The sequence below is a fragment of the Neoarius graeffei genome, chromosome 15, assembly GCF_027579695.1.
Source record: "Neoarius graeffei isolate fNeoGra1 chromosome 15, fNeoGra1.pri, whole genome shotgun sequence".
NCBI classification, from domain to species: Eukaryota; Metazoa; Chordata; class Actinopteri; order Siluriformes; family Ariidae; genus Neoarius; species Neoarius graeffei.
In genome coordinates, this window is record NC_083583.1 from 51,079,033 (window position 1) to 51,367,390 (window position 288,358).

The window sequence follows — 288,358 nt, forward strand, 5'->3', positions numbered from 1 at the left end:
AAAGTGTTCCAGGTTGGGGATTGCAGATCCGTACAACTTGCCGCAATCCTTGTTCAGGGAAATTCGGAGCTGCAGTGCCGGCGATTTGCCCGATCTGGCCTACCATGACATTTACAATTTTCTTGTTAATCATGTTACACTGGCAAAGCCCTCAAAGCTTACAAGAGCCTGGAAGCTTATAAATATTTTGTTGCGGGATGGATATCTCAACTATACTTCTGGAAGGTTCTGAAGAAGAATGTCTACTTGATAACCTCACGGGTAAGTGGCATTAAGATGTTTATCATAAAGAGACTATGCAGGACGTTTTATCACTTATTTAGTAATTTTAATACAGAATTTACTCTGATGAAATTATTCAGACACTCCAACGCCCCCCCTAAAGAAAAAAATCGGATCTGCGCGTTTCAGCCGTGAAACGGCATCCGCCGTTTGCATCCCTGTTTAAACTCATAGGTTAACCGACTTTAACCGGCTAATGAGGCTCGGTGGTCGGTCAAGATTTTTTTTTAGTTTTCGCCATCCCTAGTATGGATTGGCCTTTCAAAGGCATATATGAGCCAAAAAGATAAAACATTGTCATAGACTAGGCCAGGGTAGTAGGGCTAGGCATAGCCATTTTAAACGTTAGAGACTGTCTAGTTTCTAAGTATGCAGTTATCATTCAATCCGAAAATCAACTTAACAGATGTACTAGGAGTATTGAATTAGAAGATTACACCTACCTGATATGAAGTGTTCACTACAAATTCGGCTGGTAGAACTGGGGTACCAGTTTTCTCTTCGCACAGCGGACACCCATTTTGCACGTCTCTCCTCGTGTGCGGGGAATCTATAAAATGACAGGCCCTCCTTTTGGCCCTGTCTATTGGTACAACCAAATGCTGAACAAGATATAACCATTCTCGAAAGATCTACTCCCACACACTTGATAATTAGAATGGGTCCGTCTAAGTTCTATGCGTAACCATGCCGTCCAAAATGGCGGATAAACAAATATCACATGACCTCGTGAAGTCACGTGCAAATCCTCAATACACGGTGAGGAATCTAGTCTTCTATGTAAATCTATGGGGCCACCCATAGATATACAGAGAAGACTAGATGCCTCACCGCGTATTCCAGGACGTCCGCACAGGGCGGCCATCTTACCACAGAATTTGCGGTACACTGAGGTAAGACCATTGAGATCCTTAAATGTTTATACTCTTATCTCGCTGAAATTTTGACGTATATACAAATGGTTTGATTTCTTAAAACATTATTAATGTGGTTGTAATTCTGGGTGCTTGAACATGCTAAAATCGTACCTTTCCTCTTCAAAAACGACTTACTGCAGCTTTGTCAAAGTTGTGTTTCATGCTAGGCTAGCTCGTAGCACCAAGTCATTTTACATGGAAGGTCATGAGATAGTATTTTCAATAACTGAAGTTGCACTTGCACATGGTTTTCATTTTCGGGTTGGTTAATTTAAAACAACTTACATTATGATTTCTAGAGGAAATTAAATTACTGACTGTGACGAGATGCCAGACTTCTGCGCGGCTTTCGGTTGCTCGAACCGGCGATGTCTGGAAAGTAGGGCACGCGGGATCACCTTTCACCAGTAAGATAATACATCATTTTTTTAAGGATAAACGGTAGCGTTATTTACTTAGTGAAATAATGTCCAATACAGTTCCTGATATGAGCAGCCGGGCTAGGACAACAGTATCATACTGTATTGTTACATTTGGGTGTGAGGTTGTAAGTGAGTAAGCTGTTTATTTAACTTTAGCTTCCCTTACGGCCCTATCACATGTAAAAATATTTTCACTAAAAATTGGAAATAAATTGTATGGTTATTTTATTTGTCCTAAGGCCGCAGTTATCCATAAGTATGCAGTGTTAGGCTTCTCACAGCATAGGAATTTCAGCATGTATTTTTTTTTAAACATAAAATGATTATTCATCATTAATATCATAAATACATACTTCGGTTTTTTTTAAATATATATAACAAACCAAACCGTTTGAATATCGATTGAAATTTGAGGAAGTTACGATCATCTGAAAAGTACATATCGCGGGACTCCCTAAAGTGAATGACGCATGAAATGGAATGACGAATGACAGCTAGTGATTTGAACAATAAATGGTCCCTTGTCATTCAGATTCTTATAAATGGAATAACGATTGAAATGTAGGTGGAATGACATGCTTTCAGCTCATGAAATGGAATGACATTGTTTCTTTTAGGTTATGTTATCAGTGATATCACTTTTTACAAATGGAATGACAGCGTTTCCAGGTGGAATGACATACTTTAAGCTAATGTTATCAGTGATATCACCTATAACTTAACCCTAACCCTAACCCTAGAAACAATGTCATTCCATTTGTTAATTTGATATCACTGATAACATTGCCTCAAAGTATGTCATTCCACCTAGAAACCTTATCATTCCATTTGTAAAAGCTGATATCCCACCAAGCACCCACTTATCTTATCCTAGGGAGGTCTAAAACTAAATATTTCAATCGTTATTCCATTTGTAAGAATCTGAATGACAAGGGACCATTTATTGTTCAAATTTACTACCTGTCATTCGTCATTCCATTTCATGCGTCATTCACTTTAGGGAGTCCTCATATCGCTACCAACACTATGTAATGGGTAAGCCAGCTGTCTGAGGTAAGATGGCCGCCATGTGCGGACGTTCGATTTCGTTGACGGGCAACGGGGACGAGGCATCTAGTCTTCTATGTATATCTATGTTCATACCCCTTGTCTGTGGTAAGATGGCCGCCCTGTGCGGACGTTCTGGAATACGCGGTGAGGAATCTAGTCTCATTATCTCTAGCCGCTTTATCCTGTTCTACAGGGTCGCAGGCAAGCTGGAGCCTATCCCAGCTGACTACGGGCGAAAGGCGGGGTACACCCTGGACAAGTCGCCAGGTCATCACAGGGCTGACACATAGACACAGACAACCATTCACACTCACATCTATGGTCAATTTAGAGTTACCAGTTAACCTAACCTGCATGTCTTTGGACTGTGGGGGAAACCGGAGCACCCGGAGGAAACCCACGCGGACACGGGGAGAACATGCAAACTCCACACAGAAAGGCCCTCGCTGGCCACGGGGCTCGAACCCGGACCTTCTTGCTGTGAGGCGACAGCGGAGGAATCTAGTCTCATCTCATCTCATTATCTCTAGCCGCTTTATCCTTCTACAGGGTCGCAGGCAAGCTGGAGCCTATCCCAGCTGACTACGGGCGAAAGGCAGGGTACACCCTGGACAAGTCGCCAGGTCATCATAGGGCTGACACATAGACACAGACAACCATTCACACAGGTCAATTTAGAGTCACCAGTTAACCTAACCTGCATGTCTTTGGACTGTGGGGGAAACCGGAGCACCCGGAGGAAACCCACACGGACACGGGGAGAACATGCAAACTCCACACAGAAAGGCCCTCGCCGGCCCCGGGGGCTCGAACCCAGGACCTTCTTGCTGTGAGGCGACAGCGCTAACCACTACACCACCGTGCCGCCTGGAGGAATCCAGTCTTCTATGTAAATCTATGGGGCCACCAGCTCAATGCGGCGTGCAGACCTGCTTTCCTATGCGGACTAATACATCACAGCGCAGCCCATGTTGTCATGCGCGCATGGATATGTATTGCACTTGTTCTGCAGTTGTATAGAGAAGAAACGGTTCAAATGAAGACAGTCTCGGACCCTCATTGATTTACGTAGTTGTTAAAGAAACAAAACAGTTTTTGTTTTTTTTGTTTTTTTTACTTTTTAGAGTGCTTGTTTTCACCCGAAAGGGGCGTGGTCGTTCTGAAGACAGGGGCGTGTCATATGCTGCTCTTATAAATTGAGGAAGTAAAGCGCCATGTGAGTGTCTTGTGATTATCATTGTTTTTTGGGGGAAAAATGTGGTTGTTTGTGGCGTTTCTGGGCGCTTTGAGTGCGTCTGGCTCATCAGCAGTGTGCCCGTGTGAGCAGGAGGAACTCTGTCAGCCTGTCCAGCATCAACATGAGTTTGAAGTGAGTATTTTTACTCGGTACTTTTGGTTCTGGAGGCTAAAAGTGTGTTAAATTGACACTTCGCTTAGTTTTGGTTCATCGCTTTATTGGCAACAGCTGTAATGATGCAACGAACCAGGATCAGGCACTTCCCTGTTCTTCTCTGCACTCTTCTGTTGAGTTCTCAACCCTACCTGCTCAGAGATCTTGTGCAAAGCTTTGCTATATTTTTGTTACAAATAAATCTTCTTTACATTCATATTAATGGCACTTAGTATTTGCTCCACCCATCCAGAGCAGTTTGGGGTTGGGTGCCTTAATTACTCAAGGGTACTTCAGCAACTCTTGCTGGTCCATCCCAAAGTTGCTTCTCTAGCCATTAGGCCAGGGGTCACCAAACTTTTTTTCTCTGGGGGCCACATTGTCGTTCCTGACTGTGATGGGGGCCGGGTCCGCTATATCACATAGAATTGTATGACCCAGACAAATATGCCCACCAGCAGGCCTCATTGTGTAGTAGAGATTACTAGCCTGGCACGGCCATCCCCACTACTATATCAACACTTGATTCCTGGCACATATTTGTTTATCTTTACTAGTGGTTTGCAAAAGTAGTAATCAAGTCTTCACACTTTGTTTTAATTTGAAATACCACTGATATTCCATTTATTTATTTTCTAATAAAAATATCAAAGCTGTCAAGGTAAGAAACATCTGCCTATTTGAGGTGATTGACACTGGCAAAGGTGAGTGGAAAATTATAAATTGTAGGTAGGCCTGTTTATATTAATAATATAAATAATTGTATGCAGCACTTAATAAAGGTCAAATAAATAGGCCTATAAAATAAATAAATTTAAAAACGGTGAAATTATAATATGAGCAGTAGATCAATAGATCACAGCAGTTGTGCTGTGTCCTGCACGTCATTGCTCTCATCCATGGCCAAAGCAAAAAACTCGAGTTCTGATGCTTTCTTATTCAGCTGGTCATACACGTTGTCCCCCAAATCTTCGGTTCGCCTGGTCATAGTAGGTGCGGAGAGACTCGCCGCGTTGAGCGCATCCTTCTTGTCGGGACGCGCCTCCTCGGCCACAGCAAGCATGCATACTCTAACAAAGTCCCCATCAGTAAACGGCTTTCCATGGGTAGCTAGTAGGTGAGCTAACTTATAGCGAGCTCGGACAGCAGCCTGGTTGATCTGGGTTTGGTGAAGGAATACATTCTGTTGTGCAGCCAGTCTGCATTTCATCCTCCGAATCCTGTCTTCTCTTGTTTGCCCTCGCAAACTAGCATACTCTTTGTGGCGGGTTTCATAGTGACGCAGATTATATTCTTTGAAAACCGGCACACTTTCTTTACATACAAGAGAAACTGCACGGTCCTTACACTGAATAAAAAAATAATCGGTGGTCCACTGTTCTTTAAAAACTCTGCACTCTGTCAGCTTTTCGCTTACCGCTAGCCATTTTGCTGTCCTGAACACTGACAGTTCTCTGCGCATGCGCTGCCGGTCACTGCTTGATCGTGAGCATATGACAAAAATTCGGAAAATATGAATAGTTCATTTTATAACTAAATATCAATTTTAATTGATAAAATCAACAAAATACAAGATGCAGACATGTTATTATTTGCCAAAAAGCAATTTAAAAAAATAGGCCATGACCACTTTTGGGGATTGCCTCATAGGGCCGGTTCAAGTGATGGGGGGGCAGAGGGGCTGGGGGGCCAGTCAAAGGGGGGTGGCGGGCCGGATCTGGCCCGCGGGCCGTAGTTTGGTGACCCCTGCATTAGGCTATGACTTCTTTAAAACATAAAATGCTGTTTCTATACTCTAATCAGTTTCAGTAGACCTATCAAAGGTTTTTTTATTATAGGAATGTCCTTAATAAATGGCAAGGTTGGTTAATTGTCATAAAGTACTTGTTCTTTTGGCTGCTCCTGATTAGGGCTCATCACAGCAGATCTTTCGTCTCCATTGCTCCCTGTTTTTTCCGCATCCTTCTTTACCACTTTCATGTCCTCTCTCACCACATCCATGCGTCTCCTCTTTGGCCTTTGTTTTTGTGTGCTTGGCAGCTCCATCCTCAACATGCTCTGCATCTCTTCTCAGGATGTGCCCATACTATCTCATTCTCATCTCTCTTAGCTTAAAGGGCACATCTTGAGTATACTTGGGCGCAAGATCAATGTAATTCTCTTATTTTATCTTAAACTTTGGTCAAATATCTGCACAAAATGGGAATTTTTTTTTTTAAATGTATAAGCCTTGTGCAATACCAGAGAATTCAGTTGAAATCAAGCCATTTGAGGCAAATTTGTCTGCCTCTGGAAAAAAAACTTGCCATTTGGGTTTCCTGTGAAACATTGATTTTTGTGATGTGTGTGGGATGCTGCTTCCTGAATCCTATGTCAGCGTTGGTTTGTTTGAGAATATGACCTGGTGGTTTTCTGCAAATTTCTTCAATGTTATCATGTAGTCATTAAAATGGTTAACAGATGTAGGAGGGTGTAGCAACACCAATCTTGATGGGATTAGTACCCCCCCCCAAAAAGACTGGACAATGAGAGAAATGGGAGCACTTCGTGCGAGGCACCTGGAAAAACTGGCAACGTGCAACAGACCACAACATCCTATGTGGGGCTCACGTCATAAAACCCAATGACTTTGAGAACTATTTTCAGTGGGAAATGGGCTTCAAGAAGCAACTTGATCTGAAAAAAGTTGCAGTTCTATTTGTTAGAATGCTCAAAGCAAGTGTCCATGTGTCAGCATCACCAAAGGAGCCAGCCATGTTCGTCTCCCCTGACCGAAGGTGAAGTGCTGCATCCACTGAGGCCCTCGAAGCCGGGGACTAAGCAGAGCCAAGAAAATTGGCAATTCACAAGTTGACTGTTGCCAGGGTAAGAAACGAAACTGTACTCTAAATTGGGTGTTCCTGTGTTTTTGTGTCTGTCTGCTGGCGGATCTGCACGTGACATCACGGCTCTGGATTGATATGGCTCCAGACTCCCTTGGGATTTTTCTAGTTGCACTTTGTCTTTCTGCTGTAGACAGATGGCCTTGTGCAAAATTACCCTTCTGGATGAGTGTGTAAAGGGACATGCATTCATATAAAAAAAAAAAACTAAATTGGTCCAAGATGTGCCCTTTAATTCCTAAGCTCTCCACATGTGCTGTCCCTCTGTGCTTGTTCCTTATCCTGTCCAACCCTGTCACTCCCATCGTGAACCTTAACATCCTCAACTTTGCCTCCTGTCTCTTTAAGGGTACAGTCTCCAATCCATACATCATAGCTGGTCTCACTATCTTTTACAGCTTACCTTTCACTTTTGCTGGGACTTTCCTATCACAAATGACTCTCAAAATCCTTCTCTAACTGCTCCACCCTGCCTGCACACTCTCACCTCACTATTGCAGCCCCTGTTTTCCTGCACAGTTGACCCATCAAGTAATTTCTTTTAAAAAAATAATCATGCCATCACTGCTTTTACTGCTGTCTAGCATCCATCAGAAATGCATGAGTGAATCACATTTACATAGGCCTGTTACATATCAGAGGATTTTCAGCTCCTAACTGATTGTAGCTTTATTTTTTAAACATGGGAGGTCAGGCATAACTACAGCTTAAAAATCGGTTAAATATTTTAATTGCATGAACCCGCACCAGACAATCCAATTGAAATGCAGGATGATGCACTTGGCAATTCCAGAGACTTGGGCTCTTGCATACCCTTTTTTGATCAACAGGGAATGGGTTCTGTTCTGGTTTGTGCACCAAATTTTAAACCATTCAGAGCATTTTGACGAAAAATAAATTGGTTCAGAACTGAAATAGTTGGTTTCCAGTTGGAACCAAACTATAGCTGGTCTTTTCATTGTGAATTGTGACATCAGTGGGTGTGTCACTAGTTTGGGGAGGAAGCGGAGCACAGCAATGGAGAAAAGAATGCATCTTCAAAAAAAAGGACTGAAAAATGTCAGCAATAACTTAATAAAGGCTCATACGTAATCAATACACACTGCCATCTTGCTGCTATTGCATCTAACTTTTTTTTTTTTTTTTTTTTTTTTTAAATGCATTTTGCAGTGAGAGCTTGTGTAAGGTAGGGTAAAGTGGGACACTTGAGTTTATGGGTAGTGTACAGGATTAACCCCCTCCCCCCCAAAAAAAAATTAAAAATACAATTTGATTATCGTATCCTTTAATTCCCAGCTCATAAATGCATGATTTTAAGAGGCATACACACTTTCAAAGTAGATGCTCCAAACTGCTGTAATTCCAACATGAACTTGCTACAAATTTATCATGCTGTTTAAAGGAACAGTCCACCATATTTCCATAATGAAATATGCTCTTATCTGAATTGAGACAAGCTGCTCCGTACCTATCCAAGCTTTGCGCGACCTCCCAGTCAGTCAGACGCGCTGTCACTCCTGTTAGCAATGTAGCTAGGCTCAGTATGGCCAACGGTATTTTTTTGGGGCTGTAGTTAGATGCAACCAAACTCTTCCATGTTTTTCCTGTTTACATAGGTTTATATGACCAGTGATATGAAACAAGTTCAGTTACACAAATTGAAACGTAGCAATTTTCTATGCTATGGAAAGTCTGCACTATAATGACCAGGCGTACTAACACCTTCTGCGCGCTTCGGCAGCGCATTGATATCTGAGCTCCGTATCAATGTGCTGCCAAAGCGTGCAGAAGGTGTTAGTACGCCTGTCATTATAGTACGGACTTTCCATAGCGCAGAAAATTGCTACGTTTCAATTTGTGTAACTGAACTTGTTTCATATCACTGGTCATATAAACCTATGTAAACAGGAAAAACATGGAAGAGTTTGGTTGCATCTAACTACAGCCCCAAAAAAATACCGTTGGCCATACTGAGCCTAGCTACATTGCTAACAGGAGTGACAGCGCGTCTGACTGACTGGGAGGTCGCGCAAAGCTTGGATAGGTACGGAGCAGCTCGTCTCAATTCAGATAAGAGCATATTTCGTTATGGAAATACGGTGGACTGTTCCTTTAAAGTCTTGCCATTTTAAAAGAATAGTCAATGCTTGTGTGGCTTAAGGTACATCAGATACTTCCACCCAAATTCATATGCTTTTTGTCTTTCTTCCACAGGTATTTGTATTTGATGTTGGGGGTAAAGCATGGAAATTTTATGACTGGTCCCATGTGACGACAATTGCTACTTTTGGGAAATATGATGCTGAACTAATGTGCTATGCTCATTCTAAAGGGGCAAGACTCGTTTTGAAAGGTAGGTTTTTGTAAATATGCTAGTGATTAAATATTATAGCCATCAAGTGGAAGGGGGAGAAACTCCTTCTCTTTCATAGGTGATGTGCCCCTCTCGGATATTGTGGATGCTGCCAATAGGACCGCTTGGATCACAGAGAAGGTCAATTTGGCTAAAAGCCAGTTCATGGATGGCATAAACCTTGACATTGAACAGTCTGTGGAGGAGTTATCCCCTGAGTATTATGCACTGACAGCCCTGGTTAGGGAGACTACAGAAATGTTCCATAGAGAAATTCCAGGCTCTCAGGTAGAGTGCTAAGAAATCACAGGACCTGTTTATCAGCTGTAATGTCAAATAACCAAAAGTCTTGAATCATAGGTATCATTTGATGTGGCTTGGTCACCAAAGTGCATTGATGGGCGCTGCTATGACTACAAAGCCATTGCAGATTCTTGTGACTTGGTTTTCGTCATGTCTTATGATGAACAAAGTCAGGTCTGGGGAGACTGTATTGCAATGGCAAACGCACCTGTAAATCAAACACTGGCAGGTAATTTTATTTTTTTTAAAGAATGCTTGGTAACTTCAGAACCTAATTCATTTTGTTGCTTTGTCTTCTAGCATATGATCAGTACATTGGGATGAATATAGAATCAAAAAAATTGGTGATGGGAGTTCCATGGTATGGTTATGACTACCCGTGTCTGAACTTATCTCAGGTAACACAAACTGTTGCCCACTGTCTTGTCTGTATCTGTCCCACTTAAATCAGCATTACATCTTTGTGCTTGCTTTACATCAAGTAAGAGACATCTAGAAATGAGGAATAAAATGTCTGGGCATGTTGTAGGAAACAATTCCTGGATTATTTTCCTCTAGAACAGGACATACTGAAGTCTTTTATTTCTCTTGTACAACAGTGATTTTGCCAACAATTAGTTTATTAGTAAATGTTAAGCTTTCTAGCGCTTTCTAATTATGCTTAACATTGGGACAGCCACAAGATGAGCTAATTCCTGATATCACTTGTTTGAGCAGCTGTAAAATCAGTCTATCAGAGGCTCTCAAAGTCTGTCATTAAGTAACACAAACTTAGCTGCTTGTGTTAAAGAAAAACCAGAAAGCAAAAGTCCCTGGTCCTGCAGACTCTCCCTTAATAGAAAACTTGCAACACCAAGATTCCTTCCATAAGTGTTAAATAAACATACCCTGACCGAGAACTTGGCCAGATTAACAACTATGACCTTTATCTCTTAGGTTGGATTATATGGAACATCCATTATGCTCCTGTGAATAAGCTGTGACTATAGAAATGACCATTTAATAGAAACCTATCGGTTGAATTACAGCCAGCCCTATTGTCAGAGCTGTGCTGTTATGGAAAACTTAATCAATGCCTTCTGCCCAATCAGACTCAAGTTTACCACCACTGTGGGATAAAGGCTGCATAATCCATGTTTTTCATTATTTTCTAATTGTTCTAGAGTTTTTGGCCTTTAACTAGGTCTCTTTAATAACTGGCTGAAATGGTTCATGTGCACACTTGTATTTAAGCCCTTTATTTTTCATGTTCTGTGCAGAGTTTCCCAAAAGCATTGCAGTACAAAGATCATTAAATGGTAATGAGCACCCCAATGAATGTGCTCCCCCCCAAGTTAAGATGCTCTTGGCACCAAGATGCTTTTGGGGAAACCCAGCTCTGAGCTTTTTCCTAACTTGAACGTGCAATGCATATTTAACTTCTTGAACTCCATTTCTGTCTCATAGGAGGGTGTTTGTACAATTCTTAAAGTGTCTTTTAGAGGAGCTCCTTGCAGTGATGCAGCTGGAAAGCAAATCCCTTACAGAACTATAATGAAACAGATCAATAGCTCCATGTCTGGGAGGCTCTGGGATGAAATCCAACTAGCTCCCTATTATAATTACAAGGTCTGTTGTAACAATACAATCACAATGAACATGCTGTTTTGGTTATGTATTGCATTCATAAACTGCTTCTCAATTAAATCCATAGGATGGTGAGGGGAACATCCATCAGGTGTGGTATGATGATCCAGAGAGCATTTCATTGAAGGCTGCCTACGTAGGACAGCGGAGTTTAAGAGGGATTGGCATGTGGAACGGCGATCTCCTTGACTACACAGATGACCCTGTTGCCCGACAGCAAAGTGCTGAAATGTGGAATGCTCTCATCCAAAAACATAGTGACTGTCTCCTATGAGCTTTAACTGTCTGTCCTATTCAATAGAACGGTTTTCCCCAGATCTAATGAGACTTGATTTCAGTGGGGTTTTTTAATTTGTCATTAAAAGTAAGACATTCCCACCATCTAAACAACTTGATGCAAATTTTTGCACATTAAAAAAAAAAAAATGTACACAGACTGGTATGATCTTGCTGCTTGGAGTAAAAATTTTGGGTTTAAAAGATATTGATTCAATTGTGAAGGACTAAAAACTAAACAGCAGACATACTGTATACTTGTGCTCATTTAAATATTGCTTCCCCCCCCCCCCCCCCCCCCCAAAAAAAAAAAATTCCCTTTCAGAAGGGGGGTTGTTTTACAGTCAGTTGAATAAAGTTTAAGAGTTCACTCAAATTTAATTGAGCTACCAGTGTACTAATAAACATGCGATCCATTTTATGTTTAGGAAGTTGCTGAAGTGAGTGTAAATGTTAGCTAAGGTCAGCAGAGCTGGTGACAGGCCTATCATATGAGCACTAATCCAGAAAGTTTTAGTTCTGCTTTTGGGGCTTGAACCTCCTGTGGGAGCCTGATTTCTCAACTAAAACAAGCGGAACAGAAACTACTTACATACAGGGACAAATCTGTATGTAGCTAATGTGCCATTTACGTACCTTAATTTCTGTGCAAGTTTCATTTTTGGAGTAGCGAGTTTTCTTCAGGTTACTCATCTGGATTATCAGAACATTGTGTATAAGTATATTTGTACTTTAGTATAAATGGTTGTGATTTTATAGAAAGTCTTGCATGCTGATTGGTTGAGAGACCTGGATTACTTCTTAATCATCCTCTCCAGCGACTGGGCAAACTAGTGGCCAAGTGCTTTATCACTAAGTAAGGAAGAATTAGAAATTATGAAGAAACACAGAGGGCCTTGGACCCTGGATGAAGTGGAGATTGTGTAAAGAGGAATGGTTGCAGATACCCTACTCTGCATCTCCAACCTTATAAAATGTTCTCAGAGACTCAGTGCTGTCTTACTGGCAAAGGGAGGTTGTACAAAGTATTAAAAGCAGGGGATGCCAATTACAGTGGCATGTTAATTTTCTTGATGCATTTTTCTCTGAATAAATTTTTCAATTCAAGGTTGAATTTTTCTCTTTCAGTGTGAGATAGCAACTTCAAAAGGTGGGGGTTTCTGAAACCAATATTTCACACCCCCCCCCCCCCCCCCCCATGTCACTTCCTTCTGGGTTTTTTTTTTTTAAATATTCAAACAATACACAGTGCAGACACGTTTTAACAGTTTACTAGGCAGTAGATGTTTGTCTCCCTCTACTGAAACACAAGCTACTGTTTTCCACTGAGCAAGTGGACTGGTTGACCGTTGTACTTGATTTGTTTGTTCCATCTCTGGCTTTCAGTTGCAGCACTATTCTCTTGTAAAATCTATTGAGGTCCAGGTGAAGGCTTTTCAAGGTTTCTTACAGTGGTGCTGTGGCCTGTTTTGGTGTTTCAATAATTTCTCTCCCATTTGTCTTGTGCTAGGGTATTTGCATTCCTTTTTACTAATTTTTTTTTTTTAAACTAGTGCATACCTTGGTTCCTATAGTGTCTGTTCAGAGTTGGCAGTTCTTTTCCTTCTCTCTTCTTTGACCAATCTAATTTCCTTCGGCAGCTCATTCCCTATATAAGTAACTGCATTAATTACAAGTCATCTTTAATATTCTATTGCACCAGAATTCAAGATATCTCACAAAAGTTCAAGAGTGGGCTTTAGCACATGCAGAAGCTGAGAAAGGGCACTTGGAGCTGAATCACACAAAATGGGAATTATAGTTTTGGCTCTACCCTCATGGACTGGTTGTGGAAACTAGGCACTTCCTGCAATAAAGCCTTTCGTGCATCTTCATTGCACACTGGACAGGAAGGCATTCCTACTGGAATTTTAACCAGCCCCTAAAGGTCATAGTATCTTTACAAGGATCAGGCATTTATGAGCAGAAGACTTCCTGGGTACTCAGAAACATGTTCATGAATGTCGAGGCTTGAATTTACAAAGATGAACATGATCCCGATCCAGCATCTCTTACCTCATCACCTGGTTTCTTTCTGGGTGGCTTCAGTGTCCGACATTTTCTCTGAACCAGTACAGCATATATTCATGACAACTTTTACAGTATTACCTTCATTGGGAGTAGAATAACCCAGCGTATCTGTACTCCAGGATCTCTAGTTTAAAAAAATATTGGAACAAGGTTTTCATTTTTCCCCGTGTTATTTGGAGTTTGTTTGATGTGGGACATTTCTATACTGAAATATTTATATTGCAGTTAAACAATGGCAGTTAACTTAATAGTCCCTGTTCCCACCCACTCCCCAATGATTTATTCATATGGACAGAAGGAAGCAGAATATAAGTCTATCAAATATGTAATTTAATTAGGTCTACTTCATCTATGTATAGACACTATTAAAACATGTTGATTTATTTTAGACTTTTTGACAATTGACATACTGTATTTTGAAATTCTAATCAAGTTAAAGTAAGCAAATGAATAAATAGCATACAGTACCAGAGTGTAAAAATTGACACCTAATTCAGTGAGTTTTGTTTTTTTATTTAAAAAAAAAAAACTCATCAGGGTAATATTTTATTCCCCCCATATCTTTAAAGATGGAATTTTCGTCTGCTGGCATCCATTTCATGGTGCTGAAACACAAATGGCAGTTGTATTTTTATTAAAAGCTTCTAGAACAGTATGACTCTTTGCAAAACAATTTGAAACACAACTATGTTTAGAAAAAGCTTCTATAACTCACCTTATGAACCCATTCATACTCCCCAAACTTGGAGTCAAATGTCCCTTTCTGCAGAGAGCGCAGCTTAAGGGTGAACCGGGGCCCAAGTTCCTGAATTCCTACTTTCTTCTCATTTTTGAAAATGTACCTACACAAGACAAAAAAAATGGTTCTATTACAATATTTTCTTAGTAAAATTCATTTCTAATAAGGAATGGCCTTCAGAAAGCTAACATGCTTGCCACATGTACATGAACCAAGTTTAAAAAAAAAAAAAAGTGGGTTAATTTGACCCGAATACTTCAGCACTTTGCCATAGTAGTATAGCACCCTCCCCCCCAAAAAAAAAACCATGTAATATTCCTTAAAATCTCATTTATTTTGTATTTTTAATCTAAAATAATTTTGCATATTTGAATTTTCTGGTGCTTTGTCCTCTTACTACAGTGGAAAAAAAAGTGATGAAATCATGCAAGGTCAATGCAACTTTTTTGTTTTATTATTTTTATCTTTCTATGAGACAATAACCACCAACCAGGGAGGGTGAAGGCTATCACATGCTTCCTCTGAGCGCATCTTTTCAAATTGCAACATCATGGGATGACGCAACATGCTCAGAGGAAAAGCACTATCCGCCCGCCTCTGCACACGAGCGCTCACAGATGCCTGCGATTGGCTAGTGTCACTGTAATTGACAGGGGGCGCGCGCGTGAGAGAGAATATGCCACCCTTCCCTCCCTCCCTAAAAGCAGGGCCTAATTTTGCCCTCTTGAACTCCTGGCCATAGATGGCTGTGACATCTTTGGGATTCGAAACTTAATTCTTCTCTGTAAAATAACCATCCACAGAGTTAATCACCAACAGCAGGAGGTTTCTATACCTGTGAAACCTGAAGAAGATGAAGTCTCGCTGGTTGTGGAAAGTGGCAACCTGTCGCCCAATAAACTGTGGATTTTGAGGAAATAATGCTGCAAACATGCGGCCGATGCTGTGACCCAGTCTAGTTGTGAAGTTATTCAGAATGACCTCTGGGCAGTGTTCTGTTGGTTCCTTTCCTCTTCTCTGTATAGTAAAGAAAAAAAAAAGTCAAAACTGTGGACTGTGGTAGCGAATGTACAGGATACTGCTATGATAGTGTTGCATAATAAAGAAAATCTGAACGTTAACCCTTTACTTTTATCCATATTAGTATAAAAATCACAGCCAATAAATAAATAGCCAACCACCCACCACGTTGGTGCCATTGAAAACGTACCACAAGACAGTTTAAAAGCATAAATATAAAGACAAAACCCTATTTCTAAATTGTTTTCATAAACATATTTGGGCACTCTTGTTTGTTCTGCTTATAAATATTTTAGCGGAGCACCATACCTAAGAAAAAATGGTAAACCCATCGAGTCGATTTTTTGTGGTTTGTCCGTGTACCACTAGTCATACACACCGCCTAGTGGCCAGTGTTAGTAATTACCAGTCATACACACCGCCTCGTGGCCAGTGTTAGTAATTACAGGTAGTCGTCGACTTACGACTGCATTTGGTTACGACTGACCGGTCGTAAACCAATCTGGTCGCAAGTCAGCCTATGTTAAATGAACGCAAGTATATTGTGATATGTAATGATATTGTAATTATCTTAAAGTCTTATTTTATCAACATTTTCTTATTTCATTACCTTGGCTCATTATTTGGTTTAAGTCAAACGCTGCATACTACACTGCGTACAGTACAATTCATTTAATATGTGCAAAACAAAAAATACGAAATACAGGTGTGAAAAATAGAAAACATTTTAGTTTGAAACAGACCAAAATACAAAATTTAGTGACCGCTGGCATCACTGGTGCTTGGCTGTGGGTTGTCTACGTCATCAACTGTTGCAGCGCTCGGGCTGGCGGGAGCATTTGCTCATTTAATAAACCAGGAGCTGGGGCGGAAACTGTATGACGGAGTGCGTGAGGGAGCGCGAGAGAGACTGCCAATGTGCCTGGATCTGGGGCGGAAACTGTATGACGGAGTACGCAAGGGAGCGCGAGAGAGACTGCATGTGCCTGGAGCTGGGGCGGAAACTATTGTACGCGGCGAGAGGCGCTGACAGGAGCTGGGGCGGAAACTGTCGTACGTTCAGCTAGCTCAGCTGGGAAACACTTGCCAGTCATAACCAGACGGTCGTAAAGTCGATCGGTCGTAAGTCGACGACTACCTGTACCAGTCATACACACCGCCTCGTGGCCAGTGTTAGTAATTACCAGTCATACACACCGCCTCATGGCCAGTGTTAGTAATTACCAGTCATACACACCGCCTAGTGGCCAGTGTTAGTAATTACCAGTCATACACACCGCCTAGTGGCCAGTGTTAGTAATTACCAGTCATACACACCGCGTAGTGGCCAGTGTTAGTAATTACCGGTCATACACACCGCCTCGTGGTCAGTGTTAGTAATTACCACTCATACACACCGCCTAGGCACGGTGGTGTAGTGGTTAGCGCTGTCGCCTCACAGCAAGAAGGTCCGGGTTCGAGCCCCGTGGCCGGCGAGGGCCTTTCTGTGTGGAGTTTACATGTTCTCCCCGTGTCCGCGTGGGTTTCCTCCGGGTGCTCCGGTTTCCCCCACAGTCCAAAGACATGCAGGTTAGGTTAACTGGTGACTCTAAACTGACCGTAGGTGTGAATATGAGTGTGAATGGTTGTCTGTGTGTCAGCCCTGTGATGACCTGGTGACTTGTCCAGGGTGTACCCCGCCTTTCGCCCGTAGTCAGCTGGGATAGGCTCCAGCTTGCCTGCGACCCTGTAGAAGGATAAAGCGGCTAGAGATAATGAGATGAAACAGACCGCCTAGTGGCCAGTGTTAGTAATTACCAGTCATACACACCGCCTAGTGGCCAGGGTTAGTACTAGTCATACACACCACCTAGTGGCCAGTGTTAGTACTTATCAGTCATACACACTGCCTCGTGGTCAGTGCTAGCCAGTAAAGAAATAAAACAAAAGAGACTGGCTAGGATGTAAGAAAATTCTACAACCCAGAAACAGATGGGAGCTCCGCTGTTAGGCAGTGCCTAAATCTATATATTAGCAGTTTAACTTCATTAAGAAGAGGAGTCTTAAATTGGAAAAGGTGTGAAGAAAAAGTAAAACTACATGATGTACACTTTGGCACAAAAGTTAGAATGTGTTACAAACCTTCATCTCTTTTCGGAGTCGAACACTGCTGACTTTAAAATGTGCAGTTGGTCCATCAGGAAGGTGACAGAGAACCATACCATCTTTGACAGTCTCCGGTTAAGGAATACAGTCACAAGTGTGTAGACATGCCAGTATATTTTCAATGAAAAAAAGGTTATAAAACAAGTAGAGAAGAACCTGAAAATCCCAAGGTAAAGGATACTTGGCACTTTTCGGTCCTCATTGATGACCATGAGGTAGGTGAAATCTCGTGATATACACTGAGGAATGATCCTCTTCAGAGCAAGACCTCTTCTATAGTACACATGGGCATTCGGTATGACTGTTGCTAGCTGCTCACAAAACCGCACAGTTCTCTGAAACAAACAGGCAGAATGATGTGCATTATTACAACCTGTTACAGTTGAACTCAAAATTATTAGCCCCCCTTAAATTTTGGAACATTTTCCCAAATATCCTCCAAATGTTTAAAGCACTGATAAAAATTGATATACACAAACAATCACCAGTACTATTCAGATGTTTGTGGTGCATTTTGGAATATGAAATTAGTTTTAGGCTGTCTTTATATGAAATATGGTAAAAATGAGTTGGTCAAAAATATTAGCCCCCATGGGGATTCTTGCTTTTAAAACACAGTTAATTAACCAATCAGCTTTTAAACAACACCTGTGCAATCAATTGGCTTCCTAGCAACAGCTGTAGTCAATTGGCTCCATTCAACAGTTTAAAAGGACTCCAAGGAACAGGGCATTTGAATGAATGAGGAGGATTACTATTTGTCACAATGCCGAAGACTAAAGAAATAAGTCTTGAACTCCGACAAAAGATTGTGGAGGCTCATGACAAGGGCCAAGGCTACACTGCCATTTCGAAGAGGTTTACAGTCTCCAGAACTGCAGTTCGGTGCATCATTGCCAAGTACAAGGAGACAAATTCGGTCAAGAACAAACCTGGTCGTGGACGCAAGTGTAAGATCTCAAGAACTCTGGAAAGAAAAATTGTCAGAGATGTCCGTAAAGAGCCCCGTACATCTGCAAAGGAAATTGTTGCTGACCTGGCCTCTTCTGGAGTTTGTGTGTCAAGGCACACTGTTGTGAGGGCTCTTCATCGGAATGGGCTTCGGGGCTATCGTCCCAGAAGAACCCCCTTACTAAAACATCGTCACATCAAAGCCCAACTAAAGTTTGCCCGTGAGTACTTGAAGAAGAAAGATGAGTTTTGGAAGTCTGTGCTTTGGTCAGATGAGACGAAATTGGAGCTGTTTGGGCATATGGACATTGCCTACAGTGGTGCTTGAAAGTTTGTGAACCCTTTAGAATTGTCTATATTTCTGCATAAATATGACCTAAAACGTCATCAGATTTTCACACAAGTCCTAAAAGTAGATAAAGAGAACCCAGTTAAACAAATGAGACAAAAATATGATACTTGATTGTTTATTTATTGAGGAAAATGATCCGATATTACATATATGTGAGTGGCAAAAGTATGTGAACCTCTAGGATTAGCAGTTAATTTGAAGGTGAAATTAGAGTCAGGTGTTTTCAATCAATGGGATGACAATCAGGTATGAGTGGGCACCCTGTCTTATTTCAAGAACAGGGATCTATCAAAGTCTGATCTTCACAACACATGTTTGTGGAAGTGTATCATGGCACGAACAAAGGAGATTTCTGAGGACCTCAGAAAAAGCGTTGTTGATGCTCATCAGGCTGGAAAAGGTTACAAAACCATCTCTAAAGAGTTTGGACTCCACCAATCCACAGTCAGACAGATTGTGTACAAATGGAGGACATTCGAGACCACTGTTACCCTCCCCAGGAGTGCTCGACCAACAAAGATCACTCCAAGAGCAAGGCGGGTAATAGTCAGCAAGGTCACAAAGGACCCCAGGGTAACTTCTAAGCAACTGAAGGCCTCTCTCACACTGGCTAATGTCAATGTTCATGAGTCCACCATCAGGAGAACACTGAACAACAATGGTGTGCATGGCAGGGTTGCAAGGAGAAAGCCACTGCTCTCCAAAAAGAACATTGCTGCCCATATGTAGTTTGCTAAAGATCACGTGGACAAGCCAGAAGGCAATTGGAAAAATGTTTTGTGGATGGATGAGACCAAAATAGAACTTTTTGGTTTAAATGAGAAGCGTTATGTTTGGAGAAAGGAAAACACTGCATTCCAGCATAAGAACCTTATCCCATCTGTGAAACATGGTGGTGGTAGTATCATGGTTTGGGCCTGTTTTGCTGCATCTGGGCCAGGACGGCTTGCCATCATTGATGGAACAATGAATTCTGAATTATACCAGCAAATTCTAAAGAAAAATGTCAGGACATCTGTCCATGAACTGTATCTCAAGAGAAGGTGGGTCATGCAGCAAGACAACAACCCTAAGCACACAAGTCATTTTACCAAAGAATGGTTAAAAAGAATAAAGTTAATGTTTTGGAATGGCCAAGTCAATGCCCTGACCTTAATCCAATCTAAATGTTGTGGAAGGACCTGAAGCGAGCAGTTCATGTGAGGAAACCCACCAACATCCCAGAGTTGAAGCTGTTCTGTATGGAGGAATGGGCTAAAATTCCTCCAAGCCGATGTGCAGGACTGATCAACAGTTACCGCAAACGTTTAGTTGCAGTTATTGCTGCACAAGGGGGTCACACCAGATACTGAAAGCAAAGGTTCACATACTTTTGCCACTCACAGATATGTAATATTGGATCATTTTCCTCGATAAATAAATGACCAAGTATAATATTTTTGTCTCATTTGTTTAACTGGCTTCTCTTTATCTACTTTTAGGACTTGTGTGAAAATCTGATGATGTTTTAGGTCATATTTATGCAGAAATATACAAAATTCTAAAGGGTTCACAAACTTTCAAGCACCACTGTATGTATGGCGAAGAAAGGGAGAGGCCTTCAACCCTGTGAACACAGTTCCCACAGTTAAACATGGTGGTGGCAGCATCATGCTGTGGGGCTGTTTTGCAGCCTCAGGTACAGGCAGTCTGGTTCAGGTGCATGGCACCATGAAAAAGGAAGATTACCTAAAAATACTGAAGGAAAACATGCAGAAGTCTGCTCTCACTTTGCGCTTAGGTCGTCGTTGGGTCTTCCAGCAAGATAACGACCCAAAGCATACATCTAAAATAGTCCAGCAATACTTCAAGGATACCAAGACCAACGTCATACAGTGGCCTGCACAGAGCCCAGATCTCAATCCAATAGAAAACCTGTGGCAAGTGCTGAAAAAGAACGTCCATGCACGAAAACCATCCAATTTGGGCCAGTTGGAACAGTTTGCAATGGAGGAATGGGCCAAAATTCCTCAGGAGACCTGTGCCAACCTAGTGAAAAACTATTCCAAGAGGTTGTTGTCAGTTGTGGGTCAAAAAGGGTACACAATTGACTACTAATGGTCAGGGGGCTAATAATTTTGAACATCTCACTTTTGCTGTTTTTGGTTGAAACTCAGTGTGATAATAAGATATCGTAATGAAACTTGTTGGACAATGTCTTCATAGTGCATTTATTTCAAGAATAAAAACATTTGTTGTCAATGGTCATTTTCATGGAGAAATCAAGAATTATGTTCAATTCCACAAGGGGGGCTAATAATTTTGAGTTCAACTGTACGTCTGTTTCTCAAAAATGCAAGAATGCCTTCATTATAAAACAAATGAACAGGATCATGCATGCTCCCCACATGGACCAGAATCTCAAAACACACAGTGGAATCCATGCCATTAAGAATGAGATTGTTCTGAGAGTAAAGTGGGCCCTACCCAGTATTAGTATAGTATTCCTCAAGTGGCCAGTGAGTGTGTGTGTGTGTCAACATATGAATGTGTCTGATAAATATAAAAAAAGTCAAATACGCCTCCCGAATATTACAATGTGGTAATAGCAATAATGAGCTTACCCCTCTTGGTCTGTCGGAGGTGGTGATGAGAACTTTAGGGTTTACCAGTTTGTTGAAATATGCTGAGAACTCATCCGTCCCTTCATCAAAAGCCACCTGTGGACATGTTCAATAAATTAACAACTTAAGGAAAAATATAATAGCAATTTGTAATTTTTACTCATATCCATCTCTGGAGACATTCATACCTCCTCATCCTCTGGGTCTACTGTTGTCTCATCGTATATTCTCTGATTTTCAATAGTCTTTGGAACTTCTTTTGGCGGTGCCTGCATTTTTGCACAGAACAGGAAAAAAAAAATTTTCATTTGCAAAATTACTGAATCTGAAAAGGAAGTTTCTGCCCAAGCATGAGAAGATTAATATAAAAATTAATATACCTTGTCACCGAGTGCTTCTCTCTCCTTTTTTCTTTTTTTTCTCAACTGCAATTTTTGCTGAGGTGGAAGAAAATACAATGTTAGTTGAATTCATTCAGTTTCATCATTGCATTGACCACAATGTGATACAAGACAACATATCAACTGATGGACATGAGCTTCTGTGCTGTGCAGTCTCAGAATCAACGATTTCAGGCAAGTCACCAGGTCGTCCATATTATGAGAATTGGTACATCCTTAAATAGTCCAGTAACTTACTTTTACATCGTTAATACCATTACGTGTTTTTAATGGGGGGGGAAGAACACCCAATATTCCATCCATCCATTATCCATAACCTCTTATCCTGTATAGCAGAGGTCACCAACCCGTCGATCACGGAGGCTTTCCCAGTCGATCTTGGGAAAGATCTTCCAATTTAATTGGAAGATTATACAGAAATACTTGAAATGCACTGCAGTATATCTGATTGGCGTTCATATTGCATGTCTTCCGATAGGCCCACTACAGCTTTCCCCGCCCTCCGCAGGGTTCTTTTTTTTTTTTTAACTCCTGCTGCTTACGTCTTACGTCTCTGAGCGTCGTCACGTGATAGCCTCGCGCTGGCTAATACGAGTTGCAAGTATGTCAGGACCGCCGCCACCAAAGAAGCCGAAAACATATAATTTTCATCAAGAATGGGAGGAGGAATTCCCATTTACGTTGGTGAAAGAAAAGTGTGTGTGTTTGTTGTGCCATCAGGCACAGGCGCTGTCAAAGAGGGGGAATTTGGAGCGGCACCACAACACTAACCACCCAAAATTCAAGGACAGCTTCCCGCCAAAGAGCACGATTCGAGCTAGCAAGGTTCAGGAGCTAAAAGCGGCGCTGAAGGCTCAGCAGTCCGTTTTCACCAAGCCTACTTCGCAAAACAAGGCAGCAACTAAGGCATCATTTCGTGTCAGCCACCTTTCGGTGAAACACAAGAAGCCTTTTACAGACGGTGATTTGTTTAAAGAAGCGATGGTTATTACAGCAGAGACTGTTTGCAGCAATTTCAAAAACAAAGAGGAAATCAACGCCGCTTTCCGTGCTGTGCCGCTTGGTCCTGCAACAGTGACACGAAGGCTCGAGTTAATGTCAGAAGACGTCAATCAACAGGTGTTGAAAGACTTGTCGCGTTGTGAATATTTTTCACTGCAGTTGGATGAATCGCTGGATGTAATGGACACAGCTCAGCTAGCAGTGTTTGTCAGGATGGTCTTTGAGGATTTTATAACAAAGGAGGACATCCTCACTCTTCTCCATATGAAAGAAAGAACGAGAGGTGAGGATATTTATGACGTGTTTAAAAGCTATGTCCAAGAAAATAACATCCCCATTCATAAACTCGTGGCAATCACTACTGATGGGGCCCCAGCGATGTGCGAGCTGGTTTTATTGCACTGTGCCGTAAAGATCCAGATTTTCCCAACTTCAAGAATTATCACTGTGTGATTCATCAACAGGCATTGACTGGGAAAGGTGTGGACTTTTCACATATAATGACACTGGTTGTAAAAGTGGTGAACTCGAAAATCATTTCATGTTGAATTGAAGTTGTCATTTTGTCACTTAAGTTACAATTTGTGATATCATCACTTGTGTTGTAATTTCAGTTGACAATTTCCATTTTATGTTGCTGTGAAATTAATTAATTTAGTGTTACAATACAAACAAGACAGTGCAACTGGTGTTAACAGTTCAGCTTTCTCATAATATTATTAGTTGATATTGATAATCTGAGTCATTGGTGGTTCATTCATTCTGCTCTACAGATATATAGGCCTATATATTTTTTGTGTATAGTTAATTTCCATTGTTTAGTTAAAATTAGGCTAAATAAAAAGCCTCAACTTGAAACAGTCTAGTCTGGATTTTTTTTCTGTCAACGCTTCAAGGGGTAGATCTTGCTTGCCATCTAGGCAGAGTTTAGGGATCTCGGGCATAAAAAGGTTGGTGACCACTGCTGTACAGGGTCGCAGGCAAGCTGGAGCCTACCTCAGCTGACTATGGGTGAAAGGCGGGGTACACCCTGGACAAGTCGCCAGGTCATTGCAGGGCTGACACAGAGACAAAAACAACCATTCACACTCACATTCACACCTACAATCAATTTAGAGCCATCAATTAACCTAACCTGCATGTCTTTGGACTGTGGGGGAAACCGGAGCACCCGGAGGAAACCCACGCGGACACGGGGAGAACATGCAAACTCCACACAGAAAGGCCCTCGCCAGTCGCTGGGCTCAAACCCAGGACCTTCTTGCTGTGAGGCAACAGTGCTAACCACTACACCACCATGCCACCCAACGCGTATGGGGTCAAACTACATTTTAAGATTTTATCATTCAGACCAAATTCAGAGGTGGGCTGAGATACGTTTCCATTACTCATTGTTCGTTCACAATTTCAAATTGCACAGATTAATAGAAACCTGCCTAAAGGCTGCAAAGTCACCACTGTTGCAATGGGTTTTTTTTAAACACATAAAATTGAGTAAGTTTTGATCTGTCCAGCCATGCTGTTGATCCATGTAATGGGTTGACATTCATATACACACACTTCATACACACACACACACAATATATATTATATAAAATAGTCTTCCCAGCTTGGTGCAGGTCTACAATTTTGTTTCTGGTGTCCTTTGACAGCTCTTTGGTTTTGGCCATGGTGGAGTTTGGAGTGTGACTGTTTGAGGTTGTGGACAGGTGTCTTTTATACTGATAACGAGTTCAAACAGGTGCCATTAATACAGGTAACGAGTGGAGGACAGAGGAGCCTCTTAAAGAAGTTGTTACAGGTCTATGAGAGCCAGAAATCTTGCTTGTTTGTAGGTGACCAAATACTTATTTTACCAAGGAATTTAGCAATTAATTCATTAAAAATCCTACAATGTGATTTCCTGGATTCTTTCCCTCCATTCTGTCTCTCATAGTTGAAGTGTACCTATGATGAAAATTACAGGCCTCTCTCATCTTTTTAAGTGGGAGAACTTGCACAATTGGTGGCTGACTAAATACTTTTTTGCCCCACTGTATTTACCAGCTTAAGGTCGGTCCGTATGGTAAAATACCGTGACCTCGGCCTTGAATACTGACCTCGACCCAGAGAGACTCGCTCAGTACTTTCAAGACCTCGGTCACGGTATTTCGCAATAAGGACCTCCCAGCTGGTAAATAACACGCGCACACACATTTATTTATTTATTTTCATTCAACCTCATTACCAACATGTGCATACTAGTCATGCACTTATTACCACTCCCAACGTAAGGCCCCTTGATCACGACTATATTATTCAGTGACAAGGAGGTGAATACAGGAGTAGTAGTATTGCACTCACCCATGACACTACTGTGACACAAGCTGAAACAGAGCACAAATGTATGTGCTAACCCTGGCTCTTCTCCAGGTGTAAAGTTAAGAGCAGGTCTGACTAACATTTATGAACAGAAATGGTGGCCAGAGTTTTAGGCAGAGCAGGCAAAATCAGAGGAAAGAACAAAAACCTGGTACAACCTGCAACATCTTGAACCTGATGGCAGTGACTGGGTGGTTGGAGGGGGTGTCACATGTTAATAGTCTTAACATTGAACTAGGAAACATGGATGCTGATGTATTTAATAATAATAATAATAATAATAATAATAATGGGCGGCACGGTGGTGCAGTGGTTAGCGCTGTCGCCTCACAGCAAGAAGGTCCTGGGTTCGAGCCCCGGGGCCGGCGAGGGCCTTTCTGTGCGGAGTTTGCATGTTCTCCCCGTGTCCGCGTGGGTTTCCTCCGGGTGCTCCGGTTTCCCCCACAGTCCAAAGACATGCAGGTTAGGTTGACTGGTGACTCTGAATTGACCGTAGGTGTGAATGTGAGTGTGAATGGTTGTCTGTGTCTATGTGTCAGCCCTGTGATGACCTGGCGACTTGTCCAGGGTGTACCCCGCCTTTCGCCCATAGTCAGCTGGGATAGGCTCCAGCTTGCCTGCGACCCTGTAGAAGGATAAAGCGGCTAGAGATAATGAGAATGAGAATAATAATAATAATTATTATTATTATTATTATTTGCCAGGTATGTGAACACACACGAGGAATTTGACTCCGGTTTCACTTAGCTCTCTTAGTGCAAACAGATAAAAAGCGAAGAAAAAAAAAGCTATGTACATGTAGAAGGGTAAAATATATGTATAGACAGCATAGTGCAAGGATGAATTAGTAAATATAAATATACAGTGTGCACAGAATGATGGTACGAGTGTGCAGATATTTCACAGTTGATGTTACTGATGAGATGTTACTGATATTTGAGTCCGGGTTTAGCTGTTCATCACAGAGACAGCCTGAGGGAAAAAAAATGTTCTTGTGTCTGGTTGTTTTTGCATACAGTGTTCTGTAGCGTCTCCCAGAGGGGAGAAAAGTTTAAACAGTTTGTGACCAGGGTGTGATGGGTCTGCAGAGATGTTACCTGCCCGTTTCCTGACTCTGGACAGGTACAGGTCTTGGATGGAGGGCAGGCTGACACCAATAATTTTCTCTGCAGACCTTATTGTCCATTGCAGTCTGTTCTTGTCCTGTTTGGTGACCGATCCAAACCAAACAGTGATAGAAGAGCCGAGAACTGACTGAATGATGGCAGAGTAGAACTGTGTCAGCAGCTCCTTAGACAGGTTGAGCTTCCTGAGCTGGCGCAGAAAGTACAACCTCTGCTGGGCCTTTTTGATGATGGTGACTGTGTTGGTCTCCCACTTCAGGTCCCGGGAGATTGTGGAACCCAGAAACCTGAAGGTTTCAACAGCAGTCACAATGTTGTTGGTGATGGGCGGCAGGCGGCAAGGTGGTGGTGGGCTCCTCCTAAAGTTCACTGTCATCTCCACAGTTTTGAGCGTGTTCAGCTCCAGATTGTTCTGACCGCACCAACAGACCAGCCGTTCAACCTCCCGTCTGTATGCAGACTCGTCACCATCTCGGATGAGACCGATGACCGTTGTGTATTTATAACTAAAGACATCTCATTTGATGCAGCTAAACAAGAAGAAATACACAACTAGCACAATAATAATTATGTCTTTGAGGAAGTTGAAGATGCAGGTCAAAAGTGTCTCCACCAGATGGGTCTGTAGTCTCAAAAGAAATTTCCAAAGGCATTGTGCCTAAAGCACAACTTGTAGCCAGAGGTTTTGAGGAGGTTAATATCCATGAGTTACAGAAAGATTTCCCAACCTGTGCTTCACAATCTCTTAAACTACTGTTAGAAGTAATCTGTCAAAATCAGCAGCAAGTCCATTCTATGGACATCAAATCTGCGTTTTTACAGGGCATGGAGCTGTGCAGAGAGATTTTTATCCACCCACCTCACCCCCTTCTGCAGGCAGTGATGGTATTCTATGGAAACTAAAGAAATGTGTATATGGTCTTGCAGATGCATCACTGTATTGGTACAACAAAGTGAAAGAAATCATGCCGAGTACAGGTGGTAAAAGGTCGATCCAGCAGTCTTTTATTGGCTAGATAAGAGCAATTCCAGCGTTATGGACGTGACACTTGAACTCAAAATGGCAACAAATGACCCAGTGCATGTTTTATTGTCTCCCAGTATTTAAACAGGTGTTGCATATTTTAAGGCTGTACCATACTGGAGAAGTGATAGAACAAGAACAATTCCCATAGTACATCTAGGGCATGCCAGAAAATGCCAATAAAAGATGCGTTATGGATGTGACAGAAAAAGTATCACTTTTCTTGGGTGACTGTACATTTTTATCAAACTCTGTGAAATTGTAAACCTAATGTCGAAATGGAGAGATCCATTTGATAGAGGGGTCCAAGGTGAATATTAAAAAATCTTTGTTTAAAATATTTTGTATTTCATGCAGAGTTTCGGAAGGAAAAGTCAGCGTTATGGATGTGACGAAATTCCGTTATGGATGTGACGCGTCTGAAATAGACATGGCATATGTTTAGAAAATCAGCAATTTAACCACCATAACCCTTTGAAAAACTCTCTAAATATCAGCTAAAACTATCAAAGTTCTTAAATAATATTTAGGATGGCTATTGTTTTGCTGTTTTGTGGATTTTAGCATACATTTCTGTGGCTTGTGGCAATAATATAGAATTGTACATGATCAAAGTTGATTTTAGCTTGGGTTTTACATTATAAGAAAGAAAGACTGACAGTGACATATTAGGTTGGTTACAAATTGGTTCAACTTATTCACATCTGTAAAATACAGGCCTAGGTGATATCTCTGGGAGTGGTTTTGATGTATTACATGTTGCTTTATTTTTGCATGGTGAGGTTGACATTTACATGGAATTCCCCATAAGCAGTTTAAGGTTATTGAAAGAAAGCACAACTTTATTCATCACACACTTGTGAAATTTCCTCTCTGCATTTAGCCCATCTGAAGCAGTGAACACAAACACATGCGGGCACACACGTGAGCAATGAGCGCACACACATACCCACAGCAGTGGGCAGCCATACTAACAGCGCCCGGGGAGCAATCGGGAGTTAGGTGCCTCGCTCAAGGGCACCTCAGCCCAAGGCAGTCCCATATTAACCTAACCGCATGTCCTTGGACTGTGGGGGAAACCGGAGCACCCGGAGGAAACCCACGCAGACACGGGAAGAACATGCAAACTCCACACAGAAAGGCCCTTGGCGGCCGCTGAGTTTGAACCCAGAACCTTCTTGCTGTGAGGCGACCGTGCTAACCACTACACCACCCTGCCGCCCATTGGAATACTTGCATGTCATGTTGATGATTCTCTTTGGGCAGGATCACAAAACTTTTCAACAAATGCGATTCCTCTACTAAAAGTCTGCATTCCATGTTGAATGTGAGAAGCAGAAAAACTTCTGCTATGTAGGGATGGATTTTGCTACTGTTGATGGTGTAGTTTACATAAATCAGCATTAGGGCTGGGTTAAAAAAAAAAAAAAATTTGATTTTGGATCGATTTCATTTAAATTTCGCACTATCAATTCACAGGGCATGAGATCGAGGTTTTTTTTTTTTCCCACAACACAATCTCGTGTGTTGTGTGATTTTCCTCCCTCAGCCGTCTCGTGCGTGATGACGCAGCTGCGCAGTCGTACGTCGTGACATTCAAGCACGCACACAAAATGGCTGAGGCTAGAGCCATGGCTGAGGCAGAGAAAACACCGCTCGGCAAGCCGTCTCAAATGAAATCTGACGTGTGGAATCATTTCAAATTTAAAACGACAAAGGACGAAGAGCTTGATAAAACCAAGGTAGTTTGCAAGATATGCCAAGCAGAGCTAAGTTATTGTAGGAATACTACAAACCTCAGAAACCACCTGACAAGGTACCACACAACGCTAACCTTAGCTTCCGACAACAAGCCGCCCGGAGCAAAACAAAAGAAACTGAAGGACCTGCTAGCATTACCATCAGAGTCTCAGCAGGCCATAAAGATAACAGAGGGAGATATTTTCATTATTTGAGAGCAGATTGAATTGATTCAGACTGAATCGAAATCAAATCGATCTAGGAAACTGACTGTGATACCCAGCCCTAATCAGCATAGTTACATTGACAATCTACAACCGCTCCATGTGCAAGCAGCACATGCCATACCTGGGTTTGATCTGGGTGACTCATGCACAGGGTTGTTATGGTGGCACACGTGAAGACAGCGGTTCATTATGAGTTTCAGTTGTGAGCTGAATAAAGTCGTTAAAAGTATATAAATGGCATGTTCATCAAGTCTTACACTGTATGCAAGAACGGCTTGGGATACCACAGGACTCCTTCCTGAGATGCATTGTAAAGACTATTCAGAGCGTTAAAGAAGGTAGTATATGTTTGGTATGTCATTCCCAGGCTACGTAGGGTGCCACCTTAGCTGCCCTGGTTACTCTAGGTTGCATGCCTGCTGGTGACATCTGCCTTGCAAATGGTTTCACTGGATGAAGCACAATGTTCAGATATACGCTGCCTGAACACCCAGTGCATTTGCATTAATGACATTCTGTTAAAGTCTTCCAACACTGCATCACAGACAGACAACCGACTTCCTAGTTCTTGTTCCACTGCTTCAGGCCATTGGTGGGGTTTGTTTTTTTCTTTAAAGAGAAAACTAAACTGGAATAACAAGTCTCAACAGGTATATAAGATCAGACAAATATATGCTCAATTGCAAAAGACAACTGCTTAAGCACATTTTAAGCTCTCTGAAGTGATGTGCTTGGAATCAGAAGGACTGTAACTAAGAACAAAAAACAAAGGAGAGAGAACGCAGCCCTGAATACCTGATCGATGAATCAAGTAAGTGAAAAGCACTCGTAAGCTAAGAAAACACAAATGCATTGGATTTAAAGAATTCAAAGAGCTGAATATTAAACAGTTTATGACTGAACATTTCAGTCCATTAACGGTGTCTGAATCTGTGGGGAAACACATACATCGGATTCATTTGCTAATTGGACTGGTTTCATACTGAACGTCTTTAATGCAGGAACTGCATCATGGATTTTCCATGCATTACTTGATATAGCTCAAACTTCACAGGTGATTGGCTATGATGGTTAGGGGTGAAACTACTAAATCGACTTAGTCAACTAAAATCGATGACCAAATGAGTTGGCAACTACTTTAATATGTAAGTACAACCGCAGTCTGTCTAGAAACTACAAATCCCATCAACCCACTTCCGCGTTGACCTACGTCACACCTGGGCGGGATCATCTATGACACTTCGTCCACAACTCCATAAGGGACGCGGAAATCCGCCATACTTTCTCTTTGGCTTCTGTAACCACGCGGGAACAGACATAAGGAGGACCGCTCCTCAGAGCAACCCAGATAGACGTCTTTCTCCCAAGATAAACGATTCAGTGCGGTTTTTGTTTACCCTTGGCCACGGTAGAACTACTTAAATCGTGCTCTCTCTCTCTCGGTTGAGCTACAGCCGGTTTGTTTGTCTATTATAGTAACGTTACGAACTGCCGCCCAAAACAGTTCATTTATATAGTTAGAAGCAACCGGATTCCTTCTAATTAAAGCGCTGTGCACATTGTTTGATCAGAGACTTTCTTCCCACGAACTACGAAGCGTCGGACCAAGAATTCTCTGCTTTCTACAGAAGTGACTCACGCGCTCCTGTGGACTCCAAAAGTTTCGGAACATCTCTATAATCTTGCACTGGGAGCAAGATACTGAAGTAAGAGCCTTTCGCCCGTAGTCAGCTGGGATAGGCTCCAGCTTGTCTGCAACCCTGTAGAACAGGATAAAGCAGGTACAGATAATGAGATGAGATGAGGAAAAATCCTTCTTTGTTAGCGATCTAATCCCATCGAGTGGTTTCTATATCCACTTCTTTTGAGTGTACTTCTTGGTTTTAATAATGTGCTTGGTTTGCTGTATACAAACATGGCAATAAGTTCTTGTGCTAATGGATCAGACTCCACTTTTGGATCATTAATCCCTTTTGACTAAGAATGACCTGCATGCAGGGTTTGGCTTCTGGCACATCCATACCGTTTTAAATACAATACCTACAATCTAAAAATTTGTTATTGCATTAATTTGCATTTAAACGGATCACACCGCACTCATGATGAAAAGGTGCCAAACAAAACCAAAAGACTGTTGAAACAAAAAAAATGTCTGCACACTTAAATCCTTTTGTACATTTAATTGCCAAGCTTTCGGTCAGAGACCTTCCTCAGGGCACAAACAGATGGAGCATACAACAAACTAATCAATTAAGATTCATTAAGGTGCTCAATCACACCTGCACAGATGAGTTGTAGTCCAAGTGTGGGAGTTGTAGTTTTTCTATTCTTCCTGGTTTCATATTTCCTCTACCCAAGGTAGCTGGCATTAAATTGACCCCAAATGCACCAATAAAATTACCCACCACAAAAACATACATCTTTTTACATACAAACTTGAGTACATACACACATATAAGCCAATGCAAGTTCAAGATAACTGCATAAACATCAGCAAAAACTTCATAAACTGCAGTTTCAAGACTTAACAAATAGTATACCTCCAATCATAACATAACACTCATGTCAAAGTCTACATTTAACCCTTTGGGTTGTAGGGCATCTAATGTATGGATCCAAAACAATTCCCTTTGACATAGCACTTTATCAATGTTCCCACCCCTTGACAATTTAACTTGCTCAATTCCCTGAAACCGTAGGGAAGAAACAGGGTGGGCACACTCTACAAAGTGACAAGCCACAGGGTAATTAAGATCAGCCCGTCTAATCAAACTCTTATGTTCGCTGATCCTTTGTTTTAAGCTACGTGTAGTTTTTCCCACATAGACCTTATCACAGGGACATCTTAACAAATAAACAACATTCTTTGTAGTGCATGTAATAAAACCCTTCACATTGCAACTTTTACCAGACCTGGGATGTTTAAAAGTATGAGTCTTATGTGTACTGTTACACTGGGCACAGTTGCCACAGGGGTAGTTACCATGCCTCAGGGGTGCTAAAAGTGTTTGAGCAGGAGCAGATCTTATACATGCTTTAACAAGCTTATTCCTGAGGTTGGGACCCCGTCTGGAGACAAACAACGGGGGGTCCTTAAATTTACCCTGGAGTGAAGGATCGTCACATATTAAATGCCAATATTTCATGACTGTGTTTTTAATTATGTAGGATTTAGGAGTAAAAGTAGTAATGCAAGAAACTGAAAACTTTTTATCTTTTTTAACACTTTTTTTCAGAAGATGTAGCCATGGCGTGGACAGGGCAATATTGTATGCCTCCTCAACAGTCTTCATGGGATAACCCCTAGCCAAAAATCTTGGTTTCATTTCTAATGCATTCTCCTCATATTCTTCAGTGGAGTGACAGATCCGTCTGAGTCTGTAAAACTGACTCTTAGGCAGTCCGTTTTTTAGGGCACTAGGATGTGAGCTGCTTGCCAACAGGAAAGAGTTGCGGTCCGTTTCCTTTCGGTAGAGGGTTGTGGTCAGTTTCCCATCTTCTAGTCTGATCCACATATCTAAGAAATGCACACGTTTAGAGTCAAACTCCACAGTGAATTTCAGGTCAGGGCTCATTTTGTTCAAGTGTGTGATAAATTCATTCAGCTCATTTTGAGACCCTTTAAAAACACAAAGAACATCATCTAAATATCTAAAATATCTGCTGATGTTACTATAAAACGGATTTCTGTCCTCATTAAAAATAAACTGTTGTTCAAAAAATCCCACATACAAATTTGCATAGCTGGGGGCAAAGTTACTCCCCATACTTGTGCCTTTAATTTGGAGGTAAATACTCTCCCTGGTGGAAGGAAAAGAAATTAAGTCTGAGGATAGATGATGCCAGATCACAGATGAAGGTATTTGGGGGGGTTCTCATCCTCCGAGCGGTTCTGCAGATAATATTCAAGTGCTATAATACCTCGTTCGTGAGAAATATTCGTGTAGAGACTTTCTACAGCAAAGGTGGCAAGGATGGTATCAGTAGGGAGATCTTGAAGTTCATATATTTTATTTATAACATCAGTAGAATCTTGTACATAAGCAGGTAGCTTCTGTACAAAAGGTTTGATGAAATAATCCACAAAGTTCGATAATGGCTCAAGTAGGGACTCAATACTGGCAACTATAGGTCTGCCCTTAGGTTTAATTAGGCTTTTATGAATTTTAGGGAGCATATAAAATGCTGGGGTGACCGGATGTTGTTTATTTAGATAATTAAATTCATCTTTGGTTATCCAGTGTTGTTCCAATGCTTGAGTAGTCAGCTCAACAATCATGTTTTTAAAGTCCATAGTGGGATCATGTTGCGTTCATGTGCTATGGGAATTATGGTAAATACCAAACGCCGACATGGAAAGCACACATGAACGCCCCCTCTTGTGGTATTTTCCACTGGGCAACTCGTAGAAAATTTTGCTACACGAGTTGCCGAGATGAGATGAACTTTAACCTTTTCAACATGGCGGCGAGCGGTACAGGACACTTGAATGGTAAGCATTGTACGCTACTAAAGTTTTTTTTTTTTTTTTACTAGTACTAGTGGGTAGTTTTTGGTGTCTATGCAATGTCGCGTCATTAACAGGTGTAATATAATACGTTAGAAATCCATTTCCTTTAAAAATGTGTTATGGTTTGTTTTTACCTATCCAGAGCAGACGCTATTGCTAACGATAGCATCTGGTCCACCATCTTTAAAATTTGTCAACAACAACAAAAGCATGTGAACACAACACACTGGTAAATACCACTTCCCAACTGGAAAATATCATCTTCCCATAGCACATGAACGCAGCATCAGTCTTAAGCTTCCTATAGAATGTATCATCACTCAGTTGACGATATGCCTCAGTTATATAGTCAGTGCTGTTCTGGATGACTATAGCCCCACCTTTATCGGCTGGTTTTATTATAATTTCAGGGTCTTTTGCAAGCTCCTGAATGGCATGTCGTTCATCTTGACTCAGATTTTGCTGATGTGAGTAAGGTGCATTCAGGAATAAGCTTGTTAAAGCATGTATAAGATCTGCTCCTGCTCAAACACTTTTAGCACCCCTGAGGGATGGTAACTACCCCTGTGGCAACTGTGCCCAATGTAACAGTACACATAAGACTCATACTTTTAAACATCCCAGGTCTGGTAAAAGTTACAATGTGAAGGGTTTTATTACATGCACTACAAAGAATGTTGTTTATTTGTTAAGATGTCCCTGTGATAAGGTCTATGTGGGAAAAACTACACGTAGCTTAAAACAAAGGATCAGCGAACATAAGAGTTCGATTAGACGGGCTGATCTTAATTACCCTGTGGCTTGTCACTTTGTAGAGTGTGCCCACCCTGTTTCTTCCCTACGGTTTCAGGGAATTGAGCAAGTTAAATTGTCAAGGGGTGGGAACATTGATAAAGTGCTATGTCAAAGGGAATTGTTTTGGATCCATACATTAGATGCCCTACAACCCAAAGGGTTAAATGTAGACTTTGACATGAGTGTTATGTTATGATTGGAGGTATACTATTTGTTAAGTCTTGAAACTGCAGTTTATGAAGTTTTTGCTGATGTTTATGCAGTTATCTTGAACTTACATTGGCTTATATGTGTGTATGTACTCAAGTTTGTATGTAAAAAGATGTATGTTTTTGTGGTGGGTAATTTTATTGGTGCATTTGGGGTCAATTTAATGCCAGCTACCTTGGGTAGAGGAAATATGAAACCAGGAAGAATAGAAAAACTACAACTCCCACACTTGGACTACAACTCATCTGTGCAGGTGTGATTGAGCACCTTAATGAATCTTAATTGATTAGTTTGTTGTATGCTCCATCTGTTTGTGCCCTGAGGAAGGTCTCTGACCGAAAGCTTGGCAATTAAATGTACAAAAGGATTCAAGTGTGCAGACATTTCTTTTGTTTCAACAGGCTTATTGCATTAATTTAAAATTCCCATCTGTAACAGGGAGTGATGCTGCATCCCATTAATACACTTTACAGTAGATTATTAGATTCTAATAGAGTAGATGAGGCAAAATAATTGGGGATCTTTTTTAACAGGACCTGACTCATTACAAGTATGAATAGGTGGGCCTTAAAGCAGAAAAGGTTCAGAGCCCCTGCTCTACAGAGAAAGGATCTTGATGCATATAATGCTGAGAGGGCAGTCCACCTATGGTGGACGAAGGGACAGCATGAACGGCGCCCACAATTTGCAGAGGTTGCACAGGAAGCTGATGTAGATGAAGAGGACAGGTTGTTTAATTTCATCCTAAATGCAATGGCAAACTGAATAAGACGGTACTGCAGTACAGACTCCTGTTTTATAATGTTTTTAGTTTTATAATTCATCTTTGCAATATTGCCAAGTGTGTTTTGTGTCCTAAACTCTATATAAAAAGACGTATTACATACTAATACTGTACGCAAGTCTTAGATATGGGATATTGATTTATGTTTCATGTTTTCAGGGTTTGTCTTGTTCTTCTGTTGCAGAAATATGGATACTTCCACACTCATATGGGCACGTTCTCACCACCTTACATTTTCACATCCTTTCTACTACCTTACAAAACCCAAGTAATATTATGCAGAAAACATGGAAGAAGCAACATTTTGCATAGTCGGTGCATTTATTTCAACAACAACAACAAAAAGCTGCATCAGCCAGGTTAGGTTAGAAATGTGAATAATTATATATCATGGTTTTCCCCAAAGCGTTTGAGTGTATCGGGCCCGATATGCTTGCTCTGCCTGCCGGTACGCATATGCCGCTTTTCCACTACAAACATGGCTGAGTCGGGCTGAGCCGTGCCGTGCTGAGTTGGGCTGAGCCGTGCCGTGCTGAGTTGGGCTGAGTCGGGCTGAGCGGGGCTGTTGGAGTTGCATTTCGACTACAACCGCGCTGAACCGTGCTGCCTGGAAGTGGGTGGACACATTGGGTGGAGTTAGCGAAAGTGGGTGGACGTCACGTGATGATGTTAAGCGGCGCAAACAGTGACATCAGTGATCTTTTAAGCGGTAGTCTCACGACCCGGATAGTAAACAATAAACATGGAGGACATGGAGTCGTTAGTGTTGCTGGTCTTGGTTCTGTGGCTTGTTGTCACCGACAACGCCAACAGATACTGGCAAGAGCGTATAGATGTGGCGAGGCGCATAAGGCTTCAGAAATTCTCGTAATTATTCTTCTTCCGGGTTTACGGTGTTTACAGATCTCAGCGTGCTCGCGGGGCGTGTGTGGGCATGTGAGGACACTCCTCCTCACCAATCAGTGCACAGGGGAGTGTCTGCTCACGCCCCCAGCCTCACTCAGCTCGGTTTGGCTCGCTTCAGCCTCACTCCAAAACCGTGCGAGTTTTGGGTGCTAAGCAGGCCTGAAGCGAGCTGAGTCGTGCTGTTCTTAGGCAGTCGAAACGCGAGCCGTGTCGAGCTGAAGCGAGCTGAAAAAGGGTAGTGGAAAAGGGCCATTAGTCACTTTAGTTAAAATCTGATACGCTTAGATTTATACCTGTAGGAGCCAAAATGTATGGTTTTGTTTTGGGTGCAATTCATTTTCTTGTCCACTGGGTGGCGCATGGTAATTAACCTGTTCAGGTATTTAGGCAGGAACTCTATGTTGCTTGTCAGGTGGGGTGGTAGCTGAGGCTCGGGATGGCTGAGAGGAGTGGAGGAAGTGGCATGAGGGCGGCTGGTGGCAACTGGTCTGGGAATCATAGATATACATAGAAGACTAGATGCCTCACCGCGTATTCCAGAACGTCCGCACAGGGCGGCCATCTTACCACAGGCAAGCTTTTCCACAGAATTTGCGGTACACTGAGGTAAGACCATTGAGATGCTTAAATGTTTATACTCTTATCTCGCTGAAATTTTGACGTATATACAAATGGTTTGATTTCTTAAAACATTATTAATGTGGTTGTAATTCTGGGTGCTTGAACATGCTAAAATCGTACCTTTTCTCTTCAAAAACGACTTACTGCAGCTTTGTCAAAGTTGTGTTTCATGCTAGGCTAGCTCGTAGCACCAAGTAATTTTACATGGAAGGTCATGAGATAATATTTTCAATAACTGAAGTTGCACTTGCACATGGTTTTCATTTTCGGGTTGGTTAATTTAAAACAACTTACATTATGATTTCTAGAGGAAATTAAATTACTGACTGTGACGAGATGCCAGACTTCTGCGCGGCTTTCAGTTGCTCGAACCGGCGATGTCTGGAAAGTAGGGCACGCGGGATCACCTTTCACCAGTAAGATACTACATCATTTTAAGAATAATCGGTAGCGTTATTTACTTAGTGAAATAATGTCCAATACAGTTCCTGATATGAGCAGCCGGGCTAGTGAGTAAGTGAGTAAGCTGTTTATTTAACTTTAGCTTCCCCTACGGCCCTATCACACGTAAAAATATTTTCACTAAAAATTGGAAATAAATTGTATGGTTATTTGTCCTAAGGCCGCAGTTATCCATAAGTATGTAGTGTTAGGCTTCTCACAGCATAGGAATTTCAGCATGTATTTTTTTTTTTAAAACATAAAATGATTATTCATCATTAATATCATAAATACATACTTTCGTTTGTTTTTGTTTTTTATATAACAAACCAAACCGTTTGAATATCGATTGAAATTTGAGGAAGTTACGGTCATCTGAAAAGTACATATCGCTACCAACACAATGTAATGGGTAAGCCAGCTGTCTGAGGTAAGATGGCCGCCATGTGCGGACGTTCGACTTCGTTGACGGGCAACGGGGACGAGGCATCTAGTCTTCTATGTATATCTATGCTGGGAATGGTCAGGAGACAGGAAGTGATGTATCAGGTAGTGAGGAGGAAGATAAGGGAATGGATGATAGCGGGAGATTTGAAACTGACAATATAATTAATTTGGATGGCCCACGGAGCATAGTAGGGAGGGGTAATAAACGGAAAAGTGGGAAAATGCATAACTATGGTGATGGAGAGAAGAAAGCAAGAGTTGACAGAATCGGAGCGGACTTCAAAAGTCTTTGTGAAACTGCTAAAGGAAGGAGCAAATTTTGACGATTGGAGTCCATCACTACTTACCGTTGCCCTACAAAAGGAGTTTGGTGAGGTGAGTGCAAAGAAAATAAGAAGTGGTCTAATAGTGGTATGCAAGAATGAGGAACAGCAAAGACGTGCAGTTAAGGTGAATAAGTTAAATGGCCATAAAGTTTAGTGTTCGGTGGCGTATGACAAGCAGGTGAAAGGGGTAATCTCAGGCATCCCGTTAGCAGAATCAGTCGATGTTGTCAAGCAAAGTATCAGTAATGTCAAGGTAAAGGAAGCAAAGCGGCTGAAAACAAAAAGAGATGGAGTCTTAACTGATAGCTTGTCGACTGTGTTGACATTTGGTGAATCCCAACTTCCTAAAAGGGTCTTTATAGGCTACATGAGCTTTGAAGTGAAACCCCTTAGGTGTTTCAAATGTCAAAGGTTTGGACACGTTGCTGCGGTTTGTAAGGGAAAGAAAAGGTGCAGTAAGTGTAGTGGAGAGCATGACTATGGCCAGTGTAATAAGGACGCAAGGTTAAAGGTGTTGTAATTGTGGGGGAGATCATAGCTCAGCATATAGAGGCTGCGAAGTGAGTAAAAGGATGCAGGAGGTGCAGAGAATTAAAATCGCCAGTGGTATTACATATGCGGAAGCGGCAAAGTCTGTAAAAAGGGTGGTAGCAGTACCAGTGGAAGATGTTAAAATGGGAGGACAGTGCACAAAATGCGAGGCTATCAAAGAAGAGACGTTGATTGTCCCTAAAAAATACTTTTTTGTTTATGGCCTGTGTCATTAACTGCACAGCACAAACCGACAAGCGTACAAAGAAAATTCAATATATAGTCAAAGCAGCTAGTAAGTACCTCAACATTCACAATATACAGTGGGAGGCAGTCAGAGACGCTCTGAATCTGTCTGACGGATCACAATACTCTCAAGAATGTGGTGGTTCTGGTTAATGGGTTTTTTCATACTGCAATGAAATGCAAGGAGTTTAATAAAGAATGGTCAGGAATTTAAGAAATATATTGACAACCTAAGTGTGAAACCCAGTATTATGTGTTTACAAGAAACTTGGCTGATTCCAGCACTGGATTTTAGTATTAAAGGGTATTCGTCAGTAAGGAGGGACAGAGACAGTGGTAAGGGTGGGGGAATCATAACATTTATACAAACTGGTATCCAGTATAGAGAGGTTAAAAAAGGGAAGCAGGTGGAATACTCAATGATAGAGGTATGGTCAGGGAAAGAAAGTATTGAGATTATAAATTTTTATAATCCATGTAGACAATTGCAATTAAACCATTTGGAAGGGCACAAAAGGGAGGGTAATATGGTGTGGTGATTTTAACGCGCATAGTTCTTTGTGGGGAGACAAGAATGACGCCAATGGGGATGTGATATTAGAGTTCATTGATGGGGAAGGGCTGGTAAGTTTAAATGATGGTTCAGGTACCAGAATGAACATGGCTAGAGGAAGAGAGTCTGCAATAGATCTAACGTTGGTTACAAAGTCATTAGCAGACAAGTGTGGATGGGAAGTAGGGCTTTGACTTCGAACTTCGATATTCGAATACAATTCGAATGTTGTGAAAAAAAGTGATGTTCGAACGAATATTAGGCAGCTCTAAATATTCGAACCTGTATATGGTATCATTAGGCATAATTCTTTTATTTTTGTGAATGTGGTTGTAAACGTTTTCAGTTCAGGTCGCAGGTTTTTGTTTTTTTTTTTTTTAACGTCTGTGGAATTTATGTGAATCGCGAAGGTCATTGTCTTTTGTCTTATCTGGGCACCTGTAGACGTTAGCGTCAAGCTGGCACGCATTGAACAATGGAGTCAGATGCTAGCATGTTGGAGATTTGCACTCCGGAGAATTTAAAAAGTGATGCGTGGTGCTATTTTGGATTCGAAAAAAAAAGATGGAGAACGCGATAAAAAAAAGGTTACCTGTAAAATATGTGGAAACAAATTGGCCTATCAATCAACAACTTCAAACTTGAGGGCCCACTTGAAGACATTGCACGCGGGAGCGCTAGAAGGTGAGGGGGGCTGCGAGAGGGGGCTGTGATACGCCGGCAGGTGAAGATAGACACTCTAATTCCTAATATTAACTCTAATATTTTTCATTTCCTCATCAGAAGTCAGTCATTTTTGCGAGATTGGACAGAGTCTGACTTTATTAAGTACAACATAGGCCTACAATAAATGAAGTGTAATGTAACTGCTGATGTGATTAAATGCAATATAAAATGTGACTTTTTCTTCTGAAAATATCGGTGTTTGTTTTTTTTCTGCAGATATTTGGTTGGTTTTTGTACACCTGATGTTATAACATAAGAAATGAAATTACTAACGTAGACTATGCGACACTGCGCAGTAATGCTTTCATGTGCTGTTATTTTTGTCAACTTTGGATAGTTGCTAAAAAAAATTTTAAAAAATTATTAGCTTACTTGCGCAAGTAGCCTATAGGCCTAAATTAATTTAGCCTACACATGGTGGAATTTACATACCATGAAGTTCATAAGTTAACGAAGTGAGCACGTAAAACTAATCTGTGATCTTATAACATATCGTGTCCGTGTTTGTTTGAATTGTGAATCAGAGACGCGAGCAGGAAGCAGTGACATGACAGCTGACACCGGTCTCATTCAAAACATTCTCAAAAGCCAACACGAATGGGCTCGGAACGGCAGTGTTATAAACTCACAGATTAGGTATAGGCCTAGCAGTACCTGCTCATTTTGTAAACGTTCCCCTTTGATTGTCAGTGAGGCTACAGTTTAGAGGCTTTCATCAGTACAAGCAACCAGGAAACCGAAGGAACAGCGTTTCACACAAAAAAGGCAACGGACAAACGACGAAGTTTGTGGATTATGTAACGTTAAAAGTGTCAGCCGGTATAATGCCAATTACTACGACACTGCACGTTTCATTAGTAGTGGTTGTAAAAACACGCCTGAATATTTCATATTTCCTGCACGTAATCTTATTGACATTGACTGAACACTGCCCCCTGGTGGACTGAATATCATATTTAATTTTGATGCCGAGGTGTTAGTGAGGCATTTAAGAATAATATAATTAATAAAAGTTCGAATACTATTCGAATGTCTAGATTAATTTCCAAACGAACTTCGAATATGATTTTTGGGCCAAGGTCAAAGCCCTAATGGGAAGTAATGAAAAGTAATGCTGTAGGCAGTGACCACTTCCCAATAAAGGTAGAAATAGGAATAGAAGTCACATCTGAGGAAGAAGTTAACAACGAGGGATGGATTTTGGGGAAAGCTGACTGGGAAAAATTTAGAGAAAGCAGTGACGCTTTACTGTCTATTGTGGATATAAATGGGGGCATTGAAGATGTATGTACAAATGTAAGTGCTAGTATATTCAGTGCAGCTATAGTAGCCATTCCTAAAACCAAACCTGTGTGCCTTGGTAGGATTGTCCCTTGGTGGAATAATGAATGTAGACTAGCAGTTAAAAACAGAAATAAGGCGTTTAGAGTATTGAAGAAAACCCACAACATCCACAACTTAGTCATATTCAAGAAAGCTCAGGCTGTAGTGAGGAGAACCATCAAGCAGGCCAAGAAAGAGTGTTGGAGAAGGTTTTGTGATTCCATAGGTCGAGAAACACCAGTGGAAAAAGCATGGAATATGATAAAGAGAATGAAAGGGAAGCAATATGGATATCCTGGATGAATTGATGGAGATACTATACTAACAAGTAGCGTTGGAAAAGCTGAGATAATGGCAAAGACACTAAGTAAAGTTCATAGCTCTGAAAACCTCACTCAACAGGACAGCAAGAGCTGAGACAGTTGAAAAATACCGGAAGGAATGTATGAGAGCAGATAAAAGTTCAGATATGATAGAAGGGGAGCTGAATGCGCTATTTACAAGTACTGAACTGAATAACGCCCTTAGGAAATTAGGCAAGTCTTCTCCTGGGGGGGGGATGGAATTTGTTATTCTATGCTGGAGAACCTTTCTGATAAAGGAAAGGAAGTTTTACTGGCTTTTTATAATAAAATATGGATACAGGGAGTTATCCCAAAAGCTTGGAAGGAATCCATTGTCATTCCTATTAAGAAGCCTGGTAAAGACTCGCAACTCCCAGGTAACTATAGACCGATAGCTCTAACCTCTCAGATGGGAAAAACAATGGAGAAAATGATAAATGACAGGATGATGTATGTAATCGAGTTTAAAGGCCTGATACAAAATTACCAGAGTGGATTTAGAAAGGGTCGAAGCACAATGGACTCATTGGTGGTCTTAGAAGATGTAATAAGAGCGCAGGCAAACAAAGAGACTGTTGTAGCAGTTTTCTTTGATAGAGAAAAGGCTTACGACATGATGTGGAAGGAGGGTCTACTGATAAGGTTACATACTATGGGTTTTAGGGGAAGGGTGCTCAACTGGGTTAGGGATTTCCTGACGGATAGAACCATGATGGTGAAGATAAATAGAGTGACTAGTCAGAAGTACATGACTGAAAATGGTATTCCACAAGGAAGCATTGTCAGCCCTATGCTGTTCTCTATTATGATTAATTAGATTTTTAATGAAGTTGAGAGTCAGGTGGGGGTAGCCTTATTTGCTGATGACGGGGCCCTTTGGAAAAGAGGGAGAAACACTGAGTTTGTGTACAAGAAGATTCAACAAGCTGTTACCGCAGTGGATAAATGGGCCATTCGATGGGGTTTCAGGATTTCAGTACAAAAAACTAAGATGATGGCTTTTTCCAGGAAAAAGGTTATGGAGGATGTAAAAGTCACAATATCAGGTCATGAGCTGGAAAGAGTTGAATCGTTTAAATACCTGGGCATATGGTTTGACCAAAGACTGACATGGACAGTGCACATTGAAAATATGATTGGTAGATGCAAAAGAGTTCTTAATGTGATGAGGTGTTTACGCGGAATAGAGTGGGGAGCAAGTAGACATGCTTTAAGGACCGTCTATACAGGATTAATAAGGTCTGTGTTGGATTATGGGTGTTTTATATATGGGTCGGCAGTTAAATCAATGCTGAATAAGCTAGATGTGGTTCAGAACCAAGCTTTAAGGTTGTGTTGTGGTGCTATGAAGACCACTCCAGTGGCTGCAATACAAGTTGAAATGGGAGAAATGCCCCTTAACCTCAGAAGGGACCAGTTAGCGTTGGTATACTGGGCGAATCTGAAAGGCCACAGTGATGATCACATGAGCCAGTCTGTTTTACTGCCTTGCCAAGAGCGGTTGAATGACCGAATAAGAAGTTATGGTTGGACGATCAATGATAGAGTGAGAGATATGAGGATCACTGATGTGAAAATAAGTCCCACAGTGTCATTGCCAGCTGTACCTCCATGGGTCATTGAAGAGGTGCCTACTGACTTTCAACTTTTAGAAGACAAGCAAAGTACGGAAATGGATAAGCATAGGGTGCAGTGGTATCTAAATGAAAAATATGGCAAAGAAACTAAAATATTTACAGATGCATCTAAGCACACAGATAGGACAGTAGGGGTAGCATATGTCATCCCAGAACTTAAAACTGAAGTTGATAAGAGAGTTACTGATGATTTGGCAGTCTATACAGCTGAATTACTAGCTGTGTGGCTAGCATTGCAATGGGTGGAGGTACATAGGCCTGGAAAGGTAGTAATTGTCTCAGACTCAAGTTCAGCATTGATTAGTATTAAAACTTGGCAATCAATTTCTAGGCAAGATATAGTGTTCAAAATAGCACAAGTCACCGATAAACTATTAAAGGATGGGATTAAATTATCATTTGTATGGGTTCCTGCCCACTTAGGTGTGGTTGGCAATGAACTTGCTGACAGGTGTGCTATGGAGGCTGCTGGTAATGATAATATAGATTTAGAGGTGGACTACAGCAAGTTTGAAATCAAAAGCATAGTAAAGCAGAGAATGAGAGAAAGATGACAAACCCTATGGGATAGTGGGCAAACTGGAAGACACTTCCATAATATCCAGGGCATCTTAGGACGGCCTAGATCTCCAAACAGGAGTAAGGGGGAGGAAGATATGCTCTCTAGAATGAGATTTGGACACACAAGACTAAACAGCACTTTAGCGATAATTAAAAAACATGCTGATGGAAACTGTGAGTTCTGTGGTAGCCCAGAGACTGTAGAGCATGTGCTCTGTCATTGTCCCAAGTATCAGGAAGAAAGACAAATATTAATGGAACAGCTGGAAAGGGAAAAGTTGAGACTAGACCTGAAGGAAATTTTACGAAGAAGTTCAGGAGATATTTGCTTCAACTTTGTGTTTAGATTTCTCAAAAATACAGGCCTTATTTCACAGAATTTAGTTCTTTTTCCCTCTTTTATTATTTCCCAATTTTATTTTAGTTTATTTCTTTATTTTCTTTATTTACTCCCATCCTTATAGGGATAGAATAGGCTTCTGAACCACACCCCAGTCCAGCAAGTGGCGGTAATGCTGCTTTTATGCTAAGCTGCCAACCGCCATAAAAACCAAAAAGAAGAAGAAGAAGAATGCTTGTCAGGTGTTTGACCCGGAAGGGCGAAGCGTTTTGAGCGCTATGCGCTAAGCTTGCTACACTCCTGGGGACTTTGTGTGTGGATACTGTGCCTAACTAATGTATTGGACTTGTGTGGAATAAATGGATCACCTTGATTCGACAAGAAGACTGTTTACAGGCGTTTTGTTTTAGATCACAGTAAGTCAAGTCAGAGTAGCATAGCAACTAACATCCAGGTAACATCTAGCGCGTCAGCCTAGCCACCACCCGCCGTCATTGACACCTCAGTAGTTCCGTATTAGACAGAACTCCTTTAATATTAGTCAAAACCCGCTACTGTTTGGATTAGTTTCCCATGTCGGAGTCTTCTGAGCTTGTGGAATTAGGAGCATGAAGAGCTGTTCGTTGTGGATTATTATCGTTTGGATTTGTGGGCTACTGACAAGGAGCTTCGTTTGATGGGGAAACCATACTTCGGAGCATTCAACAATGATGACTGCAAGGCGCCCAACGCATCGAAAGAGGTATTTGTAGCGCTACAATATTTAATGGCCATTTAGATCTTTTATTTAATTTGTGTGCGCACAGTACCTGGGTACAAACATGACACACGTATTAAATGCCGGCAGACATTTGACTGTGGAAATCGTGTGATGTTTTGACAGTGATTTTGCGTTGCGTTACTGACTTTTACATCACTGACTTTTTATCGAACTGTCGTCAGATTGATTTGTTTACAATGGACTCGCGTAAGGCCAAAAAAAGTGTGCGTTTTTCCGGTTACGTAGATTTCAAAACTAGGGTAGGTAGGCAGGCTTTTTTTTTTTGAATTTTTTTTTATTTTGTTCGAAAAAATTAACACAAACGTCTTAAATAGTATTTTGGCACAGAATCCTTTATACCACACATCATAAGTGTTTTAAATCTTTAAACGAATAAAAAAAAATATATCGCGAGAGTTCGAGTTATGATCTACGGAAGCATATTGCTGCCACATTAAAAAAAAAAAATTGGCTTAGAATCAAGTAATTACGTGAAAAGATATTGTTAAAGTTATCACATTTTTACAATATATTTATCATGTAATAACATAACATCACATAATTTCATGACGTTATTTCATGATATTTTCATGTAATAATGTGAAAACACCTTATCAAGAAATAACGTGAAAATAACGTCCTAGGCTAGGCTACTTCCATTAAAAGCAGACGGCCTAGCCTAGCCTACTGTAGAACTTGGGTCGAGCAAAAACACCGAGGAAAAAAAACATGGCTGAATCCTGAATGACTCCTATTTGTATAAATAGGGGACTACATAGGCGGCAAAATGTAGTGTTTTTCCCTGCCATGGAAGTGCACTTGTATACTGAAGAGGAAGCAATTTGCATTACAGCCTTGAATGAGGATTCAAAATGGCGGCTCAGCTCAGTTTTGCCTTTGTTGGTAAGTTGCCAGCGCCCCATAACGATCCCACAATTCCTTGCGCGCTCCACCCAGATGTGACGTAAAGTGGAACTGCTTTAAGTATCGAGAGCGCCTCGATTCGTCCTCTCATGTTCTGACTACTAGAGTGGTCGGACGGACTGTAGGCACTCTCCCTGCAGTGTTGAGACTAACCGCTATTGTCTGAGAACAGCCTGTTCAAATTAGTTTCGGCTGAACTTTTGAACGACCCGCTAAGTTTCAGTGATCTAGTGGTTTTGATTCTAAACCTTTGCAAAGTTTAACTACAGTTAAGTAGTTTTCCACACTAAGAGGCATTTGCAGACAGCTTCGCTCCTCTCAACCTTTTTCTCGTCGACGCATCACCAGAGGTTTCTCCCGAAGCACCGTGGGCCAGCTAGGCCTCCATCTCCCTGCTTCGTTTAGCCGCGGATGGACGCAACTCGCCGCTAACCTCCTCTCCTCGGACCGCGACCCTCAGCGCGGACATCGGAGAATGAACTTCCATCGCATTAAGTAGGCACTTGGGCAAATTTTAATAATTTGTAGCTTATTCAGATGGTTGTTAGGGTCATGTTTAAGCTTTGAGCTGTTTAGCATACCCGCTCAGACACGGAAGGTGTTTCTGTTTTTTTGGGGGCCAAGCAGCGAAGCTGCGAAGGCACCCATAGTGTTTCTACTGTTTCCTATTATTATTATTCAACGTTCTTCCGCCTCTGCAAGTCTATGGCAGCCCATAGAACCGTCTGGTAAAAAGTTGTGAAATTTTGCACACTGATTCTAGACAGTCTCAACATTACTCTCAGCAAATTTCAGGCCTCTCCTTTAAAACCTCTAGCGCCACCAACAGGTCAAAGTTGCAGGTACATTTCTGCTTGTAACTTTTGAACCATTGGTCTGATTTTCAAAAACTTGGTATCCCTGTAATCCTTGGGCCAAGACGAATCCAACGGACCCCATGACGTCATTTTCCATCCATATAGTTTTCCCGCCATTTTGAATTTTGGCAAAATCAGTTAAAACGCATCAACTCCCTCAATTTTTGACCAATTTTTGCCAGACTTGGTTGATAGCATGAGTGGACCAAGCCGCACAAAAGTTATGCTCAGTGTTTTGAATTTCACAAGCGTTTGGCCGTGGCAGCCAATCAAATTTGGCTGCGCAGACGCGAAACAGGAAGTGTGCTCATATCTCTGCCACCCTTTGGCATATCTTAACGAAACTTGGTGGCATGATGCCCCACCCCTCCACAAACGCCCACAAAAGATTTGGAATAAATTTGCCGCTAGGGGGCGCTATAACTAGGAAAAATGACTTTTGGCTCATATCTCATGATGCATTTGGGGGAGAAACAAAATTCCACTATCTCTGGAATCCTTGGGTCAAGACAAATCCATCGCACCCTATGACGTCGTGTTCTGAGTTGAGGATTTTCCGCCATTTTGAATTTTGTTAAAATCAATGAAATTCTATGGCAAGCCATAGAACCGTCTGACGAGAGGTTGTGAAATTTGGCACACTGATTCTAGGCTGTCTCAAGGTGGTTCTCAGCAAATTTCAGCTCACCACCTCAAACTCTCCAGCGCCACCAACAGGTCAAAGTTGGAAGTACATTTCTGCTTGTTACTTTTGAACCGTACATCCGATCGTCAAAATCTTAGTATCTCTGGAGTCCGTCGGTCAAATCGAATCCAAATCGTCCTATCTCGTCATATTCCACCTGGTAGATTTTCCGCCATTTTGAATTTTGTCAAAATCAGTTAAAACGCATCAACTCCCTCAATTTTTGACCAATTTTTCCCAGACTTGGTTGATAGCATAAGTGGACCAAGCCGCACAAAAGTTATGCTCAGTGTTTTGAATTTCACAAGCGTTTGGCCGTGGCAGCCAATCAAATTTGGCTGCGCAGACATGAAACAGGAAGTGTGCTCATATCTCTGCCGCCCTTTGGCATATCTTAACAAAACTTGGTGGCATGATGCCCCACCCCTCCACAAACGCCCACAAAAAATTTGGAATAAATTTGCCGCTAGGGGGCGCTATAACTAGGAAAAATGACTTTTGGCTCATATCTCATGATGCGTTTTGGGGAGAAACAAAATTGCACTATCTCTGGAATCCTTGGGTCAAGACAAATCCATCGCACCCTATGACGTCATGTTCGGAGTTGAGGATTTTCCGCCATTTTGAATTTTGTTAAAATCAATGAAATTCTATGGCAAGCCATAGAACCGTCTGACGAGAGATTGTGAAATTTGGCACACTGATTCTAGGCTGCCTCAAGGTTCTTCTCAGCAAATTTCAGCTCACCACCTCAAACTCTCTAGCGCCACCAACAGGTCAAAGTTGGAAGTACATTTCTGCTTGTTACTTTTGAACCGTACGTCCGATCATCAAAATCTTAGTATCTCTGGAGTCCTTCGGTCAAATCGAATCCAAATCGCCCTATCTCGTCATATTCCACCTGGTAGATTTTCCGCCATTTTGAATTTTGTCAAAATCAGTTAAATTGCTACTCCTCCCTCAATTTTTGATCAATTTTTCCCAGACTTGGTACATGGCATCATTGGACGAAGCTGCACAAATGTTATGCTCAGTGTTTTGAAATTTAAAACTATTTGGCCACAGCAGCCAATGAAATGCGTCTGCAAAGACGCCAAACAGGAAGTGAGCTCATATCTCGGCAGCCTTCATAGGAATGTTTTCAAATTCTTCACACAGATTCTAGTCTATCCCAGGACTCGCCACAAAAAAAAAAAATCCACATGCCCAGCTCAAACCCTCTAGCGCCACCAACAGGTCAAATTTTGAGGTACATTTCTGCTTGTAACTTTTGATACGTGCACCCGATTGTCAAAAACTTGGTATCCCTAGAATCCTTGGGCCAAGAGGATTCCAACACACCCTAGGACGTCATGTACACCGGAATATAATCTCCGCCATTTTGGATTTTTTGAAAATCAATAAAATACTTCTCCTTCTGCAAATTTAGTCGGATTTTCCCAAAAACTGGTCTGCACCCACATTCTAGACTGTCTCATGATTGCCTTCAAGAAGTTTTAGGTCCCCACCCCCAATCCTCTAGCGCCACCAACAGGTCAAATTCGCAGGTACATTTCTGCTTGTTACTTTTGAACCATACGTCTGATCATCAAAATCTTAGTATCGCTGGAGTGCTTGGGTCAAAAGGAATCCAACGCGCCCTGTGTCGTCATATTCCACCCAGTAGATTTTCCGCCATTTTGAATTATGTGAAAATCAATTAAAATGCTTCTCCTCCCTCAATCTTTGACCAATTTCTCCCAAACTTGGTACACAGCAACTGTGGATGAACCTGCACAAGAAACTTACACGGATTTTCGAATTTCCTAAGCATTTGGCCATGGCAGCCAATCAAATTTGGCTGCGCAGCTGCGAAAGAGGAAGTGTGCTCATATCTCGGCCGCCCTTTGGCAGATCTTAACGAAACTTGGTGGCATTATGCCAGACACCACCAGAAAGGCCCACAAAAAATTTGGAACAACTAGGCCGCTAGGGGGCGCTATAACTAGGAAAAATGACTTTTGGCTCATCTCATGATGTGTTTGGGCTAGAAATAAAATTCCACTATCTCTGGAATCCTTGGCTCAAGCCAAATCCATCGCACCCTATGAAGTCTTATTCAGCCTTGAGGATTTTCCGCCATTTTGAATTTTGTAAAAGTCTATTAAAATGCTTCTCCTCCCTCAATTTTTGACCAATTTCTCCCAAACTTGGTGGATAGCAACTTTGGACTAAGCTGCACAAGGGCATTACCTGGCCCAAGTGCATTCTGCTGGCCTGACGACTAGGCTCATATGCTGCTTGGCCCCCACATTGCTGCTTGCAGCTATATTTATTGTTTGTTTTGGTTCTGTTTTTCCTTTGAACTTGTTAGACAGGGTATCTTGCATGATGTCTTTCCTTAACTCCATTGCTAGCTTCCCTATCTGATTAGCAGTGCAGCGACAAGTTTGTTATTTTAAGCTCCAAGGCTGGACCGCTACAAGGCCTAGTCCTCTCCATCCAACACCTATTACACTCTCTCTCGCGTTGAGTTCTTTGCATAGATAGTCTGTTGGAAATTGTTAAGTACAGTGTTTGGATCCAGCTGTAACGTGGCCAGATTCTCATTAGCAACTCATTGCTAGCTACCTCAGAGTGATACGCTAGCTGGTAGGCTTGTGTTCTCGACTAGGCCTGCAGGCGCCATATTCCCCGACGCCATTTTGGTACCTCCCTCCCCGAGTTACCTGTGATACGTCACCTAGTTTACGACATCTAGGCATTGACCGCCATTTTGTTTAAGCATTGCCAGAGTGGCTAGTCGTTAGCATCTGCCCACAGATACACACACACACACACACACCTACACACACATCGGCTTTCCCTAGTCACACACACACAAGGGACTCTCTTTCCCTATCTCTCTCTTTCTCTCTCTCTCTCTCTCTCTCTCTCTTCCTCTCTCCGGCCCAAATCTATGGTCCAGGTGTAATTGTTCCATTGTTTTGTCTTATTACCTTTGCCTGACATTGAATATATTTTGTGAGATTATTATTAGTGAGTAGTAGACAAATAAAAGCTAATCAAATTGAATTACATTTTACTTGTTCCTGTTGTTTATTCACAAGGTCAACTATTTAGAACTCCTTTTTCCTTCAAATTTAGCTTTTGTATACAACTGGGTTTCCCATCTAATGCAGAGCTACCATTAATCTTGAATGTAACCATTCACGGTGAATATTAAGATTAATAATTTAAGATTTTATGAGACTGATCTTTAATTGTAAATTGACTAATTCAATTATCAATTATTACATAATTTATAATTTAATTAATCCCAATTCCACCTACATTAAATTGGTGCCTTCGTGTGAGGACTAGTTTAATGACCTTGTGAATTTCTCAACAATAACTTGTAAACTGCCAAGGTATAACACAGGTGACTTTAATGGTGAATCATTAACAGTGTGTTAATCACAGAACTGAAATTCAGCTGTCAACCACAGTTAGCTGATAAACCGGTTTAATTGATTAGTACATTAGAGTAATATCTAATCCAAGTACTTAATTAATATTATTAACAATAATCATTATTGTTAACTAATATTATTAATTGAGCTAATTAATACAAGTGAAACATTAGTGAAAAACAAAGTAGCTAAAAAACCACAAATCAATTATTTAGCAACTTGGATTAAATTAAATTCTAACCTAATCAACACCTAGTATTAATTTCCTTTAAGTTAATTAATACATTTCGAACAAAATGTCGCATTCCCCATCAAGTGAGTCAGAAGGGCCCCTCCTCTCTCTTTTCGACGTTGTAGGCGATTTAGGCCAAGTCCCGGAGGATAGGAGAAATTACTTCTGTGATCTGGACCAAAAGGCTCGCTTTGATGAAATACACATAGCCGTTAGGGAGCTTAAGGAGCGTACTATGACTCTCCCAGAAGGGCTACCCAAATTGTTCATGATCTACTATAAGGAAATGGAACGTGTGTATGACCCTCGAACAAGAGAAAAGAACACTAAAACGACAACTGGCCGAAGCTCAAAGGAGAGCAGAAAGCGCGGAGAGTAGCCTCGTGGGCTTGAGAGCCACACAAGATGAACTAAAGCGCGAAATAGAATGCCTCAGAGAAGAAGTGACGCAAGCACGTCGCTCAGATGAGGGATCGGCCAAACCCTCCCAAGAACAGAGTTCCGCTCTGGAGGAGGAAGAACCTGAGCTTAGAACGGTAGATCAGACACCGCACTCAAGCTCAACTCGCGTGAAAGCCGCGCGATCGCCATCTCGTGGCGCTGGGAGTTTTTACTTTACTCCCCACTACACCCCCTCGCGCTTCAATATCGCTGCAGCCTCTAGCACGCAGAAAACGCCGTGCTACGTACCCTCAGACTCCTCTGACGGAGAAGCCGCCTACAAGCCGAAACGCAGACATAGGCGATATGAGAGCAGCTCAAATAGCGAAGACAGCGAGGACCCCTACGGGTCAAAATCAAAACACCTCGTCGCAGAACGCAATACTAGGATCCGCCAAATCAACGTCCTTGCGAAAGACATAGAGCGTTTTGAGCCGGAAAATCATAGACACCGAAGCGTGTAATAATGATTATTTCCGGGAAATCGAACGTAGCCTCCTGGACCTGCCAGAGGCTACGTCACGTGAAAAGGCCAGACTAGTCTGGAAAATTTTAGGTAGTGGCGTACGAGCATTCGTTGAGACCCTACCACAGTCAGTCCTCGACAACTACAAGAAAATACTTAAGTACTTGAAAGAGGAATACTCGTTGTACGAGGACGAGACTGCTGCGACGATGGGTGCCATTCAAATCAGACAGAAGCGAAGCGAACACCCTTGCGAGTACTACCATCGGCTCCGCGCGGCGTACTTTCAGGGCAGAAGCGAGCCCGGGCTAGAGGAAGATCGCAACTTCAAGTCCCTCTTCCTCCATAACCTTCACCCGTGCATCCATAACCAAGTAACACTCGCGTGTCGCCAGTGCCCCCATACTATGAGAGAAATGCGTCGCACCGCACAACTAACGTGGGAGACGTTCGTCCGACCCACGGACCGCCACGAGGACGATCCCAGAGTCCTCAGCCTACATGAGCAGGAAGGTCAGTCCTTAGGCCTAGAAGGGGGTGAAGCCCCACACAGCGGACCCCCTTGGGCGAACCCAAACCCTGGCCACCAGACGTCGAGTCAACCCAAAGGTAACTGGAAAGGCCGACAAGCTGGAGCCAAGGGGGAACAGGGCCCCAACGCCAAAGGGCAAGGTAACCACAAACCTGGCAGTCATGGCCCTAAATCCCAGAATAGCGGACAGTCAGGGCCCCATCGCAACTCCTCTCGAAGGGAGCAGAGCCCTAAGCCAGCTACCGCTAAACAAGCCAACCAAGAGCCGCTTGGAATGGCAGAACTGAGGGCCGAACTAGCGCAGATTAAACAACTGCTGAGCGATAAGAAAAAGAAGGGTAAGCCGAGCAAGGACAGGGACAAACCGTCAGCATGACTAGGCCGGGACCCATCCCCACCACCACCACGTGTCTACCTCGTGGGGTGGGGAAAGGACCCCTGCCCAATAGGCAGCGATGAGGTGAAACAACCCCCTCCGGTGGTGAAGCCTGACGCGCAGGATGCACCCCTGACGCAGTTTCTTGGAGATTTGGTTAGGAAAGGCAACGCCAAGCGTATCTATACCCCAGTGGTGGTAGAAGGCAACGTTTCCCTCCAAGCTCTCTTGGATACCAGGTCGGAAATCACCCTCATGTGTTCCAAAGTCTTCGCAGAGGTTTCTGATGCATGGCGCGCGCAAGGTAGACCCATCAGAACCGAACGCTGTGACATCAACTTGGTTAGCTTCACCCAGAATCAAGCCCCAGTAACAACCATCGCATGGTTAGAACTCACGTTCCAGGGCATATCCATCACTCACCCCACTTACATCTGCTCTGTTGGGGTAGAACCGTTCCTCACTGGCCAACACCTACTAGATAGGCTAGTGCCCCTCATTGACTGTCGTCGTGGGCAACTGTGGGCCCAGGTCGCGTCCCCACAGACCCCAGATCCTCGTCGTCATGACCGAGCCCGTTGCGATGAAGTTAGCGCGGATGCTACTCCACCGATAGCTGAGTCAGGGCAGCTCCCCGAGAACCTCGAGACCACTCCGCTCCACCCTGAGCCGAGTCAAGAAGCGCCAAACTCAACCGACACCCTTCTCAACCGCAACGCGCTCGATGGCCACCCGTCTTTCCTTTGCTTTCTTGGCGAATCTGCCCCAACCAGGTACTACCCCTGGATATCTGGCAACATTACCGTCAACGGCGTCACGGCACCGGGCGTCAGGTTAGCGCTTTGGTCAGAGAAGTCAGCCATCAGCCAAACGTGGTTCGACATAGTGCATCAGAGCACTCCTTCCCCTGTCTTTGTGCAGAAGAGCCACCGGCTACTGTCAGCCGAACAACCACAGAGCCCCACCAAAGCCACAGGCGTCTGCGCCGTGTCGCTCGCCATTGGTCAGAGAGAATTTCTTCATTTCTTGAGTGTCGTCCCCAGACTTCCTGACTCACTGGTCATCGGAGCAGACATCTTGGTCAGACTGGGAGCCCAGCTGGACCTAGTCAACCGGGTCATCTGGACCCAAGCCGACGCCGCTACGCACCCGTTCCAAGCTGACCCGGAACAAATGCGGTCAGGACAAACGATTCCCCAAGCCTGCCATGTCGCTAGCGAATTCGACGTTGTCATTCCCGCTAGAACTGCTGGTTCCCCTCTTAAGCTGGTCATCATGAAAGACCAACAGTTTCGTGGCTCCCACGCGTTCTTCCAGCCTCTCAAATTCTTCATGGAGCTCGACTTAGCCGTGTGTGGGACTCCGCTGCTTGAAGTGAGTCATCGTTCCGCTTACCTCCTGGTTCAAAACTCCACGCGGGACGCCCTCACGATCCCCACCCGTCGGCCTTTAGGCCTTCTGATAGACCAGGCATTCCATGACTTTGAACTCACCATTCCAGTCATCGGTGAGCTGCCAACACCGGACACTCATTCCGATCCAGTGGAACCTTTCTGGGTTACTCTTCCTTTCCACATGATCCGCATCGAACCCCACGACATGCTTCGCGACGAGCGCATAGTCATGACCAAAACTGACACCCCGAAACACATGCTGGTGTACGCGCTTGCCACGCAATCGAGCTTGCCACGCAATCGAGCAACGTCACCCCTGCAACTGAGGTCGTTGATTCAGCTTTAGGTGAACCATACCCAGGCTTCGAACAAGAAGTTCAACAACAGCTGGTGAAAGCTGACAGCCTGACCACGGACGCCCAGAAACGACAGCTCCGTGAACTGTTCTACGACTTCAAGGCGATCTGAGCGCGAGATTCCAATGACTGCGGAGTCACAGACATCCACACCGTCCGAATCCCAACAGATCCAAACGCTCCACCGACGTTCATGTGGCAATACAAAATCCCGTTAGCCGCATACGACTCAATACAAGAAACACTGGACACTCTGCTGGAAAAGCAGATCATTTGTGAGTGTAACTCGACTTACAACTCCCCCTTATGGCCGGTGCTGAAACCGAACGGCAAGTGGCGCCTCACCATTGACTATAGGCAGCTGAACAAGCAAGTGCCCTTGTCAAGATGGCCCATGATCCATCTGGATCAAGAACTTGCCAAGGTGAAGGGTGCAAAGTTCTTCTCCACCGCCGACGTGGCGAGTGGATTCTGGACCATGCGCGTGGATCCAGCTGACCAGTACAAGCTGGCCTTTTCCTTTGGGAACTGCCAGCTAACTTTCAACCGATGTCCGTTCGGCTACGCGAACTCCCCCGCTGAATTCAACATCTTCTTGCATAAGGCAATGAACGATGCCGCAGCTCGTGGCAACTTGATCTATGTCGATGACATCCTCATTAGGTCACAGACTTTTGATGCACACCTCGAAGAGATACGCCACGTTCTGTCTCAGCTGTCCAGAGCAGGAGCGAAGCTCTCTGTCACCAAAAGGCAGTGGTGTCGCACCAAAGTCGAATACGTTGGGCTGTGCGTCGGGCCAGATGGCATTGAACCCCAGTCGGGGAGGGTGCGGGCTATCCAAGACATCAAAGCCCCATCCAACGTACCCGAACTCAGGAGCTTCTTAGGGGTCTGCAACTACTCCCGACAGTTCATCGAGGACTACGCGGAGATGGCACGACCGCTCACCGAGCTCCTCCGAAAGGATAAACCCTTCCAGTGGAGTGACCCTCAAGAACTCGCGTTCAAGAGCATGAAGCAGAAGCTCTGCTCCGCTCCCTGCCTCGCATATCCCGACAAAGACAAACCGTTCTTCTTGGAGGCTAGTTTCTCCACCCACTGCCTGAGCGCCGCACTGTCACAGCAGCATGACAAAGATCGCCGTGTCGTAGCATACGCCAGTCGGCCCCTCAGTGCTGTGGAGTTTAAATTTTCAGACTGCGAAAAAGCCCTGCTGGCCACGGTCTGGGCCGTTGAACACTTTCACAGTTACATTGGTGGCCAGAAGGTGGTGATGGAGACCAATCATCAACCGGTCTCATTCTTGAACAGCCAGAGGCTGAGAGAGGGAAGAGTTTCGAACAGTCGCATCGCAGCTTGGATGATGGCATTACAGGGCTATGACGTCGAGGTGAAGTACGCCCAGAACCACAAGATGGCGCTTGGCCGAGGCCTGGCGGAATGCCAGCATTGCGACTGCGAGAATAGTCCGGATCAAACCGAACTAACAACCGTACCTGCTCTCCCCTCCGACCACCACTACTATGACGAGAGCGTCTGCAAAGACCTCCCCACCGCTTACATAGATGGATGCTCATTCCATCATGAACGCAAAGTCCAAGCCGGTGTCGGTATCGTATGGGCGAACGGCCCTATACAAGGGAAATACCAACATCGACTCGGGGCTGAGACTAGCCAATATGCAGAGGTAGCAGCTGTGCTCATCGTCCTGCAACAAGCTGCCCATGAGAACATCAAGCAGTTAGTTCTCTGCTGTGATTCAAACTATGCCAGGCATAGCTTCGTCTCACACTTTCCCTCGTGGAAGGTGAAGGATATGAAAAACGCAAGGGGCAAGGAAGTGAAACACTCCGAACTCTTCCTAGCATGCGATCGACTTGTAACCGAACAGGGAATGTGCGTCTACTGGAAGAAGGTGAAGGGACATTCTCAAGTCCCAGGACCTGACAAACTCGGTAACGATGAGGCAGATGGCCTCGCCAAAGCGGGAGCCGTAGACAGCCCCCTTTGGGAATTCCAGCAGTCATGGCTTCCCGAGACGCCACGCCATAACGTAACCGCGATTACTCGCCGACAGGCTAGAGCAGGTCAAACTGACGCAGTACCCCAAGCAGGAACGGTGCAACTCGGCCGACTGCCCCAGGACGCCGACCTGGTGTCTATGCAGGAAAGGGATCCCGTGATCCACCAAATCCGTAAGTTCCTTGCGGACCCCGTGGCGTTCCCAATTTCCCCACAAGAGTTGCAACAGTCCCGAGACTTAAATCACCTTCACAATCTCAAAAACGGCTTAAAACTCGAGAAAGGACTCCTGGTGTACACACCACACAACCAGGGACCTCCCCGGTGGGTCGTGCCCACAGATCATAGGGGGGTCATGTTGCAGTACGCTCACGACAGCCCATGCAGGGGCCATAGGAATGCTCAGGCGACCTACCAGACACTCCAAAAGATTGTCTATTGGCCCTTCATGATTCAGGACGTTACCGAGTACGTCAAAGGGTGCTTGATTTGCTGCCAATTCCGACCAGCCCAACCGTTGAACCGGGCCCCACTGCAAAGCAAAGGCATCTCATTCCCCTGGTCTAATCTCCAGATAGACTGGGTTGGACCGGTGCTGAAATCGGCTCGAGGTAATAAGTACTTCCTGACCGTCACTTGCGCGTTCACGAAGTGGGTGGAATGCTTGCCCGCCCCGAACGAAACCGCAGAGACCACCGCTCTCCTTCTTATGAACCATGTGTTCAGCCGTTGGGGCTTGCCCCTATCCATTGATTCCGCAGAGGTCATGAGAGTGTTATGGGAGATGCTCGGAGTCGAGGCAAAATTCCACATCGCGTATCATCCTCAGTCTTCCGGTCAGGTCGAACGCGCCAACCAAACCATCATGAGCATGCTTCGCAAGTATGTCAGCCACCATGGCAAAGATTGGGACATCAAACTCCCTCTGGTGCTGATGGCCATTAGGTCCACTCCTCACCGCACCACCGGAGTCACTCCGTTCGAAATGATGACTGGCTGTGAAATGGTTCTTCCCTTACACCTCCTCTACCGACCAGAGGACCTAAGCGTTGCCACTGCGTACACCGCACACCAGTACGTCACTGACTTGCAACGCCACTTGCAGGCCACGTTTGCGTGGGCCCAGGAACATCTCGAAAAGGGTGCGAAAGGCCAGAAAGCTTACTACGACAGAAAGGCGACACACCGTGAGTACGAAGTAGGCGACAGAGTCCTATACTTCAATTTCACCAAACCGGTAGGAGTAGCCAGAAAATTCTTACCCTGTTGGTCCGGTCCTTTCGAAATCGTCGGTAAACTGTCCCCCGTCGCCTACTGCATCAAAACTTCGAAGCCCAGCCAGGCACCTTCATATAGATGGGTCCATAGCAACCAAATAAAGTTCTTTGAGCAGTCCACACTCCATAGGGGGGTGGACAAACAATAAGTTATAGCCTGCCCAACTTTAGTTGCATGCCTCTCAATCCATAAGCGTGCATCTATAAGTAACCACCCCTGTTACCACTCAAATCAGAATAACAAACTCCTGTATGTTGCAGAATGGCCCCTCTCTGGATCCTCGGCATCTTCCTAGTCCTGCAGACCACACTGGCCGGTAACATAGTGGAACCAGGTCCGCCGAGCGGCATCGTTCTCCAAGATGCCCCAGGACTGCTTCTCACCAATTGCCGCGTCCACACCCAGCGCGTGTACACCTGCCTCGATCCTTGGGACGTGTACCGTAAGCATTTTAGGTCGCCCACACAAACAAACCTCGAAACCGGGCCTGACTCCGAGATTGGGTCCAACATCGAACATGCCAAGCATACCACAGTTCACATGCTCGAACAGTTACAGAAGCTCATAGTCACTGAGGAGGAACTCAGCGGCAAAACACGCCCTAAACGGTTCCTCGGAGGACTACTTACTGCTGCATCCGCCATCGGCTCTCTGTTCTCAATGGGCCTCTCTGCCATTAACACCGTTAGCCTGACCGCGGTCAAACGAGAAATGAACATTCTTAAGGAAGAAATGCCAGAAATCCAGGGTAGACTACTAACTCAACAGGAGGAGCTGCAGGGCCTAGGCAAAACCCTGCAGGGAACCATACTAACCGTTAACATGCATTCTACATTAATCAAGAACACAGTACATGCCGTAGACAGGCTAGCGACAATCATGAGAAGCGAAGTCAAGTACGTCCGAGTATTCCGAGACCTAATGCAGGACCTGATGAGAGAAGTAAGTAGCTCTCTCAGCACCCTGAGTGGAGGTAAAATCCCACCATATTTGATACGCCTCAGCATGGTTGACAGCATACTCCGATCTACTACCACGACTAACGTTTACTCATCACAGATTCATCTGGCTTATAGTCTTGCCAGTGCTATTCCCATTTTTGTGAACCCTCAAAACCTAGAAATAGGCTTCGTTCTCAATCTCCCTGTTATTGAACGGCAAAACATATACAGAATTAAATCTGTCCTTAATGTAGGTTTCTGGAACAATGACGTACACGTACGTTTGCAGACACCTCCCACCATAGCCTATCACGATGACAACCCCTCTATCTACCTCATCCCTAACTTAGACATGTGCACCTCTACCAAAGATATCCACTGGGTCTGCCCCTTTATCCGAGACACCACAGACCGTCTCTGTGGATTGACAGAAGTCCCCGATCAGAAGTGTGTAGGCAAATTGTCCATTAAAGATGAAGGAATAGGAACTAGAGTAGAAAGAGCTGGTAATCGGTGGCTAATCAACACTCCCCAAACTGAGATTCTGATATCATATGATCAACATAACACTGCCACTAGAATGAAGATCCCTAACAAAACCTCTCTCCCAAGTGTCCCACTAGGAGCCACTGTTCACGTGGGTGACATCACCCTCCATCACCTTAGCGCTGACCAGTATGAGACCGAGATAGAAATGCCCAATGCCTTCCCAGGTCACAAACTTGAGATAAACTCCACCCTCCAAGCACAACTACTGCTGGAAAGGACCAAAACCGTGCAATTCAATCTTAAGCCCACTGGCATCGCTACCACTTTCTTGAATAACCGCTCAAACCCCTTGTCCAATCAAGGATCTTTAATAAGCCGAATTGCGCTGGGATTTCTAGCTAGCGGTTGGGTTATCTGGAGAGCATCGATGGTGAAATGTACTTGTCTCACTCTCTCGTTGAGAAGCTGCTGCGAGAGAGTGAGACAAGTACATTTCACCATCGATGCTCTCCAGAACAAGACTGAACTGATGTTTGAAGAGTTGGCAGTACTTCTTCCCAGTGAAGTTTTGGAATGAGTCTCTGATTTCACGGAGAAGGCACAGATTTCACAACATACCAAAGGCAAGGAATGACAGATACGCAAATTCCAAACATTGCTGTCCAAAACCACCTCCTCCAGGAAGACAGAAGTGCTGACTTGGAGGAAGAAATCTGACCAGGCTACACAACTGGACATAGAAGAGAAATGGGTGAAGAACTTATCTGACAGGGTACTCACCCAACCAGAGAAAGATGTTTTATCCAAGGGACTTAACTTTGCAGTTTCACCAGAGCGGATACCAGTGGTAGATCTCATCACAGCCACAGAGTCAGCCATCAGAAACAACAACCTGACCAACACAGAGGCAGAACAACTTAGACTGAAGGTATCAGCTGCTCTTTCCGGTGCAAAAGCACCCCCCTCCAACCTCACCAGCCAAGAAAGAAGGGCTCTTACATTGCTCCAAAGAGACCGGGACATCACCATCCTTCCTGCTGACAAAGGGAGATGCACGGTGGTGCTAAACACAGTGGACTACCACTCAAAGATGACCAGTCTCCTCAGCGACACAACCACCTATGAAACCTTAAGACGGGACCCCATCAGTTGTTACAAAAAGAAAGTTGTTAGCTGCCTGCAACAACTAGAAAAGGACCAAGCAAATCAACCGATCTCTGTACTACAGATTGTACCCCGGGGAAGCCGTTCCTCTCATATACGGACTCCCCAAGATTCACAAGGAAGGAGCTCCACTCAGACCTATCATCAGCAGTATAAACTCTGTCACTTATAACATTGCCAAACACCTAGCCACCATCCTGGCTCCTCTTGTTGGGAATACGCTACATCACGTCAAAAACTCCCAAGATTTTGCTACTAAAGTTGCAGACCTCAAACTAGACTTAGATGAAACCATGGTTTCTTATGTTGTCACTTCTCTTTTCACCTGCATTCCCACCACAGAAGCAGTTGAATCTGTTAGAAAACGACTCCTTCAAGACAACACCTTACTGGATAGAACGAACCTCACCACGGACCAGATTTGCACCCTGCTTGACCTCTGCCTGACTACCACTTATTTCCAGTTTAATGAAAGTTTCTACAGACAGAAGCATGGATGTGCCATGGGCTCACCAGTGTCCCCTATTGTAGCCAATCTTTACATGGAGGAAGTGGAACATAAAGCTTTGACCACTTTTTCAGGAGTTGCTCCCAGCCACTGGTTCAGATACGTGGATGACACCTGGGTTAAAATCAAAGCCCATGAAGTGGAAGCCTTCTCTAAACACATCAATGCAGTGGATATCAACATCAATTTCACTCGGGAGGACGTAAGTGGGAATAATCTAGCCTTCTTGGATTGTGATGTACACATTAGACAAGACAGAAGCCTTAGCATCGAGGTCTACCGGAAACCCACACACACGGACCAGTACCTACTCTTCGATTCTCACCACCCACTGGAACACAAATTGGGGGTCATTAGGACCTTGCAACACAGGGCTCAGAACATCCCTACAACGGTAGAGGGAAAAGAGAAGGAGCAGAATCACATCAGGAAAGCACTTCAGAACTGTGGGTATCCCAACTGGTCTTTCTTCAAGAGCAGGAAAAGGAGCATAACGGACAAGGAGGATAACAAGAACAAACGCAAGAACATTGTCATTCCCTACATTTCTGGTCTATCTGAGAAACTCAGGAGGATCTTCTACAAACACAACATTCCGGTACGTTTCAGACCCAGTAACACCCTGAAGCAGAAATTGGTCCACCCTAAGGACAGAATACCCAGACACAAACAGGACAACGTGGTGTATGCAATTCAGTGCAGTGAGCAATGCACGGACTCATATATTGGTGAAACCAAGCAACCGCTTCACAGGCGTATGGCTCAACACAGGAGAGCCAGTTCCTCAGGCCAGGACTCTGCTGTCTACCTTCATCTTAACAACAAAGGACACTCATTTCAGGATTCCAACGTACGCATTTTAGCCAGAGAGGATCGTTGGTATGAGCGAGGAGTTAAAGAAGCCATTTTTGTCAACCTGGAACGGCCATCACTGAACAGAGGTGGGGGTCTAAGACATAATTTATCAGCCACCTACAATGCAGTCCTTGGCACACTTCCCAGACAACTGAATGCACACCAAAACCCAGCTGTTTTCAGTGGCTCACAGGAGGACAGAGAGAATCAGCATTCCATTGATCACCTTAACGGGCAATCCACTGATCACCCTAACGACTCTCGAGGCCATTCACATTCAGCCCCCAGTGACCCACACCAACAGGATGACTCAACGACACCTTAGATGAGCTTTTCATCCATGAGAGGATAAATACCTGATACTCCCTACCAGTCAGACAGAACTGAAGAAGCCTTTCGGATGAGAGGTGAAACGTCTTCAAGAATCTTCAAGCAAGTCCAGTTGCTCTCTTTTACCACCCATAGTTACTATGACCTGGATGACTGAGAATATTCACAGACATACTTAGGACATATTGTCTCGGAGAATGGAGTTGAAACTGACCCTGACAAGATTTCAGCACTCACAACTTGGCCCAGACCGAACAATATCAGGGAGCTCAAGTCTTTTCTCGGGTTCACCGGGTATTACAGAAGATTTATCAAAGACTTTTCGAAAATAGCAAAGCCCCTCAATGACCTGACTGCTGGCTATGTCCCTGCAAGGAAAAAGAACAAAACTAAGTCCTTCTCACACACCGACCTCAAGTCACCTTTTGCAGAGAACTGGACGTCTAAGTGCGAGGAAGCTTTCAAAACCCTCATTGAGAAATTGACCACTGCCCCAATCCTTGGCTTTGCCGATTCAAGTCTACCATACATATTGCACACTGACGTGAGCCTCCATGGTCTTGGGGCGGCCCTTTATCAGCAACAAAACGGGCAAATGAAAGCCATAGCCTATGCCAGTAGAGGGCTGTCGAAATGTGAGCGAAGATACCCCACTCACAAGCTAGAGTTTCTTGCTCTTAAATGGGCTATAACCGACAAGCTTTCAGACTACCTCTACGGCGCTGAGTTTACCGTTGTTACTGACAACAATCCCTTGACTTATGTACTGTCATCTGCCAAACTTGATGCTGCCGGACATCGGTGGCTTGCCGCCCTGTCCAAATTCAATTTCAACATTCAGTACCGGGCCGGCAAGAGGAACCAGGACGCCGACGGTCTATCCAGGCGCCCCCACGACTGCGAGCAGGCAGATTCCAGTGCTGAGGCCGAAGACGACAGAGTGCAGCAGTTCCTGACGAAGTTCATGAGGGATGAAAGTGGTGCCACGTTCCCTCAAGAGGCAGTCTGCCAAAGACACAACTTAGAAAAACCCTGTAAGGAGGAAGAAAGTAACCACTTACCTGTGATCGTCGAGTCCCTTGCCATGGATGCGAACGCTATCCCTCCTGAGTTCACCCACACTGATTTGCTTCCAGGGTCCAGCACCCTCCCCAGAATGTCACAGCTGGAATGGGCTGCTGAGCAAAGAGCTGACCCAGTAATCAGCAGGGTCATTGACATCATCAGTGGAGGAAAAAGGCTGTTGTACAGGGTGAGGCAGAAAGAGGACCGAGGAAGTCCAACTAATACTATGGGTCCAGGATCAACTCATCATTGACAATGCCGTCCTCTATCGCAAGAGGGTCAACAAAGGTGAGCCATTGTTCCAACTGGTTCTTCCCAAGAAGTATCGTGAAACGGCTCTTGAAAGTCTCCATGACCTAGTTGGGCACATGGGATTTGAAAGAACAATCGATCTCGTCCGCATGCGTTTCTATTGGCCGAGGATGGCCATGGACGTAGATGCGAAAGTAAAAACCTGTGAGAGATGCGTTCGTCGCAAAGCAAAAGCTGAGAAAACGGCCCGTCTAGTAAACATCCGGACCAGCAGACCGCTCGAACTAGTCTGCATGGACTACTTGTCCTTGGAGCCTGATGGCCGCGGAACGAAGAACATCCTCGTCATCACTGACCATTTTACGAAGTACGCTGTCGCCGTACCGACCACTGACCAAAAGGCCAAGACAGTAGCCAAGGCTTTGTGGAACAACTTTTTTGTCCATTACGCCCTGCCTGAGCGTTTACATAGCGACCAAGGTCGCGACTTTGAATCTGCGGTAATCAAAGACCTTTGCCTCCTCTTAGGAATTAAAAAGACAAGAACTACTCCCTACCATCCGCGTGGTAATCCCGTGGAGCGGTTTAACCGTACGCTTTTGGAGATGCTGGGTACCCTTGAGGAAGAAAACAAAGTCAAGTGGCGTGACTATGTTCAACCGTTAGTACACGCATACAATTGCACCAAAAATGACACAACAGGCTTTTCTCCCTACCAGCTAATGTTTGGGAGACAGCCAAGCTTACCTATCGACATTGCATTTGGCCTCAATCCAGCAGGTCAGAACAAAGTTACTCACACAGACTGTGAGAAACGTCTCAAGGAGAACCTGCAAGAGAGCTACAAAATTGCAATTGAACACAGTGAGAAAATTGCCCTGAAAAACAAAGAAAGATACGACATGAAAGTAAGAGAAACTGTCCTGGAGGAAGGAGACCGTGTCTTGGTCAAGAACGTTGGATTGAGGGGAAAACACAAGATAACGGATCGTTGGAGCCAAACTGTTTACAAAGTGGTGAAGCGCATCAATGATTCTCCTGTCTATGTCGTTGCCCTGGTCAACTCTGATAGTCCCCAAAGGACGCTGCACCATGACTTGCTCTTACCTTGTGGCTTCTTGGTGCCATCCATCGAAACAGAAGTGACTCAGCACAAGCAAAAGAAAACTGCAACCCAACCTGCTCAGAGTCCAGCATGTGAGGAGGGCGAGCTGTTGAGAGATCCCTGTGAAAGTGAGGAAGAAGTCGACTACTCTGGTGCCCCTGACGCAACTTACCCGTCAATCACCATTGTGCATGAAATCCCTCAGACTAGAGCAACTGCTCCAATGAATCCCGCACCGTCTAACCTCCGACCTGAAGCCGAGGTGTTCCAGCCTGCTGGAAGTCAGCAGCAAGAGCTCAGCGCGGATGAGTCTTCTAACTCCCGTGAAGATGAACTGGAAGAGGGTGAATCGTCTGCTGATCTAGAAGAGAAGGAAAAGACAAGCCTTGTGGAAGAGGAGAACGAGTCGGAAACAGTGCCTGAAAGAGTTGAGCAGGAATCTGGAAAAGAGAGAAACCATGAGAAGTCATCTGAACATGAGCTTGAGGATCCTAGAGTGGATGATGTCCAAGAGAGAGAAGACACAAGTGAGACGATCAACCAGACATAGGACAAAACCTGACCGACTTACGTACCAGACGTTAGGAAATCCCCTGACTTTAGTAATGCAGTCTTTATTCAAAGGACTTGACCAAGCTTTTACTAAAGCTTTAGATTTATCTCCTGTGATTAGTCCTACTCTCTTAGACGTAGGCCACTTAACCACTGTTTAAGTTAGGAGTACATGCAGAGGCGATGTAGCCCACCTAAATTGCACTGGGTTATTGCATGTAGTTAGAACTATTTTCCCCCTGTCCACTAGATGGCGCTGTGCCGATGGTGGGTCAGTGCATTGCACTCGAGAAGAGGACACCGCGACGGTATTTTGTTTTCGGCGACGGATGGAGTTGCAAGGAGCGGGAAAAGATGAGAGACTGGGCAATGTTTTGATGCTCTGGAGTTGATTTTTGAAGTAATCCTTTGTTTCTAACATTCAAGAAGAGGTTTTCAGTTGCTGTACCGTTTCTGAAGCTGTATTTTGTGTTTTTATCATTTCATCTCCGGTGAGTGTCTCTGTAAAAAAAAAAAAGAGAAGCGCATGCCAGTGTATTAGCACTGGCTAGCTTCCTTTTACTCTTGAGGTAAAACGAGCAATTTTGATGGATTAATGTTGTATTTTATGTTATGTGTGACCTCTGTAGAGTTAAAAAACCAGTCGGAGACATTTTGAAACGTAATTTTGTTTTAAACCGCCATGTTAGTTTAGAACGGTGTTTTCTTTTCCGACCACGTGTACCCTGTGTGAGCATGCATGGCGTGCCGTGACACGATGCAAGCGCGTGCAGATAATGTTTACAGCCACGAGGTTACTCTATAGGGCTAACGTTTACAGGCGGCTCAAAGCCATTGTAATGATGTTATGAATGTAATTTGATGTGTAATACACAAAGTAAGTTGCAAATGGCTTACTGTTGATATGGTATCTGGTTTACTATGAATGTATATGTATTCATTTTCATTACAAATGACACACTGTCATTTTACTGAACTGGTACTGTATTGCACAGTTGCTTCAGTATTTGGTTTTCATAAGATATAGAAGTGATATTTGAGTTTAAGTGTTTATACTTAAGGTATGAAGTGAAACAATTCTGCCTGGCACTAATGAGGTATTTTACACTGCCGTGTGCAGATTGGTTTTTTTGTTGTGCATTCTTCTGCCACATTTGAGAGAGAGAGAGAGAGAGAGAGAGAGAGAGAGAGAGATACGGTGAGCCAGTGATTCCGCTGAGGAGTGTGACTGTGTGTGTGTCCATCAATCTGTGAAGCCATGACCTGGACGCATCCTGGCTACATCTCCTTGGATTACAGATAAGATTTTGAAATCTCCATCACTTATATACTACCCGGGTAGTGATTTAAAAGGCCTTGTTTTCATTTTTTCTTTATTCAAGAATACAAAAGTACGCACAAGGAAGATCCTTTTCTTCCATTTTTCAACTTTTCCCTTTTTTTAGGATTTAAAGGACACTTATTGAACTTTCAACTGAAGCTTTTGAGCTTGAACATTGGGGTAAAACATTGGACATCGAACTTTGGGATTGAACTTTATTGAACATTGGGTAACTGACTGACTAAACGTTTATATTGACTGACTACTAAGGGCTTTACCTTTTTTTTCTATTGTGGTTCAATATTTTTCTGTGTATTTAATAAATGTTACTACCCTTTTTCTTCATTTAAATACTGGTCGTTGCCAATTCTCTCCTTATAGTCGGACCTAGCTCTGATTACTCTGATAATATAGTGGTCTCATACATCACGTTAATTAAGAAGCGTTACATTTAGTTTCCTGATCTCTGATTTTCTGTTTTTCGTCTTTGATTATGCCAAGTCTACGATAGCCTGTTTGCAGAGGTGGAAAGTAACGAATTACATTACTCGCGTTACTGTACTTGAGTAGCTTTTTTGTGTACTTATACTTTTTCAAGTAATTTTTAAAGAGTGTACTTTTACTTAAGTATGTTTTCTTTTAAGTAGTGTACTTCGGTACATTTTACATCACAACCGTTACTGAGTAAAAAATTTAAAAAAAGGCTAAAATGGAGAAGGAGAAATGCGTTCTGGAAATGAATCACGGGAAGGACAGTTGTCGCGCGCGCGAGTCTCACACAGACGATGGCGGACATGCACCGGCGCTTTAAGGGGGGGGGCTTCGGGGGGCTCAAGCCCCTGGGCCACAAGCAATCAGGGGCCTTGTAATATTAATAAAATAATAAACGGTCGGAATCGTGGGCCTACATTAATGTATGGATAGAAATAAGGTTAGAAATAAATGAGCGCACAGTAGCCTGCTGTAAGAGACATGGTGGATGTGGTTCGCGAAACGAACACCCACAACTGTACCAGAATAAAATGTAACGTCACGCACGAAAGCACGCCAAAGACTGCAGACTACAGAGACACAAATTTAGAGGCTTTGAAAGATGAAGCGTTCACATGTTAGCGGGGCGCATAAAAGGAAAAAAAGAGAGAGATGCAGGTAATGATAGAATCGTTGCCTAAAGTCACAGACTTTTTTAAGGTAAGGATCACCAATCTGTTCAGAATATCAGCTACTTATCAGTTATCAGCCTACCAGCAGCTAGGCTATGTGCAGCTAGGCTAGATATGCTATGATCTGTCCAACAGTAAAATAAATCAGTTGTGATTTGAATACATGTCGTGTGATTTGAGTTATACTCCTGTTAGTATAATAGCATATTTCGATAGGGATAATAAAATGTCTAAAACGGCATCTACTGAAGAAATTGATGAAAAGATTGTAGGCTATAATGTTCACAGTTCGGGCAGCAGACAGAGTAAGCATACTGAGGGGAATAGCAATACAAAGCTAGCGCATATCCACATGTCTCGCTAGCTGTGTTGGGTGTGTTGTTAACCCGTGTGGATTTAAGTGAAATACTTGAGAAGTTCTGTGGTCAAGACAACGTTTTAAGGTAAGGATGCTTGATTATTAATGTTTGCCCGCCGTGGCTGGTTGTTGACGAAAGGCCCACATGATTTTGCCTTATGCAGCTACTGCTAGCGTCATGCTCTGAACTAGGTTTCATTTGCGCTAAAGGATGGGTTTATTGAAGGACTTTGATGTAGCTAGTTTCTTTTTAAAAAATCATATGCTCAAAACAGTATGCCCGTGTTCATCATGTTTAACTTTTTTCTTGATGGAGTGCGTGAAATATTGTTGCAAGTGGTATTTCGATGCAGTCATGTCAAAAAGGCAGTTGAATGCACGGTCTTATTCAAGGAGAAGGAAGACTTGCATGATGCTTGAACATAGATCGGTAAAATAGACCCTAGTAGGACTTGGTTTCGTGTATTTCGGTCTGTAGAGTTATGAGTTTGGCCGCTGTCCATGGTGTATACGTTTCATGTGGCCGCCGAGCCAAGTACCTTCATCATCATGTTCCCCGGTCAAAAGTTAAACTCTCTAGGGGTGCTTCTGCTGTAGCAGTTGCAGCAGTTGCTCAAAGTTTGATTTGTCCATCATCATACGTCTTATCTGTTGGGTGTCTATGCCCAGCAGATTTTCCCATTTCGTCCATCTGTAACCATTTTTGTCAAACAGGAGCTGCTTTTGCACTTGGTTATTGCCCATCCGGCAAACGTGAGCAATATATTTTAGTTGTTGTACGTAGCAGGATAGTTTTATATCCTGGGTTCCTGTCAGTTTCCGGAGGTCAGCATTGGACATCTTGTAGCTCCAGTCTATATCTTCATTTGTAGTGTTCTTTTGGTCAGGGGCAATTTCGTTTATATCCACCTTTAATCATTTTCCTTAGGAAGCCGTGCCACACTACCTCAATTTTGTGAATTTCACTGGATGATAGTTGCCATGCCTGTGTGCTGTACAGGAGGCGAGATCAAACGCATGCCACTAGGAACTTTATACGGGTTTTTAATAGTATTCGGTGGTCGGTTAGAACGTGTTTCAGTTCATTCCATTTCATGAATGCAGCACTTATCCTAGCATGCAGGAAGTGTGAGGATTCATCACAGTTGCTGACATTATAACCAAGATATTTAAAGGTGCGGACGTTTTTAATATTAGTGCCGCCAAGGGAAATGATACTTGGCTTACATTTGATATCCTCATTGACGTTAAAAGCCATTGTTTCTGTTTTGACATATGATATTTGTAAACCAAAGCGGGTGTAGGTCTTATCATACAACTGAAGAATATTCTGAAGCTCCTCGATGGATCCAGCGAGTACGGCCTGATCATCTGCGTATAGAATCTGTTATGCAACCCTCTCCTGATGCTCGTGCTTTCGTACGCATTTCTCTTGTGGATACCTCATTTGGAATGCAATATCTGAACTTGAAGCCTGTATCTGGGTACAGTTTTGATATCTCATGCTGTGCAATCCTGACAACAAAGTCCATATAGATATTAAAAACTGATGGCGATTCTAGGGCACCTTGTCTTGCAGTGAATGTTTGTTTTCATGCCGCCGAGCTATTTTTATGTATTTTATTTTTTAAAAGGACTTGTCTGTAGGTGTGTGTTTTATGTTTACAACACATAGGTCTACGTTAGCGCACGCGCGCTTGTGTGGTTATCTCTGGCCATGCCCCATGAAAGTTACGCAGTATCACTGTCCTGTCCGTGGTAATAATCAGAACCGGCTCTGTAATGATAATGCGCGCGTTCTTCTCTCCCTCTGTGGTCGGATGTGTTGAGCGATGTGAGCGTGGGCCTTGCGCAGCTATGCTGAGCCAAACGTAACCGATCGTAGGCTTCTAGGCTAATTACGCGCTTACACTGTAAATGCTTGACACGTATTGCAAATAAAATAAGAGTGTTTTCCTGGCCAACGGTAAGGGTAGGGTTGACAGGTAGCCTATGAGGGGCCTAGCCCCTGGGCCACGGGTGTTGATAAAGCGCCCCTGCGGACATGGAGGAGACCGAGGAACCTGTGGTGGACGACCCTGCAGAAAACGCAATTTCTTCCAGTAATGAAGTGCACCCCTGGCCCTACATACGTGATCACTTCAGCTTCGTAGAGAAAAGGGGTGACAGTTTCATTATGCAATGCAGATTATGTGTGCCCAAGAAGACAACGATTGCGGCATACAAAAATTCGATGTCTAATCTGCGCAAGCATGTTGAGGTAAGTATTGTCATTGGCATCATAATCACAGGCGCAGATAGAGGGTGGGATTCGTCCCACCCAGATTTAAATTCACCTCGTTCGGTCCCCCCCACTTATAGGGAGGAAAAAACGTCTATGCTGTCTTTCTTTGCATAAGGCAAACCTCACGGAAAAATCAAAAGACTAATTACCATTCGGTTTATTGAGGTGCACAGCAGTGTATACATACAGTAGTTGCAACAACTCACATAAAACAAAACAAAGACTGATATTCGGTTGGTTGAGCTGCGCAGACTGCACAGGTTGCGAGCTCGAGCTTGGTTGCTATGGTTACCCACAACAAGTTTGACAGGCATATCGGGGCTGGGGTTGGTTTGCTGGCAGCTTTGTCCCCCCCAGTTTTTTGTCCCCCCCAGTTTTTTGTCCCTCCCAGTTCAAAAAACATATCTGCGCCCCTGATCATAAATGTTTCCTTTCCATAGAAAAACCGACAATAGGCTGGTTATATTCCAAAAATAGTGGATGGCATTGCTAATGTTGAAGTAGCAACCTGTTGGTACTGTAACATAACGGTAACTAGTCTGTTTTTCGGTTGGCTAATCATGCAAGCAAGTTAGCTCGCCAACCTGACGTGATCAGTCCTCCTACCATTCTACATCCAACAGGCCAGAAAGGAATACTAAGCAAAACAATGTTTGAATTGAATTGTTCAATAACACACAGTGCACACAGGCAAGCTACGAGATTTCGGTGCAACATTTCACTTTCATATTTCGTGTACAATGCTTTGTGTGTGGTCAGGGCGATGTAAACGACATGACTGTGTGTATTGACCTTTTTTGTTTGTCTCAATTTTAATGCAGCATTATCCTAAGCATTCAATTTGATACACTTCCTTTAAATAAAACATCTGGGTTGAGATGTACATATATCCTTGTTTCCTCCTCTTTTTCATTTTTGCACAACACAATGGAGGCAGAAAACACCCATTGTTAAAAGTAACGTTTTACTTTTACTCAAAGTACATTTTAAATGATCTACTTTTTACTTTTACTTGAGTAGATTTTTTGTCTGGTAACTTTACTTGTACTTAAGTAAAATTTCATCAGAGTAACAGTACTTGTACTTGAGTATAATATTTTAGTACTCTTTCCAGCTCTGCCTGTTTGTGCCTCGCTTGACCTATTGCCTGTTTTACTGTTTTATGATTTTGCCTGCTGTTCTGGATTGTTTACCCTCTTCACTTGTATTAATAAAACACACTTTCTGCACTCCCAACCATCTCTGACAGAATACTTCACACTCCCTGACAAAGAGAATGCACATTCACCTGTTCATACATCATGTTCAGGAACAAACTAATGTTAATAGCGCTGAAACAACCACCGTCAAATGGTGCAGATGGAGTCTTGTTCTCAGACTCGACATTTTTTTAATGACTTTGACTTGAACACTGGGGACTTGCGACTGGACTCTAGGTTTAGTGATTTGACTACAACACTGACTGGTTATGATGGTTAAAGGGCATATTCTGGACCAATTTGTTTTTTGTTATATGAAAGTATGTCCCTTTACACACTCATCCAGAAGGGTCATTTTGCACAAGGCCATCTGTCTACAGCAGAAAAAAATAAAATAAAACGCGTCTGGAAAAATCCCAAGGGAGTCTGGAGCCAGAATCGTGACACTGGCTGCGCAAGCTTGCGCAGTCTCAGTGCACAGCCTGTGTAGACCAAGCGCTCCCATTTCTCTCTCATTGTCCAGTCTTTTGGGAAACGATGAGTACTAATCCCATCAAGACTGGTGTTGCTACACCCTCCTATGATACATCGGTTAACCATTTTAATAATTACGCAAGAACGTCGAAGAAATTTGCAAAAAACCACCAGGTCGTTTTCTCACAAACAAACCAGCGCTGACGTAGGATTCAGAAGGAGGCGTCCCGCATGTGACATTGTGAAAATCAATGTTTGCTGGGAAATTCTAATGCCAAGTTTTTTCAGAGGCGGACCAATTCGCCTCAAATGGCTTGATTTCAACTGAATTTTTCTGGTACTGTGCAAGGTAAAAAAAAAAAAAATTGCAGAAAGTGCAGAATGTTACAGATATTTGACCAAAGTTTAATATAAAATAGGAGAATTACATTAATCTTGCTCCTGAATTTACCCGTGATATGCACTTTAAGAAGCATATCTACATCCATCCACCTACAGTTTTATGCGGTTCTCTAATCAGCCGATCCCTTAATGCGTCAAATCATGCAGATACAAATCAAGAGCTTCAGTTAATGTTCGCAATGTTCAGACATTCGAATGGGAAAAACTGTGATCTCAGAGTGAGAGTTTCACTGTAGTATGGGTGTTGGTTTGAGCCAGATGGACTGGTTTGAGTATTTCAGAAACTGCTGATCTCCTGGGGTTTTCACACACAATCTCTAGAGTTTACACAGATAGAATGGTGCGAAAAACATTGAGTGAGGCACAGTTCTGTGGGTGGAAACACTTTGTTGATAAGAGAGGTCAGAGGGAAATGGCCAGGGGTGGGTCTCCCAAAAGCATCGTAGCATAAAGATCATCGTTAAATGGTAGCGCGAGAAGCACAATGAACTCTCTCTCTGTCTCTCTCTTAGTTAAGATTCTCTTAAGGCCAATTTATGCTGACAACCCAGTCCTCGCAGACGGTGTCGCAGATAGCGTCTGCGTAGCCCCCCCACCTTCGCAGACACTCTGCGCACACCTCCCAAAAATTGTGACCACCGCAGAAGCCTCGCAGACGGCGTCGCAGACAAGAGGGCTCTGATTGGTCCACTCTACATCCGCTGTACACGCACTTCCGCTTCCCTACTTTCCCGGTTTGTTTTGTTTTCACGACCGGCATTTTTAAAAACACGAGTGAAGATGGAGCAGCATGAAGAGCGGTTGATTGAGGAAGTACGTACATCTATACGACTCCAGTTCTAGTCATTATAAAAAAAAAAAAGTTCTAGTCATTATAAGTAACCGGAGGATAAACACTCCACTAACCACACCCACCAACTACTCCTAGCGACTTCACGCCCCCTTGCGTTGTGCCGGTGAATAACATCGCGCACGCCTATTACTCCCCGCTCAACGATAAATTACAACTGTCTGCGAAAAGCTATCTGCGAAAGCCTTGTCGCAAGAGCATGCAGAGGCCTTTAGCGTTCAGAGGCTTTTGCGAAACCCACCACAGATTGGTTTGGGCTTGAAATACAGGGTTTAGCCCAAATTATGTAATTGAAAGGCCCGGTACGGCTGATAGTCGGGTTGTTTTACAATCAGGGTACGCAAGCTAAAAATCACATTTAACACTTATCTTCAATATCAAAAGGCTTGACTAAATAAACTTGGTTGTTTATTGTAGCCCTGTGATAGCTCTATTTACCATGCAAAAAAAAAATTGGTGATAACGTTATTTTTGGTGACTGTATGACAATATGTGTCATATTTAGCAAAATTACTCGTGTCATTTAGAAAAAGTGCTTTTTTGACCACAGGTAGCTCCAAAAGGGATGCACTTACATCATTCTTTATACCATAAAACACATATTTGGTTCCATATCATTGGAAACATAGTTAAGTTTTAATGTTGAATGCCAGTAAGTTTTCAGACTATTTCGATCAAATTAGTATGTAATTGTGTCAAAAAAAAGTCCTCTCCGAGACAGCTAATTTTTCAATATAAAATAACATATCTAAAATTATTATTTTCATCCTAAAATGTGGTCAAGATATTGGGACATAAATATTAGAGTCAACTAACACAAAGCTTACAGCCTTATATTTAAAAGCACTATGGAAGTAGTGGATTCTGAATTGTCAAAAAAAAAATTTCCTCTCCGAGAATCACTTCATTTGTTTCTCCCATCTTATAGCAGATTACACAAAACTACCATACACATATGTCAAAAAAATTACCTGAAATCTGTTCTTCAACTTGTCCTTCACTTAGGGTGACCAGACGTCCCGGTTTTACCGGGACAGTCCCGATTTGGGGTTGTGTGTCCCGAGTCCCAACAAAAGTCTGTCGGGACACGGATATGTCCCAGTTTTCACCACTCGCAACATTTGCGACTGAGCAGCGTGGGAATCATTAGCGGAGAAATGTCTGCATTTACTATTTTGATGAATTGACAGGAATCGCAGACTTTCCTGGTTACTGCCCCCTGGCCCTGTGGTATGGGTGTTTATTTAGTCACATTATTCCAGACACCAGAACGTGTTGCCATGCAACAATAAAATAAACATTAACTGGCGCGAATATTCTTTGTCTAGCAGCTAGCAGCAGTAATGCCGCAGCAATTATGCCGAAAAGAAAATGTACCTTTTCCAAAGGTTTACAGGGCACCTACCCCTTCCTCCGAGAGGTGCAGAACAATGTGCACGAAGCCTACTGCACACACTGTAAGTGTTTCTTCTCCGTAGCCCACGGTGGTAACGCCGATATACAGGATCACATTAAAATTTTAATACATAAATATACGTAGGCTAATGCATTTTGTTTAAGGTGGGTGGATTGACAGTCGCCTTAGCTTTGTTCCTGTGCTTTGTTCCTGTACTGAGTTGGGTAGCCTATTGGGCCTTTTCCACTACCCTTTTTCAGTTCACTTCAGCCCGACACGGCTCGCATTTCGACTACCTCAGAGCAGCACGACTGAGCTCACTTCAGCCTTACTCAGCACCCAAAACTCGCACGGTTTTGGAGTGAGGCTGAAGTGAGCCCAACCGAGCCGAGTGGGGCTGGGGGCGTGAGGAGACACTCCCCTGTGCACTGATTGGTGAGGAGGAGTGTCCTCACATGCCCACACACGCCCTGCGAGCACACTGGGATCTTTAACCACCATCTGTAAACACCGTAAACCCGGAAGAAGAAGAATTAGAAGACGACAAAGATGATGATGATCAGCAAGAAAACTAGCCACAGCACCAAGACCAGCAACACTAACGACTCCATGTCCTCCATGTTTATTGTTTACTATCCGGGTCGTGAGACTACCGCTTAAAAGATCACTGATGTCACTGTTTGCGCCGCCTAACGACATCACGTGACGTCCACCCACTTCCGCTAACTCCACCCAATGTGTCCACCCACTTCCAGCCAGCACGGTTCAGCGCGGTTGTAGTCGAAATGCAACTCCAACAGCCCCGCTCAGCTCGACTCAGCCCAACTCAGCACCGCACGGCTCAGCCCAACTCAGCCGCGTTGGTGCGCCCCATATGTTGCAAATGATGTGCGCTCCTGTGGGGGCTTTCCTCGGGCTGTCGCCCCTTTCTTCCTTTATTGCTGTTTTGTTTGAGTGTATATTCTCAAATCACTTGTTTCTTTTTGGTTTTTGTTTAACTTACCATTCTGACAGTTTGGCCATACTGCTGTATTGAACAGCTTGTTGCACCTTCCATTAAAGTGTTCACTTTTGTACACATCACCTTGCTTTATTCATTCAGTTGTGGGGAATGGTTAGTAAGGTTGATTCTGACCTAGGCTATGTTGAGGTCACATATCTACTTTTTAAAGGAACAGTCCACCGTACTTCCATAATGAAATATGCTCTTATCTGAATTGAGACGAGCTGCTCCGTACCTCTCCGAGCTTTGCGCGACCTCCCAGTCAGTCAGACGCAGTCAGACGCACTGTCACTCCTGTTAGCAATGTAGCTAGGCTCAGCATGGCCAATGGTATTTATTGGGGCTGTAGTTAGATGCGACCAAACTCTTCCGCATTTTTCCTGTTTACATAGGTTTATATGACCAGTGATATGAAACAAGTTCAGTTACACAAATTGAAACGTAGCGATTTTCTATGCTATGGAAAGTCCGCACTATAATGACAGGCATACTAACACCTTCTGCGCGCTTCGGCAGCGCATTGATATCTGAGCTCTGTATCAATGCGCTGCCGAAGCGCGCAGAAGGTGTTAGTACGCCTGTCATTATAGTGCGGACTTTCCATAGCATAGATATCATCATGTCAGCCATCCCAAGAGTAATCACTTTCGGCTTCAAGGGCTACTGCCTAGAAGGTAAATGACGAACGGCGCAGTGCAAGATTTGCAACGTGACGATTTCTGACAGCCAGACCACGACCTCCAATTTCGTCCGGCATTTGAAGATCCATTCTGTAAGTAAGTTTATTAATGTGTTGTTATTTGGTGATAGCAGCTAAACTCCTCGTTAGCCAATGTTAGCCACGAGAGTGAGCAGTAGGAGGATTTTAGCCGTTGCAGATGTAGCTAGGGATTCAGTTTATTATTGTGAAATTCTTATGTGAATGCTGGTAAGCAATGTAGTTACGTCAAGTTTAATGATATTGTATATCAGTAGTAGTAAGTTGATTGTGCACTTTGCAGTCGTGATGCTGAATAACATAAGCAGCTTCCTACCCTGTTGTTCTGTTTCAGGGTTAAGCTAATGGTCAGCTTGTGAACATGTACACATTCATGAGCAGTACAAATTCGTGTAAGTGTGTTCGTGTACATTAGCCAGACTGTCCATAGGGCATAGAGGCAGGGGAGTTTATCATAGCCATTTGAAATAGCAGTGCAGCAACCTGCACATTTTTTTCGTCACACTACCCGATCAAAAAAGAAAAGAAAACTCCGTCCCACTGCCTATCATGCACTATTGAAAAAAGCGCCACGATTTGGATTCCCCGGCATGCCACTCGCTGTTTGAATACAGGCTAGCAGCGATACTAAACTCTGCAAAATAGGCTGACTGTGCGCGGGAGTCTCGGTTCCCGCTGTAACACAGTGTTATGAAAATAAATTGTGCAGTCATCCAAACCATGAATTTACATTTAGTATATCAGGCTACCAGGCCGCCAAAACAATGGTTTGAATGACTACAATTTAGAGAGCACAACTCTGTAACTGAACAGGTGCATTGGATATTTCCCAGTGAGGTAATTTAAAAAGTCTCTGGGTAATTGTTGAAGGAAAGATGAATCCCGCGCACTGTCCTTTCCGTATTGTTCCTGAAACGTTGCACTTGTGGTAAGGAGGACAGTGCGTTAGCCACGACCGAAACGTTGTGAGCAAAGTTCCTGTGGAAAGGAATGCGCGGGATGCATATTTCATTTAACATTTATTTTCGTAACAATCTATTATAGCGGGAACCAAGACTCCTGCGCCAAAGTCGTTCTATATGTCCCCGCTCCGCACAGGCTGAGGCAGCCTTGGAGAGGGAGAGAGCGAGAGAGAGAGCGCTTTTGCACACACCTCTGGAGCTTGTCATATGGGGTAAGATGATGTCACTTTTGCACGGGCGAACAGGTCTTCTTTTTGAGACCTAAATTATGTCTGACACATTTCTCTATCCTTTGGTTTTTGTTTTTTTTTTACTGGCGCAAACATATATCGAAGTCACTTCAGGTTTCTCCACGTGTATCTTATTAATAATAATCATCTCATCTGACGTGATTGGAGGAGCTCATGCCCCTGTTAACCCAAGGTGTCGTCCTACCCTCTTTTAACTACGCACATAACAGAATGCCAATTCTCTGTTTATTTTTCTTGTTGGCTGATGACAATGTGAGAAACTTAGTTGGCTTTCAATCTTGCAATCAATTTTGCCATCAATAAATAACTTTGACATTATTACTGTTTTGTTTTATGTATTTTACAGAACATGAGTATTTAAAATGCAAATATTTGACAGGTTAGGCACATGTGCCAGGGATGTTTACTGACATTTACTTATGTATTGCCTTTTCAATGTATTAAATTCATATTCTGCTGATAAAATTACGCCAATACGCCTAAGGTGACTTGACTTGGACTTGACTTGTTATAGGACTTGACTTGACATAGCCTGTGACTTGACTTGCCCAAGACAAAAAAGACTTGGGACTTACTTGAGACTTGCACGTGTGAGACTTGGCCCCATCTCTGGAAGCTAGTGATGTCGGAGAGTACATTTTGTTACTTTTTTTTTTTTTTTTTTTGCGCTTACCTTTCTCTTTTCCTGTTTGAGCTTCATAAACATCAAGTGTCGTCGCTGTTTATTTTTTATTTCCGACAAACTAAACGTCGGAGGCAACGGGGAGCCTAAAAGCTCCAGAGGCTCAGACTTCTCTGCGCCACTTTCAGCCGATTTCTCACCACTTTTCTTTTGCTTCTTTTTTTTTTTAATTTTAGCACTGGGCAAATCTTCCGACACCGGAACCTCAACGAAATCCATGTTGTAGCTGTTCGGAACAGACTAACACACGTGCATACACTCAAAACTGCTGCTTCCGGTTTAAGCGGAAATCTTCTTAAGATGTTTCTTGACACACTCAAGGTTCTTCTCAGCAAGTTTCAGCTCACTACCTAAAACTCTCTAGCGCCACCAACAGCTCAAACTTGCAGGTACATTTCTGCTTGTAGCTTTTGAACCGCTCGCCCGCCCTTTGGCGTGTCTTCCAAAACCTGGCTTAAGCGCACTGCATCACTCTCAGTTTCCTCCAGGGGAACTGTTGTCTCTGTTATGGCGGTTGGCAAACCAACTTAAACGTGCATTTACCGCCACCGACTGGGCTGGAGCGCGGGACAGGAGATACACTATATTGCCAAAAGTATTTGCTCACCCATCCAAATTATCGGAATCAGGTGTTCCAATCACTTCCATGGCCGCAGGTGTATAAAATCAAGCACCTAGGCATGCAGACTGTTTTTACAGTTTGGAGCTGGACCCTTCCTCTTCCAACATGACTGTGCACCAGTGCACAAAGCAGGGTCCATAAAGACATGGATGACGGAGTCTGGTGTGGATGAACTTGACTGGCCTGCACAGAGTCCTGACCTCAACCCGATAGAACACCTTTGGGATGAATTAGAGCGGAGACTGAGAGCCAGGCCTTCTCGTCCAACATCACAAATGCGCTTCTGGAAGAATGGTCAAAAATTCCCATAAACACACTCCTAAACCTTGTGGACAGCCTTCCCAGAAGAGTTGAAGCTGTTCTAGCTGCAAAGTGTGGACCGACGTCATATTGAACCCTATGGATTAGGAATGGGATGTCACTTAAGCTCATATGTGAATCAAGGCAGGTGACTTCATTTTATTGCCACATAACATTCCTGAGCCTCGACCTGACCAACTGAAGCAACCACGGATCATAACTCTGCCTCCAGAGGCTTGGACAGTGGCCACTATGCATGACAGGTGCATCGCTCCCTTCTTACCCTGACACACCCATCTCTCAGGACTAGAGTAACTCTGGACTCATCAGACCACGTGATCTTTTTCCATTGCTACAGAGTCCAATCTTTATGCTCCCTAGCAAACTGAAGCCTTTTATTCCAATTAGTCTCACTAACAAGTGATTTTCTTGTGGTCACACAGCGGTTTAGTCCCAATCCTGCGAGTTCTCATCACATTGTGTGTATAGAAATGCTCTTACATTCACTGTTCAACATAGCCATGAGTTATACTGATTTTTTTTTTATGATTCGACTTCAAGCATTTACGCGATCTCTGATCATAGTCAGTCAGTATTTTTTTTGACCGCATTTCATCTGCAAAGTTGATGGTTCATGACCATCATTCCATGTTTTAATAAGGTGTTGGACAGTTTCTAACCTAAGTAATATCTTTTCCACAACCATGGGATATGTCTTCCAACATGGTTTTTAAAGAAATGAGAAGCTAATCACTGCATCAGTTTGGGTTAAAATAATTTTTGAAAGCTGAAACATATTAATCATTGCAGTAATTAACCAGTTAAAGGCTCTTAAGTATTTGCTTATTTAAATCCATATGGTGACATTTTCTTTGACCAGGTAGTGTAGTATTTTGGAGTATTTTCTGTTGATTTAGATTTTGATATTACCCTATGTTCAGTGGCAGACTGTTGTCACAGAGCTTCTCAACGGACAGACTTAGAAAAGCTTTTGTCCACAGAGCTATTATAGGCTCTTTAAAGGGCTGATGACACGAACATGATACTATGCAATTTCTTAAATAAACTATACAACATGGCAAACATGTTAGATTTCTGTTATAATTACGTGAAAAGAAGCTGTTGTTACACAAATATCCAACTTTTAATTGCACAGCGCAAGAAAACTGGGTCCGTGGCTCGCGGCCATGTTGTGACGTCAGCGGGAGAACACGCTACGGTTCACTGGCTGTTCTACTCTGGTTCTACTCAATGGAAATGGCGCATGAAAACGCCGGTGAACTCTCTAGTGCTCGCTCTTCCTCTTCTGGGAGTCTAGAATTGTGTTGATCTCTTCCGAATAGAATCTATGATAGCCTACCCTCTTTACCCTTTGCCTCTCGTTGCTAGGCGGCAGTTACATGAAAGCCGCAAGCTTTCACAAGCAAATACATGACTGATATCACAACGACTTAACATTTATGATTATCATGTAGAATCTATAGCTCTACGTACCTTTATCTTATGTCGTTTCACAACACATGTTCTGACAGGAGGACTGTCTTTGGATCCGGCATAGCTACGAGTAGACCCCCTCCGGAATACTGGCAGTGTTGCCAGATTGGGAGGAATCCCGCCCAGTTGGGCGGTTTCAAGTGCATTTTGGTGGGTTTTGAACATATTTTGGGCTGAAAAACTAAAGCAGTATATGGCAACAGATACTGCTGACATTTTCCAGCCCAAAATATGTTCAAAACCCACCAAAATGCACTTGAAATCGCTCAACTGGGCGGGAAACCTCCCAATCTGGCAACACTGTGTAGGCACTGCTGATGGTAGTAACACACGTTTGTGATGAACTGAACACCCAAGAGATTCTTTTAAGCTGGGAAGGGTGTCAAAACAATCCAAATCGAAGTGTTCAGAGCACAGGACGGATGTTGGTGAGGGCTCCCACTTGTCACGAGTGCGCCTGACTTGCTTCACCCACTTCGCATGCAGCTCGGGATCTCTGGGAAACTTGAATAAACTTACCCCATCCTTGTAGGTTTTGGAGCAAAAGCCGGCAACACAACGCGAAGGCATAATAAATATATATAAATGTATAATAATAATACTAATAATGACAAACTGAACACCTGTCGCATCAACAACAAACTGGTAAGTTAGGAGGAAGGTTCTTTCGCTGACGTCATATAGCTCCTCCTCCTCTTTCGTCTCCTGGGTGCTGCAGCCCCGTCAAATTTGCCCAAATAGCCGCGTTTTTTATCATAACTTGTAAAATAGGCGCCTTCGTCAATTAATATATGGATCATCGGGAATTACTTTTTATGTTATAAAACATCGCCAAAGATGTCAAAAACGTGTCATCAGCACTTTAACATGGGCATGGGGTGGAGTTGAGTACTAACCTGATGTTCTGCTCTGCTCTTTGTTTTTACTCCATTTCACTGGCTATATTAGCTCTGCTTTCTTTGCACTCAAGTCACCATTGCACAACCTTTTTTTTTCACTGTCATTATTTATTTACTACACAATTTCCATATGCACTGGACTGTGTAGTTCAGGTCTTTAATATGCTATATTCAGTGGCAGCTGGTGGTAATTTTTTTTGGGGGGGGCATTCAATAATATATAATTTCATAATTTAAAAGTTTATATATAACTTTTGGCATTTGAATCCAAACTGCGTATTTATCTGAACAAACATGGTGCACAGAAAAGTTGCAACCCTTTTGCTCAACCCATGAAAACACTAAACTTGTGGTTTTGTCATTTTGTGCAATTTGTACTTTGTAATGTGTGCTCTGTCTATCAAATTTCAGTTTCACCTCCAAACATGCAGTATTTCAGCAGACAAATAACCAAATTAAACCAAATAAACAATGTGTCCCCCGAACATCATCCCTTCCAGTCCATGCCCTTGCCATTCCAGATGCCAGGACTCACACATTGGACAGAAGCTTTATCCACCAAGCAGTCCAAGTCTGGAACACTCTGCCAGATAGTATGGTTGGTAACATCACCCTGGCAGGCCTGGCATCATTCAAAACTCAGGGTCCACACTGATTTCTTCTGGTTGTCTAAGCTGCTATGAACCATCTGATTAGTCCCTTAGTTTTGGAAACTACTTGGCTATTGTTTCCTCTAGCGCTATATATACAAAAAATAATAATGATAGAGTAAATAAGCTACTTCATTCATGTTCATTGCACCTGCGAATGAGTCTGTAACACATTTGCTGGTGACGTATTACGGAAATATCACCAAAATGGGCTTGAATATATTAATCCATTGGAACTCAAAACTATGGGGCATGTCACACTGTGTAATCATGTGACATGACAATTGCTGATTGGCTGCAAGTAAGTACAGCAAAGAGTATTTCTGCCTACAGCGCTGGGCTCATTACAGTTTGCCCACAGTCTTGCTTCATATCACTCTGTGGGTTGGGTTTTTGTTAGTTTGGGGGGGTTCAAATATTTGTTAAACACAGATAATATGATGTGAATACCCAAACTATGAAATCTTATATAGTATTGATTTCCCTTTTACCTTTGAAAGACAGGGGGGCTAAACCCTGCTAGCCCACTGATACAATCTGCCCCTGGCTATGTTTATGTATAGTGTAGTTGTTTCAAACAGGTTATTTCTAATTGAGTGTATGTTCATTTACTGTCATTGCACAATCATTTTGCACTGTCATTTTGCATTGTGTAATTATTTATCTACTGCATCAACAATTTCCATACATGACCTTGTAGTTCAAGTCTCAATATACTAAGTTTTGTATAGTCCAGTTACCTCAGCTCTGGACTGTTACAGTAATGCTTTTATGGCTGAGGACTACAGTTGACTTGCTAACTTTAGGACTGCAGTTGTCATGAACAGTTTTGCACTCAAGTTTCCATCAATGAAGAGTTACAACATCAACGAAACTGTCTTCATGTTCAAACTGTTAATGTTATAGTCATGCTGTCTGTTGTTGCCCAAATGAGGATGGGTTCCCTTTTGAGTCCGGTTCCTCTCGAGGTTTCTTCATGTCGTCTGAGGGAGTTTTTCCTTGCCACCGTCACCACAGGCTTGCTCATTGGGGATAGATTAGGGACAAAATTAGCTCATGTTTAAAGTTGTTCAAATTCTGTAAAGCTGCTTTGCGACAATTTTTGTTAAAAGCGCTATACAAATGACTTGACTTGACTCAGACAGGTTAATTTTTATTTTTATGTGTTTTGCTTTTTTGTTATTTTCTTTAATTTTCATTATGTTTCTGTCATACCAAGCTACTGGATGCCTAAATTTCTTTTGGGATAAATAAAGTATCTATCTATCTATCTATCTATCTATCTGTCTGTCTGTCTGTGGAACACACCAACAAACTTTGCATTTTGCAAGTTTACCTTTCTATTTTGAACATTAGGCTTTGTGGGATCAGAATACTTACTTTAAGTGTGTCTTTCAATAAAAACTACCTAATCAGACTCAAGAATGAGATAATTAGACAATTTCAAACATCCATCCATCCATGATTATTTGTAGCCGCTTATCCTGTACAGGGTTGCAGGCAAAATGGAGCCTAGAATTTCAAACATTTATTTATCATTTTAGAGAAGTAATTAGGAAACTGTAAAATAACTTACCAACTGGAAAAGTTGGTGTACCAGTTTGATTAGCTTGGTCTGTTTTGGAAGCTAGTAGCTGGACAGGCCAAGCTGGTATTGCACAATTAATATTATTCTCTGCAAACAGCTCTGTCCCTGATCATGGAGCTGTAGGTTCTCAACTGCAAGACTCTCAACTGACCAACTGATCATTAATAATTGGGACTGTGTACTGCATATGGGTGCATATGAGTTTGCATGCTCTCCCCGTGTCCGCGTGGGTTTCCTCTGGGTGCGCCGGTTTCCCCCACAGTCCAAAGACATGCAGGTTAGGTTAACTGGTGACTCTAAATTGACCGTAGGTGTGAATGTGAGTGTGAATGGCTGTTTGTGTCTATGTGTCAGCCCTGCGATAACCTGGCGACTTGTCCAGGGTGTACCCCGCCTCTCGTCAGCTGGGATAGGCTCCAGCTTGCCTGCGACTCTGTAGAACAGGATAAGCGGCTACAGATGATGGATGGATGGATGGATGGATGTACGGTATCTGCTGCATTGGAATTCTAAAACCTGCTTAAAAATATTTAAAAGCTAGTGTGCATTCCTGTCGATAACAGTAGACTTCCCACTTCTAACAATTTTTATACCAGGCCACAGCTGAATGGAAAGCTTTGTATATGGCTGAATTTTGTGTACAGATGAGGCCACCTCCTCTCCATGCCTGTGTGCTCTCTCTGTTCAGGTCCCCTAGACAAGTCCACTGGGTTTGGTGTTCCCAAGAGACACACCACTTGGAGTGGTCTTCATAAGAGCTGAAAGTCACCAGCTTAGGCAGACAGACCCTTTTGATATTCATCACATGGTAAGGAAGTGAGCAGTTGGAAGGAAGTTCGTGGGTTGTCCGCTGCCATGTTTCCACTAGCAAGTCTGTCTGCAGTGTCTGTGCTATCCAGCCAGCATAAACGTCTGGTAATGTGAATACATGGGAGGCAATGATCAAAGATCAGGCGACAACAGTTTGAGAAGTTACAATATGAACATACACTGATCAGCCATAACATTAAAACCATTGACAGGTAACGTGAATAACACTGATTATCTTATTACAGTGGCACCTGTCAAAGGGTGGGATATATTAGGCAGTAAGTGAACAGTCAATTCTCGATGTTGATGTGTTGGAAGCAGGAAAAAGGGATAAATGTAAGAATCTGAGTGACTTTGAGGGCCAAATTGTGATAGCTAGAGGACTGGGTTATGGCATCCCCAGAGCAGGAGGCCTTGTATGGTGTTCCCACCAAAATTAGTACATACCAAAAGTGGTCCAAGGAAGGGCAATTTGTGAACCAGCAACAGGATCATGGACACCTAATGCTGATAGATGCACATAGGGAGCGAAGGCTAATCCATCTGGTCTTATCCTACAAGCTCAGTTTGCTGCATAAGGGGCTGCATAGTCGCAAACCTGTCAGAATGCCCAAGTGATCCCTGTCCACCACCAAAAGTGCTTACAATGGGCACATGAGCATCAGAACTGGACCATGGAGCAATGGAAGAATGTGGCCTGGTCTGATGATCACATTTCCTTTTACATCATATGGATGTCCGTGTACATGTGCATTGTTTGCCTGGAGAAGAGATGGTAAGGATGCACTATGGGAAGAAGGTAAGCTGGTTAAGGCAGTGTGACGCTCTGGACAATGTTCTGCCAGGAAACCTTGGGTGCTGGCATTCATGTGGATGTTATTTTGATATGTACCACCTACCTAAACATTGTTGCAGACTAAGTACACGTCTTCATGGCAACTGTAAAATGGCATGTTTCAGCAGGGTAATGTGCCCTGCCACACTGCAAAAATTGTTCAGGAATGGTTTGAGGAAGGCAGCACGGAGGTGCAGTGCACTGTCACCTCACAGCAAGAAGGTTCTGGGTTTGGACCTTGTAGCCAACTGGGACCTTTCCTTGTGGGATTTGCAAGTTTGCTTTGAGCCTCTGGTTTCCTTTCCACAGTCCAAAGACATGCAGATTAGAGCAACTGGCTACTCTAAATTGCCCATACAGTAGGTGTGAGTGTGAATGCTTGTTTGTCTCTGTTACCCCTTTTCCACCAAATCAGTTCCAGGGCTGGTTTGGGGCCAGTGCTGATGCTGGTTCACAACTCGTTCAACTCGCAAGCCAGCTGAGAACCAGTTTGCTTTTCCATAGCTCGCGGTGCTAAGGGAAGACACGTCAGTTACGTCGCTGTATACGTCAGTTACGTTGCTACATTTGCATAAACCTTGGCACGAATATCGAAGCAAAAACAACATGGAAGAAGCAGCAGCAGCAACAACAATAATAATGGATGACGTCGCGTTTGTACAGCTGCTGCTTCTCGTTGCTTAAAAATGGCGATCTTTCACGGTCTTGTTATTGTTGTTGGTCTTAACAACTCCCCCCCGACGTAAGTGGTTCTTTCCTCTGGCCCAGCAGAGGGTTGGTGCTAGCCTGGAACCGGTTTTTCTGGCCCCAGAGCCAGTTCTTTGTCAGTGGAAACAGAAAACCCTGTTCCAAACTAAGCATTGGCCCCGAACCAGCCCTGGAACTGCTTTGGTGGAAAAGGGGCATGTGTTAGCCTTGTGATAGATTGGTGACCTGTCCAGGGTGTACCCCAGCTCTTGCCTGAAGTCAGCTTCAGAGCTGGCACAAGGGGGACCTACACAATAGGCAGGTGGTTTTAATGTCATGGCTGATAAGTGTATAGTGAGACAGAATAGTGAAATAAACAACACTAGGGTGCTATACTATTTATGATCAAAACCTGGATTTTGAAACTATGCATCTAGTGGTAATATCAAAATGACTACACATGCACAACATGCAGAAAACAAGGTAAACTGTGTATCCTAAAAAGTTCCACTGCCCCGGTCACAAAGAAAGTCAATAGTTACTCAAGAGGAACTGAACTTTCACATAATCAAAAACAGACGTTTGGGTGACATTAGACGTGATCACTGTTATCCAGCATGTATGTTAATAAAAATGGGGAGAAATAAGTGCACAGTATAATTAAAATACAGACATTCTCTTACCATCAACATAGCTGTGTGATTTGGAAAAACTGAGAAAAGTCTCTCCCTTGACTGACATCAACTTTTCAAGCCTTCTGTTGGGAACCACAGTCACTCTTTTGCCAGCACACATCTGTACCATTTCTGCCATCTCTTTCTGAAAGGTTGATGGCATTGAGCAGTTGTATGTGTATGGGTTAATATATGCTAGCTGCTTTGCTGTTTAAAAAAAGAAAAGAAAAAATAGATATTTCATCATCATTTAAAGTCAGGAGCATGAATGATATGTATGAAGCAGTAAATATACAGCATTTTTATCTGTAACATGAAGTAGAAATTTACAGAATACATGATAAAAATATGCCAGTGCTGTGTGTGCAGCCATAGTCTTATGGTCATATATAAGAAGTAGTTCTATTAATGGCTTAATGCATTACTTAATGTTTGCTTACATATTTTTTGGAGCTGTTTGTAACTGTAGGTTGTACACTGAACACTCTGGCCGTATAATTTTCCAGTAGAGGGATAGCCAAAACCCATTTTGGGGAAAGGTGGAAAGTGAGGAATGCTGTGTGTTAGCCAAAATCCTTGAAACTGGTCAAAAAGCAGTGCCCCTGGACAACACATCACACAGTAATCACACAGTAGTCACTCAGTGTAAAAATGACTTGCAAATTACATTACATTACTTGATGGCCATTCTGATGATAACCTGTGGTCAGCGTCAATATGAAATGAAGAAAAGCTTCACGTGTTAACAACTGGCAGATCTGATGTACAATAGATAAACTTTGCTATTTGATAGGGGTTTGGCATCAATCTCAGTCCACAGCATTTATCAGTTGTGCTCTTTGTACTTGAATGCCCCTCTGTCAAAGCAGCAACCCCTTTTTTTTCTTATCTTTAAAAAAAAAGTAATCACTTTTACATGAACAGTGGAAATCCAATGGTACTATAGCTGTCAAATAAACCATACAAGATTTCTGGGACTTTGAAACATCTAAATTTGACCTATACAAAAGTATAAAATAGTGCAATAGTACCTTTTGTGTGTCCATAATGATTCTGATATTTCAGTACTGGAGGAGCATCGTTGTAAAGCATGTATGCTGAGCTGTTTGACTGTTAAAACAATTCAGCATTAGTATCATAATCCTAAAATAGCTGCATGTAATTAATGCACTGTAAATACACTGATCATTTTAGAAATGACCATCGCTGTCCATGTTAGTGGTTTTTGTAAGAAGCATAGATTTCTATACAAGTAAGGCATATCATAGTAACCTTGAATTTTTAAAAGTAGTTCTTTCTTACCTATTGTTTACTTGTACTAAATGTAGAAAAATAAATTTTAAATTGAATCTGTCTCAAACATGAATCTGTCCCAGTTTCTATCATTAACATGAACGTTTTTTTTTTTTTTTTTTTACAAATCATATTTGGATTACAGAATGCATATTCAGATTATTTTGATCTAGATCCTATGTGCTGCTTTTGGTTGATGTTTCTGTTTTATATACAGTACCAGTCAAAAGTTTGGACACCCCTACTCATTCATAGGTTTTTCTGTATTTTGACTATTTTCTACATTGTAGAACAATACTGAAGACATCAAAACTATGACATAACATATGAAACGTGTATGGAATTATGTGGTAAAACAAAAAGGTGTTAAACAAACTGTTTCATATTTTAGATTCTTCAAAGTAGCCGGCGTTTACTGTGATGACGCTTTGCATACTACTGGCGTTATCTTAACCAGCTTCATGAGGTAGTCACCTGGAACGCTTTTCAATTAACAGGTGTGCCTCGTCAAAAGGTAATTAGTGCAATTACTTGCCTTCTTAATGTGTTTGAGATCAAATAGTAAATAATAAAAGTGCAGTAAATAGCCCTATCCCACAACTGTAGTAATCCATATTATGTCAAGAACTTCTCAGCTAAGTAAAGAGAAACAACATTCATCATTACTTTAAGACATGAAGTGTTTTTTAATGAATAAAAATAAAGAAAACCCATTGAATTAGAAGGTGTGGTGCGTCCAAACTGTTCATTGGTGTGTGTGTGTATATATACAATTGTGCTCATAAGTTTACATACCCTGGCAGAATCTATGATTCTTTGACCATTTTTCAGAGAATATGAATGATAACACAAAAACATCTTTTCCACTCATGCTTAGTGGTTGGGTGAAACCATTTATTGTCAAACGACTGTGTTTTCTCTTTTTAAGTCATAATGACAACAGAAACTACCCAAATGACCCTGATCGAAAGTTCACATACCCTGGTGATTTTGGCCTGATAACATGCACGGAAGTTGACACAAATGGGTTTGAATGGCTACTAAAGGCAACGTCCTCACCTGTGATCTGTTTGCTTGTAATCAGTGTGTGCGCATAAAAGCTGAGTAAGTTTCTGGGATCCAGACAGACTCTTGCATCTTTCATCCAGCCACTGACGGTTCTGGATTCTGAGTCATGGGGAAAGCAAAAGAATTGCCAACGGATCTACGGGAAAAGGTAGTTGAACTGTATAAAACAGGAAAGGGATACAAAAAGATATCCAAGGAATTGATAATGCCAGTCAGCAGTGTTCAAACTGTGATTAACAAATGGAAAATCAGGGGCTCTGTTAAAACCAAGCAAATGCCACAAAGTATCTCGCCTACAGTACACCAAACAGCACGGAGACAAGCCTCAAAACTTCTGGAACAAGGTAATTTGGAGTGATGAGACCAAAATTGAACTTTTTGGCCACAACCATAAATGTTACATTTGGAGAGGTGTCAACAAGGCCTATGATGAAAGGAACACCATTCCTACTGTAAAGCACAGAGGTGGATCGCTGATGTTTTGGGGATGTGTGAGCTACAAAGGCACAGGAAACTTGGTCAAAGTTGAAGGAAAGATGAATGCAGCACGTTATCAGCAAATACTGGAGGCAAATTTGCACTCATCAGCCCGGAAGCTGCGCATGGGACGTACTTGGACGTTCCAACATGACAACGATCCAAAACACAAGGCCAAGTCGACCTGTCATTGGCTACAGCAGAACAAAGTGAAGGTTCTGGAGAGGCCATCTCAGTCTCCTGACCTCAATATCATTGAGCCACTCTGGGGAGATCTCAAGCGCGCAGTTCATGCAAGACAGCCCAGGAATTTACAGGAACTGGAGGCTTTTTGCCAAGAAGAATGGGCAGCTTTATCATCTGAGAAAATAAAGAGCCTCATCCACAACTACCACAAAAGACTTCAGGCTGTCATTGATGTTAGAGGGGGCAATACACGGTATTAAGAACTGGGGTATGTAAACTTTTGATCAGGGTCATTTGGATGTTTTTTGTTGTCATTATGATTTAAAAATAGAAAACACAGTTGTTTATCAATAAATGGCTTCACCCAACCACTAACCATGAGTGGGGAAAAAAGTTTTTGTGTTATCATTCATATTCTCTGAAAAAAGGCCAAGAAAGCAAAAATTCTGCCAGGGTATGTAAACTTATGAGCACAACTGTGTGTGTATGTATGTGTATATATATGTATGTGTGTGTGTGTGTGTGTGTATATATATATATATATATATATATATATATATACACACACACACACAGTACCTTGCAAAAGTATTCACCCCCCTTGGTGTTTGTCCTGTTTTGTTGCATGACAAGCTGGAATTAAAATGGATTTTTGGAGGGTTAGCACCATTTGATTTACACAACATGCCTACCACTTTAAAGGTGCACATTGTTTTTTTTTTATTGTGACACAAACAATAATTGAGATGAAAAAACAGAAATCTGGAGTGTGCATAGGTATTCACCCCCCAAAGTCAATACTTTATAGAGCCACCTTTTGCTGCAATTACAGCTGCAAGTCTCTTGGGGTATGTCTCTATTAGCTGAGCACATCTAGCCACTGGGATTTTTGCCCATTCCTCAAGGCAAAACTGCTCCAACTCCTTCAAGTTAGATGGGTTGCGTTGGTGTACAGCAATCTTCAAGTTATACCACAGATTCTCAGTTGGATTAAGGTCTGGGCTTTGATTAGGCCATTCCAAGACATTTAATTGTTTCCCTTTAAACGACTGCAGTGTAGCTTTAGTAGTTTAGGGTCATTGTCCTGCTCGACCATGAACCTTTGTCACCACACGTGGCATTTCCCATGATTGCCAAAAAGTTCAATTTTTGTCTTATTTGACCAGAGAATCTTCTTCCATGTGTTTGGGGAGTCTGCCACATGCTGTTGGGCAAACTCCAAATGGGTTTTCTTAAGCAATGGCTTTTTTCTGGCCACTTTTCCATCAAGCCCCATTCTGTGGAGTGTACGGCTTAAAGTGGTCCTATGAACAGATACTCCCATCTCCACTGTGGATCTTTGCAGCTCTCTCAGCATTATCGTTGGTGTCTTTGTTACATCTCTGATTAATGCCCTCCTTGTCCAGTCTGTGAGTTTTGGTGGATGGCCTTCTCTTTTCAGGTTTATACTGGTGCCATATTCTTTCCATTTTGCTATAATGGATTTAATGGTGCTCCCTGAGATATTCAAAGTTTGGGATATTTTTTCTAACTCAACCCTGATCTATACTTCTCCACAACTTTGTCTCTGACCTGTTTGGAGGCTCCTTGGTTTTCATGTTGCTTGCTTAGTAGTGTTGCAGAGTCAGGGTCCTTCCAGAACAGGTTGATTTATACAGACGTCATGTGACAGATCATGTGACACTTTGATTGCACACAGGTGGATCTTAATCAACTAATTGTGACTTATGAAGTGAATTGGTTGGAGCAGCTCTTATTTAGGGGTTTCATACGAAAGAGGGTGAATACCTATGCACACTCCAGATTTCTGTTTTTTTCATCTTAATTATTGTTTGTGTCACAATTTTAAAAAAACAATGTGCACCTTAAAGTGGTAGGCAAATGGTGCTAACCCTCCAAAAATCCATTTTAGTTCCAGCTTGTAATGCAACAAAACAGGACAAACACCAAGGGGGATAAATACTTTTGCAAGGCATTTATATATATATATATATATATATATATATATATATATATATATATATATATATATATATATATACAGAGTATATGAATATTAGATATTATACATGTACAATCATACCTCATATCTTTGGTATAGCTGGCTCAGTGTCCTGCCTAACGCCCCTTCACTAGTATTCACCACATGTTTACTCATCTGCCAGCTGGATAATGATGGATCCAAATACATGTAGTCAACTCCACTTCCCACATTCCCTTGTCTATATTTTGGTAATTTATACAGGATGAACCTTGAATTATGAAAAGAATGAAGAGAAAATGCTAAAGCTCTGCCTGAAACAAAAGCATATAGAAAGTGTAAACAACAAAATAAGTTTCAAGGTTTAAACTCCACCTACCAGTCAACAGGCTGCCCGTCTTCATTTAAGCAGGATATTTCACCCTCACATAGTGAGCCTGAGAAGAAGAATACCTGGAAGAAAAGCAAACAAAAAGACCAAAACAAAACCATTTTACCTCCGTGACATAAAGTTAAGTACCGTAGTTCTTACTGAAACAAGAATGAACGTGTCATATGTTTTCTTAGTCATTTAACAAGAGTGAAAGTATCTATATGCAGCTGTTTGTGGTTGAAAGAGGAAGCTAGGGAGTTTTGTCTCATGACTCTCAGCATGGCAGCTATGATTCACACACTCTAGATATCGTCATATTATACGTATAAAAACTCGTCAATCGTCGATCAGGCATTAACTATTCATAATAGTATACATTTACACTACTACACTGTATTGATATAAGAGTTAAATCTAGATCAGGAATTTCACTGTGAATCTTTCTAAATGTTATGGACGTTATTATTAGGGATTTCCAGTGAGGGATGTGAAGTGATATTGTTATGATTGCATGATGGCTATGAGAACAGTTTCATGGTGCATTAAAACCTTTGGAATACACTACAAGATTTTATAAACTTTATAGCATAGTGCTATTAGCACAGGGAACAACCTGCTAAAATAAGTACAATTTCCACACAATTATATATCATGATATACTATAACTGGGGTAGTACGCTAGTGCAGTGGTTAGCAAAGTCGCGTTAAAGCAAGAAGGTTCTGGTTTCGAACCTGCTGGTCAACTGGGTCCTTTTTGTGTGGAGTTTGTATGTTCTCCCTGTGCCTGTGTGGGTTTCCTCATGGTGCTCTGAGTTCCTCCCACACTCCAAAGACATACAGTTTAGGTCAACTGGCTACTCTAAATTGCCAATAGGGGTGTGTGGGGGTGTGTGTGGGTGTGTGTGTGAATAGTTGTTTATCTCTGTGTTAGCCCTGTGATAGACTGGTGGCCTTGTCCAAAGTCAGCTGGGATTGGCTACAGCCCACCCATGACCCACAAAGGATAGAAAAACAAATAAATGTATGAACCCTGATGGATATGTGATTTAACCCTTTGGTGACTGACCCCTTGAAAATGGTTCCTCCAGGAACGATGAATTTTCAGTTGTCAAGACAACGGAAAAACTAAAATACAAGAGCATTTTTTTTGTGCACAAGAGCATTGTGATGTATCTTTCTGTTTTTGTATTTTAGTTTTTCCGTTGTCTTGACAACTGAAAAGTCATCGTTCCTGGAGGAACCATTTTCAAGGGGTCAATCACATCACATCACACATCACATTATCTCTAGCCGCTTTATCCTTCTACAGGGTCGCAGGCAAGCTGGAGCCTATCCCAGCTGACTACGGGCGAAAGGCGGGGTACACCCTGGACAAGTCGCCAGGGTCATCACAGGGCTGACACATAGACACAGACAACCATTCACACTCACATTCACACCTACGGTCAATTTAGAGTCACCAGTTAACCTAACCTGCATGTCTTTGGACTGTGGGGGAAACCGGAGCACCCGGAGGAAACCCATGCGGACACGGGGAGAACATGCAAACTCCACACAGAAAGGCCCTCGCCGGCCCCGGGGCTCGAACCCAGGACCTTCTTGCTGTGAGGCGACAGCACTAACCACTACACCACCGTGCCGCCCCCCATACACGGTTATATGATTATTATATTGTAGATTTTGCATGCGGGCGGCACGGTGGTGTAGTGGTTAGTGCTGTCGCCTCACAGCAAGAAGGTCCTGGGTTCGAGCCCCGGGGCCGGCGAGGGCCTTTCTGTGTGGAGTTTGCGTGTTCTCCCCGTGTCCACGTGGGTTTCCTCCGGGTGCTCCGGTTTCTCCCACAGTCCAAAGACATGCAGGTTAGGTTAACCGGTGACTCTAAATTGACCGTAGGTGTGAATGTGAGTGTGAATGGTTGTCTGTGTCTATGTGTCAGCCCTGTGATGACCTGGCGACTTGTCCAGGGTGTACCCCGCCTTTCGCCCGTAGTCAGCTGGGATAGGCTCCAGCTTGCCTGCGACCCTGTAGAAGGATAAAGCGGCTAGAGATAATGAGATGAGATGAGATTTTGCATGCCATCCCATTTTTAGTCAGATAGTGCAGATACAGCTCAGAGCAAAGGTTTGCCTCCCAACATGGTTTTTGAAAAGAAAAAAATATGCTTCATATTACAACTGAATGTACTGAACTGGATGCACTGAAAAATCAATGAAGGCATGTTAAAGGAGTTGGAAGTGATTAGTCAAAAGCTGGACATTCAGTTCCAGAGTGGCACAACAAAAAAGCATTCATCTTCTCAAGAACGTGAGTTTGAATCCCAACGATGCCACAGCTATGCATGGCTGTGAGTCAGAAGAGCAAAATTGGCCATTCATAAGAGGGCATATCGGGCTTCCCTCCGAGTGTGTTAACCTGATCTGTGATGATCAGCAGTTTGCCAAGATGTGGCTGGTTAGCTTCCCTTGTCTTGTCTTCCCTAGCCTTCACCCTCCCTGACTGGTAGCTGTTGTGTGATAAGGGAGATTTAGGTTGTGAGGGGTCGCGTGTTCAGCTTATTAGACAATATTTATTTATCACATTCTGCTATTAATATCTTCATATTCATTGTTTGGCCATTTATGGTATAAATTTCTTTCTCGTCTTCATTTTTCCTATTGGTAAAACTTTGCAATCATCTGAACAGAAATTCATGTTTTAAAACCGTTGTGACCAGTTGTGGTCAACATAGATGTGATCGTTTGAACCATTGCGAAATGCAAAAATACACAAACAATACCACACCCCTAAATATAACCTTGTGTCCTCAGTAAATCCTGCTCCTGTTGAAGAATAGAGAGTAAAGGCACACACCCTCAGTGCAACTATTTGAGAAATATGACTACTTCAAACCAGGTAAAGAGTTTATTTTTCTATTTGATTTCTTTATAAATATAAAGGATTAAAACCGGGATAACTAAATATTGTAAAATGGGATGTCATTTTCCTTGCTGAATGTTTCAGTCTGAAATATTTTATTTTGTAGAATTTTGAGTTTGTGAGAACAGGTTATGGGAAGAATCAAGTTAAACTCCTGTATATCCAGCGGGAGAGGAATCAACACCACATCGTGGAGCTGAAAGCAGATGTGCAGCTTACACTAAACTCTCGGAAAGATTACCTGACTGGAGACAACTCGGACATAATCCCAACCGACACCATGAAAAACACAGTCCATGCACTGGCCAAGCTAAAAGGAGTAAGTGGAATATTTTGAGACATTTAAGATTGTTACAGTGATAAAGTCATGCAGTGTAGTTATTTTGATACTAAAAATATATTTTCAAACACTTATTTTATTCTGAATGAAAGAAAATTGGAAGATTTGCACGTAACCTCTACCATGGTTGAAGTTACACACAGCAAATAACATAAAAGGTTTTAGCAATGAATGAAAGTTTGGTTACATTGGATCCATTTAAATGGTTTCTTCATTAATTTAACAAAAGAAGAAGCCCTTTTCTCCACAATTGTATATATGCTGTTCTCACATTCTATTTAATATGTTAATATCACAATAATTGGGCGACACGGCATGTTCTCCCCGTGTCCGCGTGGGTTTCCTCCGGGTGCTCCGGTTTCCCCCACAGTCCAAAGACATGCAGGTTAGGTTAACTGGTGACTCTAAATTGAGCGTAGGTGTGAATGTGAGTGTGAATGGTTGCCTGTGTCTATGTGTCAGCCCTGTGATGACCTGGCGACTTGTCCAGGGTGTACCCCGCCTTTCGCCGGTAGTCAGCTGGGATAGGCTCCAGCTTGTCTGCGACCCTGTAGAACAGGATAAGCGGCTACAGATAATGGATGGATGGATGGATGAATGGATGGATATCACAATAATTGGCTTTATCATATTATTACTTTATCTTATTATTACAGTATTGTCTGACAAAACTTTCTGCATGCTGACCGGTACATGTTCTCCATAAATTAACTTGAGCATCTTGTTCAGGATTTAGTTTCATAATACACCATTATTTCTAGTAAAGTATATGTTGGCTAAAGAAATTTCATGGTGATGGATAGTGAGTGGATGGTATCTTGAAGTGTGCACAAAAGCAGTATTGTGTGTTGGTGTATTTTACAGCTGATTATTTATTAGGTCCTGAATTTATTAATCCTGAAAACACTTATGCCAAAGAACTACTTGCACTTATTGACAACTTCAACCTAGTACAACATGTACAGGGGCCGACCCACTCTCGTGGTCATACCCTTGACCTCGTCATCACAAAGGGTCTTACTGTTTCTACCACTGTTATTGACCTGGCCTTATCTGATCATTTTTGTGTTTTCTCTGATGTTTCTATGCCTCCTCACATTCAGAACAGCTCAACGACTATGGGTAGGAGAGTCATAAATGACAACACATGTGTTCTCTTTGAGCAAGCTCTCTCTCGGATCTCAACCAAAATGTCAGACTCTGTAGATGATTTACTGGAAATTTTTAATTTAAATATGACCCAAATTATGGATGATATTGCTCCATTCAAAATTAAAACAGTCAATAATAAGCAGAAAGCACCATGGAAGCAATACCCAGCTGTTAAACTGCTAAAGAGAGAATGTAGAAAGACTGAAAGAAAATGGCGCAAATCTAAACTTCACATCCATTATCAAATCCATAAAGAGATGCTTTGTAAATATAATTATGAAATTCGTAAAGCAAGACGGTCTTTCTTCTCCAACATCATCAACAGGAATATGAACAATGCCCGTGTGCTATTTTCAACAGTAGAGAAGCTAACTAATCCCCCACCACAATTAGCACCTGAACTTCTCTCAGTTAATAAATGCAATGAGTTTGCATCCTTCTTCAAAGGTAAAATTAATAAAATACGGCAGAATATTCCTCATAATATCTCAGTTGCAAATAATTGAAAAACTGAAATCACCAGTGACACAGACAGATAACTTCAACACAATGTCAGAATTTTGTTTAATTGATTATGAGATTCTTGAAAAAACTGTACAAAATCTCAGTTCCTCAACATCTGAATTGGACATTCTGCCCACCAACTTTTTTAAGTCTGTTCTTCATCTTATAATTACAGATGTGCTTCAAATCATAAATACATCCCTAGAGACTGGCATTGTTCCTGTGTCCTTGAAAAAAGCCGTTGTAAAGCCCCTACTTAAAAAGAATAATCTGGATGCTTCAGTATTAAATAACTACAGGCCAATATCAAATCTACCATTCATCGGGAAAATCCTTGAAAAAATTGTCTTCAATCAATTAACTGCCTTCTTGATATCAAACAGCTGTTTTGATAACTTTCAATCAGAATTTCGTGCCAATCATAGCACTGAAACAGCGCTGATTAAAGTTATAAATGACATACGTCTTAATACTGATGCAGGCAAAACATCGGTCCTGGTATTGAGGTTTTTCACCCACGTGACCAAGTCATGTGAGGCTGCCATTTTGGACGTCACGGCTCGAATCGGTTTGAATGCGAGGAAGGCAACAAACGAAAAACATAAAAGAAAAAGGAGCGAGATGCAGAAAACACCTTCACTATCCAGCGACGTAGGGCATTTACAGGGCGAGCAGAGGGAGAGGTATTTGCAAAAATTGAGGTTAGCAGGCTTAGAGAACGACGTTTACCTGCTTCCACCAGGATTGTTCACTGACGTATGGAAGTACACGAAGCCCTCGTCTTTACTTGACTTCGGCCCACATGATCTGTATACCTATGTCGTTAAAAACCCATCGCCATACACAGGTATTGATCTGAAAGCATATAAGAGTTTGGATGCCTACAAATATTTTGTGTCAGGCTGGGTAACATGCCTACATCAGTGGGTCGTCCCTGGAGCCGGTGGTCGCCATCTTATTACAGCTAAGGTTTGTTCGCATTTTCATTTACTTTCGGTCCTCAGGATAAACAAAATGTTATTAAATGTCATTGAAATAACTTCTTAGTCTGTTGAGACATGGCCCGTTATAAATTTGCTGTTACCAGGCAATGACCAAGAACTGTATTATTAGGGTCGGTGTCTGTGTTGTAGCAGTGTACTAGCAACTAGCTGTTAGCACTAGCTAATGGATCCGGTGTAAATAGCTGCCAGATCATAATTACAGTAAACTAGTAAATACAGTAAAGGAAAAACTTGAGACTGAAAGGTTTTAACAGTCATCCAAATGACTGAACGTAAACATTGCTACAGTAACATACCAGCTATGATGTTGTTGACATTAGCTAGCTTGACCTTCAAAATGGCGGACACCGGGGTGTCACGTGACCCTGTGACGTCAGGTGAAAAACCTCAATTACTGGACCTCAGTGCAGCTTTTGATACTGTTGATCACAACATACTGCTATATCGACTTGAACACTGGGTTGGGTTGACTGGTAAAGTTATCAATTGGTTAAAATCATACTTAAAAGATAGAAGCTTCTTTGTTACCATGGGAAATTGTTCCTCAACATCAATGTCCTTGACCTGTGGTGTCCCCCAGGGGTCGATTCTTGGACCATTACTATTCAACCTTTATATGCTCCCACTTGGGCAAATTATCAAGAACAACTCAATTTTGTATCACTGCTATGCAGATGACACCCAAATTTATTTTGCTCTATCACCTAATGATTATGCCCCCCTTGAATGTCTCTACCAGTGTATCGATCAAATCAACAACTGGATGTCACAAAATTTTCTTCAGCTGAACACAGATAAAACAGAAGTAATTCTATTTGGAAAAAAGATGAAAGACTCAGGATTACCACTATTCTTGACACAAAGGGGATTAAAACAAAAGAAATGGTTAAAAATCTTGGTGTTTTCATTGACAGCGAGCTAAACTTTGACAGTCACATGAAAGCAATCACTAAAACAGCATTTTATCACCTAAAAAACATTTCCAAACTAAGAGGACTTATGTCAAAAAATGATCTGGAAAAACGTATACATGCCTTCATCTCTAGTAGGGTTGATTACTGCAATGGCCTTTTCACAGGCCTGCCAAAAAAGACCATCAAACGACTTCAGCTGGTTCAAAATGCAGCGGCTAGGGTTCTCACACGAACAAAAAGAACAGAGCACATTACTCCAATTCTAAGGTCCCTTCACTGGCTTCCAGTAAGCTACAGAATTGACTTTAAAGCATTGCTGCTGGTGTACAAATCTCTAAATGGTACAGGGCCCAATTACCTCTCTGATATGTTGCAGCGGCCTAACCCAATCAGATCTACCAGATCGCAGCAGAAGAATTTACTGGTAAAACCTGATGTTAAAACAAAGTGTGGTGAAGCAGCTTTTAGCTACTATGCAGTACAGCTATGGAACCAACTGCCAGAGGACATCAAAAATACTCCTGCTGTTGGCAGCTTCAAATCTAGGTTAAAGACCAAGCTGTTTTCAGATGCTTTCTGCTAAATTATTAATATTGTCATCTCTACATGTTTTAAACTCTTTACTTTTACAGTCTCTGCATGTTTTAAATTTTACTTAACTTTTATTCTATTTTATTCTGCTGTTTTTTTAATTGAACTTTTACTTCATTTTATTATTTTATTTCTACTATTGTTTAATTCTTATTATTTTTCTTCCCCATTTATTTTATATAATTTTATTTTACTTCTGTAAAGCACATTGAACTGCCACTGTGTATGAAATGTGCTATATAAATAAACTTGCCTTGCCTTGCCTAGGTGAACATTCTGGGTTTGTCTGCAGGTTAAAACCATTGAGGGCTTTGCCTTGGACATCTGCAATCATTTCTTGACAGCATTCAAACATGTGACACGAGTGAAGGTCAACATTGAGGAAGCCCCATGGAAAAGACTTGAAAAGGTTTTGCTAACTCAGAAATGATCACAAATAGTGATGTCTTTTTCCCATGTCCTTGCATTTTATGATGCTAATAAGTACTAAGTATAATTCCTATTTTCCAGAATTTGGTTCAACATTCCCATGCATTCATCTTCTCTCCAGAGTCTTTGCGCTTCTGTGAGGTTGAACAGTACAGAAATGGTGAGAAGAACAAATATTTAATATTTATATTCAGTAGAATAAGTTTGAAATATCCCCTGTTTTATGAGAAAAATAGATTTCTGTTTTATAATTTATTTGATGATGGCTTCCTATCAAAAACCTAATACAGCATGGCCTAAATATTATAGAAGTTAAAAGTGTAACTGCTATATACACTGTCAGAAATAGGGGTACATTAGGAGTCCATTTCTGGCCTCAAGGTACAGTCAACACTAATGTATCCCCTAAGGTTCATTACTGGAACTCAAGGTAACTATGTGTACCTATTTCGGGCCAAATATATATATATTCCGAAGCAGTATCTAAAGGGTATTTAAAAAAAGTACCTAAGATGGTACTGCCCCAGTGACGAGCTGTATCAACATGTTTCAACTGTTGATAACGTGAAAATACAAACAAGCTCAAAAGCTCACATTGTTTCAAGAAGTCCATAAAGTAATCTGTGATACTTTCTTGGTGAATCAATGTCTTGACTTGGTTCAGCTGAAATCAATGAGTCGGGAACTGAGCCCATAAAACTGTGAAACTCATGTCTTTTACTAAAATCAATGACTAGTCACTTATCTTCTTGTTCTTCATTGGAGAAGTGTACGGATGCTCTTTCATCAAGTCTCTTCCAAGAACGATCTTAATAACAACCTAGCTGAACTTCCATCTTCAACTCCAGTCTCATCAATGCCAGAAAATGAGTCTGGATCAGACTTTGAGAGCTTACAGGTGCCACTGAAGGTTCTACATTAGGGTCCCTCAAATGTTTTGCAGTCTTGTACACCATTAACTGTGAAATAAATTTCATGGACCCACTCAGTACAGATTTATTTATGTACGTAGATAATACAACTATTGGGTTGTCTGTCACATCATCTCATTAGACAAAGTCCAGAGCCAAAGCACTGAACGCAGGCACACTGATGACCTCCTAATGAGACCGTGATATTGCTTGTGTGTGGCATGCAATGGCAATACATTATCTGTTTCACTGCCAGCAATCGGTCAAAAAATGTTGACTCCTCTGTGAGAGAGTTGATTGGAAAAATGTGTTATGAATTGCAAATGCTGTCATCTTTCACTTTGTGTCTTTGTTGGAAGGTAATGGGCGTGAATGGGCACATATACTGTATCAGAAGGTATTATGGTTATCCAGGGTACATAGAACAACAGTTATTCAGAACTGCTGCTTTTAGTTATTAGATGTTATTTGTTATGAAGAAAAAAAACCTGCACACAAAATCATAGGAGATTTCAGTATAAAAACAAGATGTATTACGTCCGGCAACTTTGTTGGAGGAGGTTGTGTTTTCCCCTCCGTTTGTTTATTTGTTTTCCCAATGAAACTCAAAAAGGAGTCAATGGATATTGATGAAATCTTGACAAAATGTGGGTAATGGGCCAAGGAACAAGTGAATAGATTTTGATACACATCTGAATGTATGGCTTGGCGGAAGTATGCATTCTACCAAGTGCCCTTCTAGTTTCAGTTGATTTTGGTTGCTGTCCATCATGGGTTGCCAATCTTATCCAGAAAGGCAATGTGTGGGGCAGGCCTCTATTCCAACCAAGCATTTGGTAATCTAGAAAGCTGGGCTCAATTAATTCAACATGTGGAGTGTGGCTCCTGCTTGATTAGAATGAAAACCTGCATCCACACCAGCCCATAGTGGATAAGATTGGACACCACTTTTGTGCATGTTACCAGAGAATGCAGTGATCCACAGTGGAATCAAAGACATGAAGGTTTTGAAGACCACACAGTCAGGTTTTGAGGGCTTCCTGAAAGACCACTTCACCACTCTGCAGGAAACCAAGGATAGAGTCTTCTGTACCTCGATCTATGCTAGGTGGCGCTATAACCAGTACCGGGAAGTAAACTTTGACTTGGCATGGTAAATATATGTATATATTTGTTTTTTTAAAAATGGCTAATTCAATTAGGATAAAGTAAAATACCAAAAAATGCATGAGATGGCTGTAACGCATGCTGCCTTTGCAGGAAAACTGTAAAGGACAGCATCATCGAGAAGTTTGCTGGCCCCTACGATCATGGGGAGTATTCACCATCTGTTCAGAAGACACTCTATGATGCACAGATTCTTGCTCTTGAGAGAGTGCCAGAGGCAAGTCATACTGATTGATGTGATTTGATGGTCAGTTTTAAAAACACATTTCACATTTTGCACCTTTATGTCAAGCTATTTTATTTTGTCTAACAGGTCGAGGAGATTGAAATCATCTTGCCAAACCAGCACTACTTTACTATCGACATGACTAAACTCGGACTCTCCAATAAGGATGAGGTTGGTTTCTACAAAGCATGTTTAAGATACTACTAAATATTATTTATTTACTGGCTTATAAGCTTCCTGAACAAAGAAAATGTCACCTGTGTCATTTCTCTTTTAATACAAATATATTTTTAGACCTCCCATCACCTTAAGAATTGTAGCCCACTCTTCCACTGACAGCATGAACAATTCTGCTCGAGTTAATGCTCTAATTAATAGAAAGTAAACTTTTCTTTTTAGGCTTGAGGTCCAGTAAATTTGTAGCCGATTCAGTGTCTCAGGTTTTCCATCATGTGATCTCATCAAACAAGCTACACAGATTTGGATCTATGCATCCTGGGTCTGGAAACATCAGTGTTGTGTTGTGATTGGACATGAAACACAGATAACAGTCTGTCAGAATCTGGGGGGTTGGGGGGGGGGGGGGGGGGGGGGGGTCTGGTTTTATGCTAAGATACACTGACAGTCAATGAAAATGTCCAGGTGACATTTATGAAAATAATTTTATTCATAAGTTATGAAATCATGTACTAGAAGCTTACAGATCAATATACTGACATTTAACTCGAGATGAATAAACAAAAAATCACAATTGTTGTGAGCTTTGATAATGTACAGTCCGAACAAAATGGATACCCTGTAATTGGAAAGTTGCAGCTTCAGTACCGAGTATTGTCCCCACCAACAGCAATACAAGCCGTCAGTCTGCGACGCATACTGCGTATCAAACGGCGAATCCTGTCTTGTGGAATGGCCTGCCACTCCTCTTGAAGAGCCTGGATCAGTTGACCTCTGTTCATGGGACGAGGAACACGGTTCTGGATCTGAACACCAAGGTGATCCCATAAATGCTCAATGGGATTGAGATCAGGTGAATACGCAGGCCATGGCAGGGTTTGGACATTCAATCGACGCCCAACTTCTGAAAAACTTAGGCCAGCTTGCACCATGCCGAGGGCCCGCCATCTGTCATCTGGATTTAACCGTGGCATCTTGGACATAAGGAATACAAAAGTCGGCTTTTTCATGGCCTTAATAAAGGCTATCCAACCCATCCTTTCAACCGTGTACAAATTTTTGTTTTTCTCCAAAACAGCACTTTGAGCTGATTCCTAAAGACCACTCCCTGAAGACTACTGAAAAATGTTTGGATTGAGGAGAAGTCATTAATGACTTCTGTGCACGCTATTCAATAGAAACATCTCAAAACAAACATTTCCCCAACTCCGTACTGCATAATATGTTGAATTATTGACCTGGACTTTTTCATTGACTGCCAGTGTACATTCATTATCTATTGACAATTTTCAGTAAGGCACTGCTATGGGTGAATGCAATTTTTTTTTTTTTTGGTCTGGGGAGCTCATCTCATCTCATCTCATCTCATTATCTCTAGCCGCTTTATCCTGTTCTACAGGGTCGCAGGCAAGCTGGAGCCTATCCCAGCTGACTACGGGCGAAAGGCGGGGTACACCCTGGACAAGTCGCCAGGTCATCACAGTGCTGACACATAGACACAGACAACCATTCACACTCACATTCACACCTACGGTCAATTTAGAGTCACCAGTTAACCTAACCTGCATGTCTTTGGACTGTGGGGGAAACCGGAGCACCTGGAGGAAACCCACGTGGACACGGGGAGAACATGCAAACTCCGCACAGAAAGGCCCTCGCCAGACACGGGGCTCGAACCCAGGCCTTCTTGCTGTGAGGCGACAGCACTAACCACTACACCACCATGCCGCCCAGTCTGGGGAGCTTATAATTTTAAATCTTTTGGTCAGAGAATCTTTTGCCTGATTATGATGTATATTTAGTCTCAATCTTTGCTAGTTAGGAGATCGGAAACTGTTTCTGAATTGCCATAACTAATGCTACAGTGGAAAATAACACAAGAAAAATGCAATTACAAAATCTCACACATTTATTGAGCAATTGGCGGCACGGTGGTGTAGTGGTTAGCGCTGTCGCCTCACAGCAAGAAGGTCCTGGGTTCGAGCCCCATGGCCGGCGAGGGCCTTTCTGTGTGGAGTTTGCATGTTCTCCCCGTGTCCGCGTGGGTTTCCTCCGGGTGCTCCGGTTTCCCCCACAGTCCAAAGACATGCAGGTTAGGTTAACTGGTGACTCTAAATTGACCGTAGGTGTGAATGTGAGTGTGAATGGTTGCCTGTGTCTATGTGTCAGCCCTGTGATGACCTGGCGACTTGTCCAGGGTGTACCCCGCCTTTCGCCCGTAGTCAGCTGGGATAGGCTCCAGCTTGCCTGCGACCCTGTAGAAGGATAAAGCGGCTAGAGATAATGAGATGAGATGAGATTTATTGAGCAATTTAGTCTACTAAGAAGGAAGCTGGTATCAGTTGGCAGACCAGTGTTTTGGCAGCTGGTAGCTGCTCAAACTTAACTGGATTTTTCTGCAGAAATGAAAGCTTTAAATCTATGCATTAAACACAAATCAATTAAAAAAAAACTGGTTATTATACAGTGGTGTAGTGGTTAGCGCTGTCGTCTCACAGCAAGAAGGTCCGGGTTCGAGCCCCGTGGCCAGCGAGGGCCTTTCTGTGCGGAGTTTGCATGTTCTCCCCGTGTCCGCGTGGGTTTCCTCCAGGTGCTCCGGTTTCCCTCACAGTCCAAAGACATGCAGGTTAGGCTAATTGGTGGCTCTAAATTGACCTGTGGTTGGTAGAAGAGAGCAACTGGACTTGCTTGAAAAGTCTTGAAGACGTTTCCAGGTTGACAAAAATGAACGATCCTCTCTGGCTAAAATGTCTGCCAGTTTTCTGGAAGTCCTCTCATACTCCCGCACCAGTCGAAGGGATATCATCCCAAAGTGCATAGAAACATATCTGTGAAGATACTCAGTCATCTGGCAGACATCTTAGCCAGAGAGGATCATTCATTTTTGTCAACCTGGAACGACCATCACTGAACAGAGGTGGGTGTCTAAGACATCTATCAGCCACCTACAATGCAGCCATCAGCATTCTGATTCGGATTCTATGATGATCCATGAGAGGATAAATACTGGATACTCCCTATTAGACAGACAGAACTGAGGATGCCTTTCGGACGAGAGGCGAAACGTCTTCAAGACTTTTCAAGCAAGTCCAGTTGCTCTCTTCTACCAACCACAGATTACTATGTACCTGGATGACTGAGTATCTTCACAGATATGTCTCTAAATTGAGCGTAGGTGTGAATGTGAGTGTGAATGGTTGTCTGTGTCTATGTGTCAGCCCTGTGATGACCTGGTGACTTGTCCAGGGTGTACCCCGCCTTTCACCCGTAGTCAGCTGGGACAGGCGCCAGCTTGCCCACAACATTATAAGCGGCTACAGATAATGGATAATTATTATCCAAGTTTGTCACATAACATTGAAATAACAATGAAAACTAAGAGATGAAATGAGCTCCTTCAGACATCATCATGTCTGTTTTTAGTAGTTGCTTTTATGCAAAACTGATCGAAACAAGGAACCAAACAAGGCGGTGATGTCGTTCATGATCGGCCTGGCTGCTATACAGTATATCTCATCTCATTATCTCTAGCGGCTTTATCCTGTTCTACAGGGTCGCAGGCAAGCTGGAGCCTATCCCAGCTGAGTACGGGCGAAAGGCGGGGTACACCCTGGACAAGTCGCCAGGTCATCACAGGGCTGACACATAGACACAGACAACCATTCACACTCACATTCACACCTACGGTCAATTTAGAGTCACCAGTTAACCTAACCTGCATGTCTTTGGACTGTGGGGGAAACCGGAGCACCCGGAGGAAACCCACGCGGACACGGGGAGAACATGCGAACTCCACACAGAAAGGCCCTCGCCGGCCACAGAGCTCGAACCCGGACCTTCTTGCTGTGAGCCGACAGTGCTTGCTATACAGTATATGAGTGACATACTTGTTTGTTTAGATGAAGGCAATGGCATTACCCCTGTAGTGTAATTTGCTTTCATGGAAACATCTTTTCAGCATTTGTTTTTTAGCATGAATATTGAATCATGTGAGTTGTGTATGTAGTCAGTGTATTCAGGGAGGTGATCAGTTACCAGGATAAATGAACAGAAATCATCTTAACGATTTAAAACAGACACCACAGGAATAATAACAGCTGAAATGTGATGGTGGTTTAGCAATGATTTAAATAGATTTAAACTTTTATTTATAAAATACAATGCCAAGTAATGTTATTTTGTTACATCAGCCAGAGTTATGGGGGGAAAAAAAGAACAAACACGTTTTCACAAAAAAAAAAAAAAAGACTTTTGGATTGCAAACAGCTCATTGCTATCAGTGAGCCAAACCAAGGGTTTTTTATTGACCTACACAAATTGATCCAACTCATAGAAAAGGTCACAAGGATCCTACGGCTTGGATTATCACCTTGTCATTACGATAGAATCTTAGTCTCCCAGATTTAAGCTTCCATGAAATCCTTTATTTGTTAGAATACTTCAAGGTTTCCCCTTTTTTCTCTCTCTTTCAGGTTCTTCTACCTCTTGATAATCCAGCAGGCAATATTACCGGAACTGTACGCAGGAAACCACAAGCCAAACTGTGAAACTGCTCAGAAGAAAGGGGGAATCTACAAACAAAGCCGTTTTAACAGACTTTAATAAACCACACACACACAAAAAAAAGTTTAAGCCCTCCATCTATTCAAATTTCACAAGTTAACAACAAAAAAAGTAAAATGAGTTAATTTTAAAAAGACCTGATTTGGTCAGTGTGGCTCTGAATGCAATAGCTGCGACAAATACTACTCACATTTAATAAATAAGAAGTTTAATAAATAACCTGAATGGGAACATATGTATACTCTACATATACATCATGTGATTTTGAATGGATTTAACACATTTATGGGCTTTTATTAAATCAAAATACCTTTAATTAGTGATCCAGTTATGGGAAATTAAATATAAACTTACTTAAAATGAGAATAAACAGATCAAATGTTGTATGGATTCCTATCAGTCCTTTATATAATGCGGTATTATTGCAGATGCAAAGGGTGTTGGAAAACACGGCACGATTAATTTCCAAAATGAGCAAAACACTGACACAAGAAATAATTTGGGCATCCAATCATGGAACTTGCATATAAAGTTTGTAATGATGGTTGTGATCTCTTACTCATCACTGGGATGGTAACTAGGACTATGGTTGAGTCAGTGCCTTTTTCATTCAAGCACAATTTATTGCAAACATCTGACATTCAACGAATCTTCTATTGCAAGAAATAGCTTTTGAACAGATTTTGTTAAAAAGACACTTTTTGTAAAAATGAACATAGCTTCTTAAGCACCGGCATCAGAAACACCAATAATTTCCAGTGCATCATCAAGACAAGTCAAAGGAGAGGTTCAGAAATTAGTTGTCTAAAAGAATCATTTTGTGATCCTCATGTCAAAATTAATCAGAAAAGCAATCAAATACGTCAAATCGTCTTCGAACATAATTAACCCATTTACACACAAAAGGAGCCTGGTTTTAAATCAGACACCAGGCTCTAGCTACCTGTGACACTGCTTAAAAGTCCTTAGTTAAGCATCTTTTCAATAAATCTTTATTATAAACACATACAGCTGCAGCATGGTTACTTTTCACAGCCCAACAGGATCGTGTGTGCTGTAATTCATTTATAACCATTAAAGACTTAAATACCTTAAGGAGAAGAGGAAGCAAGCACCAACAAAATAACTGATCCACTCCTTTAGTCACTTTTTATATACAGATCAATAATGCAATAAGTTCATTTTCCATAAAACCTCTGAAAATTCATGTTACACCAAGCAACACCTTACACAATAGTGTTTATCGGTTTAGTGCCAAATACTTTCACACAATATTTTACATTAAAATTTTTTAAAAACTGCAAACCAAACTCAATATTTTGACATCTTTACATGTTTGCAAAGGATCATTTTTTTTAAACAAACTTCAGTCATAACATCAGTCCAGCACCAGGCCCCCAACACGCACACCAAAAAAGAAACAGAGTTATACCTGTACAACTAATTCAGAACGAGAAAGAAATTCACATTAAAGTTTTTTTGTGTGGATTTGCCCACAAGGATGCATAAAAACGCACATGAGGACATGGCCTTGTCTTCAGTCTGCAGTTACCCTGCTGTTCCATGGCGTGATTGTCTTCCAAGGCTCGGCCCGTCCGGAGTGCTATGAGGCATTGCTTTTTAAGTGTTGGGTCTGAAGCGGCTTCACGTGGTACTCGTAAATCTTCAGAGCTGGGCCCAGTTTTATCGAGAGTCCAGTCAGAACGTCATTACGAGTCATTAACAATAGAGACTTGCCATCGATTTCCTGCAGGGAGAAAAAGTTCAACTCTTATGAAACAAAACTATGAAAGAGAAAATGACCTTGCTTTCAAGCATTTCACAATCACTGTGCAAACTTTTATCCTGGTTTACAGTATAAAACAGCAAGCTGACAAACTGCTACCTAGCAAAAATTATTTACACTAACAGATGGAGCTATACTAATCGTTCCTATCGTTACGTCACAGTCCTGGTGAACTCGTACGGTATATGGACAGAAGGTAGTGACTGATTTTCTATAACAGCAGATCTTACAGTAGTGCCAGCTCCAAGACAAAAATCACATGTTTATAAACAAGATCAACCGTGAGCTACTGCTCACTTACGTATCCCCTCGCTCTCGCTTATATCAGAATGCAAGCAATCGAAGGAACAGGACACTTATGAATGTTGACTTCAACAAATAATTCACCCTGAAGCAAGTAAGTAAAGAGCAGTGTCTCTCCCCAGGGATTTCAAACAGCATCCTGGTAAACAGTCATTTTGAAATAGCGTCAAAATCCACCCTGTATATTTCATAAATACGAGGGTAAGTCAAAAAGTTCTAAGACAAATTGAAAAAAATCTTTATTTATGAAAATAAAGCTATTTCTCTACATATCCTCCATTTAAGTCTAAACACTTCTGCAAGCGGAGAATTCCTTCTTTGTATTCCTTTTTTAGAATTATTTTGAAATTGGGGGCGTCGTAGCTCAGGTGGCTAAGGCGCCATACCATAAATCCAGGGACACGGGTTCGATTCCGACCCAAGGTCATTTCCCTCCCCGTCTCTCTCTCCCACTCATTTCCTGTCTCTACACTATCCAATAAAGGTGAAAAAAGCCCAAAAAAATCTTTAAAAAAAAAGAATTCTTTTGAAATTACATCTGTCTTAGAACTTTTTGACTTACCCTCATACAGTGGTGCTTGAAAGTTTGTGAACCCTTTAGAATTTTCTATATTTCTGCATAAATATGACCTAAAACATCATCAGATTTTCACACAAGTCCTAAAAGTAGATAAAGAGAACCCAGCTAAACAAATGAGACAAAAATATTATACTTGGTCATTTATTTATTGAGGAAAATGATCCAATATTACATATCTGTGAGGGGCAAAAGTATGTGAACCTTTGCTTTCAGTATCTGGTGTGACCCCCTTGTGCAGCAATAAATGCAACTAAATGCTTCCAGTAACTGTTGATCAGTCCTGCACACCGGCTTGGAGGAATTTTAGCCCATTCCTCCGTACAGAACAGCTTCAACTCTGGGATGTTGGTGGGTTTCCTCACATGAACTGCTCGCTTCAGGTCCTTCCACAGCATTTCGATTGGATTAAGGTCAGGACTTTGACTTGGCCATTCCAAAACATTAACTTTATTCTTCTTTAACCATTCTTTGGTAGAACGACTTGTGTGCTTAGGGTCGTTGTCTTGCTGCATGACCCACCTTCTCTTGAGATTCAGTTCATGGACAGATGTCCTGACATTTTCCTTTAGAATTCGCTGGTATAATTCAGAATTCATTGTTCCATCAGTGATGGCAAGCCGTCCTGGCCCAGATGCAGCAAAACAGGCCCAAACCATGATACTACCACCATCATGTTTCACAGATGGGATAAGGTTCTTATGGTGGAATGCAGTGTTTTCCTCTCTCCAAATATAACGCTTCTCATTTAAACCAAAAATTCTATTTTGGTCTCATCCGTCCACAAAACATTTTTCCAATAGCCTTCTGGCTTGTCCACGTGATCTTTAGCAAACTGCAGACGAGCAGCAATTTTCTTTTTGGAGAGCAGTGGCTTTCTCCTTGCAACCCTGCCGTGCACACCATTGTTATTCAGTGTTCTCCTGATGGTGGACTCATGAACATTAGCCAATATGAGAGAGGCCTTCAGTTGCTTAGAAGTTACCCTGGGTTCCTTTGTGACCTCGCCAACTATTACACACCTTGCTCTTGGAGTGATCTTTGTTGGTCGACCACTCCTGGGGAGGGTAACAATGGTCTGGAATTTCCTCAATTTGTACACAATCTGTCTGACTGTGGATTGGTGGAGTCCAAACTCTTTAGAGATGGTTTTGTAACCTTTTCCAGCCTGATGAGAATCAACAACACTTTTTCTGATGTCCTCAGAAATCTCCTTTGTTCGTGCCATGATGCACTTCCACAGACGTGTTGTGAAGATCAGACTTCGATAGATCCCTGTTCTTTAAATAAAACAGGGTGCCCACTCACACCTGATTGTCATCCCATTGATTGAAAACACCTGACTCTAATTTCAGCTTCAAATTAACTGCTAATCCTAGAGGCTCACATACTTTTGCCACTCACATATGTAATATTGGATCATTTTCCTCAATAAATAAATGACCAAGTATAATATTTTTGTCTCATTTGTTTAACTGGGTTCTCTTTATCTACTTTTAGGACTTGTGTGAAAATCTGATGATGTTTTAGGTCATATTTATGCAGAAATATAGAAAATTCTAAAGGGTTCACAAACTTTCAAGCACCACTGTACATTCAGTCGGTAAACAGGAAGTTGATGTGCGACAGACCTGAAAACAGTATAAATGGTATAGAACCCCAAGCTGAAGTTTGGTACCAAGTGGCTTTGATTTGTGGTTGCTGAGAAAAACGGTGTTTCAGACAGACGGAAATACGGACGGACGGACAGAGGTAAACCAGTATACCCCCCCCTCGGAGTGGGGGCATAATAATGTTCTCGTTCTACAATTAGAGTACACTCGACATAAATCAATTAAAAACTTCAGTGAAAAATTCTGATATGGTGAAACTTTGGGCGTAAACATTAATTTAGCATTTATGGAAGGAGGCTTCAGGGTCAGAGCTTGTAACAACCTGTAACTTAAAGCTTTAAACATGGGAGCGCCCTCAGGACAGTTTATCAATAACATGACAAGCTGCATTTTAATAGAGAGAAACTAACTTTTCCAGATGTTCTACAACATTAAATGTAACAAACAAAATGCACAATGTGTCATTCATTAATAAATCAAAAACTTAGTATGGGCATACTAAGAGGAACAAAATTTACCTATATGCACTTCATGTTTTATTCCTTAAAGTCAAACAAAACCCAAAAAATAAACTCCTTTACACCAACAGATAACATCCATACGAGACATGTTCGAGTGTTCACTTGTTCATATTTGTACCTGTATGCTTCGTACATATTGTGTTTCTTTGAAAATAAAAATGTCCCTGGGCGCCGACATCTTACTCTCTCCGAGGTTCAAACATCACGCTAGGACGTCAGTGTGGCAGTGGGGGCGTGGCCAAGCAGCAGTCTGTGAATGGAGGGCGGGGTCAGGGAAGGTAAGTGGCTAATTCATTCCACCTGCTGTCAATTAGTGTGTGTGTGTGTGTGTGTATTACAGGGATGGAGCATAAAAGGACAGAGAGAGAGAGCGAGAGAGAGAGAGAGAGCAGAGAAAGGGGCTCCCTCCCGACCACAACGCATGTGTGCGTGTTGAGTGAGTGAAAGCTGAAAAGCTCAATAAAGTGTGTGTATGTCAGACCTGGGCATTTTCCGGCCCGCGGGCCGCATCCGGCCCTTTGGTTCATTCTGACCGGCCCGCGTAAGGTTAATTAGAAATTACAAAATAAACGTATTTTCTAATTTTACCTCATGCATGGACTGAATGTGCATTGCTTTTATTTTGAAGTTGTGTTCAACAAAAACGCAATGCGCGCGACATGAAATTCCACGAAACCTAATCCCGCGATAACTACTTCCGAGCAATTCCAGCGTTATGGACGTGACACTTGAACTCAAAATGGCAACAAATGACCCAGTGCATGTTTTATTGTCTCCCAGTATTTAAACAGGTGTTGCATATTTTAAGGCTGTACCATACTGGAGAAGTGATAGAACAAGAACAATTCCCATAGTACATCTAGGGCATGCCAGAAAACGCCAATAAAAGATGCGTTATGGATGTGACAGAAAAAGTATCACTTTTCTTGGGTGACTGTACATTTTTATCATTCATTCATTGTCTCTAGCCGCTTTATCCTTCTACAGGGTCGCAGGCAAGCTGGAGCCTATCCCAGCTGACTACGGGCGAAAGGCGGGGTACACCCTGGACAAGTCACCAGGTCATCACAGGGCTGACACATAGACACAGACAGCCATTCACACTCACACCTACGGTCAATTTGGAGTCACCAGTTAACCTAACAGTCTTTGGACTGTGGGGGAAACCGGAGCACCCGGAGGAAACCCACGCGGACACGGGGAGAACATGCAAACTCCGCACAGAAAGGCCCTCGCCGGCCCCGGGGCTCGAACCCAGGACCTTCTTGCTGTGAGGCGACAGCGCTAACCACTACACCACCGTGCCGCCACATTTATCAAACTCTGTGAAATTGTAAACCTAATGTCGAAATGGAGATATCCATTTGATAGAGGGGTCCAAGGTGAATATTAAAAAATCTTTGTTTAAAATATTTTGTATTTCATGCAGAGTTTCGAAGGAAAAGTCAGCGTTATGGATGTGACGAAATTCCGTTATGGATGTGACGCGTCTGAAATAGACATGGCATATGTTTAGAAAATCAGCAATTTAACCACCATAACCCTTTGAAAAACTCTCTAAATATCAGCTAAAACTATCAAAGTTCTTAAATAATATTTAGGATGGCTATTGTTTTGCTGTTTTGTGGATTTTAGCATACATTTCTGTGGCTTGTGGCAATAATATAGAATTGTACATGATCAAAGTTGATTTTAGCTTGGGGTTTACATTATAAGAAAGAAAGAAAGAAAGACTGACAGTGACAGGTTGGTTACAAATTGGTTCAACTTATTCACATCTGTAAAATACAGGCCTAGGTGATCTCTCTGGGAGTGGTTTTGATGTATTACATGTTGCTTTATTTTTGCATGGTGAGGTTGACATTTACATGGAATTGCCCTTCCGTAATTTGTCCAGACCAACCACAAACTTGTACGTCATCCTTCAAACGGTCCAGCCAATCACATCGTGTGACGTCACCAGCAGGCGCCGGAGCCGATCTCCGGCGAAAAGCACCAAATGAGGTGATTAAACTACAAATGTGGGCATCATTATTATAATATGATGTATCTTGCTTGATATTTGGAGTAGAAAGACAATATTGTGATGTCTTTATTGTGTTTTGGGGTGAATGTGACTGAAAAAAAAAAAAGGTACACACGTTCACATTTTGTTAACCATTGTTTTGGGAAATTTGATTGAATAAATTAATTTTTTTTGTAAGGCAACCTGGTTTTTTTTTCCATACTCTTACCAGTCTTAGCAGCTTGTAAAAACAATGTTATTTACTGCTTTATATAAAGAAATACAATTAATATTATGCAGAATTTGGTTCAGCCTTTTGGTCCGGCCCTCCACAAAATTTTCTGTTTCTCATGTGGCCCCATGGAAAAAAATAATTGCCCACCCCTGGTGTATGTGAACATCAATTCTCGCCTGCCGTGCTTCTGTGCTCCGCCCACATCAGGAACTGCTACAGTCAGATCGTGAGGTCACTTACTCATCACATGACTCGCCGAGGCTGAGATCTAGTGGGTATATAGCGTTTCTAAATTGTTGTAAATAACCCTGAAGATACCCAAGTGTCAAGCATTTGGCTGTAAAAACAAGCTCTGATCACTGAAGCAGTGAACACATGCACAAACAGTGAGCGCACATACCCAGCCTCGGAGAGCCTTTTCTGCCTATAATCACCATTGCTGGCTACTCAGTGTCCCCCCCCCAAAAAGTAAAATTTTTCCTTGTATTTCTATGTGACATGCTTCTGTTTGTTTGTTTTTTTCCCCACTGAGAAAAGCGATCTTTTTAGACAGCAAGAATCAGGTTGCTATGACAACCGCCATTGTTTACGAGTACCTGTGTCAGTACTGTGTTATCTAGCTGAGTGAGATTGAAACTTCATAAAAGTGAAGTCTGTTGATTTGCAGATTTTGCTGCCAGTAAAAGTCACATGGTTACAGAACATTTCTGATTAGATTTTTATAAAATCAGAAACCTTGATTTGTCACATATACATTATAGCAGCCTTTCTCAACCGGGGTGCCGTCAAAAAATTATATATTCTAACATTGAAATAAATAAAATGAATTAAAATTCCAAAAAACGATAGTTACACTAATGCAGATCATCGCCGCCTCATGCATCATCAAAATTTGTCTCACGGCCCCCTTTCCCATGTCACAACGTCACTGCCGGGGTCAGCGTATGGTCAGTGTGATTGCGTATTTTTTATATGGGTGTGCCTTGAGAATTTGCATACTTCTGAAGGGTGTCGTGACTGAAAAAAGGTTGAGAAACGCTGCATTATAGCACAGTGAAGTTCTTTCGCTGTATAGAGAGCGTGATGTCACGTGATATTTGTTAATCTGCCATCTTGGACGGCATGGCCGCGCATAGAACTTAGACGAACCCGTTCTAATTATCAAGTGTGTGGGAGTAGATCTTTCGAGAATGGTTATATCTTGTTCAGCATTTGGTTATACCAATAGACAGGGCCAAAAGGAGGGCCTGTCATTTTATAGATTCCCCGCAGACGAGGAGAGACGCGCAAAATGGGTGTCCGCTGTGCGAAGAGAAAACTGGTACCCCAGTTCTACCAGCCGAATTTGTAGTGAACACTTCATATCAGGTAGGTGTAATCTTCTAATACATTTATATCTGATATTGAATAATAATTCTGCACAGATAAAGATAGCCTATCCCAGCTGACTACGGGCGAAAGGCGGGGTACACCCTGGACAAGTCACCAGGTCATCACAGGGCTGACACATAGACACAGACAGCCATTCACACTCACACCTACGGTCAATTTGGAGTCACCAGTTAACCTAACAGTCTTTGGACTGTGGGGGAAACCGGAGCACCCGGAGGAAACCCACGCGGACACGGGGAGAACATGCAAACTCCGCACAGAAAGGCCCTCGCCGGCCCCGGGGCTCGAACCCAGGACCTTCTTGCTGTGAGGCGACAGCGCTAACCACTACACCACCGTGCCGCCACATTTATCAAACTCTGTGAAATTGTAAACCTAATGTCGAAATGGAGATATCCATTTGATAGAGGGGTCCAAGGTGAATATTAAAAAATCTTTGTTTAAAATATTTTGTATTTCATGCAGAGTTTCGAAGGAAAAGTCAGCGTTATGGATGTGACGAAATTCCGTTATGGATGTGACGCGTCTGAAATAGACATGGCATATGTTTAGAAAATCAGCAATTTAACCACCATAACCCTTTGAAAAACTCTCTAAATATCAGCTAAAACTATCAAAGTTCTTAAATAATATTTAGGATGGCTATTGTTTTGCTGTTTTGTGGATTTTAGCATACATTTCTGTGGCTTGTGGCAATAATATAGAATTGTACATGATCAAAGTTGATTTTAGCTTGGGGTTTACATTATAAGAAAGAAAGAAAGAAAGACTGACAGTGACAGGTTGGTTACAAATTGGTTCAACTTATTCACATCTGTAAAATACAGGCCTAGGTGATCTCTCTGGGAGTGGTTTTGATGTATTACATGTTGCTTTATTTTTGCATGGTGAGGTTGACATTTACATGGAATTGCCCTTCCGTAATTTGTCCAGACCAACCACAAACTTGTACGTCATCCTTCAAACGGTCCAGCCAATCACATCGTGTGACGTCACCAGCAGGCGCCGGAGCCGATCTCCGGCGAAAAGCACCAAATGAGGTGATTAAACTACAAATGTGGGCATCATTATTATAATATGATGTATCTTGCTTGATATTTGGAGTAGAAAGACAATATTGTGATGTCTTTATTGTGTTTTGGGGTGAATGTGACTGAAAAAAAAAAAAGGTACACACGTTCACATTTTGTTAACCATTGTTTTGGGAAATTTGATTGAATAAATTAATTTTTTTTGTAAGGCAACCTGGTTTTTTTTTCCATACTCTTACCAGTCTTAGCAGCTTGTAAAAACAATGTTATTTACTGCTTTATATAAAGAAATACAATTAATATTATGCAGAATTTGGTTCAGCCTTTTGGTCCGGCCCTCCACAAAATTTTCTGTTTCTCATGTGGCCCCATGGAAAAAAATAATTGCCCACCCCTGGTGTATGTGAACATCAATTCTCGCCTGCCGTGCTTCTGTGCTCCGCCCACATCAGGAACTGCTACAGTCAGATCGTGAGGTCACTTACTCATCACATGACTCGCCGAGGCTGAGATCTAGTGGGTATATAGCGTTTCTAAATTGTTGTAAATAACCCTGAAGATACCCAAGTGTCAAGCATTTGGCTGTAAAAACAAGCTCTGATCACTGAAGCAGTGAACACATGCACAAACAGTGAGCGCACATACCCAGCCTCGGAGAGCCTTTTCTGCCTATAATCACCATTGCTGGCTACTCAGTGTCCCCCCCCCAAAAAGTAAAATTTTTCCTTGTATTTCTATGTGACATGCTTCTGTTTGTTTGTTTTTTTCCCCACTGAGAAAAGCGATCTTTTTAGACAGCAAGAATCAGGTTGCTATGACAACCGCCATTGTTTACGAGTACCTGTGTCAGTACTGTGTTATCTAGCTGAGTGAGATTGAAACTTCATAAAAGTGAAGTCTGTTGATTTGCAGATTTTGCTGCCAGTAAAAGTCACATGGTTACAGAACATTTCTGATTAGATTTTTATAAAATCAGAAACCTTGATTTGTCACATATACATTATAGCAGCCTTTCTCAACCGGGGTGCCGTCAAAAAATTATATATTCTAACATTGAAATAAATAAAATGAATTAAAATTCCAAAAAACGATAGTTACACTAATGCAGATCATCGCCGCCTCATGCATCATCAAAATTTGTCTCACGGCCCCCTTTCCCATGTCACAACGTCACTGCCGGGGTCAGCGTATGGTCAGTGTGATTGCGTATTTTTTATATGGGTGTGCCTTGAGAATTTGCATACTTCTGAAGGGTGTCGTGACTGAAAAAAGGTTGAGAAACGCTGCATTATAGCACAGTGAAGTTCTTTCGCTGTATAGAGAGCGTGATGTCACGTGATATTTGTTAATCTGCCATCTTGGACGGCATGGCCGCGCATAGAACTTAGACGAACCCGTTCTAATTATCAAGTGTGTGGGAGTAGATCTTTCGAGAATGGTTATATCTTGTTCAGCATTTGGTTATACCAATAGACAGGGCCAAAAGGAGGGCCTGTCATTTTATAGATTCCCCGCAGACGAGGAGAGACGCGCAAAATGGGTGTCCGCTGTGCGAAGAGAAAACTGGTACCCCAGTTCTACCAGCCGAATTTGTAGTGAACACTTCATATCAGGTAGGTGTAATCTTCTAATACATTTATATCTGATATTGAATAATAATTCTGCACAGATAAAGATAGCGGTGATTTGTGATATTTTTTTTTCAGACAAAAACATACATATTTACAACCCTGTCATTATCTGGAACTGAGTTTAGATTTCGAACATTCTTACGATAAAACGTCCTGCATAGTCTCTTTATGATAAACGTCTTAATGCCACTTACCCGTGAGGTTATCAAGTAGACATTCTTCTTCGGAACCTTCCAGAGGTATAGTTGGGATACCCATCCCGCAACAAAATATTTATAAGCTTCCAGGCTCTTGTAAGCTTTGAGGGCTTTGCCAGTGTAACACGATTAACAAGAAAATTGTAAATGTCGTGGTAGGCCAGATCGGGCAAATCGCCGGCACCGCAGCTCCGAATTTCCCTGAACAAGGATTGCGGCAAGTTGCACGGATCTGCAATCCCCAACCTGGAACACTTTTCCACGTAACGCTGCCTCACGTCACCTTCAAGATGCTGAACAAACTTAGACAAGTAATCCCAATATGGCGGAGTACACACGTGCGGGTCACGTGACTGCACATCCTCTATTCACCCATCTGAAGCAGTGAACACACATACAGAGAAAGAGATAGATATTCCCTCCCCCCAGAATTAGAAGCCTTTTTTTGATGGCTCTGTGTTACGAAGGTAAACGGTGTACTCGTGAGCCGGTTACATCACAGGCAGATATCCAGTTTCAGTGCAAATAGTTGTGTCCAGGTGAGCCTATTTTTTAACAATATCATAACTTTTAAAATGAAACTGTTATAATAAAATTTTATTTTTTAATTTAAACATGCGGGGAACACATCAGGGCACTTGTCATGAGTGGCAAACTGTGTTTATTTTTGGGTTTTGTTTTCCTTTAATGAACTACAAGTGTGAGATAGATCACATATAGAAACACACAGAGGCTTAACTTGCACATGAAAACACATTCCTGAAGTGCACAACAGGTCTGTCTACCATACACGCTTTGGAAAAGCACTTCTTTGCATAGTTAAGAATTCTAGCATTCCAATTTCTACCCTTTCTGATAGACAGACCATCTGTTGTCAGGTTTAAAAGCTGGTCCCCAAGTCCAAACTGAAGAGCGTTATGGTACCTGATGGGACCTGTTTACAACTGTACTTTTCAAACGTTTCTAGCTACAAAGGAGGTCTAAACACAAGGTATTTTACATCTTATATAGAGGATGTGCAGTCACGTGACCCGTCCGTGTGTACCCCGCCATATTGGATGGCATCAGGATTGTTTACCTTGCACAAGCGTAATGGATCCAGGGAGTAATCCCCAAGAAAATTCGGAAAATACCCCATCTACATCGCGTGATAACTTGTCTAAGTTTGTTCAGCATCTTGAAGGTGACGTGAGGCAGCGTTACGTGGAAAAGTGTTCTAGGTTGGGGATTGCAGATCCGTACAACTTGCCGCAATCCTTGTTCAGGGAAATTCGGAGCTGCGGTGCCGGCGATTTGCCTGATCTGGCCTACCACGACATTTACAATTTTCTTGTTAATCGTGAATCGTGTTACACTGGCAAAGCCCTCAAAGCTTACAAGAGCCTGGAAGCTTATAAATATTTTGTTGCGGGATGGATATCCCAACTATACCTCTGGAAGGTTCCGAAGAAGAATGTCTACTTGATAACCTCACGGGTAAGTGGCATTAAGACGTTTATCATAAAGAGACTATGCAGGACGTTTTATCGTAAGAATGTTCGAAATCTAAACTCGGTTCCAGATAATGACAGGGTTGTAAATATGCATGTTTTTGTCTGAAAAAAAAAAAAAAAAAAAATCACAAATCACCGCTATCTTTATCTGTGCAGAATTATTATTCAATATCAGATATAAATGTATAGGGGTCACAGATATGTCCAGCTTCTATATTCAAACAAATTAAAAAATATATTTTCTTGCACCTCTATGTGCCTAAAATAACATACATATTCTTTTTCAGTACTTTACACAATCTGATAGGAAGAACTTTATAAACAAGTTATGCATTTATATACATATTTTATTAAGAACATTAAAGGAACAGTCCACCGTATTTCCATAATGAAATATGCTCTTATCTGAATTGAGACGAGCTGCTCCGTACCTCTCCGAGCTTTGCGCGACCTCCCAGTCAGTCAGACGCGCTGTCACTCCTGTTAGCAATGTAGCTAGGCTCAGTATGGCCAATGGTATTTTTTGTTGCTGTAGTTAGATGCGACCAAACTCTTCCGCGTTTTTCCTGTTTACATAGGTTTATATGACCAGTGATATGAAACAAGTTCAGTTACACAAATTGAAACGTAGCGATTTTCTATGCTATGGAAAGTCCGCACTATAATGACAGGCGTACTAACACCTTCTGCGCGCTTCGGCAGCGCATTGATACGGAGCTCAGATATCAATGCGCTGCCGAAGTGCGCAGAAGGTGTTAGTACGCCTGTCATTATAGTGCGGACTTTCCATAGCATAGAAAATCGCCACGTTTCAATTTGTGTAACTGAACTTGTTTCATGTCACTGGTCATATAAACCTATGTAAACAGGAAAAACGCGGAAGTGTTTGGTCGCATCTAATTACAGCCCCAAAAAATACCATTGGCCATGCTGAGCCTAGCTACATTGCTAACAGGAGTGACAGCGCGTCTGACTGCGTCTGACTGACTGGGAGGTCGCGCAAAGCTCGGAGAGGTACGGAGCAGCTCGTCTCAATTCAGATAAGAGCATATTTCATTATGGAAGTACGGTGGACTGTTCCTTTAATATTACACGTCCATGTGAAAACCAGTTATATTTTTTTTGGCCCTGTCTATTGGTACAACCAAATGCTGAACAAGATATAACCATTCTCCAAAGATCTACTCCCACGCACTTGATAATTAGAACGGGTTCGTCTAAGTTCTATGCGCGGCCATGCCGTCCAAGATGGCAGATAAACAAATATCACGGGACCTTGTGACGTCACGTGCACGCTCTCTATTGAACAAGTCAGGAGTCACCCAAACATTCTGTACAAATGTACAGTATTTCATCAAAACTAAAAAGTGTGTAAAAACAAAACTGCTATAACAAATTATTCTACCTGATCCTGGAAAGCGTTGGCTTGCTCTTCAAATCCAGTAGCTTTAAAATAATTGACAACGTCGGCTACAGCCCAGTGGGCGGGGTCAGGAAGCTGCCCGTTCTCCACCGTACTGTGAAAGAGAGGAAAAAAAAAAAAAATCTAATTGATATGAATCGAATCCTTGTGTAAATGATTAATAATACTACAACTTACTGTAGGTCACCATGTACAAGATCATTCAATCCTAATGAAATCACACCATGAATAACTTTAGAAGAAGTAAATTTATCCATTACGGAGAGCAAAGTTTCAGGAAATTATTTAAAAAAAAAAAAAACTGTAGATCTGTCATGTATTATAACTAAATTAGAATACAAAAACCATTAATGAAACTACGTTTGTATATCATGGACCTGCACTTTCTCTGAAGCACTTCCAAAAATCATTTCCAGAAAGAAAGTAAACTTATGGCCCTTTTCCACTACCCTTTTTCAGCTCACTTCAGCTCGCTTCAGCCCGACACGGCTCGCGTTTCGACTACCAAAAAACAGCACGACTCGGCTCGCTTCAGCCCTGCTTAGCCCCTAAAACTCGCACGGTTTTGGAGTGGGGCTGAAGCGAGCCAAACCGAGCCGAGTGAGGCTGGGGGCGTGAGCAGACACTCCCCTGTGCACTGATTGGTGAGGAGGAGTGTCCTCACATGCCCACACACGCCCCGCGAGCACGCTGGGATCTGTAAACACTGTAAACCCGGAAGAAGAAGAATTACGAATTACGAGAATTTCTGAAGCCTTATGCGCCTCGCCTCATCTATACGCTCTTGCCAGTATCTGTTGGCGTTGTCGGTGACAACAAGCCACAGCACCAAGACCAGCAACACTAACGACTCCATGTCCTCCATGTTTATTGTTTACTATTCGGGTCGTGAGACTACCGCTTAAAAGATCACTGATGTCACTGTTTGCGCTGCTTAACGACATCACGTGACGTCCACCCACTTTCGCTAACTCCACCCACTTCCAGCCAGCACGGTTCAGCGCGGTTGTAGTCGAAATGCAACTCCAACAGCCCCACTCAGCTCGACTCAGCCCAACTCAGCACGGCACGGCTCAGCCGCGTTTGTAGTGGAAAAGCGGCATTATTCACAAGTCGAGGAATCAAGTCTCGGTAGTGCAGGAGCACAGCATTATTAAACGGCTTCTCTTGGGATTCATCAAGGTGGCAAATAGTGCAATATGGCATTGAAAACTCGTGGCACTGAACAACTTCTAAATAGGGATGTACTGATACCGAAGCTGGCATTGGATTTCAGTCCGATACCGTGCTTATTTACTTGTTAAAAAAAAAAAATGCTCCAATACCTACATCCATGAGACAGTATGCAACACTAGCCTTGTGTATGCTGTCGCGCTAATGCACAGACAACATGGACATTCTAACACGACAGGCCGATATGATGGCAATCAAAGCAAAGCATGTTCTGTGAAAATCTCAACAGGAAGAATGCCAGCATCTTCTTTCAATACAAGTAACCTGATTAAATATTTATAAATACAGTTGTGGTCAGAAGTTTACATACAGTGACATGAATGTCATGGCAATATTTGGGCCTTCAGTAATTTCTTTGAACTGTCCTTTTTCTGTGGCAGAATGATTGTACAGCATACAGCTTTAATTAAAAAAAAAAAAAGAATTGGGTGCACAAGTTTTAATTTTCTTTGGGTTTTCTGAAATCAACACAGGGTCAAAATTATACATACAGCACACCTAATATTTGGGTAAAATGTCTCTTTGCAAGATTCACCTTGACCAAACATTTTTGTTTACCATTAACAAGCTTCTGGCAGAATTCTGGTTGGATATTTCACAACTCTTCATGGTAGAATTGGTAGAGTTCAATTAAATCCCCCCAGTCCATATATTTTCAACAGGGTTTAAGTCAAGACTTGTTTTAAGCTTAATGTTAGCCTGATTTATCCTCCACAACCAGCTCTGATGTGTGTTTGGGTTCATTGTCCTGTTATAACTCCTAAGTCGTGTTCAAGTTTCTGATGATTTATGCTGAAGAATTCTGAGGTCGTCCTCCTTCATTATTCCATCCACTTTGTGCAATGAACCAGTTCCACTGGCAGCAAAACAGCCCCAGAGTATGATGATCCTACCACCACTACCAGCTGGTACAGTGTCCCTCTGTACATGGTGGTCATTGTGGCTAAACAACTCAATCTTTGTCTCATCTGACCAGACAGCTTTCCTCCAGAAGGCATTTTTCTTTGTCTGTGTGGTCAGTTTCAGCTTCAAACTTCAGTTAAGCTTGAAGGTGTCAATTTTGGAGCAGGGGGTTATTTCTTGGATAGCAGCCTCGTAGTCCATGGTGATGTAAAACTCACTGAACTGTAGACCGTGATCCATCAGTTTCCAGTTCATGGCAGGGCTGTGCCATGGTGGTTCCCAGGTTGTTCCTGACCATCCAAACCAATTTCCTTTCAGCTGAGGGTGACAGTTTGCGTTTTATTGAAGCAAAGTGGCTTGGCAAAGTGACTACACCTCACAATAATTTGCATACAATTCTTTGAACTGATCTTGGAATTTGCAGTTGTTTAGAAAAGGCTCCAAGAGACATTCCGGAGTTGCGTACATCTGCGATCCTCATTCTCAGATCTGCACTGAGCTTCTTGGACTTTCCCATTTTACTGTGTGTTGGTCAATCCAAGGAGTGCTGTAAATAAACCCTTTTTATGAAGCCACAGAGAAGCTGCCAGCTGTACTCAATCATGATCACTAACAGGAAGTTAAGAGACCTCAGCAAGAGAAGAGACATTTTGGAAGTTTCAGCTCCTCTGAATTAATAATCTAAGTGAGCGTATGCAAATTTTTGACCCTGTATGTATAATTTTGACCCTGTATTGATTTCAGAAAACCTAAAGAAAATTAAAACTTGTGCACCAATTTCTTTTTTAATTCAAGCTGTATGCTGTACAATCATTCTGCCACAGAAAAAGAACAGTTCAAAGAAATTACTGAAAGGGTAAATATTGCCATGACATTCATATCCAAGAGGACATTCATGTCACTGTATGTAAACTTCTGACCACAACTATGAATGTAAAACTCAAGTAAAGCACAAGTTCATGGCTAGCAGCACACTGCAGCAAAGAACAGTGTAACACTGCAGAAAATGTTGGCTGTGCAAGTAAAAAAAAATTAAAAAACAAAAATCTTCAGGCAAGTGAAAACGGCTCTTTTCTGGTATATTGTTCATGACGATCTGTTACTTGTAGTCAGTGACAACGAGGGATTCTCACGCAGTGAAATGCACTTTACTTACATCTGAACTGAATCACCTTTAAGTGTTACAAACGACAAGGTAACAAATGTAGAATAATTTATTTCATTTAAAAGCAACTAGCAAATGTCATAAAGAACAAGCTTAGTAACCTAAGTGCAAGAACACACACGTTTCATGGCCACTATGTAAAATGGGAAAATGTAAACAGTTAAATAAAATGTTCTGTGAAACTCCTGATTGTTTGAAAAAAAGTATTCAGTTCAGGATAAAACAAACCATATTCCTGTACCCAGTTTGGGAAAAATGGGGAAGATGAAATCCTACTTCTGAAAGGCTGAGCTTTTGTGGCATATGGCTAACAAAATAACTTGTGATTATTTTAAAGGCTAATAAAATAACAGAATAGTTGCTATTCAAGAAGCAGATGACTACATGCTAGGTGAGAATTTAAAGGCGTAAAACATTTAAAAGATGAACCACGTAAGAGCAGGTCTCTAACATTTAGGTGGGTTCAAAATACAACTAAACTATTTTTATGCATACTTTTTATATTATACACACACACACACACACACACACACACAGTCTACCTGTAATGTGCAATTTTTCCGAGCCTCTCAATAAGCCCATATTTCTATACTTTTTCACGGTAGATAATGCAAATAGCCCTCTGTATTTAATCCTTCGTTTGTCTAATTTTTATTTCAGTTTTATTTGTTATCTGTTTGACATTTTCTTGCTACTGTAACACGTGAATTTCCCCGATGTGGGATGAATAAAGTGAATCTAATCTAATGTTGTACATCTCCTCCAGATTATTTGTACAACTACGAAGTAAAAAAAAAAAAAAGGGGGGGGGAACTATTGCACTTTTAAAAATTCACTTTTCATTCATTTGCACACTGCTGACATTTACTATTAAGGGATGTGAAAAACAAAAACTGCCATTACTTTAAAAATGATAAAAGCATGTGTAGCTTGGCTGAAATGTGCATCTTATTCATTTAATCTTCAACCTACAGGCACGATATACAAGTTCAAATATCACTCAAGTGCATAGAAACCTAACTACAAAATAAAATACAAATTTCATAAAAGGTTATTTTCACGAAGCTTCATAGCCGGAGAAAAGAAAGACACACAGTTTAGTACGTACCTTTTGGTTTCCATCGAACCATTTGCCTTGGTTTCCATGACAGCTAGAAAAACACAAACAGTCCATTAAGAAGCTGCCAGGACTCCAACTCAACAGTGTGCCTTTGTCCCAGGCTGTGTGCTGTGCTCTTCACTCACCAGCTAACGACTCAAAATTAAGCCTGAATTAATGCTTTTTTTTTTTTGGAAACCTGAAGCAAAATAATGCAAACAAATTCCAAAACGAACATTTGAACTGGATATTTGTTTCTTCAACTGATCTTATAAAAAAGCTAAAAAGATATAGACTTATTTCATTTCAACTAGAAAAACGGTCATTAAAATACAAATAGCTAAGCAACTAATTCAAACACAGCGTATATAACGTAGCTCTCATGAAATCAAACTTTCACGACAAAACATCTCCCGAGAAAATAAATTAACTGATGTGTGTCTGGCCTTTGCAACCTAATGAAGATCTTGAGTCGATTAAACACATACCCAAAGCTCTGCACATCCGTGGCATGCAGTTGCTTAGCAACAGGTTTACTCAGCGATTCAGGATTCAGGTAAAATTGCAAAGATGCAGTTTGCGCCATATTATGCAGGCATGTTAAAGTGCCATTCCACCATTGGATGTATTCTTTGGCATAAAATACAATATATTTTATGACAACATGACTAGACAGAGAAATCTTTTAGCTTCAAAATGATATATCAAACATAATTTGACAATGACAAGTATATTAATTTTGCGACCAAAGTCACCTACCCTTTTAATTTCCGCGCGGTAGTGAAACGTGATGTCATCGGCAGGTTCCCCTTCTTGTGTACCACGTGTCGGTCTATTTTTAGACCAGGAAACCCCCAAAGTGAGAGAGTCATTTCTCCTCGTATATGGGGGCCAAAAAATTTGCGAAAAATTGAGTTAATCTTTCAGTTAGCTAGATTTATTGGTATTAGCTAGATTTATTGGTATTATTTTTATCGCGTTCTATCCACCATTGCTGATAATATGTGCCACGTCACACGTCACGTGGTACACAAGAAGGGGAACCTGCCGATGACATCACGCGCGGAAATTAAAAGGGTAGGTGACTTTGGTCGCAAAATTAATATACTTGTCGTTGTCAAAAAATTATGTTTGATATATCATTTTGAAGCTAAAAGATTTCTCTGTCTAGTGATACCATTTATATATGTTGTCAAAATATATTGTATTTTATGCCAAAGAATACATCCAATGGTGGAATGGCACTTTAAAGATAAGCACTGAATCTGAAAAGTTCAATATTTAATCAGCAAAGCAACACCAATAAAAACAGATGTTAGCGGAACTGGATGGAACTTGCTCAAGTTGAATTTTAACGCAATTTTATTTGTATGGCACTTTTAACAAGAGTCAGAAATCATTTTTTACAGAAATCAGGGTGCAGATTTAGAGCTGTGATGAGAAAGCCAGAAGAGATAGTGGCAATGAAAAACTCTGAGATGACACGAGGAAGAAACAACTCAAAAGAGAACCCATTCTGGCCTGGGTGACACCTGAGAGTGGCTCTACAAGTCATTACTCTTCCTCAAATGTACACGGTATTGTAAGTAATAATAAAAAAACATAAAAAAGCTGTTATAGATAAACAATCCATAGCGCAAAGAGTATTTGCCAGCCCAAAGTGGATCGTTTTCCTGTTACAGCATCCTGAAGCACTTTACTGCTTGTATACTCCAGCAATTTGCCAAAGATTAAAATGTGTACTTTAATAATGAACAACACTACTTTGCTAAGGCTAAGGAGCGACTGTGAATAAAACAGGTACCTGGTTGTCAAAGTTGAATGCAATGTTTCATTTGATGTCCTCAGCTCAAACCTCATGGTACAGTCAGTGCCATTGTTTTTACCGTCTTCTCGGTTTTCGAGTGGCTTCGAGATACGTCACTGCGACGAGACAACCTTCGAAACAGTCAAAGAGCCAGTAAAGATGATCAGAGTTCTGTGTAAAAGGTGCAACATTTCTTTCCAACAGTTTCTCTTACATGAATGACTGTAAACATAATGGAAGTGAGCTCAGAATTAGACACATTAGTAGAAACCTAGAGTAAGTGAGCTGAATACGGTCACAAACAGCCGGAAACACTGGATTGGTAACTTCTGATTCAATCCACTGATGTCTTTTATGCTGTAACAGGAAACAGACAGCATTCTTCTTATTGCCAGAGATTGCAAACTGACCACGCCCTCGGGGAGAGAGAGGTGGTATAGACCCCTTTCACATGACGTCACCGCGCCGCGAGATTTTGTTAGGCGCCATATTGGAAGACCAAGTACATGCACTCACAATATAAAACAAAGTACGAGCGAGAGTAAAGTGGCACGATGGCTGATAATTCTGGTTATGTGAGTACATTACCAGTTGCAGAAAGGGCACGGTATGTGGAGAAACTGGCTGTGATTGATGGGTTTGACCCATACGATAAGACTCGCGGCAAGGGAGAATGGAAACATAAGGAGGACCGGACACCAATTCTGCCATCTGTTTGCTACCCAGACATTGTAAACTATTTGTTGTTTACACCCAGTGCCTACACTCAGTGTTCGAACTATGCCGATATTTTCGGGGGGTCCCTTTTTTCCCTTGGGGGTGTGTGTGCTTGCGCTTGTCTCGGAGCGCGGATCTCCAAACACATGAGAAGCCTATCTTACGCACATATCACGCGGACTCCACACCTCCACACACGCATCGCGTCTGAAGTCATAACTCATCAGGGGAAATCGTGTCCGCATTGGCACGTTCAAAAAACAACCTCGCGTCAACAATGATACCACACGCAAGAAAAAAAAAAACAGTCAGGCTACTCAACAACCAACCTGGCAGCAGCGAGCAAGCCCCAAACCATCCTAAATTATTATTAAATTGTAGAAGTCTGGGAGGCTTGCTCCTCATACAGTTATCAACTTGGGCCACTTTAGCATGTTTTAAATCTGAATTTCTTGCGTTTGCTTACCTCAAAGTGTCCGCAGATCATGCACAGACTTATCCATTATATCCACAGTTTTTTGCCAAGTCTCACACAGGTTTCTTTCAAGTCTAATGTTGGGCCAATAAATCATAAATAAAACAGCTCAGATTTGTTTGTTTAAGTCGTTTGCCACTCCACTTTATTCTCGTGGGTTCACATATCGCTGCCGTTATTTCCCCCTAATCACGAGTTTGTTGGTCTTCCAAAATGGCGCAGGGTTTGTTTACTTCCGGTTTCGGGTGACGTCAGTGAAAGGGGTCTATACACTCTCCCCTAGCAATCACAGCAATACTCAGGGGTGTCTGTGAGCTCATGCATGCAGAAGTGGGTGGATAGCACTTTCTACCGAATATGTTACTCCTCCCACTGATGTTACATGAGCAGCAGTTCAAAAAAAAGATGTGGTCGACTGGAAATATGTGCTTTGAAGGAAGCATCTGACAGCCTTCACCATCTCTGGTTGGTAGCTCGTGTGATAGGGAAGACCACACTGATGGGTAGGAATTGGGCATGACTGGGGGGGCACAAAGAGCACTACCAGGTAACAAAACAATACTGAGAGTTCATCATACCAAAATATAGTTACATCTTTCTTTGTTTCTACAATGACATATGGTATAAGGACCATTGTAGGTTTAAAAAAAAATTCAAGCTGGGGGAGGGGGGTTACATTCTGAGAAATATCTCAACTTCTGAGATTTAAAAAAAATAAATCAGAAATTCCACGAAGTCACAAATTTAGGAGAAAAATAACAAACAAACTCTGAAACGATCTCTTGCCTGGCTGCAGTCCATTCGGAGAAATGAAGAAAATCTCAGTGCCTTTTTCTTTTATATTGCACAATCGAGGAGAAAAGACTGCATTTCCTATAACTCTTGGCTCAGCCGTTTCAAATTAAAAAAAGGTTTGGGCAGATGAGAAGAATCCACACACTGAAAGTAACAGGAAACTGATCTTGTACAATAATTACACATTTATAAACAGCTAAGACAAAAAAAAAAAAAAAAAGGACACGGATAAACAAACCTGTGTGCTTTATACATTCATCTCCCTTTGAATCGAAAAAGCACAACAAATCACCCATGTGCTTCCTGGCTGCAATGCATTCTGGGAAATGCAACTGAAAAGCTCTTCGCGCTTTTTTCTTTTATATAGGATTGAGGAGGAAAGACTGTGTTTCCTATAACTGTCGGCTCAGTCGTGGCATCAGTGGTGTGATAGCGTTGATCCAACCTTGCAAAGTGAAGCAATTTGGTTCCCTGACATACATACACACACAAAAAATAAAAATTAAAAAAACCAACCCCACTATTTTACCAGAGTTTTGTTTCTCATAAATTTGTGACTTATAATCTCAGAGAACATTAAGTTTTTTTCTCATAAATTGCCAACTTTAATCTCGGAAATTGTGAGTTGTTTTCCCCCGTCGGAATATCAACCCCTTCCTTCAGCTCTCTCTATTTTTTTGAACCTACAATGGCCCTTATTCTAATGCTGTCGTACTTTTCTAACACCTTCTGCCCAAACACTGTACATCATGTAGTCCATTCTCACGGAGTACGAGTTGAATGACAAGGTCATTGAGGAGGTAAAACATTACATTTGTACTGTTGTGGTCCATCAGGATTGGATATATTAGAGCACAGACAGAAAGCAAAATGTCAGCAATAAGAGCTCGAATTACAAATGTAGAGGCATCGACCTCATCAGAACAGCAGACATCATCATACTTACGCAGCATGGAGAAGAGTGTAAAGGAAAAATGGATGGATTGATACTTTAAATCCTGTTTCGTCTTAAGAAGCAACACTACAAGAAAGCCATCTGTCGCTTTTAATCAAAGAAACAAAATATTAAATGTTGCAATACTGATATGCAGGGTAGGAACTACATCTCCTTCCCACCTGTCTCTCACAGTCTTTCTCTCAGACAAAGAGAGAGAGAGAGAGAGAGAGAGAGAGAAAGAACAAATGAGCAAGAGAGAGCACAAGTGAGTGAGAAAAAGAGAGAAAACAAGTGAGCGAGAAAGTGAGTGAACGAATGAGTAAGAGAAAAGACAGACAGAAACAAGTGAGCAAATGAGACACAGAACAAGTGAGTGAAAGAGAGAGCACAAGCGCGAGTGAACGAGTGAGTGAGAGAGAGAGAGAGAGAGAGAGAGAGAGAGAGAAAGAACGTGCTTTGTAAGTGATAAGGCTGAAACAAAAATATAGCAGTGGTGAGTTTTTTCACGTCCACAAATAATAAGGAACGACACAAATGTGACACAAACCTGGAGTATTTTAAATACTGCACTGGCAATACCACAAATCTGACTAAAGATATTTAAACTACATTTAGTTTGTTCCTAGATTTAAAAAAAAAAAAAAAAAAAAAAAGTGTTTAAACAGACTGAATTTGCACAACATCTCAGTTACCATTACGAACTTTAAAAATTAAAAAAAAAATCAGGATTATCTCTATAATTAAACAGGATCTTCCCAGTTCCCCCAAAGCGGTCTTTTTACACAAATTTAAATTTGTTAAAAAAAAAAAAAACTTTCTGTAAAAAAAAAAAAAAGGTTATTTTTGTTTTTAACAAATTTAAATTTGTGTAAAAAGACCGCTTTGGGGGAAATGGGAAGATCCTGTTTAATTATAGAGATAATCCTGATTATTTATTTATTTTTACACAGTTCCTGGAAACAACAGCTCATCCTATTTAAAAAATGTAATTAATACTTATGATTTAATCTGAGTGTACTGAATTTCTCCAGAATAACATTTAACTTTAAGACCTTTTAATTAGTATAGGTAATCGTATGGGGCCGAGTAAAATTAAGGATCAATTTCATGAGTGATTTCGAAGGTTTGAAAATTGCCCGAGTCGCGAAGCGACTTCAAAACTTTGAAATCACGAGTGAAATTGATCCTTAATTTTACGAGGAACCATACGATTACTTGTTTATAATATATAGGGCCAAATTCATACTTCAGAAGCCATTCAAGTTCATAACATTTGTCATTCATGTTTTCTGAACCAATCAAGGCGCAAGACTATCTTGCACGTTTGAATCGGTTTCTAAAGCGTCTTTCATCATGAAATAGCGACACGACAACGATTATAAAAGTGGTTTACAAAATTTTTATTGGACCTTCTTTACAAAAGCCATTTTGTTGACAAAATTTGCTAATTTTTGTAACCGTAACCAAGCAACGAACTAGCCAATAGCATTTCAGAAACACGGCCCCGTGTTAAGGAAAAAAAGCCCTCCTTGATTGACCAATCAGAATTGAGTAATTTGGCCCTATGTATTATAAACTGAGTGAATTTTTTTTTAAACTTCCATACACAAAAATAGATCAGTCTGTACTTATTATTATGCAAATATCTATGCATCATACCACTGCACTACAGTTCATTCATATTGCACATTTTGAACATACTGTAAATATCTATCATATCATTAGACCAGGCAGCACGGTGGTGTAGTGGTTAGCGCTGTCACCTCACAGCAAGAAGGTTCAGGTTCGAGCCTTGTGGCCGGCAAGGGCCTTTCTGTGTGGAGTTTGCATGTTGTCCGCATGGGTTTCGTCCGGGTGCTCTGGTTTCCCCCACAGTCCAAAGACATGCAGGTTAGGTTAACTGGCGACTCTAAATTGACCATAGATGTGAATGGTTGTCTATGGCTACGGCAATGAGATTTTTTTTTTTAAATAATATCGCGTCCACATGGGCAACGGATCAGTAAAATATCAGGTTCATATGGCAACGCAACGCTTGCTGAAAACGATGCAATACACATGCCACACCTCTACGTGCGCTGTAAGACGGTCCCATCGGAGACACCAGAACAATAGAAGAAGTAGACGCATGCGCATAAACCCCTTCTTCTGTAGCATCAGCCACATAAAGTTTTGATTATTAATCAGTAGCGTAAAACGAAAGACGCGGAAAGAGGAATGAATGGGGGTAGATGGAAGCCGGTACGCCAACATTCTGATATCCTCCAGAATTCTTTAATGGTCCGGAATAAATTGAATGCTACATGTTGATGGATTACTTTGTTCTTCTACGCCCTTTTTGAGGAATGTATTGTCAGACTTAAACCAACATCTGAAGAGGTGAGATCGCTCCTTTTTTCCCCCTATTTTTGCTGGCGGGATTGCTTTTGTTTTTGGAAAGCAGTGAAAATATTTTGTAAGCGGGTTTCATGAACCAAGTTATAGGATTTGTTGACAACTCGCATCGAGTTTGTTACACTTCTACCCGGCGTGAAGCACTGACAGTCATGTGGTTGTGACGTCATTGTAAATAAATCCGTTCTACTCATCCAGACGACTTCGCAACGGCGCCGTTGCCAGATTTTTCCACTCTGGAACCCGTTCTCAAAAGATTTCGTTTTGGGGCACCCAAAACGCCGGTGCCGTGTGGACGCCAGGCTGAAACGATAAACAATTTTATCAGATTCACCTGAATCCGTTGCCGTGTGGACAGGGCCTATGTGTCAGCCCTGTGATGACCTGGCGACTTGTCCAGGGTGTACCCCGCCTTTCGCCCGTAGTCAGCTGGGATAGGCTCCAGCTTGCCTGCAACACTGTAGAACAGGATAAAGCGGCTAGAGATAACGAGATGAGATGTTATTTACTGCTATGCAATCTGCATTTCGTTGCCTTGTACCTGTGACATGTGCAATGACAAAGTTTAATCTAATCTAATCTAATCTTTTCCTTGTCTGTTGTCCATGTTTGCACATTCAACATGGAAACTGCATGTGCTGTACTTTTTATATACACAAGTTTACTAGAAATAAAAGCAGCTCTGCTTTTTAAAATTGATTTCTTTATCTGTTTATTACTTCTGGTTATTTCACTCCAGTATATCTGAAAAATTGTCCACAATGTAAGCTGACTTTGTCTTCCTCAGTACACTGCAAAAAATGGCCTTTCAAAAATAAGAAATAAAAGATTAAAACAAAGCATATTTGCTTGAATCAGGTGAAAAAAATCTGCCAATGGAACTAGTCAAATTTGACTTGGTAAGATTTCTTAAAGTAAGATGAAAAATCTAACCTGTTTTTAGATTAAATAATTCCAAAATAAGATTGGGGAACTTATTATGCGAGATCTGATTAACTCAAAATAATCAAAATAGTTCTTATAACAAGATCGTACTTCTTATATTTAGCCATTCAAGTCATTTTTTTTAAAAGACTTTTTTGGGGCCTTTTCCACCTTTATTGGATAGGACAGTGTTGAGACAGGAAATGAGCAGGAGAGAGATTGGGAAATGACCTCAGGTCGGAATCGATCCCGGGTCCCTGGATTTATAGTATGGCGCCTTATCCACGACAATGCATTTGAGGGCACTAGATTCAAAGATTTCAGTAAAGTTCATTTATTCCCAAAACAAGCATACGGTACTTTTTTTTTTTCTTGAAACACAATGAACCGCGGGCGGCACGGTGGTGTAGTGGTTAGCGCTGTCGCCTCACAGCAAGAAGGTCCTGGGTTCGAGCCCCGTGGCCGGCGAGGGCCTTTCTGTGCGGAGTTTGCATGTTCTCCCCGTGGGTTTCCTCCGGGTGCTCCGGTTTCCCCCACAGTCGAAAGACATGCAGGTTAGGTTAACTGGTGACTCTAAATTGACCGTAGGTGTGAGTGTGAATGGTTGTCTGTGTCTAGAGACTTGTCCAGGGTGTACCCCGCCTTTCGCCCATAGTCAGCTGGGATAGGCTCCAGCTTGCCTGCAGAACAGGATAAAGCGGCTGGAGATAATGAGATGAGATGAAGATTTTCAAGATGGACTGTCTAAAAACTAGCCTTTCTAGCTAAATGAGGTTTTGCTTGTTGGGCAATTATGTCTTATAATAAGGGTGGCTAGATGTTTTGACTTGAAAATAGACAAATAAACTTCCTAAGATTTTTATTTTTTGCAGTGTACGGTCATTAAACAGGTCTCGAACAGACCGATTATTTATTTAATATAAAATCACTGCTTGAGGATTCTGTCTGTAGAAGTTATAAATCCACACAGGAGATGTAGGCGGAAATGGAAAAGTGAATCAGTTCAGATGAATCAATCTCTCCTGACTCACTAATGCGATACCGAGTTGGAGTTAGCTTAGCAAAACAAAGTCTAAATAGAAATATTATGACTTCGGATTAAAAAAAAACAAAACAAAACCCACGTGCTGAACAGCAAAGCAACTTTTTCGCCTCATGTTCAACAGCGACAGGAAATAAAAATGTATTAGAACTGCCTCGTGTGTGTCCTGCTAAAGCCCTGAATAATGTTAGCACGCTAGCTCCAGTCGCTTTATTACACACTGAGGCGCTACAGGACTAACAGCACTAAGCCTTAATGAAGCCACAGCTCGTGTTAATACCCGACTGGACCTGTCTATATTTAAACACACACTCGTACTCACTCTCTCTCACTCACTCTCACCACACTGAAGATAAGATATGAAATAAAACAAACACACCTTTCTGCTATGTTTAGTAAACACTACGCGAGCAGGTCAGGAGCAGAGTGATGTTGCCTCTTGCAGTGCTGCTAAATTTGACACAAACCCATTTTAACTTCCGGCAAAATCCTTCGACGCACGCGAGCCGTCCAGCCAATCAGACGCGTACGGCTGGTGCACACGCAATGCATTATGGGCCATGTTGTTCTCCACACAAATCCATTTATGAAACGTACAAATCGTTTTATCGTCGCTGTCATAGACATCCTGATACACAGACGGAGAGTTGGCTGTTCTGACGCGAGAAACACGGTCGCCATCTTGGAGTGGTGAGAAAGCGCGAGATATCAAGGTACCGTCTTTAGTCTAGTGCAGGGCTTTTCAAAAAGTGTGGGAGAGTGAGCCTCCCCTCGGAGAGCAAATAAACAACAGCGCCCCCCCTTACAATTTTTGTTGTTGCTATACTTAATGTTCCATTCGTATTTTTAAAAAATGGTTGTTGTACACATTTTTTTCTTTTTCACATTTTAAACATCTGTGCTTTTTAAAACATCTTGTTTTACACATTTTAAACATCTCATAGCATCGTTAGCTAGCACCTCTTGGCAGACAACACACTGTGGCAGTGGAGCATCTTCACATCCAGTCCATGAAAATCCAAACTTTAAATAATCGTGGTCATACTTCCTTCTTTTTCCAGTCCCCCAGGATTCCGCGGGCCTTTTTTGTGATTGTTGCGGGCTAAAATGTCTGATGTTGCGGGGGTTTCCAAAAAAATTGCGATGAAAGTTGCGGTGTTTAGGTTTTTGTTGCGATGACATTGCGGGAGGAAGTGAAAGTTGTGAGAAATTGTTGCGATTTTCTCTTTTTGTGATTTAAAATTGAGTGATATGTTAAATATTAAGTTATTACTGAAAAACTATTGATTAAAAAAACAAAGACACTGAGAAATGGTCCTATAAACAACTTTACCAATATAAAAGATTACCAGGACTACAAAAGTGCAGAAAAATAGGCTTTACTTATCCAAATGCACCTGTTGGTTCAAAAGTTAAAGTGCAGAGAACCTCACAGCACAACATGAGGTTACCTTAAAATATAATATAAATGCCTCAGCTTTCATGTAAGAAAAAAAACTATTAATACTAGTACTGTGTGCAGGCAGTCTCTCCTGAAGACTAAATTAAACAATAATTATAAACTAATAAAATAAATGGCTCAGGCTTCATAGAAGAAAAAAAAAACAATTTGAACAGAATCTCACAGTATGATGCTGAAGCTGCCTAAACAATGGAAAATAAAATACCATTTTGGCAAAAATGTTGGCATCCATTAATTTCTTGTATTAAGTAAAAAAAAAAATCAAGTGCACACAGTCCTTCACTGTAAACATAACACACTTTCAGTAACAGAATTTAAGCCTACAGAAACACTGACTCACACATCATGCAATGTTGCCAGATACTGCTGACGTTTTCCAGTCCAAAATATGTTCAAAACCCACCAAAATGCACTTGAAACCGCCAATCTGGCAACACTGCGCGCATGCGGCTTCTCTTGAACATAGACATCCGGAAGTAAGGCGGAAGGTAGTTTGTCGACGTCACCTCAAGACGACGCCAACGATTGGTCAAATTTGCGGGAAAGTTGCGGTGATTGGATATAATTGCAACACCGCCCTGAATTCGCGGGGATTGGTTGAATTTGCGCTGAAGTTGCAAATCGCAACATCCTGGAGGCTCTGTTTTTTTGCTTGGCCGTCTCCTCACTCCCTGTAGCTTCAGGTACTAAAAATCGATCCATTTTGTCTCTCACGTTGCGCCCCCCTGAAGAACTCTGGCCCCCCCCAGGGGGGGCGAGCCCCACACTTTGAAAAGCCCTGGTCTAGGGGGATTCAGTTTGCCCCTTTATCCATTAAAGAAATTAAATTTGGAGTGTTTTTAAATAATAACAAAATTGAATATGGTATTAATAATTTACTACTTTTAGGTAAACACTTTATTCACAAATGTCGTTTTTTAAAAACTAAACCTTATGTTACACACTGGAAGAATGACCTCAAGCTTTTTGCCAAATCTCTAAAGTTAGTTGAAAATAAGGATGTTGGTTATTTTATATCTTTTTTGGATGACTTTGATTTACTCCATTAACATATGTAAAGATAGTTAAGTAACCCCTTTCTTGTTCATATTTTTTACTTTATTGCTGTGTGTGTGTTTTACTATTTGTATGTTTTTGGATCTGTATATATATGGTGCTCTATTTGTTTGTATTTTGAATGTTTTGGGAAATAATAATAAAAAAAAAAGTACCGTCTATTACTGCACAACTGAAGAAGAAGACAAGAGACAAGCTGCCAGGCTGGTGCTCAGCGTACTCCTGCTCAAACGAGCGAACCGTTTCAAACAGAAGCAGGGGGATTACTTTTCACAAGTAAGATTTAACATTACCGTACTATTTGTTGTCTCATCTCATCTCATTATCTGTAGCCGCTTTATCCTTATACAGGGTCGCAGGCAAGCTGGAGCCTATCCCAGCTGACTACGGGCGAAAGGCGGGGTACACCTTGGACAAGTCGCCAGGTCATCACAGGGCTGACACATAGACAACCATTCACACTCACATTCACACCTACGCTCAATTTAGAGTCACCAGTTAACCTAACCTGCATGTCTTTGGACTGTGGGGGAAACCGGAGCACCCGGAGGAAACCCACGCGGACACGGGGAGAACATGCAAACTCCACACAGAAAGGCCCTCGCCGGCCCCGGGGCTCGAACCCAGGACCTTCTTGCTGTGAGGCGACGGCACTAACCACTACACCACCGTGCCGCCACTATTTGTTGTTTTTTTTTTAAATAGTATATTACCAGAGCTGAGAAGGAGCTAAGGCAGCTGGGCCATAGAAGGTTCACGCTGCATGCTACACGTTCACGTGAAGAACCGGACCCTGGGCCATTAAACTTCATGCTTGGATGTTCACGTGTTGCGTCTGTTCTACTTTGACCGAGTAACCAACAATATGGACTCTTCGGATGACGACGATTGCCTCATTCTGCTTTTACTGAGACAGAGGAAGAGAAAAAGGAACAGAATTTGGAGCCGAGAACACTTCCTTCTGAGAGAAACCCGTGGTGAATTTCACCGAACATTCTATAATCTGCTTGACAATCCCGATGAAGAACTATTTTTCAATTATACCATTCAATTATATTTTTTCTGAAGTTTTCCCCTGAAAGCATAGCGTTATCTCCCTAGACCCGTTCTGATTGGCTGGCGCGGCGGTGACCACATGCATTGACTGGAATTTCCATCTTCACGCCTAGAAAAAAGTGTGCATGTTCATTTCATGCTTCACGCGTGAAGTGTGCAGCGTGCAACGTGAACGCCGTTCTATGGCCCAGAGCAAGTCATGCTACGTTTGTCCACTTTTCTTTACACGCGTATAGCGTGTAGTGTGCAGCATGCAGCGTGAACCTTCTATGGCCCAGCTGCCTAAGAGACTTAAATCGTCATCAGGTAGCACTAGTCTAATACATGAGTATGACAATAATAGACATGAATGAAATTAAATATGATAAAGTCGAAATAAATGATGAAGAAATTATGATGATTGTGAACGCCAACGGGTATAAATGTACAGTCTAGATTGTGTTGGGGTAGGGCTGTTAACCTACGTTAACCTGTCAAATTTTTCTCGGTTTCAAAAAAAAAAAGTTTGTCGGTTAAAGTAACCTGTAAATAACAGTAGAGGAAATGCTACAAGATTACACTTCGCCATCTCTTATAAATTCACTGACTAGATTAATTTCCCCTTTGATATGTTCTTAACAATCTATTTAAAGAAAACATACACACATTTGAATCATTATAATGGATTTAGATTGTTAAAACCGCATTTTATTTGCAACAGATTGGTGGTTGTGGCCGATAGAAAAACGTTAAGCTGTTCATATCTAATGTATTTAGTATTACACTGAGTGCAGCGGATCACCACTCCAAGATGGCGGCCCCGCGTCTCGTCAGCGCTTTTAGAATTTACATTGGATGCTCCGTCTATGTATTAGGATGTCTATGGTCGCTGTCAGGTCAAAACCTACGGAAGAGCGATAGTTCCGCTAAGAAATGCATATATTTTTTTTAAATTTCTGAGAAAAAAAAAGAATTTTCGAGATTAAAGTCAGAAATTTCGAGAAAAAAAGTCAAAAATTTCAAGAAACAATCTCAAAACTTTTGAGAAAAAAAGTCAAAATTTTGAGAAAAAAGTCGAAATTTTCAAGAAAAAAGTCAAAATTTGTCAAAAGTTTTAAGAGTGCGAGTGTGTCTCAGCCAGAGCCATGGAAGTAAAGGCCAATTTATGCTGACAACGCAGTCCTCGCAGACGGTGTGGCAGATAGCGTCTGCGTAGCCCCCCCACCTTCGCAGACACTCTGCGCGCACCTCCCAAAAATTGTGACCACCGCAGAAGCCTCGCAGACAGCGTCGCAGACAAGAGGGCTCTGATTGGTCCACTCTACATCCGCTGTACACACACTTCCGCTTCCCTACTTTCCCGGTTTGTTTTGTTTTCACGACCACCATTTTTAAAAACACGAGCGAAGATGGAGCAGCACGAAGAGCAGTTGATAAGTAACCGGAGGATAAACACTCCACTAACCACACCCACCAACTACTCCTAGCGATTTCGCGACTTCACGCCCCCTTGCGTTGTGGCGGTGATTAGCATCACGCACGCCTATTACTCCCCGCTCAACGATAAATTACAACTGTCTGCGAAAAGCTATCTGCGAAAGCCTTGTCGCAAGAGCATGCAGAGGCCTTAAGAGTTCAGCCACTCCCATTGACCTTAATGGTCCATTTTTAAAAAATTATATAAAAACATGTTACTAAAAATATATGAGAACGAGGACAGGCAGACTATATAGGTGATGATGAAATTGAGAGCAAGTCTGTGACTGGTCTTCTTGTATTTAGTGTATAGTTATATGTATGTGTATATGTATGTACTGTATATATGTATTGTATGTGTGTATATATGCATAACAAAGTATCTGTATATATGATTTGATTTGGTCGATATTATACCATGTCGGTATGTTGGTATGTTTTTTTTTTTTGTTTATTGCTTTTGTTTTCTTTTGTATATATAGTTTATTATGGTGGAAAGTGACATTTGATTAGCGGTGGTATAGAGGGTTAGGATTGGATAAGTTATTACGTCTTCCTAATCCTTTCTGAACATTGTTATTGCCTTGTGGCTACGCTATTCTGTTTGTTTATGACGATGTTTTGATTATTGCATTTTTTATTTAAATTTTTTATTTTTATATCTTCTTTATTGTTCAGAATAAAGTAATCAATCAATCAAATTTTTTACACAGCAATGGCGGCTCATGGAGCCTTTGACAAAATAGATCGCCATTGACAAAATAGATCGCCATTGACATAGTTCCACTAGTTCCAGGAAGTGGCTGCAGAACACAGAAAGTGCGGTAAAGGTAAATGTAATTCGTTTCTACTTAATCTTTGCTTGTTATGTAGTGGTTCTGTGTTAGTCTCTAGCAAACAGAAAGCCGCTGCCTAGAAGTATTTGAATCTACGTGAATCACATCACCAACCGACTTCCTGTACCCCGGTTGTCACAACTCTGAATTCCATGGCTCTGGTCTCAGCCATTCATGTCTACCGGCCACGAGTGAGTGTCACTTCCGTATGGAAGCCCGCCTTCTACAGATTCCTGACTTTTTTTTTTTCTCGAAAATTTCGACTTTTCTCGAAAATTTTGACTTTTTTCCTAGAAAATTTCGACTTTAATCTCAAATTCTGAGTTTTTTTCTCAGAAGTTTCAAAATAAAATATAAAACCCTGGCCCTATTGCTCTGCTGTACAAAACCTGCTCTGTGACATTTTTCCTTTTTTACAGGAGACGTAAAAAAACTGAATAAAACTCTGAAATAAGCTGAGAAGCCAGTAAAAGTTCACTCGTTCAATTATTAGCTTTTCTAATTAGCATAAAAGGAAGCACGAGGTCAAAATTGACCAATCAGCATAGAGAACCCATCTCATCTCATCTCATTATCTCTAGCCGCTTTATCCTGTTCTACACACTGCAAAAAATGATCTCTTGTTGAGAGAAAATATCTTTAATATGGGTGAATTTATCTATTATTTCTGAGTAGAAGTTTACTAGAACTCAAATATAAGATTATTTAGCTTACTTTGAGACGCTTTTACTAATTTCAAGCCTTAAATTTTCTTATTCTACTGGCAGATAATTTTGCTCATTTTAAGCATTCAATTCTAGAAAGAAGCAAAATTATCTGCCAATAGAATAAGAAAATTTAAGGCTTGAAATTAGTAAAAGCGTCTCAAAGTAAGCTAAATAATCTTATATTTGAGTTCTTGTAAACTTCTAATAAGAAATAATAGATAAATTCACCCATATTAAAGATATTTTCTCTCAAGAGATTATTTTTTGCAGTGCAGGGTCGCAGGCAAGCTGGAGCCTATCCCAGCTGACTATGGGCGAAAGGCGGGGTACACCCTGGACAAGTCGCCAGGTCATCACAGGGCTGACATACAACCATTCACACTCACACCTACGGTCAATTTAGAGTCACCAGTTAACCTAACCTGCATGTCTTTGGACTGTGGGGGAAACCAGAGCACCTGGAGGAAACCCACGCGGACACGGGGAGAACATGCAAACTCCACACAGAAAGGCCCTCGCCAGCCACGGGGCTCGAACCCGGACCTTCTTGCTGTGAGGCGACAGCGCTAACCACTACACCACCGTGCCACCCATGTTATTAAGCTATTAAAAGTAAAATAAAAAGCTGTCAAACTTAAACTAGAATGCATCTCTGGAGAAAATGTGAAAGTGTGCTTTTTCAGGTGCGTCGGCAAGAGACGCGACCGCACACCCACACGACAAGTTTTGTGTCAAACGCAAAAGTTTGGCCAAGACACAAGGCAGATTCTCATACGGAGAATACAGGGACATCCCAGAGCATCACTAACATGAAAATGTAAATGTAATTCTAAATCCGTAAAGAGATATGACCCAAAACACATTTTTGCTCATTGTGGCACCTCCTAGTGGCCAAATGACACCAAATTTGATGCGGGTACATGAACTGGTGCCGAAAGTCATCTCAACAAATATGGTCTTGATACGTCAAAGCGTTTCTGAGATATGAGCCAAAGTAAGTTTTTGCTAATTGTGACGCCGCCTAGTGGCCAAATGACACCATGGATGGTGTCCAAAGTCATGCCACTAAATAAGATCTTGATACCTCAGAGCGTTTCCGAGATATGAGCTCACTTCCTGTTTGGTGGCTTTGCCATCGATTTTGATTGGCTACCACGGGCGAACACTTCAACGTACGAGAGCGAAACGAATGTCATTCATTAGGCATGGACTGGAGATCATGTGTGCCAAGTTTCGTGATGATCGGACAAAACATGCGGCCAGGGTCACTTTACCTTCACTTTGGACAAAATTCAAAATGGCGGAAAATCTAATTAGGCGGAGAATGACGTCATAGGATGCACTGGAATCGTCTAGCACCAAGGATTCCAATGGCACAAGAGTTATGAAAATCGGACAGACGGATCAAAAGTTACGTGCATGAACGCATGTAAGACTTTGATCAGTTGGTGGTGCTAGAGCGTTAGACGTACCAACATGAAACTTGATGAAATCAATCAGGGTCCACTCCTCTATCAGTGTACCACGTTTCATGACTTTACACCTTACGGTTTGGCCTACAGATGGAAAAAATCTGTTTTTTTGCGTCGCGGCCCCATTCATTTCAATGGGGAAAAAATGTCGAAAAACGCGAATTATAGAACGACAAGGCGTATCGAAAAGCTTCATACAAGCACACATCTGCACTACAGGCCGGACAAGTGAGACGTGGAACGGCGTCTCTAACTCGAATGCCCCGGGAGGAGTAGCGGCTCAAAAAAAGTGGGTGCGGAAGAATAATAAGAAACGCAGGAAGATCAATAGTGTGCTTTTGCAAGCACACTAAAAAAGTGCCTCTTTTTGAGTATAAATCATTCATCTCAGCAGTAGGCTATCATCTTTGGCAGCAGCGACTTCACACCTTCTTTCATGATCAAGAACAATATCACTGAACAGAAAGAGTGCTTAGATTTGCTTGGCGTTACTATCGACAGTTCTCTGTCAATGAATGTCCATATCAAAAACACTCTTAAAGTATACGCTAAGCTTTCTGCTATCAGACGTATTAAAAACTTGATTTCCATCGACATCGCTGCGAAGCTATACAAGGCCTTTATTCTACCACATTTTGAATACTGTAGTCCCTTACTACTTGGTGTTACTAATGGTTTGCCTGATAAGCTTGAGAAAGCAAATTGTTTTGGCTTAAGATCCATCTTCAAATTATCTTACGACTGTTCATACAAAGATGCTCTACACATGGCCAACTTAGAAACTCTTGAACATCATCGGTCATTTCATTCTTTGTCCCTGGTTTATCAAGCCCGAGCCTCTACGCGTGGGCCAAATTACATCAGGGAATTGTTTCAAATTCAACAAAGTCGCTGTAATTTAAGAGGGGGAAATTTCAGACTAGCACAACCAACATCGAACAGCAAATGGACCCACAGATCATTCACCTATCTGGTCACCCGCATGTGGAACAACCTTCCCACTGAACTTAGACATCTTGAGTCTTTCAGCAGTTTTAAAAATGCTATTAAAAAAACTAAGCTAACCAGTGGCACATTATGCAAATGCAACATTTGCAAACAATAGATTTGATCATATTTCTTTCATTTTATAATAGTTACTGTTGGATACTTCAATCGTCTGCTATGTGTGATGTCTATTTGTTTAGTAATACTCCCGCTAGTTCAGCGGGGGTCACTGCACTAGTAGTGGACGCGTGAGATATTCATATGTATACTTATTCATTATTTATTTAGTTAGTTTTATTTTCTTTTAATGAATATTTTTACTAGCCTTAACGTATGTTGTTTTCTCTATTGATAAGGATTTTTATTATGATTTTTTTTCCTGATTATAATTTCCTAATTTTCACAACTTATTATTTATCTCATTCTCATCTCATCATCTCTAGCCGCTTTATCCTTCTACAGGGTCGCAGGCAAGCTGGAGCCTATCCCAGCTGACTACGGGCGAAAGGCGGGGTACACCCTGGACAAGTCGCCAGGTCATCACAGGGCTGACACATACAACCATTCACACTCACATTCACACCTACGGTCAATTTAGAGTCACCAGTTAACCTAACCTGCATGTCTTTGGACTGTGGGGGAAACCGGAGCACCCGGAGGAAACCCACGCGGACACGGGGAGAACATGCAAACTCCGCACAGAAAGGCCCTCGCCGGCCACGGGGCTCGAACCCGGACGCTTCTTGCTGTGAGGTGACAGCGCTAACCACTACACTACCGTGCCGCCCTTATTATTTATTTATGCAGTATATATATTTCGTTATTATTATGCAGTATAATAGTTTTAGGTTTCTATTTTACAAATTCTTAATTGATAGTTAATTAGATTTTATATAAAGGTTCGAATGTATTCATTACAAGTCTTTGGCTCACTGTACATATCGACATTAAATAAAGCGATCTATCTATCTAGTAGGTTCCTAACTCTGGTTCTGGACTCCCACACATTCACTACACTGCACAAAATGATTTCTTGTTAAGAGAAAATATCTTTAATATGGGTGAATTTCTCTCATATTTCTGATTAGAAGATTATTAGAACTCAAATATAAGATTATTTAGCTTACCTTTAGATGCTTTTTCTCATTTCAAGCTTGAAATTGTCTTATTCTATTGGTAGATAATTTTGCTTCTTTCTGCCAATAAGACAATTTCAAGCTTGAAATGAGAAAAAGCATCTAAAGGTAAGCTAAATAATCTTATATTTGAGTTCTAATAATCTTCTAATAAGAAATATGAGAGAAATTTACCCATATTAAAGATATTTTCTCTTAACAAGAAATTGTTTTTTTGCAGTGTACATAGACTGCAAGGGCGGCACGGTGGTGTAGTGGTTAGTGCTGTCGCCTCACAGCAAGAAGGTCCGGGTTCGAGCCCCATGGCCGGCGAGGGCCTTTCTGTGCGGAGTTTGCATGTTCTCCCCGTGTCCGCGTGGGTTTCCTCCGGGTGCTCCGGTTTCCCCCACAGTCCAAAGACATGCAGGTTAGGTTAACTGGTGGCTCTAAATTGACCGTAGGTGTGAATGTGAGTGTGAATGGTTGTCTGTGTCTATGTGTCAGCCCTGTGATGACCTGGCGACTTGTCCAGGGTGTACCCCGCCTTTCGCCCGTAGTCAGCTGGGATAGGCTCCAGCTTGCCTGCGACCCTGTAGAAGGATAAAGCGGCTAGAGATAATGAGATGAGATGAGACATACGTTTTAATCCAATTAATCAGCTAATGTAGTGGTTAGCACTGTCACCTCACAGCAAGAAGGTTCTAGGTTCGAGCCCAGTGACTGACAAGGGTCTTTCTGTGTGGAGTTTGCATGTTCTCTCCGTGTCTGTGTGGGTTTCCTTCGGTTTCCCCCACAGTCCAACATGCAGGTTAGGCTAATTGTTGTCACAAGAAGAAACCTTTATTTGTCACATGCACACTTCAAGCACAGTGAAATTCATCCTCTGCATTTAACCCATCTGAAGTAGTGAACACACGCACCCAGAGCAGTGGGCAGCCACACTACAGCGCCCAGGGAGCAGTCAGGGGTTCGGTACCTTGCTCAAGGGCACTTCAGCCCAAGGCCGCCCCACGTTAACCTAACTGCATGTCTTTGGACTGTGAGGGAAACCGGAGCACCCAGAGGAAACCCATGCAGACACGGGGAGAACATGCAAACTCCATCGCCACTGGGCTCGAACCCAGAACCTTCTTGCTGTGAGGCAACCACCGTGCCACCCCAATTACAGAAAGGCCCCTGTTGGCCACAAAGTTCGAACCCGGAACCATCTTACTGTGAAGCGACAGTGATAGTCACTACACCACTGTGCCACCACTGAGCCTATCCCAGCTGACCATGGGCGAGAGGCAGGGTACACCCTGGACAAGTCGCCAGCTCATCGCAGGCGACTTGTCTAGACAAACAACTATTCACACTCACGGTCAATTTAGAGCGACCAATTAACCTATCCTGCATATCTTTGGACTGTGGGAGGAAACCCACGCGCAGACAGGGAGAACATGCAAACTCCACACAGAAAGGCCCTCGTCGGCCATTGGGTTCAAACCCAGAACCTTCTTGCTGTGAGACCACAGTGCTAACCATTACACCACCGTGCCAGTTAGGCTAATTGGTGGCTCTAAATTGACCATAGGTGTGAATGAGTGTGAATGGTTGGTTGTCTCTGTGTGTCAGTCCTGTGATGACCTGGCGACTTGTCCAGGGTGTACCCCGCCTCTCGCCCGTAGTCAGCTGGGATAGGCTCCAGCTTGCCTGTGACCCTCTAGAACAGGATAAAGCGGCTAGAGATAATGAGATGAGATGAGGTTGGTTGTCTCTGTGTGTCAGTCCTGTGATGATCTGGCGACTTGTCCAGGGTGTACCCGCCTCTCACCCATCGTCAGCTGGGATAGGCTCCAGCTTGCCTGCGACCCTGTAGAACAGGACAAGCGGCTACAGATAATGGATGGATGGATAATCAGCTAATGGGGTGGCACAATGGTTAGCACTGTCGCCTCACAGCAAGAAGGCTCTGGGTTCAAGCCCAGTGGCCGACAGGGGTCTTTCTGTGTAGAGTTTGCATGTTCTCCCCGTGTCTGTGTGGGGTTCCTCTGGTTTCCCCCACAGTCCAAAGACATGCAGGTTAGGCTAATTGGTGGCTCTAAATTGACCGTAGGTGTGAATGTGAATGGTTGTGTCTCCCTATGTGTCAGCCCTGCAATGATCTGATGACTTGTCCAGGGTGTACCCCGCCTCTTGCCCATCGTCAGCTGGGATAGGCTCCAACTTGCCCACAACCCTGCACAGGATAAGCGGCTACAGATAATGGACGGAATCAGCTAATGGTGGTGTGATAGAAATGTACGCCTGGACACTGTGTCTCCTCACAGCATAAAGGTCCTGAGTTCAATTCATGCTGGTTCAACTGGGGCCTTTCTGTATGGAATGTATCCATGTTCTCCTCATGCCTATGTGGGTTTCCTCCGACAGTTCAAAGGCATGTGGATTAGCTCAACTGACTACTCTAAATTGCCCATAGGTGTGAATGGTTGCCTGTCTTTGTGTTAGCCCTGTGCTAGATTGGTGACCTGTCCAGGGTGTGCCCCACTTCTCACCGAGTATCAGCTGGGATTGGTTCCAGCCCACTGTGACCCACAATGGATAAAGATAATGAATGAATGAATGAATGAATGAATGATCAGCTAATTAACAGCACTTCCTGAGTATGTTAAAATGTGTTCAGGACCAGGGCTGGGAATCCATGGTGTTAGGAATGAAACCTGACCGGATGTGCTGTTATAGAAAATAATCTAAGCCAGGGTGATGTGATGCAGCCCAACATGAAGTGGACAAAGCAGAACACATTCCTTCTACACCACAGTGATTTGCCAAAGATTACAATTTTTAAACTCTATTAATGAACCCCATATCATTTAAAAAAAAATCCATTTATAGTTAAATTTTAATGCTGTGGAAGACATGGTACATATCACTTATGTTCTAGGAGCTATAAATAGTCATTCCCTCACTAGAGTCTCTTTTTCCCCTCTCTCCATGTTAATAAAAAAAATAAAAATTAATTAAAACAAAACAGGAGACTGTGATGTGACAGAAAAACTGGAAACGGCACAATCCTCTATCCTGAAGCCTTTCCTATGGTGGAAACCATACTGACCGTTACATCATGCAAACATCCAAGACTCTTTTTACAGAATTTAACAATTTAATCAATTGTTCTTTGGCCCATGGCTTACATTTCCTCAAAATTTCATCCAAATCCATTCACTACTTTTTGAGTTACATTGGGAACAAACAAACAAACAAAGGTGAAAACATAACCTCCTCTAATAAAGTTGGTGGCGGTAACAAATAAAACTTAAAATAAAATAAAATAGGCTGAGAAGGCCAGATAATAAAAGTGTCTTAATCCTAGCTTTAAAAACAGAGCTGGATGGATGGAACATATTTAATTTCAAATGGCAACTGGTTCCACAAACAAGGATCAGTGAGTTCAAATCCTCCATCACCTTTTAGTTTAAGAGGTGACCGTGGTACACGTAAAAGAACTGCACAGGCAGATCTAAGAGGCCTCGGGGCCGAATGTAGACAAACATAAGGTCTGAGATATGAAATGGGGCCTGCCCATTAAAAGCCTTAAATAACAATCAATAGGATCTTACATTGAATTCTAAAATGGACAGGAAGCCAATGAGGATCAACCAGAATTGGGGTAATATGTTCACGGTGTTTAGTATCAGTCAGCAGTCTTGCAGCTGGAAGACCCAGGCAGAGAGAACTGTAATTATCCAGTCATGATGTAATAAAAGAATGAATGACTTTTTCTAGGTCATGAAAAGACAGAAATGATTTGAGTTTCAAAGTTTCAAAGCAGAGCTCAGAATCAAAGATAACACCCAGGGTTTTTTTTTTTTTTACTGCATGTGATTTAACATAAGGGATGAAACAGCTTTTGGACTTGGAAGAACCAAAGATGACTACTTCATCTTAAAACTAGAAAAGCACTCGGAGAGCGCAGACCTCCGCCAAGAATCCTTTAAAAAAATCCGGGATCCAGAAGGTGATCCGGATCACCACCAAAACGTAATGGATTGGTACTTGTGCTGGGCGGCACGGTGGTGTATTGGTTAATGCTGTCGCCTCACAGCAAGAAGGTCCGGGTTCGAGCCCCATGGCCGGCGAGGGCCTTTCTGTGCGGAGTTTGCATGTTCTCCCCGTGTCCGTGTGGGTTTCCTCCGGGTGCTCCGGTTTCCCCCACAGTCCAAAGACATGCAGGTTAGGTTAACTGGTGACTCTAAATTGACCGTAGGTGTGAATGTGAGTGTCTCTATGTGTCAGCCCTGTGATGACCTGGCGACTTGTCCAGGGTGTACCCCGCCTTTCGCCCGTAGTCAGCTGGGATAGCCTCCAGCTTGCCTGCGACCCTGTAGAACAGGATAAAATGGCTACAGATAATGAGATGAGATGTTACTTGTGCCCAGTCACCCCTCTGGAAAAAATTTCAGAGCAATCCGTTCATTACTTTTTCCGTAATGTTGCTAACAGACAAACCAACAAAAACAAACCAACGCTACCGAAAACATAACCTCCTTGGCGGAGCTAAAAACATATCTTTTTAGTCAAGCCTTCTGTTAATAGTTTTTTTTATTAGGTAAAGGAGTAGATCTGGAAGGTCCTCAGACAGAGTGTTTTGGTAAACTGGGATGTGTGGATGTCCCCCCACTCACTCAGGTTTGTTGACGGTGTTGTGGCTGGCTGCTTTATGTCCCGGGCTCCCTCATGATTGTGTTACCATCTGGCTCTCCCCTTTTAGTTATACTGTCATAGTTAGTCTTGCCAGAGTCCCTGCTTACACTCTGTGCAAAATGTATACTGTTCTTAACCATTAGGTGACACTGGGCATACCTAACGACCTGTATTTTCTTTCTCTCGCTCTCTCTGTGTGCGTTGAGTTACATGTCGATCCTGAGACACCAGTGGTGCTGACCTCTTCTGCTCCTCGGACTTGCCTGATCCATCCTGATGCCATACATCTGGCTGGAGTCTCATCACATAGCTCCTGTAGAGGACGGCCCCATATGGACAGTCAAAAGTCGCACTTGGAAGATGCTCTGGACACGTACAGTAATACATTTATGTCTGAGGACTACAGTTGACTTGCTAACTTTAGGACTTCAGTTGTCATAAAGACAGTTTTGCACTCAAGTTTCCAATCAATGAACAGTTTATAACTTCAACAAAACAGACTTCATGTTAAAACTATAATGAATTTCCTGGTTACACATTTGTGACTATATAGGACACAGTGAGAGAAGCAAATTATTTATGATCATGCTGTCTGTCATCACCCAAATGAGGATGGGTTCCCTTTTGAGTCTGGTTCCTCTCGAGGTTTCTTCCTCATGTCGTCCGAGGGAGATTTTCCTTGCCACCATCGCCACAGGCTTGCTCATCAGTGCTAAATTAGGGATAAAATAAGCTCATGTTTAAAAGTATTTAATTTTCTGTAAAACTACCTTGCAACAATGTCTGCTGTTAAAAGCGCTATAAAAATAAACTTGAATTGACATCAGTTTGAGGAAGTGATTTGTCATCCAACCTTTAACGTCCTCAAGACAGTCCAGGAGCAGCTATACTGAATCACTAGATTTTAGTGGGAGAGACACTTGAGAATCATCAGCATAGAAGTGAAAGGAGATGTCCGATTACCTAAAAATTTTACCAAATGCGAGCATGTACAAATAGAAGAGCACCGGCCTCAGGATGGACCCCTGAGGGACCCCATAGATGACAGGATCAGAAAATTTACTCATTATGTATTCATTAGTTTCAGATTATATGAAATGTCCATCATACAAAGCCCTGTGAAAGAGTGGTTACTCTAAAAATGATAACGTATCAGAACGAGTGCATTAATATATAGAGGATATTACATGGTTGCGTGAAGATATGAAGTTTATCTTCGAGTGGTGAACATGTATAATCACAAGTGTGCATTGGGAATGAGCGATATATTTTTCAACATGAGAAGATAAACTTCATATCTTTGTGCCACGATGTAATGTTATTTATATTATATGGACACATCCACAAAAAAATGCAATATAATCAAAAGGATTTTAATTTTGAACCGGTTTGCCATTTTGACGTGCATCTAGTCAGCGGAAAAAACACTGGGAGTGACGTCATCGGAGTGAAATATCAGGAATTATTATCCGTACAGGACACTTTTTCGATGGAATAAAAACATGTATTCTATTCCCTTCTAGCAGGTTTCATTCATTTGGTTTGACAGCATGCAATATTGTTGGCATATCACTTATCCTACGTGTATTACGTCACTCTACCCAATGGAGAATGTGCGTTGAATATGGTTTACGATATTGCATGGTTGTCAAGACCAACATGACGTCACACGTCAGAGCTGATGTGAATATTCAGTGAAAGAGTTTTCTGCTGCGCATGCACAGAAGCATTTCTGTGTTCATCAGGAAAGAGAGACGTATTGAACACCCGAAAGGCTACAAAACATTAGATATTCCTCACGCATATTTACACACAGTGGCAAACCGTTACTATTAGAGCTGGGACTTGAACTCAGCCAATACTTAGCTAGACACACTAATAAAGCAACAGGACAAAGGATTTTGCAAGGGATTAGCAGCAGGCTGCCAGGTCGCTCTGTTGTGTGTAGTTGTTGATGCTGATTTTAAAACTCAGTAAATTACACAGGGAAATTAATACTTAAGTCTGAGTGAAAAATAGTGGGGCGAGCATGTGTGGAAGAAGAGGCTGGAGATAGAAATCTTAGTTTCTCGGTCATTAGTCTTTGCGCTACTTGCTCTCGACAGCACTGGCTTGACTGCTTCTCTAACACTACTGATTAACGCTACACCAGCTGGAAGGTAACTTCGCTGCCACGCTAATAGCGCCAAGTCGTGGGTAAGCTAGCATTGGCCTTTGAGAATGCTGATATGAAGAGTGTGTGTATGTATAATAATAATGGCTTTTTTTTTCGTGGTCTATCAGATATATATTTTTAGAAACCTTTATTCGTCACATGCACACTTCAAGCACGGTGAAATTCATCCTCTGCATTTAACCTATCTGAAGCAGTGAACACACACACACACCCAGAGCAGTGGGCAGCCACACCAGAGCGCCCGGGGAGCAGTCAGGGGTTCGGTACCTTGCTCAAGGGCACCTCAGACCAAGGCTGCCCCACGTTAACCTAACTGCATGTCTTTGGACTGTGGGGGAAACCGGAGCACCCGGAGGAAACCCATGCAGACACGGGGAAAACATGCAAACTCCACACAGAAAGGCCCTCGCCGGCCGCTGGGTTCGAACCCGGAACCTTCTTGCTGTGAGGCGACCATGCTAACCACTACAACTCGTCTTCGCCTCGTTCAATATCATGCTAGCTGAATGGAATATATCTGATATACCGCTCAATGCCAGCCAAAATTATTTAAAATGTCACTCAGATCCATTTTGTATGAAAAATGCAAGTTTTTCAACACGAGAAGATAAACTTCATATCTTCAAGCCAACATGTGATTTTCTTTTTATTATATAGACACATTCACAAACAAAAAGTACCCAAATTTACTAAAACAATACATCAATTCCCTCATGAGTGACGTATAGGGATTTATGTCACGGCTGCCGTTCTCAATGTCCCGGCTGTAACTCGTATGAAAAATATGAATGGTGTCCCAGTAAAACACATGTCCATATAATATACCGTAACATCCCTGTGATTTGAAGTACAGCTGAAACTCAATACGTTTTGACCAATCAGAATCAAGAATTCAACAGCTCTATGGGATAAATATGGCTACTACACAGACTAAAATTAGTGTCGGAGCTGAAAAAGGGTATTCTATATTTTTTTTCACAAATGCTGTTGAGGCATGCACCTTCAACGAGAAATGTCAAGCCGTATTGTTGCTGTCCGTGTAGTTTTGAATGCTCGCTTTTGCCTCTGTGGGTTTCATCTGCGTTCTATAGTTTCGTCCTAACTAAACTTCCAAAAACATGCCAGTAGGTGGACAATAAATTGTCCTAAGGTGTGTAGGAGTGCGTCAGTGAGTGAGTCTGTATAGTGCCCTGCAATGGACTGGTGTCTCATCCAGGATATGTTCCCACTTTGTCTCCAGGCCCACCGTGATCCTGACCAGGACAAAACACTTCCTGCAAGTGAGTGAGTTATAACATCTACATATTTATACAGTGCAGACAGCACAGAAAGGCAGATTTTTAAAAAAGTAAACACACTGCAATACAAAGCATTATCCTTTATTTGTTACAGTGACGTATTCATTTAATACATAAAATATGCTACAGCGAAAAAGGTGGACACATCCCTTAAAAATACATGTAGGCTAATAATGCAGGGGGGAAAGGGCACGCTTTCTAAATGACTGTGCAAATTATCATACAAACTAAATACATAGACACTGCATACTAGAGCCCACACTGACGAGTGAAATACTAAATAATATATTTTTTTAAATATTGTTTTGGGGAGTATCAAGTGCTGAACATTCAAATAAAACAAAAACACCGCCTTCCACTAAAATTTATGAACTTCAAAATGACTTTTTCCAGAAATGTCAGTCAGAAGGCTTCAACGAATAGAACATTATATGTCTAAGTCATTTCTTTAACATATATTTATAAACAGACTTCATAAAGAGAGAGACATATGAAACGATAAACACAATTCGGTCAGCAAAATAACGTTTGCGTGTGTGCTGAATGTAAATGCCGCAATCTACGGTAACAGAGAGCCATGTGCTCGAATGAATGAAGGAAATAAAACATTTTGTGGAATGCAAGGTGATGAGGAAAACATGAAGCAAAGCACAGTCCACAGTTGAGGAGATGGTTGTAGAGGAGAGTAACAGTGTGAACTGGGGAAGTGGAGTCACAGATTAAAAAGTCTGTCTTTCTTTCCCATACAGGTGTTAGGCCTGTCATAATTAACATCATGGCCTAATCGTGAGATTATTTCAGCTGATTAAAAGAAGGGCGTCGGTCTATTCCTGCTTCACGGCGAATATTCCCAGAAAGGCTCCAGATCCACTGACCAGAATAAACTTACTGACTTTGAACGAATGATAAATATGGAATAAAACACTTGGTGTAGAAAAATAATCAAATCAATGATGTAGTTGTGTAACGTGGTCCAGTACAATGCAGGCTTACTGTTACCTCAAACAGAATGTAAAAAAAAAAAGGGGGTTATTTCTTTTGTACGACCGCAATTTGTCAAATGATTGCAATGTTTGAATTACTGAAGAACATTGTACCTTTATTGTTGATGATCTGCAAAACAAGGTTTGCTGACTTGCGTTAAACTACAAAAAAAAAAAAATAATAATAATATATATATATATATATATATATATATATATATATATATATATATATATATCTCGCAAGTGAAAATCTTAAGAATCTTCAGTATAGTCAAACTGATCTATTTCCTATTAGAAGATTATTTATAAATCAAACATAAGATTATCAAGACTATTTCGAAACATTGTATTATTTTATTTTTAAGCTTTAATTTTTTTTTATTCTATTGGCAGATCATTTTGCTGTTTGTTTCTAGAAATAAATACTGAAAACAAGCAAAATTAACCAATAGAACAAGACGATTTCAAGTTTAAAAGGAGTAAAAATGTCTAGAATTAGGTTTAATAATCTCAGATTTGGTGTGTTGTAATCTTCTAATAGGAGACGCTAGATCATATGGACCATGTTCAAGATATTTTAATGTACTGTCATTTTTTGCAGTGTATAGCAAATATACGGTAAACAGTCATTCATTGACCAGTATCTCTTTTTCTCTCTCTTTTATTAAAGCAAAAAACAAAACAAAAAGAGCAGCTTGCCATGTTACTAAAAACCTGTACTTTGTCCCGAAGACTGTGTCACGGAGGAAAACCTAGTGACCAGTGGTGTCGAGTCCGAGTCTAGTCTAGTCCCCAGTGTTCAAGTCGAGTCCACTACTGATCCGAGTCGAGTCCGACACAAGCCCCGCCCACTATCAACAGGACAAATAACATGAGAGAGGGTTAACACTAGCTAGTTCATCAGTCAGCAAGCAAGCCCCGCTATCAACAGGGCAATGAACGTAGCGCATCACTTACTTCTCCGGGTGTAGTTTTGCCAAATGACGATTGAAGTTCGAGGTCGTCCCCGTCGTCTCCTCGATAGTTCTTCTACATATGGAACATAGCAGTGCAGTTTTTTCTCCCCACTGCACAAGCAGTCTGTATAAGCAAAGCGGACAATCCTAGGGTCGTTCTCTCCAGGCATTTTAGCGCCATTAATGTTACTTTGTTCCTGAACATGACGTACGAACAGGTGAATGTGCATTCTCTTGCACGAAATTAGTATAAAAATTAATGTAGATATAAGTATCTTATGCCAAATTATTATGGCATGTTACAAAAATAAAGAAAAATCAGAGTCCTCGTCTCCAATTTACGAGTCCGAATGCAGTTAATGCACGAGTCCGAGTCCTCAGTGCTCAAGTCCAAGTCAAGTCACAAGTCCTTAAAATTAGGGCACGAGTTGGACTCGAGTCTGAGTTCTGGACTCGAGTACTACAAGCCTGCTACTGACCGTTACAAAGTGCTGACACCTGAGAGTCCTTAAACAAAACAAATCCTTATAGAAATCCTGACCATATCAACAATGATATAGCTTTGTTAAATAACAACACTTTTTATTCATGCGTTTATTAACAGACTTCGTGGTACCAAGTCCTTTGAACAGGTTGTTACTCCAAAAATAGAAATAGTAATATATTGGAATGAGTGTAATAATACAAACCTGTCATTTCGATTACAGTCGCATCTACATTCAGAGCTGCTGTTATAGAAAATTAAAATCGACCGACCTTCAGATTCAAGAATTCAACAGTGCTGTGGAATAAAATAAATTCCACCACGTTTCTATAAAGATATACTGTTTGTATTCAGCAGGAGTTAATCAACTGATTATTTTTAATTAGATTTTTCGTTATCACTATTCTCAATCACAGGCTTTAATCCTTAAATCTTTAACTCGGGTTTCTAATGTAAAATTTACTAACACTTGCTAAAATGTGTAAAGATTTAAGATTACTATTGAATAGTACATTATTCCATCGTACCTTCTTGTGCATTTCAGTCATCGAGTTTACGCATTTCTTGATTTGTCCTTTGTCTCTCTTTGTGATTTTCTAAATGGTCTAGAAGGCAAAGGAAACATTCTATGCTCAGGGTTAATAAATGCTGACGCACAGTCTAGTGCAAAAGTTTGTATCACCTTATGAGAAACCAAAGAAAATGAACCCATTTAGTGCATGCCTCCATTACCCCACGTAACAGAAAAGGTTAAATAATGAATGGTAAGAATTTTGTTCTTTATATAGATGTTATAACAGATGTCACATTATGTCTCATTTAGAATTTTCCTTGCATTTTAGACTGATGTCTTATTGTTGGATAGACCAACATTTCGTTTTACAAATTTATCAGGAAGTCTATTTTATTTGTAGATAAATTAGAGTTGAATAAAATAAAAATAAATCCATTTTGCATCCTAAAACCTAGAAAGATGCAAAGTTTTGCCCTCAACTATATGGGCATAATTACACTCCTGTTATGCTTTTATTATAAGAGTGGCATTAAAGGAAATAGTAAACTGTAATTATTTGGGTGCGAATTGTCAGCCAAAATTTTATAATCATGACAGGCCTAGCTGGTGCACCAATTGTACAAATGTAACGAGCATCTTAACAACTTCATCAAGAAATTAAACACAAAAGTGATGTAACATTTCAATATGTATTCTTCTACTGTCTGCTCTGGCTATTATTGTGAATTGCATTTTAATAATAATAATAAATCATCATCTTTCAGAATACTCTTACTGTAGGCTTTTTGCACATACATGCGCGCACGCACACACACACCACCCACAAGCATACACACATTCACTCTACGTAGGCGGGAAGTGAATATGTCACGAAGAGCATAAAGCTTAAGAACTGATTTAGCACGTAACTGATGTAATATGTTGCTGGCAAGAACAAGCAGCACCAATCCTTAAAAAAGTGCATTATCACAGACTAATAGTAATAATTTCCTTCAACACAAGTAAAAGTGGCCTCTTCATTCATCCCAGTTAAAAAAATAATTACAGGAAGAAAACAATATTTTTCATAAATGATGCTAGAAACCTAACAAAAAAAAAAAAAAAAACCTAAGAGTGTGTCTGGTGCTTTGTGTTGCAGCCCAAAAGAGAAACTGCATTTCGTGCCGAACATCATTTATAGCTTGGTGCAAATTGCACACAGAGATCATGGCACTCATGAATCTCTCGCAACTTCATGGAATGAAGAAACGTGAAACAGTCTAAACACACGTGATGGTCGGAGCTTCACTTTCACCTTTCAAGGAGTGCAAAGTAAAGGAAAAAAATATCCCAACATGTAAGAGCCCTTTGAGAACTCTCGTCCTACTAAAACTCCATGAACTCCTTAGCACACTTCTCCGTGTCTGAGATTCGGATCTCCTCTTCTTCATAGTCATCGAAGTTGCTCGTGTCACCTGGGCCTCTGCACTTTGGTATGATGGGAGCCTCAACCTGAAAACAGAACGCTCTCAAACTGTGTCCCAAACACCAAAGCTCATGTCTCATCATTGTTCATGAGAAATCTCTCAACAATGTGCTGCCCAGTCTCATGTTTTCATTGCCTGGAAACCTTATTAACGAGGCTAAGAAGTGACAGCTAATGGAATAACATATGATAACTAGTAAAGCGCAGGCTAAGAGAAATGAACAAGTATATTACCCGTCGAGCCACAGTCGTTACTCTGTCCCGATCATGTTTTTGCATCATTATACAGCAAATCATTTGAGTCGAGCGATCGTCTTTATTTCCCCCGCCAAGAAGTTTAACCACAGACTGATGTACTGTGCTAGAAGGATCGCTATGCCCTGTATTTATTTCGCTTGGCTTCCTGACCGTTTCCACATGCACTATATGGCCAGAAGTATGTGGAAACCTGACCATCAGACTCACACATGCTTGAACATCTCGTTCCAAAATCATAGGCATTAAAATGGCCTTGGTTCCCTCTTTGAAGCTATAAAAGCCTCCACTCTTCTGAGAAGGTTTTCTACTAGGTTTTGGAGCAAGGTTGTGGGGATGCGTGTTCATTCAGCCACAAAAGCATTAATGAGGCCAGATACTGATGTCAGGCGAGAAGACAAGGTCTGGGGCTCGGTCTACATTCCAGTTCGTTCCAAAATTGTTCGGTGGGGTTGAGGTCAGGGCTCTGTGTAGGCCTCGAGTTCTTCCACTCTGACCTTCACAAACCATGTCCTCATGGAGCTCGCGTTGTGCACAGGGGGATTGTCATGCTGGAGCATGTCTAGGGCTCTTATGCTGCTTTTCCACTACAAACGCGGCTGAGCCGTGCCGTGCTGAGTCGAGCTGAGCGGGGCTGTTGGAGTTGCATTTCGACTACAACCGCGCTGAACCGTGCTGGCTGGAAGTGGGTGGAGTTAGCGAAAGTGGGTGGACGTCACGTGATGTCGTTAAGCAGCGCAAACAGTGACATCAGTGATCTTTTAAGCGGTAGTCTCACGACCCGAATAGTAAACAATAAACATGGAGGACATGGAGTCGTTAGTGTTGCTGGTCTTGGTGCTGTGGCTTGTTGTCACTGACAACGCCAACAGATACTGGCAAGAGCGTATAGATGAGGCGAGGCGCATAAGGCTTCAGAAATTCTCGTAATTCGTAATTCTTCTTCTTCCGGGTTTGCGGTGTTTACAGATCCCAGCGTGCTCACGGGGCGTGTGTGGGCATGTGAGGACACTCCTCCTCACCAATCAGTGCACAGCGGAGTGTCTGCTCACGCCCCCAGCCTCACTCGGCACGGTTTGGCTCGCTTCAGCCCCACTCCAAAACGGTGCGAGTTTTAGGGGCTAAGCAGGGCTGAAGCGAGCTGAGTCGTGCTGGTTTTTGGTAGTCGAAACGCGAGCCATGTCGGGCTGAAGTGAGCTGAAGCGAGCTGAAGTGAGCTGAAAAAGGGTAGTGGAAAAGGGCCATTAGTTTCAGTAGTTTACAAAGACATTTGTGACAATTGTGTGCTTTCAACTTTGGTGAAGTGGGTGTGATCCACATACTTTTGGCCATAGAGTGTAGCTGCACGTTCCTGAAACTGAAACGCATTGTACCATCAACTAGATCACACCTCTACCAATGTCTGTAGTGCAGCAGGTGGATGGATTTTTAACGAGTATCTTGTGTTATAAGAACATCAAGCTATGTTGTAATACTGCGTAACGAATTCAATCGAAACATAGCTATACTGTACACAAAGTAAAACTTGTGATTTTGGTGTTTATTTTCTTTCTCTGGCTCTTGAACCTGTAGTTGCCTGCCGGATACAATCTCTTAATAGCCACCTATGGTGTCCTGTAGTGTTTCTCTAATGGACTAGGGGTATACGTCAATTTTAACACTAAGGAAGCAAGTGTGATTACAACTGCCACATTTGAATGATGTTGTAATTAAATAATCATTCAAATGGCACAGATATTGTTTCCTCAGTGGCCTTGGGCCCTCTGTCAGGTTTAAGAATACGTCCTGATTTATAGTACCAGTCAAAAGTCTGGACACACCTTACAATTCAATGGTTTTTCTTTATTTTTATTAATTAAAAGACACTTCTTCATGTCTTAAAGTAATGATGGATGTCGTTTCTCTTTACTTAGTTGAGCGCTTCTTGACATAATAATGTATGGATTACTACAGTTGTGGAATAGGGCTATTTACTGTATTATTACAACCCCGATTCCAAAAAAGTTGGGACAAAGTACAAATTGTAAATAAAAACGGAATGCAATAATTTACAACATCTCAAAAACTGATATTGTATTCACAATAGAACATAGACAACATATCAAATGTCGAAAGTGAGGCATTTTGAAATTTCATGCCAAATATTGGCTCATTTGAAATTTCATGACAGCAACATCTCAAAAAAGTTGGGACAGGGGCAATAAGAGGCTGGAAAAGTTAAAGGTACAAAAAAGGAACCGCTGGAGGACCAAATTGCAACTCATTAGGTCAATTGGCAATAGGTCATTAACATGACTGGGTATAAAAAGAGCATCTTGGAGTGGCAGCGGCTCTCAGAAGTAAAGATGGGAAGAGGATCACCAATCCCCCTAATTCTGCGCCGACAAATAGTGGAGCAATATCAGAAAGGAGTTCGACAGTGTAAAATTGCAAAGAGTTTGAACATATCATCATCTACAGTGCATAATATCATCAAAAGATTCAGAGAATCTGGAAGAATCTCTGTGCGTAAGGGTCAAGGCCGGAAAACCATACTGGGTGCCCGTGATCTTCGGGCCCTTAGACGACACTGCATCACATACAGGCATGCTTCTGTATTGGAAATCACAAAATGGGCTCAGGAATATTTCCAGAGAACATTATCTGTGAACACAATTCACCGTGCCATCCGCCGTTGCCAGCTAAAACTCTATAGTTCAAAGAAGAAGCCGTATCTAAACATGATCCAGAAGCGCAGACGTCTTCTCTGGGCCAAGGCTCATTTAAAATGGACTGTGGCAAAGTGGAAAACTGTTCTGTGGTCAGACGAATCAAAATTTGAAGTTCTTTATGGAAATCAGGGACGCCGTGTCATTCGGACTAAAGAGGAGAAGGACGACCCAAGTTGTTATCAGCGCTCAGTTCAGAAGCCTGCATCTCTGATGGTATGGGGTTGCATTAGTGCGTGTGGCATGGGCAGCTTACACATCTGGAAAGACACCATCAATGCTGAAAGGTATATCCAGGTTCTAGAGCAACATATGCTCCCATCCAGACGACGTCTCTTTCAGGGAAGACCTTGCATTTTCCAACATGACAATGCCAAACCACATACTGCATCAATTACAGATCATGACTGCGTAGAAGAAGGGTCCGGGTACTGAACTGACCAGCCTGCAGTCCAGATCTTTCACCCATAGAAAACATTTGGTGCATCATAAAACGGAAGATACGACAAAAAAGACCTAAGACAGTTGAGCAACTAGAATCCTACATTAGACAAGAATGGGTTAACATTCCTATCCCTAAACTTGAGCAACTTGTCTCCTCAGTCCCCAGACGTTTACAGACTGTTGTAAAGAGAAAAGGGGATGTCTCACAGTGGTAAACATGGCCTTGTCCCAACTTTTTTGAGATGTGTTGTTGTCATGAAATTTAAAATCACCTAATTTTTCTCTTTAAATGATACATTTTCTCAGTTTAAACATTTGATATGTCATCTATGTTCTATTCTGAATAAAATATGGAATTTTGAAACTTCCACATCGTTGCATTCCGTTTTTATTTACAATTTGTACTTTGTCCCAACTTTTTCGAAATCGGGGTTGTATTTAATCTCAAACACATTAAGAAAGCAAGAAATTGCACTAATTAACTTCTGACGAGGCACCTGATAATTGAAAAGCATTCCAGGTGACTTTCTCATGAAGCTGGTTAAGATAATGCCAATAGTGTGCAAAGCGTCAAGGTAAATGGTGGCTACTTCGAAAAATCTAAAATATGAAAGAGGTTTTTTTTAAAACACTTTTCGTGTTCACAACATAATTCCATTAATTTTTTTCCACAGTCTGGTATCCATCAAATCCTGCGCTCTGATTGGCTGGCGAGCGAGTCCGTATCCTACGATACAGACCCCAGTTACGGACCCCGGTTACTCGCTCGTTCACAACAACATACATAGTCGCATTTTTTTGTCAACGTTTATCTTTTTTTTTTTTTTGTACAAGATTTATTTATAAGATTATCAAAAATCATACATTTTTGCCAGCATTTCTCAGGAGAATAGCATTAATTTTACAGCATGGATAGCGATAATGACAGTGTTCACAGCGAAAGCGAGTTTTACTACCCTGAGGAAGAAGAAATAAAAAAAAAAAAAAAAAAAAAAAAAACATTTCAGGAGAAAGCTAAAAACTGTTGCTAACACCGAGCAAAAACATGGCTGAATCCTGAATGACTCAATTTTGTATAAATAGGGGACTACATAGGCGGCAAAATGTAGTTTTTTTCCTGCCATGGAAGTGCACTTGTATACCGAGGAGGAAGCCATTTGCATTACAGGTCGTGAAAGAGGATTCAAAATGGTGGCTCGGCTCGGTTTTCCCTTTCGGGCGCTCTCGTTTTCTGTTAGAATTTGGTAAAGAAAAAAATAAATATATTATTTACCAGCTTAAGGTCGGTCCGTATGGGGAAATACCGTGACCTCGGCCAGTACTTTCAAGACCTCGGTCACGATATTTCACGATACGGACCTCCCAGCTGGTAAATAACATACACACATACACATATATATATATATATATACACACACACACACACACACACACACACACACACACACGTACGTTCCAGATGTTATTTCATAGTTTTGGTATCTTCAGTATTGTTCTATAGAAAATAGTCAAAATAAAGAAAAATCTATGAATGAGTAGGGGTGTCCAAACTTTTAACTGGTACTGTATGGCATTTAAGTGAGTGCTAATCATTAATTAGCAGTCTAATCTAGTTGTGCTAACTGATTCTTCGAGAAACGGCGGGTGTGGAACCAGTTGAACAGCAAGTTCACATTCTCTTATCGACCAAATCTCCTCTGCGACTAAATATTTTATCTACATTTATGTCACTCAGAATGACATTTCCTTGGTGACGGTCACACGACTTTGCTTTAAGAATTTGTCCAACATCGGCATTTGGCATACAACCAAAGTAAGCAAGGTTAAATATTTATAATTTATTTAACATTAGAAGTGACTTCCTATTCAAAACATTTTAAATTATTAAAACAAACAAACAAACAAACAGGCATACCTTTCTTTCATAAATAGCGATCCAATCTGTTGTAGCAAACCACTTGTGGTTTTTAATGTCATTGACGCCGTTTTTTAGATTGCCAAAGCGTTTGGTGAGATCAACCTGAAGAAGGTTTCGAAGCAAGTCCTTCAGATCGGAACTGAAGTGAGAAGGGAATCGTACCTGGAGCCAAAATATGCAAATGCTCACTAATGTCATTTGGCTCAAATGAAAACATGCATGTTGTCTAATCTATGCTAAACTAGTTCAATGGTTCAACATAGAAAAGATTATTCGAGATAACTGTGGCAGACAAATGCTTACCTTTCCAGATACTATTTTCTCATATATCTGGATTGGCTGGTCAGCAAAAAATGGTGGGTAACCTGCGGCCATCTCGTAGATCAGAACACCAAGAGCCCACCAATCCACAGCTTTATTGTAGCCCTAAACACAAACAAAAAGTATAGAACAATAGCTATTAAGTAAATGTTGGAGCAAATTTACTACGGATATGAAAGCATTGTGCATGATGTATGCGGTCAGTTTTACCTTGCTAAGGATGATCTCTGGAGCCAGGTATTCTGGTGTGCCACATAATGTCCAAGTTCTGCCTTTTACTCTTTTTGCAAAACCAAAATCTGTGACCTAACACACACACACACACACATTACATCACGTAACAAAAAAAGTTGCAGGATGTAAGAAATTAGTTTAGGATTTATACTGGTGGATATCACAGATTTACATACCTGGATGTATCCATGTTGATCAATGAGAAGATTCTCAGGCTTCAGGTCTCTATAGATGAGGTCTAGCGAGTGGAGGTACTCAAACGTAAGCACGATCTGAGCTGCATAGAACCGGGCATGGTGCTCACTTTGGGCACAGGGTAAAATATTAAAGGAGTCCAAACGAATGAACAAATTCAAATAAAGACGAGCAGCAAACCAGTGGATGAATTAAGTTTATTATTAGTGACACAGTCTTACTATTCACCTGAATCTTCCAATTCGTCTGAGGTGTGAGAACATCTCTCCACCCGGGACATACTCCATAACCATATACAAGTTTGAGTTGTCCTGAAAAGCCAGAATATAACTGCTAAAGGAAGCACTATGATCATAAAGATATAATTACACACACTGAAACATTAAGTGATAAAATCATCCAACCGGTCATTTACCTTGAAAGAGTATTCCAATCTGACAAGGAATGGAAAAGAGACGGCCTGCAATATTCTCTTCTCATTTAACGTGTGTTCTATTTGTTTCAGCTTCACCACCTTGAGAACAAGCAGAAGAAATACTGGCTGACTGGATCAACATTATATTATCAAATTAAACATGCTTAAAGCTAGGGTAGGTCATTTTGGAGAAACCAGCAAAAGTAAGCGAGAGTTTGAAAGTATCCAACTGAAAAATTCTCCACCTCAGGCCACTCCTCCAAAACACATGAAGAGTGTTGCTGTCGAGTCACTCAACCTCGAATCCAAGTCCAGTCTCGAGTCCCCAGTGTTCGTCATTAAAAAAAATTCGAGTCAAGTCCACTATTGATCCAAGTCGAGTCCGAAAACAAGACTCCAACTGCACCATTTCACAATGGTTGTTTCAGTGCCATTAACATTAGTTTGTTCCTGACCATGACGTATGAACAGGTGAATGCGCTTCTCTTTGTCAGCGAGTGCAAAGTATTCTGTCCGAAATGGTTGGGAGACGGATGTAAGTGCAGAAGGTGTGCTTATTAATACAAATGAAGAAAGGAGAACAATCCAGAACGGCAGGCAAAATCATAAAACGGTGAAACAGGCGATAGGTCAAGCGAGGCGCAAACAGGCTATCGTAGACTCAGCAGAATCAAAGATGAGAAACAGGAAATCAGGGATCAGGAAACCAAACAAGGAAAGGCTTGGTAACGTGTCAGCAATGCAACTCAATACTAGGGTGCATCAGTTGCCCCCTAAAAATGAAAAGTTCCTCCGATCATGATGCATTTTTGTTTTTATGTTCCTTTTGGTAAGAAAACACACTGGGTGAAATATTTTGACAAAATTCAAAAAGTTTAATGGTGGCACCAGGAGCTCAAAGTTATGGAAAAAGCTGCTATTTTATGGCAAAATTTCGATCACTTTTCATGAAACATTATGGCACCTTATAGAGTATACCAAATATCTTAGATCAGGGGTGGGCAATTATTTTTTCCATGGGCCCACATGAGAAACAGAAAATTTTGTGGAGGGCCGGACCAAAAGGCTGAACTAAATTCTGCATAATATTAATTGTATTTCTTTATATAAACCAATAAATAACATTGGTTTTACAAGCTGCTAAGACTGGTAAGAGTAGGGGGCATCGTGGCTCAGGTGGCTAGGGCGCCGTGCCATGGATCCGGGGACCTGGGTTCGGTTCCGACCCGAGGTCATTTCCCGATCCCTCCCCGTCTCTCTCTCCCACTCATTTCCTGTCCTGTCTCTACACTGTCCTATCCAATAAAGGTGAAAAAAGCCCAAAAAAAAATCTTTAAAAAAAAAAAGACTGGTAAGAGTATGGAAAAAACGAGGTTGCCTTACAAAAAATGTCATTTATTCAATCAAATTTCCCAAAACAATGGTTAACAAAATGTGAACGTTTGTACCATTTTTTTTTCAGTCACATTCACCCCAAAACACAATAAAGACATCCCAATATTGTCTTTCTACTCCAAATATCAAGCAAGATGCATCATATAAAATAATGATGCTCACGTTTGTAGTCTAATCACCTCATTTGGTGTTTTTCAGTTTTTTATTTGTTCAGTGAGAGAAATCTAGTCTCTGTTGGTCTTTAACGAGTGCATCAGAGTCAGGTTGAATGTCTGAGGTGGAGATGCGAAGCACAGCTGACAGATGATTATCGGTGAGAGAGGATCTATACCTGGATTTGTTAAACTTCATCACTGAAAACGTCGATTCGGTGTAGGTATCAGATCTACAGATCGGCTCCGGCGCCTGCTGGTGACGTCACACTACGTGATTGGCTGGACCGTTTGAAGGATGACGTACAAGTTTGTGGTTGGTCTGGGCAAATTATGGAAGTAGTTATCGCGGGATTAGGTTTCGTGGAATTTCATATCGCGCGCATTGCGTTTTTGTTGAACACAACTTCAAAATAAAAGCAATGCACATTCAGTCCATGCATGAGGTAAAATTAGAAAATACGTTTATTTTGTAATTTCTAATTAACCTTACGCGGGCCGGTCAGAATGAACCAAAGGGCCGGATGTGGCCCGCGGGCCGGAAAATGCCCAGGTCTGTCTTAGATACACATTTTTAGTCCATATTCTAAATATATTATCAAGCACCAGTTTGAGTTTTAGCTGTTCATTGAATCACTGTTCAACTACTTTTAAACAATACAAATGTATTATGAATCACATTAATGCTTCTCAATCCCTTGCAAAGGTTCTTAACATGATCTCTGGCTCACAAGAAATCAATAAACGGAGTCCAACATTGTGATTCAAACCTTACGCGAAAACATAAAATAAGCGTTTTTTGGCAAAAAAAAAAAGAACCTCATGGTGCCACCATTAGACTTTTGAATATGGTCAAAAAAATTTTACAGGATGTATTTATTGGTGAAAAGGAACACCCAAACAAAAATGCATCAGATTTTATGAAAGTGAGGGCAACTGATGCACCCTACTCAATACTTCGCAAAGTAAGTGCGTTTTGACAGTTTTTATACAGGCGCACTGATTACGCCTTAATCCTGTGCAGATGTGAGTCATTTACAGCGCGTGCGAGAGAGTCAGCTTGGCGTGCGCGCTGTCCAGAGCATGCCCGAGAGCCTATCTGATGCACGTACCAAGGCACACAGGTGTGACACTCTTGCATGAAATTAGTACAAAAATTAATGTATATATAAATATCTTATGGCAAATTATTATGGCATGTTACAAAAAATAAAGAAAAATCAGAGTCCTCGTGTCCAATTTACGAGTTCGAATGCAGTTAATGCACGAGTCCAAGTCATCAGTGCTCAAGTCCAAGTCAAGTTATGAGTCCTTAAAATTAGGGCACGAGTCGGACCGGAGTACCACAAGCCTGTACGTGAACGCGCACTGCCCGACTACTGCTGGAGGACGAGTCCATGAGAAAGAGTGTTGGAGAGAGGAGCGTAGCGTGTCATTATCACTACCTCACTTTTAAGAAAACACCCAACATTATCATAATGAATGTAAACAATGAACACGGCAATTGTTAGTACTCACAGGTGTCAACTAGCTCACTAGATTTAGCAGTATGACTGCCTAGTCTTGTGGAAGACTCCAGTCATGTGCAATGAGTGCAGAATGAGCACAAGTAGACAGGTAGGTAGGCCATCCAATCAATTCATTTGGTCTGAATGCAATGTTAAAGAAAGTGATGCTTTTCAGTTTGTGTTGTTTACATGGCCCTAACCCATAGTGTAACAGTGCTGCTAATAGCCACGTTTATTCTGTCTGTGGCAATATAAAATTACAGGCAAATTAATATTTTTAACTACTTATTAACTGAGCGTGAGGTCTTTACGGGAAAATATCAGATCGAGGTCTTGACAACACGGACCAAGCCGTAGGCTCGTAGAAATTAAACATTTTTATTTCTAAGATTAAAATAGATGGTCATTATAATGAGGCGTGATGTTGCTTTCAGTCATGTCATATTTGTAACATAGTTGAGTCATGCATGCAGAATAAATGGCTAGCAGTTTCAAAATTGAATTTATTTCTCCAATCAAGTAATACGTAAATGTTCTGATAAAGAGTAAAAAAAAAAAATTATATATATATATACACACACACACACACAGTGAGAGTAAAAAGTATTTGATCCCTTGCTGATTTTGTTGGTTTGCCCACTAATAAAGACATGATCATTCTATACTTTTAATGGTAAATGTATTCTAACATGGAGAGACAGAATATCAAAAAGAAAATCCAGAAAATAACTTTAAAGAATATATTTTAATTGATTTGTATTTCATCCCCTAGTATGCATTAGGAGTTCTGGCTTTCACAGAGACCAGTTAGACACTCCCAATCAACTTGTTACCTGAATTGAAGACACCTGTTCTAACTAATCACCTGTATGAAAGACACCTGTTCACAGAATCAGACAATCAGACAGATTCCAAACTCTCCAACATGGGGAAGACCAAAGAACTCTCTCAGGACCTCAGAGACAGGATTGTTGACCTGCACAAATCTGGAATGGGCTACAAAAACATTAGCAAGATGCTGGGTATTAAAGTAACAACCATTGGTGCAATTGTGAGAAAATTTAAGAAGTATAACATGACCATCAGTAGACCTCAGTCTGGTGCTCCACAGAAGATTTCACCTCGTGGGGTGGCAATGATCATGAGAACTGTGAGAAATCGGCCTGCAACCACACAGCGGGAGTTAGTGAATGACCTCAAGGCAGCTGGGACCACAGTCACCAGGAAAACAATTGGCAACACTTTGCGCCGCAATGGATTAAAATCCTGCAGTGCCCGAAAGGTACCCCTGCTTAAGAAGGCACATGTGGAGGCCCTCCTAAAGTATGCCAATGATCACCTCAAAGATGTACAAAGTGATTGGGAGAAGGTTCTCTGGTCAGACGAGACCAAAATTGAACTATTTGGCCTAAACTCTACTCGTCATGTGTGGAGGAAGAAAAATGCTGCCTATGACCCCAGGAACACTGTGCCCACCGTCAAGCATGGAGGTGGAAGCATTATGTTTTGGGGGTGTTTCTCTGCCAAGGGCACAGGGCTACTTCACCGCATCAGTGGCAAGATGGATGGAGCCATGTACTGTGCAGTCCTGTGGGACAACCTCCTCCCCTCTGCCAGGAAGTTGAAAATGGGCCGTGGTTGGGTCTTCCAACATGACAACGACCCGAAGCATACAGCAGAGGCAACAAAGAGTGGCTCAAGAAGAACCACATTAAGGTCATGGAGTGGCCCAGCCAGTCTCCGGACCTCAATCCAATCAAAAATCTATGGAGGGAGCTGAAGGTCCGAGTTGCCAAGCGACAGCCCACCAACCTTAATGATTTAGAGAGGATCTGCAAAGAAGAGTGGGCCAAAATTCCCCCTGATATGTGTGCTAACCTTGTGGTTAACTACAACAAACGTCTGTCCGCTGTGCTTGCAAACAAAGGCTTTGCTACCAAGTATTAAGTGCTTTTGGCTAGAGGGATCAAATACTTATTTCCCTCAATGAAATACAAATCAATTAAAATATATTCTTTAAAGTTATTTTCTGGATTTTCGTTTTGATATTCTGTCTCTCCATGTTAGAATACATCTACCATTAAAAGTATAGAATGATCATGTCTTTATTAGTGGGCAAACCAACAAAATCAGCAAGGGATCAAATACTTTTTACTCTCACACACATACATATAGATATAGATAGATATAGGGCAGCACGGTGGTGTAGTGGTTAGCGCTGTCGCCTCACAGCAAGAAGGTCCGGGTTTGAGCCCCGTGGCCGGCGAGGGCCTTTCTGTGTGGAGTTTGCATGTTCTCCCAGTGTCCGCATGGGTTTCCTCCGGGTGCTCCGGTTTCCCCCACAGTCCAAAAACATGCAGGTTAGGTTAACTGGTGACTCTAAATTGAGCGTAGGTGTGAATGTGAGTGTGAATGGTTGTCTGTGTCTATGTGTCAGCCCTGTGATGACCTGGCGACTTGTCCAGGGTGTACCCCGCCTTTCGCCCGTAGTCAGCTGGGATAGGCTCCAGCTTGCCTGCGACCCTGTAGAACAGGATAAAGCAGCTAGAGATAATGAGATTATATATATATATATATATATATATATATATATATATATATATATAAAATCTAAATTGGTTTATTTTTCATTAAAATGGATTTCCAATTTATCTTTTTTTGTTTTTGTTTGTTTGTAGCATTGAAAGCCAGCTCCTTGGAGAGAGAGTCCGTAATCACTAATGGGCATTACGGGAAAATTCTGCCTGCCAAGGAACCAATCAGAGCGCAAGATTTTACTGGAAGCAGCTTGTGCCACATAATAATTATAATTATTATAATATCAAACATTATAGTATGCTGATTAAAATTTATGCTACTTCTGACTTACTGCGTCAATGAAAAATATTTCAAAAACGACAACTGCATCAACATTTAACTGACATTGTGATACATTAGTTAACAAACAATGCATTTCAGAATTAATACACCAGAAGTAGCAAATACCGTCAATAACACTTGTACTAACTGTACAAATTTTTCTCTGCAATTCGGCTCCACAAATTCCCACCAACTCTCCCATCGCACTCCCTTATGAATTTTATTAATATTTAAAGGCATGGAAGGCGATTTTGTTCAGAAACTGGGGTTTTTTGTATTTCTTGAAATTCTCTTTACATCCCGACAGCAATGAATAAATCAAACGCTCCAACAATAAAAAAAAAAAAAATTAAAAATCCATCATCTGTTGTAGTCGCAGGACTGTGAAAAACCAGTCCCATCAATTTGGGCCGTCAAAATTTTCAGTTACCCCTAACATTATACCTGAACAAATCAAGTAAAGAAGGAGTGAAGTAGAAAATGCTATGATGAAAAAGAAGTTGGATAAACGCTGACTTCATGTGCTATTGGAATTATGTTCAATTCAAGTTGCTGACTTCGAAGTTGCACATGAACACCACTTCAACTCGTAATTTCTAAAGGGAACTTCAGAAATTATTTTGATACTCAAGTTCCTGAGTTAGAATTAACTTCGACCTTTGAATACTGCAGAGAAGAAGAATAGTTTCAGCAGTGGATGATATGCAATTGCTGATTTTTAGCAATACAACTATTGCTAGCTGTTGCTTGTGTATGTAGTCTAATCTGCAGTCTGTGTACACGTTACATGGTATACGTAGAACAATGCTGTTTAGCATGTGCATTACAGATTCAAAATAGAACAGGACTTCCTCAAGAAATTAATGAGAAGGAATCTTGCGCCTGCTATTTTTCATTTCACTCCGACAACCAATCACTTGAACATGACATACTCGTAATTTCGACTTCACATGTGGGAAGCATGACCTTCCGACAAGCACGTGAAGGCGGCAAAAGCAAGAGATGAATGCAGAGTGAACATCAGTATTGCTTTTCAACGATGGCAACAACTGAGGGAGTTATCTGGAGGAATTTTGTTCGTCTGATGAGACAACAATGTGCTGCACTCCCCTCTCCCAACGCACTCTCATGGACTCCAGCGGTAGTCGGGCAGTGCGCGTTCATGTGTTTTTGGAGGAGCTGCATTGGCGCGAGCGCTGCAGGGAGGAGGAGGATTTTTCAGCTAGATACTTTCAAAATCTAGTTTATTATTGCTGGCTGCTGCAAAATTGCCTACTATGCCTTTAAGCAAAAGATTTATTTACTTACTTTAACAGTACATACAGTTTATAAGTTCATAGTTAATGAACTGCAATTAAGTAACCAAAATGCAGCTAATAATGTTAATCTAAAAGATTATATCTTAATAACAGAGTCCAAGAGAATATTAGTAAGTTCACGGTACATAAGTCAAATTATTACATTTGTACATCTCATCTCATTATCTCTAGCCGCTTTATCCTTCTACAGGGTCGCAGGCAAGCTGGAGCCTATCCCAGCTGACTACGGGCGAAAGGCGGGGTACACCCTGGACAAGTCGCCAGGTCATCACAGGGCTGACACATAGACACAGACAACCATTCACACTCACATTCACACCTACGGTCAATTTAGAGTCACCAGTTAACCTAACCTGCATGTCTTTGGACTGTGGGGGAAACCGGAGCACCCGGAGGAAACCCACGCGGACACGGGGAGAACATGCAAACTCCGCACAGAAAGGCCCTCGCCGGCCACGGGGCTCGAACCCGGACCTTCTTGCTGTGAGGCGACAGCGCTAACCACTACACCACCGTGCCGCCCGACATTTGTACATGTAATTGGAAATATGGAAATGTTATCTGTGAATTAGTAAATATGTCATGGAGGGTTTAATCTCCTAAATAAGCATCAGGTTTACTCAGTCCTTAATATTTAACTACCAGTGAATTAATTAAATTATTCGTTGAAGGCTCAGTAAATATCAGTGAATAATAAGGGAGACAAAGTCAAGGTTATTATTCACCAATATTCACTGAGCCTGAGGTGGATAACTGTTTTAGTATAAATACACAGTTGATTATTTAAAAAAAATTCTTAATTGTATAAAAAAAAAAAAAAAAAATCATTTTTCAAACTTCAAAAGCAGCATGCAAATGTAATAACGGTGCAGCGCAGGCTTGTGTCACTTATCTACGCTGATTTGCATAAAATACAGTGGTGCTTGAAAGTTTGTGAACCCTTTAGAATTTTCTATATTTCTGCATAAATATGACCTAAAACGTCATCAGATTTTCACACAAGTCCTAAAAGTAGATAAAGAGAACCCAGTTAAACAAATGAGACAAAAATATTATACTTGGTCATTTATTTATTGAGGAAAATGATCCAATATTACATATCTGAGTGGCAAAATTATGTGAACCTCTAGGATTAGTACTTAATATGAAGGTGAAATTAGAGTCAGGTGTTTTCAGTCAATGGGATGACAAATCAGATGTGAGTGGGCACCCTGTTTTATTTAAAGAACAGGGATCTATCGAAGTCTGATCTTCACAACACATTTGTGGAAGTGTATCATGGCACGAACAAAGGAGATTTCCATTCTGAGGACCTCAGAAAAAGCGTTGTTGATGCTCATCAGGCTGAAAAGGTTACAAAACCATCTCTAAAGAGTTTGGACTCCACCAATCCAGTCAGACAGATTGTGTACAAATGGAGGAAATTCAAAACCATTGTTACCCTCCCCAGGAGCGGTCGACTAACAAGAGCAAGGTGTGTAATAGTCGGCGAGGTCACAAAGGACCCCAGCAGTTTGCTAAAGATCATGTGGACAAGCCAGAAGGCTTGATGGAAAAATGTTTTGTGGACGGATGAGACCAAAATAGAACTTTTTGGTTTAAATGAGAAGCGTTATATTTGGAGAAAGGAAAACACTGCATTCCAGCATAAGAACCTTATCCCATCCGTGAAACATGGTGGTGGTAGTATCATGGTTTGGGCCTGTTTTGCTGCATCTGGGCCAGGACGGCTTGCCATCATTGATGGAACAATGAATTCTGAATTATACCAGCGAATTCTAAAGGAAAATGTCAGGACATCTGTTCATGAACTGAATCTCAAGAGAAGGTGGGTCATGCAGCAAGACAACGACCCTAAGCACACAAGTCGTTCTACCAAAGAATGGTTAAAGAAGAATAAAGTTAATGTTTTGGAATGGCCAAGTCAAAGCCCTGACCTTAATCCAATCGAAATGTTGTGGAAAGACCTGAAGCGAGCAGTTCATGTGAGGAAACCCACCAACATCCCAGAGTTGAAGCTGTTCTGTACGGAGGAACGGGCTAAAATTCCTCCAAGCCGGTGTGCAGGACTGATCAACAGTTACTGGAAACGTTTAGTTGCAGTTATTGCTGCACAAGGGGGTCACATCAGATACTGAAAGCAAAGGTTCACATACTTTTGCCACTCACAGATATGTAATATTGGATCATTTTCCTCAATAAATAAATGACCAAGTATAATATTTTTGTCTCATTTGTTTAACTGGGTTCTCTTTATCTACTTTTAGGACTTGTGTGAAAATCTGATGATGTTTTAGGTCATATTTATGCAGAGATACATAAAATTCTAAAGCATTCACAAACTTTCAAGCACCACTGTACTTTGTTTTGAAATAGATAAAATAAATCACAATTCCCCTTTACCTTTGAATAGTTTTAGACCAAACTTTGTAGCATCTTTAGTGCTTTTAGGAACAGCATTTTCTTTCATCATTTGTAATTCTTCCTCACTTACAGTAAGGAAGTGATTGGCCGCCATTTTGCTGAGTCACTCGAGGTGATTATCGAGAAGTAGTCCGAATTTCTCGACCAATCAGCACGTGATTTCTCTAATAACTAATGAAGTGATATTTTTAGAATTCAACATATTAAGAACAGAAGAACTGTTAGTACGAATCTCAATTTTTTAACATAGATGATTTTATCATCGTGTTCATCTACACTACCGCTCAAAAGTTTGGGGTCACCCAGACAATTTTGTGTTTTCCATGAAAAGTCACACTTTTATTTACCACCACAAGTTGTAAAACGAATAGAAAATATAGTCAAGACATTTTTCTGGCCATTTTGAGCATTTAATCGACCCCACAAATGTGATGCTCCAGAAACTCAATCTGCTCAAAGGAAGGTCAGTTTTATAGCTTCTCTAAAGAGCTCAACTGTTTTCAGCTGTGCTAACATGATTGTACAAGGGTTTTCTAATCATCCATTAGCCTTCTGAGGCAATGAGCAAACACATTGTACCATTAGAACACTGGAGTGAGAGTTGCTGGAAATGGGCCTCTATACACCTATGGAGATATTGCACCGAAAACCAGCTAGAATAGTCATTTACCACATTAGCAATGTATAGCGTGCATTTCTGATTAGTTTAAAGTGATCTGCATTGAAAAGAACAGTGCTTTTCTTTCAAAAATAAGGACATTTCAAAGTGACCCCAAACTTTTGAACGGTAGTGTACAGTGGAGGCACATCCCCACTCACCACCAAACCGAACATCACATTTACTAAAATGAATCAGCTCTCGACGTGGTGCACATTTGTGTACGTGTCGTCTTTAAGCTTTTACTCTGAAAGTAAAAGGTTCCTGTTTCCACTATGTAGTAAACCCAAAACTTTTCAACTAGTCACCGAAAAATACTCATATTTCCTCTCATATTATACTCACTTTTTGCTTGTCCAGGATCTTCATGGCATAGTATTGCTCTGTTCCTTTATGTTTCACTAACATAACTCTTCCAAAAGAACCGGTACCCAGAGTTTTCAGTCTTTCAAAGTCATCAAGGCAGGTTGTGCTCTGCAGAGATTCAAGTGAAGACGGGTTGTGTAGAAATGTCATAGATAGACTTTAAAGGATCTCTGAAAAAACTGGTTTTGTTTTTTTTAATTTGCTTAGAGGTTACAGGAAATAAAACACCACAACGGTATGCAAAAAGATACACGATATACAAAAAAAAAAACCCAGAAAGACAATAGAAAGAATAACCCAAGACTGACAAGGAAGACAAAAAAGAAAAACAAGAAAGATTGAACAAAATAAATAGACAACAACAAAAACGCAAGACTCATACAATGATCATGGACAGTAAAAGATTTTACATTTCAGTTTTTAAGTTTACTGAAAAATCTGTTTGGAGTGCTGTAGTGTCGCAAATCCATTACCTGTGGTGGACACTCCCACTTCCGCAGGAAATCCTCTCTGGCTTTGGCTAAAAATTCTTTCACTACAGGAAACAAATAAAACAGCAACAACAAAATTTAGCGATATTTTTTTCGGTTGAAAATTTATTACGCATGCAATACCCTAAAGTCACTAAAGCAAGACAAAACAAAACAGAAGGAACTAAAAAAAAAAAAAGGCATAATTAAGGCAATCCATGAGGAGATGCAACATTTTATAGCTAGTTGATGTACATGCAAACTGCGACACAAACCACAACAAACGTGCAGTTGTTCTATGCAGTAAATGCATCTGCCCTTCGTTTCAGAGACTGCGACAGCATGAAATTCCACTGAAGACACCGCAGCATCGCCAAGTTACTGAGAAAACTCTCATTCTGATTCATAGTAGGAGCAGACGAGTAAACTGGGTACTTTTCAGGTTCATGACGGTGATTTTGTAATAAAGTGCAATATGAAGGAGCTTAATAGTGTTACACAACGAATAACGGTTGAAACATTTGTAATGTTTGAAGAAATCATTTTTAACTTCATTAAAATTTAAATTCATTTTTAGCATGTTGGATGCACCAATATATACGGGTCCGTCTCAGAAACTGGTCTCTCATTCGGGACATTATGGTCCAAAAATACATTTGCTAGTTTTACTATTTTATTTGCATTTCCCTAACACTCAATGTTTGTCCTGTTTAATAAGAATAAAGATAGCATCTTGCTTTATCCGGCCTCCGCTGTGGAAAAGTTTTTTGATTACAATTCAAATGCTTTTGTAAAATTGATTTCCATATAAAATAACTCCATCATGAAGAATTAAAGCCCCTCCTTCACAGATGAGTGAAAATATTGAATAAATTTCCTCTTTTTGATTGCTTGGGTTAAAAACACCAAGTTATGATGACTGAATTGATTATTCACTTAAATATGAATAATATGATACAGTTTGGGTATTTGATATGGAGAAATAGGACACAATGGAAAAATCAAGAACACGCCGGAAAGATGAGAATAACGGCGGTGGTAAAAGAACAGCGACTGTACCGGCTGAAGGTCGAGCAGGTCTCTGCTGCGGCGCGCGAGCAACGGGACATCACTACCGCACCGGACGGAGCGCGAGGCGGGGGCAGGGCAAAATGACTGGCCGTAGATTCTATCAAAAGTTCGATCTAAATTGACCATGGTTGCAAAATATTGGCCAAAAAAAGGCAAACACTACGAAATATGAAAGTAAGATGAAAAAGAAACATTCTATTGCCTTATACTGCAAAACTAAAACAAAATAAAACTGTCAAAACTCACCTTTTCAGTGATAACGTCCGAACAGATCACCCGCGTAACAGAAAGACCGCAAATGGAAGCACGATCAACTTCTAACTGCTGGAGTGGAAAATTCCATTCTACACATGCAAATTGTTAATGTGTGTCCTTCCCCGCACACAAATAACACGCTACGGTAAAAAATAGACCACAACTCATTTTATAGCTCAGAAATTCATACAAGACCAGCTACCATCGTAACATATTCTGTAAGAAACGTATTCTATACCTAACTTTCAGCTTTCGTTTTAAAAAACAAAATCGCAGATTTATAACTACATTTTTATATGGCGTAGTGCTTTTAAGTTACTACTTTTGGTGAGGTCGTGACCTTGACCCTGAGGCTTTCCGTTTAGATCAAAACACACGATCGTATTGGTTTTGGGTCTGCGGAAAATGGAGTTACGACGGTGATGAAATATTTTGCATGATGTTTTATTACGGTTATGATTATTCTGTGAGCGCACCGATCCTTAGGTGTATAAAGTTACAACTTAAAATACAATTAGTGATAACTGTAGACTTTTCAGTGGACTACAACCTTTTTAACGGAACGCGATGTAGTCAACCGTTTATCATGTCCCAGATCAAGCCGCCATTTTTCCACAAATGTGCAGAATTTTTGCCAAATTCTGAATAGAGTATTCACATCAAAGATTTAGTTTTATCTGTATTATTTCTTTCATCATTTTATTTCAAATTAAAACCAACATCACCATTCAAAACTGTATAGTTTACTGACTGAATATATTTAGTAGGGTCCCCCCACAGCACCCAGTTTCTGAGACAGACCCATATAGTGTTTGCTGGAAAGTCATCTTTCTTTTCTACGTCAGTGGGAATTAATTTAAGGCACGAAAGAAATATTCATCTTTTATACATCAAGAATAATCTCTCATCTACCTTGTACGGTACCAGTCAAAAGTTTGTACACCCCACTCATTCATGGGTTTTTCTGTATTTTGACTATTTTCTACATTGTAGAACAATACTGAGGACATCAAAACTATGAAATAACATCTGGAACATATATGGAGTTAAATGTTTCATATTTTAGATTCTTCAAAGTAGCCAGCGTTTACCTTGATGACGCTTTGCACACTACTGGCGTTATCTTAACCAGCTTCATGAGGTAGTCACCTGGAACGCTTTTCAATTAACAAGTGCCTTGTCAAAAGTTAAATTAGTGCAATTTCTTGCCCTCTTAATGCATCGGAGATCAAACAGTAAATAATAAAAATACAGTAAATAGCCCTATTCCACAACTGTAGTAATACATGTCAAGAACCGCTCAACTAAGTAAAGAGAAACGACATCCGTCATTACTTTAAGACTTGAAGTGACTTAACTAATAAAAAAAATAAAGAAAAAAAACATTGAATTAGACGGTGCGTCCAAACTTCTGACTGGTACTTGGACAATAATTTTTGTGTGTGTCGTATCCCACTGAACTGCATTTGGCTGTAAATAAGATCACATTCTCTAAAACGCTGGGCAGTTGATAAAACATGAGCATACCAAACGCTTCTATAGTTCACCAAGGATTGCAGGAACATTCACCCACATGGATGAAAAGACAAGAGGGAGAAAAAGAGTGGAAAGAAATGTTTAGGTACTTCACAAACTCTAGGTCAAATGAGATGTTATATATATTTTATGTATACAAGACGACGACAACACACTCCGATATGCCTGAAATGGAAAACATTAAAAAAAAGGCTTCATTAGTTTTAAACCAGCCTATAAAGCACACCATTTCATAGACATCCATTACAGATTACTACAAGAAGCGTCATTTTGTTTTTGACTGCGTGAGAAGGAAACCGAGGTCTTCCTGTCAGTGTGCAGATAACACTGTGCTAACCACAGAAAAACGAGTCAGTCAGAGGGCTAGTCCGACACATCGCCAACAAACTTCAGACTACTTACAGGCTCGAATTCTGTTAATCAGTACTTGATCTGACACAAGACGTGATAACAGAACGTTAAAGCGACCAAGAGTTAGAAAAACACCTCAGAAAAGGAAGGAACTTCTGATGAAGAGACGCAAGGGCAAAAAATTAAAGTTCAGCTATTACAGTTTTCTAAAAAAATAAAATAAAATTTAAAAAAAGCACTGCAAGTTGTCTCATCATTTAACCGTGTATACAAAGACATATTTCACATGTAATTAAAAAAAAAAAAAAGTGACTGAGTACATGCATTTCCTGAAGATCAGCTGACGACTCTGATTTCGATTCTGATAATAAAACATTTTTAACCTGATAACAAGGTACCAAAGCTGACAAACATACAAAAGCAAAGGAGATAAAAAACGCAAGAAAATATTCAGAAGTCCCACGGAGTGGCAGCTTAACAAACGCTGATTATTGGTCAGGTCTTTTAAAGCATGTAATGATATCAGCTTGCAGGTGAAGAATATTCACAGATATGTGAAATAAGCCAAAAAAGGTGTACACACACACACACACACACACACACACACACACACAGGACATGATCTACAAAACATCGTCTGTGCATCATGTATCCATGAAGCAGTTTTAGATAATAGAACGCTAAGAGAAGTATGATATATGATATGACGATATGATTTCAGTCTGTGTGACAATCAGTGAACAAAATAAAATGTTACTTCTGACTAAATCTTTTGCTTCACTTCTTTCACTTTCAGCTATACAGTCTAGCCACCTGTCTCGAAAGGATGTCATCTTGAAATCTCATATCCGTAGTAAAACACGCTCGATGTTTTTATTCATCGAAATAGTTTTCTGTCCAGCTCTAAACCTGGGTGACCGAGTTGCCCTTTTGCTTCCGTGCTTATCCGATCACTTGGTACCGCTTGCACTGAAAAACCTGCTTGATTTCACTTACTTGCTTCATCCCAAATGACGGTGTACCCTGAGACGTGCGGTCCGTCACTCTCTTGTGATTTATCATGGTTTCCCTTGCGGTGTTTGTAAAAAAGAAAACGACTGGCCAATGTGTCCAGCTTTTGGAGAGCAGAGGTGGTGCCCATTGACTGGCCAAAGTTTTGATCCCTCGCATGGGCCATTGGCTGAATTTTCCGTCCTACAACTGACTGATGCGCTCGGTGTGCATCGACTGTATATTGCAGGGCCCTGATGAATAACAGACGCTTCCTGTTTGTGATACTTCCCTCACTTTGCTTATTGCAGCATTGGTCTGCTTTACCGCATACACAGCTAGTTACACTTCCTGTTCATTTTAACCAGCTTCATATTTTCACACCAAAAAAAAAAAATCGGACAGTAGTTATGCTTGGACTGAATAAAACAATACCTTGTCAAAAATATCGTGCACCTCAGACCAATAATCAACTCGGGAATTATTGGCACCCTTTAAGAGAGCTACCAAAAAAAAAAAAACCCTGCATAAAAAAAATAAGCGGTGTACATAGCGATCGAAATTAGCCACTCGAACACTTACCTCCACCCAAAAATCATCCTTGCATACAGTACCAGTTAAACACCCCTACTCATTCATAGGTTTTTCTGTATTTTGACTATTTTCTACACACTCTTAAAACACGTGTTGAAAATAACACAACTTGCGTTGTTTTTTAACACATCTCTATGTCCAGATTGGGACAACAGAACTTTTGTTCATTTTAACACATTATTTGTGCAATTTTAGTGTTAAACATTTCTGAAATATAACACAACTCTTGTTGAAATTAAACTTGCACAAAAGATGTGTTGATTTCCAACACATTCGTTTTAAGAGTGCAGAACAATACTGAAGACATCAAAACTATGAAACATATAGAATTACGTGGTAAACAAAACAGGGAAGTCTGGACTGCTCTGCTTAAGCTGCTACCCACGCAACCCGGATAACCAGTAGAACATGGATGGATGGATGGATGGATGGATGGATGGATGGATGGATGGATGGAACAAAAAAAGAAGTGTTAAAAAACAGAACAAAACCATGCTTCACATTTTAGATTCTTCAAAGTAGCCAGCGTTTACCTTGATGACGCTTTACACACTATTGGCGTTATCTTAACCAGCTTCATGAGGTCGTCACCTGGAATGCTTTTCAGTTAACAGGTGCCTCGTCAAAAGTTAATTCGTGCAATTTCTTGCCTTCTTAATGTGTTTGAGATCGAACAGTAAATAATAAAAATACAGTAAATAGCCCTATTCCACAACTGTAAGCCATATTATGTCAAGAAGCGCTCAACTAAGTAAAGAGAAACGACATCCATCATTAAGACAAAGTGTCTTAATTAGTAAAAATGAAGAATAAGAGTGCTCTGAGAGCACAATATCCCCCACTACAATATACTGCAAATTAAATTGCAATATGCGTATTACTGTCCGATAACAAAGCCAAGTTTCGTGAAATTCTTCTAAAAATTGTGAGAGGAGTTGATTTTAGAAGGCGAGAACCCTTTCTCGGACGGACAGGCAGACGGACTTCGCCACGATATAAACCCCCTTTGGGCCTTTCGGCCAGCGGGGGATAAAAACCACTGAATTATGCTTGGCGAAATATTATGTATCATGTTTTTTTTTCTCTCTCTCTCTCTCTCTCTCTCTCAAATCAATCTTAACGACAGCCCTTTCGGACATCTCATCTCATCATCTGTAGCCGCTTATTCTGTTCTACAGGGTCGCAGGCAAGCTGGAGCCTATCCCAGCTGACTACGGGCGAAAGGCGGGGTACACCCTGGACAAGTCGCCAGGTCATCACAGGGCTGACACATAGACACAGACAACCATTCACACTCACACCTACGCTCAATTTAGAGTCACCAGTTAACCTAACCTGCATGTCTTTGGACTGTGGGGGAAACCGGAGCACCCGGAGGAAACCCACGCGGACACGGGGAGAACATGCAAACTCCACACAGAAAGGCCCTCGCCGGCCACGGGGCTCGAACCTGGACCTTCTTGCTGTGAGGCGACAGCGCTAACCACTACACCACCGTGCCGCCCAGAGTCTGAATCTTCAAAAAAAAAAAAACCCTCACTGAGCCATGTGCTCCTCTTCTTCCCAGTGACAATAAGTAATCAAGTCTGCAGTCAAGTTAACAATACATGTTAATGCCATGAAATAAAGGCTTAACGAGCCTCGCTTAGGTGTCGATCACTAACAATCATCAAGAACAGTGTTCAAAGGACTGATAAAAAGATGAAGTGGCTTCTGTTATCGATAAACTTAACACCTAGTTAGCGTACTGGGTGCACACTTGTGCAACCAGCTTATTGTACATTTTTTATTTTTTATGTTTTTCCCCCGAACAGATTTGTTTTTCAATTGAATTGTACAGGTTATAGGTCACATTAAAGGTGGGAAAAGTTTTGAAATTATTTATCGTGGTCTCATTTTTTTTTTTTACATCAGAAAAACCTTTCATTTTAACGGGGTGTGATATCCACTGTAGTTAACTTGGACACTGTTAGTTAGCATGTAAAAACAGTCTTACGCTAACATGAATAACGTTAACTTATCTGAAGTCCTTTCAGAAACGTTTTAGCATAATCTTGCCAAATAAACAAAATGTAGAAATTTCTCTTTTCTAGTAACGTTAGATACCCAATATGGTTTTAAGTTTGAAAATATTTTGCTAGCATGTCAGGTGAAGCTTCACTGACGAGCTAGCTTAACATTAAACCACCATGATTCCACAGGTGGGCAGCACAGTGGTGTAGTGGTTAGCGCTGTCGCCTCACAGCAAGAAGGTCCGGGTTCGAGCCCCGTGGCCGGCGAGGGCCTTTCTGTGCGGAGTTTGCATGTTCTCCCCGTGTCCGCGTGGGTTTCCTCCGGGTGCTCCGGTTTCCCCCACAGTCCAAAGACATGCAGGTTAGGTTAACTGGTGACTCTAAGGTGGTGTTTACATTAGACCGTATCAGCAGATCATCAGATTAACGTTTTTAAAACGATTCGCGCGCACACAGCAACGGCAATACACGGATACGCTAATCACATGACTAATTAGACGGCACGCAAGTTAAAATGTGTCAGTGCGGCTCAGCGCTTTCTCCTCAGCGGCTGCGCTCCAAATCACTCCGCCCTGAACAGCGAGTGCCCTCTGGAGGGTGCGCACTCCGGCCCTGCGCAGCTCACAGAGCGCGCGAGTGAAGCGCACGAGCAGTGATTCGGGACTGAGCCGCTGTGCGCAAGTCACTCACCACTTGCAAGTGGAAGGATGGCAAGCCTAAAGACAATCATAACTACACGATGGGCAGTATTTGCATCTTACCATGAACAACATTAAGAATGACAAAGCATAGCATTATATTCATACTTTTATACTCTTTAATGAAAAACAAAAAGGTGATACAAGGCGGAAACAATAGCAGGAAGTGAAGCCCGCGCCGTTTTTCAGCAGTCGCATCACATGACCAACGTGGCATGAACAACGCCAGCGAATCAGGAAGGTGGATGTCACAGTGACGCTGTCCAATGACGACGTCAGCTAGAGCTCAGCACTGCATTTCCTCGTATCTCAATGTTTACACAGCACCGGATCAGATACGAACTGGGTTGAATACGTGGGCCCTGGCGGATTCAAGTTGTTCCGCCTGCGGAGTCGTTTCCCGGCGTTTTAATGTGAACGGACAGTGCATCCGCGACGAAAACGAGACGGATACGGTCTAATGTAAACACCACCTAAATTGACCATAGGTGTGAATGTGAGTGTGAATGGTTGTCTGTGTCTATGTGTCAGCCCTGTGATGACCTGGCGACTTGTCCAGGGTGTACCCCGCCTTTCGCCCGTAGTCAGCTGGGATAGGCTCCAGCTTGCCTGCGACCCTGTAGAACAGGATAAAGCGGCTAGAGATAATGAGATGAGATTCCACAGGCACAGATTCATATGTGCATGAATACATACACTTGGCCTGTGAGATGGACAGTATTGTAATAGTCAGTCGCAACAAATTGTTGGCATTTTTTGTTTTGATGTAAGATGATAGTCTTGCATTTTTTGTCTTGCTTAAAGCAGTGTTGCTGTTGGGCAGTTATTAAGCTCGAGGTGTGGATCTGGGTTTTAATCAGGTTGGATTGTCATTTTTAAATTTTCTGAGCAAGCTGCATTTCCAGCTATTCCACGGTCTTCCTGATTAACAGACACATGCATGTGTGCACACTACCATGCTGCTTTGTGGGGGTGGGGAAGAGAGTGTTACAATAAAAAAAAGAAAAAAATGACAAATGGTTCTTTTTCAGTTCAGTTGTATTTCATTTCGTAACGTTCTACCAGGCGTTTATTCTACAGGTTCTACAAGTTAGTCAGTTGCTTCAGAGGCATTAGGGTTTGTACACGCTGTGGCAATAATACAACAATGCATTGACAGAAAATTTACTTTTAATACTTAAGTATTTTTAAAAGCAAGTACTTCAGTACTTGAACTTAAAGGTCTCCTTGCATCGTTTTTTCATCAATTGTGCGGTGGTCTCTAGTATGAATGAATGCCCTGTGAGCCGGTTTTGGTGAAAACCGTGGTTCTCACTGTGGTTCTCCTGTTTCAGGCTGTTCTAGTTTGGTGGAGGAGCGGGTGGCGGGAGAACGACAGGATTTCAGCTCTTGCTCATTAATATTCATGACATGTAAACGTGTTACCTCTGATTGGCTACCAGCACTGTGACGCTACCTCCAGTGGGTCAGAACAAGCGGATGTGGGTGTCTTTGTAAAAACTGTTTTGATTGGCTATTATGGTCTCGACATCGATGTTTTGACCAATAACAATGTAGATAACACGAATTTTACATCACATTCAACGAGATTTAAACGAGACTAAAGATGGCGACTTACAAATAATGTGTAAACATCGTTGGAGTTAATAAAGTTTGAACAGCATGAAGGAACATACCCCAACCCCCCCGAAATTAATGTAAAAAAAAATTCTCAACAGACTTGGCATAATATAAAAAGGTCGTTTTTTACTCAGAAAAAGCGGAAATCTGCCGAAAAGCGGAAAACTCTCATCCCTGCCTAGCTTGTGACGATGTCATGCATGCTATTTTGTAACAAAAACCTTCGAACAAAAAGTTCATGTTTTACTTACAGCTTGTGAGCTGGTGGTCGATCGTCTTGACGGTACAGATCCAGGGATTAAAAACAACCTCGAAGCAAAACCACTACTGAAGGCACCGAAGTTTGAAAAGTCACTGTGGTTGAAATGATCAGAACACAGTACTAACACTGCATTATACTTCGCTGGTGGTGTTCCAAAGATAAATTCCAACCATTTCTTCTTCAGCTCTTCTATCTTGGGCAAGAAATGCAACGTTGATGTCTTACTGCCACAAATAACACAGGCACGAGCTTGTTCAGCCATGTTTTCAGCTTGCTGTTAGGTCCTCTTCGTTAGCTACTGACGAGATGGGCTCTGCTATCTCTCCTCGCGCTTAAATCTGAACCTTCTTTCCCGTGGGCGGTCGCAAGCCAAGGTGGGCGAGGCCATGAATACTAATTTTCAAAGTGACGCAAGTTCGTAGGGCTTTTTCAGATTCGCTCGTTTTTCCGACTATTTTCTTTCATAAGCTAATACAGGGAATGTGAGTAGAATTACATTTTCACATGCAGCATGCATATCAGCGCTCGAAACTAACGGTGTCCCGACGTCCCGGGGACCATAAAAAATGTCATCGGGACACAAAATTATCATATCTGGGACAATCCCGGGACAATGGAAAAAAATAGATCTAGAAAAAAAGTTCTACATTAATATTATTTACAAAGCCGTAACACATACGTAGACATTCACCTAATTTGTCAAATTTAATTTTAAAACGTTAACAGCGAAAAATACATAGTAGCTACACTTTTGATGCACCTGCATCCGTAGGCTACAGAGCAGCGCATTCTGTTCTAGAATCTTCGGCCGGTGTCCGCATTATATGGACTTGGAATGGAATTGCTACCGCACACGCTGCGCCGACTCTTGCCAGAACAAAAATGCCGAAGTGGTTGAAGCGGACCGACCGCGGGGAAGAAACTGAAAGCCCAGACATAACGTCTCCGGGACCTTCAGGATCCAAAGTGTCATCGCCTGGTCTGCAGGCAACGCGAGCAACTGAATGAACTTAATGAACACTGTTAGACACGTTATAAAACACAACAGGAATGATGTGGATGATATTGACGGAAGATACCGTTCAACAGAATAAGTGAGTTTTCTTGGTGTCTTTCTAGTTCAGAAAGTTTAGTCAGTCAGCAGCACAACTAGGCTCGGACCTGCCACTATGCTGATGTTGCTAACATTTGCACCCGGCAGCGAAAGTTCATAAAATGGATAACGGAAAGTTCATAAAAATGGATAACGGAAAGTTCATAAAAATGGATAACGGTAATGGTGAAAATTATAAGTTGGCCTTATAAGTGCCAACAGATATTCAAGGTATAAGTAGATGAAATGAACATAAAAGGGGTCTTATTTTCAGCTAAAGTGTACTGCAGATGTAGTGAGTTGAAACATTTTCTGAATGAGCTAGTTGGCCCCTTTAAATAAACGGGTATCTATTCATACAGTGAGATCGCCAAAGTTTAATAAACTGAAAATGCAATAACTGTAATTTTGAAGTAGATGATGTATTGGACATGTGTCGCTTGTGTCTTGTGACTTATTGTAAAAATGATATAAAGGGTTCAAAATTGCATAGTTACAAATATAATAGTAACTTCATATGATAATATTAACCACTGGTTATTTCAGAGAGGAAAAAAATGGGGACACTATTGCTTCCATTCGGGACAATACAACACAGAATTCGGGACCACTGGGGGACACAAAGAAAAAAAGTTAATTTCGAGCCCTGGCTGGTGGTGTTCCAAAGATAAATTCCAACCATTTCTTCTTCACCTCTTCTATCTTGGGCAAGAAATGCAACGATGATGTCTTACTGCCACAAATAACACAGGCACGAACTTGTTCAGCCATGTTTTCAGCTTGCTGTTCGGTCCTCTTCGTGAGCTACTGACGAGATGGGCTCTGCTATCTCTCCTCCCGCTTAAATCTGAACCTTCTTTCCCGTGGGCGGTCGCAAGCCAAGGTGGGTGAGGCCATGAATACTAATTTTCAAAGTGACGCAAGTTCGTAGGGCTTTTTCAGATTCGCTCGTTTTTCCGACTATTTTCTTTCATAAGCTAATACAGGGAATGTGAGTAGAATTACATTTTCACATGCAGCATGCATATGCAACTCGGAGTGAACTATGGTATTTCAAAAAGAGCCAGTATTAAACGTTTTTGATGGAAGAGCACCTTTAAAGTGCCATTCCACCATTGGATGTATTCTTTGGCATAAAATACAACATATTTTATGACAACATGACTAGACAGAGAAATCTTTTAGCTTCAAAATGATATATCAAACATAATTTGACAACTATATTAATTTTGCGACCAAAGTCACCTACCCTTTTAATTTCCGCGCGGTAGTGAAACGTGATGTCATCGGCAGGTTCCCCTTCTTGTGTACCACGTCACGTGTGACGTGGCACAGATTATCAGCAATGGCGGATAGAACGCGATTTCCACTTGTCGATTGCTGTGCCGATATTCACCATCGACCGTCTCCTTTGGGCATCACTTGCTATTTTCCTTCGCTTCTTTTCCGAAGCTGACAATCGCGTTCTATCCGCCATTGCTGATAATCTGTGCCACGTCACACGTGACGTGGTACACAAGAAGGGGAACCTGCCGATGACATCACGTTTCACTACCGCGCGGAAATTAAAAGGGTAGGTGACTTTGGTCGCAAAATTAATATACTTGTCGTTGTCAAAAAATTATGTTTGATATATCATTTTGAAGCTAAAAGATTTCTCTGTCTAGTCATGTTGTCATAAAATATATTGTATTTTATGCCAAAAAAATACATCCAATGGTGGAATGGCACTTTAAGTAAAAATTTGCCTGTACAACTTTCACTTGTATCGGAGTAACATTTGACCAGTGGGACCTGTACTTTGACTTAAGTGATGAAGTTGGGTACTTTGTCCACCTCTGCTCGCAGCATGGCTCGGACAGTCATGACCGTCTGTAATTCAAATGACTAATATGCTCGCTCTAATACAAATTGTTTCTTTAGCAACAACTCATTCACTTGTATGCCCTGTGCTGATATGGTACATGGTCTACATAACCTAGCACCAATTTAAATAATGGGTTAAAAATGAAAAGAAAAAAAAATACAATTGGTCGGTGAAGCTTTTATTTCACATGTACGGAAGGAGTCTCAGGTGTCGGTGCTTTGTAGAAGTTGATCATGTTTCCACAACAGGAAAGTCTTCAGGCTACCAGGGTTCTCAGTATCATGACAATCTGCACTGTTTTCATCTTACTGACAAAGAGAGATAAAAGAATACAAAGAGATACACATGAGGAAACATACCGGTACATATAGCTGCTCTAATGCAAGTATTAACAGGACCTAAGTTTTCTCATAGTTTCTCCAATGTTAAATGTAACTGTAAACTTAAGAATCATCAGTGTTGTTCATGAACAAAATCAAAATGGGATTTACTGTGATGAGTGGGGGGCCGGCGCGGTGGTGTAGTGGTTAGCACGGTTGCCTCAACAAAAAGGTCCTGGGTTCGAGCCCAGTGTCCGAAGAGGGCCTTTCTGTGTGGAGTTTGCATGTTCTCCCCGTGTCTGCGTGGGTTTCCTTCAGGTGCCCCGGCTTCCCCAACAGTCCAAAGACATGCAGGTTAGGCTAATTGGTGGCTCTAAATTGACCGTAGGTGTGAATGTGAGTGTGAATGGTTGTTTGTCTCTGTGTGTCAGCCCTGCGATAACCTGGCGACTTGTCCAGGGTGTACCCCGCCTTTCGCCCGTAGTCAGCTGGGATAGGCTCCAGCTTGCCCACGATCCTGCATAGGATAAGTGGTTATGGATAATGGATGGATGGATGGTGATGAGTGGATAGAACACGCTGTTGTAGGAAAATCATCATTTCTGGATGTAACAGCTCCTGGATCATTTCTCTACACCAGCACGCCAGTTCTGTTCTATTCATTATGCAATGACCTAGTAAGTATTACTTCACTCGTCACAATTTCTTAACTGTTGCACAATGATTTCATCTGCTTTTAGCACTTTAACAACCAAAAGTCAGAGAGAGAGAGAGAGAGAGAGAGAGAGAGAGAGAGAGACCCATCTACTAACACTCTGGAACACATAACATTAACAATGAAATTATTGCATAATTGCCCCAAATATATAATTTGCCCCATAATTGCCTGTAAATATATTCATCTTCATGTATTAGGTGTTCTGTAGTGTTGACCTGAGCTCTGATATCATCATCATCATCATCATCATCTTCTGACTGCTCCCGTTAGGGGTCACCACAGCAGATCATCACACATACTTGATCTGGCATAAGTTTTGCTCTTCCTGACAACAACCTTCTCCAATTTATCTGAGCTTGGGACTGGCACCAAGTATGCACTGTCTTGTGCAACCCCTGTGGCTGGGTATTTTACCTAATCTACATATCTTTGAACTGTGGGAGGAAACCCACACAAACACAGGGAGAGCATGCGAACTCCACAGAGAAAAGCCCCTGCGAGGTTTAAACCCGGAACCTTCTTGCTGTGAGGCTACAGTGCTAACCACTGCACCACTGTGCTGCCCACAAGGGCAAGGGCTCAGGTAATATAGTACTGTACAAAAGTCTTAGGCACATGTAAAGAAATGCTGGAGACCAAAAATGGCTGCTGCTGCTGCTAATAATAATAATAATAATAATAATAATAATAATAAGCGGCATGGTGGTGTAGTGGTTAATAAATGTTACAGCACAAATAAAAAAAACAAATTTTTAAAAACCTACTTTTTTCCAATCAGACAGACATTTTCAAACGTATCCAAAAATCCTTGCTTGTAAAAGATGAGTTATCGCTTACAAATGCAGTCAGAACTTGTGATTATTTTCCCGAATGACTGACTTTTACGAGAGGACATTTCCCATACTGTGACAAAATCTTACATATGCCCCTTTTCCACCAAAGCAGTTCCAGGGCTGGTTCGGGGCCAGTGCTTAGTTCGGAACCGGGTTTTCTGTTTCCACTGACAAAGAACTGGCTCTGGGGCCAGAAAAACCGGTTCCAGGCTAGCACCAACTCTCTGCTGGGCCAGAGGAAAGAACCGCTTACGTCAGCGGGGGTGGGGGGGCAGAGTTGTTAAGACCAACAACAAAAACAAGACCGCGAAAGATCGCCATTTTTAAGCGACGAGAAGCAGCAGCTGTACAAACGCGAAGTCATCCATTATTATTATTGCTGTTGTTGTTGCTGCTGCTTCTTCCGCGTTGTTTTTGCTTCGATATTCGCGCCAAGGTTTAAGCAAACGTAGCGACGTAACTGACGTATACAGCGACGTAATGACGTGGCTTCTCTTAGCACCGCGAGCTATGGAAAAGCAAACTGGTTCTCAGCTGGCTCGCAAGTTGAACGAGTTGTGAACCAGCACCAGCACTGGCCCCAAACCAGCCCTGGAACTGATTTGGTGGAAAAGGGGTAATAGAAAGGTATTAGGAAATATATTTCACCTCTGAAAATACCTTCACATCAAAGGCAAAAGTTTGTGCGAAAAACTCAATTTTTTTTTATAGCAGTCAGTCATTCAGTCTGTGTCTCAAAACCCAGCACTGTTAACAAAGCCAACAATAAAAATAATGACTTTAAAAGACAACGTCTGGGGAAAAATAGGAGAGAAGCTCAGCACTCGCCTACTTCTCACGATAGGATGTACCTAAAATTTTATTTCCCCCACTTTCATGTTTTTTTGAATGAATGAACAAATAAATAACCATCACTACTTGTCGACTCCATCATCACACGATTGTTTTTGTGTAAAACTCGCATAATCAAGTTTAATATGAATGTTGATGCTGCGTTAAACGTCAACCTTTTTTCCCCCCCCACACTTTTGCAACATTTATTCATGTCATGCTGTATGTGTAAAACTCTGATTTCTCAACAAAGAGAAGAAAAAAAACAGTAATAAATTAAAAATTTAAGACTCAAATCAATCAAATCAATGTAATGAAGATGAAATTAAACTAAAGAGCTGAAACTGCACATTAAACTCTTATGATGAAGTCCTCAGATGATCTACAACTCGATGACTAAACGGTCATGTTGTAAAGGCTGATCTGTAGGCACATGACTTCACTGAAGAACCGACACCTATTAATGGTAATAATTATACAACCCTGATTCCAAAAAAGTTGGGACAAAGTACAAATTGTAAATAAAAACGGAATGCAATAATTTACAAATCTCAAAAACTGATATTGTATTCACAATAGAACATAGACAACATATCAAATGTCGAAAGTGAGACATTTTGAAATTTCATGCCAAATATTGGCTCATTTGAAATTTCATGACAGCAACACATCTCAAAAAAGTTGGGACAGGGGCAATAGGCCCATGTTTACATTAGACCGTATCAGCGGATCATCAGATTAACGTTTTTAAAACGATTAGTGTGCACACAGCAACACCAATACACGATTCGCGTGCACACAGCAACACCAATACACGGATACGCTCAGCTCCGCAGGCATCCTGCGCTCCAAATCACTCCGCCCTGAACAGCGAGTGCCCTCTGGAGGGTGCGCACTCCGGCCCTGCGCAGCTCACAGAGCGCGCGAGTGAAGTGCACGAGCAGTGATTCGGGACTGAGCCGCTGTGTGTGTGATCCCAGCGCATATCACTTACCACTTGCAAGTGGAAGGATGGCAAGCCTAAAGACAAATCATAACTACACAATGGGCAGTATTTGCATCAGTATTTGCAGTATTTTCATACTTTTATACTCTTTAATGAAAGGTGATACAAGGCGGAAGTCCGCGCCATTTTTCAGCAGTCGCGTCACATGACCAACGCCAGCGAATCAGGAAGGTGGATGTCACAGTGACGTTGTCCAATGACGACGCCAGCTAGAGCTCAGCACAGCGTATCCGCGTATCTCAATGTTTACACAGCACCGGAGCTGACACGATCTGGATTGAATACGTGGACCCTGGCGGATTCCCGTTTCCCGGCATTTCCAGGCAGTTTAATGTAAACGGACAGTGCATCCGCGAAGAAAACGAGACAGATACGGTCTAATGTAAACTTGGCCTAAGAGGCTGGAAAAGTTAAAGGTACCAAAAAGGAACAGCTGGAGGACCAAATTGCAACTCATTAGGTCAATTGGCAATAGGTCATTAACATGACTGGGTATAAAAAGAGCATCTTGGAGTGGCAGCGGCTCTCAGAAGTAAAGATGGGAAGAGGATCACCAATCCCCCTAATTCTGCGCCGACAAATAGTGGAGCAATATCAGAAAGGAGTTCGACAGTGTAAAATTGCAAAGAGTTTGAACATATCATCATCTACAGTGCATAATATCATCAAAAGATTCAGAGAATCTGGAAGAATCTCTGTGCGTAAGGGTCAAGGCCGGAAAACCATACTGGGTGCCCGTGATCTTCGGGCCCTTAGACGGCACTGCATCACATACAGGCATGCTTCTGTATTGGAAATCACAAAATGGGCTCAGGAATATTTCCAGAGAACATTATCTGTGAACACAATTCACCGTGCCATCCGCCGTTGCCAGCTAAAACTCTATAGTTCAAAGAAGAAGCCGTATCTAAACATGATCCAGAAGCGCAGACGTCTTCTCTGGGCCAAGGCTCATTTAAAATGGACTGTGGCAAAGTGGAAAACTGTTCTGTGGTCAGACGAATCAAAATTTGAAGTTCTTTATGGAAATCAGGGACGCTGTGTCATTCGGACTAAAGAGGAGAAGGACGACCCAAGTTGTTATCAGCGCTCAGTTCAGAAGCCTGCATCTCTGATGGTATGGGGTTGCATTAGTGCATGTGGCATGGGCAGCTTACACATCTGGAAAGACACCATCAATGCTGAAAGGTATATCCAGGTTCTAGAGCAACATATGCTCCCATCCAGACGATGTCTCTTTCAGGGAAGACCTTGCATTTTCCAACATGACAATGCCAAACCACATACTGCATCAATTACAGCATCATGGCTGCGTAGAAGAAGGGTCCGGGTACTGAACTGGCCAGCCTGCAGTCCAGATCTTTCACCCATAGAAAACATTTGGCGCATCATAAAACAGAAGATACGACAAAAAAGACCTAAGACAGTTGAGCAACTAGAATCCTACATTAGACAAGAATGGGTTAACATTCCTATCCCTAAACTTGAGCAACTTGTCTCCTCAGTCCCCAGACGTTTACAGACTGTTGTAAAGAGAAAAGGGGATGTCTCACAGTGGTAAACATGGCCTTGTCCCAACTTTTTTGAGATGTGTTGTTGTCATGAAATTTAAAATCACCTAATTTTTCTCTTTAAATGATACATTTTCTCAGTTTACACATTTGATATGTCATCTATGTTCTATTCTGAATAAAATATGGAATTTTGAAACTTCCACATCATTGCATTCCGTTTTTATTTTCAATTTGTACTTTGTCCCAACTTTTTTGGAATCGGGGTTGTATTAATAATCAAATATCCCATGCACGGAAAGGCTCCGGTTGAAATTATGGATTCTCTCAGGTGACTGGCATAGTACTATTTTCTTTGTGGCTGCGTCCCTCACAAAATAGCACGATGCCAGTCACTGAAGAGAATCCATAATTCCTGGAGCCTCTCAATGCATGGGATATTTGATTTATATCCCTCATCAAAAAAATCCCAAACTCAAAGTATTAAGATTGAATCCTAGCATAAACTCATTGGAGGCAGCCATGTTTGTTGTTTATGTCGGAGCGATCTTCGACCTGCATGTGTGCAATGGACCATGCTATCGCTTTTTTTTAACATCTCTCTATTTATTTATTTTTTTAACCACGCTATCGCCTGCCTCACTAGGCATGATCATGATACATAGATCCACACACACAAACACTCGCAGAGCCACAGCTGTGACTCAAGTCGGCTATTAAACCGCTTTTTTTGGTATTTGAAAAAGGAACCAAGCAGTACATAACAGTTACTGACTCACAAAATCAGAAAACTGTTAAAACTATTGATTTGTGTCGTTAATGTGTTCAGCTGAAAATCCCCCTGGCTGAAATGTTAATGTTTTTGTTACGATTGTATTAACGACTTCTATTTTTGTCTGTCTTTAATGTATTTATTTTTAAAAAAATTTACTCGAGTCAGCCATATACAGTGGTGCTTGAAAGTTTGTGGACCCTTTCGAATTTTCTATATTTCTACATAAATATGTCCTTTTCTAAAAGTAGATAAAGAGAACCCAGTTAAACAAATGAGACAAAATTACAATAATTGGTCATTTATTTATTGAGAAAAATGATCCAATATTACATATCTGTGAGTGGCAAAAGTATATGAACCTTTGCTTTCAGTATGTGGTGTGACCCCCTTGTGCAGCAATAACTGCAATTAAACGTTTCCGGTAACTGTTGATCAGTCCTGCACACCAGCTTGGAGGAATTTTAGCCCATTCCTCCGTACAGAACAGCTTCAACTCTGGGATGTTGGTGGATTTCCTCACATGAACTGCTCGCTTCAGGTCCTTCCACAACATTTCGATTGGATTAAGGTCAGGACTTTGACTTGGCCATTCCAAAACATTAACTTTATTCTTCTTTAACCATTCTTTGGTAGAACGACTTGTGTGCTTAGGGTTGTTGTCTTGCTGCATGACCCACCTTCTCTTGAGATTCAGTTCATGGACAGATGTCCTGACATTTTCCTTTAGAATTCGCTGGTATAATTCAGAATTCATTGTTCCATCAATGATGGCAAGCCGTCCTGGCCCAGATGCAGCAAAACAGGCCCAAACCATGATACTACCACCACCATGTTTCACAGATGGGATAAGATTCTTATGCTGGAATGCAGTGTTTTCCTTTCTCCAAACATAACGATTCTCATTTAAACCAAAAAGTTCTATTTTGGTCTCATCTGTCCACAAAACATTTTTCCAATAGCCTTCTGGCTTGTCCACGTGGTCTTTGGCAAGCTGCAGACGAGCAGTAATGTTCTTTTTGGCGAGCAGTGGCTTTCTCCTTGAAACCCTGCCATGCACACCATTGTTGTTCAGTGTTCTCCTGATGGTGGACTCATGAACATTAACATTAGCCAATGTGAGAGAGGCCTTCAGTTGCTTAGAAGTTACCTTGGGGTCCTTTGTGACCTTGCCGACTATTACACGCCTTGCTCTTGGAGTGATCTTTGTTGGTCGACCACTCCTGGGGAGGGTAACAATGGTTTTGAATTTCCTCCATTTGTACACAATCTGTCTGACTGTGGATTGGTGGAGTCCAAACTCTTTAGAGATAGTTTTGTAACCTTTTCCAGCCTGATGAGCATCAACAACACTTTTTCTGAGGTCCTCAGAAATCTCCTTTGTTCGTGCCATGATACACTTCCGCAAACATGTGTTGTGAAGATCAGACTTTGATAGATCCCTGTTCTTTAAATAAAACAGGGTGCCCACTCACACCTGATTGTCATCCCATTGATTGAAAACACCTGACTCTAATTTCACCTTCAAATTAACTGCTAATCCTAGAGGTTCACATACTTTTGCCACTCACAGATATGTAATACTGGATAATTTTCCTCAATGAATAAATGACCAAGTATAATATTTTTGTCTCATTTGTTTAACTGGGTTCTCTTTATCTACTTTTAGGACTTGTGTGAAAATCTGATGATGTTTTAGGTCTAGGCCTGTCACGATAACAAATTTTGTTGGACGATATATTGTCTCAGAAATTATTGCAATAAACGATATTACTGTTGATCTATTTTCAAGACAATGTTATGCCACTGGTAAAATAATAATGATCATGCAAATACACCCTTTTAAAGAAGAGTAAACTTTAATTCGGTCAACTTATTCAATTCAGCAGTGGAACGTAAAAAAAAAATATGCAAATAAATAACCTAAAGAAATTAAACAATCAAACAAAACCACTCACAACAAAAACAATAAATAAAATACAATCTATGGCTCTTAAAAATTGCACTTGAGTAAATATTCATTTGGCACAGGGTAATAAAAAGACAGACATTCTTTTCTTCACAGGCAACATTCTGCCAATCCAGTTTCTCAAAGATTAGTACCCAGATAAACAAAAAGTGCAAAGTAACAACGTATTCCCAGCTGTCATTTGGATAAAACTAACAACAATTAGAACGAGATAATGTAGGCAAGGGCGTAGGTTTGGTATTAACATTGGTGGGGACAAAAACCCAATGCCAACCCCCAGTGGCGCCAACTCTAGGTCAACATTAGAGGGTCACAATATTTTGCTCCATTGTGTTCCACCAAAAGAGTCTCCAACATCTCTCCATAGTCCAGACTTTTAAAATTTGAAGTTCAGAACTGTAGTAATTCATGAATAATAATAATATGCAATTCATTTGATTAACTGCAAATCTTGCATGTGATGATTAACTCATTCTACCAATTTGCAAATGTGTTTTACAGGCAAATAACGCATTGACTATCGGGAGGGTGTATGTTCCTTTCCCTCATAAATGGAAGTAAAACACATCCAGAGCCTTAAACACTGCGCTCCATGAGGCTGGCAGGGGGAGTAGGCTATGTTCTGTGTGATCTTTAACTAGTTTTAGAATGCTAGTTTAAGCTGATATGTGATTGATCTAACCGTAAAACAGGACGAGGGCTCGAGAACTTTGACACGTTGAAAGGTTACACTTTTACTTGGCAACAGAATGTATCTGAATTCTGATTGGTTGTTATATTATTGCCCTTTTGTTGTCTTCTTGAGCCCAGAGAGGAGGGAGGGAGGGAGGGACAGGGTTCTACAGAGAAAAGTTTTTAGCCGACCGCTTTCAAATGAACCCCCTCGAAAACCAATCAGTTCAGCGTATGTATGTACTCAATATGTGACGTTTTCAAAAGAGCGGCGGGAGTAACCAAAAATATCTGATCAAGAAGGTGGAGGCTGTTATGCTTATTACATGAAAATGTTTTATTTGATTAAAAGGTATCTGGGCCAGGGCGGCACGGTGGTGTAGTGGTTAGCGCTGTCGCCTCACAGCAAGAAGGTCCGGGTTCGAGCCCCGTGGCCGGCGAGGGCCTTTCTGTGCGGAGTTTGCATGTTCTCCCCGTGTCCGCGTGGGTTTCCTCCGGGTGCTCCGGTTTCCCCCACAGTCCAAAGACATGCAGGTTAGGTTAACTGGTGACTCTAAATTGACCGTAGGTGTGAATGTGAGTGTGAATGGTTGTCTGTGTCTATGGCCAAGTTTACATTAGACTGTATCTGTCTCGTTTTCTTCGCGGATGCACTGTCCGTTTACATTAAAACGCCTGGAAACGCCAGGAAACGGGAATCCGCCATCGTGTTTGGTCCGGTGCTGTGTAAACATTGAGAATACGCGGATACGCTGTGCTGAGCTCTAGCTGGCGTCGTCATTGGACAACGTCACTGTGACATCCACCTTCCTGATTCGCTGGCGTTGGTCATGTGACGCGACTGCTGAAAAACGGCGCAGACTTCCGCCTTGTATCACCTTTCATTAAAGAGTATAAAAGTATGAAAATACTGCAAATACTGATGCAAATACTGACCATTGTGTAGTTATGATTGTCTTTAGGCTTGCCATCCTTCCACTTGCAAGTGGTAAGTGACGCGCATGCCCGACATGCACTGAGATCACACACACAGCGGCTCAGTCCCGAATCACTGCTCGTGTGCTTCACTCGCGCGCTCTGTGAGCTGCGCAGGGCCGGAGTGCGCACCCTCCAGAGGGCACTCGCTGTTCAGGGCGGAGTGATTTGGAGTGCAGGATGCCTGCGGAGCCGAGCGTATCCGTGTATTGGCGTTGCTGTGTGCACGCGAATAGTGTATTGGCGTTGCTATGTGCACGCTAATCGTTTTAAAAACGTTAATCTGATGATCCGCTGATACGGTCTAATGTAAACCCCACCTGTGTCAGCCCTGTGATGACCTGGCGACTTGTCCAGGGTGTACCCCGCCTTTCGCCCGTAGTCAGCTGGGATAGGCTCCAGCTTGCCTGTGACCCTGTAGAACAGGATAAAGCAGCTAGAGATAATGAGATAATGAAATGAGATGAGTGTCTGGGCCACGAACAATGTCCACATCACCATCGGGTTGTTGTTTATGTGTCATGTTACAGGAACCTGGTACGGGCTCTCTGCAGGTCTTAACTGAAGCACTTCAAATTCAGGGTTAGCAGGCTGCTAAAGTTTGCACGCGCTTCACAAGCAAGACTCGGCGCAATATTAGCCAACATTAGCACAATTTGATATGATTTAATAATGTCTTTGTGACCTTAATGAACACCAGTTGTTGTCAGTATCAAGTCGGATTGTTATTTACATGCCACACAAACTTAGAAAACAGCCATATTCGTATGCTGTCGTTGTCGTTTTTACACACTGAATACGAACTGCTGTTAACTGATTCATTTTACAAGCTAATCTAACGTTACATTCCTCAAGCACGGTTTGCTGGCTTGCTAGCTAGCAGCTGGTCACTGCACTGCAACCGCACTTGCTAATTGACATGGTAGCCAAATTTGCTTGCTGTTTTCGTGACCACACCCCCAGAGCGAATATTCATGAGCGAATTTTGCGTGGTGTTTCGCCCAGTGGAAACCTACAGTAACCATTTGTGTACCGCGCACAGCATGTGTTTTTTTCTTCAATCAGAAATATTGGTAGGGACATATGAGCCGTCGTTTGATATTGGTAGGGACACGCCCATACCGTCCATACCCAATTCTACGCCTATGGTCTGTACAACGTAGCAACGTGTTGTTGTCGTCATCTTTTCCTCATTCAGTGGATACCCTGGCTGGATAACTGTTGCATGCTGGGAGGCCCCGCCTCTGACAGAGAGCCGCGTGAGACGACAGAAGACAGCGCGGTGTTTTATTCAGTCAGTGGGTCAAGCTAATACTCTTGTGACTTCCAAAAATGCCAAAAATCGCTGTAATAAAAATTAACAAGTTCATTTTCATTTACCGTACGATAAGTCGATAAATCGAATATTGCGACAGGCCTATTTAGGTCATATTTATGCAGAAATATAGAAAATTCTAAACGGTTTGCAAACTTTCAAGCACCACTGTAGCTTAAAATTGTGACGTCGATCCATGGTATATCCAAGATATACCATGACTGACTCATACCATATCCATTTTTTTTTTGACATCACAAGATACATTCATTAATCAATGGTGGAGCTATTTTATGTCATGTGAGCCATCCTTTGCCACTCCCCGCACAGGAATTTTTTGATGAGGGATATAACAACAGATTATTGGCTGACTGCCTTGGTATTAGCTGTAACTATACAGGAGTTACACTGCTGACATGGTGCACCCGGGTGGTAGATGTGGACAGCAGCTGAATCTGACCCAAATGAAACGAAACCTCTCTCTCTCGGCAGTGGGACACCTTGGGCAGGATGCAGAGCGGCTCTTCACCAATCTGGGGTGGGTTTCCCAAAAGCCTCTTAACACTAACTAGGAGAGAGAGTGTTCATTGTGCTGCTCGCTCTACTATTTAACGATGATCTTTGTGTTACAATGCTTTTGGGAAAATCAGCACTGTTTTATAAACCTCGCTGAGTGTGGGTGGCACTATGTAAATGGGCCATGTGAAATCTACCCTGAGTGCTAGGGTCAGTCCTTGGACTCGTAGCCAGTTTAGATCCACCTGGGAGAGTGACTTCTGCATCCAGTCGCGTACCAGGATCTGGGAAAAGTTTCTCAGGGCACAGGTATAGTCCTCTACCAAAATCAAATTGGTTTACTGCTAACTGTGGTTCTCCCAGAGTCCGTACACTCTGGCCATGATTTACCCCACTGTACGCATTGCCTCATCCATTGATTCAACCCACATTAAGCAATCAGACACAGAGTCCTGCCTGTGGCTTCAAAGTGGCCCCTGAGACTTTGCTTTTCATCGCTTCTTTCACTAGTCGTCAAGATTTGGCACCCTCGGCCAGCTTATCGACAGACTAAGAGACCCTTTAAAAAAAAAAAAAGTGTGAGCTCCTGCTATACAGGCCTTGTATACTCTCAGACAGAAACTGTCATGAGCCGCCTTACAGGGACCTCCTGTGTACTGTGACATGCCACTCTGCAAGGAGTGTCGCCCTCTCATGGCCATTAGGTAGAGGTATGCTGCTTCAGGAAGTCTCGGCAGAATCATGCACCTTCTCCAGGTCTTACTAGATTAACATCACTCTTCGACATCGTGACATTGGTTATTCAAACGATCCAGGGTTGACATACAAAGCACATGCACAAATGATTCTATGTACACTGGAACACCAGTAGGGTTGCCTGTCAGCCAAGGAATGATGATATTTATATTATAAACCATATCAAGTCATATGGTCACTTCACAGCAAGCAGGTTCTGGGTTCAACCCTACTGGCCGACCAGGGCCTTTTTGTGTAGTTTGTGCGTTGTCCTCATGTCTGTGTAGGCTTCCTCCAGGTGATCTGTCTTTCTCTACAGTCGTCTTCTTTCAGCTGCTCCTGTATGTTCGGGGTCGCCACAGCGGATCTGTTCTGCATGTCTGATTTTACACCGGATATGTTTTGCTATCTCAGTAGGATTATTCTGTAGAACGGACACTTGTTTATTTTGGTCAGCTAGCTAGTTAGTCTGCAAACGTGCAAGCTTTCATTCACTGGGGAGTTCAGTGAGTTATTCACCAGATAGAAAGGTCTGAAGTTGCATTTACTGACTGACTCTTAACCTGACAGTGAAAGTGGAGTTCTGCAAAGCACACAATACCAGGGTTCTTGATCTTAGGTTCTTTGAACTGTGAGGGAAACCAGAGCACCTGGAGGAAGCCCACAAAGACATGGGGATAACGTAAATTCTATACAGGAAGGCTCCCATCGGCTGTGAGGTTCAAACCCAGAACCTTCTTGCTGTGAGGCCACAGTGCTCAGTACTACACCACCATAGTGACGTGCAAGTTATTCAAGTGGCTACTCTAAATTGCCCATAGGTGTGAATGTAGAGTGAATGGCTATCTGTCTGCGTGTCTGTTATCCCCGTGATTGACTGGAGACCTGTCCAGGGTGTATTCCGCCTCTCACCCAATGTCAGCTGGGACTGTCTCCGGCTCACATGACCCTCAATGGATAAGCGGTATACAGTACATAATGAACGAACGGTCACCTCATGTCTCAAGATGTGCACAGATCAGAAGTGATTACTTCCTTACAACCTTCTGGTAATTGAAAGAAAAATGTGTAGAATCAATCCACTGATTTAAAACACATCCTAGAGGAATGAAGGTGAGAAATAGCAAAACAGAATACATGTGCATCAGTGAGAATGGGGATGAGAGTGTACTGAAGATGCAAGGAGTAGACAAAGAAAGTTGGTGAATTCAAGTACCTGGGGTCAACTGTGCAGGAAAATGGGGGCTGCGATAGTGAGGTGAGAAAGAGAGTGCAGGCAGGGTGGAGCAGTTGGAGAAGGATTTCGGGAGTCATTTGGGATAGGAAAGTCCCAGCAAAGGTGAAAGGTAAGATGTATAAGACAGTAGTGAGACCAGCTATGATGTATGGATTGGAGACCGTACCCTTAACGAAGAGACAGGAGGCAAAGTATACTGTTCCTACTTATTCAGGTGACATTGGGCATACCCAACAACCTCTGTTTTCTCCCCCCAACCTGTCCCTCTGAGTTACATGTCAATCCTGAGATCGAAATGCTGACCTCTTCTGCTCCTTGGACCTGCCTGATCCATCCTGATGCCCTGTGTCTGGTTGGAGTCTCATCACATCACTCCTGTAGAGGACGGCCTCATATAGACAGTTGAAAGTCACACCTGGAGGACGCTCTGGACTCTTACAGTAATGCTTTTATGGCTGAGGACTACAGTTGACTTGCTAACTTTAGGACTGTGGTTGTTATGAACAGTTTTGCACTCAAGTTTCCATCAATGAAGAGTTTACATCAACGAAACTGACTTCATGTTAAAACTGTTAATGTTATAGTCATGTTGTCTGTTGTTGCCCAAATGAGGATGGGTTCCCTTTTGAGTCCGGTTCCTCTCGAGGTTTCTTCCTCATGTCGTCTGAGGGAGTTTTTCCTTGCCACCATTGCCACAGGCTTGCTCATTGGGGGTAAATTAGGGATAAAATTAGCTCATGTTTTAAGTCATTTGAATTCTGTAAAGCTGCTTTGCGACAATGTCTATTGTTAAAAGCGCTATACAAATAAACTTGACAAAGTTGGAGGTGGCGGAGTTGAGGACGTTAAGGTTTGCGATGGGAGTGACAAAGTTGGACAGGATAAGGAACGAGCACATCAGACAGACAGCACACGTGGAGAGCTTGGGAATTAAGCTAAAAGAGATGAGACTGAGATGGTATGGGCGCATCCTGAGAAGAGATGTTGGAAGGAGAATGTTGAGGATGGAGCTAATAGGCACACGAAAAGCAAGCAAGCAAGCACAACTTTATTCATCACACACTTGTGCAATTTCCTCTCTGCATTTAACCCATCTGAAGCAGTGAACACACACGTGAGCAATGAGCACACACACACATACCCAGAGCAGTGGGCAGTCATGTTAACAGCGCCCAGGGAGCAGTTGGGAGTTAGGTGCCTCGCTCAAGGCCGTCCCATATTAACCTAACCTGCATGTCTTTGGACTGTGGGGGAAACCGGAGCACCCGGAGGAAACCCACGCAGACACGGGGACAACATGCAAACTCTACACAGAAAAGCCCTCGCCGGCTGCTGGGTTCGAACCCAGAACCTTCTTGCTGTGAGGCGACCGTGCTGCCCACAAACGACGAAAGCCAAAGAGGAGATACACTACCGTTCAAAAGTTTGGGGTCACCCAGACAATTTTGTGTTTTCCATGAAAAGTCACACTTTTATTTACCACCATAAGTTGTCAAATGAATAGAAAATATAGTCTATTTTGAGCATTTAATCGACCCCACAAATGTGACGCTCCAGAAACTCAATCTGCTCAAAGGAAGGTCAGTTTTATAGCTTCTCTAAAGAGCTAAACTGTTTTCAGCTGTGCTAACATAATTGTACAAGGGTTTTCTAATCATCCATTAGCCTTCTGAGGCAATGAGCAAACACATTGTACCATTAGAACACTGGAGTGAGAGTTGCTGGAAACGGGCCTCTATACACCTATGGAGATATTGCACCAAAAACCAGCTAGAATAGTCATTTACCACATTAGCAATGTATAGAGTGGATTTCTGATTAGTTTAAAGTGATCTTCATTGAAAAGAACAGTGCTTTTCTTTCAAAAATAAGGACATTTCAAAGTGACCCCAAACTTTTGAACGGTAGCGTACTGTACATGGATGTGGTGACACAGGACATGAAAGTAGTAGAGAAGGATGTGGAAAACAGGGAGCAATGGAGACGAAAGATCTGTTGTGGCGAGCCGTAATCAGCCAGGAGCAGCCAAAAGAACAAAAAGTACCTTTAAAATGTGTGACTGAATGAATCAGATCTAGATCTCCTTGGTATTGTGTGGGTGCTTTGCAGGAGTCCAATTTCACTATCACAACCAGGTTAAGTGTCAGTAAGTCAGTAAATGCAGCTTCAGACCTTTCTTTCTTTCTTTCTATCTGGTGACTAACTCAGCAGTGAATGAATGAATGAATGAATGAATGAAACAGCTTGCAGATTTACAGACTAACTAGACAGACAGCTGAGAAATAAATGAGTGTCAGTTCTACAGAATAACCCAACTGAGAGAGGGAGTTAGACATGTACATGAAGTGTTTTGTTTGATTATTTTACTCACCGCTTTCTAATTCGTTGCCTTTCTTGGCAGCAGCAGCGTTTCCCATTGTCAGGAGTCACGGAAACACGGCCGGATGATTATCACTGCGACACCAGGTGACTCCCGGCTTGGTTAGCTCGCAAGCTCGGGCTCTTCCTCGCCTCCGGTCCGGGTAGACAGCTGGCCTGCTAGCTAGCTGTGCTCTTCAGCTTGCTTTACAGCTGGCATTAATCGTGTTAGCTAGCTGTCAGTGGTAAGCTAACACCGGCGGCTAGTCGAGGGAACACAGGCGCCTAAACATCATCAGCAATGTCGAACCCGCTACTGGCGACACTCATTAGGCGTGCACGATTAAACCCGTGAGATTTCACCAAGCACACCAGTACACCCACAGAAACACTCTCCTCCTAGCAAAAATGAAAACAAACAAATCTCAATGATCAACCGGAAATGACGCAACTTGCATGGTTGGCACTGCGTCTGGTTTCAAACGTAGCGCCGTTCAGAGGATAAAAAGCGACATGACATACAGTGGAGCACACCATCCCTCCATCCATCCATCCATCCATTAATTATCTGTACCAAGCTGGACCCTGGGCGGCACGGTGGTGTAGTGGTTAGGGTTCGAGCCCCGTGTCCGGCGAGGGTTTCCTCCGGGTGCTCCGGTTTCCCCCACAGTCCAAAGACATGCAGGTTAGGTTAACTGGTGACTCTAAATTGACCGTAGGTGTGAATGTGAGTGTGAATGGTTGTCTGTGTCTATGTGTCAGCCCTGTGATGACCTGGCGACTTGTCCAGGGTGTACCCCGCCTTTCGCCCGTAGTCAGCTGGGATAGGCTCCAGCTCGCCTACGACCCTGTAGAACAGGATAAAGCGGCTACAGATGATGAGATGAGATGAGATGAGATGAGATGAGATGAGATGGACCCTATCCCAGCTGACTATGGGTGAGAGGCGGGGTACACCCTGGTCCAGCCGGATCACCCAGAGGAAACCCACACAGTAGACACGGGGAGAACATGAACAGACGCTGGGCTCGAACCTTCTTGCTGTGAGGCAACAGTGCTAACCACTACACCACCGTGCCGCCCCAGTGGAGTACACAGGAGTTACAGTGGTGCTTGAAAGTTTGTGAATGCTTTAGAATTTTCTATATTTCTGCATAAATATGACCTAAAACCTCATCGGATTTTCACACAAGTCCTAAAAGTAGATAAAGAGAAGCCAGTTAAACAAATGAGACAAAAATATTATACTTGGTCATTTATTTATTGAGGAAAATGATCCAGTATTACATATCTGTGAGTGGCAAAAGTATGTGAACCTTTGCTTTCAGTATCTGGTGTGACCCTCTTGTGCAGCAATAACTGCAACTAAACGTTTCCGGTAACTGTTGATCAGTCCTGCACACCGGCTTGGAGGAGTTTTAGCCCGTTCCTCCGTACAGAACAGCTTCAACTCTGGGATGTTGGTGGGTTTCCTCACATGACCTGCTCGCTTCAGGTCCTTCCACAACATTTCGATTGGATTAAGGTCAGGACTTTGACTTGCCCATTCCAAAACATTAACTTTATTCTTCTTTAACCATTCTTTGGTAGAACGACTTGTGTGCTTAGGGTCGTTGTCTTGCTGCATGACCCACCTTCTCTTGAGATTCAGTTCATGGACGGATGTCCTGACATTTTCCTTTAGAATTCACTGGCATAATTCAGAATTCATTGTTCCATCAATGATGGCAAGCCGTCCTGGCCCAGATGCAGCAAAACAGGCCCAAACCATGATACTACCACCACCATGTTTCACAGATGGGATAAGGTTCTTCTGCTGGAATGCAGTGTTTTCCTTTCTCCAAACATGATGCTTCTCATTAAAAACCAAAAAGTTTTATTTTAGTCTCATCCATCCACAAAACATTTTTCCAAAAGCCTTCTGGCTTGTCCACGTGATCTTTAGCAAACTGCAGACGAGCAGCAATGTTCTTTTTGGAGAGCAGTGGCTTTCTCCTTGCAACCCTGCCATGCACACCATTGTTGTTCAGTGTTCTCCTGATGGTGGACTCATGAACATTAACATTAGCCAATGTGAGAGAGGCCTTCAGTTGCTTAGAAATTACCCTGGGGTCCTTTGTGACCTCGCCGACTATTACACGCCTTGCTCTTGGAGTGATCTTTGTTGGTCAACCACTCCTGGGGAGGGTAACAATGGTCTTGAATTTCCTCCATTTGCCCACAATCTGTCTGACTGTGGATTGATGGAGTCCAAACTCTTTAGAGATGGTTTTGTAACCTTTTCCAGCCTGATGAGCATCAACAACACTTTTTCTGAGGTCCTCAGAAATCTCCTTTGTCCGTGCCATGATACACTTCCACAAACATGTGTTGTGAAGATCAGACTTTGATAGATCCCTGTTCTTTAAATAAAACAGGGTGCCCACTCACACCTGATTGTCATCCCATTGATTGAAAACACCTGACTCTAATTTCACCTTCAAATTAACTGCTAATCCTAGAGGTTCACATACTTTTGCCACTCACAGATATGTAATATTGGATCATTTTCCTCAATAAATAAAAGACCAGGCGGCACGGTGGTGTAGTGGTTAGCGCTGTCACCTCACAGCAAGAAGGTCCTGGGTTCGAGCCCCGGGGCCGGCGAGGGCCTTTCTGTGTGGAGTTTGCATGTTCTCCCTGTGTCCGCGTGGGTTTCCTCCGGGTGCTCCGGTTTCTCCCACAGTCCAAAGACATGCAGGTTAGGTTAACTGGTGACTCTAAATTGACCGTAGGTGTGAATGTGAGTGTGAATGGTTGTCTGTGTCTATGTGTCAGCCCTGTGATGACCTGGCGACTTGTCCAGGGTGTACCCCGCCTTTCGCCCGTAGTCAGCTGGGATAGGCTCCAGCTTGCCTGCGACCCTGTAGAAGGATAAAGCGGCTAGAGATAATGAGATGAGATGAGTCCCGATTTGGGGTTGTGTGTCCCGAGTCCCGACAAAAGTCTGTCGGGACACGGATATGTCCCGGTTTTCGCCACTCGCGACGTTTGCGACTGAGCAGCGTGGGAATCATTAGCGGAGAAATGTCTGCATTTACTATTTTGATGAATTGACAGGAATTGCAAACTTTCCTGGTTACTGCCCCCTGGCCCTGGGCATGGGTGTTTATTTAGCCACATTATTCCAGACAACACAACGTGTTGCCATGCAACAATAAAATAAACATTAACTGGCGCGAATGTTCTTTGTCTAGCAGCTAGCAGCAGTAATGCCGCAGCAATTATGCTGAAAAGAAAATGTACCTTTTCCAAAGATTTACAGGGCACCTACCCCTTCCTCCGAGAGGTGCAGAACAATGCGCACGAAGCCTACTGCACACACTGTAAGTGCTTTGTTCTTGTACTGAGTTGGGTAGCCTATGCTGCAAATGCTGTGCGCTCCTGTGGGGGCTTTCCTCGGGCTGTCGCCCCTCTCCTCCTTTACTGCTGTTTTGTTTGAGTGTATATTTACAGAAGCCGCGAGAGGCCCTTCATATCATCTTTTTTTATTCACCTTGTTATCCCGAGATAACGACATAATTAATTCAGGATCTCAAGAAAACAACACAACTAATTCGAGATCTCGAGAAAACAAAACCGTTATTCCGAGATCTCGAGAAAACAAAACAATTATTTCATGATCTCAGCTGGATCACTGTATCTCCGTCGGTAGAGACGAAGCCGGGCCAGTCTTCTGCGGAGGTGCCGCGTTCTAATTTTGAAATTATTCCTTATTAAAAGACTTAATGCAATCTCTCCCTGTGTCAACCCCTAATCAAAATATCGCCTTATTAGGTGATCGATTATTCCAGACATTCTAATGACCAAAGTTGCGTCTATACAGAATGAGAAATAGCCCCAAAGTCAGCATATCACAAGTCTCTTGGCGCACCTGAATGAACCATTTCTCAGCTGTTTTCTCGAGATCATGAAATAATTTTGTTTCCTCGAGATCTCGAAATAACGGTTTTGTTTTCTCGAGATCTCGAATTGGTTGTGTTGTTTTCTCGAGATCCTGAATTAATTATGTCGTTATCTCGGGATAACAAGGTCAATAAAAAAAAGGATTATATGAAGGGCCTCTCTCGGCTTCCGTAGTATATATTCTCAAATCACTTGTCTCTTTTTTGTTTCTGTTTAACATACCATTCTGACAGTTTGGCCATATTGCTGTGTTGAACAGCTTGTTGCAACTTCCATTAAAGTGTTCACTTTTGTACACATCTTCTTGCTTTATTCATTCAGTTGTGGGGAATGGTTAGTAAGGTTGATTCTGACCGAGGCTATGTTGAGGTCACATATCTACTTTTTAAGCTCATGCTATAGTGCATACAATTTTAGAGATATAGCCTACATGTGCATATGCATTCTTCTTGGTGTTCTCACAAACAGGTGAAATAAATCAGTGTAAATTTGGCCTATGGACATAGCCTGGCCTATTCTCAGCCATTACAAAATCTGTTGTCTGACCATAATTTAACTGATCTGTATACCACTATGCTACTAGATAACAACATGCCTGTTTGTTTTATTTCATGTGAGATGTTGATAAATGTGAGCTTCAACAAAATGATAAGAGCACCTCTCTGAGTGTCACGTTTACGTAAAAAAAAGGTGTGCGTGCACGAGCATGGTCTCGCGCAAAAGTGTCCCGGTTTCAGACTAGGGAAATCTGGTCACCCTCGGGAAACCGGAGCACCCGGAGGAAACCCATACAGAGACGGGGAGAACATGAACACAGAAAGGCCCTCGCCAGACGCTGGGCTCGAACCTTCTTGCTGTGAGGCAACAGTGCTAACCACTACACCACCGTACCACCCCAGTGGAGTACACAGGAGTTAGAATAGTACACCAAGCATCACACTTTCACACCTACGGTCAATTTAGAGCCACCAATTAGCCTAACCTGCATGTCTTTGGGGGAAACCGGAGCACCCGGAGGAAACCCACGCAGAGACAGGGAGAACATAAACACAGAAAGGCCCTCGCCAGACGCTGGGCTCGAACCTTCTTGCTGTGAGGTGACAGTGCTAACCACTAAACCACCGTGCCGCCCCAGTGGAGTACACAGGAGTTAGAATAGTACACCAAGCATCACACTTTCTCTACTGGTTAACTTCACAGTGTTTTTTGGAAACATGGGGAGCCAATTTAGTAAAATTACTTTAGCACAGAGGTAGACAGTAACGAAGTACATTTACTTGAGAGGCAGGGTACACCCGGACAAGTCACCAGGTTATCACAGGGCTGACATATAGAGACAAACAACCATTCACACTCACATTCACACCTACGGTCAATTTAGAGCCACCAGTTAGCCTAACCTGCATGTCTTTGGACTGTGGGGGAAACCGGAGCACCCGGAGGAAACCCACGCGGACACGGGGAGAACATGCAAACTCCACACAGAAAGACCCCCGTCCGCCACTGGGCTCAAACCCAGAACTCATCCATCCATCCATTATCTGTAACTGCTTATCCTGTGCAGGGTCGCGGGCAAGCTGCAGCCTATCCCAGCTGACTATGGGCGAGAGGTGGGGTACACCCCTGACAAGTCACCAGATCATCGCAGGGCTGACACAGAGACAAACAAACATTCACACTTACACCTATGATCAACTGGAGCACCCGGAAGAAACGAGGAGAAGGGGGAGAACGGGGAGAACATGCAAATTCCATGCAGACATGGGGAGAACATGCAAACTCCACACAGAAAGGCCCTTGCCGGCCACTGGGCTCAAACCCAGGACCTTCTTGTTGTGAGGCGACAGTGCTAACCACTACACCACTGTGCCACCCCAGTGGAGTACACAGGAGTTAGAATAGTACACCAAGCATCACACTTTCTCTACTGGTTAACTTCACAGTGCTTTTTGGAAACATAGGGATCCCTATGTTAACTTAGTAAAATTCCTTTAGCACAGAGGTGGAAAGTAATGAAGTACATTTACTTGAGTACTGTACTTAAGTACACTTTTTGAGTATCTGTACTCATCATTCTCATTCTCATTATCTCTAGCCGCTTTATCCTTCTACAGGGTCGCAGGCAAGCTGGAGCCTATCCCAGCTGACTACGGGCGAAAGGCGGGGTACACCCTGGACAAGTCGCCAGGTCATCACAGGGCTGACACATAGACACAGACAACCATTCACACTCACATTCACACCTACGGTCAATTTAGAGTCACCAGTTAACCTAACCTGCATGTCTTTGGACTGTGGGGGAAACCGGAGCACCCGGAGGAAACCCACGCGGACACGGGGAGAACATGCAAACTCCACACAGAAAGGCCCTCGCCGGCCCCGGGGCTCGAACCCAGGACCTTCTTGCTGTGAGGTGACAGCGCTAACCACTACACCACCGTGCCGCCTGAGTATCTGTACTTTTCTTGAGTATTATTTTTTGGGAAACTTATGACTTTAACTTCACTACATTTGAGAGACAAATATCGTACTTTTTACTCCACTACATTTCTGTCAAGGTCCTCGTTACTATGAAGCAGCTTTGAAAGTGGACGTTTATTTCTTTTCTTTTCTAAAACATGATTGGTTTTTTTCGCAGGTGACACTGAGACAGCCGATCAGTAATCACTAGGGTCACGTCACGTCCATAGACTGGATAAAATCAAGTTCAGTGATTTCTCAGCAGCGTTATTTAACACGATCAGTTGATGGCAGAATGGAAGGAGGCGGTTCTTCTGGGGAATGCACACACTCATGGCCATACCTAGAACCCATGTTTCAGTTTTCTGAAAGGATTAAAGATTCATTTTGTTTTAAATGCTTGCTTTGTTTGCCGAAAACAAACCACATCACAGCCTACAAAAACTCGCCATCCAACCTACGGAAGCATATTGAAGGATGTAAACGTTTTATTCCAAGAGAAAGCTTGTAATGAAGTTCTCTGTGTTTTTAGAGCTAGCGATAATGTTGCAATAGCTATACAGTCTGGTTAGTCAAATAACTTTCTATGGATTTGCCCGCCAAGTTGCCATCACCTTGTCCACGACTAACGTTAACACATAGCTAGTTAACTTGGGCACTGCTAGTTAGCATGTAAAAACGGAGTTACGCTAACATGAACAACTTTAACTTATCTGAAGTCCTTTCAGAAATATGTTTTAGTATAATCTTGCCAAATAAACAGAATATAGAAATATTTCTTTTCTAGTAGCGTTAGCGACCCAATATGATTTTGAATCTGAAAAGAGTTTGCTAGCATGTCAGGTGGAGTTTCACTGACTAGCTAGCTTAATGTTAAACCACCATGATGGCACAGCATGCGTTCATTTTGTGAATTCACATTTCTGTCTTTGGTAGCGGCATTAGGTTTTGTAAGCGTTGTGGCAACAATGCAACGATGCATTGACCAGAAAATGTACTTTTAATACTCAAGTATTTTTAAAAGCAAGTACTGCAGTACTTTGACTTAAGTAAAAATTTGACTGGACAACTTTCACCTGTATCTGAGTAACATTTAACCAGTGGGATCTGTACTTTGAATTAAGTAATGAAGTTGGGTACTTTGTCCACCTCTGCTTTAGCATTCACTCATTCATTCAAGACAAGAAGCAAGAAGCCTTTATTTATCACACATACACTCAAGCACAGACTTAAGCACAGTGAAATGTCTCCTCTGCATTTAGCCCATCTGAAGCAGTGAACGCACACACAGTGGGCAGCTATGCTACAGTACCGAGGGATCAGTCGAGGGTTAGGTGCCTTGCTCAAGGGCACTTCAGCCCAACCTTCAGGCCATGGCTGCCCCATGTTAACCTAACCACATGTCTTTGGACTGTGGGGGAAATAGGATCACCCGGAGGAAACCCATGCAGACACGGGGAGAACATGCAAACTCCACACAGAAAGGCCCGCGCCTGCCACTGGGCTTGAACCCAGAACCCATCCATCCATTATCTGTAACCGCTTATCCTGTGCAGGGTCACAGGCAAGCTGGAGTCTATCCCAGCTGACTATGGGCAAGAGGCGGGGTACACCTTGGACAAGTTGCCAGATCATCGCAGGGCTGACACATAGAGACAAACAACCATTCACACTCACATTCACACCTACGGTCAATTTCGAGCCACCAATTAGCCTAACCTGCATGTCTTTGGACTGTGGGGGAAACCGGAGCACTCGGAGGAAACCCACACAGACACAGGGAGAACATGCAAACTCCACACAAACACTGACACATGTGGCTTAGGCTTGCATGGCTGCTTCTGGAATGGGCTCATCTTTACTGATGATGTAACCCATGATGGTAGCAGCAGAATGAATTCAGAAGTCTACAAGAACATTCTGTCTGCCAAGAAATACATCCAACTAATTGGGAAGAACTTCATCAGGTAACAAGACAATGACCCAAAACACACTGCTAACATAACAGAGGACTTCATCATAGAAAAACTGAAAGGTTTTAGATTGGCCAAGTAAATCACCAGACCTTAACTCAACTGAGCAGTATTTCACCTCATGAAGACGGGACTGAAGGGAGAAACCAAACAACAGCTGAAGGAAGCTGCTGCACAAGCCTGGAAAAGCATCATAAAAGAAGAATGCAATAGTTTGGTGATGTCAGTGGGTATCCGGCTTGATGCATCTAATAAATATTTGGTGGATATGCCTCCAAATCCATCCATCCATCCATCCATTATCTGTAGCCGCTTTATCCTGTTCTACAGGGTCGCAGGCAAGCTGGAGCCTATCCCAGCTGACTACGGGCGAAAGGCGGGGTACACCCTGGACAAGTCGCCAGGTCATCACAGGGCTGACACATAGACACAGACAACCATTCACACTCACATTCACACCTACGGTCAATTTAGAGTCACCAGTTAACCTAACCTGCATGTCTTTGGACTGTGGGGGAAACCGGAGCACCCGGAGGAAACCCACGCGGACACGGGGAGAACATGCAAACTCCACACAGAAAGGCCCTCGCCGGCCATGGGGCTCGAACCCGGACCTTCTTGCTGTGAGGTGACAGCGCTAACCACTACACCACCGTGCCGCCCCATGCCTCCAAATATTAAGTGTTATTTTAATTTACATTAGGACAATTTGTTCCAATAATTCTGCTCACCTTTAAAATGGGAGGTCTTCAGGAAGACATGGGTGTCTTCAGTGTATCACAAAAAAGAATTGGCCTTGCCGTTCCAATACTTTCAGAGGAGACTGTATAAAGATCAATATCAAGTACCATTTATGAGTCACTGTTGAGACATCGGTCATCACTGAGATGCTACACTGGCTCTGAGAAAGATATAAGTGTTGCAGTAGATTCTTATTCAATTATCAATAATTGAGCCTTTTAGATTGTACCTCATCTCATCTCATTATCTCTAGCCGCTTTATCCTGTTCTACAGGGTCGCAGGCAAGCTGGAGCCTATCCCAGCTGACTACGGGTGAAAGGCGGGGTACACCCTGGACAAGTCGCCAGGTCATTACAGGGCTGACACATAGACACAGACAACCATTCACACTCACATTCACACCTACGGTCAATTTAGAGTCACCAGTTAACCTAACCTGCATGTCTTTGGACTGTGGGGGAAACCGGAGCACCCGGAGGAAACCCACGCAGACACGGGGAGAACATGCAAACTCCGCACAGAAAGGCCCTCGCCGGCCACGGGGCTCGAACCCGGACCTTCTTGCTGTGAGGCGACAGTGCTAACCACTACACCACCGTGCTGCCCACTGTTTTATTATGTATCTATAATAAAATTGATGGATTTTCTTTCAGTGTTAAAAGGCTTGGGGTGTTGTGGCTCAGGTGGCTAAGGCGCCATACCATAAATCCGGGGACCCGAGTTCGATTCCGACCTAAGGTCATTTCCTGATCCCTCCCCATCTCTCGCTCATTTCCTGTCCTGTCTCTACACTGTCCTATCCAATAAAGGTGAAAAAAGCCCAAAAAAAATCTTTAAAAAAAGAAAGGCTCCAGATCCTCTGTGGTCCCTGACCAGTACAAAGTTGTCATTGAAGATGCCTGAAAGGAGACATATGTATCACTGTTGCTTCTTTGTTCATGTGAATCTGGGTTTCATTATCATCGAAAATTCTGGTGAAATTTCATCCCACCACTCTCATGATCTCCTTGCTGATGGTGGAATGGAGAAGTGCTTCTCCCATGCCTGGGTGAGATGCTGTAGTCTCCCATAGTCCCATTCGACAAGGACGAGACTCCTATCGTCTCCTGCATGAACCCACAGCTATGATTGATAGCACTATTAATCAGGGTGAGAGAACGCTGTATGGAAGCGGTCAGTTAAATTAATTTGAAGACGTGACCATACAACATTTTTCAGACACTGCATTGAGTTGTGAGGTGGTGGAGTTGTCAAGCTCATCCACACACAGACATCGAACTATAGGACTGCTCATATGTTTAACTCAACTCAACTTTATTGTCATTCTTCCACATACACAGTAGACAGAAGAAAGAAATGTCGTTCTCAACGGCTCAAGGTGCTTAGACAGTGCAAACAACAAGTAGCACGACAAAACCGTAAACATCAAACATTAAATAATAAAAGAGCTAAGGGAGGTGTGATGAGTGCGAAGAGGTAGAGATGTAAGAATAAAATGATAGTGACTGTATGCAGTGGGCGGCACGGTGGTGTAGTGGTTAGCGCTGTCGCCTCACAGCAAGAAGGTCTGGGTTCGAGTCCTATGGCCGGCGAGGGCCTTTCTGTGTGGAGTTTGCATGTTCTCCCCGTGTCTGCGTGGGTTTCCTCCGGGTGCTCCGGTTTCCCCCACAGTCCAAAGACATGCAGGTTAGGTTAACTGGTGACTCTAAATTGACCGTAGGTGTGAATGTGAGTGTGAATGGTTGTCTGTGTCTATGTGTCGGCCCTGTGATGACTTGTTCAAGGTGTACCCTGCCTTTCGCCCGTAGTCAGCTGGGATAGGCTCCAGCTTGCCTGCAACCCTGTAGAACAGGATAAAGCGGCTAGAGATGATGAGATGAGATGAGACTGTATGCAGTTGTGTGTTAAATGTCCATTGTGCAGTCTGTGTATAGAATGTTCATTGTCCCTTTTTTGAGTGACGGAGCACAGACACTCGGGATGCCCATTGTCTATTTGTGTGTGGTGTGGGATGGGGGAGGCAGGTTGTTATGGGAGTGAGGTGTTGGGTGGCACCATGGTGTTCACAGCTCTGACAGCTTGGGGGAAGAAGCTGTTGCGGAACCTTGCAGTGCGGGTCCTGATGCTGTGGAACCTCCTGCCTGATGGCATAGGGTCAAACAGACTGTGGGAGGGGTGTGCGGGATCCTTCATAGTGGCAGAGGCTCTGCATACACAGCACGTCTGGAAGATGTCCTTGATGGAGACGAGGGTGACCCGTATAACCCTCTCAGCTGTCCTCACTATGCGTTGTAGGGTCTTGCGTTCCAGTGTTTTGCAGTTCCTCAAGCACACGGTGATGCAGCTGGCTAGGACGCTCTCCGCAGTTCCTCTGTAGAAGGTGGCAAATATGTTCATTTTTGGAAATTGAAACTCTTCTATTTTCCTGTAGAGAACCTTGTAACCTCCCAAGGTAAACAATACAGTATATGGCACACCAGAAACATAAATACCTGCTGTATAGGTCTATTCTGTATTAAAAAAAAGGTAAAAGAAAAGACAAACAAATAATTAAAGTAAAGAAATGCACATGTAAATGAATACAGGAACCAAACAATTGGTATCTCCGGAATACAAATGAGCAAATTTGACAAATTTACCTCAGTTTGTTCAAACTCTTTCTCCTGGAAGGCACCATATCTTAATTCTAGGGAAGGTAGTAGGTGCATAGTATTTGGTTATTTAATCACATCACACACATCACATTATCTCTAGCCGCTTTATCCTTCTACAGGGTCGCAGGCAAGCTGGAGCCTATCCCAGCTGACTATGGGCGAAAGGCGGGGTACACCCTGGACAAGTCGCCAGGTCATCACAGGGCTGACACATAGACACAGACAACCATTCACACTCACATTCACACCTACGGTCAATTTAGAGTCACCAGTTAACCTAACCTGCATGTCTTTGGACTGTGGGGGAAACCGGAGCACCCGGAGGAAACCCACGCGGACACGGGGAGAACATGCAAACTCCACACAGAAAGGCCCTCGCCGGCCCCGGGGCTCGAACCCAGGACCTTCTTGCTGTGAGGCGACAGCGCTAACCACTACACCACCGTGCCGCCCCCTGGTTATTTAATAATAATAATTTTTAAAAAAGCTGGAAAAAGTCAAGAAAAGTTGTTATCATCAGGGAAGAAAAATAAACAAACAAAATGATTAACAATCCTTTGACCAGTGCACGGTGGTGTAGTGGTTAGCATAGTTGCCTCACAGCAAGAAGGTTCTGGGTTCGAACCCAGCGGCCGGCGAGGGCCTTTCTGTGTGGAGTTTGCATGTTCTCCCCATGTCTGCGTGGGTTTCCTCCGGGTGCTCTGGTTTCCCCCACAGTCCAACAGTTGGGAATTAGGAGTGAGGCACCTAACTCCCAGCTGCTCCCTGGGCACTGTTAGCATGGCTGCCCACTGCTCTGGGTATGTGTGTGTGCTCATTGTGCATGTGTGTGTTCACTGCTTCAGATGGGTTAAATGCAGAGAGGAAATTTCACAAGTGTGTGATGACTAAAGCTGTGCTCTTTTTCTTTTCTTTCTTAGAATGTAAAACTCCTGAAATTTGCAGATGACACTACAGTGATAGTCCTCATCCAAGATGGCAACAAGTCTGTATAAAGGTGGGAGTTTGAACAGCTGGTACTCTGGTGCAGTCAGAATAACTTGGAGCTAAACACGCTCAAGACAGTGGAGATGATGGTTGACTTTAGGAGACACCCCTCTGTGATGCTCCCCCTCACAATGTCCAGCAGCCCTGTGTCAACTGTGGAGATCTTCAAGTTCCTGGGAATTACCATCTCACAAGACTTGAAGTGGGACTCCAACATCAACTCCATCCTTAAAAAAGCCCAACAGGGGATGTACTTTCTTCAGCAACTCAGGAAGTCTGGTCTATCGCAGGAGCTGCTGACACAGTTCGACACCGCTGCCACTGAATCTGTCCTGTGCACATCACATCCATAACAGTCTGGTTCAGTGCAGCCACAAAACAGGGCAGGAACAGACTACAGCGAACAGTTAGGTCAGCAGAAAGGATTATCGGTGCTCCCCTGCCCAGCTTCCAGGATTTGTACATTTCACGAATCAGGAAGCGGGAAGAGAAAATCATTAAGGACTCCTCACACCCTGATCACAACATTTTCCAACTCCTCCCCTCCAACAGATGCTATTGAGGTATTTCACCTGGCGTCACAAGGTCACGTGACGCCCCGGTGTCCGCCATTTTGAAGGTCAAGCTAGCTAATGTCAACAACATAGTAGCTAGTATGTTACTGTAGCAATGTTTACGTTCAGTCATTTGGATGACTGTTAAAACCTTTCAGTCTCAAGTTTTTCCTTTACTGGATTTACTAGTTTACTGTAATTATGATCCGGCAGCTATTTACACTGGATCCAGTGTAAATAGCTGCCGGAGCGCGCTCCGGCTTGCTCCCCCTCAAATTAAGCAGCGCGCTCCGGCTTGCTCCCGGAGTGCTCCGGCCGAGGTTCCGGAGCGCGCTCCGGCTTGCTCCCCCTCAAATTAAGCAGCGCGCTCCGGCTTGCTCCCGGAGTGCTCCGGCCGAGGTTCCGGAGCGCGCTCCGGCTTGCTCCCCCTCAAATTAAGCAGCGCTCTCCGGCTTGCTCCCGGAGTGCTCCGGCCGAGGTTCCGGAGCGCGCTCCGGCTTGCTCCCCCTCAAATTAAGCAGCGCGCTCCGGCTTGCTCCCGGAGTGCTCCGGCCGAGGTTCCGGAGCGCGCTCCGGCTTGCTCCCCCTCAAATTAAGCAGCGCGCTCTGGCTTGCTCCTGGAGTGCGCTGCTTAATTTGAGGGGGAGCAAGCCGGAGCGCGCTCCAGCAGCTATTTACACTGGATCCGGTGTAAATAGCTGCCGGATCATAATTACAGTAAACTAGTAAATACAGTAAAGGAAAAACTTGAGACTGAAAGGTTTTAACAGTCATCCAAATGACTGAACGTAAACATTGCTACAATAACATACTAGCTACTATGTTGTTGACATTAGCTAGTGCTAACAGCTAGCTGCTAGTGCACTGCTACAACACAGACACCGACCCTAATAATACAGTTCTTGGTCATTGCCTGGTAACAGCAAATTTATAACGGGCCATGTCTCAACAGACTAAGAAGTTATTTCAATGACATTTAATAACATTTTGTTTATCCTGAGGACCGAAAGTAAATGAAAATGTGAACAAACCTTAGCTGTAATCAGATGGCGGCCACCGGCTCCAGGGACGACCCACTGATGTAGGCATGTTACCCAGCCTGACACAAAATATTTGTAGGCATCCAAACTCTTATACGCTTTCAGATCAATACCTGTGTATGGCGATGGGTTTTTAACGACATAGGTATACAGATCATGTGGGCCGAAGTCAGGTAAAGACGAGGGCTTCGTGTACTTCCGTACGTCAGCGAACAATCCTGGTGGAAGCAGGTAAACGTCGTTCTCTAAGCCTGCTAACCTCAATTTTTGCAAATACCTCTCCCTCTGCTCGCCCTGTAAATGCCCTACGTTGCTGGATAGTGAAGGTGTTTTCTGCATCTCGCTCCTTTTTCTTTTATGTTTTTCGTTTGTCGCCTTCCTCGCATTCAAATTGATTCGAGCCGTGACGTCCAAAATGGCAGCCTAACGATGCATCACATGACTTGGTCACGTGGGTGAAAAACCTCAATAGAGCACTGCAAACCAGAACCACCAGACATAAGAGCAGCTTCTTTCCCTGTGCCATCAACGTCATAAATATCTGACCTGAATCATCCTTGCCATTATACTATTGTACCACTTGTACCTCCTGTATACTCTTGTTTGTTGATAGCTGTTGATAGCATCTCATCTCATCTCATCTAGCTGCTTTATCCTTCTACAGGGTCGCAGGCAAGCTGGAGCCTATCCCAGCTGACTACGGGCGAAAGGCGGGGTACACCCTGGACAAGTCGCCAGGTCATCACAGGGCTGACACATAGACACAGACAACCATTCACACTCACATTCACACCTACGCTCAATTTAGAGTCACCAGTTAACCTAACCTGCATGTCTTTGGACTGTTGGGGAAACCGGAGCACCCGGAGAAAACCCACGCGGACACGGGGAGAACATGCAAACTCCGCACAGAAAGGCCCTCGCCGGCCCTGGGGCTCGAACCCAGGACCTTCTTGTTGTGAGGTGACAGCGCTAACCACTACACCACCGTGCCGCCCCTGTTGATAGCATACATTTTTATAATGTATACTGTATATTATTGATACTGTAGATGTTTTTATGCATAATATAGATATTGTATATTATTCTATACACATTCACTGGATATGAGCAATCGTGCGTGTTGATTGGCTATTCTACTACAAGGCTACCAGCTCATATACCATGAGCAGAGAAAAACAAAATGGTGGAGCGCGTTGCTGAACCAACCGAGGACAAAATAAAAACTCTACTCGAAAACAAAACCACAAAACATACAAGAAAGCAACAAAATATGGAATAAAAGTATTTGATGGTGAGAATGTATCTTTTTATTTTTCAAGAATTATTATACCGTAGCATTTTTCACAAATTGCTCCTGTCATTTCATGGGTTTGTTTACATTCTAATCGGAAATGATTTGGTTGGATATTTTGTATAAAGTTTTTATTTATCAAATTTTGCAAAAAATAAAAATGCTCTGTTTCTTGTGTCAGCCAGCCCTGCGATGACCTGGCGGCTTGTCCAGGGTGTACCCTGCCTCTCGCCCATAGTCAGCTGGGATAGGCTCCAGCTTGCCCACAACCCTGCACAGGATAAGCAGCTAGAGATAATGGATGGATGGATGAATGCTCTGTTTCTCAACATCCAGTGAATGTGGATAGAATAAAACAGTTATTCCACTCAATCTTGTCGTACATGGCTTATAGCCAACTCAGTGCTACGCACCTCGTCGGCTATCGGCTCATGTACGGCTCAATTTCAAGGGATAACTGTCAATTATAGATAGTGTTTGTTATAGATAGCTATATTTTAGATATTTAGATTAGATAATACAGATATTTTAGACAGGGTGGCACGGTGGTGTAGTGGTTAGCGCTGTTGCCTCACAGCAAGAAGGTCCGGGTTCGAGCCCTGTGGCCGGCGAGGGCCTTTCTGTGTGGAGTTTGCATGTTCTCCCCGTGTCCGCATGGGTTTCCTCCGGGTGCTCCAGTTTCCCCCAAAGACATGCAGGTTAGGTTAACTGGTGACTCTAAATTGACCGTAGGTGTGAATGTGAGTGTGAATGGTTGTCTGTGTCTATGTGTCAGCCCTGTGATGACCTGGCGACTTGTCCAGGGTGTACCACGCCTTTCGCCCGTAGTCAGCTGGGATAGGCTCCAGCTTGCCTGCAACCCTGTAGAACAGGATAAAGCGGCTAGAGATAATGAGGAGAATGAGATATAATATAGGTATTGTATATTATCCATCCATTATCTGTAACCGCTTATCCTGTGCAGGGTCATGAACCTTGCCCTTAGGTGGGCTGGAGCCTATCCCAGCTGACTGTGGGTGAAAGGCGGGGTACACCCTAGACCAGGGGTTCCCAAACTTTTCCATGCCAAGGCCCCCCAAACAGCATTAGCTTCTGGCCAGGAACCCCCTTTGCAAACCCACAGACAATGCTACAAAATATGTAAAAAAACATCAACTTTTAGAATGTTTTCTCTTACTTTTATTCAATATTCAATAATTGTTACATTTGTTTAGCATAAGAATATTATTAACTAACATGTTTTCAACACAAATATTTTTGCACTGAACAATAAACTGTATAACCTCCTGTAGTACCTGATTCAACTCGTAATCCATCCTTTTTGCGACCAGTGCCTCGCGATGGAGCATGCAGTGTGTGGCCACTACATGCGGGGCCTTCTGCTTAATGAGAGCGGTCACTCCACTGATCTTCCCGGTCATTGCTGCGGCTCCATCCGAACACACCCCCACACAACGGGTTCAGTCCAATCCGTTAGACTCGATGTAATCGTCCAAAACTTGAAAAATGTCTTTCCCAGTAGTTTTTCTTTCAAGTGCTTTACAAAATAGTATTTCCTCCACAAATCTCATCTCATCTCATTATCTCTAGCCGCTTTATCCTTCTACAGGGTCGCAGGCAAGCTGGAGCCTATCCCAGCTGACTATGGGCGAAAGGCGGGGTACACCCTGGACAAGTCACCAGGTCATCACAGAGCTGACACATAGAACCATTCACATTCACACCTACGGTCAATTTAGAGTCACCAGTTAACCTAACCTGCATGTCTTTGGACTGTGGGGGAAACCGGAGCACCCGGAGGAAACCCACGCGGACACGGGGAGAACATGCAAACTCCACACAGAAAGGCCCTCGCCGGCCCCGGGGCTCGAACCCAGGACCTTCTTGCTGTGAGGCGACAGCGCTAACCACTACACCACCGTGCCGCCCCTCCACAAATCTTTCCTGTGAAATAAATCTGATTTTCACAAGCAGTTGGGCCTCAGTGGATAAATCTGTGCTCTCATCCAGCTGAAGTGCGAAGTATTCGCTGGCTCTCACCTGCTCCAACAGCTGAGTAGATACGTCTTGAGCCATGTCACCAATCCGTTGGCTCACGGTGTTATCAGAGAGTGGGACAGCATATATTTTTTTGGCAGCATCCTCACCAAGCAATTCTCGGACAGTGTCTTTGGTGGCTGGTAAAATCAAATCTTCTCCAATTGAGTGAGGTTTTTTAGCACGAGCAATGTGGTACGAGGCTAAAAACGATGCCTTTAGGGCCCGCTCGGGGACAGTAGCTTGCTGGGTGAATGCTCTTTTTTGCATCTGAAGAAATCTACTGTTTTTTCGGCATCTGTCGGATGTTTTTGTACCAAGTGACGCTGAAGTTTCGAAGGTTTTAAGCACTCGTTTGACAGGGTCTCCAGACAGAGGACGCATTTCGGGCAATCATGGCCATTTTTCTGTATGGCTGTAAAGCCATACTTAATGTATGCTGCCTCATATTTTCAGATTTTAGTTGGCCAGGACTTCTTAGTTTTTTTCGCAGCAGTGTCCTCCACAGCAGGGCTGTTGGTTTGTTCCTTCGGTCTCTTCTTCAAAAACCTGTCCATTTTGCGCTAGCAATACGCTAGCTTGAGGAGCAAAGCAGCTTGATAAATGGCGCAAACCGCAACGTCACAGGCAATCGGAGAGATGAGCATGGCAAACAACGTTTCGATATGATGTATTATTATTAATAATTATATTTTATAATAATGATTCAAAAACTAATTACAATATATTTAATAATAATTATTTTAAAAAAGTATATATATTTTTTTGCAATTTTTTTGTTATCGTCCCACCAACTTTCTGAGGCCCCCCTAGCGCCCCCTGGCGGCCCCCCAGGGGGCCACGGCCCCCACTCTGAAAACCACTGCCCTAGACAAGTCGCCAGGTCATCACAGGGCTGACACATAGACACAGACAAACAACAATTCACACTCACATTCACACCTACGGTCAATTTAGAGCCACCAGTTAACCTAACCTGCATGTCTTTGGACTGTGGGGGAAACCGGAGCACCCGGAGGAAACCCACGCGGACACGGGGAGAACATGCAAATTCCGCACAGAAAAGCCCTTGCCAGCCGTGGGGCTCGAACCCGGACCTTCTTACTTTGAGGCGACAGTGCTAACCATGCTTCCTGGTATTGTATATTTTGTACATAATATTTATTGTGGGCGGCACGGTGATGTAGTGGTTAGTGCTGTTGCCTCACAGCAAGAAGGTTCTGGGTTCGAGCCCCGTGGCCGGCGAGGGCCTTTCTGTGTGGAGTTTGCGTGGTGTCCACATGGGTCCCCTCCGGGTGCTCCGGTTTCCCCCACAGTCCAAAGACATGCAGGTTAGGTTAACTGGTGACTCTAAATTGACCGTAGGTGTGAATGTGAGTGTGAATGGTTGTCTGTGTCTATGTGTCAGCCCTGTGATGACCTGGCGACTTGTCCAGGGTGTACCCCGCCTTTCGCCCGTAGTCAGCTGGGATAGGCTCCAGCTTGCCTGCGACCCTGTAGAACAGGATAAAGCGGCTAGAGATAATGAGATGAGATGATATTTATTGTAGATTGCATATTTATTACATATTGTCCATAACATATAAACACATTTTTCTTATATTTCATATTCATACTGTATATTCAGACTTTTTTTCCCCCTCTCCTGACACCAAGTGCAGGAACCAAAATCCTTGTGTGTGCCGACATTCTGGGCCAAGAACTCTGACTCGGACTCTGACTCGTGTTCTGAGGGCGTTTGTGCGCATGCCCGCGCTCTGCTCATTCCGCATGCGGATCCCCCTCTCTGAGGGATGAGTGGTCTGTTCCGCCGGCGCGTGCAGGCTTGTGTTGACTCGGCGGTGCCGGACGGGTTCGCTCCCAGGCTGCAGAGCGCGAGCTGGACTGGTGGCTGAAGGTAAATGTGTGGAGGTATATAGATTAAAAAGCCCTTTTTCTTGCACAATTCTGTTAATAAAAGGTAAAATAAAGAGAAAGTGAGCGGAAAGGCCAGCGCAGGGAAGCCGGAGCGAGTGTTCGGGTGACAGTAGCGCCACACGGCGGCTTTATTCCGAGTCCAGTTTGTTTGTTTTCTCTCCTCCGTGCTCGCGCTGGTTAGCTGAATGCTAGCTGAATGCTAGCTCTTGCGCTGGCTCGCTGAATGCTAGCTGAATGCTAACTCGCCGGCTCATTGCTCGGTTAATTCATGAATATAACGAGTGTAATGAATGAATAATGCTTTAAGTGTGCGCATAAACAGCATGTGTAGGGCACTAACGGCCCAGCCGAGTCTCTCTCACTGCAGTATGGGATAGAGAGAGAGAGAGAGAGAGAGAGCCGTGCACACAGCGAGCCTCCTCCAGCTCTGGGGATTAAACCGCATCACCTCAAACCGCACACCAGTCTAAACGGCCTGAGATTTGGCTTTGCAGATTCGTAATCTGGGGCATAGACTCGCACAGGATGCTTTCACTCTGCTGAAAGATGATCTCTGTGAACTGTAGGGTTCATCTTCCTCCTCATCTTCCTCATCTTCATCTTCCTCCTCATCTTCCTCATCTTCATCTTCCTCCTCATCTTCATCTTCCTCCTCATCTTCCTCATCTTCATCTTCTTCCTCATCTTCATCTTCCTCCTCATCTTCCTCATCTTCATCTTCCTCCTCATCTTCATCTTCCTCCTCATCTTCCTCATCTTCATCTTCCTCCTCATCTTCCTCATCTTCATCTTCCTCATCATCTTCCTCATCTTCCTCTTCCTCCTCATCTTCCTCATCTTCATCTTCCTCCTCATCTTCCTCATCTTCATCTTCCTCCTCATCTTCCTCATCTTCATCTTCCTCCTCATCTTCCTCATCTTCATCTTCCTCCTCATCTTCCTCATCTTCATCTTCTTCCTCATCTTCATCTTCCTCCTCATCTTCCTCATCTTCATCTTTCTCCTCTTCCTCATCTTCATCTTTCTCCTCTTCCTCATCTTCCTCTTACTCCCTCATCTTCCTCTTTCTCCTCTTCCTCATCTTCATCTTCCTCTTTCTCCGCTTCCTCATCTTCCTCTTTCTCATCTTCATCTTTCTACTCTTCCTCATCCTCCTCATCATCTTCATCGTCATCTTCATCTTCCTCATCATCTTCCTCATCATCATTTCTCCTCATCTTCACCTTAATCATCATCCTCTTCCTCCTCATCTTCACCTTAATCATCATCCTCTTCCTCCTCATCTTCATCTTAATCATCATCCTCTTCCTCCTCATCTTAATCATCCTCTTCCTCCTCTTCATCTTCATCTTTCTCCTCTTCCTCATCTTCCTCTTACTCCCTCATCTTCCTCTTTCTCCTCTTCCTCATCTTCCTCTTTCTCCGCTTCCTCATCTTCCTCTTTCTCATCTTCATCTTTCTACTCTTCCTCATCCTCCTCATCGTCTTCATCGTCATCTTCATCTTCATCATCTTCCTCATCATCATTTCTCCTCATCTTCATCTTAATCATCATCCTCTTCCTCCTCATCTTCACCTTAATCATCCTCCTCCTCCTCCTCCTCTTCATCTTAATCATCATCCTCTTCCTCCTCCTCCTCATCTTAATCATCCTCTTCCTCCTCTTCATCTTTCTCCTCATCTTTCTCTTCATCTTCCTCATCTTCCTCCTCTTCATCTTCATCTTTCTCCTCATCTTTCTCTTCATCTTCCTCCTCATCTTCCTCATCTTTCTCCTCCTCATCTTAATCATCCTCTTTCTCCTCTTCATCTTCATCATATTCATCTTTCTCCTCTTCTTCCTCCTCTTCATCCTCCTCATCGTCATCTTCCTCTTCATCCTCATCTTAATCTTCCTCCTTATCTTCATCTTCCTCCTCCTCATCTTCCTCCTCATCTTCTTCCTCATCTTCATCCTCATCCGGGGCGGCACGGTGGTGTAGTGGTTAGCACAGTTGCCTCACAGCAAAAAGGTTGCAGGTTCGAGCCCCGTGGCCGGCGAGGGCCTTTCTGTGTGGAGTTTGCACGTTCTCCCCGTGTCTGCGTGGGTTTCCTCCGGGTGCTCCGGTTTCTCCCACAGTCCAAAGACATGCAGTTAGGCTGACGTGGGGCGGCCTTGGGCTGAAGTGCCCTTGAGCAAAGTACCGAACCCCTGACTGCTCCCCGGGTGCTCTGGTGTGGCTGCCCACTGCTCTGTGTGTGTGTGTTTACTGCTTCGGATGGGTTAAATGCAGAGGATGAATTTCACTGTGCTTGAAGTGTGCATGTGACGAATAAAGGTTTCTTTCTTCTTTCTTTTCTTTCTTTCATCTTCATCATCTTCATCCTCATTATAAAAGCAAAAATACTATCCCAGTGTCTGCACGTGAGTTTAAAGTGAAACGGTTCTTACCGGGGATTTCTGTCTTCTACTTTCCCCAGACGTCCTTCATATACGCGTCTATACTAGGGATTGCAGGTGGGGGCCGACTATGGCTTTGTTTTCAAAAGACTCAAAAAGGTCTCCAGAAGTCACTGGTTGATGTCATTGTCTCATTTGCATATTCATATTTTGTCATGATCCAGTGGTGTTGTCGAGTCACTAAACCTAGAGTCCAACTCCAGTCTTGAGTCGCGCAGTGTTCAAGTCCAAGTCATTAAAAAAATTTCGAGTCAAGTCCGAGAACAAGACTCCAACAACAACCGGACCATTTGACGGTGGTTGTTTCGGTGCCATTAACATTAGTTTGTTCCTGAACGTGATGTATGAACAGGTGAATGCGCTTCTCTTTATCAGGGAGTGTGAAGTATTCTGTCAGAGATGGTTGGGAGATGGATGTAAGTGCAGAAGGTGTGTTTATTAATACAAGTGAAGATAGGAGAACAATCCAGAACGGCAGGCAAAATCGTAAAACAGTGAAACAGGCAATAGGTCGAGCGAGGCACAAACAGGCTATCGTAGACTCGACAGAATCAAAGATGAGAAACAGGAAATCAGGGATCAGGAAACGCATCCATCCATCCATTATCTGTAGCCGCTTATCCTATTCTACAGGGTCGCAGGCAAGCTGGAGCCTATCCCAGCTGACTACGGGCGAAAGGCGGGGTACACCCTGGACAAGTCGCCAGGTCATCGCAGGGCTGACACAGAGAAAAACAACCATTTACACCTACGGTCAATTTAGAGCCACCGATTAGCCTAACCTGTGTGTCTTTGGACGGTGGGGGAAACCAGAGCACCCAGAGGAAACTCACGCAGACACGGGGAGAACATGCAAACTCCACACAGAAAGGCCCTCGTCGGCCGCTGGGCTCGAACCCAGGACCTTCTTTCTGTGAGGCGACAGCGCTAACCACTACACCACCGTGCCACCCTGGATCAGGAAACCAAACAAGGAAATAAGGCTCGGTAATGTCTCAGCAATGCACCTCAATACTTCGCAAAGTAAGTGTGTTTTGATAGTTTTTATACAGGTGCGAGTTGTTTACGGCTTGAGAATCCGCTTGGCACGCACCCGAGAGTCTGTCTGATGCACACACCAAGGTGCGCAGGTGTGACACTCTTGCACAAAAATTAATGCAGATATAAACTTCTTATACTGCGAGTTGGCCTAGTGGTTAGCGTGTCCGCCTCTCGATTGGGAGATCACGAGTTCTACTCACTGTTGGGTCACACCAAAGACCATCATAAAAATGGTACCTACTGCCATCTGGCAAGGCACGCTGCAATACAGATGCGAGTGGGGAGTCAAACTCTCGCGGTTACCAAAGGACTAGCCCCCGACTATAACCCTAGCTATGTAATAGGCGAGAGGCCGAGGGCTACGGAAACGGAGATCGGCGCTGCCCTATGTGCCACATGGCGTGGGAAAGACTTTGATTTGATTTGATAAATTTCTTATGCCAGATTATTATGGCATGTTACAAAAAAATTAAGAAAAAAAATCTGAGTTCTCGTCTCCAATTTAAAAATCTGAATGCAGTTAATGCACAAGTCTGAGTCATCAGTGCTCAGGTCCAAGTCAAGTCACGAGTTCTTAAAATTAGGCCACGAGTCGGACTCGAGTACTACAAGCCTGTCATGATCATGTGCATATCCGTACATGTTGCAAAAAACATTCACAAAGTTCTGATCCCTGTGAACACAGTTCATAAATATTCTACAAATCAATCCATATACAACTTCACTCTACTAACACCAAAAACTAATAGCAGGAAAAGGACATTTACATATTCTTTGCATGCAACCACGTGACAAAATAGTGTGAAGTCTGCATCCGCCACCATGTTGGATGATATAGAAATCCAAAATACCATCTCGTGTGAACAGTAACTGTGATGCATCTCTGACTTTCTCGAAATATGATTCTCTGGAGTCCTCTGTCTGCCAAGTCAAGATTCGGAGAAAAAGTTGAAATTTGTGGCTTTGACTCGTATATGTTAAAGCCGTCCGATTACACAGACGATTCAGCCTCATTACCACCTTGATACTGTGAACTATCTCGTTCTACCAGGAAAAAAAAAGCACAAGTAAAACAAGGTTACTGTGACAGCATCGCTAATATCTCACCTGGCAAAGTCAACCCACACTGTTCTCTTTGTGTATAAAACTCGCTAAGGTTTTCGCTGCTTCTAAATGGGAAGCGTTTTGACAACACTCTTCTAAATACAAACTGAATCAAGTCACTTTGTATCTGTTGAGAATAACTAAAAGGCAAAGCAAGAACAGCTTAAACATGTGTAGAATCAGCTTCAGTTGTGGTGCTACAGTGAGCAAAACTGCATCTGGTGTATCCACACACAGTGGTGCTTGAAAGTTTGTGAACCCTTTAGAATTTTCTATATTTCTGCATAAATATGACCTAAAACATCATCAGATTTTCACACAAGTCCTAAAAGTAGATAAAGAGAACCCAGTTAAACAAATGAGACAAAAATATTATACTTGGTCATTTATTTATTGAGGAAAATGATCCAATATTACATATCTGGGGCGGCATGGTGGTGTAGTGGTTAGCGCTGTCACCTCACAGCAAGAAGGTCCGGGTTCGAGCCCCGTGGCCGGCGAGGGCCTTTCTGTGTGGAGTTTGCATGTTCTCCCCGTGTCCGCGTGGGTTTCCTCCGGGTGCTCCGGTTTCCCCCACAGTCCAAAGACATGCAGGTTAGGTTAACTGGTGACTCTAAAATTGACCGTAGGTGTGAATGTGAGTGTGAATGGTTGTCTGTGTCTATGTGTCAGCCCTGTGATGACCTGGCGACTTGTCCAGGGTGTACCCCGCCTTTCGCCCGTAGTCAGCTGGGATAGGCTCCAGCTTGCCTGTGACCCTGTAGAAGGATAAAGCGGCTAGAGATAATGAGATGAGATGAGATTACATATCTGTGAGTTGCAAAAGTATGTGAACCTTTGCTTTCAGTATCTGGTGTGACCCCCTTGTGCAGCAATAACTGCAACTAAACATTTCCAGTAACTGTTGATCAGTCCTGCACACCGGCTTGGAGGAACTTTAGCCCATTCCTCCGTACAGAACAGCTTCAACTCTGGGATGTTGGTGGGTTTCCTCACATGAACTGCTCGCTTCAGGTCCTTCCACATCATTTCGATTGGATTAAGGTCAGGACTTTGACTTGGCCATTCCAAAACATTAACTTTATTCTTCTTTAACCATTCTTTGGTAGAACGACTTGTGTGCTTAGGGTCGTTGTGTTGCTGCATGACCCACCTTCTCTTGAGATTCAGTTCATGGACAGATGTCCTGACATTTTCCTTTAGAATTCGCTGGTATAATTCAGAATTCATTGTTCCATCAATGATGGCAAGCTGTCGTGGCTCAGATGCAGCAAAACAGGACCAAACCATGATACTACCACCACCATGTTTCACAGATGGGATAAGGTTCTTATGCTGGAATGCAGTGTTTTCCTTTCTCCAAATATAACGCTTCTCATTTAAACCAAAAAGTTCTATTTTTGGTTTAAATGTGCAGCAATGTTGTTTTTGGAGAGCAGTGGCTTTCTCTTTGCAACCCTGCCATGCACACCATTTGTTGTTCAGTGTTCTCCTGATGGTGGACTCATGAACATTAACATTAGCCAATGTGAGTGAGGCCTTCAGTTGCTTAGAAGTTACCCTGGGGTCCTTTGTGACCTCGCCGACTATTACACGCCTTGCTCTTGGAGTGATCTTTGTTGGTCGACCACTCCTGGGGAGGGTAACAATGGTGTTGAATTTCCTCCATTTGTACACAGTCTGTCTGACTGTGGATTGGTGGAGTCCAAACTCTTTAGAGATGGTTTTGTAACCTTTTCCAGCCTGATGAGCATCAACAACGCTTTTTCAGAGGTCCTCAGAAATCTCCTTTGTAAAGTTTTGTAAAAACTTTATACAAAATGTCTGACAAAATCATTTCCGCTTAGAATGTAAACAAACCGGCAAAGTGTTAGTCGCAGTTTGTGAAAAATGCTATAATAATAATAATAATAATAATAATAATAATAATAAAAATTCTTGAAAAATAAGATGTTCTTTCCATCAAATACTTTTATTCCATGTTTTGTTGCCTTTTTTTTGTGGGAGGTTTGTTGAGTAGAGTTTTTATTTCGTTCCTCAGTTGGTTCAGCAACACGCTGCCATTTTTTTTTCTCTGCTTACAGTATATGAGCTGATATCCTAATAGTAGAGTAGCCAATCAGAGTGCATGATTGCTCATATCCAGTGAATGTGGATCGAATATATATATATATATATATATATATATATATATATATATATACCGTATTTATCCTTATAGAAGCGCCCTCCCTATTTGACGCGCCTCCACGATTTTCAGAGCTAGAATAGTATTTACCAACCATTTTCTTCATTTAACAAACTTTAAATCCAACAAACCACAACAGAGACGTTCAATTTCACCGCTGATTTTTTTTTTTTACCGGAAATCGCGTTAGTAAACATGGACAGTATAAAATACGGACATTCACTCTGCTGCGGATATCAATACGGGTGGAGACGTACCTTTTGTTTGCACCACTCTTGTACACGTTTACGGTGAACATTAAATGTTTTTGCAGCTAAGTGTTTGCCTTTCTGCTCTGCCAGTTCTACAACCTTTAACTTAAAACTAGCGGTGAAGGATCGTTTTGAGGACGACATTTTGTTTTGTGAGCTCATAAACATCGACGATGACGTGAATTGTGACGTCACTACAAATAGTTTACTTACCAATGTTATCCTTATAAGCGAGCTGGACATTGTTTAATTGACTTTTTGGACATATAACTGTATTTTCATGTGTTTCAAAATAAATGTTTTAAATTCCGATGATTTTGTCATGTTCGATTTTTGTCATTTAAGGGTCGAAATTGACGCTCCCCCTTCATGTTTTGCATCGCGCCCGGGCGCGTTTATTAGGATAAATACGGTATATAATATTTTATTTATTTATCAGCATTTCACATGTGATTTCTTGAACTGGCCACATGATGAAAACATCGGAGTTTGTGGAAAATATAAGCCCATTAGAAACTCGTCCCTACTGTGATAAGTTTATTGCTGTCCTGATGCTTGAGACTAATCACTTTGGAGACATGTATGGTTTTGTTTTGTTTTTTTAACTTTTTTCAGACACCCATCTGATAAACCAGTTCAATCCAGACAGTGCTTTGGAATAGAATAGTTTCATCAGAATAGAAATAACAACTTAGAACTTCTTATAAACAGAAGTCATCTTTTGTCATTGAACCACTAACTATGTTTTCAAATAAAAATTTTATTTATTTATTTACAAAATACTGTAATTTTTGTTTTTATCAAGAAAGCTGCCAAAATGAAGCACTGGTGAAGCATGAAGAGTCATGAAATAAACACAATAATGAAATGGTTAAGGATGGAGTAACTTGTTTTCATTATTTATAATTATAGTCAAGAGGAAAGTTTAAATCTAAGAACAACGTGGTGTGGAGATGGGACCTTCAGCAATGATCATCAATTGGTTTTTAGAAGTAATGGTGATCCGTAATTGGTCGTTGGGAACATAGATGATCATTGATTGATTGTTAGGGATAAAGATGATCATCGATTGGTCTTTGAGAAAACTGATGATCAGCGATTTTATTATTGGGAGCATGAGTTGCGTTCTCAACTCGTATATCCCGCATCTGTCATGAGCCGGACATTAGATTTCTTGCTAGGCTCTTTAAAAAAACAAGAAGACATGGTCATCACTATCCCCCACCATGAGCATTTTATGAAGACCTCTTAACACTTATGCCCTTATAAGCCCATTGCTTTAATATTGACTTATGATATCGTACAAAGTCTTCATCCCCCTTGGTGTTTGTCCTGTTTTGTCGCATTACAAGCTGGAATTAAAATGGATTTTTGGAGGGTTCGCACCATTTGATTTACACAACATGCCTACAGCTTTAAAGTGCATATTCTGGACCAATTTGGGTTTTTTTTTTTATATGAAAGTATGTCCCTTTACACACTTATCCAGAAGGGTAATTTTGCACAAGGCCATCTGTCTACAGCAGAAAAAAATAAAATAACAAAACGCATCTGGAAAAATCCCAAGGGAGTCTGGAGCCAGATTCGTGACGTCACCTGCGGAAGCGCCAGCAGGCTGCGCGAGCTTTGCACGGTTTCAGTGCACAGCCTGTGTAGACCAAGTGCTCCCATTTCTCTCTCATTGTCCGGTCTTTTGGGAAGCGATGAGTACTAATCCCATCATGATTGGTGTTGCTACACCCTCCTACGATACATCTGTTAACCATTTTAATAATTACATGATAACGTTGAAGAAATTTGCAGAAAACCACCAGGTCGTTTTCTCATAAACAAACCAGCGCTGACGTAGGATTCAGAGGGAGGCATCCCGCAGATGACATCATGAAAATCAATGTTTCCCAGGAAATCCAAATGCCAAGTTTTTTCAGAGGCGGACCAATTCGCCTCAAATGGCTTGATTTCAACTGAATTTTTCTGGTATTGCGCAAGGTAAAAAAATTGCAGAGAATGCAGAATGTTACAGATATTTGACCAAAGTTTAATATAAAATAGGAGAATTAGATGAAAAAACGGAAATCTGGAGTGTGCATAGGTATTCACGCCCCCCCCCCCCCCCCCCCCAAGTCAATACTTTGTAGAGTAGGGATGGGAATTGATAAGAATTTTGATATTCCGATTCCATTATCGATGTCACTTATCAATTCGATTCTCTTATCAATTCTCATTGGGTTAGGAAATAAAATATAGTAGAAATGGGTTTGTTTACATTAATTATTTAATGTAACGTATATCAAAATTAGAATAAAATTAATACTGGCATGAAAAAATAAGAATTTACAATAAAAATTCTTGTGCAGAAAAATTAGCATGACAGTGTGTGTGTCTGGGGTCATTATTAACATGGCTTCTGCATCGTCTCTGCTGGCTCCATTTGGCCCTGAGTGGCAAATTAACAATTTTTGTGCAGAAAAATTAGCATGTTTGCCTTCTCAGGAAGGATACGAGATCTTTCTGGACTTAAGGTATCTCCAGCTGTGGAGAACACCCTCTTAGGCTGCTGGGCCATAGAAGGTTCACGCTGCACGCTGCATGCTGCACGCTGCACGCTACACGCGTGTAAAGAAAAGTGGACAAACGTAGCATGACTTGCTCTGGGCCATAGAACGGCGTTCACGTTGCACGCTGCACACTTCACGCGTGAAGCATGAAATGAACATGCACACTTTTTTCTAGGCGTGAAGACGGAAATTCCAGTCAATGCATGCGGTCACCGCCGCGCCAGCCAATCAGAACGGGTCTAGGGAGATAACGCTATGCTTTCAGGGGAAAACTTCAGAAAAAATATAATTGAATGGTATAATTGAAAAATAGTTCTTCATCGGGATTGTCAAGCAGATTATAGAATGTTCGGTGAAATTCACCACGGGTTTCTCTCAGAAGGAAGTGTTCTCGGCTCCAAATTCTGTTCCTTTTTCTCTTCCTCTGTCTCAGTAAAAGCAGAATGAGGCAATCGTCGTCATCCGAAGAGTCCATATTGTTGGTTACTCGGTCAAAGTAGAACAGACGCAACACGTGAACATCCAAGCATGAACTTTAATGGCCCAGGGTCCGGTTCTTCACGTGAACGTGTAGCGTGCAGCGTGCAACATGCAGCGTGCAGCGTGAACCTTCTATGGCCCAGCAGCCTTAGATGGGGTAGAGGATGCTTGGACACGGAGATACTTCTCAGCTAAAGCTGATAACATTGGCAATGTGTCCCTCTTCATCCGCCACCAGAGAGTGGGGCTGTCCTTGGTTGGAATGGGAGGAAGGCTTCTATATAGTTGAACTTCTTGATCTACTCCTGGGGTGCCATGGTAACGGCCCGCGGGCCGGATACGGCCCGATTGGTCATCACATCCGGCCCGGTGGTTCATGAGACTTTTTTTAAATAATAAATTAATAAAAATCGAATGTTGTGGGGTTTTTTTCGTAATGATTTTAAATCTAATGTTTCAATTTGATTCCATTTTCGTGTAATCCATCGGTTCGTTTTTAGCTGCTCTCTGCTTGCTGCAGCACGCGCAGGTGCAATGACCCGGATTTAATGTAGAGTAGGCTAGTTGTTGCTCGTTCACAAGCAACAACAGTCTAAAAAGAGAAAAGTTGATTCTGAGGGTCGCATCTTTCAGGAAAAATGGAGAGAGAAATACTTTTTCTGGGAAGTAGGGGGAAAACCTGTTTGTCTGATTTGTTCGCAACAAGTGGCTGTACCGAAGGAATACAATGTCAAAAGACATTACGAGACCCACGCCGACAAATACAGCCAATTCACCGGGCAACGCAGGACTGAAAAGCTAAATGAGCTTGCCTCAAACCTTCTAAAACAGCAAGCAGCTTTCTCAAAGTCTCGAGAGACACATGAAGGTTCGTTTTAATATCATACATCATCTTCAGTTCTCCTTTAATGTTAAATGCGGCTGTTTTCAAAGAGGGGTGTCTCAATATCTTTGTTGTACATTTTATTTCATGTTAGGGGCAGTGAAGGCGAGCTACATCATCGCGTGGGAGATCGCAAAAGTGTCCAAGCCATTTTCGGAGGGTGCATTCGTCAAGGATAAATACGCATCTGTTGGAATCCAATCTTTCTATCAGTCATTGCCACCAGAGTACCCAATTATCACGGCCTTTGCCGGTAAAATACTCTGTATGTTCGGGACAACATATTTATGTGAACAGGCATTTTCAGTAATGAATATTAATAAATCGAAACTGCGTAGTCGTCTGACCCAGGGACATCTCAACGATGTCATGAAAATAGCAACTGCCCAGAGTCTGTCCCCCAGTGTCGACAAGCTGGTAAAAAGTAAAAGACTTCTGGCTTCCACATGTAAAATGTAGCTGGTATTTCTCCCCCATGTTGCTGTGTGCTTGAGGGGGAATAAACAGGATGGGTGTGTGGAAATATATGTGGGACTTGACCAGCAAAGTTAATGTGCCATCTGTAGTTTGTTTTTATTGGTATGTTCAGTCATATTTGGCTCTTTTAAACTAATGCTACTGCATATTTAGTCACTTGACCTATTGGTGGAATTATTTACCCTGGCACTTCTTTCTTTTGACTCGTTTAGGCCTACTTGCCAATCGTTTTAATTGGCCTAATTAGGTCTATGCATTGACATGTTTTTGATGTGCAAGATCAATAAGTCTGATCCAAGTCATTTACAGTTTACACTTGTGTTATTTGTGTCTTAGTCCATTTCTGTAGCATTTTTTTTTTAATAAATGTAGGCTACTTGCATGCTTAGACTGTTACATTTTCAGAGGGTAAATTGCTTTTGTCTGCCATGTTATTGTGCGCCTCATTTTGAGGCTATAGCTTTACAATTCCTTTTGGGCGTATAGGCCTTCAAAAATCATATAAAATAATGTCCTTTTGTTGAGTTAGTGTCTGGTCTTTTCAGGCCAAAAGTGTAATTCGGCCCCCAAGGTCCCACTTGAAAAAAATCTGGCCCCCTTACCAATTTCACCCTGGCACCCCTGATCTACTCTCTGGGCAACAGAGACAGGGGGCTGCTGCTGCAAGGGCAGAAGCTCGCTGTCCTCTTCCGCAAAATGTTCTTCTAGGGCTGTCTTTTTTTTTTTGCTGCTGCTTTATGGGTGGCGTAAAGACATATATTCTTTTTCATCTTCTTCTGCCTGCCTCTGTGTCTCTCCCAGCTCTGACAGCTCTTCTGTTGCTGCTGCCCGTGTGTTTGCTGCCACTGCTGCTGCCCTGATCCTGTCCCAGATTTAATTCCCATCCATTCTGGATTTAAATCTGGTGTCTAATACAGTTGCTTCCTCCAGGAATGCTTGGATGTCATCATCCTTGTAACGTTTAGAAAGATCGTTCCAAATGTTTTCCTTGATACCCCTGGTGAATGCAGAGTCATCTGTCTGCACTGTGTAATGTTTGTGCAGCTTCTGAATGATGGGCAGTATCTGGCCACAGGTCGGGTTTTTTTGCCACAGACTGCAAGTGTAGATGTGTAATGCTTCCGCATTAGCAGCACAAACTCCTCTGCTTTCCTCAGGTCCTCATTGCCAATTCTGGCCAATTTCTCCTTCTCCATGGGCTTTCTTAGCCTTGGGTCTATCACTGCAGCTTGGATGGCAGAAAATTACTCACAGAACCTCTCCATCATCAAAAACAGAGAGTTCCATCTTGTCCTCACATCTAAGAGAAGCATGTGCTGGGGCAGCTCTGAAAGGCGGGCACACACACACACAAACGACATGATGAGATTAATACAGTGGTGCTTGAAAGTTTGTGAACTTTTTAGAATTTTCTATATTCCTGCATATGACCTAAAACATCACATTTTCACACAAGTCCTAAAAGTAGATAAAGAGAACCCAGTTAAACAAAGGAGACAAAAATATGACACTTGGTCATTTATTTATTGAGGAAAACGATCCAATATTACATATCTGTGAGTGGCAAAAGTATGTGAACCTCTAGGATTAGCAGTTAATTTGAAGGTGAAATTAGAGTCAGGTGTTTTCAATCAATGGGATGACAATCAGGTGTGAGTGGGCACCCTGTTTTATTTAAAGAACAGGGATCTATCAAAGTCTGATCTTCACAACACATGTTTGCGGAAGTGTATCATGGCACGAACAAAGGAGATTTCCGAGGACCTTAGAAAAAGCGTTGTTGATGCTCATCAGGCTGGAAAAGGTTACAAAACCATCTCTAAAGAGTTTGGACTCCACCAATCCACAGTCAGACAGATTGTGTACAAATGGAGGAAATTCAAGACCACTGTTACTCTCCCCAGGAGTGGTTGACCAACAAAGATCACTCCAAGAGCAAGGCGTGTAATAGTTGGCGAGGTCACAAAGGACCCCAGGGTAACTTCTAAGCAACTGAAGGCCTCTCTCACATTGGCTAATGTTAATGTTCATGAGTCCACCATCAGGAGAACACTGAACAACAATGGTGTGCATGGCAGGGTTGCAAGGAGAAAGCCACTGCTCTCCAAAAAAGAACATTGCAGCTCGTCTGCAGTTTGCTAAAGATCACGTGGACAAACCGTAAGGCTATTGGAAAAATGTTTTGTGGACGGATGAGACTAAAATAAAACTTTTTGGTTTAAATGAGAAGCGTCATGTTTGGAGAAAGGAAAACACTGCATTCCAGCATAAGAACCTTATCCCATCTGTGAAACATGGTGGTGGTAGTATCATGGTTTGGGCCTGTTTTGCTGCATCTGGGCCAGGACGGCTTGCCATCATTGATGGAACAATGAATTCTGAATTATACCAGCGAATTCTAAAGGAAAATGTCAGGACATCTGTCCATGAACTGAATCTCAAGAGAAGGTGGGTCATGCAGCAACACAACGACCCTAAGCACACAAGTCGTTCTACCAAAGAATGGTTAAAGAAGAATAAAGTTAATGTTTTGGAATGGCCAAGTCAAAGTCCTGAACTTAATCCAACTGAAATGTTGTGGAAGGACCTGAAGCGAGCAGTTCATGTGAGGAAACCCACCAACATCCCAGTGTTGAAGCTGTTCTGTACGGAGGAATGGGCTAAAATTCCTCCAAGCCGGTGTGCAGGACTGATCAACAGTTACTGGAAACGTTTAGTTGCAGTTATTGCTGCACAAGGGGGTCACACCAGATACTGAAAGCAAAGGTTCACATACTTTTGCCACTCACAGATATGCAATATTTTGATCATTTTCCTCAATAAATAAATGACCAAGTATAATATTTTTGTCTCATTTGTTTAACTGGGTTCTCTTTATCTACTTTTAGGACTTGTGTGAAAATCTGATAATGTTTTAGGTCATATTTATGCAGAAATATAGAAAATTCTAAAGGGTTCACAAACTTTCAACCCCCGCTGTATAAACAACATTATATTATCATTAGAATTTTAGATTGACCCTAATCTGTTCATTTACATTTTGGCTGGCTTTGATTACAGTATTTAAAATACTCTTACCGAAGAGTTGTTGCTTCTCCTTGAGGACTACTTTTGCCATGTGGGATCTCTTCATCCATACAATCACAGAACGAATCCTTGCCGCCCAGTTGGAAATTGTACTGCAGGTGTACAGCTTCTGAGCTGCAAGGTTTAGCATGTGCGCGAAACATGGAAACTTGATAATATTCAGCTTTTTCACAGCTACATCTATAGTTGCTGCATTAGCCACAGTGGCTGCCATGACCACCTCTTTTACTCCAAACTCCTCCAGGACCCCCTCAGTCTCCTCTGCCACAGCTGTCCCTGTCTGTGATTCATACACTGCTTTGGTTTTGAGGACTTTTTCCTTATTCTGACCTTTCCTGATATAGTGCAATGTTAAAGTGAAGTAATGGTCTTGAGTAAGGCTACATTTACATTAGACCGTATCTGTCTCGTTTTCTTCGCGGATGCACTGTCCGTTTACATTAAACCGCCTGGAAACGCCGGGAAACGGGAATCCGCCAGCGTCCACGTATTCAATCCAGATCGTGTCAGCTCCGGTGCTGTGTAAACATTCAGAATACGTGGATACGCTGTGCTGAGCTCTAGCTGGCGTCTCATTGGACAACGTCACTGTGACATCCACCTTCCTGATTCGCTGGCGTTGGTCATGTGACGCGACTGCTGAAAAACGGCGCGGACTTCCGCCTTGTATCACCTTTCATTAAAGAGTATAAAAGTATGAAAATACTGCAAATACTGATGCAAATACTGCCCATTGTGTAGTTATGATTGTCTTTAGGCTTGCCATCCTTCCACTTGCAAGTGGTAAGTGATATGCGCTGGGATCACACACACAGCGGCTCAGTCCTGAAAACACTGCTAGTGTGCTTCGCTCGCGCGCTCGGTGAGCTGCGCAGGGCCGGAGTGCGCACCCTCCAGAGGGCACTCGCTGTTCAGGGCGGAGTGATTTGGAGCGCAGGATGCCTGCGGAGCCGAGCGTATCCGTGTATTGGCGTTGCTGTGTGCACGCAAATCGTGTATTGGTGTTGCTGTGTGCACACTAATCATTTTAAAAACGTTAATCTGATGACCCGCTGATACGGTCTAATGTAAACATGGGCTAAAACTTGTCCAACCATCAGCTGTGATGGCTGCCTTTGTGACTTGTTTTAGGTCTGAGATCAGATTGCTCTTTTCAACCCCATACCAAGCAGGGATCAGATGGTTTATTAAACTGTCTCTGCTTGGGGGATGGTGTTTTGAGTTCAGAGTCTTTGTCATCTCCTTACAGAGAATATGTAATGGGAATGAATGAAACAGAACTATACTGGTTAAAATAACAACATGCAATTAACAATTCTAATTTCAAAGTTGTCTAAAGTTGCCTATCTATTCATTTGAGCCATGACCGATAATATGCAGGAAATTATCCTACCGAAATTCAGGGGCTTCCACCGTGGCAAAGGGGTGCAAACCTTTCACCACAAATCTAGTCACTGCTCGGTGGCATTCATTTATTTTCGCCTTGGTCATTTTACTCTTCTCTGCCTCAATGAAGGGAGTAGCTAACAGTGTGTGAGAGCTAGACTCTGAACCAGCCTCTGAGCCAGTCAGACTCTGGCAGTCCTCGTCAGCTAAATGTTGATAGAAGTTATTCATACAGTATAGTGACAGCAGGTTGACACAGTGAAATGGTGCTAACATTAACATAATCTACGTACAGGACCAGGAGAGTTCAACGTTACCCGCAACATTTAAGACAGAGGACACTGTGTTGAAAGCTCCGCTTTGAGAATCACTGCTAAGCAGCGTATCAAACACATTGCAAGATTTATGCAAATTAATTGCATGCTGTGTATTCAAATGTTTGAGCATGTTGGAGGTATTTCCCCCTTTTATTGTAACTGAAGCTTTGCACGTGTTGCAAGTGTCCCTACTATCATCTTTCCTAGTGAAATATAACCACACTTTAGAGCGCTTCTGCCTCGATGCCATGTTGGATACTTCTGAACTGAATATGGCACGTATATGACATCATAATGCGTCCTCACGTCAATGGAACCGATAAGGGAATCGTTAGGCAAGCAGACTAAACGTTCAGTCCAAGGAATTGAACTACTGGGAACCGGTTCTCTACAAGAACTGGTTCTCGATTCCCATCCCTATTGTAGAGCCACCTTTTGCTGCAATTACTGCTGCAAGTCTCTTGGAGTATGTCTCTATTAGCTTAGCACATCTAGCCACTGGGATTTTTGCCCATTCCTCAAGGCAAAACTGCTCCAACTCCTTCAAGTTAGATGGGTTACATTGGTGTACAGCAATCTTCAAGTTATACCACAGATTCTTAATTGGATTAAGGTCTGGGCTTTGATTAGGCCATTCCAAGACATTTAAATGTTTCCCTTTAAACCACTCCAGTGTAGCTTTAGCAGTCTGTTTAGGGTCATTGTCCTGCTGGACCATGAACCTTCATCCCAGTCTCTAACCTCTGGCCGACTCAAACAGGTTTTCCTCCAGAATTGCCCTGTATTTAGTGCCATCTATCTTTCCTTCAATCCTGACCAGCTTTCCTGTCCCTGCAGATGAAAAACATCCCCACAGCATGATGCTGCCACCACCATTCTTCATTGTAGGAATGGTGTTCTCAGGGTGTTGGGTTTGGATCACACGTGGCATTTCCCATGATGGCCAAAAAGTAAAATTTTTGTCTCATTTGACCAGAAAATGCTCTTCCATGTGTTTGGGGAGTCTGCCACATGCTGTTGGGCAAACTCCAAATGGGTTTTCTTCAGCAATTACTTTTTTTTTCTGGCCACTCTTCCATAAAGCCCCGCTCTGTGGAGTGTACAGCTTAAAGTGGTCCTATGGACAGATACTCCCATCTCCGCTGTGGATCTTTGCAGCTCCTTCAGTGTTATCGTTGGTGCCTTTGTTGCATCTCTGATTAATGCCCTCCTTGTCCAGTCTGTGAGTTTTGGTGGGTGGCCTTCTCTTGTCAGGTTTGTAGTGGTGCCATGTTCTTTCTATTTTGCTATAATGGATTTAATGGTGCTCCATGGGATATTCAAAGTTTGGGATATTTCTTATAACCCAACCCTGATCTTTACTTCTCCACAACTTTGTCTCTGACCTGTTTGGAGGCTCCTCGGTTTTCATGTCGCTTGATTAATCGTGTTGCAGAGTCAGGGTCCTTCCAGAACAGGTTGATTTATACAGACATCATGTGACAGATCATGTGACACTGATTGCACACAGGTGGATCTTGATCAACTAATTATGTGACTTGGTTGGAGCAGCTCTTATTTAGGGGTTTCATACGGAAGGGGGTGAATACCTATGCACACTCCAGATTTCTGTTTTTTCATCTTAATTATTGCTTGTGTCACAATAAAAAACAGTTTGCACCTTTAAAGCTGTAGGCATGTTGTGTAAATCAAATGGTGCTAACCCTCCAAAAATCCATTTTAATTCCAGCTTGTAATGCGACAAAACAGGACAAACACCAAGGGGGACGAATACTTTTGCAAGGCACTGTAAGTGCTAGGACACCTTCATGTAATGCTACCCAGCTTTTTTCAGTAGTATGAGCACGCAAAGTTTCATTGATGTAGCGTATGTAGTTATTGAGAAAAGTTGTCCAGATTGAAACGGACAACGGGGGATAATAATAATAATAAACTCACCAAGGATTCTAAAAAGTCACCACTGTAAGTTGGTAACATTTTGAACCGTAGAGAGAACATCAGGGGAAATATATTGGCCAGTCCCCCCAGTCAGTGAGAGAGTAAGTGAGAGTTAATTGCAGCCACAGATCTAATAGTAATGTTTGTCTGGAAAACAATAGGAGAAAGGTGACCCGCCTGCGCACCTGCTACTGAGCGACTAGGGTTTCTCTAAGACGTGTTGGAACACGTTTATTGTACTGAACGTTTGAAATGGACAGAAACCTTTTTTCAGACCTTAGATCGGTGAGACTTGAAATGTGAAACGTGATGCGAGTAAGGAAAAGAAAATCTTTAGAACAGTGTCTCGGCGCTTAGGTTTAGTGCGTTTTCATCTTTTGAGAAAGTCGAATCATTAACATGCACACTAATTATTCCATCATCACATTTCAGCAGTTATCAGATTATTCCACTGGTCATGGAAACACCACCATAGTCTGATATATCAAATCAGATTCATTCCATTATTGGATTTCAAACCTGATTAAGCCACCTGGATGAAGGCCAATAATCTGATTATTCTACTCATGTTTACGGTTGAGCAGATATCTTTGTTTTCTCCATATGCACGTGTGGATAAAGTTGTTCTTCCAGCCAACCAACAAGAAATATAAGAACAATGAGAAATAATAATAATCTTAGTAAAACAATAGGGTTCCAGGACTATGTGCTTGGACTGCTAACAATTTCCTGATGCTACCAGGCCCCTAAAATTTTTTACAAGGTAGATAAAAATTTGGTGACGACGTTTGTTAAAACTAAACAATGATAAGAAAAAGGATCAAATGATTTGATCAAGTGGTCTTGAAGGAGAATCCACTAATCCAAAATGCAGTCCATAGATTTAATGCTGTGTCAGCTTTACGTCATTTTCTTAATTTCGAGACGGGGTCGGCCAGTTTAATTTGTCGCACTCGGGTAGATAAGCCATCAACTGCCCACCATCTATTGTCAGTGCAATAGTGTGGCTGAAATCATTGATGGCCCTCTTCATAAAAAAAAAACCTTTTCAACTAAAGTGCTCTGTGGGGTTTCTGTTTGAGGCAGAGAGGATTCTTCACTTTTAAACTTGATGTCCTCAGGTGGTGTTTACATTAGACCGTATCAGCGGATCATCAGATTAACGTTTTTAAAAACGATTCGCGTGCACACAGCAACGCCAATACACGATTCGCGTGCACACAGCAACGCCAATACACGATTCGCGTGCACACAGCAACGCCAATACACGATTCGCGTGCACACAGCAACGCCAATACACGATTCGCGTGCACACAGCAACGCCAATACACGATTCACGTGCACACAGCAACGCCAATACACGGATACGCTAATCACATGACTAATTAGACGGCACGTAAGTTGAAATGTGTAAATGTGTAATGTGTAAATTTCTCCTCAGCGGCTCGGCTCCACCAGCGCTCGAAACTAACGGTGTCCCGACGTCCCGGGGACCATAAAAAATGTCATCGGGACACAAAATTATCATATCTGGGACAATCCCGGGACAATGGGAAAAAAATAGATCTAGAAAAAAAGTTCTACATTAAAGGTGCAGTACAAGATTTTGGAATAACGGTTCCCGCAAGCCATATTTTGACAAGAAACACTCCCACCCCCCGCGTCTCCACCCCTCCTCCCCCTCCTAAAGCCTGAGAAAGTCCGGCTTTATAATGGGTGTCTATTGCGTTACACACCAGTGGAGCTCGTTAAGTTAGAGTGTAAAGAGCTTGGAAAAATAGCTCAAACTTTCTCATTTAAACTGTGTTTTCAGCCCCAATTTTCACTGCACACACACAATTTTCTCAAAAGTAGTAGCCACACTTGTCCTGATTCACACAATGTGTCTCCCTGAGCGATAGGATTTACAGTTTTTGAATGAGAAGCCTGAAAGTAACGAGAGCACAGCCGCGCAGCCCCATAGACTCCCATTATAAACGTGGCAGAAAAGTCACTTGTTTTTAACTCGCTCTAGTGACCTCATTTTTTACACTACAGACAAAAAAAATTACATCCGTGTGTTCAGGAGAGCCTTGTGGCGCTCACTGTGAAAGAATTTTGTGAATATCTCCTTCCGTTTTCGTGTAAATCCCCGTTGTTTGGAAGGAGCGCACTGAGAGAATCCTGCGCTCTGTGTGACACTCTGCTCGCTCTCACACACACACAGAAGGGCCGGGCTAGTTGCGGGCTTCAGTCTGATTGACGTGTCAGTATCCAATCATTTTGAGGTGGTACCTCGATATGATTGGATGGCGTTTTTCCTTTATTTTACACTGTAGACTGGATTAAAATATTTCATTTTTTGGGTCAAACCTTCTATTGTACTGCTTGCAGCATGGGTGTGCATTTCATCCATTGATGGTATGGCTGATGGCTTTCAAAACATCTCTGAATGGGGTAACAGGTATATTACATAAAAATGGATAACGGTAATGGTGAAAATGATAAGTTGGCCTTATATATGCCAACAGATATTCAAGGTATAAGTAGATGAAACGAACATAAAAGGCGTCTTATTTTCAGTTTATTAATGTTTCTGTCATTATTGAAGAAGTTCAAAAGAACACATGTTAATTTGTCAAATTGTTCAGGTACAGGTCCGGACCTGTACCTAAACCTCTGTACCGGTACCTGTACCTGATGTTACGTTTAGGTACGCAGCCCTACTGTACGGTTTATAAATTTTCTAAGAGTGTATCTCCAGTGAATTACACTGCAACCCTCTATAACAAGCTCCACGGGGGACGTCCAAAGAGTTTGCTAGACTGAAAAGTTCGTAATACTGAACTGGAACCACTTGTCACGCCAAACACTTACTCTCGCGTAAAACAAGACCAACTGTGTTTTAATTTACTTTACATATGTATGAAGTAAAGGAAATAAGTCACACTTGCTGCTGTTTGGTTGCTGCATCTTCTTACTTTTCAGCCCCTCATGTCGACTGCAGTTATGAATGGGGCTCTTTTTTTTCTTTAGAAGTTGAGATTGAATTTTTCGGGATACCATATTCTCGAGATAAATTTGTTGCTTTCTAACCATGGTTTAGATGATCCAGGATATGAAGTTTGTTTATGATGGAGAGTATCTAATGTTTGTCATGTACAGTGGTGCTTGAAAGTTTGTGAATGCTTTAGAATTTTCTGTATCTCTGCATAAATATGACCTAAAACAACATCAGATTTTCACACAAGTCCTAAAAGTAGATAAAGAGAACCCAGTTAAACAAATGAGACAAAAATATTATACTCAGTCATTTATTTATTGAGGAAAATGATCCAGTATTACATATCTGAGAGTTGCAAAAGTATGTGAACCTTTGCTTTCAGTATCTGGTGTGACCTCCTTGTGCAGCAATAACTGCAACTAAACATTTGCGGTAACTGTTGATCAGTCCTGCACACCGGCTTGGAGGAATTTTAGCCCATTCCTCCGTACAGAACAGCTTCAACTCTGGGGTGTTGGTGTGTTTCCTCACATGAACTGCTCGCTTCAGGTCCTTCCACAACATTTCGATTGGATTAAGGTCAGGACTTTGACTTGGCCATTCTAAAACATTAACTATATTCTTCTTTAACCATTCTTTGGTAGAACGACTTGTGTGCTTAGGGTCGTTGTCTTGCTGCATGACCCACCTTCTCTTGAGATTCAATTCATGGACAGATGTCCTGATATTTTCCTTTAGAATTCGCTGGTATAATTCAGAATTCATTGTTCCATCAATGATGGCAAGCTGTCCTGGCCCAGATGCTGCAAAACAGGCCCAAACCATGACACTACCACCACCATGTTTCACAGATGGGATAAGGTTCTTATGCTGGAATGCAGTGTTTTCCTTTCTCCAAACATAACACTTCTCATTTAAACCAAAAAGTTCTATTTTGGTCTCCTCCGTCCACAGAACATTTTTCCAATAGCCTTCTGGCTTGTCCCCGCGATCTTTAGCAAACTGCAGACGAGCATCAATGTTCTTTTTGGAGAGCAGTGGCTTTCTCCTTGCAGCCCTGCCATGCACACCACTGTTGTTCAGTGTTCTCCTGATGCTGGACTCATAAACATTAACATTAGCCAATGTGAGAGAGGCCTTCAGTTCCTTAGAAGTTACCCTGGGGTCCTTTGTGACCTCGCTGACTATTACACGCCTTGCTCTTGGAGTGATCTTTGTTGGTCGACCACTCCTGGGGAGGGTAACAATGGTTTTGAATTTCCTCCATTTGTACACAATCTGTCTGACTGTGGATTGGTGGAGTCCAAACTCTTTAGAGATGGTTTTGTAACCTTTTCCAGCCTGATGAGCATCAACAATGCTTTTTCTAAGGTCCTCAGAAATCTCCTTTGTTTGTGCCATAATACACTTCCACAAACATGTGTTGTGAAACTCAGACTTTGATAGAGCCCTGTTCTTTAAATAAAACAGGGTGCCCACTCACACCTGATTGTCATCCCATTGACTGAAAACACCTGACTCTAATTTCACCTTCAAATTAACTGCTAATCCTAGAGGTTCACATACTTTTGCCACTCACAGATATGTAGTATTGTATCATTTTCCTCAATAAATAAATGACCAAGTGTAATTTTTTTGTCTCATTTGTTTAACTGGGTTCTCTTTATCTACTTTTAGGACTTGTGTGAAAATCTGATGATGTTTTAGGTCATATTTATGCAGAAATATAGAAAATTCTAAAGGGTTCACAAACTTTCAAGCACCACTGTAATAGAGGCAGAAGGCGGCTGTCATTGCAGGAAGAGTGTTTGTTTAAAAATGGCAGACAAACGGTTCAGAAACGTAAGACAAAGGCAGGGTCTTGGAACGGGCAATGATCAAGCAAGGCACGAACAGAATATAAGAGATAATCACAAAAGCAAGTCAAAACCAGTAAAGGCACTACACAGATACAAGGCTTGGTAATGTGAGACACTAAGTACGGCACATTAACTTTGCGAAGTCTGTGTGTTTAGGGAGTCCTTATTTGCGCACACTATGATTGCACTCAAATCTGGAACAGGTGCATGGTCATAGTCCTAATGGCTCTGCACGCTCAGATCGCCTATACATGGGGACGTGACAACAAGTAGCCATGACAACAATGCTCACAGAGTAAAGACTCGAGTAAAACTGGTTTTAGTTTGTTAAATAAGGTCCTTTAAAGGGATCTTTTTGAAGTCAGTGATCACCATTCTCGATAATTGTTCGTGATCGACACCTAAGCGAGACTAGTTAAGCCTTTGTTTTATGGTGTTAACACGTATTGTTGACTGCGGACGTGATTACTTATTGTTTGTCTCTGGGGTGGAAATAAAGTGCATGGCTCAGTGGTGGTTTTTTTTGGGACATGAGCTTAGCTTGTTACATGTGAAAGTTTGTATTAAGAGTTTGTTATAGTGGGGTGGCACAGTGGTGTAGTGGTTAGCAGTCTTGCCTCACAGCAAGAAGGTCCGGGTTCGAGCCCCGGGGCCGGCGAGGGCCTTTCTGTGTGGAGTTTGCATGTTCTCCCCGTGTCCGCGTGGGTTTCCTCCGGGTGCTCCGGTTTCCCCCACAGTCCAAAGACATGCAGGTTAGGTTAACTGGTGACTCTAAATTGAGCGTAGGTGTGAATGTGAGTGTGAATGGTTGTCTGTGTCTATGTGTCAGCCCTGTGATGACCTGGCGACTTGTCCAGGGTGTACCCCGCCTTTCACCCGTAGTCAGCTGGGATAGGCTCCAGCTTGCCTGCGACCCTGTAGAACAGGATAAGGAGTTGTGGATGGGGTTAGTGTATTAAGTAACTCTAGTAAAACTAATAAGAAGGGTGTCTGTGGTAAACTCCGGTTACTTGAAGTACTTTTGAAGGCCAACATTAAATGTATGGAAATTTACTTGACTAAAAGTATTAAGTGTAATTTCACCTCCAGCTCTGAGCCTAATGCCACCCACTGCGTAATTTTGAAAAATGCTAAAAAGTGTATAAGGGGCTGGGTTGTGGCGGGGTGGATGTGTGAGGCAGGAGTTGAATGATGAGTCTCAATCAGCATATACTTGACTCTCGGGCAGGGACTCGGGGAGCTGGACCTCTGATTAGAGGGCTTTAACATTTCATTAACAATTTTTTTTTCTTTTTGATAAAAATTTCATGATGTAGAGAAGTACCAAACAAATGACTCTACATCAGTATATAAAAACATGCGGTTAGGTTAATATGGGACGGCCTTGGGCTGAGGTGCCCTTGAGCGAGGCACCTAACTCCCAACTGCTCCCCGGGTGCTGTTAGCATGGCTGCCCACTGCTCTGGGTGTGTGTGTGTGTGTGTGTGTGTGCTCATTGCTCACGTGTGTGTGTTCATTGCTTCGGATGGGTTAAATGCAGAGATGAATTTCACAAGCGTGTGATGAATAAAGTTGTTGTTGTTCTATCGGCCTTGCAAGCTGCCGAATTATTTTAACCAGTAGATGGCGATCGGAGCCATTTTCAACCCATAAAATGGTAATTTTGTTGATTTTATTAACATCATCATTGATGTTTTCATTACAGTACAGTCCTATCATTTAGGTTACATCTCAAAAAAAAATTAAGTGTGCAATACCTCTTTAATTTCAGTAATACTGAGTAAAGTACATATATGGCTGTCTGAAATCACTCAATCATTCACTACTCCCTATTCACTATACTGTATAGGGAGTTACTGTATAGTGAGCTCATTGGTAAAATGAGAACACTTTCGGACACTACTCCGCCCCACCGTTATTTACGTCATTACTGTCGCACAATTAAAACGTGCCAGATCAGTCAGCTGGTGGGTTTTCATTCAAAATAATAAATACATGCATGTATTTTTGTGATAAATCCATATTATACTGAGCGTATTTCCCACATTAATAAATACAAAGTACTTTGCGTCTGCTGCATCTTTCAGTTCTTTTAAATCAAGGCTGAATCCTTTCTTCTTTGCCGCTGTTTGATTAAATAAAATTTGAGGCTTTTGATTAATTCCTTGCTCCGCACTGTAACTTTTTTTATTCTATTTTAGCTTATTTTTCTTCTCTTACTATTTTTAATTGTACTTGAATATCCGTTTATAATCTGTTTCTTCCTCCATCCGTTCACCCCAACGCACTTTTTTTTTTTTCTTTTTCTTTCATCTTGACCGCAACGCATGATGGTTTATAGAGTTGAGCCGGATACTCGGCTGAAATGAGTATCCGATACGGATAAAACAGTTTTGCTGAGTACAAGTAATAAGAGTCAATATCTGTGCTCGGACTGAATGAAAATCCTCACACAGCGTCACAGCGCCCCTCCCCTACACACACCGCTCTGCTCACTCACACAGAGAACAGCTCTCTGCCTCTACCTCAGTCACTCAGGTTCGCGGCTCTTTTCCGTTAACGTTTCGGGTTTCTTCAGTTTCAAGTTTGTTTTTATTTCAGTTTGTACTTACTTATAACCAGTAGAGTTCTGGTAAACGTGGGTTCATTCAGACGTGGTGCTTGGTAGAAAGTGACTCGCGTTGCGTCTCTGCCTGTCGGAGATTTTTTTTTTCTTTTTTTTAACCGTCGGTTAAAAACAGTTTTTTTGACTTCACGCATTGTGTCTGACACTTTCTTGCTGTAATTCACGTAAAAATAAAGGTAGTAGTGGTATAAGTATTACAAATTAAGCTACACACACACACACACACACTCACACTCACTCTCTCTCTCTCTCTCTCTCTCTCTCTCTCTCTCTCTCTCTGCTGGTCGTCTGAATTTTTTTTTTAAAACCGTCAGTTGGCTCTAACCAGTTTTATTTTACTTCACGCACTGAGTGTCTGACACTTTCTAGGTAGTAGTGGTAAATAATATTACAAATTAAGCTGCACACACACCTGGTGTGGAAATAAAAAAAAAAAAAAAAGAACCAAAAAAAAAAAATCACACTGATCATAAAAAAATTCAAAGTTAAAAAAAGAAAGTTATGTTGAGTATAAAAACTCTTGTTCATTACATTTTATTTCATAATTGCAACCGCATGTGTTGTATTCATTGTTGCAAAACTTGTTCTGTAAATAGTTCGTTTGCTATTGTGATCAAAACCATTGATCTGAAGCTCAATGCTGATGCTGTCCTGTAAATAGTTTTCTAATCAGCAATAAATATAACAATTTCTGATCAACCCATATCAATCGCATGCTTAAAATAACATGCTGGTTAAAGCCCCGCCCATTTCAAGACAACCAGACCCACTTCCAGGTTAAATCCCGCCCACTCCGAGTACGGATACAGATAATTCATATGGTTTACAGATAATGCTGTACTCGCTCATCCCTAATGGTTTACATTGTTTGGTTAGTGACCATCGGTTGTACACTACTTTTCACGGTGCATTGTGGGATGCTATGAGTCCACTATATAGGGTGTAATAATTCTCATTATACATTCAGACAGCACTACAAAATGGCGACCTCACTATATAGTGATAGTGAGTGATTTTGGACACGGCATATCTTCCTAAATCGTACTTAAGTATTAAGTCCTTACCCCTCTGTAACCAGGACACATAATCAGCTGGGCAATCAGATTATAGTGATTTGCTCTTGCTGATCTCTGCCAGCATGTTAATGGTTGGCTAATAAATAGGAAACACTTTCCTTTTATGCCTTCAGGCATACTGAGGGGTGGGTTTCCTTTTTTTCAGGCAGTTAAGTGTCAACTGGTTTCAACTTGTAGACCTACAGAAACACTCTGCTTTCACAGCTGAACTGAACACTCATTGAGTATGTGTCAGGCTGTGATTGATGGACCTGGTTTCCTGTTCCCCAAACACACTGCGCCAGGTCATGACCGTGTGTTGGTCAAGGACGTTTCTTTTTCTGTTCTGTCCCATTACATTTATCTCTGCTTTGGCTGGTGGTCCTTTCACTTCACTGAAATTATGGATTGACTTCATTGCAATAAAGCTAAAATGCTTACGGTTGAAAATCATTAATAGTCGTTTCTCCGTACATCTATATCTCCCACAACCCTTAAACCCTCTGCGAATGTAGTACCAAATGTTTTTAAATGTTCTTGCGGCAACAGTAATCATTTACCAAGGGTAAATTAAAGAAAGTATAAATCCAGTGAGGCAGCAGGGTGGTGTAGTGGTTCGAGCCCCGGGGCCGGCGAGGGCCTTTCTGTGCGGAGTTTGCATGTTCTCCCTGTGTCCGCGTGGGTTTCCTCCGGGTGCTCCGGTTTCCCCCACAGTCCAAAGACATGCAGGTTAGGTTAACTGGTGACTCTAAATTGAGCGTAGGTGTGAATGTGAGTGTGAATGGTTGTCTGTGTCTATGTGTCAGCCCTGTGATGACCTGGCGACTTGTCCAGGGTGTACCCCGCCTTTCACCCGTAGTCAGCTGGGATAGGCTCCAGCTTGCCTGCGACCCTGTAGAACAGGATAAAGCGGCTACAGATAATGAGATGAGATGAATCCAGTGTCGTGTACAGATTCTCAGTACCAAAATCAGGTGTTTTATTAAGTGTCTGCTTCGAGGCAAATCACAGGTTTAGTTTAAAGGTTATCGTTTCTGTAGTAACAGCTCCTTCACTTCGATTAAAAAAAAACATTAAAATGTACTTTGATTTAATAAAGAAAATGTAAAATCAATGATCTGGAGAAACATTCTGGAAGGAGACCTGTATTTAACATTTAAATTAGATGAGATTACATTGAACTTTATTGTTCCTGTGGAGAGTACAAGTCCCAAGCCAATGAAATGCAGTTAGCGTCTAAGCGGAAATGCAAAGAGGAGCATTGAGTGATGCAAGAAAGAGACAAAGACGTTCATTTAACGTTTTCACGAAAGAGGACTGGTGGACAGGAAATACGATTGCTTTCCATGTTTTTGGGAATATGAGAAGTTTTTTTTTTTTGCCTTATTAGCTCATCTGGCCATAAGGGTGATGAGCTGTTGCCGTGACGCCCATCGTCCGTCGGCCACAGTTCAGTTAAAATCGTACGGTATCTCCTCCGTCAGTTCTCCATGGATTTCCGTTCTAATTGTTTTGTTTAAAAGAACTCCTCACGCCGCACAAAACTTGGTCATTGTTTTGTGAATTATTTTTTGCTAACGAGTTAGTAATTAGGCCAAATTTTCCAGGCCTCTCACTAGAATTTTATCTCTTCTCTCATTTCTCGTCCGATTCCAGTTCTGATTGATATATTTTGGGTAGATGTTCCTTTGAGGAACAAAACTTGGTTATTTCTTTGTTGATTTTCCAGTTAAATCATATCTCCTTCCTCAGTTCTCGATGGATTTCAGTTCTGATTGTTTTGTTTCAAATAACTAGTCCTTCTGTACAAAACTTGGTCATTGTATTGTCAAATTTTTGCTAATGAACTGATAATTAGGTCACTTTTTAACGAGTTTTTGGGCTTTTCACTAGAATTGTATCTCCTCTCATTTCTTACCCGATTTCAGTTCTGATCGATGTTTTGGGTAGAGCTTCCCTTGGGGAACAAAACTTGGTCATTTGTTTGTTGATTTTCTTGTTGTAAATAATTTGCTTACAACTTTGTTTATTTTCAGTTAAATCGTGTCTCCTCCTTCAGTTCCCAATGGATTTCAGTTCTGTTTGTTTTATTTGAAATAACTAGTCCGTCTGCACAAACCTGGTCATTGTGTTGTCAAATTTTTTTTTTTTAACTAGCAAATTAGTAATTAGGTCAATTTAACACATTTTCTTCTGACTAGAATTCAGTGAATTCAGTTCTGATCGATGTTTTGGGTAGACCTTCCTTTGGGGAACAAAATTTAGTCCTTTTGTTGACTTTCCTGTTGTAAATAACTTGTCGTGGAGGTTGGTCCTCTCTCACATTGTCGCATTTCAGTTCTGTTGACGTTTTGGTTGTTTTGATGGCAGGCCAGATGAGCTACTACGTCCTTGACGTTCTGGTTGACTTTCAGAGAAAGAAAAAAAGAATGGGCTAGTGTGGGAATAACTGTTTTTATAGCTGCTATGACAAGTGGTAAAAGGAAACAAGTTTCAGTGGACACAGGTTTATTAAAACTGGACATTTTGCAGTTGTTCAGTTTCTGTGAGCCTGTGTTAGGGCTGGGCGATATGAGAAAAAATTATATCACGATATATTTTTTTAAAATTTTCAATAACGATATATATCACGATATAAATCAAATCACCATTTTTGTATTTTCTTTAATTTTCTGCTCAAAATATGAACATTACAAATTAGTAGTTCCTTCCTAATTAACAAAAATAGCTTAACAAGCCTTCAAGTTTCACAGAACCAAAACAAACTGGATGCACATTCTTTTGTTCTTTTTGTTCAAATGAATAAATTGAAACTGAAAAATAAAAACTATATACCATTGTTAATCATTTGTGCAAATTCTAGCAGCTTTCAAATAAACATAAAAGACATATTGACGTGTAAACCTTATGCTGCAAGGAGAAAAAAAAGTGCAATCCTGTACGTCAGTGTGTTTAAGGTTTTGTGTAACACTTTGTTGTATGTCCGATTTTAAATATCCGAAATACCTCCACACAACCGAAGATCTCTGGCCCTTCTTTTCAACGATGTCCTCCAGGGCAGTGCTCTGACTTTCCTGTTCAGAACTCCGGTCAGTCAGCTTCTCGCTCATTTTTATAATCGCTTTGTTTCACGCTTTGTTGGAGAAATGCCACACTCCTGCAAACTTCACCACAGCCATGCTGTGCGTTGCTGCTACATGTGTGTGTGTTTGTGTGTGCACGCAACCTAACTTGACATGGCTCTCTTCCAACTGATTGGTTACGTGCGGTACTGTTTAGTTATGATTGGCTATTCGCGTGTCTGTCAAAACTTCGGATGAAGTAATTTTATTGAAGGCGTAGGCTTATCGTAGGCATATCGTACGTGTCTAATTTCTAATCGTAGAGATTTTATATCGTGAATAACATCGTAATCGTAAAATCGCCCAGCCCTAGCCTGTGCCTCAGATTCTTGTTCTTGGTGGACAGGAGTGGAGCCTGATGTGCTCTTCTGCTGTTCAAACACGTTTGCTGTAGGGTTCTGTGTGTCGTGCATTCTGAAATGCTTTTCTGTTTCTCGTGGTTGTAAAGAGTGATTCTTTGAGTTCCTGTCCGATCGAATCAGTTTGGCCATTCTCCTTATCAGATTGTTTTCTCCCACAAAATTACCGATTGCTAGGGTCCCCCCCGCACCATTATGTAAACTTTAGAGACTATTGTGTGAAAGCTGAGGAGGTCAGCAGTTATATATCTGAAATACTCAAACCAGCCTGTCTGGTGCTAACAAGAAGATCCACCTCCTCAGGCTGCACATCTCCCCTGCTTCCCTGCCCGCTGTGTAATCACATTGCGGTCCTGACCAACCCAGGATGTGTACTGCCTAGCCTGGTCATGATGACTTGGAGTAGCCGTTTGGGGTTTTATTATTATTATTATTATTTTTTCTACAACCCCAATTCCAAAAAAGTTGGGATGCTGTGTAAACTGTAAATAAAAACAGAATGCAATAATTTGCAAATCATGGAAACCCTATATTTCATTGAAAATAGTACAGAGACAACATATGTTGAAACTGAGAAATTTTATTGTTTTTTGAAAAATATATGCCCATTTTGATTTCAGCAACACGTTTCAAAAAAAGTTAGGACAGGGGCATGTTTACCACTGTGTTGCATCATCTCTACTTTTAGGCTAAGTTTACATTAGACCGTATCTGTCTCGTTTTCTTCGCGGATGCACTGTCCGTTTACATTAAACCACCTGGAAACGCCGGGAAACGGGAATCCGCCAGCATCCACGTATTCAATCCAGATCGTGTCAGCTCCGGTGCTGTGTAAACATTGAGAATACGCGGATACGCTGTGCTGAGCTCTAGCTGGCGTCTCATTGGACAACGTCACTGTGACATCCACCTTCCTGATTCGCTGGCGTTGGTCATGTGACGCGACTGCTGAAAAACGGCGCGGACTTCCGCCTTGTATCACCTTTCATTAAAGAGTATAAAAGTATGAAAATACTGCAAATACTGATGCAAATACTGCCCATTGTGTAGTTATGATTTGTCTTTAGGCTTGCCATCCTTCCACTTGCAAGTGGTAAGTGATCTGCGCTGGGATCACACACACAGCGGCTCAGTCCCGAATCACAGCTTGTTCACTTCACTCGCGTGCTCTGTGAGCTGCGCAGGGCCGGAGTGCGCACCCTCCAGAGGGCACTCGCTGTTCAGGGCGGAGTGATTTGGAGCGCAGGATGCCTGCGGAGCCGAGCGTATCCGTGTATTGGTATTGCTGTGTGCACGCAAATCGTGTATTGGTGTTGCTGTGTGCACACTAATCGTTTTAAAAACGTTAATCTGATGATCCGCTGATACGGTCTAATGTAAACATGGGCTTAACAACACTCTGTAAACGTTTGGGAACTGAGGAGACCAATTCAGCCATCCATCCATTATCTATAACCGCTTATCCTGTACAGGGTCACAGGCAAGCTGGACCCTGTCCCAGCTGACTATGGGCGAGAGGCGGAGTACACCCACCCTGGACAAGTCGCCAGGTCATCGCAGAGCTAGGAGACCAATTGCTGTAGTTATGAAAGAGAAATGTTGTCCCATTCTTACCTGATCTACAATTTCAGTTGCTCAATAGTTCGGGGTCTCCTTTGTTGTGTTTTGTGCTTCATAATGCGCCAAATGTTTTAAATGGTAGACAGGTCTGGACTACAGGCAGGCCAGTTTAGCACCTGGACTCTTACTGCAGAGCCATGCAGTTTTAATATGTGCAGAAAGCATTTTGGCATTGTCTTGCTGAAAAAGATTTTGTCTGGATGGCAGCATATTGCTCTGAAACGTGTTTATATCATTCAGCATTAATGATGCCTTCCCAGATGCAGGGCTCGAAATTAACTTTTTTTCTTTGTGTCCCCCAGTGGTCCCGAATTCTGTGTTGTATTGTCCCGAATGGAAGCAATAGTGTCCCCATTTTTTTCCTCTCTGAAATAACCAGTGGTTAATATTATCATATGAAGTCTCATCTCATCTCATTATCTCTAGCCGCTTTATCCTGCCCTACAGGGTCGCAGGCAAGCTGGAGCCTATCCCAGCTGACCACGGGTGAAAGGCGGGGTACACCCTGGACAAGTCGCCAGGTCATCACAGGGCTGACACATAGACACAGACAACCATTCACACTCACATTCACACCTACGGTCAATTTAGAGTCACCAGTTAACCTAACCTACATGTCTTTGGACTGTGGGGGAAACCGGAGCACCCGGAGGAAACCCACGCGGACACGGGGAGAACATGCAAACTCCACACAGAAAGGCCCTCACTGGCCACAGGGCTCGAACCCAGGACCTTCTTGCTGTGAGGCGACAGCGCTAACCACTACACCACCGTGCCGCCCATCATATGAAGTTACTATTATATTTGTAACTATGCGATTTTGAACCCTTTATATCATTTTTACAATAAGTCACAAGACACAAGCGACACATGTCCTATACATAATCTACTTCAAAATTACAGTTATTGCATTTTCAGTTTATTAAACTTTGGCGATCTCACTGTATGAATAGATACCTGTTTATTTAAAGGGGCCAACTAGCTCATTCAGAAAATGTTTCAACTCCCTACATCTGCAGTACACTTTAGTTGAAAATAAGACCCCTTTTATGTTTTCATCTACTTATACCTTGAATATCTGTTGGCACTTATAAGGCCAACTTATAATTTTCACCATTACCGTTATCCATTTTTATGAACTTTCTGTTATCCATTACCGTTATCCATTTTTATGAACTTTCCGTTATCCATTTTTATGAACTTTCCGTTATCCATTTTTATGAACTTTCCGTTATCCATTTTATGAACTTTCGCTGCCGGGTGCAAATGTTAGCATCATCAGCATAGTGCCAGCAGGTCCGAGCCTAGTTGTGCTGCTGACTGACTAAACTTTGTGAACTAGAAAGACACCAAGAAAACTCACTTATTCTGTTGAACGGTATCTTCCGTCAATATCATCCACATCATTCCTGTTGTATTTTATAACGTGTCTAACAGTGTTCATTCAGTTCATTCAGTTGCTAGCGTTGCCTGCAGACCAGGCGATGACACTTTGGATCCTGAAGGTCCCGGAGACGTTATGTCTGGGCTTTCAGTTTCTTCCCCGCGGTCGGTCCGCTTCAACCACTTCAGCATTTTTGTTCTGGCAAGAGTCGGCGCAGCGTGTGCGGTAGCAATTCCATTCCAAGTCCATATAATGCGGTCTCCGGCCGAAGATTCTAGAACAGAATGCGCTGCTCTGTAGCCTACGGATGCAGGTGCATCGAAAGTGTAGCTACTATGTATTTTTCGCTGTTAACGTTTTAAAATTAAAATTGACAAATTAGGTGAATGTCTACGTATGTGTTACGGCTTTGTAAATAATATTAATGTAGAACTTTTTTTCTAGATCTATTTTTTTCCATTGTCCCGGGATTGTCCCAGATATGATAATTTTGTGTCCCGATGACATTTTTTATGGTCCCCGGGACATCGGGACACCGTTAGTTTCGAGCGCTGCCCAGATGTACAAGCTACCCATGTCATGTGCACGAATGCACTCTCATACCATCACGGATGCCGGCTTTTGAACTGTGCACTGATAACTAGCCGGATGGTCCCTCTCTTCTTTAGCCTGGAGAACATGGGGTCTGTGATTTTTCAAAAAAGAATTTCTACTTTTGATTCGTCAGACCTCGAGACAATTTTCCACTTTGCCTCAGTCCATCGTAAAAGAGCTCGGGCCCAGAGAAGGCGGCAGTGTTTCTGGATATTGCTTATATCTGGTTTTAACTTGCATTTGTGAACTGTTTTCACAGACGATGGTTTTGTGACGTGTTCCTGAGCCCAGATAGTGATTTCCACTACAGACACGTGGCTGCTTTTGCTGCCCCTGTCCCAACATTTCTGAAACGTGTTGCTGACATCAAATTCAAAATGAGCATATATTTTTTAAAAAACAGTAACATTTCTCAGTTTCAACATTTGATATGTTGTCTTTGTACCATTTTCAATGAAATCTAGGGTTTCCACGATTTGCAAATGATTCTGTTTTTATTTGTTTTACACGGTGTCCCAACTTTTTTGGAATTGGGGTTGTATTTCATTGCACTTTGTCAGCTCATCTGTATGGTTGAATTTTGTTTTCATTGGCTGTTTACAGATTGTTGTGACTTCAACAGAATATTACAGTAGGGGTTATTCTGTCACTTGTTCAGTTGGCACTAGAACTTACTTGTCTAGAAATTGAGCACTTCTTGTATGTCGCTCTGGATAGGAGCGTCTGCTAAATGCCTGTAATGTAACAACCGTGCCATGCTCCAAGTCACGATCACGTTTTTGCCAGTTCTGGTGTTAAGTGAAGCTCTTGGCCTGTATCTGCATGAGGTTATGCATTGTTATTGCACATGATTGTCTGATTGTATAATTGCATGAATGCGCAGGTGTAAAAATGGCCAGTGAGTGTATATGGATGTTTTAAATTTGACCGAAGTATCACAAGCCTTGCTGTTCATCATGATAGAGAAATTTCAGCTTTCACTTTAAACGTGTATTAAATGGTTTTGTGGTATCTTCAGTCATACACTGATTTGAGGAGACCGTCTCATTCCTGTTCCTCTCTGTAGAAGTGCTTATCATTTCCGTGATGGTGACACTGATGAACTGGTCTTGTTAAAATACCACAAAGTGTCTCAGAGTCAACATATTGCTAAATTAAACATACCGATTCTGGTATTTTGGGATTAATGAATTGCACAATGCAGTTTTGGTTATTACGAACATGCAGTGTTGTAGTCGAGGTCACTAAACCTCGAGTGTCAGTCCAGTCTCGAGTCCCCAGTGTTCAAGTCTGAGTCAAGTTCAAGTCCAAGAACAAGACTCCACCTGCACCATTTGACGGTGGCTGTTGCTGCCTTTATGTGAAAGGGTCTATGCTACTGTGTTGGATAGGGATGTTAACCGATGACCGTTTGACTGGTGGTTGACCGAATCAACGTCAACCGGTTAATTTTTTTTTGGTTGTCGGTTAAAAAAAAAAAAAAAATCGTTTTGAAGCTGCTGATTTTGGAGCGGAGAACCTGGAATTCTGTGTTGTAAACGCTTGGGGCATGCCATGCGGTGTAAGAACGACAGCTGACAAATCAGAAACACCCATTCAGTCATGTCCCGCCCTCCCGCCCCAGTTGAAGACAGCTGACAAATCAGAAACACCCATTCAGTCATGTCCCGCCCTCCCGCCCCAGTTGAAGACAGCTGACAAAGCGAAAACTAAAAAAAAAAAATCTTGACCGACCACCGAGCCTCATTAGCCAGTTAACCTATGAGTTTAAACAGGGATGCAAACGGCGCGCCTTTTGGCGGACGCCGCCTTTTTCACGGCTGAATCGTGCCAATCCGATTTTTTTTTTTTTAGGGGGGGGCGCTGGAGTGTCTGAATAATTTCATCAGAGTAAATTCTGTATTAAAATTACTAAATAAGCAAATGCCGTTACGGTCCATGAAACATAAGAAGTATGAGAAGAAAACAGTAAATCAGAAAGCTGCACACATTTGCGCAGCTTCCGCAAAAACGTGTGCAGCTTTCTGATTTACTGTTTTCTTCTCATACTTCATATGTTTCTTGGACCGTAACGGCATTTGCTTATTTAGTAATTTTAATACAGAATTTACTCTGATGAAATTATTCAGACACTCCAGCGCCCCCCCCTAAAAAAAAAAAAATCGGATTGGCACGATTCAGCCGTGAAAAAGGCGGCGTCCGCCAAAAGGCGCGCCATTTGCATCCCTGTTTAAACTCATAGGTTAACTGGCTAATGAGGCTCGGTGGTCGGTCAAGATTTTTTTTTTTAGTTTTCGCCATCCCTAGTGTTGGACTAACGTTACTGCTTGACTGCCCCATTTTAGTTAACAGGCTACTGATGATAAGCTTCTTCATCGCTCAGCAAGCCCTGCCCACTATCAACAGGGCAAATAACATGAGAGAGGGTTAACACTAGCTAGTTCATCACTCAGCAAGCCTCGCTATCAACAGGGCAATAACCATAGCGTGCCACTTCCTTCTCCGTTTGTAGTCTTGCCAAATGACGATTGACGTTTGAGGTCGTCCCCGTTGTCTCCTCGATAGTTCTTCTATATATGGAACACACAACAGTGCATTTTTTTTTTTTTTTTTCCCCCACTGCACGAGAAGTCTGTATAAGCAAAGCAGACAATCCTAGGGGCTTCTCTCCAGGCATTTTAGCGCCATTAACGTTAGCTTGTTCCTGAACCGGTGACTGTGCATTCTCTTGCACAAAATTAGTATAAAAAATTAATATAGAGATAAATATCTTAACCCAAATTATCATGGCACGTTACAAAAAATAAAGAAAAAAAAATCAGAGTCCTCGTCTCCAATTTACGAGTCTGAGTCCTCAGTGCTCAAGTCCAAGTCAAGTCACAAGTCGGACCCAAGTCCGAGTTGTGGGTTCAAGCCTGCTAACATGTTCCAAATAACAGCTGGACTGCTGCTTTTTAAACTTGACTATATGGATTCTCTTGTCTTGCTTTTAAATAGTGTGTGCTCGACTGTATTGCTAAGTTGTTTATGTTATTATAGATAAGGCCATCCTTAAAAAAAATCTGTTTGCTGTCCACCGGGTGAGCAAAAAAAATTCAGTCGGGAGGGAGGGATTTTTTTATTATTATTATTTTTTTATTATATATGGATGGATAAGAAATCACAATGCTGTGTTTGCCTTTTCTTTCAGTACTTTTTTATTACAAACGCAGACACATTTAATAAAATATGACAGTTTAATCAACTGAAACTTGTACAAAAACTTTAAGTTAGCATTTTAAATGCTGACTGCAACATTTGCAAAACTTTTACAGAGGTACTTAAAATGTCCGACACACGGACTTTTTGTAGTTCTAAATCGAGCGTTAGGCCTAGTTCGGATGAAATTACACTATTAAAATGATCACTGAATGATTTGTTTTTCTGAATCTTTACTATTTTGTTCGCTAGAATACCATTTTGCGATTTCACACTTAAGCAAATGTTTGAAAACTCCGGATCTCCTTCCTTCATGGTGGCTGCCATTTTTTTGTGCCGCATGGCGCATGCGCAGAGCTGATTCAGTTCAGAGTGCGCGCGCTCTCGGCGGAGGCAGTAGTGTGTCGGAGGGAACAGAAGCAGAGATGACGCTTATTTTGTCTCCGGTAAACCAGTCTTCTCTCGTTCAGTTACGTGCTGGCATCAAAAGACACCGTTGGTTGTAAATGAACCCAAACTGAGTGGTTGGAGTGTATTTTCATACACAAATGGAGAAATGTTCGCTGAGTGTGTAATTGTGTAGCCCCACTGCAGACCGTTGCCGTTGTTAATTCATAGCATGCTCAGTTGCGTGAATGTGTCATGCACCGAAAATAAGAGATTTACAAGCCAGGAACGCCTCATGATGCAATACGCAAGAAAAGAAAGAAGATTTACTGCCATTTTACTTTGTATTTGAGTAAAGTGAATAAATAAATGGTCTGTGGAAAATACATTTAATCCTGGGAACTGCGTGCACAGGAGTTTTTGTGTCCCCCCCCCCCCCCCCCCCCCCCCCGGTTGGCTACTTATTTGTTATGGCTGGCTAGTATGAGCCTTAGTGGAAAGCCCTGGGAATCGATTTTAGATTTACGAACCCGAAAAAAAAAGTCGTAAAACCGGCGTTAAAAAAAAAAAAAATTCACCCGCACAAACGGCACTCACCCGGCCGGTGGACCGGAAACAGAACGTTTTTAATAATGGCCTAATTAAGTCTTTTAAATAAGACATTATATATATTTATTTTTTGGTTATATAAATCTGGTTGTGGCTGTGAAAGCTAATTCTAGACGCATAATGTGACATCCATACAAGTGTCTGTCTGTCATCATGACTAACATGACGTCCTAAGATCATTGACACGACTGCTTTGTTTTCATTGTGAACAGGACGCCGGTTGTGCAGTGGCTGTGTAACGGGGTTTACTTCTACATTGCGCTCTTTGTGGATCACTTACTATGTGCCCTGTGTGATTCTTTTGTCTGTCTACAGCAGAACAAGAGGAACTGACTCTCAGAGAAACAATGACGTTCGAGCAGTTCTTGGTTTAAAATTAAAAAAAAAAACCTCTTCTGTCTGGCATTTTGTTGGATTAGTTCTGGAACTAAAGTGTCTGATATTAATGTGTGTGAGATTTATTTATTTATTTAGCCACTTAGTCATTTAATAATATCACTAATGAAGTCAAAGTAGTAAAGTCCCTCCTGTGCCAGGACCTGGTCTTCCCAGGCAGGCTTCTGTCCTAGTACTAACAGGCCCTTAAGGCACATTGGGCGGCGCCAATCTCTGTTTCTATAGCCCTCGGCCTCTTGCCTATTACTTAGCTAGGGTTACGGTGGGGGGGCTGGTCCTCTGGTAAGAAGTAGTAGTACTTAAAATGGGAAGTTCAAAATAAAGGAGATCTAGATGGTCATATAACTCGCTAAGTAGGAAGTCCTGAAGCCCTATTTGAACTTTTGCCATATCACATAATTCTTTTTAATCGATCAGGCACAGACACAGCACTGTAGAGTGCACAGTATTGAATATCTGTCAGGTAGGCCTGGGTTCCTCTAGAAAGCTTTTTATGCTGAATGTGAATTGCCTGAGAGGAATGCAGGGTGTGTGTGTGTGTGTATTTACTGCTTCAGATGGGTTAAAATGCAGAAGAGGAATTTCACGGTGTTTTGAATGAACATGTGACAATAAAGGCGGCTTCTTAATTCACCCACAAATGTATTTATTCCACTTGAAAAGTGTTTGGCAAACCAACTACTGCATTTGGGACACGACAACATCCTGAACTATTTAGTATTTGTGACTTCTAAATACACCGGAGATGCTAAAGGCAGACAAAAGTACAGATGCCTACTGATATTTCGAGGCAGGTTTCATGCCGGAATGTTATGTGAAATTCCCTATAAAGAAAAATGCCTCATTATGACAAAGATAAGCTCAAACGTGGACTTATAATAGTAATAAACAAGCCAGGGATATCCTAGAGCGAGGATATTTTATGGTGTTTAGCTGAGTCTACATTATCAGTACATAACAAACATGCTGCTAGTCGAGCCAGGTATTAGGTCTAATAAAATGTATTGCTTCCAAAGCCCACATCCAGATATACGTTTTAACACTGGAGCGAGCCTTCATGCTAACCTGATATAAAATGTTCTCCACACACAGGAATGTTTTGTTGACATCCCGTTTAACTACAGCTGACCATTTTTCTCGTCTTTCTGGGTTCATTGGGAAGCGGTGAAAAGTTAAACCAGTCTTCTCTCCACATCTGTTATTACATCCAAAAGCACTTTTTTTTTTTAAGATGTAACTCCTGCAGGTTTATCTGTAGATGCTTACTTACAATCGCTCGTGTACACTTGTGCCAGTTGTCGTCCAATACAGAGCTTGCCCGGCAACATGGCCACACAAACAAATCTGCAGTTGTGAGGTCATGTGAAAGTCCTCCATAGGATGACTCTGTATGCTGTAGCAAAGCAATACAATTCCCCTTTATTGGAACTGAGGGGCCAAAACCTATAACAGTGACCCTGTGCATAGAGCTAGATCCATGAAGACATGGTTTGCCAAGACTGGCGTGTCCTGCACAGAGCCCTGACATCACCCCTACTGAACAACGTTGGGATGAACTGAAACCTAACTGCACCCCTGGCCTCTTCACCCGACATCAGGGCCTAATCTTACTAATGCTCTTGTGGATGAATGAAAACAAATCCCCATGGCCATGCTCCAAAATCTAGTAAATCCTTCCCAGAAGAGTGGCGGTAATTGTAAGAGCAAGGGGCACTAAATCTGGAATAGGATATTCAAAAATGAATGTGATGGGCAGGTATCCAAATTTTGGTCATTTTAGTGTCTACTTACCTCTGTTAGAATGTTCTCAGTAGCAGTTTTTATGCCTCCGCCACCGTAAGGTGCAGGAGGCATTATATTTTCGGGTTGTCCGTCCGTCCATGCGTGCGTCCGTCCCGAAACTTTGTGAACACGATATCTGAAAGGCTAATGAAAGGAATTTCACCAAACTTTCACCATTTGTGCGCTTTGGGACAAACATGAACTGATTAGGTTTTGAGATCAAAAGGTCTAAGGTCACGGTCAGTGCGTTTACATGCACATCCAAATCAAGCTACTGTTGGTAATTGAGCTAAGGGTCCCAGCAGGGGTGCCAGAGAAATCCAATCCTACATGCACACAAGTAAATCGAGCTATTGTGTGAGGTACATTGTGCACCCGAGCCACAGGTGGCGCTACACGCCCCATCGTGTTGGTACACTTCCGGTTGTCGTCATGAAGAAGAGCTATTCAAGAGTATAAACAAAGTTATCAGTTCCGTGTTCGTTTGTTCTCCTTGTTCCTCCTGACCTCTTCTGCTGCTCGCTACTACTACTACTGTTGTCATGCCAACCGAGGCTGTTGTGTTTCGTGCTTGTGGTCTCGTCACTCGTCACTTCCGGAAGGGGCAGTGCTGAAGTAAGTAGCCCGATAGGGTTTACATGCACTAAGTAGCTCGGCTACAATCGCATAATCTAGGTCGCGTAGCTCGATTACGAGAAATCCAGTTCGGTTCGATTTCAGCCGAGCTAAGGTGTTTCCATGGCATTTAGAACTTCGATTTCAGTCGAGCTACGGCAGAAATTCGATTTTCTCTGTGTGCATGTAAACGCACTGAGTGAGGTCAAATGTCTGTCCGAAAACCTTGTGAACACAATATCTCCAAGGCTGATGCAAGTAATTTCACCAGGTCAAGATTACTGTGAGGTCAAATGTCCATCCCCATATCACAACTTGATAAGGCGTGTAGTCTCCCGGGCGGAGGCATCCTCATCGACGCTGTTGGTGTCGAGTTCTATCTAGTTTTTTTTTTTTCCTTTTAGTATTGGACCTGAACTTCACTTTTTGTCTCTGCCAATATATAAATATTCTTTAACCTCCTAAAGGCCTCTGCATGCTTGTGCGACACGGCTTTCGCAGACAGCTTTTCGCAGACAGTTGTAATTTATTGTTGAGCGGGGATAATAGGCGTGCGCGATGTTATTCACCGGCACAACGCAAGGGGGCGCGAAGTCGCGAGGAGTAGTTGGTGGGTGTGGTTAGTGGAGTGTTTATCCTCCGGTTACTTATAATGACTAGAACTGGAGTCGTATAGATGTACGTACTTCCTCACTTCCTCGATCAACCGCTCTTCGTGCTGCTCCATCTTCGCTCGTGTTTTTAAAAATGGCGGTCGTGAAAACAAAACAAACCGGGAAAGTAGGGAAGCGGAAGTGCGTGTACAGCGGATGTAGAGTGGACCAATCAGAGCCCTCTTGTCTGCGAGGCTTCTGCGGTGGTCACAATTTTTGGGAGGTGCGCGCAGAGCATCTGCGAAGGTGGGGGGGCTACGCAGACACTGTCTGCGACACCGTCTGCGAGGACTGGGTTGTCAGCATAAATTGGCCTTAAGGCCCAAGCTGTTTTTTTTACATGCATTTTTTATTTCTCTTTGCTATTTGGGCTTATTAGAACCTGATTAGAATAAAAACTAAGCATCATCTTTTGATAAGATGTACTTTTAGAGAAAAAAGTATGTCCACATATGTGGATTCTTGTTCCGAATTTCTATAAAGTGCTGTCCACGCATGTGACCGCTAAGCCCTAGGAGGTTAATACTTTTGAAAAAAGGGAAAGAATCTGTAAAACATGACTTGCACAAAATCTCATTTATCTCCTTTATTTTGTAATCCGTGTGTTGAGCTTTTCCAGTCAGCTGTATGTGTACTTCCCAAATGAACCACAAGAGGTCAGGGTTGACCAGGGAAAGCATCTCCCACAGCGACTTGTTCAGATTCACAAAAATCAAGCAATCAGAAGTAGCCAATCAAGTCAAAAGACACAAAACAACAACTTGTCATCCAAGACGTTATGATGTATGACACTGATTGCGATGCTAAATGGTAAAAAGAAAAGATAAGGCAGAAGCTGTTAATTAGACTGCTGCATTAATGTTTTATCAGATTGACAGAAGACAGAAAGTTGTCATCTGCTCTTAACAACTGCTGGGTCCTCACTCAGAATGTCAGAGGGCGATCAGCCAAGCGAAACCGCTCATGCCAGGTTGATTGATATGTTTTAGGACAGTTTGAGCAGTGCATTTGCCACCTCCAGCCCAAAGCCTCTGTCTTTCACTCTCTCTGACTTCTTTTTTTAACTCTCTCTCAACAGGCAACTTGTCCATTCATGTATCCATCCACCTAAATGTGCTTTGGTTACATTTTTTGGGAGAAGACGCCCCCTTCCCTTCTTCCTCCCCCCTTCCCTGTCGTCCCTATTATTCCGAAAGAAAGAACCGGATCCAGGAGGGAAAGCGAAGGCCGATGAACGGGCAGCCTGCTGCTCACAGCACCACACAGACAGGAGAGGAAAAGTAGATCTGTCGAAGATTGCACCAGGCTGTGCTGGCAAGTCTGAGAGGCCTGGCGGAGGAAACGTCTGATCCACCCATCCCTGACATGCCATCACTCCCTAACGATGGAGGTGAATTTCTGAATATAAGAAACTCTTTACATATGTTGCCTGCCTAGCGATTTGAGCTTACTAGTTATTTCTAGGCAGCGTCAAATCATTTGAATGTATTAGTTTATGATGTGGATGTGTGAAACTCGATTTTTGTTTGTGATGTAAAGAAATTATTGGGTTTGACATCCTTTTTTTTTTTTAAACTTTTATTTTTTCCAAACAGTAAAAACAGATATAGACATACAAAAACGCAGGAGGGTTAAACACTACTTTGTGACGTAAAGAAGCCATTTTGTCCATCTTACAGCATACAGCTCTGTTTTGACTCTAATGCTGTGTTCACACTTGTACCGGTACGATAGTGGTATAACTGTAACGATACAAAGTATACCGGTACAATTTAATGCATCTGTCCACACTAGCGAGAAATGTTTGCGGTTTCCTTTCACGGTAGTTGAAATGCGCGTGCGCGAAATGTTTCCGTGGTTACCGAGTAACTTCCTTCCGAGAATATGGCGGATGAAACGACGTGTGTGTGTTTTTTGTTGTCAACGTACAGTTTGTATTTCTGGTGGCCATTTATTCAGTCGAATCGTGTAAAACGCGCGAGGCCGTTGAGAAGGAAACAAAGAAAACGAATCTCCCTTTCTTCCCCCTCACTTTCTCTCCCTCTTTCCTTCTCTTCCCCTCCTTTTCTCTCCCTTTTCCCCTCTTCCTCCTTTCTTCCTCCCTCTTTCCCCCTCCCTCCTCCCCCTCTCCCTTTCTCCCCCCTTTCTTTGCTCCATGTAGCTTCACGGTCGTTTCGTTTTCACATGCGCATTATATTTGTATCGATACAGAGCCGCTTCATCTGTCCACACTACAGTGAAGCGCTACAGTACCGATACTGTACCGGTACGAAACCCATACATGTGGGTTTCGTACCGCTACAGTACCGGTATAGTTGCTAGTGTGGACAGGTGTTGCGGTACAAAATCCCTAGTGTGGACAGGGTATTAGACTGTAGGTCATTTGTTCCATTGATCAAATTTCTTCTACAATGTCCAGCCAGTGGTTCAGTCCAGGTGGGTCAGCTCTCAGCCAGCTCCTTGTAATGGCTTTCTTAGCTGCAAGTGATAGGATCTTGAACAGGTACATGTCTTCTTTACCTATTACATCAACTGGTATCAGTCCGAGATATATACACCGAGGATCATTAGGAATATTATATCCAAAAATTTCACCCATGACTCTTAAAACTCCCTCCCAAAATGACTGTATTTTCATACATGATCAAAATATATGAGAATGGTTGGCATTCAGTTGCCCACAATTTCTCCAGCAGAATTGTTGTTGGCCTAATTGTTTATTTTAAATTTTTGGTGTCATAAAAAAAACGTGTTAAATTTTTCCAATCGAACTCCCTCCATTATTTTTTTATTTTTATTTTTTTTAAGAGCTTGTTGAAGTATGTGGAGTCTTAAATATGGACTGCCAATCACTCCCAGACAACTCAATGTTGAATTCTTTTTCCCATTTCACTTTTATATACTCTGTATTTCTTCCCTGTTGCTTCAATAAACCCTTGTACAGTTTAGAGACGATTCTTAAGGGAGTTCGCTTGAACTCACCTGTTAACACTTCAATCACATCATTCCCTTCTAATGAGATTTCCTTTTTAATTTCTGTCTCATAAAAGTGTCTCAATTGAAGGTATCTGTATAAATCTTACGGAAGCCGCGAGAGGCCCTTCATATAATCTTTTTTTTTTTTTATTCACCTTGTTATCCCGAGATAACGACATAATTATTTCAGGATCTCGAGAAAACAACACAACTAATTCGAGATCTCGAGAAAACAAAACAATTATTCTGTGATCTCGAAAAAACAAAACAATTATTTCATGATCTCGAGAAAACAGCTGAGATTTCTAGCAGAGCTGCGCCCCCCTGTGGCTCAGACAACGAAGACTTAGAAATTGGCGGACATGTTTTAATTATTAATAATTTTGAAATTATCCCTTATTAAAAGACTTGATGCAGTCTCTCCCTGTGTCAACCCCTGATCAAAATATTGCCTTATTAGGTGATCGATTATTCCAGACATTCTAATGACCAAAGTTGCGTCTATACAGAATGAGAAACAGCCCCAAAGTCGCATATCACAAGTCTCTTGGCGCACCTGAATGAACCATTTCTCAGCTGTTTACTCGAGATCTCGGAATAACGGTTTTGTTTTCTCAAGCTCTCGAATTAGTTGTGGTGTTTTCTCGAGATCCTGAATTAATTATGTCGTTATCTCGGGATAACAAGGTGAATTAAAAAAAAAAAAAAAGGATTATATGAAGGGCCTCTCTCGGCTTCCGTAAAATGTCCGTTTTCCAGTCCAAACTCATTTTTAAATTGTCTAAATGATTTAAAATATTGCTTATCTACCAGTGTACACGTAGCTGTTATTCCTTTGTCTCTCCACTTTTGGAGGGTTTGACATCCTTGCATATGTGCAGTAACAGTTTGATCCTATATGCACATACAGTACATCACTTTACATATAACTGTACAAAACATTACAGAAACCTACAGTAAAGTGTCCTCACTGTGACTGGATCAGAGTAATACAGTTTTATCTTATATAGGCACGAGCGTTTTATTGGGAAATACGCCACTTGTATTTTTCATATGAACTACAGCCGAGACACGGAGAACCAAAACCGTGACATAAATCTCTGTGTCACTTGTGAGGATATCGATGAATTGTTTTGATAAATTTGGGTACTTTGTACAATAAAAAGTAAATCACGCGTTGGCTTGAAGATATGAAGTTTATCTTCTTGTCTTGAAAAACTCGCATTTTTCATCCAAACTACATCACGGATCTGAGTGACTTGTTTAAATCATTCCACAAAATCGAGTCGTACATGAGCTGATAGCAGCTATAAGCCATGTATGACGAGATTGAGGGCCCGTTTACACGAGGACGCTGTCGGGTAAAAACGACTAAATATTTTATCGGAAGTGCCTTTCGTCTACACGGGGACGGCGTTTCCGAGGCTGAAAAACGGAAAAAATTGAAAACGCCTTCCAGAGTGGATAAGTTAAAAACAGCCCCCGTTGCATATCTGTCTAAACTACCCAATACGCGAAACTCTGCTCGGATCTGCTCACGTCGGGTACGCGTTTACGTCATACATATGTCATATACTGTACATGCCAGCCCGGGAAGTAAGAAAGTAAGTAAAAAAGTAAGAGCATGTCTGATTACATCGATCTAACGGACCTTCAAGCTGCTCTGGCAGCTTTAATAAACGTCCAGGAGTCCTTCGAACATTTATACCGAATCTGCACATATACCGTTAATGAACAGAGGCGGGTATTGAGGTATTTCACCCACGTGACCAAGTCATGTGATGCTGCCATTTTGGACGTCACGGCTCGAATCAGTTTGAACGCGAGGAAGGCGACAAACGAAAAACATAAAAGAAAAAGGAGCGAGATGCAGAAAACACCTTCACTATCCAGCGACGTAGGGCATTTACAGGGCGAGCAGAGGGAGAGGTATTTGCAAAAATTGAGGTTAGCAGGCTTAGAGAACGACGTTTACCTGCTTCCACCAGGATTGTTCACTGACGTACGGAAGTACACGAAGCCCTCGTCTTTACCTGACTTCGGCCCACATGATCTGTATACCTATGTCGTTAAAAACCCATCGCCATACACAGGTATTGATCTGAAAGCGTATAAGAGTTTGGATGCCGGGGGCGTCGTGGCTCAGGTGGTTAAGGCGCCATACCATGAATGCGGGCGACCCGGGTTCGATTCCAGCCCGAGGTCATTTCCCGATCCCTTCCCGTCTCTCTCTCTCCCGCTCATTTCCTGTCTCTACACTGTCCTATCCAATAAAGGTGCAAAAAGCCCAAAAAAATATCTTTAAAAAAAAAAAAAAAGAGTTTGGATGCCTACAAATATTTTGTGTCAGGCTGGGTCACATGCCCACATCAGCGGGTCGTCCCTGGAGCCGGTGGTCGCCATCTTATTACAGCTAAGGTTTGTTCACATTTTCATTTACTTTCGGTCCTCAGGATAAACAAAATGTTATTAAATGTCATTGAAATAACTTCTTAGTCTGTTGAGACATGGCCCGTTATAAATTTGCTGTTACCAGGCAATGACCAAGAACTGTATTATTAGGGTCAGTGTCTGTGTTGTAGCAGTGTACTAGCAGCTAGCTGTTAGCACTAGCTAATGTCAACAACATCGTAGCTGGTATGTTACTGTAGCAATGTTTACGTTCAGTCATTTGGATGACTGTTAAAACCTTTCAGTCTCAAGTTTTTCCTTTACTGGATTTACTAGTTTACTGAGCTAGCGCGCTCGGGCAAGCTGGGAGCGAGCGCGCTAGCTCAGTAAACTAGTAAATCCAGTAAAGGAAAAACTTGAGACTGAAAGGTTTTAACAGTCATCCAAATGACTGAACGTAAACATTGCTACAGTAACATACCAGCTACTGTTGTTGACATTAGCTAGCTTGACGTTCAAAATGGCGGACACCGAGACGTCACGTGACCCTGTGACGTCAGGTGAAATACCTCAATAGTATGCTCTTACTTTTTTACTTACTTTCTTACTTACCATAGCCAGAGTAGTCAAAGTTTTCGCGGCGCAGGTGTGCAGATCAGACAAGACGGAAGACGTCGCGCATGCGTGCAGACATAGCGGAGGTCTTTCACAGCACCACCTAGCCGCCTGGCATGCACATCCAATTGAATTCCACACATTTATGCGTCACTGTATAGACGCAGATTTCCTCCTTGAAAACGGTCGTGTAGACGCGGAAAAAAGTGAGAACGAAAACGGACTTTTGCGTTTTTGTTTCAGACCGTCCCCGTGTAAAGTGGGCCTGAGTGGAATAACTGTTTTATTCTATCCACAGTCACTGGATTTTGAGAAACGGTGCATTATTATTTTTTGCAAATTCAATAAATAAAATCTTGTATACAAAACGTCCAACCAAATAATTTCCGCTTAGGATGTAAACAAACTGACGTAATGACGGTAGCAATTTGTGAAAAATGCTGCTATAATAATAATTCTTGAAAAATAAAAAAAGATATGTTCTTACCATCAAATATTTTGCTGCTTTATTTATTTATTTTTGGATTTGTTGGGGTTTTGTTTTCGAGTAGAGGTTTTTATTTCGTCCTTGGTTGGTTCAGCAACATGAGCCGCCATTTTGTTTTTCTCTATTCACGGTACCGGTATATGAGCTGATATCCTTATAGCCAATCAGAGCGCTCTATTGCTTATATCTAGTGAATGTGGATAGAATATTTCCAGATATTTCATTCACCCTGATGTCACTCCCAGTGTTTTCCTGCTGGCTAGACACGTGTTGGCAAAATGGCGAACCGGTTCAAAATTAACATGCTTTTTGATTTAACTTGCATCTTTTTTGTGGATGTGTCCATATAATATAAAGAACATTTACACGGTGGCACGAAAATATGTTTATCTTCTCAAGCTGAAAAATATATCACTTGTTCACGTCACTCAGTTGTGATCTATACATTCACCACTTGAAGATGAACTTCATATCTTCGCACCAAGGTGTAATATCCTCTGTATTACACAAAGTATGTGCTCATACATATCTGATAATTAGGTTTGTCCCAGTTATGAAATTTTAGTTAATTGTAAAATAAACCAATTGTAGAAACATTGAAAGTAATGATTTAATTGCGTCTTTTGTTGACTGTAGGCCACTCTTGGAACAGCTATTTGTCACCATTGAACATGTACATCAAATTAAATTGCATAATCAAAGATGAAATGCATAAATTGGACGAGATCACAAAATAAACAGCATGATATTGCAAAGAAAATTTAACAATGTACAGATGAGGCGAAAAGTTCACATGCAGCTAGGTTAAAGACATCCAAGCTCAGTGTTTGTACAGCTCCACACACTTCACGTTAACATATTTCAGTTAGTTATGGCAGAGATTTATTTCAACTTTTATTTCCTATGGACCCTTTTCACGTGACGTCACGACAAACGCGGCCGCCATTTTGGACATGTACTACCAGTAGTTTACCACAGCCAACATTGAGGAACGGCAGCAAAGAAAGTGTTTATTTTCAGCAAGACTTCCATCCTGCCACTATATTGTTGTGCACCTGGATGTAGTAACCATCAACAAACAAGGCAAGGGTTATCATTTTATCGGATCCCAGTAGATGCTGACCAACGGAGAAGATGGATAGCGGCATACCAACGCTTGTGTAGTGACCACTTTGTTGGCGGTAAGACGAATAAAATTAGCCAGAAAAGGCATTACATTGCTGTTAACATTCCATTCTAGTTTACTGTAATTATGACCTGGCAGCTATTTACACCGGATCCGGTGTAAATAGCTGCCGGAGCCAACGTCCGAGCTAGCGCTGGCTCCGGCCGGCCGCGAGCTAGCGCTGGCTCCGGAACCTCGGACGTTGGCTCCGGCAGCTATTTACACTGGATCCGGTGTAAATAGCTGCCAGATCATAATTACAGTAAACTAGTAAATACAGTTTTCTGCATCTCGTTCCTTTTTCTTTTATGTTTCTCGCATTCAAACCGATTCGAGCCGAAGTCCACTACATGTCCAAAATGGCGGTCGCTGTTACGAAGGTCACGTGACTGAAAAGGGTCTATATTAGATTTTCAGTGGGTCAGAGTTTGACCAGTCCTCCTGACCGATCTGGTGCACCTCAGTCAGGTTTGAGGGTTTCCTTGCTCAGACATGCTTTTTCAGTTCAGTCCACAACTTTTCTCTGGGATTCAGGTCAGGACTTGCGGTGGCCGCTCCAATACTTTCACTTTGTTGTCTTTTAAGCCATTTTGTTAAACCTTGCAGGTCTGCTTATGATCACTGTCCTGCTAGAAGACCAGCTGCGACCAGGTTTTAGTTTTCTTGTTATGCCATCTATTTTCAGTCCTTTTCCCAGCAGAACACCCCCACAACATGATGCTGCCACCCCCGTGCTGCACAACTAGGATGGTGTTCTTCAGATTAAAAGCCTCATGCTTTTTCCTCCATACATAGTGCTGATCATTATGGCTAAACAGTTGCATTTTTGCTTCATCTGACCAGAGACTATTCCTCCAAAGGCTGATGATCACCTGCCAACTTCTTGCCAGTCATCTTCCTTGGATGACAGTCTTTCAGACTATGGCAATGTAAGACTCTCTTAATGGTTGGATGTCTATATTTGGTACCGGTATCTCTAACTCCTGCACCTGTTCCTTTGTTGTTGTCTTGGGGTTCTGTTGAACCTTTCAAGCTGAAGTTCGTTCATCCTTGGGAGTTAATTGGTGTTTTTTTTTTTTTTTAAATCCCCCCGCTGGCGGAAAGGCCTGAAGGGGGATTATGTTGTGGACGGACGGACGGAAATTGCCATCCCAGGAAAGGCGCTCACCTTCTGAAATCAACTCCTCCTTTCAATTTTTGGAGGAATTTCACGAAACTTGGCAGGATTCTTTGTTATATGTCGGTACTATGCATATTGTAATTTCGTTAAATTGGATCACGTTTTACCAGAGTTACGGCCCTTGATTAACAAAATTATACTTTGACAATTTCATGAGAGTGTGTTTTCCTTCTGAAATCAACTCCTCTCACAATTTTTGGAGGAATTTCACGAAACTTGGCAAAAGGCATTGTTATATGTCGGTAGTACGCATATTATTTTGTTCAATTCGGTCGCATTTTATCAGAGTTACGGCCCTTGATTAACAACCTTGTACGTTCACAATTTCATGAAGGTGTGCTCGCCTTCTGACATCAACTCCTCTCACAATTTTTGGACAAATTTCTCGACGCTTGGCAAAAGGCCTCGTTATATGACAGTAATACGCATATTGCGATTTAATTTCGTTTGTGAAAATTTTACCAGAGTTTTGACCCTTAATTAAATAACTTGTACTTTGGCAATTTCCTGAGGGTGTACGTTCTTCTGAAATCAACTCCTCTCACAGTTTGTGGAGGAATTTCACCAAACTTGGCAGAAGGCTTTGTTATATGACAGTTATATGCAGATTGAAATTTCGCTTAATTTGGGCAAATTTTACCAGAGTTAAGCCCTTGATTATTAACAAACTTGTACTTTGGCAGTTTCATCAAGGTGTGCTTGCTTTCTGAAATCAACTTCCCTCACAATTTTATTATCCCTTGCTGGCTGAAAGGCCCGAAGGGGTATTATGTTGTGGCGATGTCTGTCCCAGGAAGAGTACTCACATTCTGAAATCAACTCCTCTCACAATTTTTGGAAGAATTTCAAGCAGCTTGGCAGGATTCTTTGTTCTATGTCAGTAATACGCATATTGGAATTTCGTTCAATTCACAAGCATTTTACCAGAGTTATGGCATAGTTGCTAGTGGGGGATATTGTGCTCTCGGAGCATTCTTGTTTTTTTTTTTTTTCCCAGCTAATCTGGCCACAGGCCAGGCCGGATGAGCTTACGCGATCACGTGTTGTCCATCCATGATTAACAAAAATCGCTGCTTGTTATCTGTGAGACATTTTAGCAATATATTTGCATCAAAACATTGGATGTGCGTAGACTGCCTTATGGTTAATAGTAAACGTTTCAGTGAATATTCATTGTGACAGGCCGAATAACGGCTCCTGTCAGTAAGTGAGCTGTGTGCATGTGTAAAGAATGAAACGTATCGCTAATGTTCTCACTGGATTTTCATAGATGATCAGAAGTCGTCCCCCGTGAACTTGCCATCTGCACTGTCCAATCAGAATGGTGTCAAGAGAAAAGTGAAGAAGAAGAAGAAGGGCATCATCACTGCCAACGTGGCAGGAACGAAATATGAGATTGGTAAGAAATCCAAGCCAGCACCATTGAAATGCTGTGAATTCATTCCTGTGGATCACACATTTCAACGTGAGTTACTTGATCAAAAAGATAAAACGGTTGCTAATGAACTCATTTACATGATGAACAGATGTACAGTATTTTTTCTTTTTCACAACTCCCCCCCTCCCTGTCTCCCAACATGGCTATCGCTGGCCTGCACATACAAAATGTGGTCTGATGACATTACAGCCAACTCGCAGAATGACCGTCTATTTTTAAACACGTACCACTCCTTTCAAATTTAAAAAATGAAAAATGACTTAATCTTTGTTACAGCTTCTGAGATGTTTATGCAGCTCTAAATAGTGTAACGTTTTTTAAAATGATACCATTCTGTACATTTACTACTTGTGTTTTTTTTTTACACTCTTTCAAGCAAATGAGGCTGAACCAAACTGGGGCATTAATTAGGACCAAGCTTGAGTTAGTTATTATCATACCATGTCGCATTAGTGTCCTTCTCACAGGCCTTACTATGGCTCTTTGCTTAAACACGCTACAGGCAAAACAAACAAATTTACCCATCAGCATTCTCACATCTCTAAACATAGCTCTAATTGAACTTTTAAGTGCTCTCGTCTAATGGTAATGACGAGCTTTATCAGCTAAATAAGGGTTATATTTCAGAGATCAAGTTACAACCAGGTTGAAGAACTAACACTTCTGAGCTTGAAGTGACATTTGAGCTGTTATAACCAATTGGGAATGAAGCAAGGAAGTTATCACACAACATTAGATGCAACAGATTTTAATGGACTGTAGAAATAAGTAAAATCCTGCTTCATTAGAGGATGTTCATTTTACTTTAGTGGCTTACTAATGAATAGTCATTGGTATAATGTACAAATCTGTACCTATTTGAAATGTTCAGCTATCCTTTGGAATTAAACACATTAGAGTTTGTTCATTTATCTGTTTAAAAGAGGCATTTCTGGAGGCCGTATACCACTTAGTGCACTGCTGCTGAATACAGTTTTCATCCAAGTCGATTTTATTTGTATAGCAATTTTAGCAGTGGACGTTCCGAAGGCGCTAAAGAAGGCAAACAGTAGGTATTGGTCTCTCTGTGGGCGTGGATATGTGGATGACACCTGGGTAAAAATCAAAACCCATGAGGTGGAAGCCTTCACAGAGCACATCAATGCGGTGGATATCAACATCAAGTTTACTTGGGAGGACATCAGTGGAAACAACCTAGCCTAGGTGGTCTGAAGGCCAATTTATGCTGACAACCCAGTCCTCGCAGATGGCGTCGCAGATAGCGTCTGCGTAGCCCCCCCACCTTCGCAGACGCTCTGCGCGCACCTCCCAAAAATTGTGACCACCGCAGAAGCGTCGCAGACAAGAGGGCTCTGATTGGTCCACTCTACATCCACTGTACACGCACTTCCGCTTCCCTACTTTCCCGGTTTGGTTTGTTTTTTCACGACCGCCATTTTTAAAAACACGAGCGAAGATGGAGCAGCACGAAGAGCGGTTGATCGAGGAAGTACGTACATCTATACGACTCCAGTTCTAGTCATTATAAGTAACCGGAGGATAAACACTCCACTAACCACACCCACCAACTACTCCTAGCGATTTCGCGACTTCGCGCCCCCTTGCGTTGTGGCGGTGAATAACATCGCGCACGCCTATTACTCCCCGCTCAACGATAAATTACAACTGTCTGCGAAAAGCTATCTGCGAAAGCCTTGTCGCAAGAGCATGCAGAGGCCTTGAGACCCAACTTATCAGCCACATACAATGCAGTCCTTGGCACACTTCCCAGAAAACTGAATACACATCCACACCAAGATTCCGCTGACCTCAGTGACTCGCATGATGGCAGAGAGAGCCAGCGACCCACAGAGCACCCTAACGGCCCTCTAGGCTGCTAACACCATTCACACTCAGCCTCCAGTGACCCTAACACCTATAGGATGACTGAGAGGGTCAACAACCCATGTGACCTCAATGACTCTCCTTAGGGTTGCTTTTGGTCCACTAGAAGATAAATATCTGGAACTCCCCACTAGTCAGACAGAACTGAAGAAGCCTTTTGGATGAGAGGTGAAACGTCTTCAAGAATTTCAAGCAAATCCAGTTACCTTCTTTAGCACCTACGGTTTACGATGACCTGGATGACTGAGAACCTTCACAGACAAACAATAGGCATTGTTGCAAAGCAGCTTTAAAGAAAATATATAAATTTTAAACACATGAATTTGTCCCTAATGAGTAAAAGCCTCTGCATGCTCTTGCGACAAGGCTTTCGCAGATGGCTTTTCGCAGACAGTTGTAAATTATCGTTGAGCGGGGAGTAATAGGCGTGTGCGATGTTATTCACCGCCACAACGCAAGGGGGCGCGAAGTCGCTAGGAGTAGTTGGTGGGTGTGGTTAGTGGAGTGTTTATCCTCCGGTTACTTATAATGACTAGAACTGGAGTCGTATAGATGTACGTACTTCCTCACTTCCTCGATCAACCGCTCTTCGTGCTGCTCCATCTTCGCTCGTGTTTTTAAAAATGGCGGTCGTGAAAACAAACCAAACCGGGAAAGTAGGGAAGCGGAAGTGCGTGTACAGCGGATGTAGAGTGGACCAATCGGAGCCCTCTTGTCTGCGACGCTGTCTGCGAGGCTTCTGCGGTGGTCACAATTTTTGGGAGGTGCGCGCAGAGCGTCTGCGAAGGTGGGGGGGCTACGCAGACGCCATCTGCGACACCATCTGCGAGGACTGCATTGTCAGCATAAATTGGCCTTAAGCCTGAGGTGACTGTCGCGAGGAAAAACTCCCTGACCCAACATGAGGAAGAAACCTTGAGAGGAACCAGACACAAAAGGGAACCCATCCTTCTTTGGGTGATAACAGATAGCGTGATTTATAAATAACTTGCTTCTATAAGCGTGTCCTATATGGTCAAAAAGTGCAATTGTGTAACCAGGATATTTATTACAGTTTTGACATGAAGTCTATTTTGTTGAAGTTATCAGCTGTTCATTGATGGAGACTTGAGTGCAAAACTGTTCATGACAACTGCAGTCCTAAGCCATTGTAGGCAAAAATTTTTGTTTTAATTGTCCAAAGCCACCTTCTAAGTATATCTTTAGGCTGTTTTTATATGGGGCCCATCCTCCTCAGGAGTGAAGCGATGAGAACTCCAGCCAGAAGTAGGGCATCAGGATGGATCAGGCAGGTCCAGAGAGCAGGAGACATCACCATCACTGGTATCTCAGGAGTGGCATGTCGAAAGATGTAGACCCCTTGCACTGATGTCACATTTACATTAGTAAACGTCGTTACTGTAGACCTGGGGAACAAACGAAATTTGTTTATGTACTTTTCACACACTGAAGCCAAGTGAAGATGTCTGGCATCTGTTGTTGTTGTCCGAAGAAAACTACAGCTAAAAAAGCTCTACTACCGGATTACTTGGATAATCTTAGTCAGAAAGACGCGAAGGATAGCTATACGTGGAAATTAGTGTTTATTGGCAGTTATGATCCGTACAAAATTCCTCAAAATGACCTGGAGATTGACGGTGCAGATTTGAGGCCTAGCATTAGCTACATGTTGGAATATACCTTTTTGTCCCTGAAGAGTCCCAACATGGAAGAACAGTTTAAAAAAAAAAAAAACTACAAAAGCAAGAAAACCTGTGTGAAGAATAAGCTTTTGGGAACAGAATGCTGCGAAAGCCAGAGCATTTACTCTCAAAGGATTCCTACCTGAACCGTGGGCTAGATGGTATTCCCGGCCCTCCATGTCTCAACAACCCCAAGGACATCTAATTACAGAGCTATCTGCACTCTATCATTTATACATTGATGCTTATTATTGTTAAAGCAATATCTGAAGTGTTATTATTTGTAAAATAATATCTTGCTCTAGACTTTCAGACAATGTTGTAAGATTTTATTTTAATTTTGTCTAATAGTCGATGGTACAATAATTACAAACGCGAACAGAATTAGCACATTCTAGTTGTTACTCTAGTCAGATAGTAACTATAATCACCCTTGTAATAATAATTTTGATAAACAGTTAATGTTCAGTTCCCTCTTCATTTATTCTCTATTCAAAAGGTCTTACTGAGTCACACAGGTTAAGTGTGTAACGGACAATAATAATTTTATCCAAAATAGTTTTCCCTGCCTTAGTCGATTTTTATTTCTATTTCACATGCATGCAGCTGGTGTAAAGTTCAGTGTGTTTGCGTAGAACACTCTTGAACTGGAGGTTCATTACTACACTCTGGCTCCATGGTGACGTTTTACACAGGACCGGGTTCCTCTGATAACAGAAACAAAGCTCCAGCGCTCTCTGCTCTTAATCTTTTTCTGTTCTTTCAGGATACACTACCGCTCAAAAGTTTGGGGTCACTTTGAAATGTCCTTATTTTTGAAAGAAAAGCACTGTTCTTTTCAATGAAGATCACTTTAAACTAATCAGAAATCCACTCTATACATTGCTAATGTGGTAAATGACTATTCTAGCTGCAAATGTCTGGTTTTTGGTGCAATATCTCCATAGGTGTATAGAGGCCCATTTCCAGCAACTCTCACTCCAGTGTTCTAATGGTACAATGTGTTTGCTCATTGCCTCAGAAGGCTAATGGATGATTAGAAAACCCTTGTACAATCATGTTAGCACAGCTGAAAACAGTTGAGCTCTTTAGAGAAGCTATAAAACTGACCTTCCTTTGAGCAGATTGAGTTTCTGGAGCATCACATTTGTGGGGTCGATTAAATGCTCAAAATGGCCAGAAAAATGTCTTGACTATATTTTCTATTCATTTGACGACTTATGGTGGTAAATAAAAGTGTGACTTTTCATGGAAAACACTAAATTGTCTGGGTGACCCCAAACTTTTGAATGGTAGTGTATATATCATGCATGTCGCTCCTTGTGGCTTTTTTTTTTTAAACTGCGTTATGTCCGAGTTGTTTGAAACCCATCTGGGTTTTCCATGTAGAATAAGGAAGCTGCTTCACCTGTAAGAAAATCAAACACTTTCATGAAGAAGCTAACATGAATGCAAGCAGAAAAAATAAAATGAGAGAGATATTTTTTTACTCAAATATTTTTATTGAATTTTACATGTATCACATATACAGTACATACGTGCTCATACATTGTAAATTTTTCAGAGTAATTTAACATAAGCATCCCTCCCCTCCCACTAGCCACACCTACAAACCATGATTCCTGAGGAGTATTATTCCTGGAGTGTTGTAGGGAACTGCTGGAAGTCAAGTATTGAGTCGCAAGATAAATAATAAGAATAAAAGTAAAATAAGTAAATAAACACACAAATGGGACGAATAGATAAAAAATAAAGGTAAATAATTAGGAGGTGGCAAATTTAGACAATGACTGATAGACACTGTAACTGAGAAAAAAAAGGAAAGGAAAGAGGGGCGGATATCTCAATCCAACTTAAAGGAGTACGCCACCTCCAAGTGAAATTGAGTCAGTTCCTGCAGTCCCTAGAGTTGGATGAGTGAGCCAAAGCGTTTTGTAGCCGACCCAGCCATTGTCCTGATCTGGAAACGTCCCAGTTAGCTTTAGGTTAGCGTAGTCGCTGTAATCCGGCGTGTCCAGCTAGCATTGTCGTTGCAAAAGTGAATCAAATAACTCAAGATTTTTTATAATTATTTCTCATGACCTGTACATTCACATCGAGTACACACATCAATGCAAATTAACACGAAGGGATTTACTAGACCAATTTATATCTGGAACTATTTTCGGCCACAGCACAGGCAAAGCACCGCTGCAGGCGCAAAGACACCACGCAGCACCTGAAAACCCTGGTTTCCCTGGTAACACTGGTGTATTGACGGAAGTTGTGGTGCTGCATGGTGTCTTTGCGCCTGCAGCGGTGCTTTGCCTGTGCTGTGGCCGAAAATAGTTCCAGATATAAATTGGTCTAGTAAATCCCTTCGTGTTAATTTGCATTGATGTGTGTACTCGATGTGAATGTACAGGTCATGAGAAATAATTATAAAAAATCTTGAGTTATTTGATTCACTTTTGCAACGACAATGCTAGCTGGACACGCCAGATTACAGCGACTACGCTAACCTAAAGCTAACCGGGACGTTTCCAGATCAGGACAATGGCTGGGTCGGCTACAAAACGCTTTGGCTCACTCATCCAACTCTAGGGACTGCAGGGACTGACTCAATTTCACTTGGGGGTGGCGTACTCCTTTAAGGTTCTCAAAGTATTTCAGGAAAGGTCCCCATACCTTCTGGAACTTCTTGCTCGAGTCACAAACTGAATAGCGGATCTTTTCGAGGTCTAGACAGGACACGATGTCACTTAACCACTGTGCGTGTATGGGCGGGGCAGCATCCCTCCACCTTAATAGAATCGCACGCCTAGCCAAAAGCGAGGCATAGGACAGCGTGCGGCTTTTGGTTGGAGTGAGGCGCGTGCCATCTTCACCAGTGGTGCCGAAAAGGGCAATCAGTGGACTGGGTTCTAGCTCAAGATTAAGAATAAGGGACAAGGTTTGGAAAACATATCTCTCCAGTATCTTTCCAGGCTTGGACAAGTCCAAAACATGTGAATAAGTGAGGCCTCACCTCTCTTACTTTTATCACATAAAGGATCAATGTCTGAGTACATATGAGATAGTTTGGCTTTAGATATACGAGCCCTGTGCACCACCTTAAACTGTAACAGGCAGTGACGTGCACAGAGAGATGTATTTACCAGCCTGAGAATGGAATCCCATACATCGTTTGACAGTTGAAAGTTTAAATCCTGCTCCCAAGCAGTTTTAATTTTGTCCAGAGGAGCCTGTTTTATGCCAAATCAGTTTGTCATAAATGACCGATATTAACCCGTTGCGCGATGGATGTAGACCAAGTAACATGTCGGCGGTGGTCGCAGTAGTTGCCCCAGGGAAACTAGCTGTCTGAGAATGGAGAAAGTGTCTTGCCTGCAGGTATCTGAAAAAATGAGTGTTTGGCAGACTAAACTTTTCAGACAGTTGTGCGAATGATGCAAAGCTATTACCAATGAAAAGATCTTTAAATTTCTCTATACCCCCCCCCCCCCCCCCATGCCACTCTTGGAATGCAGAATCAGATAGAGAGGGTTGAAAGAAAGGGTTGGACAGAATAGGACTAAGGAGAGAGAAATCATGTAAACCGAAATGCTTCCTGAACTGAGCCCACACCCTCATTGTGTGCCAAACCGTCGGACTATCAGTCCATTTACCTGGGGGGAGAGGGAGCGGCGACCCAAGCAGAGCCAAAATGGAAACATTTCGGACCGAACTCAACTCCATCCTCACCCATGTCGGACAGTCCGCTCGATCGAGAAAGTGCGACCAGAAAGTAATGCAGCGTATATTAGCAGCCCAGTAGTAAAGACGGAAATTAGGCAGTGCCATACCGCCATCTTTTTTGGATTTTTGAAGATGGACTTTATTTAGTCTAGGGCGCTTGCCCCTCCATATATAGGCTGCTATGATTGAGTCCAATGAGTCAAAGAAAGATTTGGGAATAAAGATTGGTATAGATTGAAAGAGATATAAAAATTTAGGGAGGATGTTCATTTTAAGAGTTGATCCGGCCCACCAGGGATGTAGACAGTGGTGACCAGTGCATCAAGCGCTCTTTCACATGATTTAGTAGAGTATAAAAACGTTCTTTAAAGAGACACTTATGTATGATGTCCAATGTACTTTAAAGACTATAAAAACAATTTTCTTGTCATCCACTTCTCCATTCATCTACCCGCTTGTGCTGTGCCCGAATGTTTTTGTGACGTATGATCACGTGACAGCGGCTCTTCCGGTTGCAAAAAATGCATATCGGAAGTCGAGCAGAAATGCCATATAATCATCACGAATATAACGATTTTGCTGAATTTAATAGATGATTTTGTATTTGTTGATGCAATTAATTCATATTTTTAATGGAAAGAAACTGATATAGCGTGCATTTATGTTTCATGTCCCATATCCTTTAACTCTAACAAGTGGACATCGCCTACCGGATCCGTATTTAATTAAAGAGTGGACGGACGATGTTAGTAAGTTCCCTGGTATACAATGGCCAGATATATACTCGTACCTTATTGACAAGACTTGAGTGTACACCCACGAAAAACTTCGTGCCTACAAGTCTTTAGACGCATATGATTATGTCATGTGCGGGCATGTACAACTTGATTAACAATGGGACATTCATATTCATTTTGTTTTAATCAAATTATGCCAGTGATGTGATGGCAATGTGGCTTTAGCTACAACAGCAAATCCCAACACTAAGCAGCAATTTGCAGGAGGTAATGGCATGAAAGGAATGATAGTGTAAAGAGTGCAGCTAAGAGAAATCAGAGCTGCGTAAAAAGCGAGAGGCAGAGAGCAGAAATGAAACTGAACGGGGCGGGAGCTACAGTAGGTTAGAGCAGTCAACGTAAGTTGGCATTTAGAGCGAGGGCACACAATTTTACCTTTCCATCCTTGCTTTAAAATTGTGATTTTCGGCATACACAAATAATGATGGCACAAAATCTGGACTGCTTGAGTCAAGCGAGACGTCTCCTACAAACAAAACTGCATGCAAAGCTAAGTTAACATGCTAACAATATTCATTATATTGTGTAACTATGACCCAGCTAATCAGACAAACGTTACCAAAGTATTTTGCTACATCAATAAACGAAGACTAGAAAGAATAAAAAAGAAATATTTAATAAATAGCCTGATCTTACCTGTGATGAAGTGGGTGCTGCAAACCCGTGCATTTTTGATGGTGCTTTCGTCCCAGTCTACACGTTTGATGGCTTGTAGTCATAGACGTCGGCGATTTTTTTTTTTTTTTGGAATGGGTGAGATCCTGCTGGAATTCTGTACATTTTAACCCCATCACTGCTACGATTCTGACACCCGACAACACAACAACTAGGCATCGCTGAGTCTTTTTTGAGTCCAGGCTGCGCGCGCAATTTCCTCTTGCGTATGAATGACGTTTACTACGAAGGGGTCTGTTGTAGTTAATAAGAATGGAGACCCCTCTGGCCTTAGGCTACGTTTACATTACGTCGAATCAGCGGATCATCAGATTAACGTTCTTAAAACGATTCGCGTTGACACTAAAACCGTTAGCCGTGCACACAGCAACACCAATACACGGATACGCTCGGCTCCGCAGGCATCCTGCGCTCCAAATCACTCCGCCCTGAACAGCGAGTGCCCTCTGGAGGGTGCGCACTCCGGCCCTGCGCAGCTCACAGAGCGCGCGAGTGAAGTGCACGAGCCACGATTCGGGACTGAGCCGCTGTGTGTGTGATCCCAGCGCATATCACTTATTACTTGCAAGTGGAAGGATGGCAAGCCTAAAGACAATCATAACTACACAATGGGCAGTATTTGCATCAGTATTTGCAGTATTTTCATACTTTTATACTCTTTAATGAAAGGTGATACAAGGCGGAAGTCCGTGCAGTTTTTCAGCAGTCGCGTCACATGACCAACGCCAGCGAATCAGGAAGGTGGATGTCACAGTGACGTTGTCCAATGAGGACGCCAGCTAGAGCTCAGCACAGCGTATTCGCGTATTCTGAATGTTTACACAGCACCGGAGCTGACACGATCTGGATTGAATATGTGGACGCTGGCGGATTCCCGTTTCCCGGCGTTTTAATGTAAACGGACAGTGCATCCGCGAAGAAAACGAGACAGATACGGTCTAATGTAAACGTAGCCATAGCCTGAAAAGTAGAATGAAAATGCTGCCCCACCCACCGCGACATCAGATGTGAATTGTCAGAACCACGAATGTGTGTTTCTTGTAAAAAAAAAAAAGCAACGGCTGTTCCAAATTGCCTGATGTGTGAAAAAACCTTTTCTCCTTTTAACAGGGTGATTTAAACCCTTGACATTCTAGCTCAGAAAATGTAAGGGACTAGCCATTCTCCCTAACAGATGATGGGTAGGTACCGTAAACACAGGTGGTATCAATACTCCAAGTATCGGTCCCTAGATAACATAATAAACTCAAAAGAACACAAAGTGTGTGCGCGGCCAGGGCTTTTACAGCCTTCCAAAACAGTGTAGGTTCTGAAAAAACCACCCCCGCCTTCCCACAACAAAACGGCTGCCAAATAACATAGCAGCAAGCTCTTCAAAACTTCCATTATCCACCGAACAGAATTCTTCCTGCGGTACCATCTTCAGCTCCCGCGTTATTATTCAGAACATAAACTACACTCCTATGTTAACATGTCTTTTTAAGAACCCAACCCTATAGGAGGAAAAGCAGCGCCCCAATGGGTCTCATGACTACACATATAAATGGTTACTTAAAAAAAATACCAGTGAACTTTACAGTGTTATTCCTACCACGATAGAATAGTCCGTTAAGTTTAAAGAGGAGGAAGATACTCACACCGCCGCTGCTTTAATTGTCATGGTAACCTCGACTCTGACGGCGGAGGCAGAAAGACCTCGCCGCCAGAAATAAGGGGAAAAACAAAGTACGACAGCGGCCAAACAAAGTAGTTAAGAGCCACAATAATCCGTCAGCCACAGTCACTAAGCAGTCCTTTATGATGTGCGCGAAACACTTGGGAGGCTGTCGACATATCTCCGTGCCTCATCTGCCGATCGCAGCCGCTTCCTCTCCCCGCTGGAAAGTGTGATCCGGAGTCGAGCAGGGTACAGTAGTGAGGGCTTGAGTCCTCGGTTGTAAAGCTCCGTCATTACTTCCCTGTATTCGGCGCGCTGGCTCAAAACTTCTGGGCAGTAATCCTCCACAATACGGATCTGCTGGCCGCGGTAGTCCAGTTTCCCCCTCCGTCTAGCCTCACGAATCAGATCTTTTATCTGGTAACGGTGAAACCGAAGAATGACCGGCCGCGGTCTCTGTCCCGGGGCTGGTTTGGGTGCCAGTGAACGGTGGGCTCTATTGATCTCCGGCGGGGAGGAAAGCATCTCCTTCCCAAAAACCTCACACAGCAGATCAGAGAAGAATTTCGTGGGTCGCCCTCCTTCAGTAGTCTCCGCTAGGCCAAGGATGCGTAGGTTTTGCCGTCTGTTCCGTCCTTCCAGATCGACGACTTTAGCGGTTAGCTTGGAGTTACTTTCACGGAGACTGGAGCAGACATTTTCCAGCTCACTGATGCGCTGGCTTAGGTCCTCAGAAACAAGCTCGAGTGAACTCAGACCCTGGCCATGTTTTTCTACAGTGGACCGAACTTGGTCGAATTTCGTTTCCAGCAAGCTGAAAGAGGACCTGAAGTCTGTAGCTAATGCCTCGCGGTGCTGGTTCAGTAGCGCCGAGATAGATAGCCTCCATCGTTAAGCTAGTCGACGAATCGTCCTTTTTTCCGCCTTTGCCACTCTTTGAAGCCATTTTAAAGTAGGTGCGAGTGAAATAAAATAATTGCACAAATTCTTCAATCCTTTGGTTGTGAAATAAATGGTTGAAGGAGTGAAAAAGTTTGAAAGGAGCACGTGCGCGTTGCGTCTACTCCATGCGGCTGCCACATGAACTCCCGTCATAAAATGAGATTCTTAAGCAAACTCTTCCATACTCACTTCCAACTTTATTTTTAAATACATTTTAAATACAATCGCGAATTTCTCTGGCGTTTTCAGGCTTAGCTCCTCTTGTCCTATTCTCTTTAACCACTCATTTTTTCATTGCTCTTGAAGCATTTACTTCTCTAACATTTTTCTTGATAGCGTGGAGACGGTCATACCTTTTTATCTTTTTCTTGATTTGAACAACCAAAAGCAGCGCAAAAACGAACCATATTGAAGACAGATTAAGCCTTGCTTATATGAAAAACGGTGTCCGTTTGAACCCCAAGTGAAATTACCACGTGATGTGCAAGGAGTCTGTAGACTGTTGGGTCTGCTTATTGTCCTGTAATGGTTAAGAACAGTGTACTTTGTGTGCTGAGTGCAAGCAGGGACTCCAACAAAACTGGCTATGACAGCATAATTAAAAGGGAGAACCAGAAGGTGACACAGACATGAGGATATAGGACATAAAGCAGCCAGCCTCTACACAGTCAACAAACCTGAATGAATGCGTGAGAATGGGGGGGCGTGACAGCATCTACACATCCCAGTTTCGCAAAAACACACTCTATGCCTGAGAACCTTCCAGATCTACTCCTTTTACCGAATAAAAAGCTTGACAAAACAAACGTCTTCAGCCTAGATTTGAACACTAAGGCCCTGTCCACACGGCAACAGATTCAGGTGACTCCGATACAATTGCTTATCGTTTAGGCCTGGCGTCCACACGGCACCGGCGTTTTGGGTGCCCAAAACGCAATCTTTTTGAGAACGGGTTCCAGAGTGGAAAGATCTGGCAACGTTGCCGTTGTGAAGTCGTCTGGATGAGTAGAACGGATTTGTTTACGATGACGTCACAACCACATGACTGTGTGCGCTTCACGCCGGGTAGAAGTGTAACGAACTCGATGCGAGTTGTCAACAAATCCTATAACTTGGTTCATGAAACGCGCTTACAAAATATTTTCACTGTGAATATTTATTGTGTAATGGTGCAAAGTGAGAGGGAGAGAGAATAGCCCTTAGGGCAGAGTCAATCCCGCCAGCAAAATAGGGAAAAAAAGGAGCGATCTCACCTCTTCAGATGTTGGTTTAAGTCCTACAATACATTCCTCAAAAAGGGCGTAGAAGAGCAAATTAATCCATCAACGTGTAGCATTCAATTTATTCCGGACCATTAAAGACGCCGCCTTCCACGTAGATTCATACGTCATCCTCGCCGCCATATTGGATAGGTCAAAGCGGAGAATAAAGATTCATGTGCTGCGTTTAACTGTACCAACAGGTTTACCGTCTAAACGAGATCACATGGGATTACCTTTCACGGGTGAGAAACAACAAATTAATCCATCAACGTGTAGCATTCAATTTATTCCGGACCATTAAAGACGCCGCCTTCCGCGTAGAATCATACGTCATCCTCGCCACCATATTGGATAGGTCAAAGCGGAGAATAAAGATTCATGTGCTGCGTTTAACTGTACCAACAGGTTTACCGTCTAAATGAGATCACATGGGATTACCTTTCACAGGTGAGACTGGAAAAATACTTTTCATTGTATTTGGTCATTATAATGTAATTTTACGAACAGATTTTCCTGACTTTGTGGCTAATATGAAGTCTCGCGCATAATAGTTTATGCGCATGCGTCCTTACTTCTTCTATTGTTCTGGTGTCTCCAAAGGGACCGTCTTACAGCGCCCCTAGAGGTGTGGCATGTGTATTGCATCGTTTTCAGCAAGCGTTGCGTTGCCATATGGACCTGATATTTTACTGATCGTTGCCCATTTGGACGCGATATATTTTTAAATAACATCTCGTTGCCGTTGTCGTGTGGATGTAGCCTAAGACTCTGTTCGGGTCCCAAAAACTACTTGGAAGGCTGTTCCATAACTGTGGGGCTTTGTAAGAAAAGGCTCTGTCCCCTGCTGTAGCCTTTGCT

General features: G+C 42.3%; 7 protein-coding genes across 19 annotated transcripts in view; 3 read left to right on the forward strand and 4 right to left on the reverse strand.

Moving 5' to 3' along the window:
- Positions 1-3,709: 3,709 nt before the first annotated feature.
- ctbs (chitobiase, di-N-acetyl-) lies at positions 3,710-12,608 on the forward strand. Its single transcript, XM_060941554.1, has 7 exons — positions 3,710-4,040; positions 9,158-9,296; positions 9,376-9,584; positions 9,657-9,828; positions 9,900-9,997; positions 11,046-11,207; positions 11,293-12,608. The coding sequence occupies exons 1-7, from the start codon at positions 3,927-3,929 to the stop codon at positions 11,497-11,499; spliced, it is 1,101 nt and encodes a 366-aa protein (XP_060797537.1). The 5' UTR covers positions 3,710-3,926; the 3' UTR covers positions 11,500-12,608.
- A 1,468-nt stretch (positions 12,609-14,076) lies between these two features.
- Positions 14,077-79,119, reverse strand: rpf1 (ribosome production factor 1 homolog). 2 transcript variants are annotated; one of them, XM_060941556.1, is made up of 9 exons: positions 78,634-79,119; positions 21,762-21,818; positions 21,570-21,650; positions 21,382-21,477; positions 17,657-17,810; positions 17,452-17,534; positions 15,146-15,327; positions 14,287-14,413; positions 14,077-14,176 (listed from the first exon to the last, which is right to left on the reverse strand). In XM_060941556.1, the coding sequence occupies exons 1-9, from the start codon at positions 78,859-78,861 to the stop codon at positions 14,135-14,137; spliced, it is 1,050 nt and encodes a 349-aa protein (XP_060797539.1). In that variant the 5' UTR covers positions 78,862-79,119; the 3' UTR covers positions 14,077-14,134. The 2 variants fall into 2 exon arrangements, with proteins under 2 accessions (XP_060797539.1, XP_060797540.1); XM_060941557.1 differs by lacking the exons at positions 14,077-14,176; positions 14,287-14,413; positions 15,146-15,327; ... (3 more) ...; positions 21,570-21,650; positions 21,762-21,818 and adding an exon at positions 31,426-32,777 and having other exon boundaries at positions 78,634-78,722.
- On the forward strand, positions 29,916-108,444 carry uox (urate oxidase). 7 transcript variants are annotated; one of them, XM_060941561.1, is made up of 10 exons: positions 29,916-30,071; positions 36,878-37,071; positions 95,387-95,471; positions 95,602-95,814; positions 100,293-100,409; positions 100,511-100,589; positions 102,307-102,493; positions 102,601-102,724; positions 102,821-102,904; positions 107,383-108,444. In XM_060941561.1, exons 3-10 carry the CDS (start codon positions 95,454-95,456, stop codon positions 107,455-107,457), a joined length of 897 nt encoding a protein of 298 aa, XP_060797544.1. In that variant the 5' UTR covers positions 29,916-30,071; positions 36,878-37,071; positions 95,387-95,453; the 3' UTR covers positions 107,458-108,444. The 7 variants fall into 7 exon arrangements, with proteins under 7 accessions (XP_060797544.1, XP_060797545.1, XP_060797546.1 ...); XM_060941562.1 differs by lacking the exon at positions 36,878-37,071 and adding an exon at positions 84,884-85,003; XM_060941563.1 differs by lacking the exon at positions 36,878-37,071 and adding an exon at positions 88,886-89,008.
- On the reverse strand, positions 83,745-92,832 carry dnase2b (deoxyribonuclease II beta). Its single transcript, XM_060941555.1, has 6 exons — positions 92,586-92,832; positions 92,309-92,477; positions 88,233-88,311; positions 87,642-87,803; positions 87,211-87,408; positions 83,745-85,107 (listed from the first exon to the last, which is right to left on the reverse strand). The coding sequence occupies exons 1-6, from the start codon at positions 92,696-92,698 to the stop codon at positions 84,773-84,775; spliced, it is 1,056 nt and encodes a 351-aa protein (XP_060797538.1). The 5' UTR covers positions 92,699-92,832; the 3' UTR covers positions 83,745-84,772.
- Positions 108,445-108,449: 5 nt separating the features above from the next.
- On the reverse strand, positions 108,450-135,656 carry samd13 (sterile alpha motif domain containing 13). Of its 4 annotated transcripts, none has more exons than XM_060941567.1 (6): positions 135,551-135,656; positions 133,540-133,663; positions 127,885-128,018; positions 126,090-126,132; positions 121,663-121,774; positions 108,450-109,220 (listed from the first exon to the last, which is right to left on the reverse strand). In XM_060941567.1, exons 4-6 carry the CDS (start codon positions 126,125-126,127, stop codon positions 109,077-109,079), a joined length of 294 nt encoding a protein of 97 aa, XP_060797550.1. In that variant the 5' UTR covers positions 126,128-126,132; positions 127,885-128,018; positions 133,540-133,663; positions 135,551-135,656; the 3' UTR covers positions 108,450-109,076. The 4 variants fall into 4 exon arrangements, with proteins under 4 accessions (XP_060797550.1, XP_060797549.1, XP_060797551.1 ...); XM_060941566.1 differs by having other exon boundaries at positions 133,540-133,684; positions 135,551-135,646; XM_060941568.1 differs by lacking the exon at positions 133,540-133,663 and adding an exon at positions 130,113-130,345 and having other exon boundaries at positions 135,551-135,641.
- Positions 135,657-153,539: 17,883 nt separating this feature from the next.
- On the reverse strand, positions 153,540-204,056 carry prkacba (protein kinase, cAMP-dependent, catalytic, beta a). 3 transcript variants are annotated; one of them, XR_009656693.1, is made up of 11 exons: positions 179,730-179,988; positions 175,524-175,585; positions 175,030-175,158; positions 164,370-164,468; positions 164,183-164,265; positions 163,936-164,062; positions 163,736-163,831; positions 163,508-163,630; positions 163,202-163,366; positions 155,418-157,905; positions 153,540-154,619 (listed from the first exon to the last, which is right to left on the reverse strand). XR_009656693.1 is itself a non-coding variant. In XM_060941573.1 (10 exons), exons 1-10 carry the CDS (start codon positions 203,694-203,696, stop codon positions 157,780-157,782), a joined length of 1,056 nt encoding a protein of 351 aa, XP_060797556.1. In that variant the 5' UTR covers positions 203,697-204,056; the 3' UTR covers positions 156,967-157,779. The 3 variants fall into 3 exon arrangements, 1 of the variants encoding a protein (XP_060797556.1); XR_009656692.1 differs by having other exon boundaries at positions 155,181-157,905; XM_060941573.1 differs by lacking the exons at positions 153,540-154,619; positions 179,730-179,988 and adding an exon at positions 203,651-204,056 and having other exon boundaries at positions 156,967-157,905.
- Positions 204,057-223,129: 19,073 nt separating this feature from the next.
- The window catches only part of ttll7 (tubulin tyrosine ligase-like family, member 7), a 184,839-nt gene continuing 119,610 nt past the window's right edge, over positions 223,130-288,358 (forward strand). Inside the window, exons 1-3 of the mRNA XM_060941574.1 lie at positions 223,130-223,220; positions 265,711-266,022; positions 274,717-274,845. Of these exons, the coding sequence (XP_060797557.1) occupies positions 265,998-266,022; positions 274,717-274,845 (154 nt within the window). The 5' untranslated portion in view covers positions 223,130-223,220; positions 265,711-265,997. The remainder of the gene's footprint in view (positions 223,221-265,710; positions 266,023-274,716; positions 274,846-288,358) is intronic.

Bases quoted from the DNA above. Each gene is read 5' to 3' on its own strand.
- ctbs (XM_060941554.1), top strand. From the start codon at position 3,927: ATGTGGTTGTTTGTGGCGTTTCTGGGCGCTTTGAGTGCGTCTGGCTCA. The intron at 4,041-9,157 runs GTGAGTATTTTT...TTTCTTCCACAG, and splicing joins AGCATCAACATGAGTTTGAA to GTATTTGTATTTGATGTTGG. The intron at 9,585-9,656 runs GTAGAGTGCTAA...CTTGAATCATAG, and splicing joins GAGAAATTCCAGGCTCTCAG to GTATCATTTGATGTGGCTTG.
- rpf1 (XM_060941556.1), bottom strand. From the start codon at position 78,861: ATGGATTTCGTTGAGGTTCCGGTGTCGGAAGATTTGCCCAGTGCTAAA. The intron at 21,478-21,569 runs GTATGAATGTCT...ACATGTCCACAG, and splicing joins TAGACCCAGAGGATGAGGAG to GTGGCTTTTGATGAAGGGAC. The intron at 17,811-21,381 runs GTAAGCTCATTA...TGTTTGTTTCAG, and splicing joins CCTCCGACAGACCAAGAGGG to AGAACTGTGCGGTTTTGTGA.
- dnase2b (XM_060941555.1), bottom strand. From the start codon at position 92,698: ATGGTTTTGTTTTGGTCTTTTTGTTTGCTTTTCTTCCAGGTATTCTTC. The intron at 92,478-92,585 runs GTAGGTGGAGTT...TCATAATTCAAG, and splicing joins GACGGGCAGCCTGTTGACTG to GTTCATCCTGTATAAATTAC. The intron at 85,108-87,210 runs GTAAGAGAATGT...TCACATTACCAG, and splicing joins ATCACACAGCTATGTTGATG to ACGTTTATGCTGGCTGGATA.
- uox (XM_060941561.1), top strand. The intron at 100,410-100,510 runs GTTTTGCTAACT...CCTATTTTCCAG, and splicing joins CATGGAAAAGACTTGAAAAG to AATTTGGTTCAACATTCCCA. The intron at 102,494-102,600 runs GTAAATATATGT...CTGCCTTTGCAG, and splicing joins GTAAACTTTGACTTGGCATG to GAAAACTGTAAAGGACAGCA.
- samd13 (XM_060941565.1), bottom strand. From the start codon at position 126,127: ATGGAAACCAAGGCAAATGGTTCGATGGAAACCAAAAG. The intron at 121,775-126,089 runs GTACGTACTAAA...TCTCTTTCACAG, and splicing joins GGTTCGATGGAAACCAAAAG to TACGGTGGAGAACGGGCAGC. The intron at 109,221-121,662 runs GTAGAATAATTT...TTCTCCCTGCAG, and splicing joins CCAACGCTTTCCAGGATCAG to GAAATCGATGGCAAGTCTCT.
- prkacba (XM_060941573.1), bottom strand. From the start codon at position 203,696: ATGGGAAACGCTGCTGCTGCCAAGAAAGGCAACGAATTAGAAAGCG. The intron at 163,832-163,935 runs GTATGTAAATCT...TGTGTGTGTTAG, and splicing joins ATCAACATGGATACATCCAG to GTCACAGATTTTGGTTTTGC. The intron at 157,906-163,201 runs GTATGCCTGTTT...TTCTGTTTTCAG, and splicing joins TCGCTATTTATGAAAGAAAG to GTTGAGGCTCCCATCATACC.